Here is a 271028-nt window from a genome sequence, read left to right as displayed (position 1 = left end):
TCTCTCATCAGTCAAAAAATTTGTCCTCCATTTGAAAAGTACAGGCATACCTTGGAGATATTGTGGGTTCAGTTCCAGACCACCATAATAAAGTAAATATCAATATTGTGGTATCAATAAAATGAGTCACATGAATTTGGGGGTTTTCCAGTGCATATAAAAGTTATGTTTATACTGTAGTTTAGTAAGTATGCAATAGCATTATGTCTAAAAAAACAACGTGTGGGGACTTCCCTGGCGGTCCAGTGGTTAAGACTCCGCGCTTGCAATGCAAGGGGCACGGGTTTGATGCCTGGTTGGGGAACTAAGATACCATATGCTGTGCGGCGTGGCCAAAAAAATAAAAAACAAAAAAACAAACGAAAAAAAACACTGTATGGAATTCCCTGGCAGTCTAGTGGTTAGGACTGTGCGCGTTCACTGCTGAGAGCCCAGGTTCAGTCTCTGGTTGGGGAACTGAGATCCTGTAAGCCACGTGGTGTGGCCAAATAAATAAGTAAATACAACAAAACAATGTACGTACCTTAAGTTAAAAATACCTTATTGCTAAAAAAATGCTGGCCGTCATCTAAGCCTTCAGTGAGTCGTAGTAGTAATATCAAAGATCACAGATCACTGTAACAAATACAATAATAATGAAAAAGTTTGAAATCGTGACACAGAGCCAGGCTGTGAGCAGATACTGTTGGAAAAATGGTGCTGATAGGCTTGCTTGATGTAGGGTTTCCACAGACCTTCAATTTGTAAAAATTGCGATATCTGTGAAGCACAATAAAGTGAAGTGCAATAAAACGAGGTAGGCCTGCATTCATCCAGCAGTTACGTGTAACACACTGTACCGGAAGCTGAGGTAGACACAGAGTGACTGCCAGCTGTCTGGCAGGACAGTCCCTGCCCTCGGTTCTGACTCCTTGCTGGCAGAGCAGGTTCAGCAGCAGGGCGGGTATGGCGCCCGCAGTGATGATCTCCCGACAGCATGGGGTATTTGGAGAGTGACCTGAGACTGACCGTCACACCCTTGAAGTTGCTCTCCCCACGCCTGCCTGTCTGAGGACGGCACCGAGCTCTCTTCCCCCGTCTACTCCATCTTTACTCTTCCTAAGGACAAGCACGTGGGCTTTCTCATCTCAGGTGTTCTACTGGAAGGTTACCGTGGGAAAATGGGGAAGGGTAACAAAGACTGTAAAATTAGAAGGTTGTCACGGTAGCGGATCCTCATGTGTAGTTTTTGACTCCTTCCTGAAAAGGTTAATAGATCACCTTACTCTCTTTTGGAAGAAGCTTACCAACACTCCCTCTACCCCCATTTCTGTCCCACTTGCAATAATACTTTGTGGGCGCTTGTCCTTTATGGAAACGTAGGATAGTGAGATAGTCAAGGTCATGGCTTTGGGGTCAGACAAAGCCTGGTTCAAACTCTGGGTGTGTCACTTACTAGCCTTTTTAACCTTGGCTATATTATTTAACCTCTTCATCTATAAAAGGAGGATCCTAAGTGTTTATCTTATAAGCGTTATGGGGATTAAATTAGATGGGGGATGATCATGTAGTACAGTCCCAGGCACAGAGTAAACTCAACAACTATTAGCCAGTTAACGTTAGCCATATATTAATAGTTCTTCCCAGCCTGAAAAGGTAGTCATGCCTGAAAAACTACAAAGGCGGAACAGCTGGTCTCTCGTCTCATGGTCCATTTGCGTCTCTGGAACCCTCCAGACTCGGAACTTCTGGTTTTCCCAGCCTTGGCTCTGCCTGCCTTTGATCCCTCTGTGCATTTTCTCCTACTGGTCCCTTTTGGGCAGCGTAGCTTCTTGGAAGCACCATCTGGAAGCTCTAGGTCGTGGAGTAAGAGCATTGCACCTCCACAGCATCTGCTTTATTTTGGGCATTGGTACTAATTCTTTAACATACTCATGGAGGACAGTTTGGAGTTCTTGCCATTCCTACCATGCATTATATCATCTTAGAACAAGGAAAGTTAGAATTAAAAGTACAAGTTGCGAAGTAAAAAATGTCCGTGGAAGCAGGATACCGGGGCAGATCTGTATGCAGTGTACACCCTGTTTAAAGCTTGTGAAACGTCTGAGTCACCTCAACCTGATCTTGAGCCCAGATCCTTCAGGGCATGCCTTTTTCAGCCTTTGGATCTTTGTATGCTAATATTTGGTAACTTAAGGGCAAAAGCCACAAACGCCCAGACAGTGGCCTGAACCCTGGACCCTCAGATTAAAAGTCTGATGCTCTACCGACTGAGCCATCCAGATGCTCTAAGACACGGCTTTTTGTGTAAGAGCTTAGTCTGTCTTATAGCCCTCTTCCCAGACTGCTTTTGTTTTCTGTCCCCAGAGGTGGATTTGCTGACCAAGGAGCTAGAGGACTTTGAGATGAAGAAAGCTGCTGCTCGAGCTATCACTGGCGTCCTCGCCTCTCACCCCAACAGTACTGATGCCCACGTCATCAACCTCTCCCTCACCTTTCATGGTCAAGAGCTGCTCAGCGACACCAAACTGGAATTAAACTCAGGCCGTCGTTATGGCCTCATTGGCTTAAATGGAATTGGTGAGGCCCTTGGAAAGTGAGGTGGGAGGTATCTCTCCTTGGCTCATATGTCACTCAGCAAGTATTTACTTAGCATAGCCACGTACAAAGCAAGGAGTTTATAGTATGGGTGGGAGACCAGGTATGCCCAGGGAAGAGGAACTAGCGATACAGAGCAGTCACGTGATAAGCACCGTGTGAGTAGTTGTAGGCAGTAGGTGCTGGAGAAGTGGGTGGGAGGGGCGGGAGTAGCGGTGCGTGAGGCGGCTGTAGATGAACAGACTTCACAGAGGAGGGCTGGGACAGGGACTGGAGGAAAGGTGTCCCGAGGATGCGGGCAGGGAGGGGGGAGTCATAGGATTTGAATGAATGAAAGGAGGGAAAGTACTCAAACAATGATGAGGTCGTGGTTTGGCTGGAGTGGAGGGGCTGATGTAGGAGAATGACAGGCAGAGCTGTGCTGAGCGTCCACTTCTCTTCCTGTGCTTTGCCTGCCCCTCCCAGGGAAGTCCATGCTGCTGTCTGCTATTGGGAAACGCGAAGTGCCCATCCCTGAGCACATCGACATCTACCACCTGACTCGGGAGATGCCCCCTAGTGACAAGACGCCCCTGCAGTGCGTGATGGAAGTCGACACAGAGCGGGCCATGCTGGAGAGGGAGGCTGAACGGCTGGCTCACGAGGATGGTAGGGCTCCGGACCCAGGGCCCTGGGGGTGGGCTTCCTCCCGGGAGAGGCCCAGGAGCCTCACGGGCCTTGCACTGTCCGCAGCGGAGTGTGAGAAGCTCTTAGAGCTCTACGAGCGACTGGAAGAGCTGGATGCTGACAAGGCGGAGATGAGAGCCTCACGGATCTTGCACGGACTGGGTTTCACACCTGCCATGCAACGCAAGAAGCTAAAAGACTTCAGTGGGGGCTGGAGGATGAGGGTTGCCCTCGCCAGGTGAGTCTCTCCCTCCTCGACCCTCTGTAGCACCCCATCTCTCTCAGTGTTTAGAACAGGGTTCTAAACCAGTGGAACCATTTAGAACAGGGTTGATGGTCAGTAAGTGCCAAATGTTGACAGTGTGGAGGGGCGGGGGTGGTATACCTGAGCTGAGGAGTGAGCTTCCTGACTGGAATGGTCACTGTTGGACTTCTGGCACAGTGTTTAGGAATCTGGGGCCAGCCCTAGGTAAACGGTAGAGTAGGTCTGTTTCTTTCTTTGCTCTTGACTCCTCTACCACCGTTTGTGCTTCAGTCCTTCTAATTCTTGCTGTTTAAAGATAAAATGTTAGACAGCTGTTAGGATATCTGTCCTTCTTACCCTGTTGTGACCTGGACCCAAAATGAGTTTCTGTAGATCATCATTCCCCGGCCAAACCCCCAGAAAGTCCCCAGTTAAAGAGGTGGTTGCTTACCCCACCAGCCTCTGCCAAGTGCATTGGTGAGGCTTGATACACTGCTTTAGCAAACTGCTTGTGTGCCGTAGAACATGAGAGCCGTGGTTTCACGTGCCACAAGGATTAGCTGCCTCAGATTCACCTAGGGAGCTTTTAAAAATACAGATTTCCTAGCCTCTTCAATCTGTGCTGGAGTCAGAATGCTGGAGTTGGGTGTCCAGAAATCTTCTTTCTAACAAGCGCTGCAGATGTGGTGACCGCGTGTGGACCCAGCGCTCTCCCCTTGTTTCTCCTGTTTTGAGATGCCACCTCAGAAAAGAACATTCTTTGGCCTCCTTGCTAGAGTCTGGCAACCCCACCAGTTAGGTTTAACCAGAATACTTTTTAGTTCAGCATCTTCCCTCTGCTTTTCAGCTGTTTCCTGCCCTTTAACCCCCACTCTTCATCTCCGGTTTCTCTCCTAGTTCTCACCTTTCCCCTGAGGTATAGAGCCTAGAGTTGGTTTCAGGACCCAGTGCAGGCCTGACCAGAACTTCGGGTGGCAGGCAGGCTGTCCCCTCCTGCGCAGCACCCATCACACTGAAGTGGTTCTGTCTCCTTTCATGTTCTTCAGAGCCCTCTTCATCCGGCCCTTCATGCTACTCCTGGACGAGCCCACCAACCACCTGGACCTCGACGCTTGCGTGTGGTTGGAAGAAGAGCTAAAGACGTAAGGGGGCGGGGCTGGGGTGGAAGTGGGCAGGTCCTGAAAGGGGAGTTGAGCAGAGTCCCAGGGAGACCGATGCCCAGGACCCACAGCGATGCTAGAGCAGTGAGAAGTGGACTGAAGTGGGGCCAGAGTGAAGGCCAGATTGAGAAGGTGGTAAGCCGCTTTAGGGCAGGCCTTTTTGGTTTTGTTTAGTCTGAAATATGTGGATTTGTTTGTTTTACTTTTTTTTGGTTTTCCCCAATATTTAAAATACAATGTCTTTATTAAAGACAATATTTTTGGGCTTCCCTGGTGGCGCAGTGGTTGAGAGTCCGCCTGCCAATGCAGGGAACACGGGTTCGTGCCCCGGTCCGGGAGGATCCCACATGCCGCGGAGCGGCTGGGCCCGTGAGCCATGGCCGCTGGGCCTGCGCGTCCGGAGCCTGTGCTGCACAACGGGAGAGGCCACAACAGTGAGAGGCCCGCGTAACGCCAAAAAAAAAAAAAAGACAATATTTTTTCTTAACTGTATTTATATATATCATATAAACGGGGATTCCCATCTAAGGTCATGATGCAGTGACAAAGAGAAAAATAGCCCATATAGCAGTGATCCTATGGCTAGAGAGCCAGATAACCTGGAATATTGCCCCAGTTCTAGAATAAGGCTTTCCATGGTCTCTGCAATGACTTGGCACCTTCTTTAAAAAGCCAAGCGTGGTGATTTTTACTGTGCCTATTCCAGTTCTTCCCACCCATGATTTTAGATGTGTTTATGGGTGTCTATGCACATACCCTTTTGATTTTACCATCACTGTTACTGCCATCTCCACTCAATTCTTTTGAAAATTAGAACAGGCTGCTCTCGCCTTCGGAGATGGCCCCCACTCTTGTCTGTGGAGTGTGTTTCTCTCTAAATAAATCCACTTCTTACCTATCAAGAAAAAAGAAAAAGAAAATTAGAACAAAAGTTTGAGGAAACTCAGACTGTCTCACCGTACTTTGGAAGGCATCCAAGTGTTCGTACAGGTCGATTGTGCACTGGCGGCTTAGGTGCTCAGAACTGGGAATTGGCGAATACATCTAAAGGATGCCTAGGCGTAAGGATGGGAAGGGATGAAGGTGTCCTGGGCCTGACATTCAGCCCACGTGTTGTGAACCACGTACCGTTCTGAGCGCCGCCCTGACTGGTTCTCTGGCTTTTTGCAGCTTTAAGCGCATCTTGGTCCTCGTCTCCCACTCACAGGACTTTCTGAACGGTGTCTGTACCAACATCATTCACATGCATAGCAAGAAACTGAAGTATTACACGGTGAGTGGGCCCCAGCGTCTCCGCAGTAACCTCTGTGCTTACCAGTCCTCCTTTAAAAACAAAATAGACTTAGCAGTCCTTTTCTACCTATTGCTATAAAAAGATGTGGACAGGGAGTTCTGCACCCTGTTTTATTTTGGTCCCAAAGTAATTGCTTTCAGGCCATAGGCCATGGATTGGCAGCCTGTGCATATGGTGTATGATGCCTTATGCCAAGAGGTTGACTTTTCATGGTGCCCGGGCAGGCCTTGCTGCTCTCTGCCTTCTTGAGTGGCTACTTAAATCTGCTTCATGGCAGCCAGCACAGTACCCCTCCTTCTCTCCTTCCATGAAGAATGGGAGCCAGGGTCTCAACAGCCCACTTTTCTGCCTTGCCTTTACACTTTTTCTGTTTCAAAAAACATATCAAGAAATGAAAACCAGAAGTTCTCTTTATTCATGGTTGTACTCACCGTGGGAGTATTAATAGTTTTCTTACATAGTCTTTCAGAAACTTCACATGTACTTGCAAGCAGCATTTGTAGAAAATTTCACGTATACTTATCACAGTTGTAATCTTAATCATTCTCTTCTGTAGGTTGCGTTTAAATTTTTATTTGTCTTGGACTGCTTTCCGTATGAGTATATATAAATCATGCTCATTTTTTCCAGTGGCTGCATAGTATTTCATCGTGTGGCTATCCTGTAACTCATTTGTCAGACCCTTTTCGATGGATGTTTAGGTTGAGTCTAGTTTTTTGCAGATAGAAACCATGGCGGTCCATAGTGCAGGGTCTGCCGGGTCCTAAATCTGATGGGTCTGATGTCGTCCCACCTGGAGGAAGTTCTTGTAGTCTGCATGGGGGCTTCAGTCTCTAGGGATGGGGAGTAGAAAGAGGTGCTCTTGGAAGGCTGTGAGCCTCTAGATATCTGTTTGACAGTGGTTTTCAGGGCTGTTGCCAACGCTGTGGTTGTCTTTATGGCTAACCTGAGGATTTGATCTGGAGCCCTATTCTGGCTAAGCTAAGAATGAGAGGCACACAGTTCGGAAGACCTCAGGTTCTAGGTTAGGATATGCTTCTTTAATGCACTTCCTCTTGCCCTACTGCACAATCTTTTTTTTTTTTTTTTTCTTTTTTTTTAAGTTATTTATTTATTTTTGGCTGCATTGGGTCTTTGTTGCTGCGCGCGGGCTTTCTCTAGTTGGAGCGAGCAGGGGCTACTCTTCGTTGCGGTGCGCGGACTTCTCATTGCAGAGGCTTCTCTTGTTGCAGAGCGTGGGCTCTAGGCGCGCAGGCTTCAGTAGTTGTGGCTTGCAGGCTCTAGAGCGCAGGCTCAGTAGTTGTGGCGCACGGGCTTAGTTGCTCCGCTGCATGTGGGATCTTCCCGGAACAGGGCTCGAACCCATGTTCCCTGCATTAGCAGGCGGATTCTTAACCACTGCGCCACCAGGGAAGTCCCCTTACTGAACCATCTTACAACCAGGGCCAGATGAGATGCCATCTCACATCCCCCTGAACCCTGAGTGAGAACCCAGGACCGGGGCTAAAGCTGCCCGTCTCACCTGATGCACTTTCCTGCAGGGTAATTATGATCAGTATGTGAAGACACGGCTGGAGCTGGAAGAGAATCAGATGAAGAGGTTTCACTGGGAACAGGATCAGATTGCACACATGAAGGTAGGGCGATCATAGAGTCGAGTTCGCATTCTCCGGGGGAGTTGGGTGAGGGTGTGTGGGGATCGGGGGGTGCTAGAGAAGACGTGGTCAGCAGTTTTTACCGTGCATTTGAGATGAGTCATTTGGTGCCTACCCATACTCCTGGCCCCCTCTCTGGTCTCTTTCAGAACTACATCGCTAGGTTTGGTCATGGCAGTGCCAAGCTGGCCCGGCAGGCCCAGAGCAAGGAGAAGACGCTACAGAAAATGATGGCATCAGGACTGACAGAGAGGGTTGTGAGTGACAAGGTAGGTCGTGACTGGGTGGAATTAGGCGGCCTAAGGTGAGGTGGGTAAGAAAGGACCTGACCTGGTAAATGCCCTCTCTTTTTCCCAGACTCTGTCATTTTATTTCCCACCATGTGGCAAGATTCCTCCACCCGTTATTATGGTGCAAAATGTCAGCTTCAAGTATACAAAAGATGGGGTGAGTACTTGGGTGTGGTTGGGAAGCTGGGGTGCATCTTCCAAGGTAAGTGTCAACTGCCGAGGAGAGTCTCCTGTTCTTTGCTGAGCGCGCCCGCTAACCCATGCAGTGCTGGGAAGTTTTCAGGCGTGGCAGCCTGGGGCACCTAAATGAGGGACTTAGAGTAGAAGCCCCCACTCAAGTACTTGGAGGGAAAACTGCTCAGCCGGGTTGGGGGCTGCCGCCCTCCTCCAGTGGTGACTGGGGACTCAGCGGGGTGAGTCTGCCCGTCAGACTGATCAGCACCCTAGCCCCGTACCCCTTTCTCTCTCACACCCACCTCAGCCTTGCATCTACAACAATCTAGAATTTGGTATCGATCTCGACACACGAGTGGCTCTGGTGGGGCCCAATGGAGCAGGGAAGTCAACTCTTCTGAAGCTGCTGACTGGAGAGGTATGGTGCTGCGCTGGGGCGTGGGACTTCAGGATTGGATGCTGGTGCATCTGCGGGAGAGGGAGGGGAGGCGGGGGCACCGCTTCTAGAGGGCCTGAGCGAGCTGTCCTTGGGGCGCGTGGTCTCACTGGGTAGTGCTGAAGTTTGGGGCAGTTTTCTCAGAGAAACCTGAGCGTGGGGGTGGGTGTCTGTGTGTGAGAGCGTGGGTGAGAGGGAGAACGCATGCATGCTCTCAGCATCTTTCTGTGGTTTCATTCAGAGCAGTTAGAACACAGAAACGCCTGTGCGTTCAGAAGTATGCTCTTGCTGTAGGAAATGTATGTCGGACCTATACCCGAGCCCCTTGTTACGCAGTCGGTGTGCCGTACAGTAATCCAGCGACTACTCAGTAGATTGTGTGGCGTGTGTCTGTGCCTCCCTTGAAAGCACCTGTTTCAGTATACCTTCCTAGGTATTTTTAGAGTGGCCAGAATAGCAGTTCGTGAGGTGGTGGTGTGGATTCAGTTCAGGAGGTTGTATGAGTCTTGTTCAGTGCGAACATGTGTTTGTTTCCCCTCTCTGCCTATGTCTGCTTCTGACCGGGGTTCCTTTTCTGTGTGCTTATCTTTCCACTTTCTACTCTTTTTTTTTTTTTTTTTTTTTTTCTTTTTAGCTACTACCCACAGACGGAATGATCCGAAAACACTCTCATGTCAAGATAGGGCGTTACCATCAGGTATAGTCCTGGTGGGGAGTGGGGAGCGGGGAGTTACCTAGGGTGTGGGAGGGGGGCTGCATGTGACCAGGTCAGCTCCTAGTTGCCTCTGGAGTCTTGAGCAGGTCCCTAGGTAGAGGTAGAGAGGTGCTCGGCAGGAAACCCAGCAGGCTTCCTTTTGAAGTGGGACACCAGCCACATCTGGGTGGGTCCCTTTTTTCCTGTAGCATTTACAAGAGCAGCTGGACTTAGACCTCTCGCCTTTGGAGTACATGATGAAATGCTACCCAGAGATCAAGGAGAAGGAAGAAATGAGGAAGATCATTGGGCGATACGGTCTCACTGGGAAACAGCAGGTCAGTGGAGGGGGTGTGGGAAGAACCCCAGGTAACTGGAGGCTGTGGCTGGATGCTCTGCCTTTCCTCTGCTCTGGGTTATTACGCACTGGAGCACTTAGGTCTCGGGGGAGGGGTGAGGATAGCGTGCCAGTCTTGCCTGACGTGCCCTTGCCTCCCTGACTAGCAGGATGAGCCATAGTGCTTAAAGGCAAGGGAAACTGAAACCTAGCAAACAGATTCCTGGATTCAGATCCCAACTGTGGGTCCCCTGGGTTGCTCCACTTTATTAAGATTCTGTGTCAAGACAGGGCTTCAGGCTTCCAGATGTATCCCTTTTGGGTCTTGAGAGACAGGCAGCTGTGCCACCGTCTTGCTGTGTGACCTTGGGTCTTGCTGAGCCCCGCTTTCCATGAAACGGTGACGACAGAGGAGCCATGGGGAGAGGTGAGTTGCGATGTGTGGTAAGGGTGACACCAGCTTTTATAACTGGCTGGTTGCACGCAGGTGAGCCCGATCCGGAACCTGTCTGATGGGCAGAAGTGCCGAGTGTGTCTGGCCTGGCTGGCCTGGCAGAACCCTCACATGCTCTTCTTGGACGAGCCCACCAACCACCTGGATATCGAGACCATCGACGCCCTGGCAGATGCCATCAACGACTTTGAGGGTGGTATGATGCTGGTCAGCCATGATTTCAGACTCATTCAGCAGGTGAGGCTCCTGGCTGGGTGGAAGGCATAGCAGAGGGCATCTCAGAGGCAGTTAGGTAGAGCACCGTCATGGCACGTGGAGGGCACGTAATTCATGTTGACTGTATTTGGAAAGTGGGCTCAGGACATAGACAGGGTGGACAGGGCCAGATCTCATGGTTCTTTGGGAAACTTAGAAAGCCTTAGTGGAAAGACTTGAATTCTTCAGTAGCTATTTGGGGCTGTTAGCCTACTTGGCATTGTTGGCCAAAATGGGCAAGGGAGTTGGGTAGAGAACAGGGTGCTGCTTCTGTGGTTCCAAGATTCTTCAGCCTAAAAGTAGTATCATACTAGGGAGACTCTGGATTAGACAGAGGGTTCCTGCTAGTCATCAGTGGAAAAGCTGCTGGTCTTCTCTGAAGCTTTCAGGAAGATGGGGTGGAGAAAAGGAAGCTGAGAGTCAAGCGTCTGAACAGATCTAGGTCCTGCTAGGGAACTGGAAATCGGGGTGACACAGCAGGTCCTGGCTTGGAAGGCTCCAAAACCTGCTGGTCACGGTACTCTTGGGTTAGGCCAGCCCTCAGAACGTTGAGGTAGTGAAACTGAGCTGGCTGTGGGCCTGGGCAGGAGGTTATGGGGTTTTCTTCCCAGAATCCCCTGGGAACAGTCTCCTGGGCAGGGATGGGAAGGACACTGGTCAGGATTATTTTTATTTTTTTCCGGTACGCGGGCCTCTCACTGTTGTGGCCTCTCCCATTGCGGAGCACAGGCTCCGGACGTGCAGGCTCAGCGGCCATGGCTCACGGGCCCAGCCGCTCTGCGGCATGTGGGATCCTCCCAGGCCGGGGCACGAACCCGCGTCCCCTGCATCGGCAGGCGCACTCTCAACCACTGCGCCACCAGGGAAGCCCTGGTCAGGATTATTAAGTCTAGGATTTGCTTTTCAGGTTGCACAAGAAATCTGGGTCTGTGAGAAGCAGACAATCACCAAGTGGCCTGGAGACATCCTGGCCTACAAGGAGCACCTCAAGTCCAAGGTAGTGGGCGAGGAGCCCCAGCTCACCAGGAGGACCCACAACGTGTGAGCCCTTGCCGGCCGGCCGGCTGGGCCAGGCCCCTGGGGCCGCACTCCTGCATTGCTGCAATACTGCTCCCCAGCCCCTGCCCCCACCTGCCTTAGCTGCACTCTGTGATCTTATCTACAGCTGGACAGTACCTGTCCGTCTCCTGTCCTTCCAGTTACTTTTGTCCATGTCTGGACTCGGCTGGCTGTTCCTGCCAGCTCCTCGCTGGTTCTGGCCCTGATAGTGATGCAGCCAGGGGCATCTGAGGGTTAACCCGAGGGCCCATGCCCTGGGTTGGCCTGTGAAAGAGCTTAGGATCCTCGTTTTCTGGGTTTTGGGGATGTTGGAGGAATACCTCCCAGCCCACCACCCCCATTCCTTTCTGCTTCTGGTTTGGAGCTCTGTACCAGGGCCTTAATCCTGGTCGGTTTTTAAATAATTATTTAATGGTGTAACTTTTAGACCTGTGTGACATCTACAAAGCGTCCAATAAAGAGAGAAGCGGCCATGGTCCCTGTCTTCCTTTGTGGGTCTCTAGGCCCTCCTCCCACTCCTCGCTGCAGTGCGTCAGCACGAGCTAGGGCAGGAGGCGGTGGGCTGGAGGCAGCCTGAGGACTAGTCCATGGGCACTGGAAGAACTCTCCTCCCTTCTGATCTGAAATTGTGCCTTTTCAGGGACTTCCCTGGTGGTCCAGTGGTTAGGACTCTGCACTTCCACTGCAGGGGGTACAGGTTCGATCCTAGGTTGGGGAACTAAGATCCCGCATGCTGTGCGGTGTGGCCAAAAAAAAAAAGAAAGGTGAAATTGTGCCTTTTCTTAGGCCAGTGGTTCACAAACATTAACATGCATCAGAATCACCTGTAAGTCTCATTCAATTACAGATTGCTGGGTCTTGCCTCGGAGTTTCTGGTTCAGTAGGTCTGGGGTGAGACCAAGAATTAACAATGCCAAGAAGTTCTCAAGTGATGCCGATGCTGCTGGTCTGGGGGCCACGCTTTGAGAACTGCTGTCCTGGAGCGTGTTTTTCAGAGTGGTCTGAGGCTTTGCTGCTGCTACCTGTACAACGCTTGGGACATTGGTTAAAAACGCAGATTCCTGGGCTTCAGGCCTATTGATTTCAGTTGGTGGGGTGGGAGAGATGCAGAAATGGTCAGGAGTCGGCATTTTCACACTGATGTTTGTGAACTACCGTTTCTAGTGGGATACAGGAAGTTTTATCATTTTATCTGTCCACAACCTTAATTTTCATTAGCGCTATATCTGTTTTATTTCCAAGCCAGGACTTTGCATAGCCCATCTGAGTTAATAGCCCTTCCAGCCTCTGTGCCACCTGGCTTCTAGCCTTACTGATGTGGATTCATCACACCATCTCTGAAACCTCGGCGGCCATCCCTGTGGGGAAACATACACAGCCATGATTTTCCAGTGCCCATCATAGAACATCTAAGACTATGTAAAACACAAAAGTCCCAGATGGTGTCTAAATCCCCAAGGAGCTCTCGATCTCATGGGAAAGCCAATAAGACAGAAAGGGCATAAAGCAGATGTTAAATTGTGACTTAGTAGGATACGCCGAAGGCTGTAAAAGGGAGGGAAGTTTCTCGTGAGTAGCTGCCCAGAAAGGTGGGCTTGGTGCTCTAACTCGAAAGGTGAGTAGGATCTTCTCAGATGGCCGTGGAGTCCAAGAGCTGCCCTGGGCAGAGGGATCAGAGTAGTAAGTGAGGAGCTGCAGCTGAGTCCGGGATTCGCGAGGCTGGAGTAAGAGACTAGGACCCCCACTCCGCCCTCTGACCCCAAGGGCCCTGGCTTGGCTGCTTTGTGCCTCAGGTGGGGCCCAGAGAAAAATGGCCTGTCAGTCTGTCCTGAGTATGCAGAGACTCGGTTAGGAGGATAATGGGAAGAGATGAGAGCTGCTCCTTTGGCCAAGGGCGGGTCTGGGTATGTTAAGAAAGTCCGTTGAGGGGCCTCCCTGCTGGCGCAAGTGGTTGGGAGTCCGCCTGCCGATGCAGGGGATACGGGTTCGTGCCCCGGTCTGGGAGGATCCCATATGCCGCGGAGCGGCTGGGCCCGTGGGCCATGGCCGCTGAGCCTGCGCGTCCGGAGCCTGCGCGTCCAGAGCCTGTGCTCCGCAGCGGGGGAGGCCACAACAGTGAGAGGCCCGCATACCGCAAAAAAAAAAAAAAAAAAGTCCGTTGAAGCCTGTTAGGGTCTCCAGGGATGGGAGGGCTTCAGAACCAGAGGAACAGACATAATAGGCTAGTCAGCTTGTCCAGAAAAAAAGTCAGTCTCAAAAGATTTTCAAGAATGCTTAAGGGCTTCCCTGGTGGCGCAGTGGTTCAGAATCCGCCTGCTGACGCAGGGGACACGGGTTCGAGCCCTGGTCCTGGAAGATCCCACATGCCGCGGAGCAACTAAGCCCGTGCGCCACAACCACTGAGCCTGCGCTCTAGAGCCTGTGCGCCACAACTACCGAGCCTGTGCTCTAGAGCCCGTGTGCCACAACTACTGAGCCTGCGCTGTAGAGCCTGCGAGCCACAACTACTGAAGCCCGCGCGCCTAGAGCCCGTGCTCTGCAACCAGAGAAGCCACCGCAATGAGAAGCCTGCGCACCGCAACAAAGAGTAGCCCCCGCTCACTGCAGCTAGAGAAAGCCTGCGTGCAGCGACAAAGACCCAACACAGCCAAAAGAAATAATTAATTATATAAAAATGTATATATTTTTAAAAAGAATGCTTAAAAATCCCCAAAAATACGTATTTCTACGAACACCTAAAATTAGGGCCTTATTTTGGATTAAAAACTGCCCTCCTGGTCCTCCAAACCCTAGGCTGTAGCTGGGTGTTGGAACTGGGAAAAGGGAGGCTTGGTGAGCTGGCGGTTGCTCAGGCCCACCTTCCCCCAGACAGGTGATGCTCGTCTTCACTCCCTCCCCACCTCTTGATTGGGAAACCCTCTTCCCCACAGCCTGGACTTGTCACCTTGCTCATGGTTTCTTTAATCACAGCGTTCAAGAACCTGAAATACTCGCTCACGCATAGGTGCCAAGTGAGACAGCTTTCTCCATGCAACAGCGCCTTTTTCTTCCCTTCCCTTCGCAGCTAACTTCCACAGGGACCCCATGACACGTGCTCTCACGGGGAGCGCCCGTGTTTCTTGCTCCGCTTCCTCCAGTCCTCCCGCCCGGACACCCTCCCTGTCAGGCCCTCTCAGCTGTGGCTCCTGCCGCCTCTGCCCAGCCTGGGCTTGGGTTCTGCTCCATCTTCTGCCTTCAGTCCAAGCCTCCCTGTAACCACACGCATTGATTTCTTTCTTCCGTTCCTCCCAGCTAAAATCTTCTTTCTCCCCAGTTGAATTGCACCCATCCTACCAGGCCAGCTTCACATCCTCATTTATTCCCCGAAGGCTTCTCTGGCCGCTGTAGCCCTAAGTTTCCTCTGAGCTTTCTGTTCCACATACTTTCGCCCTTTCACTCTTCCCTGATTGTTGCGTGTGAACCAGCCTTGTCTCTCCAGCTGTGTTGTAGGGCCCGCGGGGGTGGGGGGTGGGGGGTGCATTGTGCCCCTCCTGACCCCAGCGCTCAGCCACGTGAACGAGCTGCTGTGAGTGCAGGGCATGAACTCTGACGGTGAGTAATACAATGGGAGATGATAATGTGGAGGAGGGGGCTGGTGGGGGGCTTATTACTCAGAGGTGGGAAATCCCTGGGGGAGAGGAGGGAGCAATCAGGCTCTGTGGATTAACCCAGAGCGCCTTCTGGGTAGGGTTGGGCCAGGCCCCTCCCCCGCTCCCAGGTGCTGGCCCCCAGCCCCACCTGGTGGGCAACTGACTTCTTAAAAGTTCACCCAAGGAGCGGAAGAGGAGGCCACCAGGAGGGCCGGGAGGATGAGCACCGAGCATGGACAGCCACAGCAGTCTGGGGGCCGGAGGGGCCGGAGCTCTGGAGACAAGAAGTCCAAAAAGCGTAGCCGGCGCAAAGAAACCTACTCCATGTATATCTACAAGGTGCTGAAGCAGGTGAGAGCGGGGGCTAGGAGCGTGTGAGGGGCGCTGGCAAAAGACCCTGGAAAGGGCACCGGATGGAGAGCGCGGGGCGCAGTTTACTCGCGGCACTGAGGCCCCCGAGCCCCTCTGGAGGGTGTGGCACTTAATCTCGGAGGTCCCTGCAGCCGCTCAGTGTCTGTCCTGACCTGTGATGTGCAGGAGACCCTTCAAACATGCTCCCACCACAGTCCAGAGGCTCACAAGGCTTCTGGACAGACCAGATTATTATGTGGAGCGTTAGGTGGAACATAGTTAAAGGAAGACCACAAAAGAGTGCCGGGCTGAAGGTGACCCGATGCCAAACATACGCCAGCACAACGAGAAGTACTAGTTAGTGGTGGCTAGAGTGAGGGTACTAGTTACTGGTGGCTAGAGCACGGAGCGGTGCGTGAGAACTACAGCCTCAGGGAAGCCTTCCAGACGGGCGGCACTCAGTCTCTGGGGGGCTAAGGGGTTGGTCTACCTTATAGATAAGGAACCCCAGGTACATAAAGGCTCGGTGGGGTGACTGAGTCCCATGACCTGACAGCAGCGGACGTCTGGCCCCCCTGGCTCTGGGGGGTTAGTCCCACCCCTAACCCACACGTGTGCCCTACTTCTCCCAGCGCACCTGTGAGAGGACCTACGCCTGGGACTCTCGCCCTGGCAGGCATTTGGGGGCACTCATGTACCCAACCAGTGTGTCTAGAGGATCCCGGGCAACCTGGCCTCAAACACTGCCCTGCTCAGCAGAGCCGGGGCCGGGAGGAGGGAGGGGTGTCTGGGCTGCCTGCCCTCAGCCTCCCCAACCTGCCTGAGCCTCACCCCTTGTTAGATGAGACCGCAGACTGGAGCCTGTCTCCAGTCTGAATCCCTGGGTCTCTGGAATGCTCTCGTGGGGTGGGCCCGGCACCCATGTGGATCGGCCAAAGGGCAGCAGCAGAGAAGACGCCAGTGTCCTGAAGAAAGCGGGGTTGGGAGCAGGTATCAGTGAGCCTGGCAGCTTGGCCTAACTTTTTGGCTCAGAGCTCGTGCCGGGAGGGTTGGAGCGGGGCTGGGCTGCCGCGCGTGTCCCCCGTGCGGTGGTGGGAGGCTGCTGTCCTTCCTCTGCAACCCTGAGGGGAACAGGATGTGAAGACAACACGCAGGGGTCAGGCTGAACCCACGCGGTACAGGCCCAGGTTTCCGGCTGTCACGTCCGGGGCACCAGAGGCGGTGGGCAGAGCAGGGGCCCGGGCTTAGTTCCGTGGCCACCACCGGCTTGACGTGCCTCATCAGGCAGTCACTTGCCTCTCACTGACAGAGAAGCAAAAATCCGCCTACTCACATTTTAGGACTGTTATGAGGTCCCTACCATTTGTTTTACTAGAGGTCACCTAGTTCAAAAACTTCTGTGACAGAAGAGGAAACAGGCCCGGAGGAAAGTGCCGTATTTAAGGTCGTTCGGTGACTCATGGGACAGCCACAGAAGCCAGGTCTCCTTACCCCCAGTCTGGTGCTGAGACTGTGTCCTATGAGTGTCCTCTCTGGAAAATAATTTGGTCACGATTTACCAAGTTATGTGCGCAAGCCCTCTAGGAACTTCTAGGAATAACCCTCATTGTGCTCACACAACTGTTCAAAGACATATTTATTATAACACAATGTAATAGCAAAACAAACCCCCTAAATGTCCATTAAGAGAGGAATGTATAATATAAACTATGATTCGTCCATACTATGGAACACTCTGCAAATGCATTAAATGAAAATAGAGAGGTAGCATTGCTTATCTCTTGCAATTGGGAGAAATTTTTTTTAACTTGGATATAGTAGTAAAAAAATAAATCCCTGTTGCCATGTCTCTCGGCCTCTGGAAAGAGGCTGGTAAGGGGGCCTTGCAGTCCCCAGCTTGGGGCTGGGGCTTGGGGCAGAGCCCCCGTGTTAATCGACTGGTCCTGCCGCTTCTCCAGGTGCACCCCGACATCGGCATTTCCTCCAAGGCCATGAGCATCATGAACTCGTTCGTGAACGATGTATTTGAGCGGCTGGCTGGCGAGGCCGCCCGGCTGGCCCAGTACTCGGGCCGAACCACACTGACGTCCCGGGAAATCCAGACAGCCGTACGCCTGCTGCTTCCAGGGGAGCTGGCCAAGCACGCTGTGTCTGAGGGCACCAAGGCCGTCACCAAGTACACCAGCTCCAAGTGACCTGGGGCCCGACCTTAATAAAGGGTGAACTGCTTCTTCGTGCTGTGTTGATTTGAAAAAGGGATGGGTGAAGGCAAGGTGTGACGGGGGGCAAGGGTATCATCACTTTTTTGGCTCCCAAGGTGGAAGAACACTTATTCAGACCTTTAAAAACTGCTTTCTGGGGGCTTCCCTTGTGGCGCAGTGGTTGAGAGTCCGCCTGCCGATGCAGGGAACACGGGTTCGTGACCCGGTCCGGGAAGATCCCACATGCCGCGGAGTGGCTGGGCTCGTAAGCCATGGCCGCTGAGCCTGCACGTCCGGAGCCTGGGCTCCGCAACAGGAGAGGCCACAACAGTGAGAGGCCCGCGTACCACAAAAAAAACCAAACCAAAACCAAAAAAAACTGCTTTCTGGGTGGGCCCCGTGAGGGACATGTGAGTGTACATGTAAATGTACAACGTTCTCATTCTTAGTGAGATGAAGTCCGACTTGGTCTGGATTAGAATCCTGGGTCTACTGCTAGCTGCTTCCATCATGCCCTCTCTGGGCCTGAAATTCCATGCGTGTTACTCTTGCAGGCCATGGTTTTGTGATGCCGTTTCTGGCATACCATAATTTTTGTCCTGTGCCGGGCACAGGGGCTACACAGGTCTCTTCTTCAAGACACAAAAATGAAAGGCCCAAACCAGCTTCTAAATAACTGACTGGGATCTCTAAGATGTTTTTATTTCCCCCTAATGCTTTCTTCCCCTTAACTTCAGAACAAATTGGTGAGAATGTTTTTGAGACTCCTAACTTTTCTTTCCCAATTTTATTTTGAAAAATCTCAAATCCATAGAAAAAAATTGCAAAAATGCACAATGACCCCATGTATGTCCTGCACCTAGATTCACCACTTAACATGTGGCCACATTTGCCTTTTCTTCCTCATTCAGCCTCTGAGGCAGTGGGGTGAAGGGGTGGGGTTTAGTGAACAGTCTAAAATCCCTTACGTTCCCTTTGTAATTTCAGCTTCTTGTACTGAAAAGGCTCACTGTAATGGCTGAAGTGTGGCCCTACATGCTTCACACGTGTTTCTTCCTATGTCAAGCCTACCATGGAGATGCCGAGAGATGAGAACAAATTATCCACACTTTGGTCCCACGGCCAGAAAGGGGCAGGCTCGGGAGACGTGGGCCAGGAACCTCGGCTCTTCCGCACTCCCGCTGTGTTTCACACCTTGCCACTCAAGGTGTGATTCAGAGGCCAGTGGCATCTGTGATGCCGGGGACCTTGTTAGAAATGCAGGATCTTGGCCCCAGCGCAGAGTGCAGAATCGGAACCTGCATTTCGACAAGATCCTCGGCTAATTAATTTGCAGGCGCATTGCTCCTGAGGAGTCCTCTCTGGCTGCCCTTTGCTGCCGCCGCTCTCCTCCCGCTGTCCTTTGCCCCATGCCTTATATATAAATGATATGTGACTTATTCATAAGTCCCTACTGGACACTGAGCTAAAAGCTCACCCCAGCTGGCCAGGGCCGGGCTACTGCTGTGTTTCGTATTTTCCAAAGAGCCTTCTCGTGAGCCTGGAGCAGTGATGGGGAAACCCACAAGGGCTCAAAATGAGCCCCAAACACCACTGAGCCCCACACACTACTCCTAATGTCATTCTTTACGAGGGTATAGCTTACTCGAACCAAGTGAACTACTGTCAGAGCCCAGGGAAACAGGCGTGCTTGTGCGCACTTTAAGGGAGAAGAGTGAGGAATTCCCTGGCGGTCCAGTGGTTAGGACTCGGCGCTTTCATGGCAGCCGTGTGCCCGGTACAGTCACATACGAGAGTAAGGAGGCTCGCTCTGCAGTAAGGAATACAGGGTCTCCAGCTGAGAAGTACAGTTGGAGTAACGCCTTTAGGACTGCTATCCACCCAGGGCCTCCCAGTTTACAGGGTGACCTCAGATGAAGCCCATTCTTTCATTTGATGCTCACAAGGGAGGAAGCCACAGCTGACCTGCACTCTGCCCTGGTCAAGCCTTGCTAACAAGGGAGCCGGTGTCCCGAAGCATGCTGCCTCCAGGACATCCTCTAAGTGTCCCCCGGTCTTGTACCTGCAGCCCCCTCCAGAAGATCCTCCAGAAGTTCTTTGGATTCCACGAGCAGCTCACAGAGGGCAGTGTGAAGAGTGAGCACCACGTCTGAGGGGTGAGTGAAGTGATGGGAGGGCAAAGGGCAAAGTGCGTCCCTGGCTCTCAGGCTGGGGCTACTGGGCGGGCAGAAGGCCTGGTGGGGAGAGGGACCCCTGCGTGGGCCAGTCCCGGCTGGGCCCCAGACGTTCACACAGTGCCCCTGCCCGCCCCTGCCTGTCCAGGCTTCCCTTGGACTATTCATTCCAGAACCAGGGCTCTGCTCTGGGGAAGGGACCCTTCTCTACACGCATCCCTCACCCCCCCTTCCCGCCCACCACCCTAGACCGTTGCAGCATCCCTGGGCTGCACCTTCACCTGGAGGGCACCAGCTGCGGACTCCGACGGTCTGGATTTTTATTCCCACCTCCTTCCCCCATGTCGCCCCAAAGGCAGACCTGGAGGTTCCAATTCCCAAATGCTTCCAGCTGGAGCAGTCCAGCGTCCTGAGGGAGCGAGGACACAGGCTGGCAGAGCTCCTGTCCAGACTAGAGCCAATGCTCTCTGAGGAGGTAAGTCAGGGAGACGCCCTCAGGAGGAGAGCTGCCACCCTGCAGGACACAGAGGCCCTGCCCTGCCCTTTACCCCGCTCTGGGTGCTCTCTGGGCAATCCCCGGCCCCCTCATGGCTGCTCTTATGCTCCCTGTGACGTTCCAACACCAAGGTAGAGGGACGGGACTTGTGCACCTAGATGCTCTGGGTAAACCTTACCCCGGGATGTCTTTTGGGGGCTGGTTTCCCAGCTGCCCACCTGGATGCAAGCCCTCCCTCATTTCCTCCTCCTTTGCCCCTGCTCTGGCCAGAGCTTTCCAATATTACCCCGGACGGAAGCCATAATCCTACTGCAAAGGGCCGAGCGGGCCAGGCAAGGCAGGCTTCGAGCCACCTTCATGCGAGAGTTTTGGAAAGAGGAGGGGCGAGATCGAAAGATTCGGGAGGAAGGGCGGCCCGGGTTCAGTCAGGATGAAGCAGCGATCATCGTACAGAAGGTAACCCCCCACCGCCCTCACCCCCACCCTCCTCGCACCCAGGAGGAAGGTCAGGGTAGAGTCGCCTCCTCCAGGAAGCCTGCCTGGCTCAGCAATTGATGACAGAAATGTAGGTGCTTGGATTCTGTTGCCCCACGACTAGATATTAAGCTAGAGACCTTCATCAGTCAATAAACATGTATATTATTTGTTTATTACTTATTCTACATCTCTATCCCCAAAAGGACTTGAAGTGGGATACCAGAAAAGCCCCCCAAACAGAAAGACCATTAAAATTAGGGGAGAATGGGAACTCCCTGGCAGTCCGGTGGTTAGGACTCCACACTCTCACTGCCGAAGGCCCAGGCTCGATCCCTGGTCAGGGAACTAAAATTCCACAAGCTGCACCGTGGCCAAAAAAATAAAAAAATAATAATAATACAAAAATAAAAATAAAATAATTAGGGGAGAAAGATCCATAATCCGGCAGCAGAACAGAGTAGACGATCATTCCAAAACCTTTTAAGACTCTTAACAATGAGTCACTAAAATGTATCCTGAGCCTCCTGAGGCAAAAGGAGACATGATGAACGAAATCGAGAAAGGATGAGGTCCCGGTGTCTTTGGGGTCTGTGCCACCTGGGGTCACCCTTTACGTTAATCACACCCCATCCCACCTGACAACAGAAAACCCAGCTCTGTCTCTAGATTTCTCCATGCCTTCTTACTGTCCTGGCGGGCGTGCCTCTCCTATGTCACCTGGCAGCCCTGCTGTCTGCCCTGGCGCAGGGGCGTGGCTCCTCTAGCATCCCCGCAAGGTGCTGTTAAGCCGGCTCACTCTGGGCGGTAGTGGTTACCAGCTTGAGGAGATTGGAGGCTGCCTAGAAAACTCCAGGGCAGAAAGGGCCCAGGACTGCTGACCTAGGGCGGCTGGATCTTTCTCTCTTAAATCAATCTCCTCTCCCATCTTCTCTCTCAAGTCCCAGTGCCTCAGAAGCATCTGTTTCCTAGTCCAATACAGGAAACTTAGAACTCTTTCCCCCCAGAATGCAAAAGCAAACCAAGCAACTAACAAGCAACAGCCCTGAGAACAGACATCCTCTCCAAATGAGGTCGATTTTTAGGTTATAAATCAGTATGCAGAGAACACCAGCCTGAGTCCCCTGCATCTGGGTGACTGTACCCAAGTCCAGCTGCCCCATGGATGAGCAGGGGGGGTCCTCGCCCTCAGGAAGCACGGAAGCAAGACTTTGCAGAAGGAAGGTAAGCCCCAAAGCTAGAGCTTCCCTTCCCCCTGAGAGCCAAAGCAAGTCTCTTGTCCCTTTTGTCAGACATCAAGGGTATGGAAACACTGCGTTCCAGGCCCCGGGTTCCCCACTTCACTCACAGAAGCCCTTAGTCATCGGGGGCCTTTCCTGTGCTAGTCACAGGAGCAGGAGGGCGAAGCGGGACGGGGGCCTGGACGCAGAGCCTGCTCACCGAGGCGCTGTCTCAGTGACGCTGCCGGGGCGAGGCCATGCCCCCCTCTGCCCAGCGCCCACCCTTCACCCCATGGCACTGGGGTGTCCACGGGTCCGAGAGTGGCCAGCAGCCTGGGAGAGGAGCATTGGGTGAGGAGTGAGGAAACCTGGCCCTGGTCTCAGCTCTGCACCGAACGGCCCTTGGACTTGGGAGAGGCCACGTCCCGGCTCTGGCCTCAGTTTCCTTGTGTCCAAGATGTAGGGGAGCTGCACAGTCCCTACAGCGCCCACGTCTATGTGCCTGGGTGCAATCAAGCATTTATTCCAAATGCTGGGGGGCATTCTGAGAAGTGAGATTAGGGAGGGCTTCTCGGCGAAGGTGGTACTTGAACTCTGATTTGTGCTTCAAAAGATACAGCAGGGTAGAGGGTGGAGATGAGAAGGAGGGAATTCTGGGGCAGGGGGTGCTGAGGGAACAAAGCCTTGGAGCTGGACACCTTGGGTGCAGACGGGCCCCACCCCGCTCTGGGCTCTCCCTGCTCAGGGGGGCAGTTGCCAGTGAGCTGTCCTCGGGAGGTGCCCTCCCCAGAGCTCTGCCCCTCACATCTCTGCAGAAATGCAGTATGGGGAGTGTCTGGGACCATGTATCCCCCCAGGTGTGGAAAGGTCACCAGCAGAGGAAACGCACTCAGCAGGACCGGCGGACGGAGATGGAGTTCATGGGCATGGTGAGTGCACCACCCCAGCCCTGTACAGCCCCTCCCTGCCCACAGCCCCCTCCACTCAGGACTGGGGTAGGAATGAGCGGAGTGGGGCCAGGCTGGGGCCAGTGTCCCTGGTTGAGGGATCCTTCAGGGTTTGGTTGAGGGAGAAGCACGCAGCCACTGCCAGGCCACATCCCTGTCCGCCCCTCCCTCTCTAGAGCCCTTTGGAAGGAACTCACACGTGGGGCGGCGTAAGAGATCGTAGCCCAGAGCATCTGGACCCCTGGTCCATGCCCCCAGCTGGCAGGAGAGGCTGCCGTGGGGGGGTCCCACAGAGGGAGGCGGCCGCGAAGCCAGTGGGAGCCCCGCCAAGGCTCTTGCAGCCCCTGGGAGAAGCGCCGGAGGCCGAGTTGGGATGAGGCCACACCCCTTTCACACCAGACTGGGCCACTTGCTCTGGGGGCCCCAGGCTCGCTTCTCCTCTGCTGGGCAGGCAGGATGGCTAAGTCTGAACAAGGTGACGGGAGCATGAATGCGCATGCCGGGGAGTGTGGGCGGTAGGGGAGTGCGTGTCCAGGCAGGGGGTACAGACCCGCTCCCTGAGCCTCTTCTGTCCTCTGCCCTGTGATGGGCTGCCCCCAGCTCGTCTCTGCTGACCTAGGAGAGCAAGGCCATGATAGGGGTGAGAGGCCTGATCCCTGAGAGGGGGCTTGGCCGTGGGCAGAGCCTGCAGAAGCCCGGCGGATAAAGGCTGATGGGGAGGGGAGGGGGCTGGGGGGGCGCAGAGGAATCGGAGACAAGGGCTGGGAAGGCTACTCCAAGGAGGGCAGAGGGCGGCTTAGAAGGAGGGAGGGGTCGGGCGGCAGCTGCGTGGGAGTGGAGGTCCGAGCTCGTTGGGGACGGAGAGCTAGACCCCCAGGAGGCCAGAGCAGGCAGAGGGAGGCCGGGCTCGGGCCTTGGTGGGGCGAGGGCAGGGGGCCGTGGCACGGAGGTGGGTGAGGAATGAGCCCGGCCGCCCGGGCCCGTCAACAGTGTGAGCTCAGCGTTTTCAGTAATTGTCTCTGCGCAGAGTGATATTTAAAATACATTTGGGAGCCAATGAGGCGGGAAAGTGGCTGCGAGAGCGGCTGCCGGGCGGGGTGGGGGTGGGGTGCGGAGGTGGGGCCCGGAGGCTCACAGGGGAGGGTGTGCTGGGGGGAGCGGGCAGGGGGGCCGGCCCGGATGCATCTAGCAAACTCATTATCAGAGTAATTTACGCAGACGCGTTTCGGGCTCCAAACACAATTTCTCCTGCTGCAGGCCTGCGCGCTGTTCCGTGTGGGTGTGTACGCGAGGCCTCGCCTGTGCGGGGCTGTGTGCCGGGGGCCGGGCCTCCCCACTCCCACCCCTGAGCCCCTCTGTCTCCCCGTCCACGTCCCCAGCTCCCCTCGTCCAGCCAGGCGGAGCACTCGGGCGTCATGTCCCAGGCCAGCCTCGGGGAGGATGTCCGGAGACTCCTCCAGACGGAGAAGAAGGAGGAGTTCCAGTCGGCCGTGGTGAAGACCCACGATGCCCGCAGGGAGATGGAGGGCCCGACATGAAAGAGAAAATGAAGGGGCAAATCCGACAGGGGTTTATCGGGTGCCGGTCAGCGTCCGCAGCCTCAGCTGACCCAGCCCTGAACCCTTCCTTCCCTCCTCACCCCAGCGTTTAACCCCACTTCTGTTTTGTCCTTTGGTCCAGACTGGATTCTCTTCTCCATGCCCTCCCCCCACGCCCCAATACGCTGCTGACACACTTGGTTTAAACCTGGGGCCCCCAGCCTACAGGAACAGCTCCACACGTGACTTCCCATTCCCCAGATGGCAGAGAAAATGCCAGAATAAGATGGGGAAAGCATCCAGGGATGCCCCCTGACTAGTCTCCCCTCTCTATCCTGTAACTATCCACTCCTTCCCTCTCTCCCTCTATCTCCCTGGTCCTTCATCTTTCTCCATCCTTCCCTCTATCCATCTATCCATCCATCCACCCACCCTTTCTGCCACCCATCTATCTAACCATTCATCAATCCATTTATCCTTCCGTTCCTCCACCCATCCGTCCACCCATCCATCCATCCACCCGTCCACCCATCCATCCATCCATCCATCTGTCCGTTCATCCATCCAACCACACATCCATCCATCCATCCATCCATCCAACTATCCACTCATCCATCCATCTGTCTCTCCAACCATTTTATGTTTATTTAGTGCCCTTCCTGGCCGATTCCCTGATTATCCAGGTGAGTCTTTAGGTGGATCCTACCTGATCTTTACAGACAAGACTCCAGAACAGGTACCGTGCAGCTGGGGATAGAAGACTTTCTATGGTAGGTGGAATCTGAGGTTACAGAGAGTGCTGAGCGTAAGCTGAGGGTGGCAGGGGGAGAGGCCACCCTCAGTAGAGGCAGATGTGGTGGAGGAGATGTACGTAGCCAGTGTGATTGCATGGGGAGGAGGGGATACCCAGAAGAAGCTGGAGAAGGCACCCTTGGCCAGCGAGAGGAAACAAGTCTGGTGAGAGCACCGTGGCTCCAGGGCCCCCGTGGGCTGGGAGAGCAGCAGCTCTGAGCAGAGCGCTCCCTCAGTTGCACCCCTTTCTTCCTGGACCCCAGTCAGTGCCTGCATCCCACCAGTGATGCTGGGCCTTTGGGGTCCTGGGTCCACCTCTAGCTCAGGCCCTTGGTTCTCTTGCTCCTATCAACTCCCCGTGGTCTTCTCTGAAACATCTTCCCTTGTTTGTCACAGTTGAAAATGAAACTGGAGGTGCAGGTCCAGGAGAGCAAAAAAAAAGGACGAAAAGAAAAGTAAGGGAAAAGAAAAGAGAAAAGAGAGAAAAAGAAGAAGAAAAGGAAGGGAGAAATGACCAGGAAGGGGGTAAGGCACTGCCTGGACTCATGGACCAAGCGGTCAGTGACAGAATCTCAGAGAATTCCCAGTGGGAGGCTGGTCTTGGGAGAATCAGGGCCAGAGTTTGTGATGCGTAGAGGTGAGGGGGTCAAAGCCGAAGGATGGGGGACTTCCCTGGCAGTTCAGTGGTTAAGACTTCACCTTCCAATTCAGGGGGTGTGGGGTCGATCCCTGGCCGGGGAGCTAAGATCCCACATGCCTCGGGGCCAAAAAACCCAAAACATAAAACAGAAGCAATATTGTACAAACCCAATAAAGACTTTACGGATGGTCCACATCTAAAGAAATCTTTAGGGCTTCCCTGGTGGCACAGTGGTTCAGAATCCGCCTGCCAATGCAGGGGACAAGGGTTCGAGCCCTGGTCCGGGAGGATCCCACATGCCGCGGAGCAACTAAGCCTGTGTGCCACAACGACTGAGCCTGCGCTCTAGAGCTTGCGAGCCACAACTACTGAGCCCATGAGCCACATCTACTGAAGCCCACATGCTCTAGAGCCCATGCTCCACAACAAGAGAAGCCACCGCAATGAGAAGCCCACACACCGCAAACGAAGAGTAGCTCCTGCTCGCTGCAACTAGAGAAAGCCCACGAAGCAATGAAGACCCAACATAGCCAAAAATCATAACAAAAATAAATAAATTTAAAAAAAAAAGAAATCTTAAAAAAAAAAAAAAAAAGCCGAAGGATGTTTCTGTTCCAGGAAGCAGATACGATGCTGAGAATGCTGTCCTCCAAATCCAACCCTGTGATTAAAGCCGGACACGAGGAGTACACAAGTGAGAGGGGAGGGGCTGGGGAAGAGTGACCAGGCCTGTGGGGTCTTGGGGTGACCTTGGTCCTGGGGAGAGCGGACCTGTGCCGTGTATCATGAGGTGGCAGTGTCAGAGTGTGGCTGTGGAGGCCGAGGGGAGAAGGCCAAAGGGGAGAGGGGTGTGAGGTGTGATTCCCCGGGTCGGGGGCATTATGTGTTTGGGTCTGAATCCTGCGGCCACAGGCTTTGGGATCAGGCCTTGGTCTGTGGTCTGGGTGGAAGTGTCAGGCAGCTCGGTGAGGAGAGGTGGAGCAGCGTGCGTGTGCGCACGTGTGAGATTATTTGTGCATGTGTGTGTGAGTGCGTGTGTGCACCTGGAACCCCGACACTCCGTTGCCCTCCAACCTCTCCACGGTCAGATCTGTGGAAGAACCGGTTTGCTAGCCTACATCCCAATCAGAGTTTTGACTCTGAGATCCTCCAGGTGGAGAAGAGGAAGAAAGTGGGGCAAGAGATCCGGATACAGGTGAGCGTCCCTGCGGGCCTCCAGCCGCCTCAGGCTCCGTCCCCTCTGTCCTCAAACACCGCCACCAGCCTCCCGCCTGCCACCCACTGCAGCGCGCTCTATGCACTGCCTGCCCTGCGCAGTCCGGGCTCCGTCTGATCCATCTCGGTCCCCATCCTCCTCTGCCTCTCCTTGGTCACCCTTTCTCCCTGGGGTGTGGAGGCAACCCTGATGTGAGGCAATGGGAGTGGCTCTGAGCCCGCGGTCACACCCTCCATGCTCCTCACCAACACTTAGAGGGCTCCCTGAGACGTGCCGGCCCTGTGCCGCGCACCTTGGAAGTGTTCACTCACACCATCTTTCCGACAACGCGTGAGGCAGCCCCCGTGATCTTCCTGACGTTATACAGGAGAAAGCTGAGGCTGAGAGGTCATGAAATTGCTCAAGGTCACGCAGACCGTAAAGAGTGGATCTGGGGTTTGAACTGAAAGCTGCCCGACTCCAGGGAAGGGCAGGGCCAGGAAACAGGGCCGGCGGTCAGACCCTGTGCACTTACCTTTCCTCCTCTGCCTCCAACCCAGGACTGGTGCTTCAAGGCCCCGCTGGGCAAGAAGAGGATGAACCTTATCAAGGACCAAGGCGCCGCCGAGGAAGCCAAGCTGGCAAAGGAGAAGAAGAAAAGGAGGTGATGCTGAGGCCGGGGTGCCTGAGATTAGCAATGGGACGGGCTGGGACCCCACAGGCGAAGGGGCCAGGGGCAGAGGGATAATCGGCCGGACGGCGCGGGCACCTGCCCTCTTTGTCCACCTCCGTGCTCCCCGTTCCTGGCTCTGTGCCTCTGCCCGCGCCCAGCCTCCGTCTCGCAACCCCCCTCCCCCGACCTCCCGTCCAGACCCCACCTGGGTCTTCACCTCCTGTCATTCTCCCGTCCTGTCTCCCCAGCTCTCTTCCTCCTCGAGGTATTTCAGGGAGAAAAACAAGAAAAGAAAGAGAAAGAGGAGAGAGGGGAGAGAGAAGGTCTACAGTAAGTATGGAAAAGAAAAGGGCCAGAGTCTGGGGGCCAGCGGACCCTGGTTCTAGCCCCACTTGGCACGAACCTCCTGTGGTCTCGCACGGTACTTTCCTGTCTCTGGGCCTCAGTTTCCCTGCCTGCGGAGTGAGGAGAGATTGGATCAGCTAATCTACAAGGTCCCTTCTACTCTAGGGTTTGGTTATTTCTACAGGAGCGTCTGGGAAGTCGGGGAGGTGAGGGCTCTTGGGCAGCGGTTGGGCGGAGTGAGGTGGGGAGAGAAGGTTCTGGGGGAAAAGGCTGTAGGGAAAGGCAGGCGTTTGTGGCCAGAGCAAGGGCTGCGGGGAGATCCAGTGCCTTCTCTGCGAATGCTCCACCGCTTTCCTCTGGACACCAGCCCTCCCCCACCCACCTGCCCAAGCCCTGCACTGCTTGCTCTGACCCGCGGGGGGCTGCAGGGGTCACAGCCTCCTGCCTCTGGTGGAAGTCCACCCGTGGGCTCCCCTTGTTGTGGGAGCTGGAGTTGGGGACCTCGCGGAGCAGGGGACAACCATGCCACCGAGGGCTGGGAGCCCCAGGGTTCTCCCCGAAGAAGCCCGGTAAGGAGTGTGTGAATTGAGGTCAGAGCGTGGTCTAAGTGTCATGAGAGCCGGGGGAGGGGAGACCGCTGGGTTGGAGCAAGGAGGCCGTGTGCTGGGCCGTGGTCCCCAGGGGCTGTTTTTTTTTTTTTTTTTTGCGGTACGTGGCCCTCCCACTCTTGTGGCCCCTCCCGTTGCGGAGCACAGGCTCCGGACGCACAGGCCCAGCGGCCATGGCTCACGGGCCCAGCCGCTCCGCGGCATGTGGGATCCTCCCGGACCGGGGCACGAACCCGCGTCCCCTGCATCGGCAGGCGGACTCTCAACCACGGCGCCACCAGGGAAGCCCCAGGGGCTGGGTTTTGAATGTCCCTTCTCCCCTCTCCCCTTTTCGTCTCCCCACGTGGACGTAGAGTCTCATCGTCCTAAGGTGCCCCAGTGGGCAGAGCCACCTTCTCCTCACTCTCCAGGTGGCGATGCCATGGGAGACCCCGGGGTCACCCAGGGAGGGGGCGGTCAGCACCGAGGTGGGCGGCCTGTAGGCCAAGCCCTCTTTCCCCTGCACAGAAGCCCATCTTCCAGAGAACCCCTGGAGGGGATTCCTCATAGAGTGGGGTGTTCTCTGCCGTTGGTCCCTGCTGTCCCCCTCCCTTGCGTTTGGAAGTGGGAAGGTGCGGGGCTAATTGGTGGCATTTGGGAAGGCAGGAGGAATTATCTGGGACCAGAGCCCTGGCCGCTGGAGGCCAGCGTGGTGAAGCACAGGATAGATGAGAACGAGGGAGAAAAGGGCAGCTTGAAAGCCCCATCCCCCATCCCCCATCCCCACCCCCACCCCCACCCTTGCAACAAGGTGTCACACCTTGGCCGAAGTTCTCCCCGCCTCTGGGCTCCGTTTTCCTTTACCCCTGAAATTGTGGATTGGACACCAGGTCTGGGTGGTCCGTTCAACCCTGCTGCATGCAGCTCTGGGGTGAAGCTCAGGGTTGGAGGGCTCCACCCTAACTCCCAGCCCCAGCCTGAGGCCTCCTTCCCTGCAGCTGACAGCTAGGATGTCCGGGCTATTCAAGGGCTATTTATGGCGTGGCCTCTGTGTGCTCCCTGCCCCTCCCACACCGGACCTGCGCCTGGCTTGGGCCCAGCACCTGCCCACCCAGTCTGCCAGCGGCATCGCCCTGCGTCCTGCCGCTTGGGCTCTCTCTCCCTGAAACTGGCCATGCCAGGGAGACGGAGCTCCCCTCCCCACTGGGGACACCGTCTGGGGTGCCTCCGCTCGGCCTCAACCTGCCGGGCCTGGGGGCCCCGGTCCTGCCCAGCCTGGGAGACCCCTCAGCACTCGCCGCTGCTGTGCCGGGACATGGCTCTGCAGAACGCCCTGTACACTGGAGACCTGGCGCGGCTGCAGGAGCTGTTCCCCCCTCACAGCACAGCCGACTTGCTGCTGGAGAGCCGGGCTGCCGAGCCTCGCTGGAGCAGCCACCAGAGGGGTGAGGGGCGGCCGGGGGCCACGGGGCTGAGGGCCGGGCGCCTGGGCTGAGCGCACCAGCCGCAGAGGTACCAGGTGCTTGAGGACGAGGAACGCTCCCGGGCTGTTTCTCTCGCACCCTGAGGCTTGCCTAAACCTTGGCCCGGGAGAGAAGTCATGCGGAGCCCAGAATAGCTCCTGCTGAGCCAAGGGGCCAGGTCAGCGCGGCTCAGGCACACGGAGACACTCTCCTCGCGTCTGTTCCTGTCTCCTCCTCCTCTCCTCCTCTCTGCCTTTGGCCCCTACCTCTCCTCCCCGAGCCCCCAGCCCCCCTCCCCCACGTTCCCACGCTGCCCTCATGAGCTGGTCCCCAGAAGAGTGCAGGGAGCAGGGAGAGCCCCCGGGTGACCGACATGCCCTCTGTGCCAGGCTGGTGGAGAAGCCCAGCGGAGGGTCTGCAGAGCGCCCAGAGTCAGGCCCGGGACCCATCGTCACCCGCACGGCCTCGGGACCCGCCTTGGCCTTCTGGCAGGCGGTGCTGGCCGGGGATGTGGGCTGTGTCTCCTGCATCCTCGCCGACCCCAGCACTGGCCTGGCTGCGGATTCCGTCTTTGATACCAGCGACCCAGAGCGATGGAGGGATTTCCGCTTCAACATCCGTGCTCTGAGTACGGGCCAGGGACACTGGGGGGTCCGAGCGGGAGACGGAAGCCTGGGGAAGGAGCTCTGGGCTCCCTCTTCCCGGCCTCTGCCCACCTCCCCCATTGCCTGGCAGCTCCTTGCCTCCCTCCAGGCTCTGAGGCCCAGGTCCCGTCTCTTCCTAGGACTCTGGTCGCTGACGTACAAAGAGGAGCTCACCACCCCACTGCATGTGGCGGCCAGCCGGGGCCACACGGAGATCCTGCGGCTGCTGCTGAGGCGGAGGGCGAGGCCAGACAGTGCCCCTGGGGGCCGCACCGCCCTGCACGAGGCCTGTGCTGCAGGCCACACTGCCTGTGCGCACGTGCTGCTGGTGGCAGGAGCCGACCCCAACATCCCTGACCAGGATGGGAAGCGCCCCTTGCACCTCTGCGGGGCGGCTGGCAGCCTCGAGTGAGTGACCCCTCGCCTCAACCCCCATTCCGCTCGTAGGGGAGGCAAAGAGATCAGCGCAGGGAGGATGAGGGGGCGTGTCGAGGGCTGGCAGGCCTGGTGAGCTGGGATGGAGGAGCTGGGGCTCAGGTGGGAGTCAGGATGCGATTTTCCCCCAAGCCATCCTACCACTGGCCTGGTGGGCTTTGGAATGATACTTGCACCAGCTTCTGCTTCCCCAGGGCCGGAGGAGAGCTGTAGCAGTGGCCGGCGCAGGGGAAGTTGTGGCTCCTTTGTGGGGAAGTGGTGTAAAGTTTTCATTTTTCTGAGCTTATGCCCCAGGCACTGTGCGAAGTACAGCAGTAAATAAGGCAGGATTCTTCCCTCAGGGAACTGACTGTCCAGTGATCCAGATAGGCTGTCGAGGATAGCAGGCCCCCAGTTAGGGCCTGTGGTGGTCCTTGAGGGCAGGGTCTGGTTCTCAGCTTGGCAGGTCTGGCATTTCCAGATTGGCAGGCACCCTCAGATAAATGAGCTCAGGGACTGAGCCCAGCTAACCAGACTCACAAGAAACCAATGGCTATACCCAAATGTAATAATGTATTATTTACTGTAGAGGACATTCCTTTACAGTGACCCAAATAATCGTGCCCTGTGTGTAGGGGACCTTGGAGAATGAGTCCTCATAATTTTTTGATGAATCTGGAAGCCTGGCAAAGGGAGCCTTGGCAAATCTATGAATTAACTGTATATACGACAGAGGCCTTCTCTCTACTGACTACACACCTGCCAAATTTCACATCTTGCCCCTGAATGGCACCACAGTTTTGATCCTAGGGTCCCCCTTTCATGGACCTTCTCCCTCCTGGTAACCTCATTGGCCCTCAGAGGATTCTACTGACTTCCTCCTGTTATGGTTGGAGATGTGTTCTACATCAGCGTGGTCCAATACAAATACATCATGAGCCACATATGTAATTTTAAATTTTCTAGTAGCCCTATCAAGGCATGAAAAAGAAACAGGTGAAATTCTTTTTTTTTTTTTTTTTTGCGGTACGCAGGCCTCTCACCGTTGTGGCCTCTCCCATTGCAGAGCACAGGCTCCGGACGCGCAGGCTCAGCGGCCGTGGCTCACGGGCCCAGCCGCTCCGCGGCATGTGGGATCCTCCCAGACCGGGGCACAAACCCGTGTCCCCTGCATCAGCAGGCAGACTCTCAACCACTGCGCCACCAGGGAAGCCCTGAAATTCATTTTTAAATCGTGGTAAATTACACGTAACATAAAATTTACCATCTTAACCATTGCTCAGTGCACAGTTCAGTGGCACTAAGTACATTCACATTGTTGTGCGACCATCACCACCATCCAACGCCTGAACCTTTTTAATCTCGCCAAACTGAAATTCTGTATCCTTTGAACAGTAACTCCCCCTCCCCCTCCCCCCAGCCCCTGGCAACTACCATCTACTTTTTGACCCTATGAATTGGACTGCTTTCAGCACCTCTTATGAGTGGAATCATACAGTATTTGTCCTATTGTGACTGGCTTATTCCATTTAGCATAATGTCCTCAGGTTCATCCAGGCTGTAGCACATAACAGAACTTCCTTCCCTTTTAAAGGCTGAATAATATTCCATGGTATAGATCATATTGTATTTATCCATTCCTCTATTGATGGACATTTAGAGCGCTCCCATGTTTTGGCTGTCGTGAACAATGCTGTTATGGACATGGGTGTATAAATATCTGTGAATCAAGTGAAATTAACTTTAATAATATATTTTATTTAGCACAATGTATCCAAAATATCAACCTTTCAACATGGAACCAATATAAAAAGAACACGAGACACTTTACATTCTCTTTTTATACCAAGTCTTTAAAATTGGTGTGTATTTTGCACTCACAGCATGTCTCCATCAGGACTAGCCATCCTGCAAGGGCCCGGTGGCCACACGTAGCTGGGGGCCACTGAATTGGACGATGCTGTTCTGTGCAATCCCACATTCTTCGTTCTGGCCGTGTTTCAGCCCAGGCTCCCTGAGATCACACTTTGTGACAATCATTCCTTCCTGTTTTGAATAAGCAAGTGTATTTTTTAAATTATTTTGGAGAACTTCAAACATATAGAAAGGTGGGCAGGATAATATAATGAGCCCCCATGATCCACCACCATCTATGCCACCCACTGCCCCCACCCACCGCGGCCATTATGAACTCATGCCGACAGCTTTTCAGGCATTGTCTTATATGCGGCTCACAGCAACCTCTTCGGTCTAGGTACCAGCAGTTATCCCCATTCTATAGATGAGGAAAGTGTCACTCAAAGACGCTAAGTCCTCTTAGCCTTGAATTTCAGGGCACACGTCTTGGCAGGCATACACAATCTTCTGAGAGGGCCATCCTGGAGCAAATCTGGCTGGCCGATTTTGGTTTTGGTCTTTCTCCCACTGCCCCAATGTCCATTTGTGCTCACTTCTGGGTCCCCTTCCCCCCTCCTCCTCCCGTCCCAGCATGCAGAGCCCTGGCTTGAGAGAGGGCACTAAAGATGCTGCAGGATGTTGCTGGATGCCCAGTGCCAGGCAGGATGGAAGATGAGGAGGAGCAGACAGCACCAGGGGCCACCCAAGGGTCCCCCCGGGTTTGCTTTGCTCAGACCGGCAGGAACACAGGGGTGAAGGTCTGCACCCCGTTTTCCTCCCCTCGGCCGTCTCGCCCTTACTAGGTGTGCAGAGCTGCTCCTGAGGTTTGGAGCAAAAGTGGATGGTCGGTCCGAAGAGGAGGAGGAGACCCCTTTGCATGTGGCCGCCCGGCTGGGCCACGTGGAGCTGGCAGACCTACTTCTAAGACGGGGAGCATGTTCCAATGCCCGTGATGCTGAAGGCTGGACCCCGCTGCTGGCCGCCTGTGACGCACGCTGCACGTCCCCCGCTGACGCCGAGGCCACCACCACCCACTGCCTCCAGCTGTGCCGCTTGCTGCTCTCGGCCGGGGCCGACGCCGATGCTGCCGATCAGGACAGGCGGCGGCCCCTGCACCTGGCCTGTCGCCGAGGCCATGCGGACGCCGTGGAGCTGCTCCTGTCCTGCGGCGTCAGCGCCAACGCCATGGACTATGGGGGACACACGGCCCTACACTACGCGCTGCAGGGCCCGGCTGCAGCCCTGGCCCAGGGCCCGGAGCACACAGTGCGGGCGCTGCTCAACCACGGTGCCGTCCGCGTGTGGCCCGGGGCTCTCCCCAAGGTACGGGGCTAGGGCCAGAGGGAGGGCCATGAAAGCGAGGGCGTGGGGAGACCCAGACCTGTGCTCCAGCTGCTCTGGTTGCGGCTCCAAACTTGGGCACATGGGTCAGTACTTTGTCTTTCATTCATCAAGCAAGCAAAGCCCAACAGGGGGCAAACAGCACACCAGCAGGAGGGGTGTATGCGCGTGTGCGTGCACACATGTATATACGCTGTGTGTGTGTGCATATACACGTGTTTGTATGTGCGTATGTGTTTGCATGTATGTGTGATGAAGGCAGACAAGGAAGGCACTGGGGCCAGATTATAAAGGAGCTGAAAAGACAGAAGGAGCCAGAACTGATGCGGGTGGCAGGGAGTCGTTTCTTCATCAGGGGAGAGAGCTGATGAAAGAAGCATTTAGGAAGCTCCCCCTGGCAGTGGGACCCTGAACATGAGACGCTCCAGGCACAGAAGACACTCGCCCAGGGCAGAGCGCTAAGCCTGGGTCATGAGGTTCAAGGCCTCCTGACCATCTGCAGATGGACATGGTCCTTGTATCCAAGAGCTTAGCAGAACATACACCACTGGGACCAGCAGCTGCTATCCTGGCACCAAAGGAAAACACCTTTCACTGTCAATTTCCACTCTCTGTCTTATTTTACATTAATATTCCCCGAGGTGGGTTCAGCTTGCAGACCTGTGCTACCGAGGCACTGGCAGGGGACACTGTCCATGCTGTGCCGTGTCTGGGGGACACTGGATATCACGGAGGACGCTGGACCTGGGGTGGGGACCCTCGTTCTCCAAGGAGCTGGGTCAGGATGGGTATAGGGCAGCAGGCGCAGGTTCCCCGCCCCGCCCCTGGGCTTGAACCATCCAGCCCCGCGGGGTCCTGGACGCTCCCCTGCTGTCCCTGCCTCTCTCCTTCACTCAGAAACCTAGAAGCATCTGTCTAGATTCCTAAGCAAGACCAAATAGTTAAACAGCCCGAGAGTTCGGCAGATTGGTCTCCCCTGTGGGAAAATACAAGAAAATCAACAATTAACACTAATTAATCTCCTATTAACACCAGATAATTAGGAGACGAGCAATTCCCTGTCATCTGACAGTGGTTCTGACAGCTAATGATTCCCCCTTCGGGGAAGGGGTGGGAGAAGGAGGCAGAGTGGCAGACGGATTTCCTGGGACCCCACTGCCTGTCCCTCCAGCCGTGTCCTGTCCACACTGCCCTGGGGACAGGCTGGCGCAGCAAGGTGCCCCATTCGTCCCTTCATCTGGCCTCCACGACATCCCAAGTGATCAAAAAGTCGGCATTCATCTCCCACAACCTGCAGCTGCTCCAGGCTTGGCAGGGGTGCCTGTCCTCCAGTGAGGAACCCCTCCCTGCAAGGAGGCCTCTATGGCCACACCTCCAGGCTTGGATCGCTGGAACTACAACTTGGGCAAGTTACATAACTTCTCTGTGCCTCAGCTTCCCATGTCTGTAAAATGGGGATAACCTTGTAGGGACGAGGATTAAGAGTCAACACACGTGAAGTGCTAAGAAAATATCTGGCATAAACTATGCACAATAGAAATGCTAGCTGTTGTGCTGGTTTCCTGTCGTGGCCATAACACAGTACCACAAACTGGGTGGCTTAAGACAATAGAAGTGTATTCCCTTCAGTTCTGGAGGCTGGAAATTTGAAATCCAAGTGTAGGTAGGGCTGGCTCCTTCCAGAGGCTCTGAAGGAGAACCTTTCCCAGGCCTATCGCCTAACTTCGGGTGGTTGCCCACAATCCTTGGCTTGCTTGTAGATGTATCACTCCAATCTCTGCCTGTGTCATCACATGACATTCTCCCTGTGTGTCTGTGTGTCTGTTTTCTCTCATAAAGACATCAGTCATATTGGATTAGGACTCACCCCAATGACCTCACTTTTAACTTGATCACATCTGCAAAGACCCTATTTCTAAGTAGGTCACGTTTATAGGTACTGGGATTAGGACGTCAACATACCGTCTGGGGGACTCAGTTCAACCCACAACAGCTGTTCCTTGGCTGGCTGGTCATCCTGCGTGGACGGACAGGGTACCAGCAGTGTGTGGTAACCCCTAGAGCACTGACGCAGCTCTGCCCCCTGCAGGTGCTGGAGCGCTGGTGCACGTCCCCGCGGACCATTGAGGTCTTGATGAACACCTACAGTATCATGAAGCTTCCTGAGGAGGCCGTGGGCCTGGTGCCTCCTGAAACTCTGCAGGTCAGATTGTAGGACCCTGAACACACACTCATTCAGCCTGCCCCAAGAGACTTCCACCGCCTAAAGGGAAGCCCTGTGGGTCCCCCCACTCTGCCCCACAGAAGTTACTCAGAAAAAGAAAACTCACATTGTGAACACCCGAAACACTCCCTACTTCTAAGAGGCTCCTGGAGACACCCACTGGCCACCAGCCTCCCCTCTTTAGGAGAAGTAGGTGCCATTTGTCCAAGACTCCTTCTGAGACCTTCGTTCTGCCCCCAGAAGTACCACCATTTCTACTCCTCCCTCTTGGCCTTGGTGAGGCAGCCCAGATCGCTGCAGCATCTGAGCCGCTGTGCCCTCCGTGCTCACCTGGCAGCCTGCCTGCCCCATGCCCTGCCCCGCCTGCCCCTGCCAGCCCGCCTGCTCCGCTACCTGCAGCTGGATTTCGAGGATGTGCTCTACTAGGTGAGCCCTGGGCTCTGTGGACAGTCCCAGCCATTGGGGGCTGGGGTGGGGGAGTGGGGGGAATGGGTCGGAGGCAACAGAAGAGTTGGGGGCAGGGCCCTAGAGAGAACCACCCAAATTCCCAGACCACCGGACGTCTCTGAATCCACATCTCTCCTTCCAGATGTCCACTGCCTTTTGAGAGAGTCTGAAAGCAGATGCCCCATGCCCTAGGGGATGCCAGCCCACGGCTCACAGCGCCTGGAGCTCAGGACTGAGTTGAAGGGATTCAGGCGGAGGTGGCCCTCTCAACAGGAGGTCCAACTCCACAGGCAGATGTGGATGCTGTCATTCCCACCAGGAGAGGCCGATGGGCCATGTGGACAGGTGACGTCTGACGGAGAGAGAGCCGGGACTCATGGCAAATGATATATACTCCTCTTGGGGGTCCCCTGAGGCCCCCTCCAGCTTGTCCAAACCCTGTGTGCACATTAAAAATCTCCAGGCCTGTGTTACTTGGTGCTGTTTCCAACAGCCCTTCCTCTGAGCTGGCTGGCTCACAGGGCACTCGAGATGGGCAGATTTATGGGGTCTCCCTGGATCTACCCCATGGTGCCAGCTGTATGGCATCCACTAGCTATTGAGAGACCCCAGGCAGACCTGCCCCTCTGGCCCATGCTGTGGGGGAATAGCCACCAGGTGACATAGGATCAGAAAAGGGCTGAAGGAGAGCCAGCCAAAAGGACAGGGGCCAGAGGACGGGGGAGCAAAGGGGCTTGTGTAGGGCAGAGCCGCTGCGGAATGAGGCAGTGCAGACAGTGGGGCAGGATGGTAAAGGCAGCCTTGGGGTTGGGCAGTGAGGTGAGGGTCAGGAAGACAACAGGAAGGTGGGTGCACAGGCCAGCGAGCACCGCAGGGTAACCACGGTTCAGGTGAGAGTGAAAGACGCAGGTTTAGAAAAACCAAAACAACTCTGCCTACTGCCTGCCCTGTAGGTCAGGGAGCACCAGAAGCACACCTGGTTCCTGCCTCTCTCGTAACTGCTCCTTCAATTAGGCACGGAGCTGAGAGGTAACACCCCTGGGTTCTAGTCCCAGCTCTGCCATTAACTTGTGGAACAGAAGTCTCGTCCCTTCTCTGGGTCCAAGTTTCTGCATGTGTAAAACAAGACACAAGGAGAGAGTCCCTTAGGGTCTTTGCAGTACCAGGATTTTAAGAATTTGTAGGCGCCCCGGCACCCAGGAAGCAGCTTACAACCACTGGAGGGAGGTGGAGCTGCTTGGAGCCACGGAGCAGCCAATCCAGTGCACCGTGATCCGTGACGTCAAGGGTCGCCGGACGGATTTCCCAGGGCCCCAGAGTGCGCACGCGCCGGAGTTCACAACTTTCCCACCCGCCGCTGGGAGCGAGGCGGCAAATGGCGGGGCCGAGAGGGTGCGAGGCGGCGGGGGCGGGGCCTGGGCGAGACTGACGGCGCGAAGCTCGCGAGGGCGTCGAGAGGGCCGCGGAGGTAAGCGGACCTTGATTTCCACCTGGCCTCACGGGCCTTGGGCTGACCGCCCCGTTTGGGCTTCCGCGTAGGGGGCGCAGGGCGCGGGGCGAGGATGGGACCGCCCGACGGGAGGGGCTGCGCCTGGAGTCCAGGCCCACAAGCAGTGGGGGCCGACCGAGGCCCGGCCTCTCATTTGTAGACGCTCCAGGCCGGGCCAGTCGCCACAGGCCCACCTCACAGGAGAAGTGGGCGCAGGCGAAGAGACAGGGGTGAGGAAGCGGCTTCTGGCCGGGCTTGTAGTCACGCGGGTTCCACTCACTGCTTGGGGGGAGCCCCGTCTTATCCCAGTTCGGGGCCCTGGGGAGAATGCCCCCCTGGCCATTCGTTTGTTTAGCAGAGGTTTGAGTGCCTCCTGTAGCCTGGGCGCCGGCGACACAAAGGCCTGGCTCTCTGGTCCCCACTAGAAAGTTCACTCTAGTGGGGACAGAGACACTAAGCAAACGGACGGGAAAGTATCAGAGTGATAAGCCCTTCGCAGAGGAATTCCCCGGTGACTGACTAAGAGTGACTGGGAGCTATTTGAGTTCAGGTGACTGTGGAAGCCTCCTCTTTGAGTAGGTGACATTTAACCTGAGGCCTGAGTGACAAGGAGGAACCAGCCATGTGAGCGGAGTAGGGAAGAGAGGGGAGTGACATGAACTGATTTCTGTTTTGAAAGATGGCTCTGGCTGCGGAGTGGCTTGGGGGAGGGGAGGGGAAGGGAGGGATGAGGGGGAGGGAGAATCAGAGACCAGTTAGGAGGCTACTGTAGCCGTCCGGGCAAAGATGGGAAAGCAGTGGGTGAGACTTGGGACTCTTTCTGGAGACTCATTGGGACTTGTTTTTTTGTTTTGTTTTTGTTTGTTGTTGTTTTTATTTTTGGCCACACCGCGCGAGAATGAGGGATCTTAGTTCCTGGACCAGGGATGGAACCCCCCACTGCCTGCAGTGGAAGTGCAGAGTCTTAACCATTGGACCGCCAGGGAAGTCCCTCAGTGGGACTTGTTGATAGAGTAGATGTGGGGGGCTGAAGGAAAGCATAATCCAGGATGACTCCCCTCCCCTTTTTCTTGGTGGAGCAAAACTGGGTGGATGGTGGTGCTGACTACTAAGGTGGGGAAGATGAGAAAAGGGCAGGTGGTGAGGGACTCAGAAGGTCTGTTTGGGAGATGTAAAGTTGGAGCTGCCTATTAGACATCTCAAAGAAGCTGTGTTACATGGTCATTTGGATCTATGAATTTGGCATTCAAGGATAAGGACAGGCCTGGGGATATAAATAGGGAGAAAATGCATGTGTTTGCATGTGAAAAATGTTTAAAGCTCTGTCCCAAGAGAATCCTGACTCTGAAGGGGATGACTTTCCTGAGAAAGTCCTGTTTATGCATTTTGATGGAAATTCTGGTTAATTCCCATCCACGTCATTCATTTTGTGCTTGCTGAGCCCCATGTTTTAGGCACTAGATATACAGCTATGAATGAGACCTGCTCCCACCCTCAGTGAATTTTCCATGTAGTCTGAGAAACAGGTGTGTGAATAACGAGTTCAAATACAAGGGGGCAATAAAGTGAATGCAAAAGACATGTGGTAGCAGGAGCTGAGGGCCTGAGGGGGAAGACAGGGATGGGGCGGGGGCCTGGGAAGACTTCACAGAAGGCGGGGTGCCTCTCCAAAAGTGATTAGAAGGGGGAAGGATTTCTGACCATACCTGGAGAGCACTGGTTCCTTGCCAGATGCCCTTTTTAAAAAATTAATTATTTTTGGCTGTGTTGGGTCTTCGTTTCTGTGCGAGGGCTTTCTCTAGTTGTGGCAAGTGGGGGCGACTCTTCATCGCGGTGTGCGGGCCTCTCACTGTTGCGGCCTCTCTTGTTGCGGAGCACAGGATCCAGACGCGCAGGCTCAGTAGTTGTGGCTCACGGGCCTAGTTGCTCCGCCGCATGTGGGATCTTCCCAGCCCAGTGCTCGAACCCGTGTCCCCTGCATTGGCAGACAGATTCTCAACCACTGCACCACCAGGGAAGCCCAGCCAGATGCCTTTTTAAGGAGGGAGGGCGTAAGAGGAGAAGGGCAATGTGGAGTGGTCAACGAGAGGCTGCTGCCCAACTTCACGCATTCTCCCCTTAGCAGGGCAGTGTTAGGAAGATCCCTTCTGGGGTTAGACATCCAGACACTCTTACAAGCCAGGGAGCTTCCTCCTCAGCCTCCTGGCTGCGGGTCCCTGCGGGCCCAGAACCTCTCCCCGGTAATTGCTTTCCGTAATGTGTTTGCTCCAAACCAATTTCACGCCTCCGTGAGGACTCCGCCCTGCACTGGAGGCGCGGACCTCCCCACCACCCACCTACCCGCGTGTATCACGTGCGCACACACAATCGGCACACATTTAACACGGTACACACGGTTCGAGTACCTGGATACGACCAACATACATGAACCTATGCGTGTGTATACTAGACTTTAAGACTCTCGTGTACAGTCCCCCTGCCCAACCAGTGCACTCACAGTTAAGTCCCCTGCAGCGCCCAGCGCGCTCGCCCTTGGACCGCTCACCTGGTGGTGTTCCTTTGCCCTCGGCGCGTCTCCTAGACTAACGCCAGGGGGCGCTGCAGCACGCCGCACCTCTTTCGAGGTGACGCAGTTGCGCGCTGCTGCCACCAGAGGGTACCCGCGGACAGAGCCCGACGTTCCCCACCGTAAGTGGACACTGTCCCGCCCATGAGTGAGGCGAAGGTGTATTTGGATTTGACGTAAGAATACTAAGTTCTTTCTGGGTGCTGGTTTCTAGTCTGTGAAGGGGAGGCCAGATGATGGGGTCGACATAGGCGCAAGCAGAGAGGGCAGATTCAAGATAAAATTCCTCTGTAGGAGCATTTCCCCAACTGGTGGAGTAGTGAGACGGGACAAGTCAGCACGTGGGCAGTTAAAGAAGCACTTTTAGCCTTCCATTTTAGACAGTGAGGGAAGGTGCTTACCTACATGGGCCTGTTCAGGGTTTCAGTAGGAGAACAGCAGAGTTTTCTTCTCAGTAAAGAAAGGAGCCAGTTCTGTTCAGGTTTGATAGTGACAGCTTCTGTCCTTGGTACTGATGGGAGAGTAAGAAGCAGTGTTTGGAGAGCCGCTGACTTGGGGAACTTCCGTAATTGACCACCCTGCTGTTCTTTGTCCATTTAGTGCAGGAAGAACTCATCTGGAAGGTTATTTCCTCATGTTCACTTCATCCTTGCACTGGCTTTCTGACAAGGCAGAGTAGATATTAATTGCTCTCTCTCTCTCATGGATGGAGAAGTTAAGTCAAAAAGGGACCAAGGTCACATGGCCCAGAGAGGGGTTAAAATAGGAACTGAACTTCAGGTCTTTTTACTCCAGCTAAGGCTTTTTTCCTTTTACCATGCAGCCTCAGTTCCACGGTCCATGAAAGGGCAGGGAAAGGAAATGGGCTGCTTCAGTTGCCACTATGTATGTGAGGGTTTTATTCTAGTTTAGCCACTGAATGTCAAGGACTGTGCAGAAGTCACACTTCATGACCTCAGCATGGCAAGGGAACAGATCGAGGATAAAAATGGATTATAAAATACAGTGTCTAACAAACACACACCACACCAGGGCAATACAAAGTCCCCGAGGTCTCACGTGCCTCATTTCAGAGTTGGTGGCCCACTGAGATTTGTTGGCCACAAGCTTTAAGCCTGTACTCTGTGTGCCAGCTTGAGCAGAGAATTCCACTTTACTGAGTGTAGTTCTGGGCGATAAGCTCTTGGCTTGAACTGGGTGACATACATCTTCAAGATCAGAGGGTCTTTAACCTTGAGTCCTTGACAATGCACGATCCATTCTATCCCACCAAAAGAGTGACAGGCCTATTAAAGTGGCCTTTTACTGGGGCAACTAGTGGGAGGGAGATGTTTCAATATATATCCTTCTGAGCTTTTGGAATTTTGTACTAGGTGATTTTATTACCTATGCAAAAAGTGAATGCAGTTGCTTTAAAAATGGCTCTTCCTTCAGCTTTGATTGGTGGTGTTACTGCTCATACAGCTTTAATTTCAGTGATTGTGGCCCAAAGTTCCCTTGGTAACTTTTCAAGCCAATAAGCCTCTATTATGTACCCAACATTGTAAAGCCATCACACCAAGTACTGACCTCTCGCTTTTTAAGTACAGTACACTTTTTTTTTTTTTTTTTTTTTGTGGTACGTGGGCCTCTCACTGTTGTGGCCTCTCCCGTTGCGGAGCACAGGCTCTGGACGCGCAGGCTCAGCGACCATGGCTCACGGGCCCAGCCGCTCCACGGCACGTGGGATCCTCCCAGACCGGGGCACGAACCCGTGTCCCCCGCATCGGCAGGCGGACTCTCAACCACCGCGCCACCAGGGAAGCCCCAGTACAGTACACTTTTTAAAAAATTTATTTGTTGCTGTGTTGGGTCTTCGTTGCTGCGCGCGGGCTTTCTCTAGCTGCAGCGAGTAGGGGCTACTCTTGGTTGCGGTGCGCGAGCTTCTCACTGCGGTGGCTTCTCTTGTTGCGGAGCACAGGGTCTAGGCACGCGGGCTTCAGTAGTTGTGGCATGTGGGCGTCAGTAGTTGTGGTGCGCGGGCTTAGTTGCTGCGCGGCATGTGAGATCTTCTCGGACCAGGGCTCAAACTGCAGGGCTCGAACCCATGTCCCCTGCATTGGGAGGTGGATTCTTAACCACTGTGCCACCAGGAGAGTCCCTACAATACGCTTCTGAAGTCTGGTCTTCCATACTGGTACCGTGCAATGCTTGGTTAGTTTTACAAAGGGTTCTGAAGAATATCTTTAGGAGGACGGACAAGGCTTATCGCAGTACTTTAGGATACTGTTCCCAGACCTGAGTTAAGGCACTTCTGCTTTCTCCCTGGAGCCATCTTCCCACCAGACTTGTTTCTCAGAAGTTTCACTGAGTTCAGTGTAGAGCCCAAGATAGATCAGGACTGCGTGGAAACCACCGTCTTCTCCCTTTACCTTCTCTGATGCACTGTCAGTCAAGCATAACCAAGGAAGGTCTCCTTCTAGGGTCCCACCCTCTTCTGTCCCACTCTGGTGACAGTGTTTTTCAGGGTGCTGACCTTAATACATCAGCCTGCCATGAGTGGTGTTCATAGGCCAACGCAACACTCCTGATGTGAACAGAGGTCACTGAGATGCAGAGTTCCTACCTGCCCTGCTCTCTCTTGCGACGCTGAGACTCTGGTGTAGGTTTTCCTCCTCACCTGAACCAAATAACTTCTTCTGTTTAGATTGCCTCTCCCTAAGCTCGCCTGGCTTTGCTACTATTAATTTCAACTTGCTTGGCCTTCCCTGGCCCCACCTGAATAGCAGTTTCCCAGCGACCAGATGACCCTCATTTAGCTGGCCAGGCTTGCTCTGTGTCCTGAAGCTCCGGTCACTCTTCTTCTGTTGACTTGCCTGTCTTAAGTCTTTCTTGCCCACTGACCTGAGGCTGCTATCAAGCAAAAGTGCCCATGACTTTTGCCTCCAGATTGACAAGTCTACTTCTGGGAATCAGGAGGAGGGGGAGGGTAAAAGGCGCCGCCATTTCTGTGTCGGAGAATGGGGGAGGTGAGCAGAGTCATCTGCAATTAGCGGCTAATTAGCGCTGCTGACCCTCGGGGCTCATCAGCGCTCCTGGGGCCAGCCCCCAGTAATCAGCCAGGGCAGGTCGAGAGTGTCAGGCCCGGGAATGAATAGGGCTCATCAGCGGCGCTGGAGTCGGGGAGCCAATCAGGGAAATTAATAGCGGAAGAGAGGGAGAGAGAGCGAGGGAGGGTGACCGAGATAGACAGACAGACAGACAGAGATACAGATTTAGGCGAGAAATGAGGGGGGAAATAGAATAAAGCGGATGGGGTAGGGAGTGAGAAATAGGAATAATGAGATAGGAAGAGGGATAGAAACGAGGGCAGGAGAGGAAAGGGTGGGAGGAAGGAAAAGGATGTAAAGGAAGGGAGGAAGATGGAGGGAGAAGGGCGAGAGGGATGGTAAGTACTTGACTTACAGTGAGGGCACTCGAGGGAATTACCCGCAGAGGCCCGAGTGAGAGACTCAGGGAGCGCGCGACGGAGGGCGAGCGAGGAAAAGCCAGTGCCAAGAGGGACCAGGGGGAGAGTGTGAATGCGGGCTACCGCGGAGGAAAAGGGTCCGAGCCGAGGGGCCCAGAGCCGCGGCGGCCGCGGAGGAGCGCGCCCCCTGCCGTCCCCGCCCCGCCGCCCCGCCGCCCCGGGGAGCGCCGAGGTCCCGTCCGCCCGCCGCGCCTTGCTCTCGGGCCCGCCCTGTCGTCCGCCCCAGGGTCCGGGGAGGGGGCGTCGTGGGCGGGGGCCACGCTGGGGGACTGGCCCGGAGTCCGACGGAGAGCGGCGGCCCGGGGCGGGGGGCTCTGTGGTCCGGCCGCGCCCTCGCTGCGCTCTCCTCGCTGACCGCCCCGCGCTCGGTCCACGCCGGGCCCAGCTCCCAGTCCACGCCCAGAGCTGGGTGGGCAGAGTGGGGGGCGGGCCGGCTGGAGGGAGGGGCACCGGCCCAGCAGCTGCCGCTGCCTTCTCGTCGGCCGCAAACTTTCACAAAGCGGCGTGTCCGGCCTCATCAATCTCCATTAATAATAGTTGGTTGGGCTGCGGGGGGCGGGCGGGGGTCCCGGGCCGGCCGGCCGGGCCGCTGGGAACGGCCTCTGCGGAGGGAGCGGGAGCCGGGCGCGGCGGCTGCGGGCGGAGGGAGGAAGTGAAGCGTAATTTGAGGAAGATGGATGAGTCCGGAGGGCGACACCCCCAGCCCTCCCGCTCGCCCGCCCCCTCCCTCCTTATGAGAGAGAGAGGGAGCGCGGCGCCGGAACCACACTGCGCCGAGCCCGCGCCCCGCCGGCACCTCGGCCCGGGAGCCAGGGAGCGAGCCCTGTGTGTCCGCGTGGGGCGCCCGAGCCGCGGGGCGCACGGCGGCGCCCGGAGGGGAGCGCCCTGGGGCGCCCGCAGCTCCGGGCACGATGCAGAGAGCCGGAGGCGGGGGCGCCCCCGGGGGCAGCGGCGGCGGCGGCGGCGGCGGGGGCCCGGGCACTGCCTTCTCCATCGACTCCCTGATCGGGCCGCCGCCGCCGCGCTCCGGCCACTTGCTCTACACTGGCTACCCCATGTTCATGCCCTACCGGCCCCTCGTGCTGCCGCAGGCGCTGGCTCCCGCGCCGCTGCCCGCCGGCCTCCCGCCCCTCGCCCCGCTAGCCTCCTTTGCCGGCCGCCTGACCAACACCTTCTGCACGGGGCTGGGCCAGGCCGTGCCCTCGATGGTGGCTCTGACCACCGCGCTGCCCAGCTTCGCGGAGCCGCCCGACGCCTTCTACGGGCCCCCGGAGCTCGCTGCCGCCGCCGCCGCCGCCGCCGCCACTGCCACCCGAAACAACCCCGAGCCGGGCGGCCGACGCCCGGAGGGCGGGCTGGAAGCCGAAGAGCTGCTGCCCGCCCGGGAGAAAGTGGCAGACCCCGCACCGCCCCCGCCTCTGCACTTCTCAGAGACTTTCCCAAGTCTGCCGGGTAAGTGCCGGGCGACCAGGGCGCCGGGCGGGAGGCTTGTTCACCTGGAAGTCCCGGGCAGCCGCCTGCTCGGAGTCTCGGCACCTGCCTGGAGCCCTGGAATCCCAGACCCCCAGATGGCGGGTTCTGCGGAGCCACCTCCAATCCCGCTGCCGACGCGGCTCCTCTAGACCCCAGCCCCGCGCCCCGCTGCGTCTCCAGAGTGGCTGCAGCCTCGCCAGAGACTTGCCAGTGCTCCCGCCAGAGCAGTGCCTTTCCTCCCAGCAGTCTAGTCCTCCAGCCTCAGCTCCTGCGTCTCCTTTTCAGAATCCCTTCATTTTTCTCCTCTGCTGGAAATAGAGAAGCTGCCAGTGTGGGATTCCTGGGGACACCAGCAAGACCCCTGGGTGAGGGTACAGTGGGGCAGCTGTCAGTTCATTAAGGGCTTCTGAAGAGACGATTGTACTGACCCCAAATGGGCTCTGTGAACGCAGGGGCAAAGGGAGGGTGTTAAAGTGGTGCTGACGGTGAGGATGACCTGTCTTTCTCTTACAGTTGTAGAGGTCACTTCTCTATTGGCAGATTTAGAGCTAAGCCTTGAAGAACCAAGCAGGGGTCCTAAGGGAACATTAGCTAGCAGGAGGCCTAGCACTGCTGGACCAAGGTTGACTGGGAGGCCGAGAGGGGCTACAGGCTGGGCTGAGTTGGGTGTGGCCCAAAGGCCTGGAGTCCAGAATCCAGCTAAGATTCTGGAACCAGTGAGATTCAGCTAAGAGGTATTCAGGAATCCTGGATCCTCCATAGGAGGATTCCCTCTCAATAGAGGCAAGATGTTTTCAAACTGAACCCTGTTGCAAATCAATCTAAACAGGCTTCCCTATTGATCCTTAACCTCCAGAAGCTGGAAAAGCTTTCTGCTATCCAGGGGCAGATTCAGGTGTGCTGAGATCCAAAGCTTACACAATTTGGTGGGTGGGCCCTATTTAAGAAAAAACGGGCTGCGTGCAAGTGTGGCGATCCTGAAGCTTAAAGTTCTTTAGCATCAGGATGAACCTGCCTCTGCTTAACCAGGTGAGCAGGTGGAAGTGACCCAGGAGGCCTGGGGGCTGACTCTAGTGGAGACAGGGAGGAAAGCCAATAGCCCTTTTGTCCTTTGCCAGGAGAGAGCAATTCCTGAGGATAGGTTCCTGGGCCCTTCCCTGAAATTGTCCAAAGGGCTAATACCTCTTCCAGACCCCAAGGGCTGCTGTAGAGTCCGCCTTCCTCTTCTTTGCCTCTCTAGCCCTGGGCATTTTGGCTTTGGGAATTCAGCTGTTGTTTTTTTTGTACCTGGTTGGACCAGGAGGAACCAGTGACTGAAGTCTAAGCAGCATCTCCTGAGGAGGACCCAAGGAAATGATCGAGCAGCAACTGGAAGGTGGGAGGAGATGTCCACAGGATGAAAGGGGCCAGAGTGGGGGGAAGGAGGGGCAGGCGGCAGGAGGATGGGAAGAGGAAAGGCTCAGTGGGAGTTTTTGAATAGGGTGGTCCTAAGGCAGAAAAGGGAGCAAGGCAGGCATCTGAGGGAGGACCAGACACCTGAGGAAGAGATGAGCTGAGGGGGAGGAGAGAGGAGGACACCCCAGTGGAGGGGAGCTGGGGGGATTGTCCCCAGACCATGGGAGAACAAGCAACGTGTCCTACTCTTTCAGGTTCCCCTCAGTTCTTATTTTGACCCATTTGTATAATGGGGGCTCTTTTCTGAAGCAGACAGAATATTGGCAGTAAAACCAGACAGACAGACAGAGAGAGAGAGAGAGAGAGAGAGAGAGAGAGAGGAATAAACAGAGAAAAAGAACAGAAGAGAAATATTGAGGAATAGAATAGAGGAAAGGATGAACAAATGAGCTGTATACCCAGATTATCCAAAGAGCATAAGAGAGGAGAGGGCCACCTATTGGAAGAGACATATGCAAGGGATTTCTAGCGTTGGCTACACGAAAAGGGAACAATATTTCTGGAACAGAAGTGTGTGTGTATGTGAAAGAGTTCTGTCTTGAGAGGATTAGGAAGGAACTAAATAAATATACTAGTAGGAAAGAAGGGAAAGTTCCAACACTAGGAGTAATTTTTTTAAAAAGGTTTTTCAATACCAAGAATGATAAGAAACTGGAATTTATATATATAGAATGATGAAGGAAAGATCTTCATCACCTGAAGGGAATATTGGAAGCAATAAAGGGATTGTTCTTTGTCCTTGGAGTAAAGACAAGTAATTTCTTTGCTAAGAACGATGGGAAGGAGACCTTACAGAGGAAGAACTCTGAGAGGTGCTGGAGTGAAGGCAGTCATTCATTGGGAAGAGACACACGTAAAGGGTTTACAGTGGGGCTTGCGGGGCTGAGCAGTAAGGAGAGCTTTCAGAAGGAAGGTTCGAAGGGGACAGTGAATGGGAGGCCTTCTCTGTGACCCCAGCTTCTTATCCCCCTCAGTGCAGACTCTCTCAACCCTTCGTTGCCACTCCCGTCCACCTTCCCAGTCTTGATTTTTCCCTAACATAGTCGAGAAAAGAAATGGCAATTCCAGAAATGTTAGACATCACATCAGTTTGGGGCGTGATGACACATGCATGCTGAAAGTGGTGGGAAAACAAACTCTCCATTTGGGGAATTGTATTAGAGTATTTAGCATGAAGTAAGAGGGTTCTCGGATTGAATAAAGGGGTTGAAACCTCAACATAGTAGAGTTTGGAGAGGGAACGACATTTTTAAAGTGACGGGAAGAATTTCTGTCCTAGTTTGAATGGGTGACATGGGTCTGAAATTATTCATTTACATTTGTCTAGGGTTTTACAATTTCTAGCCCTTTTAATGAAATTATAGTGAAGATAGGCCAATTTAGATAATGGTGAGCAAAGTTCTTTTTGTCGGGAATTAGAGGACTATTTCTAAAAATTTTTCTGAGAGTTGAGACAGACAGCACCGTACTAGAACTGATGAAGAAGGAAACAGAACTTTATTATGGTTAGATGCCAGGGGTAGAAGCTCTGTTAGCCGGCAAAAAGAAACACTGTGTACAGAAATAATGGGGTAGAAAAGGTATTGAGCGTGGTGTACGGAAAATAATTCTAGGTTTGGCGTGTGGGAGCAGTGGGGGTAGCTGGGAGAGGCGTCCTAGGAGGAGTGATAACAGAGAATTTTGAATTAGTGGGGAAGATTTAAAAGTATGAGTCAACAGAAGCGCCCAGAGTAGTGCTGTCTAGCAAGTCATTTATGTAGTAAAAATAATTTTATTAGCCACATTCAAATAGTAAAATGAAACAGGTGAAACTAACTTCATAGTATATTTTATTTAACCCAGCGTGTCCAAAATATTATTTCAGCATTAGTCAATATAAAAACTTTCCTGAGATGTTTTATATCCTCTTTCCATACCAAGTCTGAAACCCAGTGTGCATTTTACACATTCAGCACATCTCAGTTCAAACTAGCCATGTTTCGAGTGGTCCGTAGCCGCGTGTGGACGTATCAGATGGAGAGAGTTGTAAGAACAGTTCTGTGGAAGTGATGAGGGAAAAGGAGCTTTTTTTTTTTTTTTTTTTTTTTTTTTTTGCTGTACGCGGGCCTCTCACTGCTGTGGCCTCTCCCGTTGCGGAGCACAGGCTCCGGACACACAGGCCCCGCGGCCATGGCTCGCGGGCCCAGCCGCTCCGCGGCATGTGGGATCCTCCGGGATCGGGGCACGAACCCGTGTCCCCTGCATCGGCAGGCGGACTCTCAACCACTGCGCCACCAGGGAGGCCCGGAAAAGGAGCTTTGAAATGGGTGCATAATGAAGTCCTTGATGTATTAGGAATATGGAGAGAGGAGAGCAGTAAGCCCCAAATGACAGGAAAAAAGAGAATTCTGCCTTGAATGGGACGGGGAGAGATGATCCTGTGGGTGAAGGTGTGTGTGAGCTCTGACAGTTATCAAAGCTAACTTAAGGATGTGGTGTGAATACACATCACAGAGAGGACAGGTGAAGAGGATGCTGTGTGCTGGGGAATGATGAAAAGAGCTGGCCGTTTGGAGAAGTGCAGGAGAAAACTTTAAACGGCAGGTGTCTAGAGCAGTGATTCATTCAGGGAGAAAAGGGTTGGATTACCTGAAAACAAAGAGTTAAGAGGTGAGGGATGGTGGACACTCCATATGTAATTGTTGGACTGATGGTACAAATCCAGTGAGAGACTGATATGAAAGATAATGCCAGTGCTGAGCATGGTGAGGAAAATAACCTCTGTGGTTGAGATGGTATAGAAAAGAGAACGTGATGGAACAACACTGGGAGACGGCAGTGTAGTGAACATTATTTTTTAAAACTAAACCGAAAAGGATGCGCTCATTTCTGAATAGAGATCGGCAGTAATGAAATCATGCAAGGAGACTAGGGAAACTTCCTGGGAGCGTGATATCTGAATGCTGATTGCTGTGAGTCAAGCACCTGGTTATAGCTAGCAAACATTGTAGATGACCATCAGTTTCTGAATAGGTATCCATTATGACTGTCAAGATATATTGACTGATGAGAGAAAAACAGGAAGGGATAATGTGACATGGAATCAGAGACGTCTGTTGCTAGAAACAGGAGGGAGATTTTTCTTGGGAGTGATGGAGAGCATGTTTTCCTAGAAATTTTGAGGAAGAGCATACAGGGAGAGTGATTGCTCCATTGACATTTATAGAAAGGCAGATGTTGCATTAACTTAATGTGATTGAAGGAACGTCTATTCAGGAGTTGTGACACATGGGTTCAGGTCTCAACTTTGTCAATCATTAGCTGTACGACTTTGGCAAGCCACTTAGTTCAATTCAGGGAACGTTTATTGTGTGTCTGTTATGGCCTTAGTATTGTTTAAAACACTACAGGAGATTCACAGTCTTATAACTTCTCTAGGCTTCAGTTTCCTCACCTGTAACATAAAAGTTTTAGTTTAGATGATTTTTAATGTTCCTTTCAATTTCATAGAATTAAAGCTTATTTCTCTAGACTCAGTGTTTAGTCGGGCTTTTAACACAGACTCCATGGACCTCCTGTGAGGAGATCTGTTAACTATGGGTGGGAAAAAAATTACATCTTTATTTCTACTAACTTCTCACTAAAATTTGGCACTTCCTGTAATTATGAAGGTAGGCCAGAAACCATGGTAGTTTCCCCAGTACCTGAGATTTTTCTCACCAATAGAAATCACAGATATTGTCATAGAAATTTACAATCTTTGGTGACATCTTGTTGTTGAATAATTTAGTAAAGAAACATAAATTGTTCTCAAATGCATTTAAAATATTTGATAACTAGATTTTATGTAATTGGCTTCTAATGTAATCCTGTGTGTTTTATGTTATGCACCTAAAAGCATTATTCCAGAAAGGGGTTCACAGGCTTTGTCAGGCTGCCAAAGAGACCCTGGCTGAGAGAGAGAGAGCTCAGAAATGACAGCGGAAAATGTTACTGGAGGTTTGGAATGCGATCCTGAGATACCTTGTGCCATAGTGAAGGTGGCACTTGGGAGGGTTGGAAGAGGGGTCTCTGCTGTGACAAATGCAACTATGGAGATACAGATTCTAGATGGTTAGGAGCATAATTCTTAGACTCAGAGCGATGGGCATGAATAGTCTGTACTGGGAATAACGGGAGAGAGGCAGTAATTGGAATAATAAGGGGAAATGTTTTAATTGGAAAGAAGGAGGAACATAATCTAAGCAAAGTGCTTTGCGTTGACAGTAATGTTACTCTCAATGCAATACAGTGGGAAGCTATAGGCAAGGATTTTGCCCTGGAAATAATGGGGAAAGAAGGATCTTTGCAGTGAAACGGATTGGGAGTTAGGAAACAGCAATGAGAGAAGCAGTGGGGTAGATGTACAAAAAGACAGAAGCTTAAATAGGAACGATGAGAAGGAAAGCGTTCTCTGGGGGAGAACTTTTACCTGGAGGTGATGGGAAACGCCCCCGGCCGGGGTCGGACAGAGGAAGTCCCTCACCTGAAAGAGTGAAAAGGACAGCGCGCTGTATGCCCGTGGTGGTGCCCACGGCTGTGATGGTGATGAAGGAGGTCTGGGTTAGGAGTGGTAGAGAAGGGGTTGGGGTTTTCCACTGGCGATACGATCGTGCTGGGAGAAAGTTACAGCTTAGAGTAATGTGGAAGCAGTTTTGATGTGCGGATTGGGAGAGTGCTAGGGAAAAGACGCTTGAATTCGGTGTGATAGAAGAGTGACCTTCACGAGTTGAATTCAGTGTTAGTAGGAAGAGACGGCACTGTATGGCAGGTAGTCGTGAGGCGGTGCCTTCATCCCCTCGCCATCATGGAAGGGAAAGGAATACTCTTCCAGCGATGAAATGAGACGTCTGTATGAGAAGCAAATGCGGCTGTGGCGGGGGGGGATGGGTGGGGATGGGTGGGGGAGGGCTGGGGGGCGGGGCGTGGAGTGCGGGGGCTGCCGGGACTGACAGAGACTAGGGTTATGAGGAGAAAGCACTGGGGGTAACGGGAGATGGATTTCTTGACTGTGAATTATGGAGGAAGTGGTATTAAAGTAGAAGTACTGGGTAAGCTGGAACTCTGCATTGGAAGCGATGGGAAGAGATGTGCTGCAGCCGTGAACTAGGAGGGAGGAGGATGAAACTATCCCCAGAGCGAAGGGAAGAAGCACTTCATGCTGGAGTAGGTGCTATAACTGTCCTATGAATTGTGCACAGATACTGGGAGCATGGAACCGATTGGTCTTGGCCAAATCACACCTCTGTGCGTCCCAGCTTCCTCATCAGTAAAGTTAGGGGTTTGAATTAGGTGATTTCTAAGGTCGCTCCAGCTCTACAATTCTGTCTTTATCTGTAAGGATACTTTTATTAATGAACTGTTCCCTTAAAAAAAAAAAAGCCATCCTGAGCAAAGGGATTGGGAGAAGAGATTCTGTACTTCTCGGCGCTGAGTTATCGGGGTCACTGACGAGGTGCCTGGGATGCCTACATCTTGAGATGAAATCAGGGCTGGGCTTTAGGATGGAAAAGGCTCCATCATCTGGGATCGGATGGTGTTACCTGAGCTCTGGCCGTTTACAGCCATCATACTGAATGAGAGATAAAGGTGGGGGTAGATCTTATCTAGGCCAAAGAGATTGGGCATCTGATTGTGACCAAGTTGACGTGGTGAGGAAGGAAGCAGTGCCCCAAAAGAAGAGCTGTGCTGTGAAATCGGTTCCTGGCCTTCTGTATTATTTCTCCATCTGGTACAGAAGTTATGATAGGATGACGGTGGGTTTCAGTCTCTTTCACTCAGTGATAACGAAGAGATGTGGTGTCGCCCAGAGGAACGGACACAGGCTTTGGATACAGATTTAGGCACCACCCTTTTTGTGATCTACAGCAAAATACTAACCTCTGCAGTCTCCGTTTTCTCACCAGTAAAATAAGGGCAACAGTTCTTAACCTCACAGAGTTAAGGATTAAATGAGAAGCTATTTGTCCAGCATCCTGAAGTAATAGGTATGCAAGAAATTATGTGTTGTCCATGTACTGGAAATGGATGGGAATTAAGCTTTCCTGGGAATTAAGTCGGGAGAGACCTCTTTACTAGGAGTTGTGATGGGTGGCACTCTCTGTACTGAAAAGGACAGATTAGAAATAGCCTTGTATCCCGAGACCTGGTTGTATGGGGCTTGCCAGGAGAGAACACTGCATGAACCTAATATGGGTAGATTTCGAGTTTTGTTCTTAGCTCTTTCTCCCTCTTTTCAATTTTCCTGTCTCACATTTTGGTGAGACACTCTGTGTAGACACTCTGTGGACATGGCTGCCCAGAGCCCTTCTGTGTCCCACTGGGGCCTGGTCTTCCTTTCTGTTAAAACAAACATAAAACCCGAAACAAGCAAACCAACAAGCAAAAAAAACCTCTCCTTTTTTCTTCATCAGAATTCCTATTCCCTCATATATCTCAGCTTAGTGTTAGGAGCACAGCTATTGGATTAAAGTAATTCACACTGGATGGATTATGGAGATTTTTTAAAGTCCAAATCCGTTTCAGACTTGTGAAATTTTAGGTGGCATTATCATGAATAATTTGAGGGATGACCTCGGTTTCTTTTTGGAAAAATTATGTTGGATGGGATTGGTGTGGGAGTGAGGTGGAGAGGCTTACCTTCCCTGGGGTCATGCGAGTCTTGTCACTTCCAGTTAGAGCGATGTCTGCAGTCAGAACTCTTTGGGTTGCTTGTGACAGTAACTCAGCTCTAATTTAAGCTAAAATGGACATTTATTGACTCACGTGGATCCAAAAATGCAAACAGTGTCGTTAGGTCTTTTTTTCTTGCTCTCAGTCTGGCTCCTGTCTCTCGTCTTTGCCTCATTTTCTCCCGATGAGAGGAAGGGGAGGGCACAAGCATAAGCAACGCTAAATTTTTATAATCCCAGATCGGGACCCCAGTGAATTCTAGCACGTGTAAAATCCTAGGACAACTGATTCACTAGCTCGAGTCAAGTCTCCAGAGAGACCGGATGTGCGGATTGGTCAGCTCCAGGTCACCTTCCTTGTGGTCGTGAAGGTGGAGAAATGCAGTTGACAGCCCCACTCTCCTGGGCAGTTGACGGGGAGCAGTGGCTAAAGGAAGGGGGTGCCATTAGTGAACAGGAGGGGTAAGGGGTGCTGGGCAGACAGAAACAAACCCTAAACAGATGTCTATCAACCAGAAAAAAAGAGAAGAATGTGCCTTTAACTCCCTTTCAGTATTAGGGAGGAAAGCCTTCTCCCTGGCTAGATAAGCAGTGCTAAGAGCGCTGGATCCTGGGAGTGAGGCTCTGAGAGGGTTCTGTAATGGGGAAGGCAGGCAGAGATGCCGGTGGGAGGAAGATGTCTGTTCCTCAGTGAGGCTGACTCCTGGACAAGGCAGAGCTGTCCTTGAGGGATGAGAGGCGCTTGTACAGCAGAAGCTAGATAAAATTGGTATTAAAACAAAACTGTTTCCATAGATGGGCAGTATTATTCTTTAAATGAGAAAATACATTTCTAAATAAAAGAAATGGTGACTGGTAAGATTACATCATACAAACCAATAATGATGGAAAAAACAGCAGAAAGATTTGGAGGGAATTTTGTCTTGGGAATGATGGGAAAAATAGCCTGTGAAAGGACAAAGGTGGAGTTTGGTGAATGAGGCCTCTTCTGTGGCAATTTTAAGAATCTTCTGTGCGAAAGGGAAGGGAAGATGTTGATGATTAGGCTGGAGCTCTGGATGATAAGTGAAAGGGATGAGGTCTAAACTAAAACTGGGTTTGATAGGAAGGCTATTTATCTGAAGAGGCATCTGGGGAGGACTTTTACTTCAGGTGGAGGGAAGAGAAGATACTTTACTGGAAAGGATAGAAAGAGCACTGATTGGAGGTTTAGGAGACCAGGATTCTAGACCCGGCTCTGTGCCTAGCTGTGTGCCTGGGGAAAATCATTTCATCTTTTTTCTTTTAATTTTAAAAAATTTTTGGCTGCATTGGGTCTTCATTGCTGCGCACGGGCTTTCTCTAGTTGCGGCGAGTGGGGGCTATTCTTTGTTGCGGTGCATGGGCTTCTCATTGCAGTGGCTCCTCTTGTTCTGGAGCACGGGCTCTAGGTGCGCAGGCTTCAGTAGTTGTGGCTCGCAGGCTCAGTAGTTGTGGCGCACAGGCTAAGTTGCTCCATAGCATGTGGGATCTTCCCAGACCGCGGCTCGAACCCGTGTCCCCTGCATTGGCAGGCAGATTCTTTTTTTAAAAAATTTTTTTTTATTTTTAACTGCATTGGGTCTTCATTGCTACGCGCGGGCTTTCTCTAGTTGCGGCGAGCAGGGGCTACTCTTCGTTGCAGTGTGCGGGCTTCTCATTGTGGTGGCATCTTTTGTTGTGGAGCGCGGGCTCTAGGCACGCAGGCTTCAGTAGTTGTGGCATGTGGGCTCAGTAGTTGTGGCACGCGGGCTCTAGAGTGCAGGCTCAGTAGTTGTGGCGCATGGGCTTAGTTGCTCCACGGCATGTGGGATCTTCCCGGACCAGGGCTTGAACCCATGTCTCCTGCATTGGCAGGCGGATTCTTAACCACTGTGCCACCAGGGAAGCCCCATTTCATCTTTTTGAAACTCAGTTTTTTCACCTGAAAATAAGGTTACTAACCTCCCATTACTACTACTAATAGGTCAGCTGTACTTCAGTGAGTTGCTCAAAGACGAAAGAATAAGTGTGAAAGTGCTTGGGAAAGTTAAAGGTCATGCAAGGGTGCTCTTGGCAATGATGATGTTAATATGCCATGAAAGGAGCTCTGAGCTTGGGGCGGTGGGGAAGTCGCCATGAACTTGTCATGAAGGTGGGAGTGATGTAGAGGAAGTTCTCCTGTCCATTTGGAGTAAAGAATGCTGAAGAGGGCTTCCCTGGTGGCGCAGTGGTTGAGAATCCGCCTGCCGATGGATGCAGGGGACGTGGGTTCGTGCCCCGGTCCGGGAGGATCCCACATGCCGCGGAGCGGCTGGGGCCGTGAGCCATGGCCGCTGAGCCTGCGCGTCTGGAGCCTGTGCTCTACAACGGGAGAGGCCACAGCAGTGAGAGGCCCGCGTACCGCAAATAAATAAATAAAAAAGAATGCTGAAGGGTCATGGGGAAACAGGAGAGAGAGGAAGTGAATTTTCCTTCTTGTACCGAAACTTACAGGAAAGAGTAGTAGCATAATGTGGGCGTGAAATGAATGAGGATGAATGAAGACACATTGGAAGTGAGCTAGGTGCCATCAAGGACGGGAGGAAGTAGCGTCTCCAGAAGAACCAAAGAAATAATCACGTACTGGGCATGTTGATGCAGTGAGGGTGGTGGCAGACATGCCTCTTTTTTGAGGGGTGACCTGGGCTTTTTCCCACTTTTTTACCCCACCCAAATTGGTTCTGTATTCAGGAAGCTGGGTAGTTGTCCGGAGCGTGGTTTGGGGGCACGTGAGGGTAGTGGCTCTTTAAACGGAGGGAAGAGAAGTCAGAACTGAGTGTAATGGGGGAGAGACTTCTCCTCAGTGCGTAATAAAGACCGTGTTTTATGTCAGCTGGACCACAGCAGGCTGCGTGAGGGCCGAATGGCACAGGGGCTCTGTCTGAAGTGGTTCTCCAGTCCTGGGGGTGGTTTCCACTCCACTCCCCAGGCCCAGCATCCTTGGTGACCTCAGCCGCGTACTCCCTCTCTAGATGGTACGAGTCTGGTGCTACTTGTTCCTTCTACTGGAGAATACCTACCACGGATTCTTTTGCCCTTGATTTCTTCCCCAGTCTGACCTGACTCGTTACCAAGTTAGGGCTTCTCTTCCTCTCGGAAGGAAGGCCCCTTGCAAGGGCACCTCTGGAGTCTGAGTCCTGCTCTCTGGGGTGGAATAACGCCCCTGGAGTGGACTCTACAAGTGATCATGGTTCGAACCCTGCGATTTCTGCTTCTTAGGATAATAGCATCTACCAGGAGAACTCTGGATGTTTCCTAATAACCAGTCTGCTTCAGTGTCATTTCCCCTAGATAGATACCAAAGTCTTTTCATAGACTGTAGACTTACCCAGAGGCAACAAGCTGAAAACAATGTACTCTTTTTTTTTCTTTTCTTTTATATTGGGGTATAGTTGATTTACAATGTTGTGTTAGTTTCAGGTGTACAGCAGTGATTTAGTTATATATATACATATATCTATTCTTTTTCAGATTCTTTTCTCATACAGGTTATTACAGAGTACTGAGTAAAGTTCCCTGTGCTATACAGTAGGTCCTTATTGATTATCTATTTTATATATAAAACAATGTACTCTTATATTACCAATGTCATTTTCATACACAAAGGACAGAACCTCTCTGTTTGGCCTACCTACCTACCTACCTACCTACCTAGCACAGTAAAATTGTTTCCAATTAAACATTTTTCCTTTTGCTGGAATTTTTCTCATCAGGATCATTATTTCCCATTGAAAATTTTCTACGTCTTGTTTTGTTGATCAAGTTTTTTTGTTCACATCAACCAGCTATAGCATCTGCAGTTAGAAATGTACTTTTATGGACATTATATCTACCAGGTCCAATTATTCTAAATCAAAGTTTGCAACTAGAAATTTTTTTTTTTTTTTTTTTTTCGGTACGCGGGCCTCTCACTGTTGTGGCCTCTCCCGTTGTGGAGCACAGGCTCCGGACGCGCAGGCTCAGCAGCCATGGCTCACGGGCCCAGCCGCTCTGCGGCATGTGGGATCTTCCCGGACCGGGGCACGAACCCGTGTCCCCTGCATAGGCAGGCGGACTCTCAACCACTGCGCCACCAGGGAAGCCCTGCAACTAGAAATTTTATCAACAAGATGTGCTTCTGTCAAGTTTTAGCCAAAACCATTTTTCTAGGCGCCATCTTTGTTTTGAGTATATTTACTATTAGTATTCATTATAAATTGGATAAAAGAAAATAGTTTGCATTTATTTTTTAGCTCATTCATGAGAAAACAGTAAAGTTGTTTCAGGATTGCTATACTGTAAAGGGTCGAACTGCCGTACTGCTCGTCCAAGCCTTCAGAATAGTTTCCATCACTTTGGGTCTTGCATTCTAAAGTGCTCCATCTGTCGGTGGAGCACAGAACAAACAGCAGGGCTCCAGATGCATCACTGTTTAGGGTGGGAAAATGTAGGGCGTGTTGGGTTTTTTTTGAAAGCTTTTTACTCTCTTCCCCCCATGCCCCGATGTTTTTCTGTTTTCTCCCTAAACTTTTCAGCCCTTTGCGTTTCTCTTACTCATCATCTACTTCTTCTGCCGCTATGTCTGCCCACCTCGTGCCCCAGTCCTCCTCCTCCTGCTGTGCCTTTCCTTCTCCCTCCTCCTCAGCCTCACTCACTGTCCCAGACCCTCTCCTCTGAGAGCGTAGCTGTGTTTTCCCCTCTCAGTTGCTTTCTTCTATTTCCCCACCCCCACCTCCTTAGAAGAGTTGCTCATCCGAGGCCTCAACGTCATGGTTCTAAAGGCTCAGGAGCCCACCGGGATCAAGTAACCAAGAGCGGTTGTGAACCTGTGCTTCTTATGTGGCTTTAAAAGTGGCACTGGGGGTGGCCCACTCATGTGGGCTTGATTTTATGGAATCTGCCTGAAGACAGAGGGACGGATGGTTTGATCTCAGGAGGGCCCTGCCAGATCAGGAACCTGGGAACCTCATCTCAGTCATCGTCAGTTTAGATTTATTGGACACCCCCTGGGTGCTTGGAGCTGTGCTAAATGATTTCATCCTTCAAGCCCTGAAATCCAGTTTCTGCCGTTTTATTTTTATTATTTATTTATTTATTTATTTATTTATTTATTTTTGCAGTACGCGGGCCTCTCACTGTTGTGGCCTCTCCCGTTGCGGAGCACAGGCTCCGGACGCGCAGGCCCAGCGGCCATGGCTCACGGGCACAGCCGCTCCGCGGCATGTGGGATCTTCCCGGACCGGGGCACGAACCCGTGTCCCCTGCATTGGCAGGCGGACTCTCAACCACTGCGCCACCAGGGAAGCCCAGTTTCTGCCTTTTTAGCAGCTGTTTAAAATATTGTAATATTGGGCTGAGTTTTTTTTTTTTTTTTTAAGGGCTTCAAATGCTTGGTTTTATTTATTTATTTTTGGCTTCGTTTCTGTGCGAGGGCTTTCTCTAGTTGTGGCAAGCGGGGGCCACTCTTCATCGCGGTGCACAGGCCTCTCACTATCGCGGCCTCTCTTGTTGCGGAGCACAGACTCCAGACGCACAGGCTCAGTAGTTGTGGCGCACGGGCCTAGTTGCTCCGCGGCATGTGGGATCTTCCCAGACCAGGGCTCGAACCTGTCCCCTGCATTTGCAGGCAGATTCTCAACCACTGCGCCACCAGGGAAGCCCGGGGGTGAGTTTTTAACAAGCTTTTGTTATTCTTTCTGTTACTGGTTACTGCAAGCCATGTTTTAAAAATCAGAAATTAAAAGTTAGAGGATTTAGTAATGATGTTGGGAGTTGTTCTTGATTTCCTTTAGCATAAGATCCTATAGATTCCCACCACATATGGGTTCCTCTACAGCGAATGTGAGATCAGAGGGCACACTGAAAAGTGGGTAGAATAATATTCGTGGAGAGAATGTCTTATGCCCGGAGCTGGGGTGAGGGAGCAGGGTTGTAGGGAATATTTTAGGAGAGGCTTGAGAGAGGAGGGACAGAAATGGAGAGGGAGCAAGTGCTTGGCAATAGTTTCTTCCATTCAGTCAACAAATACTTATGCAGTGCCCACTCTGTGCGGGTGACTTTCTAGATGCTGGGGTTACAGCCATAAATAAAAAAATAATAAATAAAATAAAAAATGGTTACCTTCATGGAGCTTATGTGCTAATAGGAAGAGACAGCCAATAAAATAAGTTAATAAAGTAGTGACACATACTATAGCAACAAGTAAAGCAGAGAAGGGAGATGGGGAGTACTGGGAGTTTTAATTTTAAAAAGGATGATCAGAGAAGGTCTCATTGATAAAGACCTGGAGGAAATAGGGAATGAGTCAGTGCAAAAATCTAGGTGAAGAATATAGTATTTCAAACAGAAGAGTAATCGGGGCAGGGGAGGGGGGAGGGGCGGGAGCAGGAGAAAATGTTGATGGACCAGGTAAGAGACGAGGGTGACTCGGGCTAGTTGGACACACAGGAGGTGGTGAGAAGTCGGGTCGGGCATGGGCGGTGAGAGAGAGTGAAGGTCTGCTTTGAACAACACAGAAGACGGATGGGAAAGACGGGGGGTCAGATGGGGAAGAACTGGCTCAGGAGAAGTCTCAGGAGTTCAGTTTGGGACACGTTACGCTTGAGTTCTGGGGGAGAGGAAAATGGTGTGGGAAAGAGCTCTTAATGACATGAAAGGGGAACCCAAGGATTTGAATCTTGCAGAAATTAAACAGATTTTGGCTAGATAAGGAAGAAAGCCCGGGGTGGTGGGAGGTGAGCATCACGAGGGGTACGTCACCTATGGACAGTGGATGTATCTATTGACAGCTCACAGAGCTGGGTGCTGGTGGAGCTTGGGTGGGCTGTTAGCGAACGAAGCCCACCTGCCGGTGGCAGCAGGGAGCAGGGACAGCGTCGGAAGCCTGGGTGAGGCTAAACTAGGGTGTGCCACGTGGGTTTTGCAAAGGTCAGATAAAGCATGAAGCCCTCCAGGAAGAGGCAGGGGCTCAGGCATAAAGGTACCCCTGGGGTGTGAGATGAGAACACTGACTGAGATGGAGGTGGGTGATCTGGGCAGGGGCTGAATTCTGGCCTCTAAGGGAAATCATGCAAATGTGGTTCCTGAGGAAGAGGAACAGGTGTGGGTTGCATCCGTGAGGGGAAAGGACAACTCTGGGATCGGGGAAGGGAACTGAAAGTGACTGGGCTGGTCCTGGAGGCCCTGAGAAGCTTCTGCAGGGGGGCAGGCAGATGGCAGGGGTTAGAGAGGAGCGCCAGCCAAGCTCTGAGCGTTGGGATGCCGTCCAGCCGCGCACACACATGCACAGCCCCATTCTCTTATAAAGCATTTCACTGTTGCCCCAAGTCACTTAGCTCTGGGTTATAGTCTCAACCTCAGAGTGTGCTTAGGGCTGTACACGTGACATGTGGTGATGCGGATAGATGTACCGCCATGCCTACCAAGTCCTCCCCTCTTTGCACAGTGAACTCCACTGGTACGGAGCTGACTGTTCCGTGTACGGATTATCTGTTTTGTTCTGTTTTCTACTGGTTGGTTTTCTTTTGACTTTTTGTTGCTCCACTGTTAATTGGTCCTTTGGACAGAAAACGGGAGTTTGTAAAACTCAAATACCGAAAACATTCATAATGCATTATTTGCAGTGCTGACAAAAATGTCAATAGATAAGATTAAAACCAATGGCTGAATTAAATTTTAGAATTATGTATGGATTAAAATGTTTATATGCCTGGGATTACAAATAATCAGTAGTCCACTGAGTCAGAATTTCTTTCTCCGTTTTCCTCTCTGTATCTTCCCTTGCTGAACTTCTATTTCTCCCTCCTTCTCCCATACTCCCTCTCACTGACACCAAGCTCAGGGTCCTCAGGATTCTGAACTTGGGCAGAAAGCAGCTGTTTGTGCTTCTCAGCAACCTTGGCTGGGAAAGAGGGAGGGTGGAAAAGAGATGATGTCTTTTTAAAGTTAAGGAGAAGGACTGAAAAGGTCCTGGAGGGCTAAGTCATTGGAAGAAAAATCCGGCCACTGACCAGGTGGCGTGCGGCGGGGCGGGCTCCCTGCTCTGGGCTGGATGGTCTGGTGAAGGAGAATCGGGGAGGTGGGTACAGAAACCTCCTGACTCGCAGGTGCTTGGGCAACACTTCTTGGACCCTGATTGCGGCAGGGGGAGGGACTCAGATGACCCTGAAGTTTCCATCTGGAAATGAGATTCTGAGATTCCAGGACTTCACTGGCTGTCCAGTGGTTAAGCCTCTGCACTTCCAATGCAGGGGGCGCGGGTTCGATTCCTGGTCGGGGAACTAAGATCCCACATGGCATGTGGTGCCGGGGCCAAAAGGTTAAAAAAAAAAAAAGAGAGATTCCAGATTTCGGGAAGAGGGAAGGGAGGGAGGCGCGGAATAGAGGTGAGCACGTATCTCTTCCCACTCGGCCAGCGAGGAGTCCTAGGAGAATAGCAAAGGCTGCAGCTGTGGTCTTCCCGTCTCTCCTGCAAAAGTGAATTCCCCGACGTTCTCACTCCTGCCTCTAGCCACTGAAAGGACCCCAAGCCAGGATCCGCACTGCTTCCCTCTGACCTGCGGCTGCACGGTCGGGGTCTGGAGGCGGGGGTCAGTGAGTGGCCAGCCCTCGGTGTGGGTCTGGAGAGGGCCGGAAGGCAGCGGGTAGGGGCAGCAAGGTCGCAGGGGCGGGGTGGGGGTGGCGGTGTCGCAGTCCTGGGGACGGTGCTCTTCTGATCCATGCCCGTTGCCGCCCCCACTTTGCGGAGTGAAGTCTGTGCTGGTTAATACCTTTCTTCCCATCTCTCTGTCTTCCCGAACCTCTTCCCACCCCCCACCCCGGATGTCTCCCCTCCCGCCCCGTCTCATCCCCTCCACGTGTGTGTCTCCTCCCGCTGTCGTGCTGTCCACGCCTGGCCACGGTTCCACGTGCCGCCTCCAACCTGTCCGCCTTCTCCCCGCCTCTCCGCCACCCGCTGGCTCTCACTCCCCACAGCAGAGGGGAAGGTGTACAGCTCGGATGACGAGAAGCCGGACGCGCCGGCGGGAGACCCGGCAGGCAGCGAGCAGGACGAAGGGGGCTCGGGCGGTGACAGCGAGGACGACGCTTTCCTGGACGGTTCTGCAGGGGGCCCCGGGGCCCCCCTGGGACCCAGAGCGAAGCTAACGGGGAGCCTGGGGACTGGAGCTGAGGAGGGGGCACCGGCGGCGGCGGCGGGAGTCACGGCTCCTGGGGGCAAAAGCCGGCGGCGCCGCACAGCCTTTACCAGCGAGCAGCTTTTGGAGCTGGAGAAGGAGTTTCATTGCAAGAAATACCTGAGCTTGACCGAGCGCTCCCAGATCGCCCACGCCCTCAAGCTCAGTGAGGTGCAGGTCAAGATCTGGTTTCAGAATCGGCGGGCCAAGTGGAAGCGCATCAAAGCTGGCAATGTGAGCAGCCGTTCTGGGGAGCCTGTAAGAAACCCCAAGATTGTCGTGCCCATACCCGTGCACGTCAACAGGTTCGCTGTGCGGAGCCAGCAGCAACAGATGGGGCAGGGCGCCCGGCCCTGAGGGGCTCCCGGGACCTCCCGAGTCTGCTCCGAGACTGGGCCAGGGTTCTGGGGACCCGAGGGGCTCCCGCTGTGATCCTGCCCTCGGATGGGGCTCAGTCGGCAATTAACGTAGCTCTAGGGGGGCTCTCCTGGCACTTGGCCCTGAGCCACTCCAGAGACCCCCAGGACTGGGGCTTCAGGGCTAAAGGGGCTTAGGTTCTTCCTGTCAAGGAGCTGCTGGGACTGAGGTGGACTCCTAGGGCCTGGAAGGTTCCCGGCTAATGCCCTGGAATCGCTTCTGACGGGGATGGGAGGAAGCCAGGGTGAGACCTGGCCAAGCTGATGACAGCTCCTTATTTATTTTGTGTGAAGTTTGTATATACGGAGCTCTCTGCCTCTGTGTGTCTGCACCCCTGAGAGGGATTGGGGAGCTTGTGTGTGTCCTCCATCCTCAGCCAGTGTGGTTCCATCTCACGGCCCCAGGGTGGGTCCCGCCTCGCCTGTCTATAGTACAGGACGCGCAAAGAAGCGAAGTGGAACTGTCACTAGCCCCTTAGAAACCCTTCAGCACTACCGTGTCCTTCATGTAATCTACCTCCACTGACGCCCTTTCCCGCCGCAGGTGCTTCCCCCCGTTCCCGCCTCCAGCTCTCATGCTCCTAACGCGGCATCTCTCTTCTCTTTACCATTAAACAGGCAAGCTTCTGCACCTCTGCTTTCTGCTCTTTGCAAGAGTTTGCAGACTTCAGGTGGAGGGTTCACTCCCTTTTGTATTCGGAGGGGAAATGAAGTACTTGACCCTAGCTTAGATGGGGTGTGTCTGGCCGTGTCTGAGCAGGTGGAGGGTATCAGTCGTGTGAGGGGCTGGGGCCGGCCGGGGGGCTCACCCCCATCACCTGGGAGCCCATGAGTGAATCCTCGCCTGTGTAGAGGACATGGCAGCTTAGTCCATCTCTGCTGAGCTTTGACATTCCAGACATCAGGGCCTGGAGTAAAAAGACCCATTTCCCGTGCTCTGTTTTAACAGCATTAATTGTGGTCTCCCCACCCTGCCCCGCCGCCCACTGCACCGTTTACGAAGCTTGGGATCCCAAGTCCTCTTCTGTTATAAAATGAGTTTGGTTGGGAGGGCCCACCGTGACGTGGACGAGGCAGGAATGTACCTGACGGCTCTGGAAGGGTGTGTGCTGTGGAGGAGGCTTGGGGGTTGGAATTCTGTGAGCAGATTAAGAAACAGCGTTAATGGTGGACGAAGTAAACATACAGACATGAGGCTTCAGGGGCAAGAAACAGAGTAGACCTAGAGGGAAAGGAGACAAGCTGAAGCTGCTTGCCGTTCCCCCACCTTCACAGACGGGCTACCATCCTGTACCAGCTGTGGAGCCAGGCCGCACAGGCATCTGGGGGACAGGGTTACCACAGAAACCAGCTGAAGTCGGTATCATGGTTAACGGGGCTTCCTGGGAAGAAACAGGACCTGCATTGATTTGGGAGGAGAGGCGGAGTAGAACAGAAAAAAAAAATTGGCTGTGAGTGAGGCAAGGTCAGAGAGGGGAGGGAAGTACAGCTCAGTCCAGCCCCCGGCCAGCTTCCTCACCTGCGTCACAGGGCACGTTGCTGCTGTTCCCGATTCCTGGTCTGCAAGCCAGCCGCTGTCTAGTTGCTCACGTCTATTGCCTGCCTCTTGCAGTGAGACTGAGACAGCCCTTCCCTGGCAGCTCTTCTCCTAGTTGGTTCTGGCAACCAAACGGAACGCAGCCTGGAGCTGTGACTGGTCACGAGCAGTGGTGGCACGGTGCCCTGGCTGGGACACACAAGCCAGGGTCCTCTCTATCTTTTGGCTAAATTCCAGCAAGGCTGGAGAATCAGACTGAAAAAATGTAGTCCGGACCAGCCCCATTCCTGATCTAGATCAAGGCCGCCTGCTACCTTTGACTCAGCCACATGGGGAACCTACAGGGTGAGATTCTTTTTAGGAGAGAAGCCAGGCAGAGGTCGAGGATCCCAGGAGCGGTTGTCGTCTTGCTGTCAGGAATCCATGTCCGCAGGTCTAGCAAGGGCTGGAGCCGAGGCCCTCTGGTTCGGCCCCCAGGGAGGGGAAGGGAGGGCGGGGAGGAGAACTGGCAAGACCGAGGCCTTGATCGGCCCTTTTTTCCTGCATTTACCTCTGAAGCCTCCTAAACTATACCAGGCAGCATTCAGCCACCCAAGGGGCTTCTTTTCCTTGGGGAACCTGGAGGTGATTATTGCTAGTATTTTCTGAGCCTAGGAACCCAGTCTCACACACACCCACGGCCCTGTCTCTATTCTGCCCTTATCCTTGTTTAAGCCTCTTGTCAGCCTGGCAAAAGGGGCTGTGGACCAAGACAGTAAAATCTGGTTTCCTCTCTGAATAGCTTTACTTGGTTGGTTTCCCTACACACGGGCAAGGGCCGTGCAGAGCGCCAGCCCGCCACACCCAATGTACAAGGGCCACCAGCAGAGCAGCTCCAGGAATGGGGGAGCAACGGGCTCCCTAGGGAGTGGGGACCCTAACTTAGCAGTTCTCACCCTTCAAGAACAGGAACAGAGGGGTTTCTCCCAGGTTTTCTTTCTAGAATAACTAAGGGATAGTCCGAGGGAAAAGCAGAAGCTCTGGATTCTGCCTCCAATTTGGCCAGGGGTTGGTGGGAGTCAAGGGGGCTGTTCTGCCGTCGGTGACCTCCCCCCTCCCCGCTCCTCAAACGCAAAGCCTGGGGATGAGCTCCCCAGAGACGCACTGCCACTCAACCCATCCCGTCCCCAGAACTCTCCCCGCTGGGCACGGACCCGTGTGGCTCCCTGAACCCCTGGCTGGGGGGCTGGTTCCCAGACACCTAGTTAGGGGGACGGTGCTCCTGCCCTCTCTGTGGGTGAACTCTGGGCAGCACAGCTGTGGTGTGAGGTCGCTGGACAGAATACTGATGACAATGAGGAGGCCAACAGGAAGCCCTTCTGAGGGTGGGGGCGGCAGGGCAGGGGGGAGCAGCAGGAAGCTTCGAGCGGGGAGCACGGAGCTCGTCTCTCCTCCCGGCAGGGTCCACCGCGGTGCTGCTGACAAACCCAACTATGCCCCTGGGCAAGAGAGGGCTGAGAGAAACGCACGTAGGAGGCTGGGGGTTACCTAGCCTCCAGCCTGCCTCCTGGATGGGGGTGGGTGGGTGGATGGGGTACCCTAGAGTACAGCGGAGATGAGAAGACAGGGACAAAGGAGGAGAGAGAGATGAGAGGGGCATTTCGGCAACGGCAGGGAGATGAGAGGGGAGACGAAGGCCACACACACAGTCTGGTTTATTGGCACATCTCACACACACCAAATATGTACACAAACATAAATATTCCAATGTACACATTTACATGGGACTCGCAGGTCACCCCCAGCGTCTGCCCCGCCCAGGCTCCGTTTTAGGAGGTGGCTCCCAGGGGGCCGGCACGAGAAGGCAGGAACCTGGAGGAGGGCGAGGTCCTGCCCCCCTCTCCTCACAGCACCTCCAAAGGGTCCTGTCCCTTCTCAGTGGCACCGGAGGGCAGGGGCCGGACACGTCCGACCCCTCCGCTGCAGCTCCAAGCCCGGCGTCTCCTCGGATCCTTCTGTGGCTCCCGTTTAGTTCTTCCCTTTGACTCTTCCTGTCTCCCTCTCCTTCCTCTATGCATGTCCCTGCTTCTCAGTCTCTGTGTCTTTGTTTCTCCCAGCGCCTGTAGGGAGGTGGGTCCTCATGCCCTGGAGTCCTTGTGGCCCCTCTGCCCTCTTCCTGGGCCTTACAGGAGACTAGGGCTTCGGTGCAGCTCACTGGAGGTGCTAGTGCCGTTGGCAGGCTCTCTGCTGGGGGTCGGGGCTCGGCTGCAGCCCTCCCCGGGGCAGCCATGCTGGATCAGGATGTCTGCGCACTCCTGGCTGCCGGCCCGGCGAGCATAGGCCAGCGGGGTCAGGCCCCGGGCGTCCCGGCTCCTGACGTCCACCCCGTACTGCAGAAGAAAGCACAGTGTCCACGGTTGGTGGGACACGGCGGGAAAGGTGTGGGCTCCCGGGGAGAAAACAGAGAGGCGGCTCTCAGAGGGCTGGGGTGAGAAGGCCGTCAGGGAGGTCAGGGGCACCTGCGGGGCGGGAGCCCCGACTCACCCAGATGAGCAGCTGCGTGAAGACGACGTTGGCCATGGCGCTGGAGAGATGCAGGGCCGTCCGCCCGTCCCCGTCCCCGTAGGTCTCGTTCACCTCTTCCTTGGACCCGTGGGCCAGGAGCATCACCAGCAGCCGCAGGTCGTCTTCCACCACCGCTCGGAGCAGCTGCTGCCCCAGCGGCACGTCCGAGCTGGGCAGCGGGGCCAGGAAGAGCTTCTGCTCGTACTTGGCCCGGATCCAACGCTCCTTCTCCTCTCTGCGAGCACAGGAAGGGCCGGGCCGGGGGTCAGCGGGGCGAGGGGGCAGCAGGGAGAGAGAGTGTCGGCGCAGAGGCGAGCCTGAGGGACCCGGGGGGCTCAGGGGGCAGCGGGCGGTGCAGAGGGTGTGGAAGAAGTGGAAGAGAACTCCGGGGGAGGCCCCTGGGGGCCGAGAGGGCAGGAAGATTCCCGGCAGGGCTCGGGTGGCAGCTTATCTGGCCCTGCAGGAACAAAGGAGACGGGGGCCTGCACTGGGGGCCCATGCACGACCCTATCTACCACCCATTCTCCCCATCTCAGAGCTCAGGCCGTGGCCTTCGCGCTACAGAGCGATAGGGCCCTGCGCATGCGCCTCCCGCTGGCCCCCTGACCTGCTGATAACACTGAGAAAGGGCCCGTTGTTGTGAGGCGCTGAGTGACAGGAGGGGGAGGGGCACCCCCAGGGGCCCCCTGCCAAGCAGAGCGACGGCGGGGGTTTTAATGAACCCTTCCAGCCCTGTCACAGCTGCCCGGCCCCACCCCCAGTCCTCCCCACTGGGCAGGAGCGCCCACGTACCCTCCCTTGCCGGCCAGTGCCAGGGCCCCCGCCCTCACCTGCAGGCGTCGGGCCCTGGCTTCGCGTAGCCATCCAGGGCCCCCTCCCAGACACTGTTGGCCAGGGCATTGCCCATCGCGGTCATGACGGCCAGCAGCTCAGGTGGCCAGTCATCGAGGTCGAGGGAGCGGACCCGGGACAGGTGAGCCCCCAGATGCCGGTGGGTCCCCGAGCACTCGATGCACATCAGGGCGCCCAGGTTCAGGCTGGCCCAGTCTGGATCTAGGTGCGGAGAGGAAGCACGATGAAGCCCACGGGCAACCAGAGCGAGACCACCAGGAAAGTCCTCCCCGCCGCTGTTCTCAGCCTACGAGAAGCCTCTTGCAGAGCTTCCTCCGCGAAGCTGGTCGCGCTTTCTCTAAGCCCCCCGCCAGCCCGGCCCCGCCAGCCCGGCACTCACTGGGGGCATCGCAGTCGATACAGAAGCTGTTGCCGCGAACGGTGCGCACGGCCTGCACAGCCAGAGCTGCGTTCTGGTTCCCCGGTCGAGTCTGCCTCGGGGGGAGAGGCAGGGGTGGCCGGTCAGCCGCGAGGCCCACCTGGGAGCCCACCCCACCCGGGCCTCCGGGCCAACCTTGTCCTTGGCGCTGCGGCAGCCCTGCAGGCTGGCGAGGATCTGGGCCTGCACGCTCTGCACCCACAGCTCCCGCTCCTCCGCCGTCGCGGCCTCGAAGTGCCACGTCTGGCCGGTGAGGGACACCACCACAAACTCGAACGACGCCTCAGCCTCTGTGGGCACAGGGACACGCGCCGGCGTGAGGGCAGAGGGCCCCCGCTGGCATGCACGTGCAGGGACGTGCCACCCCAGCCTCGAGGACCACTCTCCAGGCAGAGCGCCGTGTGGGGCCCCCAGACCTCCGTCCTAGCCACCTGCGGAGCCTGGGAGAAGAAGGTGGGCAAGCGAGGGTCTGGCATCCCTGGCACTGCTGGGAGCGGGTCTGGAAGGCAGAGCTGAGTGTCTGGAGGATGCGACGGGGGTGCTGGGCGGGGGCGGGCACCATCCGTACACGCCAGCTGCAGCCGCCTCATTGTGCAGCTCATTAAACCCAATATCCCTGACGGCGTCAGCGTGGGGCTCCCGGGAGCCGGGCCCCTCCCCCGCTACCCTGGCACAGGCAGGCAGGGAGGGCAAGGGGCTGGGGAGAGGAGGAGAGGTTTCCTCCACAGACGAGCTCGGATGTGCGAGCAGATAGGAACCTGAGGACATCTGCAGGGACAGACACTTCCCAAGCAGTGTGGTGAGGCTGCTCCCAGCTCCGCTCCCCCAGGCCCCCCAGGAGACAGCCACGTGGATCTCCTTCCCGAGGGTCACCGCCCCGTGGGTGAACAGTTCCTAACAAGCAGTGCGGGTGTGTCGTGTGGCTGGAGAGACAGGTGCCTGTAAGGAGGCCCAAGTGAGACCACACGTCCTGCCAGGGCAGCCTCCCGCCCCAGTGACACTGACCATGCCCTCCCCGCCCCCCTGCCAAGGGAAGGCCTCCTGGCGGGCTCCTGCTCTAAGGCGCCCTTAACGGAACTGTCTTCGTAGAGAAACTGGTACCTTTCTTTCCCCAGGCTCCACCATTCCACCTCACCTTGCTGCCAACCATCTTTGAACTACATGACGGTGACCGTCTGGGGGGTTCAGTTCCCTGGTACAGGTGCACCCCGTGCCGTGAGCGCTGAGCACCCCTGTATCACTGGTTGGCTGGGAAAGGTGGCTCCTTCCCTTAGAGATGATCTCCCCCACCTAGCCACGCCCCTAACCCTGACCATCAGAGTAGAAACCAGCAACTGTGCATCAACATAGGTCCACCTTGTTTAGGAGCAAAGACACTCCAACCACTGAGAAGAGGCGCATTTTGAAGATACTCTGGGGAAAATCAGAGAAGCAGCACTATGATTAATAAGGAATTACGAAAAAGGACCTATGGAAAAAGACCTGAGGAGCTGGAATTCCTCAGCCTAAAGAAGACTAAGGAGAGGCTCAGCCAAACACACACGCGTATGAAGCACCTATTTTGCGCCCAGCGCTGCTTAAACTCAACGGGTGATACAAGAGACACAGAAAACATAGGTCCTGCCCACACCACCCTGGAAGAGCTGCGGGAGTAGGAGCTTGCTGTCTTTTACCTTCTGTAAGAATAAAAGAAGTAAGCTCACGTTTCCACAGGAAGGGTTTAAGTTAGGCAGAAGAAAGCTTTTCTAAGATACCAGGTTGAGATGACCCAAAGTGGTGGAGCTGCTTTTACTGGAAATTATTATTAGAAAGTGCTTAGCCTAATACAGAAGAAAGGGTGCGACTCTTCAGGCACTATCCCCAAGTCCCGCTGCCCACCTCCTGTGCCCCGGTTTCCCTTGGGGGTCCCCCTAACCTTCAGCAGCACTGCTGGGGCCGTCTGGTCGGGGGGTCCCGGTGCTCTTTTTCCTCCGGTGCTTCTTCCGGTTGGAGTGGGGAGATGGGGGAGGCTCCAGCTTGGGGCTGGAACTGAGCACCTCAGCTGGGCCACTGGCTGGTGAGGGAGAGGTGGAGAGTGTGGGGAGAGGGGAGGGGGCCAGTACAGGCCCTGCCCGGGGTGCTGGGGGCTCCACCCTGAACTGCAGCTGGGTGGCCGACCGGGGCAGGGGGAAGGGGGGGCACTCCCGGCCCTGTCCGCACCCCGGGAGGGGTCTGCCCACCGAGTCCCGACCCCAAGGCGCCCCCGGCCTTGGAGGAAGGGAGGGTGGAGAGGAGTGGGTAGGAACTGCAGGCAGGGCAGGGTGGAGGTGAGCAGGGAACCGGCTTCTGCAGCCTGGAGGGCGGGAGGCGCTGGCTCATGGGGGGCTGGAGACCCAGCAGCTCGGCACCAAATTTATCCTCAATCACACTCCCCGCTCCTCACAATTAATAGCAGAATTAGAAACAATCAGGGAGCTGCCTAATTACTGTCAATTAGAGCGCGCTAATCAAGCTCCCGTCTCCCACACCCCGCCCCGCGCTCACCACTAAATGTCAAACTTCATTAGAGGCAGACACGCGCCCTCCCTCCCTGCCTTCCGCCTGCCAGACTCAACAGAGGGGCCCCACCAAGGCCAGCACAGGCCGCAGGACGGTGACCCGGGAAGGGCCCCCGGCTGCCCTCTTGGGCCTCCACACCCAGGAGGCCTGGGCCGGGCCAGGCCGGGCAGGTACCGCAGACCCGGGGCCGTGGGCGCCCAGCTGCTTCCTGCTGTCAGAGCTCAGGCCGGGCTGGCGCTTCTGCTGGGATGCGGGCCTGGGCAGGGTCTCTGGGAGGCAAGTCGGGGGAGGAGAGCTAAAGCGCTGCTGCCCAGCAGGAGGGACGCGGGAGCAGCAGGTATGCCCGGTCCCCAGGGAGTCTCCTCCCTCTCACATCCTCACTTAGGAGAGGAGGGCAGGGCTGCACCCATTTGCCTCTAGCCTTCAGGACTGCTGATGGATGTGGGGCTACGGGTGAGTGAGGAGAGCGCGTGGAGGTGCTCACTGAAGAGGCGGGGGAAGACGAGGCACAGACACTGACTTAGGGAAGAAGACGACGACGAGGCCAAGGAGAGCAGGCGGGGGTGGGAAGGGAGAGTTCTCGACCACCCAGACTGGGTGGGGCCTCAGCCTATCCAGGGGCAGCGCGGGGGAGAAAGCACCTCTCCGGACAGCTCCCTGATCCTGTCTGCGGGGACCCCTCTCCACGCGGGCTAGCTGCCGCCTTCGGAACGTGTTTCAAGCCCCCAGCCTCCGACCTCCCCACTCAGCCGCTCCCCCGCACCCCCCCCCCCCCCGCGGAGAGGCTGATGAGCTGGCGGTGCAGGGGGCTGATGGGGATGCGACGCCGCCAGCGCTGCCTGGGGACCGCGGTGGGCGGGCAGGGAGCTGCAGAGGGAGGGTCTCTAGCGCCAGCCGCGGGGCGGGCCTGGGGACAGCACAGGGCAGCCACCCCAACTCCATGCCCCAGGCGTGGCACGGGCTCTGCCACAAGCCCTGGAGGGCTCCGCCGCGCCGCCTTGCCCATCTCGGCCTCCCCGGCTGCCCTCCTCTGCGGTTTCACCGGGTCCTGCATACCTGGGGGCAGGGCAGCAGCCTCCCTCCACTGGTCGGCGCTGGAAACAGAGCAGGAGCGCTGGTGCCGCCCCTCTGGGCGCGGGCCGGCCCAGGCTGGGCTGCTGGCCGAGTGGGGGGCACCTGGGGGGCGGGAAGGGTCAAACTGGGAGGGGAGGCCGGGGGAAGGGCACCCATAGACTTTCCTGAAAGTACAGCTACGGGCAGAGCTTGAGAAATCCCAGCAGGATACTGACCCAGGATGAGGGGCTCCTGGATTCACCAGGACCGGGCCAGGATCACTGGAGAACCGGAGGCCTCCCGTGGCCCAGACTTCACAACCCCCCTGTCTCCATAAACACCAGGGTCCACGCCTGTGTCCCCCCTCCCTGTGATCAGGAGCCAGAAGTTGGGTGAGTGCAACAGTCCCCCCATCACTGCCAAGCTGTTTCCCCGCTATCCCAGCCCCCGCCCCTCCTGGCCAGGCCCCGAACCCCGTTCCAGGCCACGTATGCCATTTGCTGTGCCATTCTTTGCTGCCATTCTGACGAGGAATAAGTGTATCAAATTCAAGTAATTATGTCTAATTAGTATTAGTAATTATCCTCTGGGGCTGGAGAAAATTAATCTTTCGTTTCCCATCGGGGAAGAACAGCAGAGCCAGGGGAACCGAAGGCTGCAGGAGTGCCAAGCCCAGGGCGGCGGGGCCGGCAGTGCGCGCCCTCCCCGGGCCCGAGTCACCCGTGAGGAGATGGTGGCAACGGCCTCAGGGCCGGCCGCGGACAGCGACACTGCCCTCTCACCTCAGCCGACCTGAGACAGGGTGGGGCCTGAGGCCAGAAGGCCACGGCTGAGGGAGGTCTGCACTGAAAGCTGGGCAGCTGGCCGGGGCCCGGCGTTAGTGACAGGCAGAGACGGGCCCTGAAGCTGAACAAGCCCGAGGGAGGGGCGAGCGGCTGACACCAGGCCCCGGACCAGCCCCGCAAGCACGAGGGTCAAGTTTCTGGAATCCAAGGGACAGGAAGATGTGCGCGGAAGCCACTAGAAGGTAAAGGCACAGGCCAGACGTCCCTGACGCTCGCTCCGGGGACAGCACGAGACTGAATGGTGGGGGCGGGTTTTGTGGTTCTCTTGTACCTGTCATAACACCCCAGGCAGGACCAGACTCACAGTTAAGTGCTCGTTAACATACGCGTGGCACCGTGCCAGCCCCTCCCACCCTGCCTAACAGGTCCCTGCAAACTCAGCCCTTCTTGGGGGTCCCCCTGCACCGACCCCCATCAGGAAACCTTCCAGGGGAGCAGCCTCGGGTCTTAACTTCTCAGATGCTGTGCTTCTCGCCACCCCTCACCCGCTTCCATCTCCCCCCGGGTTCCAGATCTTATTCCCCCCTCCCCCCAGCCCCACCCAAAGACATCACAGGCCCAAGTTCCTCCCCAAGCCCCCCAACCCAAAACCCCGAGGGAGGGCAAGCGCTTTCCCTTTTCTTTGTTAATTCTCCCCTCATTACGTCTGCAACCCCACAATCAGTGTGCACTGTAATTGTCGAATTTGATGCTAATGATTAATGAATTAAACATGGAGCCATCAATTAGTCCTCGGAGAATAATTCTGCATAAAGCAGCGGATAATGTAATTACAGTAACAAAGATAATGAGATGTTAACATCGCCCGGTGAGCGGAGACATGTGCGAGTGTGTGCGAGGTCGGTGTGCGGCGGAGGGGACGCGGCTCGGGTGGCGCCTGGCCATGTGTTCCGGGGACGGCGGCGAGCGTTTGCGGGTACTGGCAGTTACGTGGGTGAGTGTGCCGCGCACCCCCTTCTCCACGCGCCACTTCCGCTCCCCAGGTGAAGGTCTTCAGGGACGGGGATGTGACAGGACAGAGTGTCTTAGGGCTTCCCTCCCTCTGAGGGAACAGCTAGCTTTCCCCTTGCTGCCTGCCTGCAACGGAAGGCTCCCCCTCCATGCCCCCTCTGGTGTCATGTGAGAAACCCCAAGCCCGTCCACAGGCAGCTCCGGGAGGTCCCCAGCCCCGCCCCGCGCAGAACAACCAGGACCCGCCTCCCGCCCCCAAGTGCAGCCCCACCCGCGGGTCTCTGTCTAGTTCAAGGGCTTAGAGGACAGAACATAGCTTCCCAAGTCAGGCACGCGCAGGTTCAAACCCAGCTCCACCACTTCCTGTGGGATTTTACAGACAAGTTATTTAACCTCTCCGAACCTTTGTTTCCTCTTCCACACAACATGGGGAGGATAGTCTCGACTTCAGGTCTACTGCAGCCGGCACCCCTCCACCAGCGGGGTCGGTGCCCGCCACCTGCCCCTCGCAGCGCCTCCAGACTGGGGGGCAGCGGTGAGGGCGGGGTGCCGGCCTCTCGGGGCCCGGAGCGCGCTCAGGAGGCGCCACCTCTTCTGGACACGGGGCTGAGTCCGCTCGGCCTCCAGCTTCTCTCTAAACTCAGTCTTCTCTGAGCAAAGACCCCCCCCGCCTCTCACTGCAGACCTGAGGACGGTGACCAGGTTCGCCCCAGGCAGCTCTGTCCCCTCCCTGCCTGTCCCGCACACTTGACTGAGATGTGGCCCTGGTGCCAGAGGGCCCATGTCCCCACCATCACCTGCCTCGGCTCCAGACGCCGATGCCACCTGTCAGCACGAGGCTATCTGTCCCCATTCTGATCTGCCAGGCGGTCCACTGGCCGCCACCTCTACTAACCTCACGAGGGCAGCGTTTTGGCAACTGTGCTTGGCTGAGCTGATCCTGAAGCAAGACACCGGGTGGCCGGCGTGTTTGGAGCCCCGAGGACCTGGCTGGGGAGGGGCGCAGCCCCACACGCCTCCCTTCCGGGCCCCGTCGCGGCGCGCCCCACCCTCCCAGACAGATGGGGCCACGGCAGCCACACGCCCCCTCCCACCTCAGCAGCCCCCTCACCTGTTCCCCCACCCAGCTGCGCGCTACTCCGCTCCAAGGCCAACCCGTTGGCCCGGGGGCTGGCGCCAGGGGCCGTGGCCGGCGTGGCTCGGGGCAGGCGCTTCCCTGGCACTTTGACCGTGGTCCGCAGCAGGTCAATCTCCTTGCCGTGGATGTTCTGCATGTAATCCTAAGGCCACGTGGACAAGACAGAGGAAGACTCGTTAGGACAGGTCACTCTTCGGCAGCACCTCACCTCTGACCCTCCCAGCTCCTGGGTCTCTCCCCCGTGCTGCTGGCGGGGGAGGAGGGGGACAGCCCAAGTTCTGTGGCGCGCACAGCACACCTCCAAGGCTGCCGCGTGCGGCTCGGTGCGGGGCTCAGCCGGGAGCGGGGCAGGGGCGACAGGGTCGAGAGCCAAGAGCTGGGGCTCGGGGCTCCTTTAGAGAAGGCGGCTCAGGAGGCAACGCAAAGGAGGCCAAGTACTGAATAAACCAAGATGGGATTTAGGGAGAGAGGGCATGTGGCCGAGGAGAGGAGCTGACAGGCTCCACGGGATATGGACGACTGGGTTGCCCCGGGCCCCGGTTGGCTGGTCACCAAGGACTTCAGCCATATTTTCAGAAGCTCCCACCACGACCTGGGACTTTGAGAACTTACAAAGCCTAGAGCAGCCCCCAGTCCTTAGAATGGCACCTGACGATAAATATCTGTTAAACAGTTAAAGGGAAGCCTTTGGTTCTTTTCGCTGTTCTTACGGATACTGAACAAGTCCACAGTTCCACAGATACGGGTGAGCATCCCAGCGGCAGGAACAGTAACCACCACTGACAACGTCACGTCGCCCACCCGGCCACGTGCCAGGCGTCCACTGAGCCACAGCTGTGTATCGCGTCTACATTTCATACACCGCCTCACAGGATCGTCACGACAACCAGGACGGTGTTACTGCGCCCACTTTGCGGGTGAAGGAACTGAGACTTACAAAGGTTAACCTGTCCCAGGTCACACAATCAGGTGACACAGCCAGATTCAAGCCCAGGCTTTCTGGGTTCCCAAGGCTCTGCACGGAAGGCAAACTTCCTCCTCGGCCCAGGAGCAAACCCTGCCTTCAAGTCAGTACCGACAGGGCCCTGAAGTGGATGAGCGGGGAGGGACCCTGAGGGTGGGAGCCGCTGGGTGCTGAGCCCCACCGTCCGCTGTCTCGACCTCGGCCTGGGACCGCCCCACCCCAGGGAGTGGCACCTGGAGGGGCCGGGGGGCGCGGGAGGCGGGTGACGTAGAGCACAGCCCTGCTCGCCCTCTGGCTGCCTGCCTGCCTGCCTGCCTGCCGTAAAGCCCGCCCGGCCTGGGCCCTGCTCTCCCTGCTGCTCTGATGTCTCCTTCCAGGCTGCTGACTCCTGCTTCCCTGCCCCTGGCACCAGCGAGTTCTGGGGCAGTTCTCAGCAAATGTCCTCCACAAAATGTGGCAAAAGCTCCTTCCCGGGGGCACAAGCTGGTGCCAGAATTCCACCGATCAGACTCGGGATGGGGGCCTCTCCTCCCTCAAGAGAGCCTCTGGGATGTTCTGCATCCAGGGCGCTTCCCTGAGCGTCTGGCTCGACAGAGTCTTCGTGTCCTTCCAGGCCCCAACCCTCTCACCCTACCCACTTGGAGCATCACTCCTGGTCACCCAGGTGTTCTCCTATCTTCTCAACTTTTAGCTTCAGGGAAAAGGGACAATGTCCTCTGCTTAAAAGAGCCGATGGGGACTGCTGCCTGTTGGGAAGCAGGGCCAGGGCGGGCTGGCGAGGTGCTCGGGGGCTGCCCTCACTCTGTGCGTGAGCAAGAGGACATCCAGTAGAAAGGGGTCACCTGGCCCTAAGGAGCCAAGCGAACGTGGGAGTTTCCCGTTAGGAAGAGAAGGGAGAACAAGGAAGCAGAGAGCACCCAGCACCAGCCCTGCTCCTGCACTGCTGCGTCGGGCTGGAATTCACCGCAGGGCGGGTCATCAGGGGACCAGCGTGAGGGCCAGTGGCAGGAGTCGCAGAAGGACCGTGGGGAGGACGGGGCATCGCTGATGCTAGCACGCTGGCCTCACCAGTCAGGCCCGCCTCCCGGAGGCCTGGCCAGGCCTGTACTCACTCTTTATTCTCCAAGCAGCTCTGACACCTTCACAGGCAGATGGCTCTTCAGAAAGCCAGCAAGGGCATAGCCAGCCGGAGGGGAGGAGCTCCTTGCCCTGCAGCTTTGCGCTGCGTCCGTGCCCTCCCGCCACCACCTAGTCCTGTGTGAGGGACAGTGCCAGGTGCCTGGCCTCAGGCACCCTCCACTTCGAGGGGGTCTGCCTCATGTCTCAGAAGCACAGAACAACATCACCGAGAAGTCGGTGAGGGTGGGCTCCACCCACGGGAGGGCCCTCTCCCCTCCGACGACCTCTCACCCCCACGCTGCTGAGTGCTGACAGGGCTCCGTCCCCCTGGTCCCTTCTCCAGCAAACTTGGCCCGCCCCACCCAGTGGCCGCTGGCCCTTTGGTCTTGCTCTCGGCCCAGCACCCAGCGTGTGACTCCACCCTCCTGGCCCGACAGCCCACCCACTCGGCTTCCGCACGCACCCAGGACCCTGCACACAGTCACATCTTAGCTCAGCGGCTCCAGACGACTGTCAACAGCTGGCCGGGCCGAAGGCACAGCTGCAGTCCCTTTCCTGGGGGAGGGGCTTGGGCTGCTCTAGTTCACAAGGAGGTCACAGCAGCTGCAACAGTTTTCAGGGCCCACGACAGCCCTGGGATAACCAGGCTGGGACACGGCGGGAGAAGCTGACCCCAGGCCAAGAAAAAGAGCCACACGGAGGGACCCTGTTCAGAGCCAAGGAGCCAGCAACCAACGTAAGGGGAAAGCAGCGGCCCTCAGCATCTCCGACCACCCCGGACGGGCACTGGTTGCTCGGGGGGTGTGGGGAGCAGGCCAGCACCCGGCCAGCTGCAGGCCCGGGCCCAGAGGCGGAGCCCGGCCCCAAGGAGAGTGCGGCAGGAGCTCAAAAGGCAGCAGTAGGGACGGGGCGTCCGGGGCAAAGCAACAGCGTTTCCCTCCGTCAGCAGAACGGGGGGCTCGGCAGTGGCCGTGGGAGCGGCTGCTCGGGAGAGCGGTCACCGCGGCTGCCTTTATTACCCACCATCAAACAGCAATTTCTTCCCCAGCCTCCTCGCTAATTACCCAGCCAGCGTTCTCATCTCGTTTTATTACTGGAATTAACAACGAGTTCAGAGCGTGGAAAGCTATTAAGATGTGTGATTAAGCCACATTCAATTAGTTTCTACAAACAATTTAATTGATGTTGCAGATAGAATTAACAGAAGGTGATTGTGTGAATGGCTTCGCTGGCTGCAAAACGGGAGAGGCTGTGGCAGGCTCTCTGGGGCTAAGCAGGGGCTGGGCGTGAGGCTCGAGGCCTGCCCACCAGCCCTTCCTCTGTGGCCCGTCCCGTCCCGCCAGCCCGCCCGGCCTCCGTCGGGAGGCGGGTCCCCAGCACCGCTGCCCTCGGGTCTCCTGGGCAAGGCCGGGCTAGGCCAGGAGTTCCCGGACGGGCCTTCCTCTCTGGCTCCCTAACAGGAGGGCGCCTCCAAGGGAAGCAGGCAGCTCCGGGGACGGAGGGTCCCTGCTCACTGCTGGCAGCTGGGAAGCTTGCTCAGGTTGGAAAACACGGCAAAGGGGGACGGAGGTGGGAGAGCTAGCAACAGGAGTGTGGCGGCCACCAAGGATGGAAACCGAGAGGCGAGCGGCCTCTGTCGGGAGGGAACTCAGGGCCCTGGGGCCGAGTACATGCTTTCACTGTCACCACGGTTTCGAATCTGATTCTCGTCTCCTGAATGAGAAGCATCTACAGGGCAGGGAACTGGTGGCTCGGGGCATCCAGCATGTGGGGAGCTGGGGAAGGATGTGCACTTTGACCCCGGAGCCAGAGGGCAGCCAGTGAGGGGCTGACGGATGGGGAGGCCATGCTCTCAACCTCCTCACCGCATCCTGCGGCCCAGGCGGGGCCAGCAGAGCCGGTGGCCTCTTCGATTCACCTCGCAAGAAAGCAGCAACAGCCTGGAAGCACCTGCCGCCAGACCCTGTCCTGGGCCAGACACACTAAGCCACACACAGTTCGCGGGCAGCACAGCGCTGGACGGGACTCCAAGAGCGTCCGCCGCCCAGCCGGGCCGGGCACGTGGGCTGCCGGCTGCCCCCGCCGCACCCACCAGCCACCTTGCTTGCCCCAGTGGTAACTCTCCAGCGACTCAGGCAGCCCCGAAGGGAGGCGCTCCTGGCACGTAGAGAAAACTCTGGGCAACACTCAAAGTCGTGGGCCAAGTCTCAGCCCAGCCACTGGCTGGGTGACTGATGATCCGGCAAAGCCCACCGAGCCTCTGCTCTCCACCTGGTTAAGCTGTGTGTAAAAACAGCAATCCCCCGGGCCTTTACCTTCCCTTCCGAAACCAAAACCGAACACAACACCGGGCATTCTTCTCCCTGTGCCGAGACCCCGCTCCCATCCCTCCCCTCCTCCCTCTGGGGCGTGGGCCCAGCCGGGGGCAGCATGAAGCAGGAGAAACAGGTAAGGACGCAGCGGAGGTGGGGTGAAGGCCACTGCCACACAGGTGGGGAAACAGAGGCCTCAGGCCAGCTCCCAGCCCAGCAGCCAGAAGGTGCCTGGGCAGGGCCACGTGTGTCCTGCCTGGGCTGTGGGCGCTGGAAGCCAGGAGGGCCCAGACCCTCTCTGCTGGGAAACACTGGGGTCCTGCTCTTTGTGGCCGGGGGCGCTGCACCCGCGGGTGCTCCCCGATCCCTAAGACACGGTGCCTCTCGTCAGGGCTCTGCCAGTAGCCTTGCTGCCTCTTGTCCTGCGTGGACTCAGCGGCGGGACCAGGTCCTGGGTGAGGAGGAGGCCAGAACGGGGGAGAGGACGGCACCCAGGAGCCTTTGTGCTGAATTCCCAAGGCCCCCCGGCCGTGGCCCCTCGTCTATAACCCCCCTCGGCCCCAGTATCATGGCACCAGCCCCCGCCCTGTGGAGTAAGAGGCCCCGAGCTGAGGGGAAGGGCCAGGTCCAGAGGCAGCCAGAGGGCCAGGCTGGGCTCTGGCCTCACTGGAAAGGCCCAAACCAGGCCTGTGAGCTTTCTCAGCCGCCCTGGGTGGTGCTCTCAGGATGGAGCTATGGCCAAACCGTGGACCCCAGCACGTCTCAGGTCGGGGACCCCTGACACCTGTGCAGATTCAAAGGCCGGCGAGGGACCCTCGGAGGCAGGCCTGGGGCCTCCGGGCAGGGGGTGGAGCCAGCCCACGTGCTGCGCTTCAGGGGCTTCACGGGAGAACTCATTAGCCCCACAGCAGGGTGGTGACAGAGATGGATGCTGGGGACAGCTGTGCGCTGGAGCCACGCAGCGAGGGGAGAGGAGGGAGGAATGGTGGGGGAGCGGCCACGGGGGCCACGCTCCTGTCACCGTGCCCCAGCCCCTCCCCGGGCATCAGCCACACCCTTCCAGACCCCTCTGCCCTACCAACAGTGCCCCCGACGCTCCTCCTCCCAAGGGGGCCTGTCCAGGCCCGCCACCCCAGCAGTCCTGGCTTAACTGCCCTTTCGCTCCGCATGATCCCAGGAGCCCAGGCGTAACCCCAATAGTGCGGCTCCCCGAGACACAACTGTTGGCAACACCGACGCCCCCAGCTTGAGCAACTCCATGTAAACGGGCCCAATCCAGCTCTTAAAACAACTAGAGTGTAGGATGTAGAACCTGACTCGCACACCAGCCTAGCCCAGAGGTGACTGTCCCTGGGGGTGAGTTTACTCCAAAGAGCTCAGCCGGGACTTCCCTGGTGGCACAGTGGTTAAGAATCCGCCTGCCAATGCAGGGGACACGGGTTCAAGCCCCGGTCCGGGAAGATCCCACATGCCGCGGAGCAACTAAGCCCGTGCGCCACAACTACTGAGCCTGCGCTCTAGAGCCCGCAAGCCACAACTGCTGAGCCTGAGTGCCACAACTACTGAAGCCCGCGCACCTAGAGCCCGTGCTCTGCAACCAGAGAAGCCACCGCAGTGAGAAGCCCGCACAATGCAACCAAGAGTAGCCCCGCTCGCCGCAACTAGAGAAAGCCCACGCGCAGCAACAAAGATCCAACGCAGCCAATAATAATAATAATAATAATAATAAAAAAGCGAAAGGGAGTGACAAGGTCATCCCTTTAAAAAAACAAAAACAAAAAGTGAAAAACACAAAGGGCTCAGCCAAGACTCAGAGCTTTCGTGCAGTGTTCAGCCTGGGCCTCGGTCTCAGGGTCTGTGCAACTCCCAAGCCACCAAAGCGAGGCCCTTTCTCGAGGAAAGGTCTTTTTGAGCTAAGGTCGCTTCCCTCCGGACCTGGAGTCAGCCCTTCCACGTCCGCTTCTCGTCCTCCGCGCCCAGCCTTCCCCAGGCGCAGCCCCCCGGACTCACGTGCAGGCTGGGATGGTAGGTAAGCAGCCCGTTGTCACACAGGGTCACGTACTTCTTCTTCCATTCCTTGTTCAGGGACTTGCCACTGCGCTTGAGCAGGATGCCCTGAGGACAGAGGCCGGATCAGAGACAGAAGCCAGGCCCACACGTCACAGCTATGGAGAAGGTCTCAGTGTCCACAAGTCACAGCATCCTCCGCCCCCCGTCCTCCCGGGTCACTGTGCTTATCTGCATGGAGAGGCCACATGGGACTAAAACTGAACCAGGGAGAGCCAGGTGGATGAACCCATCTATGGAACTTGGCTGCCCCTGACCGTCCTCAGGAAGCAGCCTGGAGCCCACCTCTCCAGTTACCATGGACACCGTCCCATGGCAGGGGGGTGTCCTCTCCCCCAGGTTGTGGACCTACGTCAGCAATGGGAGGTGGGGGTTTAGATGGCCTCCCAGCAGTGATGCTCCCACCCACCGTCTCCAGGCATAGGGTGGAACGACAGCACAGCGACCTCAGGAGGGCCCGGGCCTCCTACCCGCTGTGGCAGCCCCGAATAGAGCAGAAAGGCCCCTAACTGTCCCCAGAATGGCCCAGTCTCCCCCAAGGCAGGCAGTGGGAAGACCCAGCCATACAGCCCAGCAACCAAATCTCCCGTGTGAGCTGATAAGACTGGGCGTGGAGGTTAGATGCCCCCCAGGGGCAGGGATTTGGGCGTGTTGTTCCTCGACACCCTCTGCACTGCGACACTGCTGGGATGCAGCAGACACTCGGGGAACAGCTGGTGGACGGGGGGGAAGAGCCAGCCGAGACCGTGTGGCTGTCGGAGGTGCTGCGAGCGGGGGTAGACCTCACCGAGGCAGACGAGACGTCCACCCACACCCCAGACGGCCTCTGCTGCCCTCCGCAGATGACAACCCCCGACGGTCCCTCACCCACTGGCTCTCGCCTGGAAACAGCAGACAGCACGGGAGAACGGCCGAGGATGGAGCTCGGGTCGCGATGGGACACGGACGTGCACAGGCGGCAGGTGCCCCAGGACCGGCATCACCCCTGTGGGGCCCCCTCCCCAAATTCAGGAGGGCTGAGAAGAGGCAGTGCTCCCCGGACATTCCTAGACAGAATTCCTGGGGGGCAGCCCCGGCTGGGCGAGAGCGGGCAGCACGCCAGGTCCCCAGCGGGTCGCAAAGGAGCTGCCAGAGCCCCTGTGCCGGCCTCTCCTACAGGAGGGGAGGGCCCTGCCCTCAGATAAGCCGGAAGTGGGGGTCAAGAGATTCACTGTGAGAGAGGGTGGGGGTAAACCCCGGATTCCATGACCCCCTCCCCGGCTAAGGCTTCCTACTGGAAGGCTCAGCCCTAGGGGGATGAGGCTAACAGGTGGGCTGGGATTCCCGGCCCACAACAGGGACTGCGTGGGGATAACAAAGGGCCCTAGTTCCAGTCCCACTTCTCACAGGTGTTTCGCATCCTTGCGCCCCCACTCCCTTCCCCTCTCCTCCTCCTCCTGCCCCCAAAGGCAGATGCAGCTGCGGGAAGTCAGGCCACTGAGTCGTAGGCCACCTAAGGACACTGCTGCTGCTACCTGGTCCCCTTTTCCTCACAAAGAGCTTCTGAAGACCAAGGGTGTGAACGGGACTTTCACGAGACAACAGGTTGGCTGGAACTGCCCAGAAGGCCACCGGGGCCCCTGTTTCGTGGTCCGCGAAGGAGCCTTGGCGCCCAGCCTCTGGGCGCGGCAGCCATCCGCTCACAGGCCAGGAACGTGGAAACAGTTCCGCCACTGCCTCTCCCCTGACTGTGGACCATGGCCCTGAGGACTGCCGGCCAGACTCTGGAGAAGGCGGCCCAGGCCCACCCCGCTCCCCTGGGAGTGGCCGTCGCGGCTGGCTCGCCTGCGCCCCATCTCACTCCCTCCTTTCCCACCTGCTCCCCAAGAGCCTCTGTTCTCAAGTCTTTCACACCTGAGCCCTCCCTCCCTCCTCTGTCCCTCCATCTTCACCAGGTTCCCTCCTGGTCCAGCCCCGGCTCCTGGTCAAGGGAAAGGGAAACCTGACTCCGTGCCCCGTTCTGCCCCCAACTAGCTCTTAACATCAAGCAAGTCGTGTCACTGTCTGGGCCCCAGTCTCCTCGGGAACGCGGACTCACCTCCAGGGCCCGCTCCCCTCTCCCCGCCCCCCAGCAGGAAATCAGGAGCCAGGATGCCGAAGAGGCCGGTGTAAGCGGGAAGCCCTTTTCTACCCAGAACTCTTCCTCCTCCTTCACCTGGGCCCCTCTCGGGAGGAGGCCCCGGCGCCGCGGACGGCGGTAATGACGCCCCTACGCTGCTTTGACGCTCGTTAGCAGAGGGTGTGGGAGGCGCGCCGGGAGGGGGGCGTGGGAGGAGCGATCTCGGCCGCTGGGGCTTGGCCCGCGCCCACAGGCTTGGCCCGCGCCCACAGGCTCAGCCCGCCTCTCACCAGCCCAGCCCGCTCTGCCCTGCCCTACCGGCGCCTCCGTCCCGCTCACAGCCCGTTCCGAGGGGGGAGAGTGAGCTCCAGGGGTTCCTGCTCCCCTCCCTGGCCGGCCGGCTGCGCACGGCGGAGCAGGAAGCAATCTGGGGCGGAATGGGAGCGGTGCGGAGGCGACAGCCCCCAGAGGACCCGTTCCCGCCGCCGCCTCCCTCCCAGCTCCGCCAGCCGGCTTAATTGCGGAGTCCGGATTGATTGGGAATGCAAATGGCAACTGAAATGCAATCTCCACTCCCAGCAGGAGAAGAGGGGGAGAGAGGGGAGGAACGGAATGGGGAGAAGAACGGGACAGGAGAGCGGGAAAGGGGTTAGCCCGGCCCTGGTGGGGGGGAGGGGGGAGGGAAGGAGGGAGGGGGCGCGCAAGGAATGGCCACTGGCCCGGAGAGGGGAGAGTGGTGGAAGGACGCGCAGTCCCAACGGCAGGCACGCCTCCAGCCCCCGTGAGGTCGGCGCGGCTAGGCACCTGCCTCCAGCGGGCAGCTTCCTGGCTGTGTGCCTCCTCCTCCAGAGTGTCCCTGAGGTTAGGGGGCCTGTGACACTCCAGTGCCCTAGCTGACCCCTTTGGCCGGGCTTCACCCGCCGCCTTCCCGTCCACGTGGGGGACTCAGGGAGCAGATAAATCAGACCGACCCCAGACAGGAAAAGGGGCGTCTGGGGCTAACTTATCTCAGAGCACGGGCAGGGGTGGGGTGGGGACAAGCGTTGTCTCTGTTAAATGTTTACGTGCGCATGTGTGTGTACTCAGAGCACACGCCCCAAAGCGGGGAGTGACAGTCCCCTGCCTGGCCTGGCGAGGGCCCTGTGGGAGGCCTCGCTCAGCACGGCCCCAGAGACACTCAATCACACCATCAACAGGTTTATGGACCAGTTCTGTGCCCAAACACACACAGGAACGGGGAGGAGAGTGCCCGCTGCCATTCTCCCAGGCCCTGCACGCGCCCCCCGGGCAGGCTGACCCACCTAGAGCAGTGCCTGCTGGGCATCACCGTGGTGACACTTCAGGGGAGGGCTGAAGCACAGACAGAGGGCGTGGGGCGACACGGTGCTCCACACTGTGTCCTATGGGCCCCAAAACCCTTCCCTAAACCCAATGGACCTTCACTGTGGGGTCAGAACCCCCCATCCCTAACACCAGAATTCTGGTCACACTACCTACAGGCTCCAGGAGCCCCAGCCTGGAGAGCCAAACCTGACCACAGGGCCCTGGCCAGGCTGACCTCAGGTGCTCCAGCCACACCAGTCTCCTCTGTGGTCAAAAACTGACATCACAGCCCCTGTAGACACAGCATCTCTAACCACCGGCTCCCAAGAAGATCTGGGCCAGGCGCAGCATCCTGTGGGTACAGCGGCCTGACCACCAGGCCAGCTCAGCAGTTCTAGAGCCCTGCCTGCCCAGCACACCGTCAACTCTGCACAAAGACCCCTCCATCACTCGACGTCTTTTTCCAGCGGAGAGACCCACGACAGGAGGTCTGGGAGGATCCAACACCGGGTGGCCCAGCCCTGCCAGGCAGTGAGTCAGGACGGAGGTGAGGGAGAGGCCCTACCAGGACGTGGCCCCTCCACTAAGTTTCGTCTTTACAAACAAACAGAGGCTCACACGGTAAGACCGGGCCAGTGAACCCAGGGTAGGAAGAGCCCTCGGTGAGCCCTCGGTAAGCCCTTCAACGCGTACTCCTCAGGGTACTCTTTTGAGAATTCTCTTCTTTTTCTGGGAGGAGGGGAGGGAGGCCAGAGAGACCAAACCCTCCTCCAGGGCCGCCCACCTCCAGAACCACCACCAGCGAAGAGCAGCTGAGGATGGCAGGCGGCTCTCTGCTGCCCTCCTGTGGTGGCGAGGAGGAACTGGCAGCGTAAGGGTTCCGGCCACCCTTCCCCGCTGTGCTGTGAGTTCCTCTCTGCAGGAGAACTCTCCTTGTTAAGGATTCAGGCCTGGCAGGGGCAGGACGCTGGCCTCTCTCACCATCTTCCAGAGGCCCCGAAAAGAACCATCATCTAACATTTCCTGGGCTTCATCTCAGCTCCTCTCCAGCCCCAGGGGAAGGGAGTGCTGACCTGTTTAATGGGGATGGCCCGACCACTCCCGATGCTGTCCACCTTGCACTCGGCGGCTTTTTTCTCCCGGTCCAAGTCGGCGCCCTTTCGAGACTGGAAGAGAACAGAAGAGGCCTGTTAAAGGGGCCCAGGGTCTGCGGGGTCAGCAGCCCACCTGGAATCCCCAGCCAGCCCTCCCGTCCTCCCTCCTCCTGGGCGGGCCCTAGCAGTGGGGCAGGGCCGGGGCGGCGGGACCGGGAAGGAACTGAGACCACGAGTATTCCAACGGGTTTATTCTTACACACGGCACCATACAGAGCAGCACAGGTCACTGGGCCGGGCCCGCCCCTTACAAAAGAGCAAGGACACGAGATACCGAGGGCGTGAGGAGCGCGCAGCCCAGGGGGCTGGGGCGTAAGAGACGGGAAGGGGCGAGGAGAGGTGGACGGTGGGGCTGAGGGACATGGCCGGGAGCACAGGGCATGACCACCAGGGAGAGCAAAGTCCAGAAGTGAGCGGGTAGCGGCCCGTCTGCGGCACAGACACCACATGGCACATTACGCCGAGCACGGCGGCGTAGCCCGAGGGGCACAGTGGATGGAGAGAGAGAGGAGAGAGGCCAGAAGAGGCCCTGCGCCCCTGCCGGGCTCCTGGGGCAGAGCCCGCCCGAATGCGGATCCTAGGAAATGGGAGGCCAAGAGAGGGGAAGGCAAGCGCGGCGTGGCTGCGGCGTCCGGAGCGGAGCAGGAACGGCAGAAGTCCATGCGGGAGGGAGCAGAGGGGGGGAGGGGCGGGGGAGCTCCCCCAGGAGCAGCTGGACCGCCGGCCGGCCGGGCGCTCGGACGCCCCGGCCTCTGGGCCTCGTCGCTGGCCGGCGCCGGGCGTGGGCCGAGCTCCCTTCTTCTCCATGCAGCGAGCCTGGCGCAGCGCGTCCAGCAGGGCTGGTCCCTGGCAGCCCCCAGCCGCGGGCTCCGGCGTTCCTAGCCTTCCCTGGGGGTGGGGGTTAGTTACAAAGGTTCCTGTGGGTCTCTGGAGTGGGGAGCACGGCGGCCGCTTCTCATCTGAGAGCAGTCCCAGGGCCCGGCCCGCCTCCGGCCCCGCACAGGGGAGAATGTCCAGAGGTGCTGTGTGTCACCACCTGGTCTTCTAATTTGGAAGGAGTTGGAAAGGCCTTTTTGTTGATGAAAAGTTGGAAACAGTGGCACATATCTGCAAATATCGAAAGAATAAAGATTTTGGCAAGTTATACTCAAGCCCCGCACAGTCGGTCAGCACTGGTGAGGGCAGAGACCGAGGCGGCTGGGGAGAGGCGGCAGCGGGATGAAGAGGAGGGGGAGGGGGAGCGGGGGGCGGGGCAGGCGGCGTCAGCAGTGGCGGCCGGGCGGTCCATCTCAGCGGGGAGTGTTCTCCACTCCGGGCCCTACATCCTCCTGCTCACCCGGGCTGCCAGGAGCCAAGGGCACAAGGAAAAGGCAAAGGACCGCAGCTGCAGCGCGGGGGCAGCACAGCCAAAGGAGCGGGAAGAGGCGGGCCAAGGGCCACCGCCCGCGGCTCCACTGTCAGCGCCCGCCCCGGGCCTCTCCTGGGCGCCACGGCCTCCGGCCCTTCGGCCCAGGGGGGAGGAAGGTGGATGGGCCCGCTGCCACCGGGTCCCCAGACAGAAGAGCCGGTCGTGGGGAGCGGGGCGCAGGCTGTCCCAGCCAGCGAGCAGAGAGGCCCCAACCAGCAGAGGATCCCTGGGAGCCCAGAGGGGCACCCCCCCAGGACGGGAAGCAGGGCGAGAGTGGCAACAAAACGAGTTCATGAAGTCACGGGGGAGACAGGGGACGTCAGCGGCCACGTCCAGCGGGAGAGTCACAGGGGCGCCAGCCACAGAACAGGCGTGACCCTGCTGGGGAGGACGAGGAGGGCAAGGGGGTGGCCCCGGCAGCGACGATGAGAAGGGGAGGTCCCGAGATGCACCTCTAGAGACGGACATGTCTTGAGGCTGCCTCGGGGACAATGGCGCAAGTGAGGTCACCATGGAAACAATGGAAAGAAAAAATAAGGTTGCCGCGGTGAGGATGGAGAGAACGAAAGGGCCCGGGGCCGGCTGTGCCCAGGACGCGCGCGGCGAGGCGGGCGGGCGGAAGCAGCTCAGCGGAGCAGGCAGCAGAGCGCGGGGAGCGCCGAGGCGCTGGCGAGGGGGCCCTGGGCCCGGGCGGGCGGCAGAGGGAAGAGCGCGTGCCCTGGGGTGGTGCAGGACCAGCGGCAGAGGAAGGCGAGAGGTGAAGAATGGTGTGGAGGGAGCAGGTGACTGAGGCAGGATGTCGGGGAGCCGGTGCCGAGGGCGTGGGTAGCAGTCACTGCAAACACAGGTCGCCCACGGGCTCTACAGCGGCAGCGGCAGGTGGTGTGGGCGCGAGCAGGCAGCCCAAGGCGCTGTGCGTCTCAATGGGCGTGCACGGGAGACGGGAGCTGCGAGTCCAGGCAGGGTTGGGGCTGGGGGCGGGGCGGCTGTAACGCACGGCAGCAACTGGCAGCGGGGAGGGGGTCGGTCAGCATGGCCGGGGAGGGCGCGCGGCAGGCAAGGGGCGGACAGAGGCAGGCAGACGGGGCAGAAGTGGGCCGGGCAGGCGGAGGCGAGGATGAATGGGCGAGGCCTGGGGAGCACTGGCTCTGTCTGGACGGGGTTCCTGAGAGCCTGACCGGGGCCTGACCTGGTGGGCTGGACTGACAGCCAAGCCCTGACGCTCAGAAAGAGGCACGTGGAGTGACGCAGAAGGACAGGGCGATCTCCTGAGAGTCCACACGGGCAGCTCACCCACCTGTGTCTGACCCAAGACTCCCGGAATGGTCCAGCCAAGTCCCCGCTGGACGGTGAGTTTGGGGATGGGCACTGCGTGTCAGATGCAGGCTCAGGACACCTAAGAGCTGACGGGCTGGGCCCCTATGGCAGAAGGCACATGGGACCCTGGGGCTGGGGGCTGCGGGGAGGGGGAGAGGACGAGCTTGTGGGGGGACCGAGGAGGGAATCAGGAGATGGAGGCCTGGGGAAAGACGGCTAAGCCTTCGTTAGGCCGATGGCAGCAGCGGGTGGGAAGCGTGAGAATGAAAAGAGCGGGCAGGTGGACTGGAGGCCTGGGCCCTGTTCGTTCTAGCTCTGCCAGCAAACGCTTCCTGTAGCCTCAGGCAAAGAATCTTGGGGCCTCAGTCCACAACTGCGGAATCACGGGTGCCTCAGAGTTAGAGTAGACGCGTCCAGAGATCCCTCAAGCTGGCCAGGAAGCCCTACGGGGTCGGGGAGAGGGAGGGTGTGTGTGTGCAGCCGGGAGGAGGGTCTGTGTGGATGCGCTGAGGGCGGCCCCTTGGGCTCGGAGGAACAGTCTGGAAGAGTCTGGGTGTGGACAGGGGGCACCGGTAAGGAGCCGACGGAAGCGGCGCGCGTCAATGGGGATGGAGGTCGGCAGGTGGCATCGTCCTGCCTGCTCCCTCCCGGCCGGGGGCTGGGGGCTCGGCCCTGCCCGTTCGGTGAAGGCGGCCGGGCAGGCGGGAGGGGCGGGCACGTACCGTGAAGATGTTGGAGCGCCGCTTGGACTGCTTGCGGATGGGTGTGGGGGTGGAGGAGGCAGCGATGGTCTCGATGCGCAGCTCCCGCTGGCTGATGCTGGGGGTGGAGGGGACTGAGGATGAGTAGTCGCTGAAAGCGCTGCCGCCGCCATTCGTGGCCTAAGGACAGAGAGGGCTGCTGAGGGCGGCTCCGGGAGGGGCGCGGGGGCAGGCGGCAGGCAGGAGCTGGGAACCCTGCGGTGCGGAGACCTGGCCGGGGGGCTCGTGGGGCAGCAGAGGGGCCACTAGCTCCTACATGTGGTACCAACGGGAAAGGCAGCACGGCCTGGAGGCCAGCAGGACCCGGTGGTCACCGCACTGGGCTGCCCCACTAGGGCCCCAGCAGGGGCCATTCGGGGTCAGCCCGGGAGCTGAATCGGAGGCAAAGGCTAGCAGGTTGGAGTCAGTGACAGAGGCCAGAAGAGAACTATGGAGTCTTGGCTCACAGGTGGGTGTGATGCGAGGTGGCAGGTCACCCTGGATGAGCTCCCCAAGTCAGTGACAAAGAGCAAGGCTGCAGGAGGCCCAGCGGGCCTCAGAGAGCAGGGGGAGGATGAGGTTTGCTTCTAGGCAGTGTGGGTGACAGGACAGAGGATACAGGAGGGCCGGGGCAGAGAGCAGAACAGCTAAACTAAGACTGCTCCAGAGGGAGCAGCAGGTAAGGGAGGGGCAGCACAGGACCTCAGCAGAGACATCAGGTGCTCGGCAGCGTCTACTCCAGGACTCGGGAAACAAGGCCACCCCGTAACGGCCCATCGGATGATCACGAAATAGAGGACGTGCCCTGTCCTGGCAGCCTCCGCGAATCCTAAGCCGTACAAAGGGAGCCAACCAACCACCCAAGCTGCTGCCCCTCGGTGGGCAGGGGCCCCGCGCACAGCCGGGTCTGCAGCTGCGGCAGAGCCGCTCAGAGACGGTGAAGAAAGACCTTCCGTGCCTCCTTTCTTCCACGGGGGAGTGCTCACAGGGGAAGCCCCGACGCCTTCTAGAGCGCTCGAGGGAGGGCTCTCTGGAAAAGCCACCAGGCTGTCATCAGGACACGGGTGGGCCAGGGGGCCTCAGAAAGACAAAGGCCCTTGGCAGAAGTACAGGAGTGGCTGTCGGCTTGACCACTCAGCGCGCACACCTGTGATGGCCCAGGGCTTTCCGCCGAGCAGGGACTGAGCGGGGAGATGCAAGTACTGGCCTGCCTGCCAAGGGCCAAAAAATAACCAGGCAGTAGGCCCAGGAAGTGGGTGGGTGTCCAAGTGGTACTACGGGAGGAACCCTGGCAGGACCCGGCTCAGAACACCCCCACTACCCCACACGTCACAAACGCCACTGGCCCTTGCGGGTAAGTGCTGCCGTTCTAAACGCAAACACCGAGAGAAGGGCCAGCAGGTGAGGGCCAGCAGGGACGAGCTCAGCTTAGAGCCTCCCGAGTACGGCTGCACGGGAAGCGGGCACTGAGATAGCGCTAATGTGGCTGACCAGAGCAAATGCTTAGGCGGCCTCAGCGGCTGCAGCTGCGGGGCGAGAAGAGTGTCGAGCAGGGATGGGAACTAGCGGGAAGGCAGTCACCACGGGGTACAGAGGAGGCCAGGCCAGGCCAGTCGTGCAGGCTAAGGGAACTCGAGCCAGTGCGTTCAAACCATCCGCAAGGCGGCAGACCAGACGAGGTGGGGACGGGCAGGCAGACAGACAGGATGGCAAGGCAGGGCTGCGGCGGGCGGGGCGTGCAGTGGCATGGGGGGAGGCTGCCCGCACCTGGTTGATATGCACGGCCGGGATGGAGGCGGCGGACACGGCCGAGTGGCTGGGAGAGTTGGGCAGTGACTTGCAGGGCCCGATGGCCAGCTGCTGCTTCTTCCGCAAGGCCACTACCTTCTGGGCCACTGCAGGGGACAGCACAGTCAATTACCCGTCTGGGGAGGAGGGAGGAGCCCAGCTTAGAGCCACCCCCCCACGCCCCCGGCACCCCCCCCACCGCCTGCCTGACCCCCCTCTGGGGGAGCGTCCCTGGCGCCGAGTTACCGTCCTGGAAGACGCGCTCCACGTTGAGTCCGTAGGTGGCGCACGTCTCGTAGTAGGTGCAGCGCTTCAAGTCTGTGGACAGCTTGCGGGCCCTGCTGTCGTCGATGACCCGCGGGTTCGCAGCACTGATGGCGTCTGTTGGAGACGGGAGGGCGGGGGCTGACTCAGCCTGCTGAGAAGCTGAGGCTGCTGGCCAGCGGGCCGTTCGGCCAGAGGGTGGGTGGGCAAAGAGCCCGGGCAGCGGACGACACGGAGCACGAGAAGACGGGTGTCTGGGCCTCATTCCAGCTCTGCCACCGACTCACGGAGTGGGAACGAGCCAGCCACTCTGTTTATTCATCTCAAACTGTGGACACGACCACCACACGGATGGCAGGATCTTAGCTGGGGAAGACCCAGCGTGTACGGGGCAAAGAGGAGGCGCACGCTCTAGGGCGACACGAAAGGGCTGCTCCAGCGCCGGGAGGGCGGGGAGCCAGGCTTTCTCGTACCGGCCACCGGGGGGCCCAGAGCCCCTGCGTCACCCCCGCTGGCCCGCTCACCCTGCGTGCCCACCAGCACCATGGGCACCTCGCTGGCGTTGCGGAAGCTGCAGAGCCGCAGGAAGTAGTTGTACACCGTCTGGAAGCTGATCTCGTCCTCCAGGCTGAACACAAACACCACCGCGTCCACCCAGGCGGCAAACTAGGGGGGACCGAGCACAATTACCACCCTCACCTGGGCACAGGCGAACTGCGTACCCCTCTCCCCACAGGCAACCCTGCCCAGTCCCAACCGGGAACCTCGAGAAAGGGGCACCACAGACCAGGGCCGGGGGCAGGAGCATCACCTGGAGCTCGGGGGGGCCTCCTTCATCTCGTATCAGCAGCAGGTAACTCTGGCCGTCCACCACAATCTCCTTCTTAAACCGACCCCCTAGGACAGAGTTCACGGTCAGGCCCAAAACCACAAGAGCGAGCCCACGGGGGCCCAAACAGAAGAAATCCACAGCTTCCAACAGAGAAGACGCGAGCACTGAGAAAGACAAGGGGCTGGAGCCCCCCGCACAGACAACGGGAAGGAGGGACGGCGGCCATGAAGGCCGGCCCGCAACGCTCACCTTCTGGGGACTCCTCCTGGACATAGGTCCCCGTCAGATAGCGGTGCACCAGGGCCGACTTCCCACTAGACAGGTTCCCCACAATGCCCTGCGGGACAGGAAGGCGGGAGAGCAGCGGTCAGAGGGCAGGACGGAAGACACGGGGCAGGAAAGGCTAATACATCAGGAAGGAAAGGGACCAGTGCTGAGGATGGGCGAGCAAAGAGAAACAGGGAAGAGAGGGGAGACGGGAGAGACCAAGCCTAGAGACGGAAGGGACTGGAAGCAGGGGAAGCAACGCCGGCCCACCACTCCAGCCCGCACCCCCAGCCCCTGGGCTGCCTGGGCCTCCCCTGGGCCTCACTCACCACTTTAAGCTCCGGCACCGAACGGCTCAGGGTCCACTCCTGGCTGTTCACAAAGGAGTCTGCGGGAGAGAAGGCCGCCTGTCAGGACTGGGGTGGGACCCACACCTGTGCTATCCACCACCTGCTTTGCAGGCCAAGGCCAGACAACAGCACTCACTCCCTAGGTTCCTGGGAAGCAGCAGGAACGTTCTGCGCGGACGGGACGGAGCGATGCCAGCCCTCACTTCCGCTGGCCTGGCCCTGACCCCTGTCTTACCGCTCCAGCAAGGTGCGTAGTTACTACCTCGAGCCACACCCGGCCTGGCGCCCCCCACCTGCGGAGAGGCCTCCAGTGGGTCTCAGCCGGACCCAAGCTGGGCCTGCTGCGAGTAGGAACAGCTCACCCTTACAGGGTGCGGCCACCTACCGCATTCCTGGAAGCTGAAGAGGGAGGAGCCCTTACCTGGCCCTGTTCTGTGAGAGGCAGGTCCAATGGGGAGCAGCCCTCGTCCCCAGCCTCCTCCTGGGCAGGAGGCCACCACCGTCTCTGTCCCAGAGACCCGCCTCCGGGGCTCCTCCTGTCCAGTCCATCCTCAGCTCCTGACGGGCTCCAGCCACCCAGAGCCCCCCTCTCCTTTATCCTCTAGGTTGTAATGGACATCCTGCGGGCAGCTCCGGGCAGCGTGGGCCCGGGCCAGCCTCTCTGGCTGGGCTTGCTCCCCATCCCCGGGCTGTCTCGAACAGTACTTATGACGGTCGGGTCCACAAGCATTCCCCCAACTCATCTGCATAGGCAGCTAGAGGTGAGGGCTCGAGCCTCGCCTGGGAGCTAGAAATGCCGCTGTTCTAGGGTCCCACCCAGAGTCCGCTGGCTCCGAGGGAGTCTCCATCCCTCCCTTCCGGGCCCCAACTCCTCAGGCACCCAAAGTGATAAGGGGCCCTTCCGACCCGCTCTCATTCCACCACGCTAGGGCCACGGGTGGGAGGCCCTGCCTGGAGCCACCTGGAAGGCCGCCTCTGCCACAGACACCTTCTCCAGACCCACCGGCGACCCCAGAGCCTTGCCTGCCCGGCGCTGATCCCACTCGGCCAGCCCCGGCTAGCCCCCAGGCCCACACGGCACGCCCGCCTCTCCCAGGTAGGTTTCCGGTTTGTTTCACACCCGCCCTCAACCCCGGACTCCAACCAGGGAGGCCACGCAGGCCGGGGCTCTCCCCCTTACCGCTTGGCGCGCCCAGGAGCCCAGAGGCCGCGGCCGCCCGCCGGCTCCACAGCGGCTCGGAGGGCGCGGGCGCGGGCGCGGGCGCGGGCTCTCTCCGGCGGAAGCGGCTGGTGAGCAGCCTCCAGAGGCCGGCGGCAGTGTGGGGCCGGCCCGGCTCTGGCGCGGCGCTCGGGGCCTCGGCGCCCAGCAGCAGGTCGCGGCGGCTGGAGAAGGCACCCAGAGAGCTGGCGTCACCCTCGCTGCGGGTGCGCGCCCGGGGCAGCAGCCCCGACTCGGCGCGCCGGATCTCCTGGCCGTGGCGCAGACGGAAGCTGAAGCTCTTCCTCAGCACCGACAGGCCGTGCCGGGGGCCCGGGGAGCTGCGCCCACCGCCGCCGCCGCGGCGCAGCACCTGCCAGCGCTGGCTGCTCCACAGCGAGACGCCCCGCAGGAAACCCGCGCTGCCCGCGCGGCCCAGCCCCGCGCCAGCGCCCTCGGCCTCGGCCGCCAGCTCCAGGCGGTTCACCTCCAGGAACGTCATGCTGGTGGGCCGCGGCACCTGGGTCCGCCGGGGGCGGCTGCACCGGGTCGGCGCGGGGCTGGGCGACGGGCTAGGCGCGGCCGACGCGGGCCGGGGAGCCGGCGGGAGGCCGTCGGGGGGGCCGCGGCGGCTGAGACGCGGGCGCAGGAGGCCGAGCAGCAGGCCGCGGACGCCAGCGGCTGGTGGCCCCGGGCCGCCCGAGCACACGCTCCGCGGCCGCGCCGGCTGCTCGCGCACGGCGCACAGGGCGGAGGCGGCGCGGCCGGCCGGGGCGCCGTGCAGGTCCAGCGAGTCGCAGACGCTGAGGGCGCGGCGGCAGGCGGCGGGCCGCTCCCGGCTGCGGCTGTCCCCTGGCGGCCAGCCGCGCTCCATGCTCAGGGCCCGCGGGCGAGGGCCAGGCCCATGGTGAGCGGCGCGGGGCTGGGCCCGGGCCGGGGCCGCGGCCGAGGCGCACGGACCTCCGGCCTCTGGGCACCTGGTGTCGGCCGACCGAGTCCCTCAACGCCTCCACCTCGCAGCCGGCAAGCCCAGACCTGGAGAGGCCGGGAGCCAGCCCAACACCGAGAGAGACGTGGCAAGCCTGGCCTGGAACACCCAGGAACGGCGGCCGCAGGGGAGCCAGCCTGCTGGGGCAGCCCCCGAGCCCTGAGAAAACAGGAAATTCCAGCCCAGGGCTCCTCCTCGGTTGGAGCAGGCAGGTGAGGAGGTGTCATTAGGAGCAGGCCAAATAAGTAACAGTCCTCGGCACACCGCACACCGAGGTCGGTTTTGCAGAGAAGCAGGCCATTTTCTCTTTGTCCAGGGAAGAACCAGAAGGTGACCCACCAGGGTGGGAGTCGGTAAAAGCCTAAATGATGAGTCAGGAGTCTCCTTATCTGGAAAGTAGGGAGCCTCTACGAGGCAGTCCTGTCTTAGGTTGGGAAACTCGCAAATGCGAGTTGCTGGATGTTTGCTTCAGCTCTTCTGTTAATGACCGAGGCTGTCTTCTTCCCCTGGAGATTATAAAACCATCTGTACTAGGTTAAGTGTTGTCCTGCCCAAGGGCAGCAGAAAATCGAAGGATAACCTCTGGACCTGGACCATACAGTTCTGGACGAGTGACTCACTTCTGAGCCCCTGAAGTCTCCAGCCTCCACCCGCTGGCTGGTTCTCACCTCCTGTCCAGAGGCTGTGCAGAGGTGAAGCTTCAGACTGCAGTACTGGTTGGAGCCCGACGCTCAGCACCGATGCCCTGTGAACTTCACGTGTGTGGGCTGCAGGAGACACTCATTAAAGGCAGGGATCACTTCAGGACGGGGGCAGGGGGCAGCGAGTTGCCGTGCTGTGCTCTCCACTGCAGTTTAAACATCAGTCCTCTCCAAGGCGCTGGAGATGAGCCAGTTTACCATAATCCACAAGGACCCCAAGCAGATCAGGAGAAACCAGTTTAGGCGGTGGCAAGGAGGAGGGGGCTTGCACTTCCTTTAAAGACGTGATACTCCCAGGTCTCCTCCACCCCCAGTCCAACCCATCTCCCAGCGTTCCTGTCCCTCTCAGCTTTAGAATTCCACCGTCCCTGGTCAGAAGCAAAGTACAAGATAAAAGTGGCACATTCCTGAGGGGGCTGGGGTGGGGGAATGCCTGAGAAAGGCAGGGCCTCTCCATCCTAGGTGCTCCTGGGGAACGCAGAGCTGGAAACTCCCAAGTCCTGGGCTGGATCTCCCAGGCCTGGAGAGGCCCCGGGGCTGATTTCGTGTTTTCCTGGGACTAGTAATTAACAGCAATGAGGATGGCTTCTTCCTCTCCGGGACGCACCCCCCCCACATTAACAGTCGGTCCTGCAGAAGAGCCTTCCCCAGGCTCTTTCAGGCGTGGAGACAGGAATGCAACCCAGGAATCCTGACTCACGTTCCCAAGTTTAAGTCTCGAACACTGAACTGCCCTATCTTCGTATCTGTCTCTCTGTCTTCTCTCACACACGTAGGGGATTACCCCTCCCCCAGAGAAGAAGGCTGCTCCTTCCAAACCCTCCCCCCAAGCCAATGAAAATGCAAGCGCAGGACAGCAGCTATCAGAGACAAGTGGGGACTGAGGGGGGACGGGGGACAAGGTGCCGAACAGGGGATGGGCTGCTTCAGAACCCAACTGTCTAGCCTCAGGGGGAGAGGAGGAGGCTGGGATAGGAGAGTAAAAGGCCCCCAGTTACACACACACACACACACACACACACACACACACACGCGCACACAGGCTCCAGGACATGCAGCAGTGCCCAGTTCAGGAGGTGAACGAACATGCTACATTCTCAGAGGACACACCAGCTCCTGACTCCCCTTGTACCTGCAGAATCGGTCCAGGCGAAATGCTCAGACTGGGTCAATCCCAAACCTGGGACAGCTTCCTCTTCCTCACGGGGCTGCCTCCTTCCTATTCCTGCTTCCCAGAAACCTTTCCTGACTCAGGGAAACTAGACAGAGAAGGGCACCTGCCTGCACATAAATGTCCCAGGACATCAGCCAGTCAAAGACCCCAGAAAGGAGATCGGTGCAGGCACACACCTCTCTCCTCGTTGGTGTCACACACACACACCCCAGCCCGGGTCAGGGACAAGGTCTCTGCGTTCCATCTGCAAGATTCTACTCCAGAGACATGTGGCAAACAGCTTACTACTCAACACAGCCCAAAGGAAACTAGGACAACCCTAAAAAGCATCAGGCTGGGGCCACGTGGACTGTACAGAAATCCCATAAAACGAGCCCTCATGTCAGTTCTCTGACTCTTAAGGTCATCAGAAACACCAGGCTGAACCTGTCGCGTAGGGGTGAGACCCCACAGAAGCTTCTGGGGGAATTAAAGACGCACTCTCTCAATGCCTGCAGTGTGCATCCTGGGTGAGCATGGACACGCTTCCCTGGAGGCTGAGCGTGCAGAGGCTGAGCACTGAGCAGCCCCTTCTGTTCTGAGCGCAGGCAAACCAGAAGGAGAAGGGCCGACTCTAGAGCTGGCTGAGCTGGACTGGCTGCTCGGACCCGAGAGAGGAGGGCGCCTGCGTGTGCAGCTGTGGCCTGGGGCAGCAGGGGTGCACTGCTGAACCCAGGGTGTCTAGGGAGAAAGAGAAAGACCCCTGCATAAAAAAGGCAGGAGCGGGCTTCCCTGGTGGCGCAGTGGTTGAGAGTCCGCCTGCCGATGCAGGGGACACGGGTTCGTGCCCTGGTCTGGGAAGATCCCACGTGTAGCGGAGCAGATAGGCTTGTGAGCCGTGGCCACTAGGCCTGAGCGTCTGGAGCCGGGCTTCGCAACAGGAGAGGCCACAACAGGGAGAGGCCCGCGTACCACAAAAAAAAAAAAAAAAAGGCATGAGCTGTGAGGCACTGCACAGAAGCGGTGCACTGGTGGGGGGAAAAGGAAGGGCGGCCTCTGGCCCAGGAATCCCACAGAACCTCGTACCTCGTCTCCCTCAAATATTTGCTGGGTGATCCATTGATAAGTGTCGAGGCGCGCCCAGCTGAGGCCGCGCAGCAGCCGCAGAGAGCCTGTGGAGGTCCTTCTCAGAGCCCAGGAGGGGCTGGCTTTCTGCGGAAAGCCAAAGGCTGCGGCTTCCTCCCGCGGCCAGAGTGGTCCCAAGAGCTACGGGGCCCTCCGACGCCGGCTGGGATCTTCTTGCCCACAAGGTGGCGGCAACACATCTTCCTGCAGCCCGGTGGCCTCCAGCTGTGCGGCGAGGAAGGCGGTGAGGACCCCAGCAGTGGGCGGGCGGCGAGTGGCCACGCGGGTGGGCCAAGCCCCTCGACCACTGAGCTGAGGGAGGCGACGAGTGTCACAGCCGGAGGATCGCAAGGCCCGCAGGTCTCTAGCAAGCTCTGTCTTCTCTGCAGGTCACCGGGTTGGGGATTAGGGAGTCCGCAGAGACCCTAGGCTGCCCCCCCAACGACCTGCCGCTCACACGGGCGGCCTGCAGGACCGGCCTCCTTACAAGCCTCAGGAGTTGTCCACGGCTGTCACATTATTCATCTAACACTCATCCCTCTCGGATATTTTTCTGGTGTGTTTAAGGCTCCCCCGCTAGAACTCGGCCGGGCACGCAGGTGGTGTGCAATGATTCTGTGAATAAACGAGTGAATGAATGAATGAACGTACACCTTTGCTGAGCATGAACTGTGCACCCCAGCTTTTGTTCCCCCTTGTGGGGCGGGAGGCAGGCTTTTGAGAGACGGTCCCTGGCTGGCACAGTCTGTTGAAATAAATCACAGCCGAGATCAGACCGCAAGTGGAGAGGTATAGGGGTACGCTGGCAAAACACATGCTCTGGAGTCGAGAGAACTGGGTTCAAATTCAGCCTCTGGCACCTGTGAGCTGTGTGCCCATCAAGTCACCTGAACCTCACTGGGTCTCGAGGCTTAGTCTGTAAACTGGGGACAATCCCACCTTTCCAGCTGAAGTTGCTATGAAGACCAGTGGCGTGATTGTGGAGGGTACGGGACAGTGCCTGGCTCGCAGCAGGTGATCTACGAAAGCAGCCATTACATTACTACTGGGCAGGAGAGAGTCACACTGGACACAGGAACAACTTAGACCAGCGCCAGCTTTCTTTAGGTCGGAAATCTAGCTGGACACCTCAGCAGTTCCATAGCAGCTCAGACCTGTGCATCACCAGTCCCTCCATCTCTTCTTCTCCAAGAGACCGCAGAGGCGGACCTCAGAGATCCCCGAGGCCCTCTTGGATCACGTCTTTCTCTGAAAATCTGATGAAAGCGTTTATGGGCTGAACTGTGTTCCCCCCAAATTCATATTTTGGAGTCCTGACCTCCAGTACCTTAGAACATGACCTTATTTGGAAACAGGGTGGTTGCAGATGTAATTAGCTAAGATGAGGTCACCCTGGAGGAGAGTGGGCCCTATTCCCATATGCCTGGTGTCCTTATAAAAAGGGGAAATTTGGACACAGAGAGCCACGCACAGAGGGAAGACGATGTGAAGAGACATGGGGAGAAGACAGCCATCTACAAGCCAAGGAGAGACGCGCAGAACAGGTCCTCCTTAGTGCTTTAAGAGGGACATGAAACACACACAAAAGGGGCTGCCCTGGTGGCGCCATGGTTGAGAGTCCGCCTGCCGGTGCAGGGGACACAGGTTCGTGCCCCGGTCCGGGAAGATTCCACATGCCGCTGAGCGGCTGGGCCTGTGAGCCATGGCCGCTGAGCCTGCGCGTCCGGAGCCTGGGCTCCGCAACGGGAGAGGCCACAACAGTGAGAGGCCCAGGTACCGCAAAAAAAAAACACAAACAAAACAAACAAAAACACCACACAAAAGCTATAGATTCAAGGGGGCGGGCTCCTGGGGCCTGGCAGGTATGACTGCACAGAAAGGAGCCCCTTCCTGGACCCTCCCAGGGCTGCTCAGAGGAGCTGGGCCCCCTTGGCCCCATCTCCCAAGTTCAGGCGCCAGAGGGCTCTCCTCCCCCCATGGAAAGCTGAGAGGATCGAAGACCACCCTCTGTGGGGCAGTCAACCCAGCCTGGAAATGGCCTTCCAGCGCCAAATAGCTACTTGATAGCAATTTCGTTTTTTCTTCCTGTCCACAAAGTCTGGGCGAGGCACCATCCCTCTGTACGCCCCCAACCCCCCACGTCCTAACCTCATCCTAAAATCCCGAGGCAGACCCAGACAGACGAGACACAGCTCCCTGCTCAGACCAAGAAGCATCCATGGCTGAGGACCACGCCTTACGCCGAGAAAAGTCTGCTGCCTTTCAACAGCTCTCCCCAGAGGAGAAGGGAACAGTGTGTGCACCCCGAATCCCTCACAATCCTCCAACGACCCTGAAGGTGGTGTGAGCCTCACTGCTGTGGGCGGAGGGAACTCTGGACTCAGAAGGTAAAACTGCACGGTCCCTCGAGGCACTTTGCCTTTTCATCTCAATTTTGACACGTGTCCTGCATTTCATGTCTTTTTTAAAAAAATGTTTTAATGTAAATTTATTTATTTATTTTTGGCTGTGTCGGGTCTTCGTTGCTGCGCGCGGGCTTTCTCTAGTTGTGGCGAGCGGGGGCTACTCTTTGTTGTGGTGCGCGGGCTTCTCTTGTGGAGCACAGGCTCTAGGTGCGCGGGCTTCAGTAGTTGTGGCACGTGGGCTCAGGAGTTGTAGCTCACGAGCTCTAGAGCACAGGCTCAGTAGTTGTGGCTTGTGGGCTCTAGACCGCAGGCTCAGTAGTTGTGGCACACGGGCTTAGTTGCTCCGCGGCATGTGGGATCTTCCCGGAGCAGGGCTTGAACCCATGTCCCCTGCATTGGCAGGCGGATTCTTAACGACTGCGCCACCAGGGAAGCCCTCATCTGTCTTTATCATCCTACTCTGCGCACTTCACACACACAAAACCATTTAAGCCCTCTGAGAAAGGTACTGGTTTTCTTTTTTAAAGAAGTATTTATTTATTTATTTATTGGCCATGCCCTGCGGCATGCGTGATCTTAGTTCCACGACCAGGGATCAAACCCATGCCCCCTGAAGTGGACGCTTGGAGTCCTAACCACTGGACCGCCAGAGAAGTCCCGAAAGGTACTGTTCTGTTTCTTTGTTTGTTTGGTTGGTTTTTTGGGGGCTGCGTTGGGTCTTCGTTGCTGCGCGTGGGCTTTCTCTAGTTGTGGCGAGCGGGGGCTGCTCTTCTTTGCGGTGCACAGGCTTCTCATTGCTGCAGAGCACGGGCTCTACGTGCGCGGGCTTCAGCAGTTGTGGTACGTGGGCTCAGTAGTTGTGGCGCACGAGCTTAGTTGCTCCACGGCATGTGGGATCTTCCCGGACCAGGGCTCGAACCTGTGAGCCCTGCATTGGCAGGCGGATTCTTAACCACTGTGCCACCAGGGAAGCCTGAAAGGTACTGTTAATCTCCCCATTTTACAGATGAGGACTCTGAGGCACAGTGGCCAAGTAACGTGCCTAAGGTGAGGGCTGGTAGGTGGCTGAAGCTGACCTTCCAACCTAGGCCACCTGTCTGGCCTCGAGCCCTGAGGCCTGCTGAGCCTGGTGAGATTTCTGCTGGCACACAAGTTCATCTTGCAGGCAGCCCTCACCCGTCTTCCTTTCCTCCTGCCCGGGTACCTACATCGGGGTGGCCCAGCCTTGCCCTTCCCAGCAAGGGAACCTCCTTCCCAAAAGACTCCCCAGGGCTCCTCCTCACCCACCTTCCAAACAAACTGCTGCCCCCAAATCCCACTCTCCCAGCCCTGAATCAGTACGAGGGGCTGACACAGGTTCACGAGCCAGCCCTGCTAGGCATGCATGGCATTCACAAAGGAGAAGCCACCTCAACAGGCAAAAGGGGCGCTGTCTGGAGCTGAGGGGCCCTCGGCACAGCTCACGTTCATGCCATTAGACAGAGCCCAGAGTGGCCAGCCCGGGCCTGAGGTCAGACCACCCTCCTGAAGTGAAGACGCTTCCCTGGGCGACTGCCATCTTCCTGAGCCCTTCAGGTACCCAGCAACATGTGACAGTTAATTTCCTACTGTGAGACACGCCCTCCCCACCTCCCCCGGCAGGGGGTCCACTGCCCAGCGCTGCCTGGGCCACACACAGGACTGGAGTGGGGTGGGGACAACCCGATGAGGCCCCTGGGGGCACAGGGCTACCCCCCATCCCACTCTGCACACTCTTCTGCTCAACGCCAGCAAGCATTCCCAGTCCCACCAGTCCTCCCGCATCACAGAGCGACTGGGAGTGGCAATCAGAGCTTTGGCGCCTGGCAGTTGGGTTTCAGACTTTCCTCTTTTCTTTTTTTAATGTAAAAAGGGTTTTATTTGGAATTCCCTGGTGGTCCAGTGGTTAGGACTCCGCTCGTTCACTGCCGAGGGCCCGGGGGCCCGGGTTTGATCCCTGGTCAGGGAACTAAGATCCTGCAAGCCACGTGACACGGCCAGAAAACAAAAAAAGGGGGGAGGGTGCTTTTATTTGCAGGGGAGCAGGACTCTGTTGCACAAGCCAAATGCCATGTCGTCGTCTGACTCCTCGGCCTCCTCCCCATTCTCGTCTTTCTGCAGATCCTGGGGCAGTGGAGACGGCCACAGCCCCGGCAGCGGGTGAGCCGGCCAGCATGCCGATACCCCGGGCAATGACGGCCTCGACGTTTTTTCCTTTCAGCTCACAGATGACCTTGTTGAGCCGGTCATCGTCCGCCTCAGTGCTGCGATGTCCAGGATCTTCTTGATGTCCTTGGCGCTGGGGGAGCTGCTGTCCCCGAGGGCGGCCGGCAGGTAGGAGGTGACGCAGCGAGAGGCCTTGCACGGGCGACCTCAGAGGCATCAAGGACTCAGGCTTTCCTCTTCATTCTACTCTCATCTGTCTTCAGCCTGAGGACTCACCGCCCCACCGGCCTGTCAGCTCTCAGGCCTGGGCCCCCGGGCCACACCATCGCTGTGAAACAGCGTCAGGGAACCCTGGTGACCGCATGGGCGCTCAAGGGAGGCCACCCAGGAGGGAGCCCCAGAGGCCGCGTGGCCGACTGCGGCCTCCCCACGGCCCTCGGCTGCGAGATGAGAAGGGCGCAGAGGTCAAGGGCGTGTGCAGAGCTGCTGTGCTCTTCGAACTTACGCCACAGGCAGAGCCGACCAGGAGCCCCCGGCAGAACCCCTGCCCAGAGAGCAAGGGTCCCCGGCCCGTCAGCAACAACTGGGCAGTGGGGACGACACTCAGGGCAGAGGTGGAGGGGTCCCTGCAAACCATCTTCACAAACGCCCGTCCACAGCCTGCAGACCCCACGCGGGCGGGTCGGCTCCACCTCCCCTCCCGGCACCTTCACCTGTGCTCCTCTGTGCAACGGGCTCACTCAGCACACCTCCGCCCCGAGGCCTCGGACCTCAGCTGCCAGCCCTCGCCCCAACCTCGCCGAGCCCTGCACAGCTTGGCCGGGCAGCCGGGGAAGCCCACCGGCCGCGGAGTCTGCGTGGAGCTACGGCCGAGCCGCAGGGAAAGCTGTGCTGGACCCCGGGAGAGGGGGAGGCAGGACACAGTTTGCAACAAGGTTCCTGGATTTAAAGGACAGAGAGAGAAGATCGATAGATTCACTGCATAAAAATAAGGTCCTGAACGATTAAAAAAAAATTGTAAAAAAACCCCACAAAAAAACCTAAGAGAAATATAACTAAAGGGAAATCAACACCTGGACAAAAATGTGACTATGCTGATGGGTTAATATCACTAATACATGCAAAGTGCACAGATGTCACTTAAAAAAATAAATAAAATCTTGACAAAGTAAAGAAAGTACAAACAGCCAATTCACGTGGAAATCACTCGCTCTCACTTGGGACTCAAAGAAACAGAAATTAGAAATGAAGTTCTAGGGCTTCCCTGGTGGCGCAGTGGTTAAGAATCTGCCTGCCAATGCAGGGGACACGGATTCGAGCCCTGGTCCAGGGAGATCCCACATGCCGCAGAGCAACTAAACCCGTGCGCCAGAACGACTGAGCCTGCACTCTAGAGCCTTCGAGCCACAACTACTGAAGCCTGTGCCCTCTAGAGCCCACGTGCCGCAACTACTGAGCCCGTGTGCTGCAACTACTGAAGCCCACGCACCTAGAGCCCGTGCTCCGCAACAAGAGAAGCCACCGCAAGGAGAAGCCCACGCACTGCAATGAAGAGTAGCCCCTGCTCGCCGCAACTAGGAATGAAGACCCAACGCAGCCAAAAATAAATAAATAAAATGTTTAAAAAAATGAAGTTCCACTTCTCACCTACCAAAGCCTTAACATGACTTTTGTGTCCGTGAGGCCCAGTGCTGGCAAGCGTGCATGTGCCCAACCCCCGTCCCCAGCAGCTCAGCCCTTTGCCCCTCATACTAAATTAGCCACAGGGACTCCAACAGAGACCGTCTGACATGGACACAAAGGTTTAGGCCCAAAGAAGTCCAGCACTTCCAAAAAAGTGAAATCAACCAGAGTGTCCACCAATACGGGAACAAGGGAGTAAGCGACAGTGTCTCCAGATGGTGGGACATCATGCAGCCACTTAAAATAACATCTGCAGGGGGCTTCTCTGGCCATCCAGTGGTGAAGCCTCCACCTCCCACTGCAGGGGGCATGGGTTCCATCCCCGGTCGGGGAACTAAGATCCCACATGCTGCACAGCACAGCCATAAATGAACAAATAAACAAGTAAATAATAAAATAACATCTGTAGAGACTTTTTTACTCAGCACAGCAGCAACACTTGTGATCGTTTTTTTAAAAAAGCAAGATACAAAACTGTACATAACATGGACCCAGGTAAAAAACGCAGAGAAGGGGCTTCCCTAGTGGCGCAGTGGTTGGGGGGTCCGCCTGCCAATGCAGGGGACACGGGTTCGTGCCCCGGTCAGGGAAGATCCCACATGCCGTGGAGTGGCTGGGCCCGTGAGCCATGGCCACTGAGCCTGTGCGTCCGGAGGCTGTGCTCTGCAACAGGAGAGGCCACAGCAGTGAGAGGCCCGCGTACCGCAAAAAAAAAAAAAATCACAGGGAAAAAGGAACATATCAAAATGAGGACAGAGGCCAGCTGTGGCGGTTAGGACCTGCAGTGGTTTTTTTCTGCCTCTATTTTTCTGCAAAATGTACATTTCACCCTGTTTCCTAAAATGTTTGTAGAGAATACACTACAAAGGAAACAGAAGAAACAGAGAGGAGTGTTTCACCTAGCGATGAGGGCTGGGTGAGGGAAGAAATGTTTCGCCAGAAAAACACGTGGGTTTGCACTCTCCCGGCTGAACCCTCGGCCCCCAGAGGCCCCCGAGCCTCCACACCTGCAGCGGCTCTGGGTCACCACACAGCCTGACTGGGGGTCACAACAGCTTTCCAACTCCAGCTCTGCGCGGGACACAAAAGAAGAAAGTGGGCTGGGACTAGTCTAATACACATGCACTTTGCCCTTCTTTTTAGAATTATATTTTACAGTGTAAAAGCACATTCACAACACGCTGGGGAAGCTGCTCTTCATCCTCTGCCTCCTTCCCTTTCCTTCACATGGAAGCTTCCAGAATGAGTGTCCCCTCCCATCCCCAAAGCCCCAGTGCTAGGACTTGGACTTAGCATTTCACCACAATGCCCGGCCTGGGAGCAAGGAGCAGCTGCTTACACAATATGCTGGCAGGCCTCCCCAGTCCCTGGGTACAGGCCTCACTTATCCATCATCCAGCTGTTCCCCTACTGAGGGCCATTCAGGTGGCTTCCTTTTTTTTCTTTAAACCTCTACAAGCAAGGCTGTAATCAACACCTGTGTACCTGTGTGTTTTCTTTCTTTTTCTTTTTTCATAGATTTATTTATTTATTTTTGGCGGCGTTGGGTCTTCGTTGCTATGCGCGGGCTTCTCATTGTGGTGGCTTCTCTTGTTGCAGAGCACGGGCTCTAGGTGCGTGGGCTTCAGTAGTTGTGGCTCGTGGGCTCTAGAGCGCAGGCTCAGTAGTTGTGGCGCACGGGCTTAGCCGCTCCGCGGCATGTGGGATCTTCCCGGACCAGGGCTTGCACCTGTGTCCCCTGCATTGGCAGGCGGATTCTTAACCACTGCGCCACCAGGGAAGTCCCACCTATGTGTTTTCTTTCCATAGGTTACATTTCCATGCCCCAAAGTAGAAAAGTTGGGTTCAAAGAAAAATATGAATTTTTCATGTTCATGGATAATGCCTGATTACTTTTCCAAACAGGCGGCAGCAATTCACTGCCCCCCCATTCCCCCACCAGCAACACATGAGAACACCCACTGCGCCACTCTCACCAGCATCAAGAGTCATCAGCTCACTTTCTGCTACTGAACGAGGAACCCAGTACCTTGCTCTTCAGATCTGTGTTTCCCTGATGACTCTGAGGCTAAGCATCTTTTCATGGTCACCAACAATTTCCATTTCCTCTTCTCTGAATTGTCTGCCTGGTCCTATTCTTTGTCCACTTGTCTTTGGGTTTTTTTGTTTTGTTTTGTTTTTTGGTTGCACCGGGTCTTAGTTGCGGCACACGGACTTCTTAGTTGCAGCACGCTAACTCTTCGTCGCGGCATGCACGCGGGATCTAGTTCCCCGACCAGGGATCGAACATGGGCCCTCTGCATCGGGAGCATGGAGTCTTACCCACTGGACCACCAGGGAAGTCCCTGTCTTTGGGGTTTAAAAATCTTTTTCTTAACAATTTAGAGGAATTCTTTGTATAATAGGCATCTTAACCATTTATCTGGCATATGTACATGGCAAGCAAATTCTCCTACTCTATTCTCCAAAAGTGTAATTAAATCTGTTAATTTTGTAATTGATTATAACATCTGAACAACAAGAACCACAACAAAAATCCATGAAACAAGAGTGTTACTAAAAAATGGCAAAGGGGGCGGGGGCGGGGGCGGCCTTCTTGACAGAAGAGTACCAGCTAAGACTTGTGGAAGGAACGTCCAGATGAGAAAATCACCACGTGGCAGCCCCAACAGAACAGATTCAGGCACCATCACTGACGCACTGAAAACCACTGACTGAAGTTGTGGGGAGGAGTTGACTTCCAAGGTGCAGAAGTCTCAGCCTACAGATTACCGATGAATTACAAAGGGGGAGGCGATGGGCCTTCAGGATTAGGACATCTGGTAATTATGTCCTTAACATCACTAACAGCAGGGCCTGATGTGACACAATAGGAGGTATTCCTGTCAAAAGGGTTTAACCTGGATCTCATCAAGCCCCTGAGCTCACTTCAGGTCATAGGCAGCAAGCAGGATACAGGCACAAGTTAAATAACGCCAAGCAGCCACAGCGCCCGAATCAGAGCACAACCTTCTACAAGAAAACTGCCCCCAGACTCTTCAACGGTCTGTGTGATAAACCGGTCAGAATGGCCATCATTAAAAAGTCTACAGGGTTCCCTGGTGGCGCAGTAGTTAAGAATCCACCTGCCAATGCAGGGGACACGGGTTCGAGCCCTGGTCCGGGAGGATCCCACATGCTGCGTAGCAACTAAGCCCGTGCACCACAACTACTGAGCCTGTGCTCTAGAGCCGGCGAGCCACAACTACTGAAGCCCATGCGCCTAGAGCCCGTGCTCCCCAACAAGAGAAGCCACCGCAATGAGAAGCTCATGCACTGCAACAAAGAGTAGGCCCTGCTTGCTGCAACTAGAGAAAGCCCGCGTGCAGCATCAAAGACCCAACACAGCCAAAAATAAATAAATAAATAAATTTATATTAAAATAAAGAAGTCTACAAATAATAAATGCTGGAGAGGGTGTGGAGAGAAGGGAACCCTCCTACACTGTTGGTGGGAATGTAAATTGGTGCAGCCACTATGGAGAACAGTATGGAGGCTCCTCAAAAAACTAAAAATAGATCTGCCATATGACCCAGCAATTCCACTCCTGGGCATATACCCAGACAAAACTATAATACGAAAAGATACATGCACCCCTATGTTCATAGCAGCACTATTCACAATAGCCAAGACATGGAAGCAACCTAAACGTCCATCGACAGATGAATGGATAAAGATGTGGTATATATATACAATGGGATACTACTCAGCCATAAAAAAGAATGCTGGGGCGAAGTGAGAGTAGCACTGACATATATACACTACTAAATGTAAAATAGCTAGAGGGAAGCAGACACATAGCACAGGGAGATCAGCTCGGTGCTTTGCGATGACCTAGAGGGGTGGGATAGGGAGGGTGGGAGGGAGGCTCAAGAGGGAGGGGATATGGGTATATATGTATGCATATGGCTAACTAACTTTGTTGTACAACAGAAACTAACACAGCGTTGTGAAGCAATTATACTCCGATAAAGATGTACTAAAAAAAAAAAAAGAAAGAAAAAAAAAAAGAGGGGCTTCCCTGGTGGCGCAGTGGTTAAGAATCTGCCTGACTGCAGAGGACACTGGTTCGAGCCCTGGTCCAGGAAGATCCAACATACCGTGGAGCAAATAAGGCCATGCGCCGCAGCTGCTGAGCCCATGTGCCACAACTACTAGAGCCCACGCTCTGCAACAAGAGAAGCCACCACAATGAGAAGCCCGAGCACCACAACGAAGAGTAGCCCCCGCTCGCCGCAACTAGAGAAAGCTTGCGCGCAGCAACGAAGACCCAACACAGCCAAAATAAATAAAATAAAATAAAATAATTTATTAAAAAAAAAGAATAAAATAATGCTATTGGCAGCAACATGGATGGACCTAGAGATTATCATACTAAGTGAAGTAAGTCAGAAAGAGAAAGACAAATACCATATGATATCACTTATATGTGGAATCTAAGACATGACACAAACTTATCTACGAAACAGAAACAGACTCAGACATAGAGAACAGACTTGTGATTGCCAAGGAGGTGTGGGTAGGGGAGGGAGTGTTGGGAGTTTGGGATCAGTAGATGCAAACCATTATACATAGGATGGATAAACAACTCCTATTGTAAAGCACAGGGAACTATATTCATTATCCTGTGATAAACCATAATGGAAAAGTATATGAAAGAGAATATATTTATATATAACTGAGTCACTTTGCTGCAGAGCAGAAATTAACACAACATTGTAAATAAACTATACTTCAATAAATTTTTTTTAAATATTAAAAAAAAAGAGTCTGTGGTGGGGAAAGGCATCACGATGGATCCTGTGCCATCCTGATCCCATCCTGATTTGGAAAAACAAAGAGGTTATTATATAAGGCACGTGGGGGTTACTTGAGGACATCTGGTTATGGATGAGCTAGTCAACGATGGTTGAGAGTTCTCACTCATCTTTTTAGGTGTGATGCTGGTATTACATGATGTAGGACCGTCTGTTCATAGGAAATGCCTGCTGGAGTGCCTGGGGGGAAGCACCCACAACTACTGACCATCACCTCCACCGAAATATGTGTGTGTGAGAAACAGAAGGAAAGCAAATGGGGTAAATGTTAACTATGAATCATTCAAGGTGGTCATTTTTCAAAATAAAAGGCTTTGGGAAAAATCTGTCTGTCTTTCCCTCTATAAATTCTGGGTTTCCTGTCTGGCTTAAGGGGACACCTCTTATCCCAAGATTAGACAATATTCTTTTAACTTTCTTCTGTATTTTTAAGAGCTTTATCTTTTTCGTGGTGCAGCAGTGCATGCCGGCTCAGAACACAGGATCTGAGAACGGACTCCCTGGGTCCAGGTCCTGCCTCTGCCATTGTGAGGCGAGCAACCTTGGGCAAATTCCTTTACATCTCTGTGCGTCAGTTTCCTCATCTGCAAGATGGGGATGATAACACCCCAGGAGTGTCTTGAGACTTACAAGCAAGCGTGGAGGGCAGAGCCTGGCACATCAGGAGCACCAACAGAAAGCTATTCTTTTGAGTTCTTTCTGAGATCCCAGATCTGATGCAGCCACGCTTCGTTCAGAACCCTGCAGCTCCCTGTCACCTGAAGCAAAAGCTGTCAATCTTCTGATGTCTGCAGCACAAACAAAGTGCTGGAGTGTGGGGTGGCACATCTGAATAGTTTAAAAACACGCTACGCCAGCAATTTTCATAATAAAATCACGACTCTGGTAAAACAGCGTCTAGTGGTGCCTATCAAAGCAGCCAGGCATGCCACAGGGCTCCCCCCACGTCCCTCCACGCTGGGTCACTGGGTAGAAACCCCATCGAGGCCCTGGCGTGTGGCGCGCTCTTTTGGAAATACGATTCTTCTTTGGTGCCAACTCAGCATCACCCAGCCCATCCTCTCCTGCTCGGAGCAGAGGGACAGCCCACTCCCAGCTGGGCTGCACCAGGCAGCACTGGGACCTGTACCCCCGCGTGCCGCCCAAATCAATGTTACCCTTGATCGGGTTCAGGGGGCACCCTGGAAGGAAAGGCAGTGGCAATGCCCAAGGCACCCAGTTCAGAATTCAGAAGGGCCTCCCCCCTCCTCCCCCCACCCCACGGCTGCCCACAGCTCCCTCCGCCTGGACCACCCAGCCCTCACTCTCCAGGACGGATTTTCTCTTGCAGACAGAGGGGAAGGACTCTCTCCCGTGCCCCCGGGGACCCTGCCCCCTCAGTGGGTCTGTGTTAAGCTGTTTGGACTTGGGTCAGGGTCTCCGTATCTACGCCACTGGTGCCCCCAACCTGGACACAACTGACTGCCCTGGACCTGCACGGGGCCTGTTCCCCCTGCACCCATGGGAGAGACCCAGGTGGTGGCCGGTGTCCCTCCCTTGGCCTCACACCCACTGTCGCCAGGCGAGGGTCACACAGTTGGGGCGGAACGTGGCCGCCTCCCGGGGCCGCAGCCCAGGGCAGCTTTCTCCCCGGGCAGGTTGCGGGGGTTAGGGCGGCCAGTCAGAAACACATGCCGGAAAGCAAGACACCTTGCTCTCGAGGACCTGGCCGCTCCGGCCCAGCTCTGACGCCTGGAGGAAGAGGGCAGAGAACTCCACGCACCGCCCCTCGTCCTGGTCACCCCAGTGCCGGGGAGGCACAGGCTCGCGGCCCAGACTCTGTGGGGAGGCACAGGCCTCAGAGAGAGAAGTTAGGCCCCTCCACAGACGGCCCCCTCCCCACCCTGCTCTGGGGGCTGCCAAGCTCCGCCTCAGGGGCCTCACAGGCCCCCTGCCCTGGGCTGCTCGGGGCCCCACGGGCAGTACCGTGGCCCTGGAGGGGAAGGAGCAGCGTGATACAGGCGAGGGCTCCCTGAGCCACCTCCAGGTCCAACAGGGCCCCTGGGCTGGGTACAGAGCAGGAGGGCCCTTGTTTGGTCACTGGTACCTGCCAGGCTGGTACTGGGCTGGGGGCCTGAGGCCCACCGGCCACCGGCTCAGTGTCCAGAAGGAAAGCAGCAGATGAGGCCGACACCAGCTTGGGGCCAGCCAGGGGAGACTAGGGGCTGGGGAGGGACACGCAACAGACCAGGGCCTCGAACGGGAAAGGTGGGTGATGGAGGCAGGTTTAGATCCCAGCTCTTCTCGCAGGTAAAGGGCAGTAATGGCCCTGGAGGGGCTGCCGTGCGCTCAGGGCCCACTGAGAGAAGCACGGCTCAAGGGCCACAGCCGACAGGGGATGGAGGGTACCCAGGAAGGGAGGTGAGAGCCTGTTAGCACAGTTTCAGGATGGCGTGTCCCCCCCACCCCCCAGAGAGTGACAGCCTGGGAGAGAATGAGAGCTCTGCAGGCTGATAGGCTCTGTCTTCTCTGGGTTGGCTGGAGGGGCCTCAGGACATCCCATCCAAGATGTCAGTCACCAAGGGCCTGCTAAAGGCAGAGAGCTGCCCAGCCCAGCCCATTGGCAGGGTCCCTGCTGGCTCCCCGGACAAAGGTTAACAAGAGGGGGTTGGTGAATGCAGTACAACAGGATGCTCCTTCCTGGGTGGCTCTACAAGCATCTCATCTCCAAGCAGAGGGGGGAGGGGGAAGGTCTCCTTATTTCACGGCCCGGAAGTGGACTGAGAGACGGAGCAAGGAAGCCAACCCAGGTTGCCGGCTGAGAGGGGCCTTATTCTGTGCCACGTGTTTCCAGAGAGTACGTGGACGTTTACGAACGTTTCGCTATTACATACACGTGACTCAGCCTAAAGACAAAACACAAACCAAAAAAAAAAAAGCTTACAAAAACAGCTCCTGCCTAAGACAGCAGGATGGGGTGAGGGGAATATTGTGACTTTGCTGGTGACACATCCTGGCACAACTGCTGTGGGTCACGGCTGACAGGGACATGGCCAGGATCACCCAGCCCGCCTCTCCTGTGAGCTGGAAGGAGACTACCACCGTGAAGTGCAAAGGCCCGGGGCCTCACCCCGCCCTGCTGCTCAACAGTGACCTTGAATCCCTGGTAGGTGGCTTCCACCCTCTCTGGTCCACAGAGCGAGGGCTGGGCTTACAGTCTGCACGGCTGGCTGGCTGGCCGGCCTACATATCGGCACCCTATTCCCTAGTGGTCTGCACTTCACAATCCAGCACTTTAGTCCATCAAGCGTGAGGAGGATACGCAGAGGCCAGCCAGTCCACGGACTGTGCTGTTCACACGAGCTCTGCCCAGCAACAGGCTCGCTGTCTGGCACGTCCACTCCCGGTCAGGCCCTCCGGCCCTTGCCCCCAAGCAGATGGAAGAGCCTTTCCCTGCCACCTCCCTTCCCCTCACCCTAATTCAGGATTATCCTCAGGCTGTGATGCAGAGGGGGCGGGCGTGGATTAAGTAGGGCAGAGCGGCAGCCACGTGGGATGAAACCGCCAAACCCAAGTGACGCGAGCCACGCTGGGGCCCGTGGGCAACACACTCTCAACCAAGACGCTGACTAAGAAGAGCCTGGATGTGATCCCCCCAACAGACACGCGCCCTCTCCTCCAGCTTCTTGCAAAACGGCGGGGTCTGGGCTCACTCCCCACCTTCCGCCTTGAGCAAAACTGTGTGAATCTCGGTTCCAAAACTTGAGAACCCCTGGACGGGAACACGTTTCGGGGCCGAGTCCCCTCAACGGTAGTTGTGCTTCCGGGTTTTAAGAAAATCCACGGAGGGCCTCCCTGGTGGCGCAAGTGGTTGAGAGTCCGCCTGCCGATGCAGGGGATACGGGTTCGTGCCCCGGTCTGGGAGGATCCCATATGCCGCGGAGCGGCTGGGCCCGTGAGCCATGGCCGCTGAGCCTGCGCGTCCGGAGCCTGCGCATCCGGAGCCTGTGCTCCGCAACGGGGGAGGCCACAACAGTGAGAGGCCCGCATACCGCAAAAAAAAAAAAAAAAAAAAAAAAAAAAGAAAATCCACGGTGACAAAAAACTACTGTGACTTCAGTAACACTTCTAAATAGATTTATCTGCTACCCATCACCACGGCCTGAGCAGGTACTCAGGAGTGTTTGTTGAATGACTGAAGGAAAACGGCAGGATATACATGAAAGGCACGTTACTTAAAAAATTTTAATATGATACTTTAGAAAGATGAATCCAAAAGGATATACTTCTGTATTCAATTTTTCCAACAGACAGGAATTCTTTTGTTACCTTATAGGCTAAAATTAGAGCTGCTCTTCCAATACCAGAGACACTGGCCATGCACGGCTCTTGAGCACTTGAAATGCGGCCAGTCCAAATGGAGAGGCACTGAGCGGGTGAAACACAGTTTGAAGACTTAGTTGCAAAAAGAATGTAAGATGTCTCATTAAAAATTGTTATATTAATTAATTATTTATTTATTTTATTTAATTTTTGGCTGTGTTGGGTCTTCGTTGCTGCGCGCAGGCCTTTCTCTATTTGCAGTGAGCGGGGGCTACTCTTCATTTGCAGTGCACGGGCTCCTCACTGCAGTGGCTTCTCTTGTTACGGAGCACGGGCTCTAGGCGCACGAGCTTCAGTAGTTGTGGCTCGCGGGCTCCAGAGCGCAGGCTCAGTAGTTGTGGCGCACGAGCTTAGTTGCTCCGGGGCATGTGGGATCTTCCCGGACGAGGGATCGAACCAGGCGGATTCTTAACCACTGCGCCACCAGGGAAGCCCCGTTATATTAATTTGTTAATTGCACATTGAAATGATAATATTTCAGATACAATGGGTTAAATAAAACGCATTACTAAAGATAATTTTTTTTTGCTTTCTTAATATGACTACTTGAAAATTTAAATTTACACATGACTCACATGTGTAATTGGCGCTGAATTAGAGGAAATAGTTTAATCGATGGGCAAGCAATCAGATGAAAGCAATGCTGGGTGCCTGTGTGACACACTCCTTGTGACCAGCTGTGGTCCAGGGTCTGCTCCAATCAGCTGGAACGTCAGACAAGTCCGGACCTGACACCCCTCCCTGGGGCCTGCCAGGCTAAACCAACTTACCCCAGACTCTGCCCCGCCAGGTTCTCCCGTTCGCCCGCTCAGGTTCAGGGAGCGTGACTGGGGAGCCACCGCTGCAGGTGCCACGAGGGACACTCCCTCCCTCCCTGAGTCCTCCCCGCAGCCCTGCAAAGGCTGGAGCCACTGTGAACACTTCCGAGGGGCCGGGGCTGGTCTAAAAGCTTTGCACACGTTAACATACTTCACTGTCACACCTACACAATGAGATGGGTGCTTGTTAAACTCATATTAGCAACAAGGAAGCCAAGGAACTAGCCCAACAAGGAAGCCAACACACAGAAAGGTTACACCACTACTAAGTTAGGAATGTAAATCTAGGCAGCCTGGCTCCAGAGCCGGATTGTACCCACTACCCTATACAGACTGTGACAGAGAAGGAATGACACCAGGCTCCATTCTACTACATCATCCAACCTAAAACAGTCTAGAAGACTCTAGAAGCAATAACCAAGACGAGTGGGGCTTCAGAGGGACTGAAAGCCACCAAATCATCACAGTGCTTCTTAGCAAAGGGCCTTCATCTAGGGCCTGTTTAACCAAGAGAGTTCTCTGGGCAGGGAAGTGCATCTGCCTCTCCCTGGAAGAGACCACACGCAGAGGAGGGGCCGGGAGCTCCCACCACGAGCAGAGCAGGAGCCCTGAGTGGGGTCCAGCTCTCCCGGCCTCCCAGCCCTGCCGCACACACAGACCCACAGACACACACGGAGAGGCCGTGACTGGGCTCGAATCCCACTCTACCAGCTTGGGCTCCAGGTTCGCAAGCCAACAAAGCATCAAATTAAAAGGCAAAAGAGAAACTGCTGTGGGCGGGTGCACCAACAGTGGCAAGGAGGGGTCTGACAAACAAGAAAGAGAAAGAAAATACACGCTATAAACAGGCACGAGAACAGTAAAGGCACATACATCCCTCCGGGACCATGTGCTGAGGGCTCACCCACCTCGGTGCCCAGGGCCCCGGGAGGGCCAGAGTGCCGCCAGAGAGATCAAGACCGCGGCTCCCCTCCAGCAAACAGCAATGTATGCCTGATCTATGTTTGCATATTAAAACTGCCCTACACAGGGGCTTCCCTGGCGGTCCAGTGGTCAAGACGCTGCGCTTCCACTGTAGGGAGTGTGGGTTCGATCCCTGGTGGGGGAACTAAGATCCCACATACCGCACAGCCAAAAAAATCCAAAACCAAAAACAAAACGATCTTACACATATTAAGAGAAAGAGTAACAAACTACGAGGAAGATGAATAAAGGATATGAAGGGAATTCAACAAAATACAACAACCAAAAACATTCTGTTTCATGTTGACTCTCACTAGTAATCAGGTACACACAAGATAAAACAACAACAAAAATCATTTCATCATTTCTCTTCACCTTTCAAGTGGACAGGGTGGGCAGGGAGAAGGCAGTCTCTGCCCCAGGGACACGGGAAGGGCCTTCCTACAGGGCAGTGTGGCGCACAGAGAAAGTCCCCAAAAGGTCGTGCGTGCCCGACGGCCCCACTGTTTTCTTCCACTTGGGAATTTGTCCAAAGGAAATAATCAGACAAGTGTGCAAAGATCTAGGTACCAGGAGATTTGGATCAACTGCACGCAGCCTCTCAGCTCACCACGAGCAGGCACTGGGTGCTCGCTCTGTGCCAGGCACCGCTGTTGGCACCTGCCGCGCCTATCCCCATCACACTGTCACTACCCCTCCTTCTCACCTGAGGAAACTCAGGTACAGAGGCGATGACCAGGCAGCGTGTGTCATATGCTGTGCACAAGAAGGCAGCCTCAGAACCTCCCACTGAACGGGGTCTGCCCTCCCTGGACCAGGGACCCAAGACGGAGATGGTCCAAATGCTTGAGGGCGCGGTCACAGCAAGCTGTGCAGATGAAACCAGAACTGGGTTCTAGGAGAACAGGCCGGGGGCATTGGGGGCGCCTTTATGACTTGCCCGAGTTCTCACAGCCAGTCGGCAGCAGAACAGGAATGAGAACTCAGGTATCCCAACTGCCCCGCAGGGAGCTGCCAGACGGGTGCATGAACACAGATGCCTTTCCTGAAACTGCGACTCTGGTTCCCCTTCTCCCAGTGGAGTATTTCCCACAGAAGTCCCACTTTTGCTGTGAAACGCCAAGAGTATCATCAATCATAGAGCAGTAGATAGTAGATATATATAGGAGAGAAAGCAGATGGGAAAGACACCATCAGACAGACAGACAACAGCAGGTACCTCGGGAAGGGGCGGGGGGCACACATTTCTTCGACTTCCTTTCCACATTTGAATGTGTGATAACCAGCATGCATTATTTTTGTCATTTAAACACATATTTAGGGGCTTCCCTGGTGGCGCAGTGGTTAAGAATCCGCCCGCCAATGCAGGGGTGACGGGTTCGAGCCCTGGTCCGGGAAGATCCCACATGCCGCGGAGCAACTAAGCCCGTGCGCCACAACTACTGAGCCTGCGCTCTAGAGCCCACGAGCCACAACTACTGAAGTCCGTGCACCTAGAGCCTGTACTCCACAACAAGAGAAGCCACCGCAATGAGAAGCCCGCGCACCACAACGAAGAGTAGCCCCCACTCACTGCAACTAGAGAAAGCCCACGCGCAGCAATGAAGACCCAACGTAGCCAAAAATTAATTAATTAATTAAAAAATAAGTTATTAAAAAAAATAAACATGTACTTAAAATTTTTAAATATTCAAATATTTTGGAGTATTTCTTGACCAAGCATCTTTCTCCTACACACAACATCCATGCTGCTCACAGAAGGTAGAGCCCCCCTCCAAGAGCGACCATTCAGTTGGGGATTCAAGACACTCAGAAGAAAACCACGGCAGGAGAGAAGAGCTCTGGGTCACCCTGAAGTGATACTCTAAAAGCTTCCAAAAGTTCAACTCGAGGTCGAAACCTTGCCTGAGAGGCAGCCAGAAGGGCTGACTGGGTGTCCAGCCTGGTCCAGCAAAGCTCCGTCAGCCCACCCATGTGAGGGGAAGAGCCCCAGGCCTGGAGTTGGAAAACCAGGCAGAGTCCCTGGCTGTGCCGCTCCTGTGTGGCCTTGGGAAGTGACTCCATCTCAGTCCTAGGAGATCTCCTTTGCAAAATGGAGATGATACCTGCATACCGGAGAAGACTGCAAAGGATTGCAGAGGCCTCGTGACCATCTCCAGCAGGCAGGGGAGGAATGCCAACTGGTGGAACACTGCACAGCCCACGGTCCCCATCCTCAAAGCAGGAGACCCTGGTCACCTCCCGCTCCCGCTTCCATAACCCTAGAGCTCAGCTCCAGGCGCCACAATGAGCTGCCCCGCACCCATGGCCTGCGCGGTGGAAGTTGGCTCGGCGTCAGGAGGAACGCTCTCCGGTTCAACTAATCTCGAGTTACCTGCCTATTAGAAAGAGAATGGGGGCAAAAGCCACAGGGTCCCGAGTGGGTGTTCAGGAGATGCTGAGCGGAGACACAGGAGTTCTCAGGGCCCCGGGCCTGCCTCCCCCAAGCTAGGGTCTCCTTCCCCCTCCATTCCTGAGGTTCTGAGGCCAGAGGCCCGCTGACAGCTGCTAGGGAGGGCTCACGGTCAAATGTACGGCGCGGACACTGAGAGCTCATTAAGCCGCCTCTGCTGCCTGCTCTCCCGGTGGCCCTACTCCCTCTGATCCAGCCGGCGCCGCACAGACAGTCAGTTCTCAAATGCAACCAGCTCTCAAATATGACCCGCCGGTTGGCTCCTTCTTCGACCCTCCCGTGACAGCCCACCTCCTGCAGGCTTAAGCGTCACTGCGTATGGCCTCCTGGAACAAGGTGAGGTGTAAACGAGTTCATACAGGATAAAGCATTCAAAACTCCCGAACCAGGGTCCTCCTGCCTGTCCCCCGTGGACTCAATGCTCCGGGCACACAGACCAGCCTGCTGTTCCTTGAACCCCGACCCTTGCTGCCTTTGCCAACCTGTTCCCTCTGCATGGAGCATCTCTCAGACTGTGCGCCTGGCACACACATTCAGTTAAAGAAATAACTGGTAGAGGAGAGTTAGGGTATGTGCCAGCCACAGGGTGTTGACGAGCAAGGACCGTCTTATCTAGACGGCGTCTTCCACCTGGCAGAGAGCTGGAGCGCAGTGAAGGAGGGCTGAATGCGGGGTGGGGAGGCTGCACCTCGAGGCTGCCCAAGTCCCTGCAGGCTTGGGGTCTTGACAAGGCTTCCCCAGTCTCTCATCTCCGCCCTGCTTTTCTTAAAACCCAGCCTTTATTCCTGCCCCTCCCAATCCCCCCGCCGGCACCTCCTACAGGCTGATCCATTCACCTTCAGGGTCCAGAGCGCTGGCTCAGCCCCTCCCTCCCCTCCTGCTCTCCACTGTGCTAGACGCCACTGGACCACACAGTAGGAGCTAAATAAATGCATCTGGAACAAACGCAGCTTTCCCAGGCCACAGGCACCCAAACGCAGCTTTCCCAGGCCACGGGCACCCACACCGATATCCTCTTTTTCAGAATTCCTAGAGCTCTTCTGTGCAAAGTCCTAGATAACCAGTCTCCCACCAGGCACTCATTCCCCAAACCAGCTAATCACCAGAATGGGCTGGGGAAGTTACAAATGCAGATCCCTGGGCCCCCGTCCCAAACCCACAGAATCAAATCCCTTGGAGGGAGCCTCAGAAATGCATACTTGATGGGACTTCCTTGGTGGCGCAGCGGTGAAGACTCTGCGTTCCCAATGCGGGGGGCCCGGGTTCGATCCCTGGTCAGGGAACTAGATCCCACATGCATGCCACAACTAAGAGTTCGCATGCCACAACTAATGAGCCCATGTGCTGCAACTAAGGAGCCGGTGCAACCAAATAAATAAATGTTAAAAAAAAAAAAAAAAAAAAGAAAAGAAATGCATACTTGAGCAAGTCCTACAGGTGAGGATTACCAGCCGGCTGGGGAATGCCCACCCCGAGGAGCAGGCAGAAGAGCATCAGCTCAGGAGAGGGCTTCTCTGTCTCCAAAACATACACAATTCTTCTCTCTGCACCAGAGTGCTGTTGCTGGGATCTAGTCACAGCACACAGATGAAACAGGGGACAAACTCTAGAGCCCTGGGCAGGCCTGCAGGGAAGGATGTGGATGCTGAGGCTGCCCCTTCCGACTGCCCCGCCCACAGCTCCGGACCCCCTTCTCTCTTCAGCCTAATTTTGAACCAGACAGGAAAACCCACACCTCTTTTTACCTGAGTCCTTTCAGAATGTTATCAAGCCCGGAGCCCACAGAGGCAGGCAGACGGTGCCTCTGTGAGTGAGGGGGGAACAGGCCAGCTGGGGTGCTGGCCCGTCCAAGGAATTTCACTGCTTCAAAACCCCTGGGGGAAAACCAAGGGCCACGGGAACAAGTCACCCAGTTGACAAAGCCGGGTTCCTGCCACAGCAGTAGCCTCCCGGGGCCACAGTGCGCTTCCAGGCCCTCCATGCGGGCCTCCCCTTGGGCAGACCTCCCCAGGTTCACATCTACTCAGGGACAAGCCTGCCTTTCCAGGCCACCTGCTGGGACCCCAAGGGCTGCTTCTCCCAACACCTCATCCTGGCTTCTGGCTCACTTGGCCCAGCATCCCTGTGTTCTGCGTGCCCAGACTGTGCCCCATCTGGACCAAGGCCTGGCTCCTTCGTGTCCTCTTTCTAGGACACAGCCAGGACACCCGAGCAAGCCCCGGGAGTGCCCCTCCCTGCAGGTCCCTTGCTTCTCTGAGCCCCGGTGTCCCCACCAGGGAGGTGAGAGTGGCTCAAAGGCTCCGCACGCAGTGGACTGTCTATCCCTCCGTCCCAGCTCCTGGGGACATTTCGCTCGTTCCTTAAGACCGAAGGGTGGACAGGTTTTCTCTTTCCTTGGCCTTTGGTGGGAAAAGGAACTCCCTCCCTCCAGATCCTGTCCTGAAACACAGGAAAGCTCAAAGTTCCTCTGCTTTTTCCTGCCCTGGCCACGGGGTGAGAGGGGCTGAGGCAAGCAGACAGAGAGAATACAGGAGGGCAAGGTGCCACCACGCTTCCTCAGTCCCCAATGCATCCTGACCGCATCTCCGCAGTCACCTTCAGGGCTCAAACGCACCCTTCGCTAAAGTATTACTGAGTGAGGCTTCTTACACACTAGGAAAATGTCATCCCTTCCCCCTAAGAGGCTCACCCCTAGGAAACACAGGATCAGCCTCCCAGGCGATGAATGTGTTTATGTAACAGTCTCGACCCAAGTCCGCTGGGCCCTGGCAGGGGCCTCGGTCAGGCTCAGAGAGTGAGCAGGGAAACGCCCGCCAGAGAAGCGGCTGCCCTCCCTCCACTGAGAAAGAAGGTGCCGACGCGGCTTTGCAGGACAGCGGCAATATGGTTTGGCAGATGGGGAGAGGAAAGATATACGGCAGAAATTGGAGGAGTTTTCTGGGGGTTTTTTTGTTTTTTTTTTTGATGCCTGCCTACAGCAGAAAAGCTGGGGCGACAGGAGTGGGAAAGCAAGGGTGAGGTGGGTAATAAAGATGGGTTCCAAGAGAGAGGCTGGAAAAAAAGAGGGGAGAAGGAAGAAAGAGGTGGGAGGCCTTGCCAAGAAAGAGCAGGGAAGTAGGGACCAGGAGAGCTGGGAAAGGATGTGTGAGGAGCAGCTGGGCCCTGGTGACAATGAAACATCGGGTCCCAGGATCCGCAATGGTGATACCAAGCTTCCAGGCTAAGCAGACGGAATGTGGGGTACTTCCAAACCGCAATGGGGAAGTTGGTCACGGGGGAGAGCTCCAAGAGGGGAAATTCTGCCTATCATGTTGAATTCAAGATGGGGGTGAAAACCCAAGCGTGTCCCAGGAACTCTGGCCTTCACATCACGGAAGATGCCAGGCCAGAGACCTCCTGAGCTCGGGGGGCCGGGGGTACTGTTAAGGAAGCGGGAGTTAGACGTGGAATCCAGCCCAGTCCTGCCTCTCCCTGCTCTGGACGCCATCCCTCACCCCTCCTGGGGCTGTCCCACCCCCTCCAAAAGGGGCTGTGAGGGGTGGGGGAGGCATCTTGGTGCTGATCAGGAACTTACTTCCTCCGGGGAAACAGGGAAGCTGCAGGGAATGGCATTTCTTCCCCCACCCCCTCCTTCAGATCTAGGAGGAAATATTGGTCATCTCCTCTCTTTGGGGCCCCTGGCTCACACAAATGTCATCTCCTGGTCCCCAGCCACACCGATGATTCAGGCCATTTACTCAGATCCACGTTAATGAGTTTTTTTCTGTCACCTAATTAGTTCACAGTGAACTCAGCCTTGAGAGGAAAGAGATGCGATGAGAGAGAGCTGGGAAAAGGACAGAAAGAAGGCCGACGGGGATGCTACAAGAACAGAGCAGGACCCCAGCTCTAAATGGGGTCCCCTACCCCCAAAAGACCAGCTATGCCTTCCTCAGCCATGGGGACCTCTGAAAGCAGAAACGGGGTGTTCAGGTGAAGGACACCCCCAAGAGCCTCACACAATGAGAGAAAGATGGGAGTGCGGCCCTAACTCTAGAGGCCCAAGTACTGGACAGGGCCCTGCCCACAACTCCAAGTCATCGGCAAAAGGCCTTGCACTCTGCCTGCATTTCCGAACCCACCACCTGCTGGTGGGCGTCCCCCTGCAAATGGAGCCGGAGGAGGAAGCAGATGGCCCAGGACCAGGCCCATCTGCCCCACATGCGTTCAAAGGTCACCACGCCGCTGGGGTGCCTGCCTCTGCTGCCCGTCCCCACCACACCCGGGGTCGTGGTACATCTGCCAGCAGCGTGCACCCACTTTCTCTGCCCCTCAGTAGCCGAAGTCCAGGGCCCGAGAGCCTAGAGAAAGGAGCGCTGGGCAGCTCAGTGGCCCGGGGTTGTAGTCCCCGACGCCTGGCGCTGTGTCCCTGGAGGTCGGTCAGCGCCCACCAGCCCCGAGCCCGCCTCTCGAGCGGCTCCCTGGAGAGCACCGGCGGGTGCCCGGCGCGCGGGGGACCCAGCGAAGGCGCCACTGGCCCGGCCGGGGCTTCCCACGCGGCCCCGGCGCCCAAGCCCCGCGCCAGGCCTGGTCGGCGCCCGCCGGACCGCGGCAGCGTGGAGGGTGTGCGTCGGAAGAGCGAGCCTCGGCGAGCGCCACCCTCCGGGACCCGCGGGCGCTGGGCCCGGGAATACTGCCATCCACTAACGGGAGGCTCCGATCCACCGCTCCGCTGCGGGCAGGGCCGGGACAGCGGCTGAGACGCCTCTCCGGCAGCGGCCCCACCTCCCGGCCCGCCGAGGCCCTCCGCCGCGCCCACCCTCCCCGGCCATGCCTGACCAGACCTGGCCCCTGGACCCCGGAACCTCTGCGGCTCCGTGCGCACCCGTCCCCGGAGCGACACCACCCTCACGCCCTGGAGCACTAAGATCAGAAAACCTGTCCCCTGGCACGGGACCTGCCCCCAGCCCCAAAGTGTCTCCGGACGAGAAATGGCGAAGCCTGGCCGCCGGCTATGCAGCGCCAGCGATCAGCAAACCGCGTGGCCCCGACCTCAGGCGCGCGAGGACCCCCAACGGGGAGAGCGTGGCCGGAACGGGCCAGCAAAGGCCCCGGCCGGCGCCGGAGAGGCCACCGCGCCCCAGCTCCCGCAGCCCCTGGCTCAGCTCACCCTCGATGGAAATGACGTGCTCCCGGATCTGGTTCTGCAGCGCCAGGTCCTCGATGCGCTCGATCAGGTCGTAGATGGCGTAGATATTGGGATGCACGGACTCGAAGCGCTGGATCTCGGCCCGGATGGCCGCCGAGTTGGAGAGCGCGAACTGCTGGGGAGGCCCGCCGGCCAGCTGCTGCGAGGGGCCGCCGCCGCCCCCGGCCCCCGGCCCTGCGCCGCCGAACTGCCCGCCGCCCCCCGCGCCGCCGCCGCCGCCGCCGCCCCCCGGCGCCGCCAGGCTCGGCTGCTGCTGCGGGCTCTGCCCCCCGCCCGCCTGGAAGTTCATGGCTCCGGAGCCGCGGGGCCCGAGGCGGGCCCGGCCAGGTCCCTGGGCGGCGCGGCGGCAGCGGCGGCGGGCTGGCGGGCGCGCGGGGCTGGCGGGGCCGGGACTACGGAGCCGGCGGCGCGGGGCTAGTGCATGGGGCCGGGGGCCGGGGGCCGAGGCCGGGAGGCGCCGCCGCGCACGCTGTGGCCACCGCTGCCGGGCGCTTCCCGGCGCCGCGATCCCGCTGCCTGGGAGCAGCCTCCAGCGGCAACAACAACGGGACCGGGAGCGCGCGGCCCGGGCCCTCCCCCCGCGTCATGCGCACGCACCGCCGCCCCCGCCGGCTCCAGCACACGCAGCCCGAGCCCCCCTCCCCGCCGCCCCCGCCCCCGCCCCTCCTGCGCGCGGGCCCCAGCGCCCCCGCCCCTCGCTCGCTCGCTGGCTCTGCAGCCTCCACCCCCGAGTCGCGCGCTCCAGCCCCAGCGGCCGGGCCCCTCCCACCCAGCTTCGGCCCTTCCGCCTCCTCTCCAGGCCCCACCTACACCCGCCGCGAGGGCCCCTCGCTTCGAGAGGACAGCTGCTCTGCCCCCCTCCCGGCCCCGGCTGTCGCTTTGGCCTCCCTGCGCTGGTCTGGGTGGGGTGTCCGATCTCTGGGCAGTGCCCGCACAGTGCCCTGGGCCCGAGGGTACTGATGAACGCGGCTGATTGGCCGAGGAGGGTCGCCAGGCCAGGCCCAGTTGCGCCTCCCTTACCTCGCCCTGCCTCCAGTGCGGCACAGGCTCCCCTGTCCCAGGGCCCTGAGGTCAACCCTAGAGACCACGCCGACCCAGGGTTCTCTCTCAGGCCCTGCCTGGACTCTCCATTGCCGGCTGCAGCACATAGGCTGGAAATCTGGATTCCCGGATTCTATATCCAGTTCTTCCCGAGGAGAGCTTCATCTGCGGGGCCCTTGGAAATGACACTTTAAACAACAACGTCCCCACACTTATCTTCCAGCCTCTCCTAAAAGACACCCACTGCCGGACTGGGAGAGGACCAGTGAACACGGCTGGACCCCACTGAAAGGGGGAAGGAAGAAGAGAAAGGAATCAAATATTATGCCTTCTTTCCCACTCACCCCATTCAAGACACGCACCAGAGTCCACATGACTGTCTCAATTTTCTTTGTCCTCTCTCCCTTGTCTATACTGTGTTCCTGTCCACTCCTGGGGCCAGGGAGTTCCCTCAACGTCCTAGTTCCTCTGCATCCCCATTGCTAAAGCTGTATGCAGTTCTGCTAGCCACCCCCCCCCAACTTTCCTGAACCCCATAAGAGGGGGCATTTGAAGAGCACTGGTCCCAGCCAATCAGCCTGCCAGGGCTACACCCCGATGTCCTCTGGCACAGTCCTCCTTTTTACGTATCCTTCCACTTCCCAGGCCAAGCTGGGTCTTTTCCCAGCAAAAAGTTGCCCACCATTCAGCTATCTACACAACTCTACCCCAGTACCAACCCAGTCACCATTCCTAAGTTTCTTGTACCTTGCAAAGAAGCTGGTGCGAGCTAATCAACACCCGGGGCCTCCCAAGCTCCTGAGGGATGTGGGTTCTACCTACGTGCTTGACCTTAAGAATGTCTTGCACCCTCTCTGGGCTTCATCTGCAAAATACAGTGGTTGAACAAATCACCTACCCTATGTTCTGTAAGTCTAAGAGCAATATCTAACGTATCTTTTAGAAGCTTAATTAGAATTGACAGCAAGAAGTTGCACCAGGTACCTCTCAGTAGAGCTGTTGAGGGTAGAGTCCCTCAGAAATGTTGCCCCAGCAGCCAGCACATACCTGTTTTAGCACTGGTGGGCTACTTGTCTCCTTTATTAGTATATGAGCCACATGAGGGCAGGGATAGAGTCTGATTCACTGTACTCCCAGCATCTCACTCAGTGCCCAGCACATAGTATACATCTAAAAAATATTTCTAGAATAAATGAATAAATGAGAAGGAAGGAACTAGAAATAAGTTAGTCCTTTATATGATAAATCTAAACTGACTGTCCCAAGGCAACATTTGGAGTGCTTGCTCCCACAAGTAAGCATTTGCTATCAGGACACTAGGGTGCATTATTTTTAATCAAGACTGGTCTATACAATCTAGGATGTAAGATCTCTGTGCCTCTCTGTGGCTATAGGAGCCCAGAGGAGGGAGGGAAAACCCATGGAAATTAACTGGCCCGGGGCAGGCCGAGGCTCAACATCCTCTGTACAGCAATACTCTAAGGACCTAATTTCTGAGCACAAATTTGGGTGGAGGAAGTGTTCTAACACCAAGTGAACAAATATCTACTGTGTGACAGATCCCCTACATAGTTTTCACACTTGTTTAATAAAACACCTAATTTTTTCCTTACAATTTTTTCCTTACAATTGTCTTATGAGGTATGTTTTAGGAATGAAGAAATTTAGGTTCAAAGAGATTCAATAACGCACTCAAGGTCATATAGTTGATAAGCACGGGATAAGGGATCAGCATTTGTGCCAGGTTCCAAAGTCCATGCTTCTTGCACAGTCTTACAGGGGCAAAGTGGAGAAGGGGACCAGGTAAATAAAGCAGCTCAAGCCATGGTGGCCAGCCCTTAAGATGGATATCCTCAGCCAGCCTGGTGGGGCAGCCCAAGGATACTGGGCTCTGGGCTGAAGAGTCAATTTGGAGGGTCCAGGATGCCTTCCGGCGTCCACTCTGACTTAAGAGTAGGCCGGGGTAGGGTCCATCTGAACTCCCCAAAGGCTAAATCTCGAGAAACACCGGTGCTCTGACACGCTCCAGCTGACGTTAGTTTCTGGAGTGATACATGCCCTGGCTGCCCGAGGGGGATGGGGAGGATGCTGCTGCCGCCCAAACCTCTGCGGGCTGGAACAACCCCCAAACACGCCCCCACCAGCCCCTCAGCGATTTGCGGGCACCGAGATCAGGTAGCCGAGCCCCGCACGTGGGTCCGCAGGGCGGAGGGCGGGGACTGCCCACCGCGCCGGACTACAAGACCCACAATGCTCCGGGCTGCGGCGGCGGCGCAGCGGCAGCGGGGAAGGCGGGGGTGCCTTCAGGTGTCTGCGACCTCGCCACCTCCCGCCCGGAAGTGCCCGAGGGTCCGCTATGGAGCTGGCGGAGCTAGGCGGTGAGTCCCTGCGCCTTGACCGTACCCACCCCGCCGCCACCTCAGCTGGCCCCCGCTCGCCCCGCCCCGGGATCGCCCTCGCCCTCCCGCCACTCGGGGATGGGTGTGGGGGGCGGGAAGATGGGAGGGGTGATAGAGGATCAGGGTGGGGAGGGCGAAGTCTCGGATTCCCGGCCGAGATCTGTGGTCCTGCAGCAGGCTGAGTTTGGAGAGGCTTCTAGAGGAGGCGCGGGGTCGGGCCGCCTCGGGGTGGGGTTTGAGTGCACCAGGAGGGGCCGAGTTGGGTGGGGGGTGGCAGCCCTCGGAGGTTCCAGTTTGCCAAAGGGCGCAATTTGACTTTTGGCGTGGGGAAGCCTTGGGAAGCGGTCCCGTGCCGCGGGTCGGGGTTTGGGTAAATGGTAACCGGGCGGTGTGTGGGGGTGTGTGTGTGTGTGTAGAGACCTTTTTCTTCCCCCTTGGAGAAACTTTAGCGACGGAAGAGTAGATAAGCTTTGGGTGAAGTAGACGAAGGAGTAGATAAACTTTGGGATGACCTAGACGGGAAGAATAGGTAAGCTTTGGGGTGAAGTTTGGTGCAGGTTGAATTTAGGGGAGAGTCGCTTAGAAGGTCAAGGCCCTGACCTCGGAATAGGGTTTGGGTGAATTGGGCAGCTGGTTGAAGACCTGATCTCAGGTTACAAAAAATTAGGACTTGGGATTTGGTGATGGGAAGGGGTACGTGGGGCAAGTTTGGGGTAACTGGGTGTCAGAGCGGTCCGTGTCCCACGGTGGCGCTCGGGTATGCGGGCAGAGGTTTGAGGACTGTGGGAGAGTTGTGGTGGGGTGGGGTCAGGAGCCCCCCCCCGAAGTTCAGAGGGATCTTGGCGGGTGAGCCAGTCCCTTATGGGTTCTTTGTGCCTCTCCAGCTCGGTAGCTCAGCGGGCAAGGCAGGTGCCATGGCCCTGATCGAAGGGGTGGGTGATGAGGTGACCATCCTTTTCGCGGTGCTTGCCTGCCTTCTGGTGCTGGCTCTCGCCTGGGTCTCAACACACACTGCCGAGGGCGCTGATCCACTGCCCCAGCCGTCAGGGACCCCAACACCGACACAGCCCAGCGAAGCCATGGCGGTCACCGACAGCATCAGAGGGGAGGCCCCAGGAGCTGAGACCCCCAGCCTGAGACACAGAGGTCAGGCTGCACAGCCAGAACCTGGCGTGGGGCTCCCAGCAACACCGCCACCTCCAGACTCCCCCCAGGAGCCCCTAGTACTTCGGCTGAAATTCCTCAACGATTCAGAGCAGGTGGCCAGGGCCTGGCCCCATGACACAATTGGCTCCCTGAAAAGGTAAGCCGGGAAGAGAGGACAGGAATAAAGTGCTAAAGAGCGGGGTGGGAATGATCACAGACCTAGAAGGGCCACTGAGGATATCAATATCTGAGACTTATCCCTCCGTTTATAGATGAGGGAACTGAGGCCCCCAAATCACACACCGTATTGTTCCCCTGAAGCAGGAGGGGCCCCCTTAGAGGCCCTGACTTGGGTGGTAGGTGGAGGACAGGGGTGAGGGTGGGAGAGTTATTTCGGGCAAGGGGCCAGGATTGCCTGAGACCTGCTCTATTACCCAGGTCCCTCTCTCCTCAGGACCCAATTTCCTGGCCGGGAACAGCACGTGCGACTCATCTACCAAGGGCAACTGTTAGGAGACGACACCCAGACCCTGGGCAGCCTTCACCTCCCTCCCAACTGTGTTCTCCACTGCCACGTGTCCACTCGGGTGGGTCCCTCACACCCACCGTGCCCACCGGGGTCAGAGCCAGGCCCCTCCGGGCTGGAAGTAGGCAGCCTGCTGCTGCCCCTGCTGCTGCTTCTGCTGCTGCTGCTCTGGTACTGCCAGATCCAGTACCGGCCCTTCTTTCCCCTGACCGCCACTCTGGGTCTGGCCGGCTTCACCCTGCTCCTCAGTCTCCTGGCCTTTGCCATGTACCGCCCGTAGTGCCTCCACGGGCTCTTGGCAGTGTTGCTAGCCCCTCCGGACCTTGCTCCCCACGACACGGTGGGAGTTGCTGTCTGCCCAGGCCTGCCTCTCCGACCTGCCTCTTTCCACTACCCTGGAGCCCAGCCCTGCGCCGCAGAGCACTCCAGGGGCCAGCGGAGGCCCCTCCCTGTGACCTCCACGGCTCTGGGCCGCCCCCCGGGGCAGCTGGCCCTCAGCACCCACAAACAGTCGGCTCCTCCGGGTCAGACAGCTGCTGTCGCTGCCTTGGCCCTGGGCAGAGCCGGGCCACGCCCCTGGGCCCTTCTTAGTGTTCTGCCTGAGAATCCAGCCACCTCTAGTCCCTGACAGCTCCTTGGGCTGATTTAGGGACTCAAAGACTGAGGGGCTGGAGAAGGGGAGCTGGGAGGGGTGGAGGGGGTTCTCTGGAACATGTGCAGATTAAATAACTGTGAAGTTTTCACTCTTGGTGTGTGTCTGCGTGTGCGGGGCCGGGGAGCTCTTGCCCACTGGGAGACAAGGCATGACGGGCGCCTACCGGGCACTTCGCTCTGCCCAACCTACCCAGCCCGGCCGCTGACTCCCCGTCACCTTTTCATCCCAGCCTCAGCCCCTAGCCCTTTGGCCCCGCCCCTGCCCCGCCCCTGCCCCGCCCCATCGCCGCGCGCGCAGCTTCCCGGAAGCAGGGGGCGGGGCGCGCGGCGACCTGGCGCGCGGGGACTGACGGGAGCCACGTCTTTGCTGGCCGAGGACTGTGCTGCGGTTGGCGTCTGGGTGGCGATCCGGGGGCTGCTGGGAAGATGGCGGACTCGGTGGCCCCCCGATGAGGAGGCCGCGGGGGGAGCTCGGCCCCCGGGCCTCGAGACCGACAGAGGGAGCGACCTGCGCGGGGCCTGGGGAGCCATGTAGGGGTGGTGCCTGCGGGGCGGGCCGCGGGAGGGCGGCGGGAGTTGGTGTTGGCGACCGTGCCCACGGTCTCCTGGCATCCCCGGGCCGGGTGGGCGTGGGGGGGGGGCCCTGACACCGCCGACTCCGCGCCACGGCAGAGCTGAGCCCTCGGGCTCCACGGGCGCCCTCCAAGGTGGGCCCTGCGTTCTCGTTTCACGGGCGAGGCTTGGGCAGAGAGACGAAGCCACTTGTCCAAGGTCACGCAGCTGGTAAGTGGGAGCACCCAGCATGGAACCCAGGACCGTCCGGCTGCGGAGCCCGCGCTCCACCCTCCGTGCCGCCGCCGCCTCCTGCGGGAGGGGGAGGTGGTCGGGAGGGCGCATCGTCGCGCGAGCTGGGCTCCAGGCTGGGCGCGACCACTAACCAGATTCGTGACCTCGGGCTTAACGTAACCCCCTTGCCTCTCTGGGCCTTGGCTTCTCCACCTGTGAAATCGAGGTAATGCCAGCCCTGCCTTCCTCCTCATAGGCCTGTAAGGAGGACGAAAGGGGATAATGCATGTGGAATTGCCTTGTAAATACCCCTACGCTGAGCACACTGAAGGATTACGAGTGCTGTTTCAAAGGATGGAAGAAGGCAGAGAGGGGCGGGTTGGGAAGTGGAGCAGAACGGTCACAGAGAAGGGTGAGCACGAGTCCGGGCTGCTCAGACCCCGGGCTCCACTGGATGGGGAGCGAGGTGAAGACTAGATAGCGGGTCTTTCTCACCATTGGAGAATACCTCACCCCCTTTTCTGGGCCACCCCTCAGGGTCTCCATCACCCAACGCCATGCTTCGAGTCCTGCTCTCTGCCCAGGCCTCCAGTGCTCGGCTGTCTGGCCTGCTGCTGCTCCCACAAGTACAGCCCTACTGTCTGGGGCCCGGCAAATGGGGAGACCGGCCTCCTGGAGGAGCCCCCCATGCAGTCCCTGTGCAGGGGTTGCAGCGGCTTCTGGAACAGGCGAGGAGCCCTGGGGAGCTGCTGCGCTGGCTGGGCCAGAACCCCACCAAGGTGCGCGCCCACCACTACCCTGTGGCACTTCGTCGCCTGGGCCAGCTCTTGGGGTCTCAGCCACGACCCCCTCCTGTGGAGCAGGCCACACTTCAGGACTTGAGTCAGCTCATCATCCGAAACTGCCCCTCCTTTGACATTCACACCATCCACGTGTGTCTGCACCTTGCAGTCTTACTTGGTGAGGACGGTGTCTGGGGGGGTGGGTGGGCGTTAATGGAAGAATAGAGAAACAGCAGAGGACCCGAGATCGCTGACAGAACCCACCTCTCGGGCTTGCCAGGAATGGCACATACGCCGCCACACTTGCTGCTGCTCCCCCTGTATTCGTGGAAGACATCACGAGTCAAGCAGCAGGTGTTGCAGCTTAGCTAGGGTGCCACCCCAGGTCCCTTCGAATACAGCGCTCTAGGAAGCCCCTGCAATTTGTTACCACGGGCAAGAGCTGAGAACTCACTTGCCTTCTTTGTATGAGGCCTTCCCCACAGACTGTTCTGATACCTTAGTTCACGTGGTATCTCACATTTCTCCAGTGTTTCCACGTGCTCTGTAGCAAACCTTCCAGCCCAGAAAACAGAGACGAGAAGGATTGGGGATTCATTAACTAAACTCCAGGACTGGAACAGACCAGAGCAACTCCGTTGCTAGGACTGCTTCCTCTGACCCTCTCCTCCTCAGGCTTCCCATCAGATGGGCCCCTGGTGTGTGCCCTGGAGCAGGAGCAAAGGTTCCGCCTCCCTCCGAAGCCGCCTCCCCCTCTGCAGCCTGTCCTTCGCGCTGGGCTAAGGTTGGAAGCTGCTCTCAGCTGCCCCCGTTTCCAGCGGCATCCACAGCATCACCTCATCCGCAGCCTGGCAGGTGCTGGAGGGGGTTAAGGTTCATGAGAGGAGGGGAGCTGAGGCGGAGGCAGGTGGTGTCTGGTGGAATCTAGTTGAGGTCTGGCCTGAGGGTCCGGTGTGATGAGCTGTTCTTCGCAGAGGCCAGGCCAGAGGAACTGACGCCCCACGTGATGGTGCTCCTGGCCCAGCACTTGGCCCGCCACCGGTTGCGGGAGCCCCAGCTTCTGGAAGCCATTGCCCACTTCCTGGTGGCCCAGGAAGCCGAGCTCAACAGCAAGGTGGGATTACCTCCCACCTTCCCATGCTCCTCTCCTACTCATCCCATCCTCAGACACCCTGGCAGGCCTAAGCCCCATCCAGCTTGATTGGCTGCTTCTGTCTGCAGCAGACAACCCAGTTAGGATCTCTACTCTTTCCCGTGGGGTTCCACCTTTGCTCACACCCTCGCTAGCTTGTCCACCTCCCCAGCACGTATGCCTGGTTGTCTGCACTTCTTCAAACACTCTTTTTTTTTTTTTTTTTAAAAGATGTTGGGGGTAGGAGTTTATTGTTTATTTTTGCTGTGTTGCGTCTTTGTTTCTGTGCAAGGGCTTTCTCTAGTTGTGGCCAGCAGGGGCCACTCTTCATCGCGGTGCGCGGGCCTCTCACTATGGCGGCCTCTCTTGTTGCGGATCACAGGCTCCAGACGCGCAGGCTCAGCAGTTGTGGCTCACGGGCCTAGTTGCTCCGCGGCATGTGGGATCCTCCCAGACCAGGGCTCGAACCCGTGTCCCCTGCATTAGCAGGCAGATTCCCAACCACTGCGCCACCAGGGAAGCCCTCCTAACACTCAGCCCCTGTCTTAGCTTGGTTGATCCCACTCTGCTGAGTCTTCAGGGACAGAGCCCGCAGCCACGTCTCCTCTGCTTGTTTGAAGACTAATCACGTGGAGTTCAAGCAGTGCTTACACTGTAGAGCTTCTGGTGTGTACGTAGCGGGATTGCTCTGCCTTTATGGTGATGCTGTAAGCTTGCAGGCCAAGCCTCCCTGAGGTGCAGCTTGTAGAGAACACTGGAGAACCATTTCTCACCATTTCTCGCCAGGTGATGGGCTGCTCTTGCTCCGCAGGTGGTACAGAAGTTGGTCCTGCCCTTTGGGCGACTGAACTACCTGCCTCTGGAACAGCAGTTTATGCCCTGCCTCGAGAGGATCCTGGCTCGGGAAGCAGGGGTGGCCCCCCTGGCAACTGTCAACATCTTGATGTCACTGTGCCAGCTGCGGTGTCTGCCCTTCCGAGCCCTGCACTTTGTTTTTTCCCCAGGTTTCATCAGCCACATCAGTGGTGCGCAGACTGGAGGGCTGGCTGGGTCCCGGGGAGCCAGTGGGCAGGGGAAGCAGGGTGGGGATCTGCAACCCCGTAAGCCTTGTCCTGCCTTCCTGCAGGCACCCCTCACGCCCTGATTGTGCGGCGCTACCTCTCCCTGCTAGACACGGCCGTGGAGCTGGAGCTCCCAGGATATCGGGGTCCCCGCCTTCCCCGAAGGCAACAAGTGCCCATCTTCCCCCAGCCACTCATCACCGACCGTGCCCGTTGCAAGTACAGGTGGATGGGGCAGCTTTGGGGAGGGGAGGGGAGGGGAGCGGCCCGCAAGAAGCACGGGATAGGCAAACCCGGGGGCCCGTGTACTGTGTGCGCTGCTGCGCCCTAGGCAGTCGGAAAGAGCGGAGCAGCAAAGGCATTTCCCAGGGCCACGGAACTAGGCAGGAGGGAGCTAGAACGAGTGTCCTGGGGGCTTTCCTGATACTGGTGTTCCTCTCCCCCAGTCACAAGGACATAGTAGCCGAGGGGCTGCGCCAGCTGCTGGGGGAGGAGAAGTATCGGCAGGACCTGACCGTGCCTCCAGGCTACTGCACAGGTGAGCTGCGGGTGGGCCAGCGGCTCGCCAGGCTCGCCAGGACACGGAGCCTCCGCTGAAGGCCAGCAGCTCTTTCTCTCCATGCCCTGCAGACTTCCTGCTCTGTGTCAGCAGCTCTGGGGCTGTGCTCCCCGTGAGAACCCAGGACCCCTTCCTACCGTATCCTCCCCGGTCCTGTCCCTACACAACCCGTGACCCTGCCCAAAGGTAAGGGGAGAGGGTGGGAGAGCCTTGCCTGCCTTCACAGACAGCAACTCTGAGCCAGTCGCTTACTTCTCCTCCAGGGTGGTACTGATGCTGCGGGAACGCTGGCATTTCTGCCGGGATGGCAGAGTGCTGCTGGGCTCACGGGCCCTGCGGGAGCGGCATCTGGGCCTGATGGGCTACCAGCTCCTGCCGGTGAGAGCCCTCCCCGTGCCCACACACTCAGCTGGTAGCCCTGCCCCGGCCGGCCAGGCCCTGGGGTGACCTGCTGCCCTCTCCCCCTGCAGCTACCCTTCGAGGAACTGGAGTCACAGAGAGGCCTGCCCCAGCTCAAGAGCTACCTGAGGCAGAAGCTCCAGGCCCTGGGCCTCCGCTGGGGGCCTGAAGGGGGGTGAGGGCGTGCACACGGGTTCAGGATGGCCCCCCCATTGGGGGGTGGACAGTTTGCACTTTGGCGCCATCTGCTTTGATTTGTCATTAAAGTCCCTTTCCTTCCCCATCGCACATGTCGTTTCTGGGGCAGAGCGGGTTGGATTCCGCCATCTCTCTTCCATTCATACCTGGTACACACACACACACACACACCACACCCCCCCACACACACACTACACACACCACACACACCCCACACACATACACCACACACACACCACACACACACACACATACACCAGACACCACACACACAGACACGCGGCCGGGGATAGGTGGGGGCCGAAGCACTTTATTGCGGGGGGGCTGGTAAGGGGACTTTAAATTATTCACTTAAATAAAAAGGAGGAGGGAGGAGGACGGGGAGAGCACCCCCCAGCCCCTGTTCCCTCTGTCCGTCTGTCCCTCGGCTGTCCGTCCGGGCAGCAGCTACACCGGCATGGGCATCTCGTTGTACTCGTCCACACCCTCCCGCTCATCAAACACCGGCTCCGCCTCGTTCGCATCCAGCTGTGGTGGGGACGGGGTCGGGAAGGTCGGTGCTGAGCACGACCCCTCGGCAAGGCCAAGGAGGGGGCGCTGGGGCTGGGGCTGGGGGCGCAGAAGCCTTACGCATTTCATCTCTCGCTCGGTGAAGATGCGGGTGAGCACCAGCATGCGGAGCGGCACCGTGAGGATGAGGATGAAGGGGAAGGCCAGGGAGGCGGCCGTGGACATGACGGCCCAGAGCACGGCCAGGCAGAGCAGCTGCAGGGCCGTGAACAGGTGCATACGGAGGGTCCGAACCTGGGTGGGGCGGCGCAGGGCGGGACAGGTGAGCCCAGGCTCCTCCCCAGCCTCCGGGCGCCCCGGTCCCCGGAGGGCCATCAGGCCTGCCACACCCAGAGGACGGTGACCCCTCTCCCCTCCACAGAGGTGGGACGGAAGCGCCTTCTTGGGTGCTTACCGGAGACGGGTCTGCACAGGCTGAATGGTGGTGGCCAGAGTGGGCAGATGGGGGGCTGGAGGGTGACCCACACAGACCAGGACGGGGCAGAGGCATGGGGCCCTTCCGGGCCGGGTCTCACCTTCTTGACGTAGGTGACGTCTGGGTGGTGTTTGGGTGGCATGAGCAGCAGGTGCAGCCGCTCATAGAACTGGATCCCGTTAAGGGAGGTAACTCCCATGTACAGGAAAATCCCGAAGAGCACAGCCAGGGGTATCTGCCGGAGCAGATCCCCGATGACCAAGGAGAGGCCTGGGGGAGGAGGAGAAGGAACAGCTGGCCCCAGGGCTCCCCACCCCAGTGGCCCCAAGACCCCTACGGGAAGGCTGGGCGCAAGAGGGGAACGTACCCACAAGCAGGGCAACCAGCAGCCCCGTCACCCGCTGCTCCTTGACCTCCTGGATCTTGGGCTTGTCCCCGGGCGCCACAGCCTTGCTCATGACAGTAAGCGCGTTGGCATGCGTGACGGAGCGGACAGTGGCAGCAGCCAACCAGGGCAAGCCAAAGAGGGCACAGATGCCACCCATGGCCACGATGAGCAGGAGGTCCAGGTGGAAGCCGGAGCCCTTCTGCAGCATGCGCTCCTTCTTGGAGATGATCAGCCTGGGCGGAGACAGGCGCGCACTGAGCCCCGGGCCCAGCCTGGCAGACAGCTGCGTCTTCCCAGGGTGCCCCATCAGTCATCTCCGTCTGTGGAACCTGATGGTCCCTGACTCTTCCGTCAGGGCGAGGGTTCCATCATGGAACCGAGTCCCACCTGGCCCTCCCCACCCTCCTGGACAGTTCCCAGCCCGTCCTGTGCCCATCCAAGCAAACGTCAGTGGGATTTTCTGTTGCCTGCAAAGTAAACTCCAGCAGCCAGCCTGCCGGGGGCTCCAGCCCCTCCACGCAGCAGGTGGTCCCCATCTGCACAGCACCCCGCCTCCGCCAGGACCACTCACGTGGTGATCTGTGTCTCCATGAAGATAAGGATGAAGACCAAGATGGCGGGCAGCAGGCTGGCAACCATCATCCACACAGGGAAGGAGCTGTGCTCCCCCAGGGGGTTGATGACCCAGCCTCGCTTCTCTGGGGCTGTCACTGAGAATCCGCTGGGCACGCTCAGCTTCTGCGGGGCAGAGGGTGGGGCCGGGGGTGGGTGAACCTTGGAGGGAGTGCCCTGAGCTGCACTGGGCAGGGTGGACGCTGAAGGCGTGCTGTGGGAAAGGCCTGGTGTCTGCCCAGTTTAGAGGTAGCTCTGGACATGGGGGCCTGGAGGGGAACATCCAGAGCCCGGCACCACCTCACTGCTGCGCGCGCTCCGCCGCACCTGGGTATAGGTGTCCTCGATACTGTAATCCACAAGCACCATGATGAGGATCGCGATGGGTACCCCAAAGTCCCCGATCACTCGCCGTACCTGTGGGCAAGCACCATGCTCAGAGGCCCCGCAGCTCACTCCAGCCCTGACTCCAAGTCGCCCCCCTTGCTGCCCCCAGATCTCGCCTCCCTCGGGCCTGCCAGCCCACACACCCGGCCAGGGAAGAACCGGCTGTTCTTGAATTTGCGCAGGAAGAAGGCGATGAAGAAGGTGCCAGCCATGAGCACCAGCGACAACAGGGCGGTGTTGGGCTGGCCCCGGGGCCTCGCCTGCCTGGACGGCCCAGCTGAGCTCTCATTCCTCGGCCCCAGCGTGGCTCCTTCTCCTGCCCCAGCCCACGTGGCGTTCTCGCTACTGTCTGCCTCGGAGCTGTTGGAGACCGAACAGCCGTGGAGGGGGTGTTCCTGGAAGATCTGGGGAGAGGACAAAGGATTCTATCAGCTTAACTGGTGAGACATCTGGGACTCAGCTATATGCTGAGCGGGACAGGTGGGGCTGGGGGTGGCTGGCCTGCCCTCAAGGAGCTTGTCTTGATTAAGAAAATGACCGAGGTGACCAGATGTGAGCACAACTAGGAATTAAGAGAGGGGCTGGTCTGGGACTTCCCTGGCGGTCCAGTGGTTAAGACTGAGCTTCCAATGCAGGGGGTGTGCGGGTTTGATCCCTGGTCAGGGAACTAAGATCCCACGTGCCACCCGGCGTGGCCAAAAAATTTTTTTAAAAAAAGAGAGGGGTTGATCTAATTCGGGAAAGCAGCTGCAAACGAGGCTCCAGCCAGGCCTGGAGGAGCAACACAGGGAGCATGGTGGGCCTTGGGGGCACATCTTCTGATCCTGACACAGACACAGACACAGACACAGACGTGGGTCTGATGCCCAGACCGTGACCCTGTCTGTCATCTTGGGGGCCTTTCCCTTTGACATTCTGGATTGTTCGCCGCTTTAACAAAAGCACAGGGACTTCCCTGGTGGCACAGTGGTTAAGAATCCGCCTGCCAGTGCAGGGGACACAGGTTCAAGCCCTGGTCCAGGAAGATCCCACGTCGTGGAGCAAGTAAGCCCATGTGCCACAACTACTGAGCCCATTCGCCTAGAGCCTGTGCTCTGCAACAAGAGAAGCCACTGCAATGAGAAGCCCGCACAACACAACGAAGAGTAGCCCCCACTCGCCGCAACTAGAGAAAGCCCGCACGCAGCAACAAAGACCCAATGCAGCCAAATAAATAAATAAATAAATTTATTTTTTTAAAAAAGAATCCACCTGCCAATGCAGGGGACATGGGTTCGAGCCCTGGTCCAGGAAGATCCCACATGCCGCAGAGCAACTAAGCCCGTGCGCCACAACTACTGAACCTGCGCTCTAGAGCCTGCGAGCCACCACCACTGAAGCCCGCACACCTAGAGCCCGTGCTCCGCAACAAAAGAAGCCACCGCAGTGAGAAGCCCGCGCACCGCAACGCAGAGTAGCCCCCGCTCGCCGCAACTAGAGAAAGCCCGCACGCAGCAACAAAGACCCAACGCGGCCAAAAATAAGTTATTCAAAAAACAAAAGCACATATTACCTTCGTTATTAAAGATATGTGAGTCATCCACCTAGATGTTCAGCCTCACAGGTAATGAAATAATTGCAGAGTAAGCTCATAAGGACGCCCCTTTTCACATCTTAAGTTTTTGAAAATTTATTTCACAGAAGATACTGCGAAATATACGTCTTATATGTTGTGAAGCATGTATACTACTTTTGCAAGAATGTATTTACAAGTTAAAAAAAAACAAAACACATGAGTCTTTAAGACTGATCTGAAGCTCTGGTGTATATGTTGGTAACAGGGAGGGAGGTGGGCGGGGAAGGGGTGGGGGCGGGAGGAAGGACCAGCCTAGGTTCTGTGGCTCCATGGGGCAGAACAAAGGGGCAGGATGCCCCCGGCTCCCTCCAGTCCCAAAGCCGGGCCCCTCCTGGGCCAGGTTCCGTCAGGCCCACCCACCTTAACCAGCTTGTAGAAGGTCTCGTAGATGAAGATGAGGGAGATGAGGAAGGCGAAGATCTCCTGGGTGAAGCGGGAGACGAAGCGCACCAGGAAGCTCCCCTCCAGGGCCACCATGAGCAAGGCCAGCAGCACCAGCCAGAAGCCAATCCACACGCGGCCCACCAGGTACTCCAGGTTGTTGCTGCTGCAGAACTGGGGCGGGGTGGGCAGTCAGATTCGCAGCCCGGGGCGGGCTAACGGGGTCGGGGTGGGGGTGGGAGTGCTCGGGGAAGAGGAGGGGGAGCTGATCTGGGCAGGAAGAACCAGCCCGGGTAGCCCGTGGCCCCTCACCGAGAAGAAGGCTTCCTCGAAGACCAGCAGGGGCCCCGAGAAGCCGATCACCAGCAGCGGCTGGGCCCCCAGCAGGCAGAAGATCACGCCCTGGATCGCCGTGGACATGATCAGCTCTGATACTCCAATCAGGTCATGCGTCTTCTCTCCTAGGGCGGCAAGAGCCAGCTCAGGGGCTGGCGGCCGGGGGTGCCCGGGCGCTCCCCACCACGACCTGAAGCCTCTCCTTACCCAGAAGCCCCCCGAAGGTGATGGCAGGAGACAGGGCCGCAAAGTAGATGAAGATGACGGCGGCCAGGCACTGGGGGTCGAGCGCGTCTCGGAAGTCGCTCAGGTAGTGGGGATAGCGGCGCCGCACATCTCGGATCAAGCCCCCGAAAGGCCGGCCTGTCCGCCGGAGGGGATCGTCTTCCACCGCACCTGCCGCCTCTACCATCTGCAGGAGCGCTGCAACCCAGGCCTCCATCAGGGCGCCCGTCACAGCCCTCTTCCTCCCGTCCCGCTCTCCTCCGCCTACAACAGGCCACCCACCCTCCAGCCTCACCCCCCAGGCCCCCGCCGGCAGCCCAGACCTGGCCCCGGCCTGCGCTGGCCCGTACCCTTATCCTGGGCTGACTTGGGCTCCAGCCCGGCCCCCGGGGGCAGCAGCCGGCCCTGCTCCTCCCGCTTCTTGAGCATCTGGCGCTGGAAGTGGGCGACGGACCGCAGCAGCTCCTCGCCCTGCACCTCCGACGGTGGCAACACCACGCTGCAGTCCAGGAAGGCATTGATGGCCGCCAGCAGGTCCTCCCGCTCGTCTGCCAGGTAGGCTGCCTCGTGGAATTGCTGCCAGAGCGGGACCGGGGCTAGTGAGGACACGGGACCAGGGCCGGGGGGCCTGGGGCCGGGCTGGGCGACTGGGTGGGGGCATCCCAAGCGGGTTCTGGGGCACGGGGCCCGGCCGGGCGGCGGCTGACCTTGTCGGACATGAGGGTGGAGATGGAGCGGCCGATCTCGTGGTAGTCCATGTTGGCGCTGCTCGGGCCCAGCAGCAGGAAGAGGAAGCGCACGGGCACCGGCACCTCCAGCACCGCGTCCAGCTCCGCTGCCTCCCGCAGCCGCACGAAGGCCATGGTGGGGCGGGAGAGGAACTCCACACAGCCTGGGGACGTGCAGCCGGCATGGGCGCGGGAGCACTGGCCGCCTCCCGGCCCCCAGCGCAGGGGGCGCCACCGAGGCAGGCCAAGCCACCCGCACCCTGCCCCCCACCCCCGAGCTCGCCTCACATACCCACAAGGACCACCGTAGCCTCGGCGTTCTCAGGGATCTTCTCCAGAAGCTTCAGCTCATGCTTGGACTTGGAGCGGGTGATCCCAGCCGGAGGAGCTGCAGGAGGCGGCTCACGCTGGGGATGCAGAAGAGCAGAGCTCAGCCTGGCCACCCCCCACCCCCGGCCCCCCCCATTCCCGCCCGACTCGCTCGGTGGTCCCGCAGCCGCAGTGGTGGCCGGACCTGACCCAGGCAGGGTCACTTTCTCTCCTCACCTCTCGCTCCACCTCCAGCCGGGTCTCGGGAACACCTCCAATGAGAGGCTCGGTGACGTGGGGGTCGCTCTCGGCCCCCTGGCCGTGGTGATGCCCCAGCAGGGAGCCCAGGGAGCCGGCCGAGATGTTGCGGGGAAAGGAGAAGTCCTTCTCGTCACTCGGGTGGCTGGTGGGGCAGCAGGCAGGAGGTGAGGGCCGGCGGCCGGCGCTGGGCACACGCGGGCACTGGGCACAGGCGGGCACTGGGCACACGCGGGCACTGGGCACAGGCGGGCGGGCAGGGTGCGGCGGGCGGTGCCTCACCTGTGCTTTAGCAGCAGGGCCCTCAGCACGTTGGCTCTGTCCTCGGCCTTGATCTGGTCAGAGATGACCATCTGCTCCACCACCTGGTGGGCCACGCCAGGCAGGGTCTGCTGGTCCAGGTCCAAGAGCACAGCCCCTGGAATAAGGACAACCGGGAGGGGTCCTCATCCCCAGGCAAGACGCAAGGGCGGGGATGGGAGGGAGGGAGAGCGGGAGCGAGGGCAGCCACGTAAGTGAGGCCCAGGGTCGGAGCACCAGCCCAGGAATCAGTGAGCAGGGCCCAGCTCTGCCCGAGGCCCAAGTTCCACGGCCTCTCTGACCCATTTCTTCCAACCCTCCTCTCCCAGCAGGAATGCTGTGGGGCTCAGCAGAGGCCAGGGAACCCCAGCCATCAGAGAGGCTACCGGGGCCGGGCCCTGCCCAGATGCCCCTTCCGGGGAAGCACGCAGCAGGAAGTGCCCCGGGCCACCCGCTCGGCCTAGACTGCTCTTCACTGCCAGCAAGTGCCTCCTCTGACTTCACTCTAGGGTCCCAGTTCTGCCCTCTGGAGCACGACACAGCCGGTCTGCGGCCTCGTCCCCGTGGCAGCCCTGGAGCCACCTGAAGACACCCCCCTCCAAGTCCAGCAGCTAGCTGCTCAAGGACAGTTTCTAGATCTCTCCACCCCGTCACTGCTCTGAGTTGCCATTTCATATAGAAATGAAGGTCCTTTCAAAAGCCACCAGGTCATTTTTCCGCCAAGGTCAACTCACAGGAACACAGAACTAAAGAACAAACAGAACCGAAGGCCCCCCGAGCAGCCAAAACCGAGATCGCAAAGCCCGGCGATAAAGCACCCGCACTTTGGCACCTTACCCCAAGCCCTCAAGCCTCACTCAGAGCCTAGTTAGTGTCTGCTAGTTTGGAAATAATTGTGACAGGTTTCTGAGTCCTCAGCTGCTTAGAAGCAGGCCTGCTGACGGCAACTGGGAGCGATTCCCCAACAGGAAGGAGGAAACAAGCAAACAGCAGAACATCAGACACAGTGCTCGCGAATCCTGCATCCGTGCTCGTGCAGTCAAGTTTACACAGCCCTACTACAGGTTAGGTCACATGCCCCAGAATCTCTAGAATTTCAGAAAGCGTTCCACCAAAGCTGTTTGACAACACTGTAGCATCCAAAACATACCAGCTTCCGTTATCTGAAAATATCACTTAGAGAAGCTGCTTGCTGAAGATGCCAGACAAGAGAAGAGGGTCAGTCCTGCCCTGCAGTCACCCAATGACAGAGCCCGAGGAACGGCAGGCATCGCGAGAGGTGATATCGTGACAGGAGATGCTCCCTCCTGGGCTCTGGTGACATTACACACCCTGTTGCTCAAGACAAATGTGGGACCACGTGGTCCTCAGAGAACGGGCGCGGCGGGCGAAGGGAACTCCTGGGGCAATGACGGGCAGGGCGTGGGGTGTGGGTTACCGTGGGCCAGGGTGCGGCGCAGCTCCAGGAGGCTGCGGAATGAGAGGGAGGCCACGTGGGGCTTCCCCCAGCGCTCCGTCTCTTCCTCCACATCCTCCTCGAATTTGATCCAGCGCGCCGTCTCCCGCCACTGAGGCTCCTGGTTTTTGTCCAGCAGCAGCTCATTCAGTTCCACAAACACCTTGGGGTGAGATGAGAGGGCGTGGCAGGACGGGGGCACAGGCACGGAGCCTGATGGAGGGCACAGGCATGGAGCCGGGGCGAGTTATTAACCCATCGCAGACTGGCCCTCGTCTGTAAAATGGGAGTAATACCACCCCCATTACTAGTGTATAGCACAGGGATCTATACTCAATATTTTATAATAACCTATGAGGGAAAAGAATCTGAAAAATATAGATACATATGTATGTATAACTGAATCACTTTGCTGTACACCTGAAATTAACACAACATTGTAAATCAACTGTACTACAATAATATTAATAATAAAAGGGCTCTAATGAGGGCTAAAAGAAAAAGTATACAAAACATTTAGCACAGTATATGACTCTTAGTAACTGTCTGATGAATGGTCACTACACACACACACACACACACACAGAGGAATTTTTTTTGGCCTCGCCACGCAGCATGTGGAACTTCCCTGCCCAGGGATCGAACCCATGGGAAGTGAGGAGTATTAGCCACTGGGCCACCAGGGAAGTCCTACATTGGAATTCTGTAGGATTCATTTATATGCATTCAAGAACTGGCAAAACTAATTGAGAGTGACCACAGAGCGGTCACCTCTGAGGGTGGTGACTAGGCAGAGGCCTGAAGGAACTTCCTGAGTGTGGGAAATGTCCTATATCTAGGTAGGGTTGGCCAGGTATTTACACGTGCAAAGTGTCACAGAGCTGTATGCTTAACCCGGGTGTGCTTTACTGTGTCTGTTCGACCGCAATAAAAAGGTAACCAAAAAAATCCACTGGAAGGGACAGGGTTCAGGGCCAGAGCCCTAGAGTCTAAGGTGGGCAACGTCGCTAAGTAACTGAGTGGCCTTGACCAGTCACTGCCCCTGACTTACGGCTGATGTGCCGCCTGGGCCAACATCCTCACAGGTTATGGGAGGACTGGATGAGCACAGAGGTGACTGGATTCTGAAAAATGAAACGCGCTGCTCCACGGAGCTGCCTCTGGCCCAAACGGTCCTCAAACACCTCGCTGCCAGCTGCCAGAAAACGGGCATGAAAGGGAAGCCGACCTGTCTAAGATGTGAACCAGAACTGTAAGGCCCACACCAGCAACAGCAGGTAATACCGTAATAACTGTCTGGGGACAGACGGCTACTAGACTTACCGTAGTACACATTTGGTAATACGTTTAAATGTTGAATCGTTACGTTGTACACCTGAGGCTAACATGATATTGTGTATCAACTATATTTCAATTAAAAAAAAATCAACACTGTTCGAAGATGTGTATATTGCACTCTTGTCCAGTGTACAACCTTCAAAACCATACACGACAACCCTGGTGCTGGAGATGACCGCAGGTCCGAGAAGGGGCGGGGGCTGTGGTGAGGAGACAGATGGGGAGATGCTGGAAGACCGTGAAGTGGAGAAATTACCTCGTGGGGCTTGTGGGGGGCCCGGGGCCGAGCCCGAGGGGTGGGGCCAGGCTCTCGCCCTTCCCGGCCACTCTGCACAGACGCTTTGGCATTCTTCCGCACCAAATGTCGCCGTACCCCAGGAACGTCCTCAAACCGGTGACCTGTGGGCGGGGGGTGGAGGGACAGGGTCCAGCGCCCCTTCCTCTTACCCCCACCCTCGTTCCCAGCAGCTCCGGGCGTGGCCCAGGCCCAGCACTCACTCTTCATGAGGTCTAGGTCGGCCGTGGCCAGCGTCTGGGCCTCGCTCTCGTCCGTCGGGACCCGGGGTAGCAGTGCCTGCTCGGCCCCGGTCATGCTGCCGATGCGCCTCCTCTCCTGCAGATTGTAGCTGCGGTGCCCAGGCTGCGCTTTGGCCGGGGGGCGCCCAGAGGCACCCCCGTCATCACCTCCCGCTGTGACACTGGCCACTGCCGCCACCTCTTCCACCAGGGCTCTGGAGAGACAAAGCAGCCGTGAGCCTGAGAACGCGGGCCCCTCCCCCTCGGCCGGGAGCCACACAGGAGGGGCCCAGGAAGGGGACCCCACTGGACCTCACCCCTCCTCGCTCCCCACTCTCGGTAGGTATAGATATGAAAGAGTGAGGGCTCTGGAAGCAGACTGCTGTATCTAAATCCGGCTCAACCATTTACTGGCCGTGCCACCCAAGCAATCACACAAGCCACCCGGAACATCAGCTCAGCAGAAAAATGGAGCTGAGGGCAGCCTTCCCAGGTGTGGGGAGAGTGAAGTCCGGAAAAGTACCCAGAGTGGGACCTGCTTCCCCTCCCAGGCACACCCCTAACAATGGACTCGAGGTTCACAGCGTCCCGTGTTTCTAACCAAATGGAGTAAAGTACATGGAAATGGGCCTTTGAAACTGTAGACACCCCATCCTGCCCAACAGTCATAAGGAGGATATGAACCCCTGTCCCTTACAGATTCCAGCTTCTGCTCCTGTCCCCCAAGCTGCAATGCCTCCTTTCTCTCTGCCACTGCCAGTGGGTCCCTGTCCCTGCCGCACCTTTCCACACCGTTCTCCTGGCATCTCACCTCCCACAGCTCCAAGCCCCCATCCCCTGCCCATGACCAGTCCCCCCTCTGCCAGGCTCTCTCCACCTACACCTACCTTCCGTGCCCTCGCTTCTGCCTGCACCCCTGCCCACAAATCTGACCCACTTTTCCAGCGCAACGCCGTGCTCTCGCTGGGGCTCCGCCACCTCCTCCTGGCCGTCCGGCCACCTGCAGGCCTGCGCCCCCAGCGCAGACGGCCAACGCGGACCCAGTTCCGTCCACACTGTCCTACCTCCCCAGCGAGTCTGTGCCTCCCTGGAGGGGCAATTGGCCCTTCACTTCCCCGGGTCCTTCGCACTGCCTGGCACCCAGAAACCAACAGGGTGACCTTGAGACCTAGTTCAAAGTGATTTCTTCCAAGAAGCCTTCTCTGTTTAACAACCCCAAACTCCAGTCACCTACTGGTACCGACACTACACCTGAACCAGGTCGTCTGGCACAGTAACTCGTTCTCATACCATTTCACGGGACCACGACCAGGGTGGACTGGCAGCTAGCTCCCCAAGAGTGAGAGGGGCTCTCCTATTCCTCTCACACCCTTGGGGTCCCAGGGGGTGCCTGGAGGTCACCCGTCCAGTCCCTGATCCGGTGTTTGATGCTGCTCCACCTGAAGCCACGGGCGGGGGGATGGCAGGGGGTGGGAGGAGACGGCTTAGACCACACATCTCTTCCGTGCCAGGCTGACCCATACTTAAACTTCCGTTCATACCACGCTTCTATTATTCTTGGTTTATAGATGGGAAAACAGGCTCAGAGACACTGTGACTTGTCCAAAGTCAAATCGCAGCGGCAGGACTGGGATTTCTGAACCTGTCTGGGGACCTCAAGGCTCTTGCTTTTCTCCCCACCTCAACTCGCTGGTGCCGGCACGGGAGGTCCCTATCTGGGGACACTTACCCAGTCTGGGCCCCTTTGGTGGCCTGGGGAGCTGCCTCGTGGTGGGGCAGCATTGGAGGGGGAGACGGACTGGTCGTTTCCGCCTTCCGGTCCGCACCTTCATCCTCCTGGAGAAAGAACTAGAACAGGGACCCGTGTGAGCAGGTGAGGCCAGGCCAGGGGTACTGCAGACATCCCCAGGAGTCCTGCCCCCGCTCACCTGCACGGAAGAGGGTGTGGACGCAGGGGACGGCTGGGTGAGTGCCCTGGCCCCCTCGGCCTCACTGGTCTCTTCCTCCTCTTCTTCACCCTCCTCGATGGTGGGGGTCTCCCCGGTCGGGGAGGCTCCAGGGCGCCTGCGCGGCTTCCGTCCTGGGCCCTGGGGTACCTTTCGGCGCCTGGCGTCAGGAGGCAGGTGGGTGGACAGCGGGTGGTGGATGTGGTGGGAGGACTGCCGGTGGTCTGCAGGGAGGAGGGCGCTTGGCTGCCGGTGGGCATGGCTCCCCGCTCAGCTGGCCGGCCCCCAGCACCACCCCTAGGCCCCCGGCTCCATCCTGGCTCCATCCTGGCAGCCAGAGCACCGCTGCCCCCCGCTCGCCCCGCCTCCCCAAGCCCCTCACATTCAAAGTCTGCCTCCCCATAGCTTCGGCCGGGCTCCTCCCCTCCTCGGGACCCGGCCTCCTGTAGGATCTCCTCAAACCGCTCCACGCCCAGGGTGCGGTGAAGTTCATCCTCCTCCTGCTCAGGGAAGCCAGGCGTCACAGGGCCCAGGCTCTCCGGCTCTGGCTGTGGAGAAGGGGCGGGGAGAACGCACGCACGGGAGTCGCACGGGAGTCGTTCCTCGAAACCCCACCCCGCCTAGCGGCAGAGTCCAGTACCCCCCGCACCCGGCTGCCCTCCCCTTGAGTGCCAGGGACTCGGGACTCAGCACCCACCGCCCAGCAGCCCGTCCCCCGGGTTCCGGGCTCTCAGGACCCTGGCTGGGCGCATTCCAGTCAGTTCTAGGGCAGGGGGAAAGTGTCTGCCCTGGAAGCCTCAGCAGAAACCCTGTGTGTCCAGCCTGCAGGTCAAGGTCGGGTGTGTGATCTGGGCCGTTCACATGGCTGATAGTGAACGCAGCCCCTGCGCTGGGGGACGGCCGCTGAGCCTGAAAAGTAACTTCTGCAGGCGCCTGAGCTAACTGACCCGGGCTTGGTCTGAATCAAACTACAGCCCAGCTCCTGGACAGGGATGCAGCGCTTCACCTTGTGAGGAGAGGCCCCCGCTGGCAGCAGGGGCAGCCCACCCGCACTGAGTCCGGAGCCCGGGGCCTCAGCTGCTGCGGGGCCCCGCCCTGCCCCCACCCTGCCTCCACCCTCACTCCCCCCACCTGAGTCATACTGCAGGAGCGGCGGGACTGCGGTGGTGGTGGTGGCGGTGTGGCGCTTTGGAGAGCTCAGCCTAGCTGAGCAGCCGGCCGCCCAGCCCACGGCCTTGGTCCAGCCCCCCCACCCCTCCCCCCTCCCCCCTCCCCCCAGGCACCGCTAAATATTTGCTCAAGAGCTTCTGGACTTGAAGGGCATCGACATCTCCAAGGGCAGGGGTACCAGAGCAAGGAAGCGCAAGGGGGAGGTAGGCTGGGAAGAAGGGCGGGCCTTGGAGAGTCCCGGAGGTGGGGTCAGGAGCAGCTGGGGGTGGCAGGGACACTGGGCCGGAGAAGACGCAGGGGTGAGGAATCTGCTTCTCCCCAGCCCACCTCCACAGCTCTAGCCCGGCTCCCCCGGGCCCTGGGCCTCACTCTCACCAGAATTAGCACGCGGGCTAGCCCGGGGTGGGGGGAGGAGGGTCAAGAACCCCTTGCACCTGAAGCTGCAGGAGGAAGTCCATGGCCGGCAGAGGTGAACTCGGGAGGGAGGGGGAGGGGACCAGCCGGCGCCTCTTCCTGGTCACGTGCCCCGCTGGGCCAAGGTGACCAATAACGGGCTGATTATGGCACTGGGGTTAATCATTAGCCTTCCCAGGAAGATCGGGAGGGGGACACGAGGGGCGGTGGCCACGTGGGGGCCAGGAGGGGCGGGGCTGAGTGGCACGTGGGGCCGGGGTGCAGCGGTCTGCCCAGAGCTACCTTGCAGCAGACTGGCACCGCCTCTAAGACCCAGTCGGGGTGGGGGTGGGGGTCGCTGGCTTAGAGACCCAGGCTTCCCTAAGTTCCTCTCTTGCTGAGGCTAAACAACCCGGGTCTTCAGGACACAGAGCCTCAACTCCCTCCCTAGGACCAGAAGCTGTCTGACACCCACCCCCCAACCTGGGGGATACCTGTCCCAGACCCAGTGCCCCACGCAAGGCCCGGAGCGGGGATGGCGGTGCCCCTCCCAAGTCCCTCACAGGCTCCCCTCCCAGGCTTCTCCGGACACACACGCCCCTGTTTGACACAGACCCGAACCCTGGCCAGAGCCCCAGGGGTGATGGTGGAGAGGGACAGGGGAGCAGCGGGCAGTACTCACAGTGCGGAAGGAATCTGCGCCCGAGGCGGGGCGCCCGGGGGCGCTGCTCATGGCCAAGTCCTAGCCCTTCTCGCTGTAGCTGCGGCTTTCAGGGCAACAAGGCGGCGGCATAACCTGGGGGTGGGGGCGGGGGAGGAGCAATCACTGCATGAGAGAGGTGCCAGGCCTGCAGGGGCACCCCAACATTGCACAGCCAGGGGAGGGCAGGGCACGGGGGCTTCACGGAAGCCCGCTGGCCAACGAGGGGTCTCCTGGTTGCACAGGATCCTCCCAGACTATGAAAGGCCTTAGAGTGGCCCTTGGAGGGTGGGGGGAGCAAAGAGAGTTACTTATGGGAAGAAAAGAGAGGAACAAAGAGAGACAGAGGCAAGCACTGAGGCACAGGAGGCCACAGAGGGCCAAGGAGTGAGGGGGAGAGAGCCGGGGGTGAGAGATGCTGGGGGAAAAAAAAGGCAGACAGGAGTCAAGGCCCAGACCCAGAGAGAAAGCAGCGGAGATCAGGGAGGGGAGACAGAGGAAGCAGGGAGGAAAGGCCGAGCCAGAAACGGGAGCGGTGGGAGCGGTGGCCCAGCGGTGGCACGGCACGCTGAGACGGGCTGAGACCAGAGAGGGCTGTGCTGGGGGGAGTGAGACACCCCTTGAGGCAGAGACGACGGGAGGATGAAGGAAGGGAGAAAGAGAGCTCTGGAGAGAGCCCCAAACAGCAAGCAAGGGGGCTGTTCATGTGCCCCCTCCTCTGAAAAAAGCCCAGCCCCGAAGTGTGTGGCGGGGAGGCTCCCTGGGGGAGGGGCAGGAGCCCAACTCCACTCACTCAGTGGGAGGGAGGAAGGGAGGCTGGCAGGCACAGGCCGGGCACGGCTTTATAATGGGGGAGGGGCACGTGACGACCAGAAGGAGGGTGGGCACAGAAACTCTAAGGTTCTGCCCTCAGGAGCAGTCCCGATCCCTCCCCTCCCCAAGCCTGGGGCCAGGAAAATCTGAGTGGCAGGGCTGACGCCCTCCTGACCGTGACTGTAGGGGTGTCTGGGGAGGACACCGTGCGGGGGGGCGGGGGGCGAGGGCAGCAAAAGAGCTGCGGTTAGGGAACCTGACCAGTGCCAACTGGGGAACCTATTCCTAGTGGGGGCGGTGCTGGGGACACCCAAGGCTCTGCGACGGCAAAAGTACCGAAGCTCCCCAGTGTGTCACTGGGGGGTCAGGGTTACCGGATTTAGGGCCAATTCGGGGGTAAGACAGGTCAGTGCAGGGTCAAACAAGGTAGGTCTGGGGGTCAGTCCAGGGTGGGGAGCCTGGAGCGACACATTCCTGGCCGGCCTTCCAACTCAGCTGACTGCCCTCTTCACCTCCCCCTAGCAGGCCCTCCGCCAGGGCAAGTCTGGTGCGGGGGAGAGGGGTGCTGGGGGAGGAAACCCGGTCTGGGAAGGAGTGCCGGCACCTGCCGGCGCCACACTCCCCGCTCCGGGCTGTGCCCTCAGTGTGCTCCTCCATCCTCTCCTCCTCCCTTTACCTCCGCCCCCCCCTTCGCCCCCGCCCCCACCATCCCAGAACACAAAGCAGCCTCTGTCCAGAGAGAGCATCGATGCCGATAATCCGGGCTGGGGGCACATTCCGGGGACCAGCCCCGACCGGCCCGGAGGATTAGCAACTCTCCCCTGCCCAAGGGATTAGCACTCCGGACCCCCTTGGGGGGCATTAACCACCCCCCAAGTGAACTCGCACATTCCACAGCTCTTCGATGTGGGCCTGGCGGGAGTGGGGAGCGAAGGGAGGAGGGAAAAGTGGACCCTGGATTTCAGGCGGCGCCGCCCCCCACACCCAGCACAGAGCTCCCCACCCAGACAAGCCAGCCCCCCAGGAGCTAGGTCGAACTCTCCGCGCTCGCCTTTCCCATCCCCACCCAGCTGCTCCCTCTTCTGTCTGACCCCTTGTCCTGACCTGACCCGCCAACCCCTTCCCGGCTCCGCCTCCCAACCCCGAAATCGGGGGCAGAGGCTTGGGGCAACTCCTGGGCAGGGCACCCCGGACGGGCATGAAGGATAGAGTAGGGGACCAAAGGGAAGGGGTGTCGTCTTGGAGTCCGCCCAGGAGTCGGGAGGGCCGGCGGCGCCTCCCAGAGAGTACCCCCTCCTGGTGGCAGGGGGCGCGGCACCCTTGCTTTAGGGAACTCTAAGAAGCGGACCCTGGATCCCGCTTCCTACCAGCAATCACTCCTCTCGCCTCCCCATCCTTCTCCCCAAGACCTCGCTTCCCCGCGCCCCTGTCTCCGCCCTTTCCTGCACTTCCACTCCCTCCCAGCTCCGAGTGCCGAGTTCCCCCCTTTCCTTTCCCCTCCCTTCCTCCCTCCGCGGCCCTGGCCCTCCCCCTCCGCCACCTCTCCGCTTACCCGCTTCCTCTGGACTTCGTGCTGCAGGGGTCTCGGGGTCTCTCCCCCTTCTCTGGAGCCCTCGCGCGCTCCCGACGACTCCCCCGTGCCCACCTTGGGGCGCGCCCCCGTCGCTCCCAACTTCTCCCAACTCAACTTTCCCCCGCGCCACAGGCAGGCCAGCCCTCTGCGTGCGCGCCCCCTGGCGCACCGTGCGCGGCCCCGCCGCAGCGGGTTGGGAGGCGCGGAGTGGAGGCCGAGACCCGGGGGCGGAGGCGCGCTCCCAGGCACAGCACGGCACTGGGAGCCCAGCGCCGAGGAGGCCGCCCCGGCTGTCCCTCGGCGCGGCCCAGCGAGGTTGCCGCCCCGGGCTTCCCCGCACGGGCGTCCCGGGGACGTCGTCTCTTGGCCGCATTAGGCACCTTTGGGCGGAAAGGCTCCCGCCTCATGCTGGGGATCCCAGGCAGGAAAAAGGAGGCACAAAGATGATCAGAAAATTCGAGGCGGAGGAAGTTGAAATATAAATGCATCGGGGTCAAGATTCTCTCGCGGCCGCGGGTGTCCCCCGCCTCCCACCCGCAGTTTCCCCAGTGCCTCCAAGAAAGCCCCTGTCTTTGCCCGGAGGACAGGGACGGGAGGCGGGGCGGGGGGTGGTGGTGGAGGGGGAGCGCGAGAGGGGTGATGGCGGGGATGGATGCCCATTACCCTGAACTGACTTAGACTTTACGAACCGGGGAAATTCTGCCTCGGAGAGATTCCCTGCGGTGACCTCCCTTCTCGAACCCTATTCATAGTCATCACCTGTCATTTAAAGATCTCTGTGTGTACTTCTGGTTTTCTAATAAATTATAACTTGCTCCAGATAAGAAATATACGTTTTGCTTCTTTAGTCTGCCACCGGCTGAAGCACTGCAATGTGTATGCAGAAAACGTTCAGATATAAACGAGTTAATTAACAAATATTTAGCACCAACTTTGGTTCCGGCGCTGAGGAGTGCTGTTTGGGGCAGTTATCATCCAGTTCACATCCCTCAAGAATGCAGTCATGGGGCCTCCCTGGTGGCGCAGTGGTTGAGAGTCCGCCTGCCGATGCAGGGGACGCGGGTTCGTGCCCCGATCCCGGAGGATCCCACGTGCCGCGGAGCGGCTGGGCCCGCGAGCCATGGCCGCGGGGCCTGTGTGTCCGGAGCCTGTGCTCCGCAACGGGAGAGGCCACAGCAGTGAGAGGCCCGCGTACAGCAAAAAAAAAAAAAAAAAAAAAAAGAATGCAGTCATGAGACAGAGAGAAGCCGCAAGAAAAATCTATAATCAACTCCTTAAGGGATGAGGTCGAGGCTGCTTCAAGTGTAGCTTCTGTCTGTCCTTCTGTCTGTTGAGGGCAGTAACCAACCTGCCAGCCCTCGGCCACACCCTGGCCGACTCCAGTGGGCCCGGGCTCTGCAGGGGGCGGGGACACCCTCCCAGTGTCCAGCCAGCTTGCCTCGGGATATCAGAGTGTAGTGAAAGGCTGGAGTTGGGTGGGCTCCGAGACGACAAACGGGGCTCACAGGAGAGAGGACTCTCTGGCGTTTGGTGAATCCAGTCTCCACTGGGGCACACCTGCCTCTCTTTCCAGCCCTGCGGTCAGCTGGTCCCTGTGAAGTCATCGTCAGCAAGATATGGCTCAGAGCCATTCCCCAATCAATCCTGAGGTCACCAGATGGCCTAGGGAGAGGTGGAAGCCCGTGCTGAGATTGTCAGGGAGTCGATGGAACCTCAATATCATCAACCGGGGCAGAGCAGGGCCGCCTGGGCTCAGGATGCAGGCCGCCAAAACCCAAACCTTAGAAGGCGCCCCACCCCCACCCCTGCTGCCTTCTGGAATGGGTAGTCCCGGAGAGGTCCTTCTCAAAAGAAGGTTGTAAGAGCTGAAAAGGAATAACGCTAGCAGAGCACACTGGGAGCCGCGCGCGACGGCGGGGAGCCGGGAAAACGGACACGCGATGCTTCCTGGGACTTGAAGTCCAAGGGTTGACTCCGCGGTCGAACAGGAGTCCCGGGAGGCAAGTGCTGCAGAGAGCCTGAGCGCAGCCTGCTGGGGGTTGTAGTCTTCTTGTTGTCTAAGGCCCCGGACATTACTGGGAAACCTGGCGCCCTAGGACTACAAGCCCGAGAAGCCCATGCGCAGGCAGTGGGGCGGGGCAGGACCGGAGGCTGGGGTGCCGCCTCCTCTGCAACGCCGGGCCCGGAGTCTTAGAACCCAGGGCCCGCAAGGGTCCTCGCGCGGCTGCCGCGATGCAGAAGTACGAGAAACTGGAGAAGATTGGGGAAGGTAATGGGACCACGAGATGTTCCTGCAAGATCTCCTTCTGCAGACCCTTTAGCATTCCTTGCAGCCCGGGCTGCTGTACCGTCAGCAATACCCACAGATTCCAACCTCAGCACTGGCTGCAGCCCTGGCCCTGAGCTCAACACTCCTTGCAGACACCAATCCTCCCCCGTTAGCATTTCCCACAGACGCCCCCCTCCCAACCTTAGCACCCCTGTAGACCCACCTCCGACCTCTGCACGTGCTGCATTTCCTACCCCTGTCCTCAGCGCCACTTGCAGAACCTCACCCACCCCCACAGCCTCAGTTCTCGCTGCAGACCTCCAACCTCAGCGTTCCTCCCGGCCCTCATACCTCTCCCAGACCCCTGCTCCCTATTTTCAGACCCTCCAGAAGCTCGGCCTTTATTATAGACCTCCTCACCCAGCAGCTGCAGCCTCTCCCTGTTGCAGACACCCTTGAGCCATCTGCAGGCTCCTCTCTGCCACATCCCCCACTCCTCCAGGCATCAGAAGTAACACACCCCCACGCTGCTTGCTCTCCCGGCAGGGACCTCCTGGGTTGGGGAAGCGTGCCCCATCCTTTCCCTCAGCCCTGACCTCCTTCCTCTAGGCACCTACGGAACAGTGTTCAAGGCCAAAAACCGGGAGACTCATGAGATCGTGGCTCTGAAACGGGTGAGGCTGGATGATGATGATGAGGTAGGGCTGGGGCATTGGGGCCAGGGAGGGGCTGAGGGCCTAGGCTGGGTGGGATGTGACTGTGGCCCACCTGGCCCCCTCCAATGTGTAGGGAGTGCCGAGTTCTGCCCTTCGGGAAATCTGCCTACTCAAGGAGCTGAAGCACAAAAACATCGTCAGGTGTGTAGATGGGTGGGGTCCTCCCTGCCTGTGTGGTCCGGTGGTGGGGGCTTCAGAGATGGGCTGGGCTGATACTGGGATAGCAGGTGCAGACTTGCGGCCCTGCCTGGCTGAGCACTTGCTTCTCCCTAGGCTCCACGACGTCCTGCACAGCGACAAGAAGCTGACTTTGGTTTTTGAGTTCTGTGACCAGGTGAAAGGGGGACTTGAGGGACAGTAGCCTTGGGAGGATATAGGGACCCAGACTGAGGTTAAATTCTATCCCATCCCCCACCCCATCCCTTTTTTAGGACCTTAAGAAGTATTTTGACAGCTGCAATGGTGACCTAGATCCTGAAATTGTGAAGGTGAGGACACTGGTTTCCTGGGAGCTCACTGAGGCTGGGGTTGGTGTCCGGATTCAGTGGACGTGCTCTCAGGCCCTGCTTGGGGACACTCGGGGCACGAGGGGAGGAGAAAACCCTGGTTCTGCCTCTGAGAGCTTCCATCTTAGCAAAAGCACTTTCACGTGATCGCTTTGACCTGAAGGGAACACTCTGATGTCAGTGATAGGATTTACATTTGAGAGGCAGGAAAATGAGGTTCAGAGAGATTCATTCATTCAACAAATATGTACTGAATGCTTTGCAGTGTGCCAGGCACTGTTCTAGGCCCAGGTTCCAGGGCAAGGAAGTGCTGAATAATAATACAGCACAGTATATACGTTGTTGGTTATGATGTTCATGTTCAAATGAGGCCAGGTAGGGGAGAGATCAGTGTGGGCTGGAAAGGTAGGAAGGCCCACCAAGTTGTCAGTTCCGGAAAGGTGGGGACCAGGGCCCCCGTTCACCTTTCGAGTACCCAGCAAAGAACGAAGTAGGTCCTCCATAATGAAGGGGTGATGCTGGGCCGAGCTTGGTGCTGAAAGTCTGCTGGGGTTTCAAGGCAAAGCAGAGGGGAGCGTGACCCATCGTTGGGCCCTCTTCCCACCCAGACAGTTCCATGAACTCCTCCCTGCCCCTCCCCCAGTCGTTCCTCTTCCAGCTGCTAAAAGGCCTGGGATTCTGTCACAGCCGAAACGTGCTACACAGGGACCTGAAGCCTCAGAACCTGCTCATAAACAGGGTATCTCTGGGCGAGAGGACGGGACCTCAGGGAGGCTGGCGTGGGATGAGGGGAGCTGGACGGGAAGGCGGGAGCAGGGGGCCTGCCCCCAGACTGTGGAAGAGCCCCTCTCCATGCCCCTCCCCCTCAGAATGGGGAGCTGAAATTGGCTGATTTCGGTTTGGCTCGCGCCTTTGGGATCCCTGTTCGCTGTTACTCAGCTGAGGTGAGCTGCGGGGCGGGAAGTGGGGGTGCGGGAGGGAGTCCCCAACCAGCATCCGTCAGCCCCTCCTCCGGGACTCCTCTCTGAGCGCTCTCCTCCCCAGCCCTCAAACTGGGGCTCCCTGTGGTGGGGTCTTCTCCAGGTGGTCACGCTGTGGTACCGCCCACCGGATGTCCTCTTTGGGGCCAAGCTGTACTCCACGTCCATTGACATGTGGTCAGCGGGCTGCATCTTCGCAGGTGACACGCCGGGGTCTGCAGGGGCACTCCATCTCCCGTTTGAGTGGACAAAGAGGGTCTGGAGGTTCCCCTCTGGGGAAGGGAGTGGGGCCTCTGGGTGGGAAGGAGGCACGGCAGGGCTGTGGGAGGGAGGGCTTCTTCGCCTGTCACCCCCCCGCCTCTCTCCCAGAGCTGGCCAACGCGGGGCGGCCCCTGTTTCCTGGCAACGACGTAGATGACCAGCTGAAGAGGATCTTCCGATATTCTTCCATCTCCCTTCACCTCAAGCCCTCTGGGAGGGGATCTGGAAGCCCCTGGAGCTCAGAGTGCAGGCAGGGAGGGCAGCGGTGGGCTGGGCTAGGCCTGGGGGTGCCTCAGGGCTTCTCCTGAGGGCAGAGGATGGTGGACGCCCTGGTTGTAACGGGGCAGGTGCCTGCCGCCAGCTGGAGAGCGTGCAGCCTGTAGGCAAAGAGGGCTCACTCCTCCAACGGAGAGCCAAATCCCTAGGCTGAAGGAGCCGACAGGATCAGGGGGATGATTAGTGAGAGTGGGGGACCGCTGACCGCTTCATCGGGACCACGGACCTCAGGGTTTAAGCCAAAGTCGTTAACGGCTCTACAGAACCTGGCCTGCAGAAAACAGCACGCAGCTGGGACTGTGTATGAGTGTCGCATGGGCCGGGGGCCGCCTTCTGTCGTGAGCTGGGGGATAAAGTGAGGAGGGCAGGGGTGGGTATGAGGAATCCCCCTTCCCCAGGGAAAGAGCCCCTCACCTGCCCCTTTCCACCTGAGTGATCCTTGACCCCGTGGACACGCTGCTGGGGACACCGACTGAGGAGCAGTGGCCCGCCATGACCAAGCTGCCAGACTATAAGGTGTGACGGGTAATGTGCTCATGCGTGGTTCATCAGCGGCCCCCCTTAGTTCCTGGCCCTAGCAGCCTCCACACCCCTGCACCCCTGGCTGACTCACCCTGCCCCCCACAGCCCTACCCGATGTACCCAGCCACAACGTCCCTGGTGAACGTCGTGCCCAAGCTCAATGCCACAGGGAGGGACCTGCTGCAGGTGACCAAGGGCAGGGTATGGGGGCTGGGGCCGGGGCGCTTGTCGGGAGGGACCCGGGGAGCGCGGGGCTCTGGGTGTGAACCTGCCTCGCCTTCTTCTGTGCATCCAGAACCTCCTGAAGTGTAACCCGGTCCAGCGCATCTCAGCAGAAGAGGCCCTGCAGCACCCCTACTTCTCCGACTTCTGCCCCCCCTAGGCTCCAGGCCCGCGGCGGCCAGGCTGGGGCCTGGCCTATTTAAGCCCCCTCTGGGGAGGGGAGGAAAGGCAGGGATGCACGGTGTGCCACGCCCCAGCTGTGCTGGGCCCAACCAGGGTGGAGGTGCCCTAACCCGTGCTCTTCACTCCCTCCGTGGACTTTATTTAATTTCATAAATTGGCTCCTTTCCCACAGTCTGGCTCATGTGGTGGTAAAGTGGCTCTGGGGGTGGGGGGCGTGGTGCTGGGGGGGCCTGAGGCTCTGTTTTGCTTCACCACCCTCTGCAACCCTGCTTCCAGCCCCAACACAGCCCAACTGTCCGGCCCTGGCTCTGCTACTCTTAAGTGGCTGGAGGCTGGGGGTTGGAGGCTATGACCCTTACCCTTAGGTCTGCACCAGGGGCGGCGCTGCCACCACACGTGTGCGCATGCGCTCGTGACCTTCCCTTTCTCTGCCCAGGAGGCGTCAGGCTCCCAGTGTCTGAGGGCAAGGATGGGCTTCCACCAGAATGGGGAGAAAAGAGCCGGGCCTTTCTTTTTGGTTCTTGTCCCACGTGTACCCGCCCTGCGTCTCCCCTCTTCATGCCCCCCACACCCAGGCACCCAGGCTGGGACAGGGGGCACCCAAAGCAGTGGTTGGGAGCACCCCCTCCCCGGCTCCCTTATTTGTCATTTTCCAGTATTTAGGGTGCCAAGAAAGCAGGCCTGGGTGTGTGCTTACTGGCAGGGGTGGGAAGGGAGGGCCTGGGCTCCCCCCACGCCCCGCAGGCTGCGGCCTGCAGCTTTTGTGCGAAGGCTGCGGAAGCAGGATCGGTTCCTGTGCGGGGCGGGCAGGCTGACACTCGGTCCCAAGTGTGAGAAAAAGTCACGAACGCCTAAGACAGGACAGCAGCTTGTGTTCTTGGAAGCGGGCTAGCCATGCCAGCTTCTCCCCACCTGCTCCGCTGCTTCTTGCCGGGCTCTGATCAGAGCCTTCTGCCAGCCCTCCCCTGATCGGACCCCAAGTGCGGCTGTCCTACCACCGCCGCCTCTGCCTTCACACCTGGCTTTGGGCTCCGATCACTCTGAGATGTCCGTTTGACAAACTCATTCACACTGAGGCTCAAGTGACCGATGCCCACTTACTATTCTTCTCTCATAGAGAGATTTCTGGAGGTTAACATTTCAGACATCACGTCTGCTGGATGATGGCTGGCAGAGGTCTTCTTGTGCCCGAGTAGGGCTGACTGTGGCCTGGCCGGCCTGCCTGTAAGTGGAACAGCTGAGGCTGAGGCACTAGAACTTTATTTGGGGTGAAGGTGGAAAGACACGCGCGGGCTGGCCACGTCCAGGATGTCAGGGTGCGGCCCTGAAGACACAGACGCCCCATCTAGAGCCGGGTGACGAGGTAGCAGGTGCGTTGGGAGGAAGAGAGCGTCTTGGTGACGGCATAGGGAGGGTTGGGAGGCCTGGGGAGACACGGACCACGACCCTACGACAGGAGGCCTCTCACCCACTGCCCTGCCCCTGCCCTCTGGACTGGACCTCCCCCATCTCCCTTGACCTTAGGGGGCCATTTCTTGTTACCTGGAGCCCAGGCTGAGGTGGGGAACCGGGGTTCGTTGGCTGCCCAGCCCTTCCTGAAGCTGTGAGAGGAGGGTCAGAGATTGGGGTGGGGTGGTGGCGGCGGGGATCCTCCCTCCCAGAGACCAGCCAAGGTCACTGCACGCCCGTCCCGCATCACTTTTTCTCAGCTGGGTAGGGAGGCTGTTCTACACTTAGGAGGAGGGGCTGAGCACACACAGTGGAGACGGCAGCGGGGAGGAGGGGGCTGTTACCAGGTTGGCGCTGGAGTGCCTTTGGGAGCGCTTTCGGTTCCAGAAGTATCCCAGGACTCTGTGCCGGAACACCTGGGGGAAGCAGTGCTGGAGGTGGTCAGCGCACACCTGCCCCCTGGATCCTGTGGCTTGACTCTGCCCGCCTCCCACAGCTGGAGCCCAGGTCCACCCACCTCACACACGTAGTCCAAGATCTCAAGGATAGTGAGCAGGCTGGCGCCGAGGAACAGCCCCATCTGGCCCCCAATGTCACCTGTGGAGACCGGGTCACCTGTCAGCTCACTGCTACCTGCTCTGCCCACACCTCCCCAGACCGCAAGTTGCCTGCACGCACGCGCGCACGCACGCGCGCGCACGCACCGAGCAGCTCCGATATTTCGTAGGCCTTCTTCTGCTCCACCGTCTCGTAGTTGAGGGCCTCAAAGAAGATGTCCAGCATCAGCACATTCTCCCTGGAGGAAGAGAGGCCAAGAGTGTTCGCTGGACGCCCCTAGTGCCAGCTGCTGGCAGGAACAGGTGCCCCATTCTCTGGTCTCTGAGTCATGAGCCCTGGGGAGGGGTGTCACCGTCCCCATTTTCGGAAGAGCCGGCGTCAGAAAGGTTAAGCAGCTTGCCCCGAGTCCCCGACCCCGGTAATGATGTGTAGCTTGGTGTCCCATCCCCGGGCGCTGCGCACGGAGGCTTGGCGCTCGCCTCGCCCCCGGGCCCCCGGCCCCCTGCGGGGCTCACGCGATGTAGGCCTCGCTGCGGTTGTGTTTCCGGGCCAGGTAGCGGGCGGCGGCGCGGCTGGGCATCCGCACCATGGAGAGCTCCTTGGCGTAGCGCGTGCTGGCGCACGGGTTGGGGCAGGTGCACGCGTCCTTCCGCAGCATGGCGTCTGCGGGCCACAGGTGCCTGGGTCAGGGCCGCCCGCCCCGCAGGGTCGGGGTCGCGGGTGGAGTGGGGTGAGGACAGGATGCGGGGGAGGCTTGCCCCTTACCCAGCGCCGGGTCGGCACAGTCCTTGTACTGCTGGGGGCTGCACACTGGCGCGCCGCCTGCACGGCGGCGGAGGAGACAGCTTCAGGAGCGGCCCCCCCAGGCCTCCCCGCCTCCCCAGACCCCCTCCTCTGCTGCCCCCAGCCCCTTACCTGGCATATGCATCATCCGGCAGCCGCACTTCCGAGCCACATAGCGGCTCTCGCAGGCCAGGCGACACCCTATTAGACTATAGGGAGGGCTGGGGCCTGGGCTGGGCCTGGGGGGACCCAGAGGACCAGAGGGTTCCGGCTCAAAGTCAGGGTCCAGAGAGACAGAGCTGCAGTCACCCCAGGGTGGCGGCAGGAAGCTCAGCTGTAGGCGGACAGGTTAAGGAGGCTCTGGGAGAAGTGGGGGCCTGCGTAGAACGTGAGATCACTGGGACAGGTCTGAGGAGCTGGGGTTGGGGTCTGAGGTGGCGTGGGCTCAGGAGGGGGTCGGAGCCTGGCTTTGGAGGCACCAGAGAGGATGCTTGCTGCTTCTGGCAGGACACGAAAGTCTGGTAGCCAGGGGCCGCCCCGAAGCCCAGCTGGTCAATGAGTGGCGGCTCCTCCTGGCTGTGGATCTGCACTCGGATCCCCACCTCAAACGGCGTCTCCTCTGCAGGGAAGGGGGAACCCTGGGGCCTGAGTCCCAAGAGGCCCCCTCCTGCAGCCCCCTCTCCCCAGGGCTGTGACCAACTAAACCCACCCACTTCCTACAGGAAAGGACGGGCCTGGGGCCCTCCCCGCACCTCCACGTCTCCCCAGGGCCTTCTGCACCCCACCTGCCACTGCCCAGCCTCGCCCGTGCGCCCCCGCACCCGTGTCCCTCCACACGGGCAGGTACTCATCCTGCTGCACGTCCAGCAGCACCTCCAGCCCGTTGCCCATGCCGCCCTTCGGAGTGGTGAGCAGCTCCGCCCCTTCGGCGCCAGAGTTAAAGGTGTAGCACTGCCCCATGCGGGTGAGGACCTGGGGCAGGGCAGACAGATGGCAGACCTCGCCAGGGAACCAGGAGCTCAGGTAGCCCTTTCCCCTGGGCCAGTGCGAGGACCGTGGGACCCCTCCCTCCCCATCCTCTATTTGGGTCTCTCCTTTGAACACTGAAGCCCACATCTTAATGCCCCCAGACCCTCCCTCAGCCGGCACGTGTAGTAGTAGGACCCTCGCTGGACTGTGACCAGCTAACCCTGCCCCTTTCCCACAGGAAAGGACAGGCTTGGACCCTCCAGTTCCTCGCTCCCCCCTCCACCCCCAGCCCAGGGCACAGCCTGCAGGGCAAGCGTTTCTTTGGAGGCTGGCATAAAAGGAAGGGGGGCCCAGCTGGCCCCTTCAGGTCTGGCAGCATGTGGAAGAAGCAGCAGGGAAACCAGCCCCCTCCCCCTGGCAGAGAGGAGAGGGTCTCCTGCCCTAGAACACCAGATCCCCCCACCCCCCAGGAGCAGGCTCTCCACAGACCAGACCTTGGGCCCAGAGCCAGCCTGGGTGAGTGCCCCTGGCTGGGAGGCGTGACCTTGCACGCTGCAGTCCAGCTGAGCAGCAGGGAGGGGCCCGAGGAGGACAGCTTCCTGGCTGAACAGAAAGGCACTGGTGGGGTGGGGAAGGAAAGGATCCCCCAGCACGGCTGTTAAGGTTCCCTCAGCACGGCTGTTAAGGTTCCCTGGCTCTGGGGGAGTGTGGGCTGGCAAGGCCCGGCAGGGACCGCCTGGAGCTCCCGGGCCCCTGGCTGGACGGATCGGGCGGCCGGCTCACCGTGGTGAAGTTCTCGGGCCCGCACGGCCAGCCTCGGTAGCGGCAGGCCAGCAGCATGTCCTCGAGGGCGTGCCCGGCCCGGGCGTAGAGCCGGGCCACGTCGAAGGTAGGGCTGGGCATGAAGCCGGGCGGCGCGGGGGGCCGGCCCAGGGCCCGCAGATAGGCAGTGTGCTCGGCGGGCTCCAGGCCCAGCAGCGCGGGCCCGGCCCAATGCAGGTCGTTGGGCGTGAGGCGTGAGCGGCGCAGCGGGTTGATGTTGCACAGGGTGACGGCCGGGAAGGTGAGCCGGCGGCTCTCACGCTCCTCCAGGGCCGTCTCGTGGTGGAACTCCCCGTAGTAGCGCACCCTCCCAGCCACCTGGTAGAGGAGGGTGGCCAGTGCCAGGAGCACGGCTGTGGTCCACAGCCCCCGGCGCGCCATCGGGCCCCCCGGGCCGAAGACGTGGCCCAGGCCGTGCATCGAGCAGCTGCTGGCGAACACGCGGATGTCTGAGGCCGGCAGCTGGGCCTCCTCCGGCCCTGAGGGGCGCTTCATGGCCGGAGCCCGGGGCGCGGGGGCAACCAAGCTACAGAGGATTAGGAGGAGGAGAGAGGGTCGGTCCGAGGACTGGAGGGGCCGAGAGGGGCTTCAGAGGGTCAGGCAGGGGTCTCGCGGGTGTTGGGCCAGGAGGGGAGAGGGTGGGGAGGTACTGGCCTGGCGGGTGCAGCTCGGCCTCGTCCAGGACCTGGTTGTGGCTCTGCTGGGCGCGGTGCTGGGCTGGGGGCTCCGGGGCAGAGACCAGGTAGGGTGCAGCCGACGAGGCAAGCAGGGCGGCTCTGCTGGAGGCTGCTCTGCTGAGCCGGAGCTGCGGCAGAGGATTGGGTTTCAGCGGCGAGGGGGCAAGGGGGCTGGCAGAGCAGCCTGGGGGGCGGGGAGGTCCCTGGGGCCCCAGGCGGAGCCATTAGTGCAGCGTCGGGGGGGAGGCCTGGCTGTGGAGACCAGAGGCGCCAGCAGGAAACCACAGCAATCCCGGGTGGGCTTGAGGGGAGCCGAGAGAGAAATTGGGGCCGGGGTGCTCTCGGGGCCCGCTAGATGCTCAGCTGCAGCCCCTGTATGTCGGGCCTGAGGGTCAGTCGCTGACCCTTGGCCCCGTCCCCGTCCTCTGCCCTCTCCTCCCTTCCCCCTAACCTCACGCGGGGTCATCTGCTCTTTCGCAGAGCGGAGCTGGCTCCTGACCAGGCTGGAAAGTGGTGGGAAGTTGGCATCAGCAGACTCTTCTGAGCCCCCAGCGTCCCAGCCTACTCTGGGTGCCAGGGTCTCCTCTGGCCCCACGTGCAGAGGTGGTCTGTCCCCAGTGACCCTCTCTCCCACCTCCCCATGCTCAGGCCCTCGTGTCTGGGGGGCTGTCCTCTGCCGTAGTGACGGTGGGCTCACCTGTCGCCCTTCAAGTATAACATAGGTGCCCATGTGACGCCCTCCCAGGTACTATGGATGCCCTATGATTTCACATCTTTTTTCACTTGACAATATATTCTTGAGACCATGTGGTATCCAGTACCTAGAAAACTTCATTTTATAAATGGCTGCGTAGCATTTCATTTATCTGGATGTACCATCATTTATATAACCACACCCCTGTTGATGGACATGGGGGGTTTCCAGTCTTCCATTACAAACAGTGGCGCTCTCAGTAACATCCTACAGACATAAACTCCTAGAAATAGAACTGCTGGGTCAAGAAGAGGCAACTGCATGGGTAATTTGATAGCACAAAATTCCCCACCGTAGGCGTTATTACACCACGGTGCGCTCCCATCAGTAACATGGAGTGTGCCTGTTTTGTGTGGGGGCTTTTCTGAAGGAGGAGAGACACTGCCCCCAAACCGGCTGGAGTGCCCTGGGCCACAGTGCCTGGCACAGCATGGCAACACTGGCCTTGAGGGGGCGGAGCCGGGGCATTTGGCTGAGATGCCGAGGAGGAGACGCTGGGTTGGGCTAGGGAGGACTCCCAGAGGCTAGCGAGGCCATCTCCAAAAGGCAGAGCTGCAGTCTGCAAGGCCTCAGGCAGGACCCGGGGGTCCTGCTGATCCAAGGTACAAGGGACGGGAGGCAGCTGCTGGGCGCTGCGGCTGTTGCGGAGGCTCCTCGCTGGCGTCAAGCCCTGCGTTTGGTTAAACGCTCACCTGCCCCCGTGGAGCTGGGAGTTGCACTGCAGGCCTGAGAGAAAGCAGATTTATCTCCACTAATGTATTTACTGCAGTTTATTTCTGCTCCATGTCCCTCCACAAGGCATTAGAGGCGAGGGTCCACGGGCTCTCCGCGGTGAATGGGACGTAGCCGCCAACTGAACAAGATCACGTGGCGCCGTGATCGCCTGGCCTCCTGTCCGTCCTTCTGATGAGACCGCCGCAGGCCTCATGGGGGCAGGGACGTCCTCATCCCCCCCAGCCCAGCAGACACGGCGGCACACAGCAGGTGCTTAATGAACGCACACCTTGAAGGAGTGAATCACATGGTTTATTGCACAGATGTAACCAGCTTCTGAGGCCAAGTACCTTACCACAGATTATTCTAATTAAACTCTTAAAAGAAGCTTGTGAAATTAAGTGCAGCTAGGTTTCCGATCTGCGTGGAATAGCTGCAGGAGCCAAGGGGTGAGGTCAAGGCTACACAGCAAGTGTGCAGCTGAGCTCAGGGCCTTCCAGCTCAGGGCTCGCCATGGATTTCACCACTTCCCTAAAGAGGGGATGCGGGGCGGGGGGTGGGGGGCAGGATTTGGAGAGGCCACCCTGCAGAGGTAAGGAGACACCTAGAATCTGGTGTCAGAAGACGTCTGGGTGGCTGGAGGCCGCGGCTGGTGCTGGTAGAGCACGAGCTGGCCTCGGCCGGGAGAGGCCAGGCAGGCCCGTGTGGACTTGGCCGGGGAGTTGAGGCCTGCCCTTGGCTGCCCTCACTGGGGAGGCGCTGAGCGGCAAAGCAGCCCGGAGCTGGCCCGTGCTCTGCTTCCCAGGCCAAGCCTGCCCTGGGGTGCAACCTCTCATCGTTAAGAAAGCAGGGCATGAAACCAGGGTGGCTTTGGCCCTGGGATATTCAGGGGTATTTCCCTAAAGTAGCACCTGGTCCTAAACCATACTCAGAAGAGGCTGTGGGCACTCTCACCCTGGCTCCTGCACTCACACCTGAGCCCGCGGCAGCCTCCTCCAGGCTGGCCTCCAGCCACAGCTGTCCCTGCTGGTCCTGCCCCTGCTGCCAACCCCTGAAACATGGCATCATCCTTCTATGCCACGGGATAAATCCAAAAGGTCCGGCTGGCCTTGAAGGTCCAGCATGGGCGGCCCCTCTTCCTCAAGCCAGGGCGCAGGACTCATGATGGAGTCCTCAGCCCAGACGTGGCTGTGAAGGGGGAAGGTTTCCTGGTGGGACGTGACACGAGCAGGACCAAGGCAGGAGGGGTGCCCAGTTCTAGGAGCTGACCAGGGCTGGGGGCAAACCCTGGCTGCTCTTAGGTCCCCAGAAGCGGACAAGAGTCCAGCCCCACCCCATTCACAGCTTTGGGGTCACAGGGCTTGTGCCACCCGGGGCAGCTGGCCTATCCGCTTTCGAAGTGAGGCTCTGGTCCCACCTGCTCCAGGGAACCTGTCTGACCACGCGAGGGCGGCTGGCCTGGCAGTGACCGCTCCTTGCCGGGCTGATTCTGTATTCTGTCAGCCCAGGGGGCTTGGCATCAACTGCCCCTCAGTGGTGAGGTGACTGTTCGCACTGAATGTCCCCGTGGCTGGGGTTTGGGGTGCACGTCCTCTCCTGTCCCTTTCAGAGCTAAGTGTCCTCACATAGAGGGTGGCAGTCCACAATCTCACCAGGTGACAGGCTCGAGGCGCACGGGGCCAGGGCAGAACCTCTTGTGGATCAGACCACAGCTGCCCGCCCCTCCTCGCCCTCCCCGAGAGCCAGGGGCCCTGTTAGGCGCCCGTCCCGTTTAGATGGGGGGAGGGCAAAACCTAGAGCACGGACTGCGTGAAGGCGCAGGGAGAAGGAAGGGAAGTTGTTTCCAAGACGTGGGCTGAGGGTTTGAAGGGTTGGCTCAGCGGGTGGGCGCCTTCTTGCAGGGCCCCGAGAGGCCTGTCGGGAGTCCACGGAGGCAGCCAAGGTCCTGGCACGGGTGTGGGGTGAATCCTGGGGTGAGTCCCTGTTCCCGCCCCCAGGGCTGACTTGTGAAAATTCCCTGCGGCTGCGGGCCTGCACACCTTTAGCCTGTCGGGTACAGGGGGAGGCTTGGCAGTGCTGGGAGAGGGGTCGGGGAGGGCTTGGCAAAGGGAGGAGACAGGGCAGGGGCCCGCCGCGCAGCCAAGGGCTCTCAGCGCTGGCAGGGGGAGGAGGGCGCCCAACCCCCCCCAGCCCGGCGCCCGGCCCGGGTTTCGCTGCGAGCGGGCAAGCGGTGGCAGTAGCCCCCGCCCCAGCATGCTGGCCCTCCTGGGGGCTCGGTGCCTGGGATCCCCCCCCAAGCTGAGCCCTGGCCCTGGACACGGATGCGCGGCGGTGACCAGACCTCTCAGGACTTGGGGTGCTGCTTCCCAGGGCCCCTGGGCGTCTCAGGAGGCGGGGCATCCAGGGCCTGTCTCCGGATGAGCTCCAAGTAGAGCCCGCCCTTCTTTAGGAGCTCCTCATGGGTCCCCACCTGGAGAGGAAGGAGAGGCAGACGGTCACCCCAACCCAGCTCAGAGTTCAGAGCCCCTGGAGGGCCCGCTTCTTATGAGCCGTCGGGCACGGCTTCACCTAAGCCAGTGTCAGTCCTGAGGAGAGTATGAAACCAAAGCACAGCTGATTATGGATTGCCACTGGCGCATCTGTACTTGTCAGCTGAGCTAGATTGTGGAAGAGCATCTGGGTCCCCCTGTCTTTCTTACAGGGCCCAGTGCCCCTCACCCAGTGCGAGTGGCCAGGGGGCTGTGAGCCGGGCCCCATACAGCCCCCGAGCCCTGCTGCAGAGCCAGCCTCTGGGGTGCTGTTCCTGCCTGGAGCAGCACCTGATCAGGGTCCCTGGTGCGGCCTCTTCTGTGCCTCAGCCCCTGGGCCCCTCCCCCAGCAGCGAACGCTTCTCTGAGAACTTTCCCCTTTGATCCTGGGAGCCACGCTGCAGCTCTACTCACTGCCCAACCCCAGGGGACAGAGGAAGAAGCTGGGGCCCCGAGAGGCCAGGGCTTATCGAAGGGCAGGAACTCCTGAATCCACGTGGGTGCTGCTTTCAGACTATGAGCCCAAGGCCCCAGGGCCAGGCCAGACCCTCACACAGCTCAGCTGAGCTGCCCATTCCACTGTGTCCGTGGCTGAAGCCGTGCCAGCCCCCTGACCTGCTCCCCGGGCCCCAGCTGACCTCGCAGACCCGGCCGTGGGCCATGACGACGATCTGGTGGGCCCCACGCACGGTGCTGAGCCGGTGGGCGATGACCAGCACGGTGCGGCCAGCGCTGGCGCGGTCCAGGGCCTCCTGCACCAGGCTCTCAGACTCTGAGTCCAGTGCGCTGGTCGCCTCATCCAGGATCAGCACTGAGGGCTGCTTGACGAGGGCTCGGGCGATGGCCAGGCGCTGCTTCTGGCCGCCAGACAGGGTTGCACCCCGCTCGCCTGGGGAGGAAGGGGATAGGGCGGGGGCTTGAAGTGGCGCTCAGCTCTGCACTTGGGGGCGGCCCTGCAGATGGTCACCGGGGCTGTCTGGCACTTCCCATCTGGCCCCTCGGGGCCCTGCCCTGGCCCTGTGCGCATTCGTCCTGCCTCTCTGAGGGCAGGGGTGTTGCCTGGTGGCAACACGATCCCACATCCCCGTGCAAACGTGTACAGGCACTCACACGGTGACAGGGGTCGTGCACCCAACAGGGCTCAGTGATGCCCAGAGGCGTCGCTGAGCTCCACCCACGCACCAGGACAGGGGCTCGGAGCCATGACGGGCCTGGGTCCCACCCCCTGCCCTGGCCCTGCAGGGCTAGCCGCCTTCTCCTGGCCTCCTGGCTCTCTGCTGCTGTGGGGACATCCAGGATCCAGATGTGACTCCTGCGGTGGGGTAGGGGGTGGCAGAACAGTGGGATTCAAAACCCACCTGGGCATTCTGGGAAGACCACATTGGGGTCCAAAACGCCCACAGAGAACAGCAGAGGTGGCAGCCGGGTTGCCAAAGAGAGCCTCAGGTGACTGCAGCAGTCACAGAGCAGGGGGGCAGGCTGCAGCCCCGGGCAGCCGCCGAGTGCACCGGCTCGGGTACAAGGCGCATGCACGAGAGAGGAGTGGGCCCGGCTCCTCCCGTCAGGGTGGGGTCGGCAGGAATCCGAGCCGTGAGTAACACGGAACACGAAGGACGGCTACCCACAGAGGGGGCGCCACTCGGAAGGCTAAGCTCAGCCAGGCTCAGGACTAGGTTTTGGGAAGAGTTGAGAACCTTGGATATGCCTGTGCCGTGAGATATGCTGGAACATTCTGCAACAGAGCCAAGAGACTCTGGACAATAAACATGAGCCCAAAGGCTGAAAAAAAAGACCTCTGAGATGAACATACAAAGTGCAAGCCGCACTCTGAAGACTCCAGCGTGATGCTACAGTACTGCGATGTTCCAGAACCACCAGAGCCCTCTTCTGGGTAAGTCAGAAGACAGACTGGCTCAACCAAATCCATCCCTACGGATAGCCAGGGGGAGCACCTTTTGTTGAAGGATAAAAGGCTACAGAAGGGGCTTCCCTGGTGGTGCAGTGGTTGAGAGTCCGCCTGCCGATGCAAGGGACACGGGTTCGTGCCCCGGTCCGGGAAGATCCCACATGCCGTGGAGCGGCTGGGCCCGTGAGCCATGGCCGCTGAGCCTGCGCGTCCGGAGCCTGTGCTCCGCAACGGGAGAGGCCACAATAGAGGCCTGCGTCACGCAAAAACAAACAAACAAACAAAAGGCTACAGAAGGATAAACAATTACAAGGAGGTAACACCCCCTTGCTTCTGGTCAGGTCTTGGGAGCCGATGTGGCGAGCTCTGAAGAGGCCCCACGTCACGGATCACTTGTGCCCCTGCCCTCCATCACGCTCCTGTCCCCGCAGCCTGCTTGTGCCTGAACTGCATGGGCCTCGTCTCCCCTGTCCCCACAGAGTCACCTCTGTCCCACTCGGCCATGGTTATTGTCTGGTCTTCCCCCATGCTGTGACCGTGTCCCTGCCCCCCGGATCCCAGCCTCGCTCGTGGGCCCCGAGGGCCCCAGCAGGATGCTGTCTGAACTCACCCACGACGGTGTCGTAGCCCTCGGGGAAGCTGGTGATGAACTCATGCGCGTTGGCTTCCCGGGCGGCTGCGTAAACCTCGTCGTCGGAGGCGCCCGGCTTCCCGAAACGGATGTTCTCCATGATTGTTGTTCTGAACAGGACTGGCTCCTGGGGGTGGGAGGTGGAGGGTCCACCGGAAACATTCTGATTTTGCCCTGAACCTCTGAGGGGCGCATCAGGGGAGGCTGTTTCGGCCAGAACAGGACCACTTGGAGGGCAGGTAGGGGCAGTTCAAAGTTACAGGTCAAACACAGAGAGGTCCATCAAAGGGGAGAGAAGCTGAGCTCCTGCACAGCACGGAGCCCCTCGGGAAAGGGAGCGGGAAGGCGGCTGGGAGAGCAAGACCAGCTGGCCCGGCAGGGTCCCCCCTCTCTGGGGAGATGGGCAGGGAAGGGTTTTACAATTTGGCTTTCTCCTGCCCAAAGGGCGCCCTCTATCCACACGTGGGGGTGGGGGGAGGTGGACCCTCGCTGGGAAAGCAGCGGGGCTGAGAGCTTCAGAGCGGGGCTGCGGGGCCTTGCTTGGTGGGTGAACCACCAGCAGTGCCCGGCAACACCGTGTGGGTGTCCAGACCTTCTGGACACCACAGAACCCAGGGATCCTAAAACGACCACCCCATCTCCACCTGCTTGGACCTTTTACATCGAGGAACAGAGTTCCAAGGGCAGAGCTGCAGTCGCTGGGACCCTAGGGAACACTGGGGACCAGTGAAGAGGGCCAGCTCTCCCCCCAGTGCCCCCAGGAGGGCAGCAGGTGACGGGGCTGGGAAGGGGAAGGGGCCCAGGCCGCAGGGGCTGAGAGAAGCAGGCACCTGGCTGATGAAGCCGATGACCTGACCCCGGAGCCAGGAGGGGTCGAGGGTGCGCAGGTCCTGCCCATCCAGCGTCACCATTCCCGCCGTGGGGTCGTAGAAGCGCTCAAGCAGGGAAGCCACGGTGGTCTTTCCTGGGGGTTCGGGAGGGGGCATGGGTCTCTGGAGTGTGTCCGGGAGAGGGACGCCCCCGGTGGCAGTGGAGGGGCCCCTCCTTCCACACTGAGTGGCTCCCACAGGGAGAAGTCACAGGTGGGAGGGTGGCGGGCTCCTCTTACCTCCCCCAGACTGGCCCACCAGGGCCACGATCTTGCCCGGGGGCAGCGTGAGGGTGAAGTCTCTGAGCACCTGGAAGCCGGGACGGCAGGGGTAACTGGGAGGAGCCAAGAGACCCTCAGTCAGACCGGGTTCCCGGCCCCTTGTTGCCCAGGTCCCTCCCGAAGTCTCCCTGCACCCCCGAGGGGGGCTTACTTAGAGGGAGACATTGACCCACAGGTCCCCAGACAGGCTCCCTCTCCAGCCCTCAACCGAGAGAGAAATACCCCTGCGCCCACCACTGATGCTGACCTGAAGCAGACGTTGTGAAAGGTGATGGAGCCGCGCAGGTGCTCCCTGGGGATGCAGTGGCCCCCGGACAGCGGGATGCACGGGCTCAGGGTCATGTACTCGAAGACCCGGGTGCCTGCACTGAGCCCCCGCACCACCTGGGGAGGGGGGTTAAAGTCTGCGTGAGGGAGGCAAGGGGTCCCAGGGAATGGGCAGCACCTCCTGGACTCCCACTTGGCGGCGGGGGAGGGGCTTGTCGTATCCCCTCCGCCCGACACCCAATTCTCACGGCACACAAGTGACGTCAGTGGCCGACGGGACTCCAGCCCAGGTACCGCGTCCACATCCTTGGACCCACCCAACTCTGCCACTCACCTGACCAAACAGGACAGAGAGGTTGGCCATGGACCTGCAAGTAAAAGAGGAGGGTTGAAAGACGGGGACGAGGAGGGCCTGAGAGAAGGCGGGCCGGCGCCAGAGGGGCAGGTCTGGGTCTCAGCCACGTGGGGGATGTGTTGGGTGAGGTGAGGAAACAGGCGGCCAGAGGCCAAATGCAAAGGTAGTTCCTGAAACCTGGGGCCCTAGGAGCCCTGGGATCCGGCACCACTGGGGAGGGCACCTGGCAAGTAACTCCTTTCAGAGCCACGTTCCCTCCTGGCCCGGATGCGGCTGACAGTCATCAGCTACCTAAGGGCCGGGCTCCGGGGAGGAAACAGGGAAGGTAGGCGCAGGGCGCAGTGGGGCTGGACTCCACGCTGCTCGCAGCCTGCAGGGAGGGGCTGTGAGGCCCACCAAGGGGGTCAGATCTAGCGCTGTCCACTCCCGGGGGAAGCAAGGGCTAATGAAGGTGGAACAAAGCATGTTACTCCTTCTAGAGAAAGAAGGAAACAGAAGACATTGGATCACAGGGGGAACTCTGGGGGGACCCTGGACAAAATTCCCTGAAGACATGTCATCACGGGCTCCGCCCTGTGTGAGCGGAGGGGCAAATGTCCATCTGTCCAGACGGTGGGTCACCTCCTTGTTGTCGTGTGGGGCTGCCGGCTGCTAGGAGGAAGGTGAGTCACTACTCCTGAGTCACCAGCCCCTGGCTTAGTCACGGGCCAGCCCAGCCCGTGACTGTGCGTCTCCGATTGTGCATGGGGGCTCTTCTAGAAGAGAAGAGGCAAGACTGACTCCCCAGGATCTCACTTCTCCCAACACTATGGGTGGGGGAGGGGGGAGGAGCCCGCAAGGAAATGCCCGGAGAACTTCCCGAGAAGAGCCAGACAGCAAGTTAGTCTGCGCCTGAGGCCTGTGGCTGGGGAAGCGGCCTCACCTAGCACCTAGCAGCCCGCGAGAGAGGCTTTCTGAAGTCTGTGACACAGCTCTGCTAACTGGCTAGGCAGTGCAGCGGGGAGGAAAGGAAAGGGTCTGGACGCAGGCCATAAAGGGGAGGGGGTCCAGGGCAAGGCGAGTCTGAGGGAGCGGGGCCAGGCCTGGGACGGGTGGCTGCCCTCCGGCGGGGGAGACTTTCTGCCCCTGCCCCGTGGAGCAGGGTGGGGTGACCGTGAAGGGAGCCAGTGGTGTTCGTCCAGGTCGGCACTGGGGGAGGGGCAGCAGGGGGCGGCCCAAGTTCCACCTCTGTAACAGCCAGACCCTCTTAGTCCCAAGGCCACCAGGGATCAGTTCCTGGGCCTCCGGGAAGGAGGGGTGAGGCTGCCCAGGACCAGAGAGTGTCTGAATGGGCCCAGATTAGGAAGCACTGAGCAGAAATGGGTGGCATCTGGTCTTTGTGGAATGCTGGGTCTGGGGCTGAGAGAGGGAGTCTTTTCTACCTGCCTGCCTCCGGCTTAGCGCCATTCTGCCCAGGACAATAATAATAAGGCCGATGGTGAGGGATTCTGGAAGAAACGGCTGACAGTCACACAGGTGGTAAGACACAGGGCAGAGCCACGACACGAGGACCATCGCCATCGGGAATAACGAGGAAGGGACCCAGAGGGGCGTCTGAGCTGACGTTCTATCTTCTGGATGTGGCTGGTTGGGAACACAGGTCTTCACTCTTCAATTATTTATTCTACCGTATTTACTGTCATTGTTTATCTAACGTGCATTCATGTTTTATGTTTGGTATACGTGGTATCTGGCGGGGAAACAGTGAAGAGAAACAGCGGGAGGAGCTGCTAGGAACTTAGCTTGGAAGGGACAGGAGAGGGGAGGGGGCCCGCCCTGGGCACTCCTGGGGCAGAGCCAGCGGGGAGCTCTGGTGCCTGCGGGCAGAGGGGGCCGGCGGAGCCGTGGACACGGTGAGCCAGCAGGGTGGGACCTGCAGGGGAAGGTCAGGCAGAGGGTGGGAGGCCAGCTCTTAAAAAGCGTGTCAAAGATGACCTGTCCATACATGGAGTCTTATTCAGCCTCAAAAAGGCAGGCAGTTCTGACATCTGCTCCAACATGGCTCAACCTGGGAGAGGTCATGCTCAGTGAACACGCCCATCACACGGGGACAGATACCGTATGATCCCACCTAGATGAGGACCTAGAGCCGACAGATTCACAGAGACAGAAAGCAGGATGGGGCTTGCCTGGGGCCACGGGAGGCGGGGAGGGGAGGTTCTATAGGTGCAGCATTGAAGTTTTGCTAAATGAAGACATTCTGAAGATGGATAGTGGTGATGACTGCACAATGATGTGAGTGTCTGTAACGCTCCTAAACTGTGTATTTAGGGACTTCCCTGGTGGTCCAGTGGTTAAGATTCTGTGCTTCCACTGCAGGGGGTGCAGGTTCGATCCCTGGTTAGGGAACTAAGATCCTGCATGCCGTGTGGCATGGCCAAAAAGAACCCACCAAAAACTGTGTACTTAAACACAGTTAAGATGGTAAATTCTGTTATGTGTATTTTACAAAAAAATTTTTTTAAAGGCTTGGGGGACTTCCCTGGTGGCACAGTGGTTAAGAATCCGTCTGCCAATGCAGGGGACACGGGATCGAGCCCTGGCCCGGGAAGATCCCACATGCCGCAGAGCAACTAAGCCCGTGTGCCACAACTACTGAGCCTGTGCTCTAGAGCTCGCGAGCCACAACTACTGAAGCCTGCACACTCTAGGGCCTGTGCTCCACAAGAGAAGCCACCGCAATGAGAAGCCTGTGCACCGCAACTAAGAGTAGCTCCCACTCAGCAACAAAAACCCAACACAGCCACAAAAAAAAAAAAAGAAAAAAAGGCTTGGGACTTCCCTGGCAGTTCAGTGGTTAAGACTCTGCGCTTCCACCGCAGTGGGGGCATGGGTTCGATCCCTGGTCGGGGTACTAAGATCTCGCATGTCACGCGGTGTGGCCAAAAAAAAAAAAGAAAAAAAAAAAGGCTCATCGAAGAATTGTCTGGAAGGTGAAGATGGCAACTGCGTTTCTGAGTGTACGGTCAGCGAGTTAGGCTGCGGGGGCTGCTGGGAGCCCCGAGCGGGCTCTGGATGAAGGCAGGGGCTCCCCATCCCCAGCCCTGAGCTTCGCCGGGGGACCTGGTAGCTGTCCTCACAGCAGACTGGCACCCCCGGCCCCTGGCCCAGCTGGGCCCCTTAGGAAAGAGAACAGCCCCACACTCACCTCTGCACTGTCTGGGAGGCCACCAGGAAGGACATGAGGTCTCCCCCCGTCAGCTGCTGTCCGGCCACGAGGGAGCCCCCAACAAACAGGGTGCCCAAGACCATGCCTGAGTGGGGCAAGGACAGGGGTTCAAGGAGGAAGCAGCGGAGGGCAGAGGACAGAGCCTGGCCCACGTGTTGGTCCCCAGGGCCAGTCCCTGCTGTGCTCCCAACTGACTGGAACTTAGGTAAGTCACTTGAGTGGTCTCTGCCTCTGTCTCGTCATCTGGCAACGAGTGGGTTGGGGGCACCTCCATGGCTCCCTCGGGGGCGGCCTAGCAGCGTGCTGTACACGGCTCGGCTGTGACACTGGGCCTCCCTGCCCACTGCCCGCCGGCGACAGCAGCCTCCAGAGGCCGGCTGACTGGCCCTCGAGAGACATGCAAAGGACCTCGAGCAGGTGGAGAGCCACCCGTCGCCCGCCCTGCTGGGACCCGTCCTTCGCTCCTCCGAGCTCAGCCCAAGCCACAGCCCAGGTCCCCCGGCAGGGCCTCACTCACTCACAGTTGAAGGCGATACTGGAGAGCCCCTGGAACAAGGCGATGCCTCTGCCCAGCTCCTCCGCCTTACAGCGGGACCCCCCCAGCTCCGCTCCATAGCGTCTGCGACAGAAGCCGAGCTCAGCCCTCAGGAAGCAGGCAGGCTGGAACGGGAGGTGGGGGGAGGCGCATCTGGGGAGGCCACCCCCCTGCCACCACTTTGGGCTCCACCCCTGCCCGGCACTCACTCCTCTTCCCACTGCTCCATGGCGAAGGCTCGCACGGTCCGGACGTTGCCCAGGGCCTCATCTGCCACACCCGTTGCCCTGGCGACCTGCGGGGAGTCTGGGGGTCAGGGAGCCAGTATGGAGACAGGGAGGGGTGACAGAGGAGTACAGGCGGGAATGCTGGTACCTGCTCCTGACACTGGCGAGACAATTTTCTGAGAGCTGAGCCCATCAGGGTGCCAGCGCCCATGAGGGCAGGCGTGGCCACCATCAGCAGCAGGGTGAGGCGCGTGGAGAGCATGGACAGGGACACCAGGCAGCCGGCCACCTGCGTGCAGCTTCGCAGCCCCTGGGGAGTGGACAGGAAGGCTGTCTGGCATCAGCAACATGATGTGGGGAACTCAGCAAGAGTCAGCTGGCTACAGCGAGCTCTCCACTCACAAGGCCAAGGCCATAGGTCTGACCCCTGGGAGGCCAACCGACAGTCCACGGGTCACAGAGCGTAACCCCTTCCTGAGGAGCAGGTGTGAAGTTGGGGTGAGAATGCCTGCGGACCGAGGCATCCTCCCCCTGGACAAATCCCGCTTTCATTCTCTTCTGCTCTACAAACTGAAGAAAAAGAGAATCGCCTGGGGAATTCCCTGGCCGTCCAGTGGTCAGGACTTGGTGCTTTCACTGCGGGGCCCGGGTTCAATCCCTGGTCGGGGAACTAAGATCCCATAAGCTACGAGGCGCGGCCAAAAAAGAAAAAAAGAGAGAATTGCCTGGTGATGCCGCCCAGGGACGGCTAGGGGTCAGTGACAACGTGGGGGAAGAGGAGAGGACATCAGGAATAGAGCAGAAAGCCACCGCTCCCTCTCCTGTCAGCGTGCCAGGCATTCCAGGGGCAAGGTGGTGATTCTGCTCTGGGCAAGCTGGGCCAGCAAAGGCTCTTGTCTGAGCCTTCCTTCTTGGGCAGGTTTTCCTGGGAGGCAGGATTTCAGAACGGGAGAGAAACAGCCTGTCCCGACCCTGGACGCTGCCGTGGCACCTCCTGCTGTGAACGTCCCTCATCCCTCACCCACACCCTCACCAGACAGCAGGCTTCTCGCTTCGGCGGGAGCCTGGGCGCAGGACCCAAGGGTGGGGCGGGGCAGAGCAGGGGGTGGGCGGGACTGGCCTGCTGCATCCGCACTAGGGAGCGTGCGCGTGTGAGTGAGCGTGGGGGGACCTGGGCGCTGACCTGGGAGATGACGAGTTTGAAGGATGATTTAAACTCCTGCACGTCAGTCGTCAATCGGCTTACCAGCTGCCCTGTCTTTTTAGCATCGAAGAAAGCAATGTCTTGTCTGGCGGTGGGACACGGGGGCAGCGGGTGGGGGAGAAGAGGGAGACACGAGCTCAGGATGAGGCCCCGCCCCTAGACGTTCACCAGAGCCCCCGAGGGCCGCTTGGCCCCCCCGCCACCACTGCACCCCACAGCCCGAGGCTGGCAGTACCGGAGCAGGTTGCTGAAGAGGGCCCTCCGCATGTCCGCAGCCATGCGCTCGCCGATGCGGGACAGCAGCACCAGGTACCCGAAGGTCAGCAGGCCCTGGGAGAGAGGCTGGATCTCAGGGGCGCCCGCGCGGTTCCTCCGGCAGCCCCCGGACCCTCCCTTCTGCTGTACCTGGAGGCCGTAAAGGATGAGCAGGTGGGTGCTGAGGTTCCGGGACTCAGTCAGGAAGCTGCCCACGTGGTCCCTCGTGTACTTGGCCACGATCTCCACCAGCTGACCCAGAAGCAGGGGGATCTGCACGTTCACCAGTGCTGCGCCCAGTGCCAGCTTGCGGGGTGGGAGACAGACGTTTACAGGGGGACCACGCTCTTCCCTCCCCCGGCCCTTCCTCTCCCACTACTGCCCACGCTCTGGGGGCTCCTGTGTCTCTTGGAGCGTTAAAGCCCAGCTGCCAGCCCCAGGGGACCCCTGGACCCTGTTCACCCAGCCGCCCTGTGCAGGTCCTCCTGGTGACCCCCAGCCCCGTTGCTTCCCGAGGTCTCCTCTGAGATTTGGCCAGGCAGGAAAGCTGTCCCTAGGCGGCTCTGGCTGGGGCTTCCGCAAACCCCTGGCTGGATTCTTCCCTGTTCCTGGCGTGGGGCGGGGCGGGAGAAGACCTCACCACGATGGCTGCCCCCAGGACCAGCAGATGGGGGCGTAAAAACTGCCAGAAGAGCTTCCAGTTGAAGCGGGGCTCCACGACACTGGGTCCGGAGTGGGCCGGAGGGGCCGCTTCTGCCTCACAGAGGGCCACAAGGCCGCGGCAGGGGCACTTACTCAGGACCATGGGGCCCAGGAGGACTCCCCCGACCCAGAGCCAGGCAGAGGGGCTGCGGCTGGGAGCTGGGGGGGCTCGAGGGAGGAAGGCCCGGAGCTGGGGCTGCAGCCGGGCCACGGCCCTGAGGAGGCAGGAGCTGGGGCGGCCATCGCGGGACCTGCAGGGAGAGAACAGCACTGAGGGCTCAAGGGCCCAGCTGGCCCTGAGCTGAGCAACAAAGCGGCCGCGCTCCCGGCTCCGCCCTCCGGAGAGCAGCAGCTCCTTTTCCGACGGCCCGCCCTGCCCTTCTCAGGACGGCTCTTAAGCAACCTCGGTTTCTGAGATGAACACGCCCAGTGGAAAGCAATCCAGTGGTAAAGGTGTTCTCCCTGGCTCGTCTCTCAGGCGGCGGGCCCTAGCCAGTGACCACCTCCAACACCTGCTATCTCAGAATCACAGGCCATCAGAGCTGGACGGCGCTCCTCTTACGGTGGAGAACACGGAAGTTCCCAGTGAATGTAGCTCAGAGAGGGACAGTGCCCCCCGCCTCACCAAGTCATCAGCCCACTCTGTTTGATCCTCACATCCCTGGGAGGGAGATGCCAGTATTCTCACTTGATAGATGAAAAAATCCTGCAGGTGGGCTTCCCTGGTGGCCCAGTGGTTGATGGTCCGCCAGCCGATGCAGGGGACACGGGTTCGTGCCCCGGTCTGGGAAGATCCCACATGCCGCGGAGCGGCTGGGCCCGTGAGCCATGGCCACTGGGCATGCGCGTCCGGAGCCTATGCTCCGCAGCGGGAGAGGCCACAGCAGTGAGAGGCCCGCGTACCGCAAAAAAAAAAAAAAAAATCCTTTAGGGCTGAGAGCTGAAATCATTTGTCCCCAAGCAGCAGAACTAGGACAAGAGAGGAGCCCTGCGGTCTGACTCCAGAATCCAGGCTTATCCTATGCTGCCACATGTGATGAGCCCAAGGTTACGTGTGGCAGGGCCAGGACTGGACCCAAGTCTCTGAACACTGGTTGGAAGCTTATTATATATCCCATTGCCTTGTCTCCTTCCTGACCTTGACTGCTTATGTGACAAGGCAAGGAAGGAAAGGGTGACAGACTCCCTGTCAGCTGAAGGAAGAAAAAGAAATAAAATCCAAATAACGTATCTTGTCATCTTGGGATAGGCCAAGACCACCCCTTTCCTGCAGTTTCGGCACCTGTAGATGGCAACGTGGGGCCGCCAGCCTACTGTGCACCAGAGCTCTGCTCTGAGGAACAGGAAGAGGAGGTGAACAGTACAGACCAAGGAACTACGCTGTGGTAGTTAAGCTTTAGTGTGTGTGTGGATACGAACAACTAACAACAAAGCTTGCTGAGGCTGGAGGGTGGGGGTGGGGTGGGGGGAGTCATTACCGTCCTTTTAAAACACCTGGACTTGAGAGGGCAACGAGGACCATAATCATAATTGCATTTTTTAATTAAAAATTTTTTTAGGGCCTCCCTGGTGGCGCAGTGGTTGAGAGTCCGCCTGCCGATGCGGGGGATACGGGTTCGTGCCCCGATCCCGGAGGATCCCACGTGCCGCGGAGCGGCTGGGCCCGTGAGCCATGGCCGCAGAGCCTGTGTGTCCGGAGCCTGCGCTCCGCAACGGGAGAGGCCACGGCAGTGAGAGGCCCGCGTACAGCAAAAAAAAAAAAAAAAAAAAAAAATTTTTTAATTAATTAATTAATTTTTGGCTGTGTTGGGTCTTCACTGCTGCGAGCGGGGGCTACTCTTCCTTGCAGTGCACGGGCTTCTCATTGCAGTGGCTTCTCTTGTTACAGAACACGGGCTCTAGGTGCGCGGGCTTCAGTAGTTGTGGCACGCGGGCTCAGTAGTCATGGCTCACGGGCTTAGCTGCTCCGCAGCATGTGGGATCTTCCCGGACCAGGGATTGAACCCGTGTCCCCTGCACTGGCAGGCAGATCCTTAACCACTGCGCCACCAGGGAAGTCCCCATAATTGCATTTTAAAGATCACAGCAGAGGGGAGTGAGCTGGAGAAGGACAGGAGTGGCTATAGGGAGGCCTGTTAGAAGCATAAGTTATCTGGCCAAGAGTATATGGTAGGACGATCAAAGATCCAAATGAGATTATTGATGAGGCTTTTAAAAAACAAATAGATGAAAGGTTTCTTCTTTACTATGATGGCCTTTCATATTTCCAGACCCTCCTAACTACACACTCCATCTCATCCTTCCCTTGTTTCAGGGAGGCCTGGGCTTCTTGCCACCTCTGTATTACACCTCCCCCGACCCAATCCACCTGCCTGTCTTCCACTGTGTACTTTATATCTATCCAAAATATAAACGGAGAAGCCCAATGTCCTTCTGCCCTGTGTGAATGCTCCTCTTCCTCATTAGACCATATATTCCTTGATGGCGGGAAGCTCTCTCTTATTCACCACTGTATCCCCAGCACTTAGCAGAGCTCTGGTATATAACAGTGTTCAGCAAATGGTTATGTTTGTTGAGCACATGCTTTCATTAGAAATGCAGAACAATCTGCCCTGACTCGCTGCTGCAGCGTTTGCAAAGTTTTAGACTTACTGTGGATAACAGTTAACAAATATGATTCACTTTGCGATCCAGCCCAATGTCACAGAAAACTGAAAGGCTTCACAAAACAATACTTCCCCTCAATTTTTTTTGGCTGTCCTGTGTGGTTCGCAGGTTCTTAGTTTCCCCACCAAGGATTAAACCCGGGCCCTGGCAGTGAAAGTGCCAAGTCCTAACCACTGGACCACCAAGGAATTCCCTCCCTAATTTTAAAATTAATTGATTCATTTATTTATTTATTTTTGGCTGCATTGGGTCTTCGTTGCCGTGCGCGGGCTTTCTCTAGTTGCGGCGAGCGGAGGCTACTCTTGGTTGCGGTGAGCAGGCTTCTCATTGCGGTGGCTTCTCTTGCTGCGGAGCATGGGCTCTAGGCATGCGGGCTTTAGGAGTTGTGGCATGTGGGCTCAGTAGTTGTAGCTCATGGGTTCTAGAGTGCAGGCTCAGTAGTTGTGACGCAGGGGCTTAGTGGGATCATTCTGGACCAGGGATCGAACCCATATCCCCTGCATTGGCAGGCGGATTCTTGACCACTGCGCCACCAGAGAAGTCCCCCTACTTTGTTTTTAACACGTATTCCATTATATTCACTTTTAAATGATTCAGGCTCACTAAATTCACTTTATGATCTATTGTGTTGTGACCTGACGTTTTAAAAACACTACACTTTGAACGCACAAATACTAAAACATTGTTTGATGTCTTTTCTGGAGTTTTGCTCTGGTTAAAAAACATCGACACCCTTACTCTTTTCCTAAGGACTGTTTTCAAGCCTTTTAATAATTTACCATGGCCACTTTCCAGCTTTTCTCATCTTCTCCAAACTAAGGTCTAAGCAGTGCTTGGTCACGGCCAAGAACTGGCAGATTACTTCCCAGCACCGGTACTTCTAGCTGCAGCTCCGCCCATCTCGCCCTCCATCAGTCAGACGGGCTTTCCGAAGGACACAAGTCCACATCCACCCGCCCCTACGAATCTGCTGCCTGCCTGGCTCTCGGGTTCTTCACTCCAGGATTAGAAAGGAATAAGTCGCTTCTCATAAAGCATTTACAGCGGAGTGGCAGTTTCAGGGTACATGTTCGTTTCCCACCTGTGTCTTTCTCCCTTGAGAACAACGTGTATAGAGCATACAAGAACACATACATACGCATTACCAAATTGACTGTCTCTGCTGAAAGTATCCCGATTTAGGAACCATTTTTGTTCAGTTCACACTGAATCTTTGGAACAACAGCAATACTAAATGTCTCCGGACACTAATAATTTTTGTCCACATCGCCCGGCCAATTCCAAGAACGAGGACTGGGGCCGGAAACGGGGGCCCGACACCTGTGCAGCACGGCGCCCGCTGGTGGGAAGAGACCTAGCGTGGTCACCGGCCAGAGCGCCCCCTCCGTCCAGCCCACACGCAGATACAGACGCGCCGAGCCTCCTGCTGGCACCTGGGTCTCGCTGTAAATAATTGAGGCCAATCCCCGGGGGAGCGACATTCAACCCCGGGCCGGGCCGGCCTACAACTCCCAGCAGGCCTTGCGCGAGCCCGGGACTCCATCTCCCGGCGGTCCCCACGCCCTGCCGGCGGGTGAATGGCCCGCGCTCCCACTAGGTTTGTCCCTTTTTACCTGACGGCCGAGAATGTCTGGAAGCGGAGGGGTAGTAGTGGCTTGCCTGGGACGGGGCTACCCCGAATCCCGACCCGAAATAAGTGCACCAACATGGTGGGGGGAGGAAAGGAGCAGCCGGCAACAGCAGCTTCACCCTTACTCCACTGAGGGCTCCATGCCCCCATCCCGACAACCCCTTCGCGGCTCGGCGATGATTGGTGGAAAGAAGCATCAATTTCATTGCAAGCTGTGATTGGAGAAAACCTTGCTAGCCCCGCCTTCCGGAACTGTGATTGCAGAGAGCCGCCTGTCTCCCGCCCCCAGTTCCGGGCGGGCCCTGCCCTGTGCCCGCCGTCCGAGTCGGCTGTGGGGTGACGTTTTGAGGGTTTGCAGACTGCGTCCCCCCGCCCTGGGGTATCCATAGTAACGCGTCAGCTGCTGACCTCCGGGTCATTCTCTTATCGGTGCTCCCGGCGGACTCTAGATGTTCCGCAGTCTCCAGGGAGTGTAGACCGCTGATTCTGGGAGACTAAGGGACAAAAATCGTTTGGAGTTTTTTCAAAACATGTGCACGTGCTTTGCCACCCACCCCGCTCTCCTAGGCGAGTCAGAGCTCCGGGGACGGCAGCCACATATATTTAGGGGGAAAAAGCCCTGTTGATTCTGATAAGCTGCCCCTACTCAATGGTTTAGAACCACTGGCGCGACCCTAGATCCATCTCCCCCACAGATGCCTTCCTACCGCAGTTAGGCTGCCACCGCACAGCTCTTACGCCTGTTTCGCTCTTAGTTATGTCTTCTGTGTAATTACTTGTTTGCATAGCTGCCTCCTCACTGGGCTGTGACTTCCTTTTGGGTAGTGGTTCTGTCTCATTCATCTGTCCCCTCCTTCCCCTCCAAACGCCTGGCAGGGAAAAGTGTCCTTAATAATAAATTGATGTGAATTGGGGTCGGTGGTAGGGAGGCTGTTCATCGATGAATCTGGAGCGAAACTGGGTAGGAAAACGTGTCAGGATTAGTCTGCGGTTGGGCTGGGTGAGGAGGCTGTATGGGAGGGTCCTAAAGTGAGTATGGTGGAATATCAGGGTGAGTGAAGGCTGGGGAGAGACGAGAGGAAACCCCACATATCTGATTTTGACAGGTGTCTCAGAGAGATCATGGGAATTTCCTAGCCCCTCTGCAGTGTGGGATTCCATTTTGGGGCACCAGGAGTCTTGTTTTCTGCCTCCTGCTCGGGGATAAAGCTATGCAAGTCCTGAGCTACCATGACAATTCCCCTCCCAGGAAGGAAGCAGAGGTTCCTCCTCTAAGTTCCTCCAGTGGGCAATCTGGATTGTACTCTGTTCCTCTGTCTCCATGTCTTGGACACTGGTCCCTACATCAGCGCTTGGGCTTAAGCCCTGGAGGCCCTGACACATGGGTGGCTGAGTCAGCACCTCAGGAATGGACTTCAGTAGGAAACCTGATGATTCAGGGCCTCAAAAATGGCATTGGACAAGCCACCATACCAGCTGCCTGGGCCTCCGCCTCCTCCTTGAGGTGGCAACAAGGAACTCAACTCAGGCAGCTCATCCCTGGGGCACCCAAATTACCTGCCCTTCCAAATTCCAGACCTTCAGCTGCCCTCTGCTGGGTCAGCCCTGATGCTTCTCAGGGGGTCCCCAAAGCTGGATCAGAACTTGGTAGAGAGTGTTTCAGGAGGATAAATAAGCAAACATACTGGAGCTTCCGAGGAACCCCACGTTCCTACTGTAAAAGCTCCGAGAACCACCTCTCATCCAAAATAATTGCCTCTCCTCTCTTCACTTGCTCCCTCTCCTCAGTTTCCCCCACCCTGGCTGCAAAGTCAGACGGTCTCCCCTTTTCCATTCCTTAGCACTGTCATACAAGCAAAACATGCAGCCTTTTTCATTTTCTTTTTTTCTTTTTGTGTTTGGTCTTAGAGTGTTTCTCTGTTGATCACTCTGTGTGCGTGTGTGTATATAGGGAGGGGAGATAAGTTGTTTTGTTTTTTTCTGAGATAAGGTTTTAAGAAACTAAAGCTGTATATCTTGGCCCCATAGCCCTATAATCTTTACTAGGACTCTTTCTTTCTTTGTTCTAGGCTGCTGCTCTCCGGCCTCCCCACTGGGGGTCTGAAGGTGGGACCGTGGGGATCTCCTTCCATCTGAGGCTGTCTGCGCCTCCTCTCCAGGTACTGCCCTGCCAGGCATGGAGGCGGGGCCCTAAGAGGTTTGGCCACAGGTTGCCCTGGAAGGGGTGTGAGTGGTCGGGCTGGTGACTGCCCGAGTTGGGACGCCTGAGACCTGCCCCAACTGAGTCACCGGGCTGGTGTCACCGTCCTGGTTGTTGAAGTCCCCGCTCAGCAATGCAGACCTCTTCGGAAACAGCAGCAGCTCCCATCCTTCCAAGATTTCAGGAGATGCCGCTGACCTGACGGTGAGGCAAATGGGCGGGGGGTGGGGGACCAGGGGGCAGCTGGGGCGGTGGGGAGACCTGGGGCGTGGATCCGTGCCCCTCCTCCCCATGCCACTGCCTCCTCTTCCTCCTCCTCCGGGTCGGGGACCTGGGAGAGGGAGGGTCTCCATCTTCTCTCTGGCCCCTGCCCCTCACACAAAAAGCACCCCATCCTCAGCTCCTTCTTCAGCCCTGGGGCCCCCCTACCCAGTGGTGCAGGCCCCAGGGGCTTCTCAGCCTTGCTATAGTACCCTCCCCACTCCCGCTACCCCCGCCACGCAGCCCCGGCCTGCGATGATGCCCCCAGGACCCTCCTGGGCTGCGGATAAGCCCTCTGATCCCTGAGCAGGGTTATGAGAGACTGGAGGACTGTGACCCTGAGGGGTCCCAAGATTCAGCCCTCCATGGGGAGGGGCAGCAGCCCCTGCTTCACGTGCCTGAAGGGCTCCGAGGTGAGGGGCTGGGGAGGGCCTCAGGGCTGCACAGTGTCCCTCGGGCTGGGCCTCTGGCAGAGGCTTGAGGGCACGGAGTCAGGTGAGTCCCAACGCTCTCCCATCTGTGCCCAGGCTCCTGGCACCACGTCCAGAACCTGGACAGCTTCTTCACCAAGATATCCTTTTGTGCTCTGCCTGGCAGAAAGGGCACGGGAGGCAGGGAGACAGGGGTGCAGTGGGTTGGGGACTTGGGGGCTGAGGAGTCGGCATCCTCAGGAAAGGCCCATCATGCCGCAGGCTTAATTCTTGACGCCCTGCCACATGTACAGCTACCACCAGAGGAGTGGCTTTGCCTGTATCCTGCTGGAGGATGTCTTCCAGCTGGGGTGAGATGCTTGTCCCAGACACCAAGCTCTTCTCCTTGCTTCCTCAGTAGTGCCTGCTGCTTCTAGCCCTCCAGCGCCTTCCCAGGCAACCCAGGGGCTCAGCAGGATGGGTTAATCCGGGCGGGCCCAGAGGCTGGGGCAGGAGTCCTCCCAGCCCTCAGGCCTCATCACTGCACTCCCTCCAGTCCCAGACGATTCATTTTCATTGTCACCTTCACAACCTTCCTTCTTCGCTGCGTGGATTACAGCGTTCTCTTTGCCAACCAACCAAAAAACCGAGCAAGACCTGGGTCGCTCCACAGCAAAGTGACCTTGTCAGATGCTATCCTACCCTCATCCCAGTGTGCCCAGTGGTGAATGACAGCTGGTGGGGGAGGTGATGGGGGAGAGCAACCGACAAAAGCCTCCCCTCCTTTTGTTCCTTGGTTTAGATCAGCCATTCTCCAAATTTTTAGTCTCAGGCCACCTTTAATACACTTAAAATTGATTGACGGGGGCTTCCCTGGTGGCGCAGTGGCTGAGAATCTGCCTGCCAGTGCAGGTATCACGGGTTCAAGCCCTGGTCTGGGAAGATCCCACATGCCACGGAGCAATTAGGCCCGTGAGCCACAACTACTGAGCCTGCGCGTCTGGAGCTTGTGCTCTGCAACAAGAGAGGCCGCGACAGTGAGAGGCCCGCGCACCGCGATGAAGAGTGGCCCCCGCTTGCCACAACTAGAGAAAGCCCTCGTATAGAAATGAAGACCCAACACAGCCAAAAATAAAAATAAATAAATAAAAATTAAAAAAAAATTGATTGAGAACCCAACTCCCAAGAGCTTTTGTTTATGAGAATCCTATCTATATTTACCTTGTTAGAGATGAAAGCTGAGAACAGCTTTAAAACCTAAGAACGTACAAACATACATTCCATCGACTGTGACCGTGATGTCACGTAGCCTCTGGAAAAGGCCACTGTATACTCTTGGGAGAAGGAGAATAAAAATGGCAGAAAACCTTAAAGTTTTGACTTTGCAGACACTCACAAGGGTCTGGGGACCCCTAGGGCCCACACTTTGAGAACCACCGGTCTGGCTGGGTCCCCTCTCCAGGACCCCCATCGCTCCCCAAGCCTGGTCTCCCTTGCTGTGGGGCCCCTACTTTCTCTCTTCCGTCTGTCCCACCCGGCACAGGATCCGCTTCCAGCCCCCTGCTGGTCTTCCTGCTGATCCTGGCTGCTGCCTTCTGGCTGTTCCAGCTGCTTCGCTTGGTCTGCAAACTCTGCAGCTACTGGGACGTCCAGGTGTTTTCCAGGGAGGCCCTGCACGTCCCCCAAGTGAGCTGGGGGAACGTGTCTGTGGAGGGGTGCCACGTCAGGGGGCAGAGAGGATGGGAAGCAGTAGGGGGCTGTACGGACAGAAGGACCCACTGGGAAGAGGCCAGAAGGCCTTAGTGACACCGACCCTTGGCCCCGAATAACGTTAGGAAGTGGGGTACCACCCTTAGAACACAAGGTCCTTACTGTTGTGGAGCTTAGTTGATGTAGATGGTTCTGGAAGATGATGTACAGTCACGTGCTTGTGGTCCAAACAATGGGGCTTTAGAGGAAGGGCAGTCACCTGACTTCACAGAACAGGAGGAACTGGGGTTGGGCTGGGAAGGATAGGAGGCGGGGAGGTGCTCCAAACCCCAGGCAGGGAGGGGGCGGGGGAAGCAATGAGCATCTTTGGGCAGCAGTAAGGAGACTGACCCACCAGCCTGCACCTGAGTGTTCAGGCCCCTGTCGGTGAGCCCACCCTCCTTTCAGGCCCCTGTTTGCAGGAAGCTACTTCGTCGGCCCCTTCACTGTCCCTGGTCACGCTTTGCTCTTTCCTCCCCATCTTGCTCATGCTCCTTCTGGCTCTGTACCCAAGTTCGTTTTTTTTTTTTTTTTTGCAGTACGCGGGCCTCTCACTGTTGTGGCCTCTCCCGTTGCGGAGCACAGGCTCCGGACGCGCAGGCTCAGCAGCCATGGCTCACGGGCCCAGCCACTCCGCGGCATGTGGGATCCTCCCGGACCAGGGCACGAACCCGTGTCCCCTGCATCGGCAGGCAGACTCCCAACCACTGCGCCACCAGAGAAACCCCCCAAGTTCTTTCTTTAAGGCACAGCGCAAAGGCTACCTTCAGCAGCCAGCTTTCCCTGCTCCTCTCAGAAGTGCAGAGGCTTTTACACAGCCCTCCTGTGCAGCAAAGGGGAGAGGTTCTCGAAAGCCCACCTGAGTACGGAAGCACAAGCCATAGCACGGGAAAGAGTCGCGAGGGCTGGGGATGGAGGCAGGGAAGATGAGGAGCTGGACCACTGCTCCTCCAGGGGGTGCCTGACTCTCCTCTTTCTCCTTCCTTCTTTCCCCTCTTCCTTCCAGGGGAAAGGGAGACCCGGGGATGGACTGGAGAGGCTGGCCTCGAGGGACGTGACTAAGCTGGACTGCGGAGTCTGGGTGAAACTGGGCTAAAATGAGGTTTGCAGATGAGCTCCAAGTGAGATCTGACAGCCTCCACCCCAGATGGGGACACGGCCACTGTCTTAGGAAGGTTAATCTGATGGAGTGGGATGGGGCGCGTGTGTGTGTGTGTGTGCGTGTGCGTGTGTGTGTGTGTGTGTGTGTGTGTGTGTGTGTGTGTCTCTCAAAGCATGCTGAGGTAAAAGTCTGGGGGCTTCTGGGCCCAGCGGGCTGGTACCCTAGGAACGGGAAAGAGACTGCCTTGTTACCTGCAGCTCTGATGTACCTTGTATGCGTAGGGCTGTGGGCATGGGGGGGGGGGCGAGCGGTGGCCAGGAAAACCTGCTCTTAAGGAGCTGAGCTCAGATACATGTAGAGTTTGGTTTAGGAGCTGTTCCTGGGAAGCACATGACTCACGGCCTCAGGATGGGCAGGGGCCTGAGGAACACAGTTCAGAAGAGGGTGAGGGAAACTAAGAGGTGCCCCTTGTTGGTGGCAAGGCGAGGGGAGGGCGAGGGGGCAGAAAGCAAAAGGTGGTAGCTTTCGTGCCCGAGAGACACTGGGTGAGGGCGGCGGGGATGCATCTCTGGTCACGGGGAGTTTGGGCATCGCCGTGGAGAGGAATCCAGGTGGCTGGCGCTCAGGCGTCCCCACTCCGCAGGAGGAGCTCAGCTCGGTGCCCTGGGCCGAGGTGCAGTCCCGCCTCCTGGCGCTGCAGAGGCGCGGGGGGCTGTGCGTGCAGCCGAGGCCGCTGACGGAGCTGGACGCCCACCACCGCACCCTGCGCTACACCAACTACCAGGTGGCGCTGGCCAACAAGGGCCTGCTGCCGGCCCGCTGCGCCGTGCCCTGGGGAGGCAGGGTGGCCTTCCTCAGCCGCGGCCTGGCGCTCAACGTCGATCTGCTCCTCTTCCGCGGGCCCTTCTCGTTCTTCCGCTGCGGCTGGGAGCTGCCCGACGCCTACAAGCGCAGCGACCGGCGGGCCGCCCTGGCCGCGCGCTGGCGGAGCACGGAGCTGCTGCTGGCGGCCGTGAAGCCGGCGCTGAGCCCCCTGGTGCTGGCTGGCAGGTGCTGCACGCCTTCTACAGCCGCGCGGAGCTGCTGCGGCGCGAGCCCGGCGCGCTGGCGACGCGCGCTGGTCCCGCCTGGCCCGCCTGCAGCTGCGCCACTTCAACGTGTTGCCGCACGAGCTGCGCGCGCGCCTGGCCCGCGCCTCCGGCCCCGCCGCCGCCTTCCTGCGCGCCCCCGCGCTCCTGCTCGCGCTGCTGGCCCGCCAGCTCGTCTTTTTCTCCGGCGCGCTCTCCGCCGCGCTGCTCGTGCTCACCGTCTACGACGAGGACGTGCTCTCCGTGGAGCACGTGCTCACCGCCATGATCGCGCTCGGGATCTTGGCCACCGTGGCCAGGTGCGATGGGGGAGATGTCCGGGGAGGGGGCATTCCTCTGTCCTGGGGCTGAGCCTCCCGCGCATCCCTACGGCCCCCCCAGCCCTGCATCCCAGCCGCACATTCTCTGAACGGCAGGCCCCTTGTCCACCCCCATCCCGCCCTCTAGGTCTTTCATTCCGGGTGACCAGGGCCAAAGTCGTCCGCCGCAAATCGGGCTGCCGGCGGCCTTGGCGCACATGCCCTACCTCCCGGAGGAGAACGGCCCTGCCGGCAGGACCAGCGCTTACCGGCAGATGGCGCGGCTGCTGCAATACCGAGCGCTGAGGGTCACGCCCGTAGCGGGGCTGCGGAGGAGGCTTGGCCGCCCGCGGTGTCTGGGGACAAACGGGCCCAGGGCTGGCCCTCCCGGGCGTCGGGGAATGACTGGGTTGGAGGTTTCCTGCTTGGCGAGTTTGGTTGCCCTCAGCAACCCCTTCTCGGCCTCACCCCTGCTTCCCCAGGTCTCCCTCGCGGAGGAGCTCCTGTCCCCTCTCCTCACGCCACTGTTTCTGCTCTTCTGGTTTCGCCCTCGCGCCTTGGAGATTATTGACTTTTTTCGTCAATTCACTGTAGATGTGGCCGGGGTTGGGGACATCTGTTCCTTTGCCCTTATGGATGTGAAGCGCCATGGCCACCCTCAGGTAAGAGCCTGTCCCTGGCTGTGCGGGGTTGTGGTTTGGTAGGAGTTTGCTTGCCTCACTCAAAGCAGAGCTGGGTTCCACCCCCAGCTTCATTGCCTGCCACCTGTGACCTCGAGCTAGTCACTTCACTTCCCCTTAGGGCCCTCATTTGTCAAATGAAGACAATGACTAGCCAGTGCGTGGGACTCTTATGAGGATTACACGGGATGTCGTGTGTAGCCCTACCAGAGTTCCCAGCGTGTCATTACACCTGTAAATGGGAACAAAGACTGTCAGAGAGGCCAAGAAACGTCTTGGTCAGTGTACGGGGCTGGAGTCAGGCCAGCCCTGGTATCCAGTGTGAACAGGTTTGGCAAAACACTGAGGTCACGCCGTATCCTAGCGCTGAGTCTGGACCCAGGTCCAGTTCTGCGGCCGTGTTTTTGGGTGTTCTTGAGCTAGTTCCCATTCTTTCCAGTTCACCTGGAGAGAAGGAAGGGGGGCTAGTGTTTCCTGTCCTGCCTACCCCAGGTGGCACCCACTACAGCTATAAAAGTGGTGTTCACGGGAGTTCCCCAGTGGCCTAGTGGTTAGGATTTGGCGCTTTCACTGCCAGGGCCCGGGTTCCATCCCTGGTAGGGGAACTGAGATCCCGAAAGCCATGTGGCACGGCCAAAAAAAAAAAAAAGTACTGTTGGCGGCACCTGAAGGGCTGTCGTTGCTTTCAGTGGCTCTCAGAGGACAGAGGCCTCACTGTCCGAGCGGGCTGAGGACGGGAAGACTGAGCTCTCACTGATGAGGTTCTCCCTGGTTCATCCACAATGGTGCCCCCCAGGCCACAGCTCCAAGTTCCTGGGGCACCTTCGAGGCCAGGTGCAACAAGATGCAGCCGCCTGGGGCGCCAGCTCGGTTCGCAGCCCCCCCAGCCCTGGGATCCTCAGCAGCTCTTCCTCCCCTCTGGTGAGTGGACGCCTGCCTGCCCTGCTGCCCGCCCCCCGGCCCCTCCCCCCCCACCTCACCTCTTGTATTAACCCACTCACTAGCGCAGCAGCCTGCTCTCCTGCTTTCCTTAGACCTCCGCCTACCCTCCTGTCCTCTCTTCGGACCCTGTCTTCTCTTGCGCCCAGCCGGAGGCCTTCCAGCCAACCTCTCGATGCAGCCCCTCCTGCCCCCCCAGGACCTGAGCCCCATAGTCCCCTGCCCAGCTGCAGCCACGGCCAGCCTCCTGGCCTCCGTTTCCTGAATGACCCAGGACTCAAGTTGAGGGGTGGGGGCCTGAGACGCAGGGAGCAGGGCTGGTGGGGCTGATCCTCCAGGAGAAGGGTGCAGGAGCATGGGGGCGGGGGTGACCAGAAAGGGGAGGTGAAGCCTGGCCCTCCCTGGGGCATGTGGGGACGGGGGGACATGTCTTTTTTTCATCCACTGTGCCCTCTGTTCTAGCTGTGTGTCCCCAGGTGGCACTGGGGGCCAGAAGCTGGCCCAGCTCCCAGAGCTTGCATCTGTTGAGATGAGTCTCCATGCCATTTACCTGCACCAGGTGAGTAGAGGGGTGCCAGAAAGAGAAATGCGGGAGAAAGCAGCTGAACGAAATGGGGAGTGTGGAGGGGCTGGAGTGTAAGGAATTACCCAACAGGAAAGAACACAGTTCGGAAGAGAGTGAGGGGAACTAAGAGGTGGCCCTTGTTGGTGGCAAGGCGAAGGGAGGGCCAGGGGGCAGAAAGGGAAAGAAAGGTGGCAGGTTTCATGCCGAGGGACACTGGGTGAGGACGGGAGAACAGCCCCGCCCACTAGCTAGTCATTGTCCTCATTTTTTTTTTTTTTTTGCGGTACGCGGGCCTCTCACTGCTGTGACCTCTCCCGTTGCGGAGCACAGGCTCCGGACGCGCAGGCTCAGCGGCCATGGCTCACGGGCCCAGCCGCTCCGCGGCATGTGGGATCTTCCTGGACCGGGGCACGAACCCATGTCCCTTGCATCGGCAGGCGGACTCTCAACCACTGTGCCACCAGGGAAGCCCCATTGTCCTCATTTGACAAATGAGGGCACGAAGGCTAGGGGAAGCGAAGTGACTAGCTCGAGGTCGCAGGTGGCAAGCAGTGGAGCTGGGGGTGGAACCCAGCTCTGCTTTGAGTGAGGCAAGCAAACTCCTACCAAACCACAGCCCCACACAGCCAGGGACAGGCTCTAAGCTGAGGGTGGGGGAGGAGATTTCAGCACCCTCTGCACCGAGCCCGGGGGCTGGGCCTCAGGCTGCGGGGCCGGAGGGAGCCCCTCATTCTTCTCTCCATTTAGCTCCATCAGCAGCAGCAGCAGGAACTGTGGGGCGAGGCTTCAGCCTTCTCCCTATCCAGGCCCTGGTCCAGCCCGCTGCAGACACGCTCGCCGGATGAGGAGAAGCCATCCTGGTCCAGTGATGGTGAGGCGGTCAGTGTGTGCGGGGGACAGACCCCGGGTGAACCGCAGGTATCATGGCACTGCCCAGCTGATGGCTTTTCCCACCAGGCTCCAGTCCTGCTTCCAGCCCCAGACAGCAGTGGAGAACCCAGAGGGCCCAGAATCTGTTCCCTGGAGGGTTGCAGGAGCCCACAGACACCCAGAAGGAGCCTGGCCAGGCCACTAGCACTGACTGAGAGGGCTGCTCACGGCCACTATTGTCTAACTGGGGTGGAGGCGGGGCAATGAGTAGGACACTGGGCGGAGTCAGACTCGGAGGGATGGGAACAGTGGTGGGAATTTGGGGTGATGGGGGTGGTCATCTCTGGAACCTAAACCCCTGGACTGCTTCTCAAGAGATTTTCCTCCCCCAGGTTCCCTGGCTTCTTCTCCAGCCACAGGCGATCGGATGAGGTAGAGTGGAAGGGCACGCCGAGCCCTCTTGAAAGACCCCCGTGGATGCTTTAGCTGGGCAGAACTTGGGAGTCAGTGATGAACTCGCCCCGGAGAAGAGAGAACGGGTAGGAGAGGAGATGCCCAAGGCATCGGGAAACATGTCTTAGAGACAGTCCTCACGTGGAGGGGCTAAGAGACAACTGTCTGTCCTGGAGTGGTCGCCTGGGAAGTGCCCAAGTGACCTCAAGTTGGAGGCCAAGCTACACATAAGGGAGCCATGAGGGACTGGACCTGAAAGGCAGTAGGTTCTTTTTTTTTTTGCGGTACGCAGGCCTCTCACTGTTGTGGCCTCTCCCGTTGCAGAGCACAGGCTCCGGACGCACAGGCTCAACGGCCATGGCTCACGGGCCCAGCCGCTCCGCGGCATGTGGGATCTTCCCGGACCAGGGCACGAACCCGTGTCCCCTGCATCGGCAGGCGGACTCTCAACCACTGCGCCACCAGGGAAGCTCCAGTAGGTTCTTTAGACACATCTGGAGTTTAGGTTCCCTTGGGACTTATGGAAGGGCATGGGGACTGTGTGAGTGGAAAGACTAGAGAGGCCTGATGTTTTCGGAGTTCACGTTGGTGTGATGTCTGAGGAAGCGGGTCTGGCCCCTCATCCTGTCTGAAACAAGCAGTAAAGTTTGCTCATGGCTTTGCTGCACAGCTTTGTGACCTTAGTCCTGGAATCCCCACTCCTGTCAGCTGACGACTGCACCTGCTTCTCAGTCCAGATCAGGGGGCAACACAGAACTGCCCGTGATTGGCTGGAAACCACCACTGTTCTCCAGCACTCCCTGTCAAAGAATTACCACCTCCACACTGTCTGCACAAGTTCAAAGACAAAGCTTGTCATTCATTCTGTAACTGTAATTGACAGCGCTGGGTTAGGCATCTTAGTAGCTCTCATAACTTCTGATCTGATCTCTTATGGTGAATCTTCAGTAATAAATATTTGAATGATTTAGAGATCAGGCTTCAAGATAAGGTACTTCCGAGAGAGGTGAGGGGAATCTAAAATTCACCTAAATAACACAAAAGGGCTCTGGAATACCACTGCTGGGAGACGGCCTTCCAGATTTACTCACACCTGGGGTAGGGAAACAGACCTAGACAGAGAAAGAGATATTCCCGGGAATCAGGCCAGTCTCCGCAGACTCTGGACAGAGGTGGGACGGCACCTCGGGAGGGGAGGGAGAGGTGGCTGGTTCCGGCCTGACGGCCCCTCTCTCCGCGAACTGAAGCGGAAAGCAAGAGGGCTCTCAGGGGCCAGGGGTGTCTGAGCCGGGCGGGTCGAACGCCCAGGGCACTGCGCCCCGCATATGCCGCTCCTGCAAGGAAAAGCTCTGGGTGCGTATGCGGCTTGTCACCTCCTGGGTACGCAGCGTGAGCCCGAAAATGTCCTCGTGATAGCGTTGCTGATCCTGGCGGGGGAAAGAGGGCGGAAGATCAAAACCCAAGTCGGAGTTGCCCACGCGAGTGGGGGCGGCCCCCGGCCCCGCCCTTCCGCACCCGCAGCACGCCGATGACGTCGCCGGCCTCATCCAGCTCCATGTCGCCCTCTGTCGCCAAGATGCGCTGCACCGTCTGCAGGACGCTGGTTGCCATGGTGACATCACCGCAGACAAACATGTGGCCCCGCTCGAGGCACAGCACGCGGTGAACCTCAGCAGCCAGCTCCGTCCGTAGGATGTCCTGCACGTAGGTCTGAGGGGAGGCGGGGTCAGGGGCAGGCCCTGGCGGGGCACCAGGCAGGGAAGGGCATGCCCCGGGGGGAGCGGGTAGGGTGGGTCCTGGGTGCGGGAAAGATACCCAGCGCACCTGGTGGGGCCTTGGTGCTCTGGGGTGGGGTCTCAAGGGACGGAGCCAAGTAAGGGGCGGGGCATGGGTGAGGGTGGGTGAGACCCAAAGGGGCCTTGGCACGAGGGTGGAGCCTAGAGGGGGCGGGCGTCTGAGCGCCACTGGGTGGGAGCTGAGGGGTCGAGCGGAGGGTGCGCACCGCAGGGGCCGGGGCCGGCCTGGGCCTGGGCCTAGGCGCGCCGCTGGAGCGCACGTCGGTTCTTCCCCTGTCCCTCGCTTCGGGTTACCCCTGCCCCCTCAGGGTCCCGCACCTTAGGGCTGCCGGGTTCCCGGGAGAAGGCGGTGAGGACGCGGCCAAACACCCCGCGCTGCTGGGCATCCTGCACCTCCTCGCGGTAGAGATGGTCGAGCTGGGAGCACCGGCAGCCGAACACCAAGGTCATGGGGGCAGGCTGCAGCCCTGCAAGTATCACTGCGGCTTGGGAGAGCCCCCCAGCCCCCTCCTGGGGACACAGCCCTAGTGACACCTCCCACTGTCTACCCTCACCCAGGCTGAGGGGCCCACCCTTTCTGGCAGAAACAACCACTCAGCTGTTTGGCCTCTAGGAGAGTTGGGATGCTTTCACAGAGATCCTGCCTGACGCTGATTTACAGAGAAGCCGAAGGTCACAGGAGGTGGTGACTTCCCTCTGGTGGCATGGCCAGTAGTGACGCTGTGCTTCGTCTGGGGCTTCTGACTCCATGCCCTTTGTATCATCCAACGCTGCAGTCTGAGGCTGTCTGGCCCCTTCCCTGCTCTAAGCCCATATTCTCCCACACCTTCCTCTTAGTCACAAGCTCCCTTCTTTTGATTTACCAGCTGCCCTGGGCACCCCATGCCCAACCTGAACACCCTGTGGCTTCCTTGGGTCTCAGACACACCTAGGTGACCTCTGACCCAGTCCGGAGTCCACCTGGGGCATATCTGTCTTCTGAGTCCCAGCCCCACCTTCTCCAGACATCCGGGTTCCCTTTGTTGTTAATCCAATCCAGTACTACTTTGTGCTGGGCACCAGGAAGCCAGACCAACAGGGCGCTGCCCTCGCCTCTAGGCCCCTGACCCCCTGGTCTGATAAACTTCTTTTCACCTTTGTGGCCCTGTTCCTTGTCCTCTTTCCTACCTGGTTCCTGCCTGCTAGCCCCCTGCTCTTCTGTGCCCCTAAGTTGTGTGACTCCCTCCTGCCTTCCTGTCATTCCCTTGGGCCCCAGCCTCACCTTTACTCTCGATGTCGTGTAGCCGCTCCTGCCAAAATCCCCGGAAGGGGGCGATGCCAGTGCCTGGGCCCACGAGGATGCAGGGCAAGCTGGGATCAGGCGGCAGCCGGAAGGAGGGAGCCCTAGCCAAGAGACCCGCCATCAGGCCCACTTTGTTTCCCCACATCCCCCATTCTTATCAACCTCAGCAGGTTAGAGAGAGGAGAACTCAGCTTCCACTGAAAATGAGTTAATGCTTGTGCCTAGCTCGTTGTAAACGCAAAGTGTTTGATAAAAGAACTCTGCTGATTGGCAGAAACCTCCTGGACCTGTGGTTTCTGCAGGTTGGGTCAAAGGAAATAAAGCTTAAATTTGAATTGAAGAATGTTTTGATGTCTCAGTTCAGGAGATATAGAAAGTATGGGGAAGGGAAGGACAGACAGCCTTTTAGTTCATAATAGGTTCACTGAGTGTCTTTATTTTAAACCATAGCCTCGACATTGGCATTTGGTTTGTATTCACTAGATTGGCAGTTTATCTGTAATTTAGCCGGCTGGATGGGTTTGGGTCACTAGGCCTAGCTGGTGCCATCCTGGGAACACTTCTTTGTTCCACCTGAGACTTCCAGCTCCTGGGTGCTGGATGGGGCAGGACTTCTGAACACAGCAGGAGGGAAGGGTATCCTGAGATCCTTCACTTTCCTTCAGTGCTCAGTGTTACTGTGGTAACCTAACCAGTTCTCCCCAGACTAAATGCAGATAGGGCACGGTTCCCAAGTACCTGCCTGCCAACATCAGACTGACCCCGGAGATGTAGGGAGGAACACAGTACACCGTCTGAAAGCAACAGGGCCTGCTGGATGGAATTCCAGCCCCATCTCTGGGAAATGCAGTTTCAAGATAGGACCCTAAGTCCAAATTAGTGAAAGGCCCCAAATTTAGCCAGAGTTGTGAAATGGGTGCCCCGTCCTGGATATGTTAAGTGGAGCGTCCCTGCTCCCAATCACACCCTTCACCAAAGCTTCCACCCTCACCCTGTGCAACGGCCTGCCGATCTCTGCACCTGTCCTCGGCCATCTGTGATGCACTCTGCCACCCCTGCTTGGACAGACACTCTCTTCTTGGCACCTCTCCTGCCCCCCTCCCCCGCAGTGCTCACTTACCCCCTGATGAAGCAGGGTACGGGGTCTCCAGTCTTGAGCTGGCTCAGCCACGTGGAGCAGACTCCGTAGTGCAGGGGACCCAGCCCATCTAGGGGGTTGGGGAGGGAGGGGGCCAGTGAGGGTCCATCCCGGGGTCACGGTGTGGCCCTGCCCCTGCTCCCCAGCCTCACCTTGGGTCCTGTATGCCAGCACAGCTACTGTGAGGTGGATCTCTCTTGGATGGGTGCTGGGTGCTGAGCTGACCGAGTAGTACCGGGGCTGGAGCAGGGGCAGCTGAGTGAGGAGCAGCGGGGCGGGCAGTGCCACGGACGGAAACTGCTCGAGCACCTCCAGCAGGGTGGGGCAGCGGAACCATTTCCACTCCTCGTAGCGTCGGGGGTCCTGGCGGGGGCGGGGGGCAGTGAGCTTGGAACCTGCTAGCCCTGCCTGATGACCTCCCTTCTTGACCCCTCCGGAGCTAAGCCTCCTGGGGTTTCTCCCTCCTCAGTAGTTCAGGCCAACAAACATTTCCTGAGCACCTTCTCCGTGCTTTTTTTTTTGTTTTTTTGTTTTTTTGTTACGCGGGCCTCTCCTGTTGCGGAGCACAGGCTCCGGACGCGCAGGCTCAGTGGCCATGGCCCATCTTCCCGGACCGGGGCACGAACCCGTGTCCCCTGCATTGGCAGGTGGACTCTCAACCACTGCGCCACCAGAGAAGCCCCTCCGTGCTTTTTTTTTTTTTTTTTTTTCATCCTTTTGGCTGTGCTGTGTGGCATGTGGGATCTTAGTTCCCCAACCAGGGATTGAACCCACACCCCCTGCTGTGGAAGCGCAGAGTCTTAACCACTGGGCCGCCAGGGAAGTCCCCTCCGTGCTTCTTTAAGGCGAGAGAATTCAGAGGTGAGTAGGAACTCCAGAGCTGGGTCTTAGAGCCCCGGCACGATAGCCAGGTGGGCTCCCCTCCTGGCTCGTCCTACCTCACCGGCCCCTGCTCCCCACTGGGGTGGCCCCCACCTGGCTGAGGGTCTCGAGCTCTTGCTGTTCACTGGGCTCTTCAGCCAGGGTGCTCAGCAGTCGAAGAAGTTGAGGGCTGGGCGGGGAGGTGATGTCGAGGAAAAAGGTGAGAGCCTGGCGCAGCGTACACGGGGGCAGCCGGGGGTCCCGCACCCAGCCGGGAGGAGGGCCACCTGCGGGGGTGTACGGGGAGCTCTGAGGAAGGGGCCGAGCTGGAATTGCATTGTCTGGGGAGTACAGGGGGACGAACCACCTCACGGTGTCTTATCAGAGGCCTGGGCCTCGAACAGTGGTGGTGGGCCTGTATGGCCAGCCCCTGTGAGTGTGAGTGTGTGTGTGAGTGTGAGTGTGTGTGTGTGTGTGTGTGTGTGTGTGTGTGTGTGTGTTTGAGGGCCCCTGCTGGACTGGGGTGGTCTGGGCTCCTGCCTTTCCCCACCCAGCTTGTTTGAACTCCAGGTACTGGTGCAGCAGAAGGTAGACCCGATGCCAGCTACAGAGCGGGCTAGGCTGCCGGAGGTGGGTGGAGTGGGGAAGCCTTTGGAAGAAGCCCAGAGGGAGGGGCGGCTTTCTGCGGCGGGGGTGTCGGGGAGTTCTGAGAAGGGAGCCGCCCTCAGTGGACCGTCCAGCAACAAGGCCAGCCCGTCAGGAGGCGGCACACTGCCTGTGAGTGGAGGTGGCCACCTTCCACCAGATCCTGAGGGGACCCTGGGGACCAGAGGGGTGGAGCCCCCTCACCTGGGCTGCCCTTCTCCAGCTGCTCCACTGCCACAGACTCGGTGGGCGGCGGCGGGTCCTCCACGCGGCTCATCAGCGCCTCCACGAGCCCCGGCCGGTTGGGCGGGCAGATGCCTATGTGGTCCCCCGGCTGGTACTGGAGCCCCTCCTGGCCTCCAGTGTCCAGGCGCACCAGGATCGTGGCCCGGCTGGGGGTGGGGAGAGGGGGCAGTTATAGGAGGACTGGGCAGGAGGGGGGCAGAGTCAGGGTCTGGGGGACGAGGGGCAGGGGCCGGCGTGGTGGGGCCCATTGGTCCTCCTCACGTGGACTTGCTGCTTTGCAGGTTTTCCACCAAGAGGACTGTGGCCTGGAACATCTTCCGCCTGTGCACGTGGATCAGGCCTGAGGGGCGGGGGGCAGATGAGACAGCGTTGGAGCCAGGGACCTTGGCCTGGCCCCTGAGTGAGTCGGTCCCGGGCCCCAGGGGAGCTGGGGGTTCAGCAGAGTCAGGGTGAAATCAGGGCCGCACCTGGCAGCAGCTGGAGGCCCTCGGCCTGGGCGCTCAGCCGGTACCTCTGGCGTTTCCAGCTCCGTTTGGGGCTGAAGATGTCCTGGGCCGCGGCCTTGGCATCCTCCCCCACGCAGAACGTCTCACAGGAGGCCTGGGGGGTGAGGAGGTGAGGGCTGAGGCCCTGGGCAGCGAGGAGCTCAGCTCAGCGGCGCTGATGCGGGGGATGGAGCTGGGCCTGCTGGGGCCCCAGTCACCACATCCCATTCCTGGGGCTGCCAGAGCAGAGGCGCCGGTCTCAGGCTCGCACCTGTGGGACAGGCACCCCTGGGGGCAGGAGGGAGAACGGAACCCAAACGGAGGCTGAGGCCGACGGCATCGTGTCCTTCGGCCCATTTCGTGTCTTGGCCGCTGTGTTAGCTATTCCTTTGCATGTATTTTTGTCACGTCCATTTGTTAGTTAATCTGGTGAGTGTTAATCTCGTGTCCCAAGGAGCACAGAGGTTGACACACGGAAGCTTCAGCGAACGCATCTATGCGTTCAGACCTGTGTTCACATTCTCACTCCTAGACTTAACCGCTTGCAGGCCTCTGTTTCCCCATCTTTACACCTCCTTAGGGTCTGCTGAAGATTAAATGACATGCTTACATAAAGCCCTTAAGAGCTCCTGGAGTGGGCACAGAATTCCGGTGGCCTTGGGAGGAGTCTCTGGCTGGTCTGTCTTCCCCTGCACTGCACACCAGGGGCTAGAGGGGGCCCCTGGGGCAGGACCCCGGGAGGGTGTGTATCCTATTTGTTTCTGCTCAGGTGCAAGCCTGGCAAACAGCTTGGCCGGCCATCAGCTTGAAATCTAGGGCTCACCCATGACTGGTTTCTCCCATCCGTATCTATCACCAGTCCTGCTAATCTTTCTTTTGTGTGTGTAGAGTCTTCCTTCCTTCCTTGGCCCCCTCCCTTCCTTCCTACCCCCACTGCTCCCACCCTGCTTAGCTCAGAGCCTTCCTGCTTCTGGTTGGATGCTCCTCCCGTTGGCCCTGTGTCTCTAAAGTGGTGTCCCCAAGCCTCATGCCCTCTCCTCCCTTCTCTTGCCCCACTCGCAGCTTCCTGCCGATTCCCTTTGTCTGGATTCTTTAGTCTTGTTTCCCGTTCCCTCTTCTTCTCCCCAACAAACACTCCACCTGTGCTGGCCGGCCCTCCTCCTGGGATGCCCTCCTGCTGGGATGCCCTCCTGCTGGGATGCCCTCCTGCTGGGATGCCCTCCTGCTTGCCATCAGTCCAGACCCGCTGAGCTCAAGCCTGGGGACCTTGGTGGGGCCAGCGCTGCCCTGGAGCAGTGTTAGGACTGCGAGAAGGAGGCCCGTTCAGCTCTGGGCATGATCCCCAGACCAGGCAGAGCTGCTCTGGAGGAAGCCCAGGCTTAGGAAGTCATAGCTCTGGGCTGGCCCCTCCTGTACTCCCCTAGCCTAGGACCCCCTCCAGTCCAGGCACCGCCCCAAACCTGCCTAGCCTCAGACTTCCTGTAGTTTCTCAGCTTCAGCCCTTGCCTCTGACTAACCCTCTCTTGATCCTTCCCTTCTCCCTCCATCCTGCCCTGCGCCCCTCCCTCTGTGCCCTTGGGGGAGGGGGTGGACAGCCCGAGCAGGCCTGAGGCTCCCGCCTGCGCCTGCAGGGGCCCGGACACCCGTGCTGTCAGGGCCATGTCGTCCCTCACCATTCGACTCAGCCAGAAGGGCTGGCTGTGCAGTGGTAAAACGAGGGTGGATTTTGGAGGAACAGGAAGGGGCCAGAGAACCCAACGAGCCCGGGCATCAGTGAGGGCCCCGCCTCTGTAGGTATGGCAGGTCTCGGGAGCAGATGTCCAGGCTGGAGTGACTCAGAATTGGGGGGGGGAGGGTGGCGGGAGCGAGATGTCGGGACGAGCCCGGGGGCTCACCTGGAAGGCAGCCTGGGCCCAGCCACGGAAGGCCTCCTCCTGGCCGCAGAGCTCATCGCCCTGGCCCAGCTGAAGCAGCCGCTCCCCTCCCAGCTCTTCCAGCCGCGTGTCCACCGCACGAGCAAAGGCGCAGAAATGGGGGTACGCCCGGGAGCCCAGCCCAAACACACAGAACCTGGGGTGCAGGGAGCCATCAGCGGAGGCCACCTCGTCCCCCGCTCCCCCTGGGCCCAGGCAGCTTGCCTCCCCCGTGGCTCCCCTCGCCAAGCCTCCCCGGACCTGAGGGTCCCCAGCGCCCCTGCGCTGTCGGTATTACTGGACTCCTTCCTCTTCCGCCGCCAGGAGGACACCAGCGGGTCTGAGCAGGAGACGCTGTTGAAGCGGATTTTGTAACTCCTGCAAGAGAGGAGGGAGACGGGGTGTCACAGGGGACTGGAGACCAGGAGGGGCCCAGACGTGGCCGGGGGACAGCCTCAGGGTCTCCGGAGCAGGCTTGGGATTGGGGCTGCGGCCCCAGGGTGTCTCTGAGCCTCCAGGCCCTGCCTCCCCTCCTGTCTCTGAAGACCTCAGGACTGACGGCCCCTTAAAGCCCCAGGGCCTGGAGTTGGGGGGTCACAAGGAAGAGGAGGAAGAGGGTGTCCTGAGGCTGCGTGAGGGCTGAGGCCTCCGCTCAGCTGTCCTCCAGCTTGTTGGGAAAATGACGTGCGGAGCCGGGCCTCTCACTGCTGTGGCCTCTCCCGTTGCGGAGCACAGGCTCCGGATGCGCAGGCCCAGCGGCCATGGCTCACGGGCCCAGCCGCTCCGCGGCATGTGGGATCTTCCTGGACTGGGGCATGAACCCATGTCCCCCGCATCGGCAGGCGGACTCTCAACCACTGCGCTACCGGGGAAGCCCCCTCCTTTCCTTTTGTGTCTCCAGATGCTTCCCTGTCCCCCCACCCCCAAAACTCCCATCCCTACTCACTTGTGTTGTTCTGGCCGAGGGGAGCTGTTGTAGGGGCCCGACATCTCCATCAGGGCTGCTGCAAAACTCTGGCGAGGGCAAACGTTGGCATCACGATTAGTTTTGTTTTATTTCAAACTATACAGAAGTTCATACTACACTGGACTGGCCCTTGTTATTATTATTTATGACCTTAAATTTTAATTTGTTTTGAACATTTCAAAAAAGAGGTATTGCCTTTTTGAAAACATTACAGAAGGGTGTAAAGTAATAAAAGAGAAACTCTACCCTTCCCTTCCCTCCAGTCTCATCCCCCAAGTCATGTGTACCATGGACAGGTGTTAAACTTTCTATAGTTTATTTTTTAAAGTAAAAATGGGATCATATTATGTTTACCTGCTTTTTGTCGATAACCTATCATGGATATCCTTCCAGGTCAACACACCAAGATTGACCTCATTCTTTTTTTTTTTTTTTTGGTCGCACTATGCGGCTTGTGGGATCTTAGTTTCCTGGCCAGGGATCAAACCCGGGCCCCCTGCAGTGGAAGCACAGAGTCCTAACCACTGGACTGCCAGGGAAGTGCCAGACCTCATTCTTTCGAATGACTACATAGCATCCCATCATTTGTAGGTACCATCATGTATGAGACTTCCCCTTGCCTGGGGACATCTGGATGGTCTATGCACAATGCTCGAACACTCATATACGCCTGTTTCCTCCTTTGCGTATTTCAGTAGGGTAGTCCTTAGACGTGGAACTGCTGAGTCAGAGGATTTAAAAGCTTGGTGGCGCAGTCAAATGGTCCTCTAGCATCAGGATAGAGGAATGCTCTGTCCACACTGGATGTGACCAGTCCAGTCTGATAGGTGGAAAATGGCTCTCAGTCTCCCTGCATTGCCTTGATCACTAGTGGCACTGATATCTTCTAGAAAGCTGAGCTGTATCATATGCTGTCACGGAAATAGCTTAGAACTACACGCGACAATCTTTACACAGGAAAACCCAAAACGCGGCAAGGCCATAATATCCTAGAGTTAACTGTAGATGCATTTAGATGATGAGTCTATAGGTTCACCGTAATTAGCAAGTACTACCTTAATTTTATTTGTTGAACATTTTCTTGAAGTGTAATGTACATACAGAAAAGCACCCATGTTATAAATGCACAGCTTTACGGATTTTTGTAAACTGAACCTACCTGTGTAATCAGCATCCCGTCAAGAAACATCACCAGCATCCTAGAAGTCACCTTGGGGTCACCCCACCCCATTTACTCCCCACCCCCTCTCTGGGGTAACCACCCGGTCCCCTGATTAAAACCCCACGGAATTGTTTTGCCTCTTTCTGAAGCTGATACAAAGTGAGCCCATGGTCTGATTCTTTCGTGTCTGGCTTCTTTCCCTCTGTGTGATGTTTGAGATTCATCTGTTTTGTTGGGTGTGGTTGTATTTTGTTCACCTCATTGCTGCATTGCATTTGAATAGACCGTGATGTATTTATCCATTCTACGGCTGAGAGTCATTTGAACTGTTTCCAGTGTGGGGAACTGTTTCCAGTGTGGGGATATCATGAACAGTGCTGCTATAAATATTCTTGTTTGTGTTGTTAGTAAATATATGCCACTTTCTGTAGGGCAAATTCCTAGGTTTGCTCCATTTAGAAAAATTTGAGGTAAAGTGTACATACATTGAAATGCACGGAACTTAAGGGTTCAGTTCAGTTGGTTTGGCTGTACGGCAGTTTCATTAAAAAAAAGAAAAAAAAAGTTAAACATAACATCTACCCACTGACCTAGCAGTCCCACTCCTAGGTATTTATCCAAGAGAAATGAAAACATAAGGCCACAAAAGCCTTGTACAGAAATGTTCATAACAGCTTTATTCACAATAGCCAAGCGCTGGAAATGGCCCAGGTGTCCGTCAGCAGTGAAGGAGAGAAATAAGCGGCTCATGCCACGGGTGTGGCTCAGCCACAGAGAGGAATGAACCACTGAATCACTCAACAGCGAGATGAACGTCCAAAGCAGGGTGAGTGAAAGAAGCCAGCATACCGTGCTCCCCTATCTGTGATGTTCTAGACCAGGCGATAGGACTCAGGACGGTGGTCGCCTTTGGTGGGGAGATGGGGAGGTGGCTTGACTTGGGGAGTTGACAAGGGGACTTTCTAAGTGATGGAAATGTTCTCTGTCTTGATAGGGTTGTGGGTCACATGGATGTAACTCTTACTTTTGTACTGAAAAAAGTGAGTGACTCTAGTTTCTTTAAAAGGCAGATCAGAAGCAGGACTGAATGGGCAGCAAGGCAGGGGAGAAGGCTTCCGTGAGCATTCTGCTCTAGGGGACTTGAGGAGGTACTTAGTGCTGAGAAGGCATTTAGAAACAGAAGCAGATAAGGGCTCCAGAAATGAATGCTCCTGGGGGTGGCCAGAGACAGAGAAGCAGGAAGGACAGTGATTAACAATAACGTATTCAGTGGTGGGTCTCTAGTTTGTTTCTTTCAAGATTTGTTCAGAAAGTGCAGTTTCCTAATCTCTGTTGGCATCTGAGCAGTGCTCTTTTCTTTTGTTAAGAAAAGAAGAAATGACAAAGCTGAGATCCCGCTTTAAGTGCCGTCTTTCCCATTTATCAATGCCTGGCCAGCCAGGAAGTGCCTTCCGTGTATTAAGCACTTGCTCTGATAATGGAAGTGACTTGGGGACCCAGCTAAGCAGGTGTGTCTGTGTGTGTGTGTATGTGTGCGGGCAGCCGCAAGGGTGGGCCTGGAGTGTGGCTTGTGCAGGCCCTTGGGTCCCAGTGGACTGTCCACGCTCCTACTCTCACGGCATCTCCGCTTTCCATCATGGGGTTGGGGGTCCTGCCCAGCCATTCCAATTGTGAGTCTCCCTTCATTCCCAGCGGCCCCTTTCCTGGCAGGCCTCACCTCTCCATTCTCTGGGGGATCGCCGTTCCCAAAGGTGCTGGTCACCACCACCACCAGCGTCTCGTGCTCCAGGGACACCACGTCATACTCATCCATGCACAGGACCTGTGGCCAAGGAGAAGACCATGTCCTGGGGACTTGTGCTGCGCTGTCCTGCTTCTTTTTATTCTAGCCCTCTCGGCAGGGCAAGATTCAGGCCCCGACTCCGTCCCTGAATCCCTGAGGATCCCGGGGTTCCTCGTGGGCCCTGCCTTGTGACCCTCTCCTGTTCTCCAGGGTGTGTCTGAAGGTGGGGGCAGACCCCCCCCCCGCTTCTTTTCAGATCCCTGCCCTCTGGGCTCAGTCCTACCCGAGGGTCGAAGGCCTTCCGGAAGAGCCTCCCCAGCTGCTGTGCATAGCTCTGGGCCCGGCCGGTCTCGGAGGCGTACAGAATCGTCGCCTTCACTCGCTTCGCCATCACGGTGCCCATGAGTGAGGCAGAGATCTTCACCGCACTGTGGGCAAGGGTGGGGTGAAGGGGTCCCAGGCGCACAGAGACAGGCCCTCCCCAGGCGCGTGACCCAAGCAAGGTCTTGGTGGGTGTGGAGGGGTGGAGTGCCCAGACCACTGCTGGCGATGGGTGGGGGGAGGGTCTGGGTGTGTGGGAGGGAGGGCAGCCCTCCCAGGGCACCTACTTGGCCACTTCCTTAAAGGTCTTCTTCCTGGTGATGCCGGTGCCCTTGGCTGTGCTCCCCTTCCAGGGGTCTGGCTACAGGGAAGCGATGGGGTGGGGGCGGGAGTGGAGGGAGAGGTAAGGAGAGAGAACAGAAGGCTGGAGGCCCCTGGGGCTGCTCAGTTAGAGCTGGCATGGTGGGCATGAGCCAGTGGGGTGGGCACCTGGTAGCGGAAAGCAGGGGACAGGATGTAGTTGACCATCTCCTGATGGAAGACTGGAGTGAGGCTGCCCGAGATGGGGGGCACGATCCAGGCCCAGTCGGCAGGGCAGCCCCCCCTGGCCTTCTGCTCGTTCTCCAGGTGCTTCATGAAGGAGGCTGTAGCAGCGTGGTGGTCCACAATGGTCACTTTGGCGAGCTGGGGTGAGGGCGGGCAGGCGGGACGGGCTTAGACTCAGCCCTCAGGCCCTGCGCGTCCGCCACCCCAAACCTAACATCTACGGTCTTCCCTGAACCGGTGTCGTCCCTAACTGCGGCACGCGTGGTCAGGCTCCAAATTCAGCAGGCAAAAGGAGCTCCAGGGCCTCCCTGGTGGCGCAGTGGTTGAGAGTCCGCCTGCCGATGCAGGGGACACGGGTTCGTGCCCCGGTCCGGGAAGATCCCACATGCCGTGGAGCGGCTGGGCCCGTGAGCCATGGCCGCTGGGCCTGCGCGTCCGGAGCCTGTGCTCCGCAACGGGAGAGGCCACAACAGCGAGAGGCCCGCATACCGCAAAAAGAAAAAAAAAAAAAAAAAAAGGAGCTCCAATCTGTGTTCTCTGTATGCCTCCCACACCAAAATAGCCGAAACCCTTGAGACCACATAGAAGTACTCAGCAGGCACTCGTTTCCTCAAATTACAATGCTCAGCACGCCCTCGTCCTGGAATTAGAGTTTCCAGAATCCAGTGGGTCCCACAAACTGCAATACCCAGTATGCCCTGGGGACCAGAATTACTGAGCATGCCCTAATCGGCTAGGTTCCCATAATTACAGCGCCTGGGACTACAGGCCTGGCGGGCCCCATGGCGCTCAGACTCGGGAACTCCTTCCAGCTTTCTCCGACCCCCGGCCCAGTTTCTAAGTGCCTCCCTCTCTTCCAGCCCCAGTCCCTTGCGCTCCTGGCCAGTTGGGGCCTGTGTACCTGGTAACTGTGCAGCACAGCCAAGTTGATTTCCACGGCTGCCTTGTCTTTCCACAGGGATGAGGTGGTCCGGGTATCCAGGTCCATGCAGACGGCCACATCCTGGGAGCAGGGGTGCACAGCAATGGTTGGCAGGGGGTGGGGGAGGGTGGGCGGAGAACATTTTTGTCTCCAGCTCATGAGTGGAAGGGGTGAGGGTGGGTGGGTGGCCAGCAGGAGGCCTGACTGCTTCATTTGGGGCTGATTCAGGTTCCTGCCTGCAAAGGCACCACAGGGCAGAGAGGGGCCCTGGGGCCGGCCACTTCTCAGCCCCGGGCCTTAATTTCTCATCTCTAAAATGGGTTTTAACATGTTTTGAGTCAAAATATGCTTTGAGAAACTGATGAAAGCTACAGCTGCAGCTCCTATCCCCAGAAAAATAACTGCGTCTTCTCACGCAGGCACGTACACCCCTTTGCCCTGACCTTGGTGGTCCCAGAGCCCTCCTCTGCAGTTCTAGGTCAGGAGGCAGACCGGACCTGACCTTGTTCAGATTCTCCATGTTGCCGACATCCTGTACATGCCCCCAACCCCCCCGCCCCACTGGTCCTCACCTCCAGGATATTGTAGCGGTGAGGATCACACAGGTCCCGCGTGCCAATCTCCGTGCTCATGTACCAGCCGCTGAAGGGGGCTGCAGGGAACTCCAGGCCCCCAATTTCCAGCAGCATATTGGACACTGCTGGGAGGGCGTACCAGCGCAGGCCCAGGGCCGAGAACCACTCCAGCCTGGGGGCGTGAGGGCGTGGGATCAGCCCTGTGGAGCCTTGCCTACCTGGCCATCCCCTGGGCAGCCCCCTCCTCCACCCGTCCCGGCCCCTCTCGTGCTCACGTGGGGTGCTCCAGGGGCACCTCGAGGACCAGTTCGGGGGGCAGAACAAACAGTTCTGGAGCCTCATCTGGGGTCTGGAGCAGCAGGGGCAGTACATCAAAGCGGCCGTTTCCTGGGGTCCAGCCGTGCTGGATGCAGAGCTGCGGGGAGAGGGGCCGCAGATGGGAATGAGGGGCCCAACCTTGTGTCCTCCTCAGGGACCTCCTTCTTTGGCATCTCCCATCCTTCGTCTCAATGAGGTCGCCTCTCCCTGCTGCGCTGACCGCTCTTTGACTGGACCCTTTTGCCTCCTCCCAGAGCCCTCGGGCTGGCCTCCCCGCTTCCACCTGCCCACGCCCACCTCGGTGATCTCCACATTGGCTGGGTCCCCCCTCACGGAGCCGTCCTGCTGCCTGTAGCCCGCGTAGCGCACCAGTTGGCTGTTCCAGATTCGGAAGTCTCCGCGGCCCGGAGTGCGCTGGGGGAACACTGTGATGGCCGAACTGACGTGGGGACGAGAGCTGGTCAGAGCCCAAGTTCACTGCCTGTGCCTGGGGGAGGGGTCGGGGTCTCGAGCAGGGCGGGGGGCACTTACCGGAGGTTGCCCCGGTTGGTGGCGTACTTGATGTGGTTGCAGATGTAGGTGAACATCTCCTGTGCAGAGCTGCAATCCCGTGCATCAAACACCTGAGCCATCCGAGGCAGGGAGACAGGAGGGAGATGGGGATCTTGAGTATCAGCCCCAGGAGAAGGCAAGGACGCAGGGCAGGGACTAGTGACCTTGTCTGCAGCCTTCGAAGGCTGGTGGGGGGGGTCACAAGCTGTGAACCATGGTTCTTTCTCCTCTCAGGAGCCTCCCTGACCATTTGCACCCACACTGACCCTTCCTGCCCTGCACCCCACACACCCGGCATAGTCTGGCCTGTTCCTTATCTGCTTGCCGGGGCAAGTGTCTCCCCATCCCTACAGAAGCTGACCTGGCACCTGGTACAGAGGAGGGACACAGTCACTGCCAAACTGATGATCGGGGCAGGGCACCAACTGATGGGGGTGCCACCTGGGGGTGTGGGTGGCGAGTTCCCCATTTCTCATGGTGCTCAAGCAAAAGCAGGTGACCCCAGCCAGTCTTCTGACTCTCCTTGAGCACACGGATGATGGGAATTGGGGTGGCTGCAGTAGGTGGCCTCCGGGGACTCTGCCCATCCTGACATTCCGAAGCAAGGAGGAGCCATCCTGACTGGTGGGGTGGAGGCCCCAGCAAGAGGCTGGGAGGTCCCTTTCCTGCTTCAGGGAGGAGGGGACTTGTGTTGGTGATAGGGTCAGCGGTGACAGTGGCTGGCCTGGGGCCAACAGCGGGGTCAAATACGGAATCTCTGATGGGTTCAGAGTTGAGCTAGAGCTTTGAACAAGTTCAAGCGTTTTGTTAAGTGTCAGACAGGATTGTTCTGATTTTATTTGAGCCTCCTTTGGGATTTACTCAGCACATGGCTTTCTTCCAAAATCTCTGGTGTCCGGTTACAACTAAGGAGGCCAAGGTCATGGATCCAGTTCCCCTGTGGGTCAGCTTATTTCTGGTAGGGCCGGGCCACAGGCTGTTCCAGTAGCCCAGGGGAGCTTGAGTCACATGGCAGGGCGTGTGAAGGAGGGTGTGAGGCCCAGGCTCTGGGGGACTGGGAGGGAGCAGTGTGTTTGGGGTGAGGACGCTGGGCTGGGCAAGCGGGGGCCTTTTTTTTTTTTTTTTTTTTTTTGCGGTACACGGGCCTCTCACTGCTGTGGCCTCTCCCTTTGCGGAGCACAGGCTCCAGATGCGCAGGCTCAGTGGCCATGGCTCATGGGCCCAGCCGCTCTGCGGCATGTGGGATCTTCCCGGACCGGGGCACGAACCCGTGTCCCCCGCATCGGCAGGCGGACTCTCAACCACTGCGCTGCCAGGGAAGCCCGGGGGCCTTTTTTGGAAGAACTGCTCTCGTTGCTCTGACCACACCCCCCAGGGATCACCGCTCAGCTGTCCTCACCTACTCAGTGCGTCCCTCTGTCCATCTGGGTGATTCTCCCCACCGGACAGCCAAGGTGCTGCTATGGGGCTTAATGACCAGGTGTTAGCTGCCGGGCTGTGGGCTCCCCTGGGGTAGAGGGAATGGGCGGGGTCTCCCCACTGCTCGGGACCCCCTCGGGAAGCCTCAGGAACTGTTGCACCCCATCTTTTCCTCTCCTGTGTCCCCCGTCCCCACACTGGGTGCTGGCTAGCCAGCCTCACCTGCAGCTTCCCCCACTGGATCCGGCCCACGCAGCGGGGGGCGTTGCGCCAGGCCTGCTTGGCCCCGAACACCAGCTCGCTCTCACGAAGCTGGTACGTGCCCGTGGCTGCTACCTCGGCTTCCACTTCCTGAAGCCGCTCTGTGTGAGCCTGGGAGCCGCTCCTGGGGAGGAGAGGGGAGCAAGAGGAAGCCGTGGGCGGGGGAGGGCCCCCAGGCTTGGTGAGGGCTTGGCGAGGGTGGGCTGCGGGTCTCGGGGGAGGGGCTTACCTCTTGATGGAGCTGTAGTACTGGTTGATGAAGTCCCTGGCCTGGATCAGCAGCTGCTCGGCGGGTGGAGGGCCCTGGGAGGGTCGGCTCTGCAGTTTCCGTGGAAACACCAGGGAGCCTAGGCAGCGTCTGGGGGTGCAGGGCCCGTCCTGGGTTGGGGTGGGGGGCGGTGGCCAAGAGAGGAGGGAGCATCAGGTCAGGACCAGATTGGGGCTGGGGGGCAGGGCCTGGAGGCAGAGTCTGGGGCAGAGGGAGGGAGGGTCCCGGGAGGTGTGGGTTGGGTCCCCCCCGCCCCCAGACTGGATATAGCCGGGAGGTTGGGCTGGGTTAGGGAGGCTGAGAGTGATCAAAGCCCCTTGCACGTTCCTTAGCTCGTCAGGTTCTTCCCGGTCTCCTCTCCCTTTGAGGGGACGGGCCTCAGCCATCTTGACCTTGACTTGGGATATGGGGGGCTCCAGGCCTTACCTGCTGTGACTGCGCACACAGAGTGTCGTAGGTGATGCTCCCCACCTCCCAGTTCTTCACGCGAGGGAACTTGGGCCCCTCTGGAGGCCGGGTTAGCTGGGGGCTGTTGGGAGCCGGGCTGGGGTCATGGGAGAAAAGTGTGTGACCCTTTGGACGTGCCCCAGAGACCTCTCCGACAGCATTAAGCATCCAATGATTGCTTGCTTGCTTGCCATGTGCTTTCTCACCCTTCCTCCCAGCCCTCGCAACAGCCTTGGAAGGTAAGCAATAGTGCACCCCGTTTACAGATGAGAGGTCTGAGGCTCGGAGAAGTCAAGGATCTTGCCAAGGGCCGCACGGGCAGAGCCGCCCCTTCTCCACCCAGGCCCGCCTCACTCCTCTGGATGCTCAGCCAGACCCTGGGCTCCCGGGGCTGCGGCGCTGGGATCCTGAGGCCCTGGACCAAGGCTGGGTCCTCATCCCCACTGCCTCCTCTGGACGTGGGGTGTCCAGCCCCCTGAGGTTGAGATGAGCCCGGCCTGGAGGGGACGGAGCCCCAGGAAACCCCAGCAGGGATTCCTCAGCCCAGATTTCCCTCCCGCCTCAGAGGCCTTATCACTTCCTCCCAGGGCTGCCAGCCCAGCCTCGGGGAGGAAGGGAGGGACGCAGGCCTCCGTGCGCCTGTGCAGCCAGGCCCCCTGGCCCCTTCGCCCTTCCGCGCAGAGCTGCCTGCAGCCCGGCCACCCCGGCTGGCCTGTCACCCCACTTGGCCTCGGGCTGCGTCCTTACTCTCTCCAGGGACCTCTGCCCCAGGGGCGCCCCTGCTGGGGTCTGGGGCTGCAGGGTCAGTTTTGGGGTTGATGGCCAGTGGGAGGAGGGGTCTGGAGCAGGGGAAAAGGGCCTAGCTGCTCTCCCTTCTCAGTTCCTCCCGAGTGCCTCGGTCTCTCCCCCATCCTCTCACTCCCTTGTACCTACCTCTCCCCAGCTCCTTTCCACTCCTCTTAAATAATCATGGCTGTTTGTCGGTCTTACCGTGAACTAGAAACTTAACAACAACTCCATGGGGTCAAGTACTGCTATATCCATATTTTGTATAAATGGAGGTTCAGAGAGGTTAAGTAACTTGCTCAAAGTCAAACAGCTCTTGGCAGCAGAGCAGCATTCAGACCCTGGCCCTTTGCACCTGGTAAGCTGGCACTCTTACCCCCGACCTTCACCTGTTGCCTGCCGGCCTGGATCCCGGTCTCTTGTCTGAGCCTCCCTGACCATCTTGTTCTGTCCACGCTGACAGCCGTTTGGGTTGGCGACCTGGCCCTCCTGACTGGGCTGCAGGCTCCAGCCCTTCCAAGCTGGGCCTTTAGGCCTTGACCTGCCCCCCTGCCACCTGTTCCTAGCCTCTGCAGCCCTCACCTGTGGTCTGGCGCGGGCGGGGGTGCGGGTGCCGGTGCCCGGCTGGGCTCGGGTGCTGGGGAGGCCGGGCCCTGCTTGCTGCACAGCCCGAGGCCCAGCCCTAGCCCCAGGCCGCAGGGTGGCCCGGGCTCCTGGCCCACGCTCTTCAAGTTGCCCATGTCGGCTTCAGCCGCGTCTGCTCTGTGGCTCCCGGCAGAGCCTCAGCTTTTTCCTTAGGAAGGGGAGGGGGCAGTGGGAGGGGGCTCTCCACTGCTGGCCCTCGCCCCGCCCCTGTCCCACACACAATGGGACAGGAACAAGGCCGGCTGGGAGGCTCGAAAGCCTCGGCTCCATGCCCGCAGGCCCGGAGGGTGGAGGGCCGGACGCCTGGGTTCCGCTCTGAGGACGAGGGAAGATAAGTGGGAACCCAGGTGCCTGGCAGACCCCTGGGGCCGGAGTGCAGGAGCTGGGGTGCAGGGGGACGGTGGGGTGGGCTAGCCAGAGCGCCAGAAAGACCCTTCTGTTGTATCTGACCAGAGTGCAGGTCTTCCACCTCACCCTTGCTGGCCTTGCCCTGAGGGGTCAGACAGAAGGGGGGCACTGTGGCAGTAACAGGCAACGAGTCCCTGCTCTTAGTGACCACAGGAACCTCTAGAGTCACCCCGGTGCTCTCCTTCACCACCTTCCCTACATCTAAGTGCTCCTGGACCCCTACCTTTGAGTCTTTGGGGGTTCTTGGGGGTACAGGCCCAGCAAGGATACCGTGACCCTTTGTCCTTGGGTCTGGCATTAGGGTATCCCTTTCCCTCCCAGCCCCAATTTCCTGGAACCCCCGCCCCCTGTGACTCAAGTGGGGGACACAAAAGGGCAGGAAGCTGCCATCCAGGGCCTCCACGCCCACCCTGTCATACAGTGACGCATGCTTCCCTGGGGGAGGTAGGTCAGCAGACAGACCCAGCAGTCAGGGCTGGGGCAGAGACTGACCACTGGGGAAATCCTGGGGCCCTAGCAAGAGCGGGGGGGGGGTGGTGGTGGTGGTGGTGGTGGTGAAGGGAAACTACAATTCCCAGAATGCAAGTGGTACACATGGGCACTCTTCAGGTACCTCAAGGAGTAGTGCATGCTGGGCTTTGTAGTTCTAAGCCATCTGGGGCTGGAGAAAGGCCATGAGCTGGGGCTTCTGGGTCTACAGCGATCCAAGCCTGGCGGATTTGAGACCACAGAGACTAAGAGAAACTGTGAGAAAGAAACGGAAGTTGAGAGACTGGGATAGGCAGAGACAGGGAGAGGCAGACCGGCAGACAAACAAACATGTAGATTTGTGTTGGCTGGACTACTTTGAAAAGCAGTGGAGGATATGATTGGTGTGGACCTGGGTGGGGGGCGGGCAGGCGGACCAGCCGGAAGGAACGGGCCGTGCTGGGAGCTCTGGGATCACACCAAGAAGGGGGGGTCTGCCAGTTTGGAGGCAGGAGGGTGAGGGGGCTTTGTAGACACGGACAAGCCTGAGCTCCTGGGCTTCCAGAAAACTTTGCTGCCCCTCCCTCAGCCAAGGGGCAGGTGAGATGCAGAAGCACAGGGCCTGTGCTCATCCCGGCTTGCCCCCCATGGCCCTGGAGCCCGAGGCCCCACCCCGCTCACCTTCCTTTCTCAGGGAGGCAGGAGATGGGAGCCAGGCGCCTAGCTCTCAGGTACTTTTCCCCACCATGGCTGAGGCAGACAGACCCCACTTCTGGCTCCCATTCAGCCACCACCTAACATGCACATGACTGAGAATGACTCCTTTTTCCGGATTCCGGTTAATGGAGCTGTGGCTGGCCTCCCCTGGGACAAGGTGGCAACAAGCATCAGATGCTGAAGTCTTTACGACCTCTCGCCTGCAGCACTGACCATAGCCCTTCCCTGTGGACTCCGGACCTTGGGGTCTCCCCTCCCAATCGCGCTCCACATTACGGCCAGATTCATCTCGAAATCAGGGCTAACGTCATGCTTTGGCTCCCCCTGAGACCTTCAACCCAAGGTCAACACACTGGCCCAGCCCTCAGTTTCCCAGATGTGCTACTCACACCCTCTGTTCTAGACAAATGGGCTTCCTCACAGATTCCCGAACTGTCCTTGTGTTTTCCTGCCCCTGGGCCCTTGCTTATGCCGCCCCCTCCTCCTCTCCCTTAGCCTTCTGACTAAAGGAGATCTTTCTTTTCCTTCCTCATGGCCCAGCCTTGGCAGCCCAGGAGGACCAGAAGGGACCTGCTGCAGGAGATGCAGGTATAATGCCCTCAGACTCTGCCCAGCAGCCAACTCAAGACCACATGCTCCCCCAAGGCTTCAGAAAGTCCCTGAGCCCCCGAGGTACGTGGGCTCATGTCGCTGCCCACCAGGGGCCTCTCCAGGTGGTCTTCCTGCAGCGTTCCTGTTGGCCTGATGAGACCATCTCAGGGATCCCTGTGGTCTGAGGCTGTTCCCATCCGGTCCTCCCTCCCCTCTCCTTTCACAGCTGTCAGACCTGCACCCTGTTCCAGAGGCGTTCCCTCCCTCCCCGTTATCTTTCACAGGCATGAATCTCCTATGCTTCCAATTCCTTCTTGGTGTGCTTCCTGGAGGATCCGACCAACACACGGCCCCCGTTGTGTTTCCTCTGTGAGGCCTTCCTCCAACCCCCTCCTCCAGGCTCCCCAGGCCACGGGAATATCTCTTGCTCTGGTTCCTCCCAGCGGCGGTTCTTGGGCAGCTTGCTCTGTCCGATTTCTCTTCCTAATGAACTTGTGTGCTCTGGAAGCACAGAGCAAGTTCTACTCATTTGCTCTCCTCAGGCCTGCATCTCCTGCACCAAACAGGTGCTTTGTGAACATTGGCTTGTTCAGCTGCACATGTGTGCAGCCCCCCAGGGGCCTGCAGCTGTGTTCCAGAGGCAGTAGGAGAGGGGCCGCTGAGAAAGGAGTCAGTGAGGCTGGCGGGTCGCGGTGGGCAGAGGGCACGGGCTGGGCTGGTGAAGGTGATGGAGCCAAGAGGGGGCCTTCTCTGGCCACAGAGAGGTTGGGGACAGTTCAGTGCAGCTGCATGGATGGCGGGGACCAGGTGGCCCTGAATTTTTGGTGGGGATCTGGGTAGAAGAAGCCACAGTAGGGATTTTAGGAAGAGAGGGAGAAAAAGTACAGCTAGAGAATCAGAGGTGAGGCTTTCACCACAGGGAAGTTTTCCTTTGGCCGCTTTTCCTGGAGTTTTGGCTGGCACTGCCCTGCGTGACTTAACTTCCATCAAAATGGACTCTGGCATGCCTGACGGTTTTTGACTCTTCCACCTCTGGGATGGGGCCTTTCCCATCCTTCCCCAGGCCCTGCCTTGCTCTTTGCCAGCCATCCCCATTGGGCATTAAGGCTCATGTGGCTCAGTGGCTGACTGCTCTTCTTAGCTATTGCATTTTAAAGAATAAGTGCTGGACTTCCCTGGCGGTCCAGTGGTTAAGACTCTGCCCTTCCACTGCAGGGGGTGTGGGGTTCTATCCCTGGTCAGGGAACTGAGAGGAACTAAGATCCCATATGCTGCATGGCCAAAAAAAAAAGTAATTGCTGAAAAAACAATAATTTCAAAACCCGCAGAGTTGAAGTTTCCACTGGTAGGAAAGAATTTTAAATTAATTAATTTATCTTTTCTTAGCCACGCTGCACGGCTTTCAGGATCTTAGTTCCCCGACCAGGGATCAAACCTGGGCCCCGCAGTGAAAGCACCGGGTCCTAACCACTGGACTTCCAAGGAATTCCCAAGAATTTAAATTTTCAATTATGGTATTTCAAGCTGGAAGGGACTTTGCAGAGGATCTGTTTGGGAATCCAGCCCTTCGGTCTCTGAGAGTGGCGGTGTTTTCTGCCACTGGGGGCGGTGGGGGGGCAGCCCAGCCCCCAGCCCCATCAGTCCTGGTCCGGGAGGGTGACAGACGTTCTGTGGGTGAGTAGCCAGGCCCTTGGCGCTTCCTGACCCCTCAGAAGGCAATAAGCCTTGCTCCTGACTTCCCTCTTGGAGCAGGAAGCCGCGTAGGGCTTGGGGGATGCGCTGACCTTGGGGGAGGGAAGGGCCTGGCTCCTGGGGTGTGTGCAGGGGCTGTGGAAGGTGGCGGGTGGAGGGGGAAGGAGCGGAAGGCCCTTGCTCTTTATAGCCCAACCCGGGGTTGTTCAGTGTGAGCTGGAAGTGCCCCACCCTCCCCGCTATGAGCAGCTTCCTTCCTGCCTGCTGGCAAGCCTGGGTGGGAAGCCGAGGGAAGGGAGGCGGGGAAGCAGGCAGAGGGGAGTGGGGCAGCCCTCTGTGGCCCAGCCCTCTGTGGCCCAGGGAGGCCCCTGTCCTCCTCAGGATGTAACTCCTGTTGGGAGCGGAGAGGTTTGCTGAGCTTCCAGACTGCAAGGCGGAGGTTGGGTGTTTGGGGAGGGGCTTTGGGCAGGGTCTGGGGTGTTCAGGGCTCAGGCTTTGGAAGACGTTGCCTGTTGGAAAGGGGCTCCTGGCTGGCACTGGGGTGGCGTCAGGCAGCCCGGCCCTTCTTGAGGAAGCCACATGGGGGCAGCAGAGAGCTGGAGAGAAGAGATTGGAGCAGAGGCCTGAGCTCAGACACCCAGACCCTCAGACAATGAGACCCAGCGTGCTGGAGGGACAGTGGTGGGTGCCTCTGGCCCAGCTCGGGTGGTGGGTCCACACTATCCCTCTGGGACCCTGAAGTGGTTCGGTTGCGTAAGCCTGAAGTTCCTGATGATGACCCTGACCAGCCCACCCCCAGACCTTCCCTGGGGAGCCCCCCTGCTTCTGCGCAGACCCCAGGGGTGTGGTGAGTTGAAAGCGCAGGGAGCACGTCCAGCGGGGCCCGGGGTGTGGGCAGCAGGTGCCCCCTGGCTCCCGTGAGAGGACGCAGTTCTGGCAGCTGCTGGGGACTCGTGGTTAGGGTTAGGGTGCTTGTAGATGCCACCCCATCCCACAGGTGGGCTCCCTAGGGCACATCGGCCCTGTTCTGGAGACTTCTGCTTCCTTGCTCTCAGACTGGTAAGAAAGTCATGGAAGAATCCCAAGACCTTGCCCTGGGAGTGACAGTGACCGTCGACCTCTGGGAGCTCCTGGGGGGAGGGCACTAACTTCCTGAAGGAACCCTGGTGTCTCCAGGCCTTGATTCTTCTTGAGGTTTAGACTCTTGCTTCTGAACTGCGGCCCTGAGTGGATTCTGTGCATGTGTGTGTGTGTGTGTGTGTGTATGAGTATTTGTGATTGTGTATGGATGTGTGTGTATATCTGAGGGTGTATGTACGTGTGTATGTGTGTCTGCGTGTGCATGTACCCTTGGGCAGTGTGACCTGGGGCTCAGTCTGTGACCTGCCTCTCCTTCTGGTCCCTGACCTTCCAAAGCTAATTTGGACCAAGAACATCAGGGTGGATATAAATGTTTTCACATCCTTGGGGACTTGAAAATGCCCTTTGTTCCTGGGATCCAGAGTGAAAATGAGGAGTTTTTGGGGTCAGGCTGAGGCTTCTCGGTTGATGGCCATGGGGGCCCTATGTAGAAGGCCATGGGTGTCAGGGATCAGTCTGACGGGCCCTACCCCCTTCCCCTCTCCTCCTCTCCTTCAATCCCTCAGTCTGGCCCAGTTTGCTGGTGTGGTTTGCTGTGGTGCTGGGTCTCTCGGGAACTAAGGCTTTGAGCAACAAGTGTGCCCAGCATGGAAATTCCGTAGCAACCGTCACTGGAGATTGGCTGGGCAGAATCCCTTCCCCCTGCCTCTCGGGTGCCCGGGGCGGGGACAGGCACTCTCCAAACCAGTGTGGGCGGAGAAGACTTTATATCACTGCTACTGATTTGTGAGATAGAGAGACCCTCATTCCAAACCCTGATACACCTTCAGTCATTGTGTTATCTTTTTTCCTATCCTCCCAACCAGATTATAAGCCCCCTGACCCCCAGGGACCAGCAAACGAGCCATTCCTGGTATATTTGCTGTCGACGGTGATCTGGGCCTTTCCTGGGTCCTCATTCTGTTGTCTGGCTTCCTTAATTCTAGTCTAGGCTGCTGCAGGAATTGGTCCACCTCTGATTTAGAGGAGCCTGATTTAGATGGTGTTCTGCCTTGTGAATCCAGAGGGGAAGCGCTCCAAGCCCTTTTTTTTTCTTCCCCAGGGGAGAAAGAGAGAATCCTGGCTTCCTGGACATTCTGGGCCCCTGCCCCATGATTGGCCTCTGCTATCACCTTCGCACCCTCACCAGCTTTATCTTCCTATAAGAAGGCCCCACGCTGGACTGATGTGCTTCACGGGGACAGAGATGAAGTGTCCTGACCGCTGTTCTCAGCTCAGCCAAATCCTCCTCAAGCCCTGCTCCTTTGTGAAGCCTTTCCTTCCCTTTCCAGCCTGATCTCAACCTGTTCTGAAGTCAAAGCATTCATTGTCTGAACCATTACGTGGCACTTGGGGTCTAGGACCATGTGGTTCATCTTACTGGCTGCCGTTATTTGTATTTGGCTCTTGTAATATTGTCTATTCACGTGTAAGCATCTTTTCTTCCCAACTAATTGCAAACTTTTTAAGGCCCAGGGGTTGGGTTGTATGCCATGTATTTCTCTAGGGGTCCCTCACAGCATGGGACACATAGAAAGTGATGGATAATTGTTTGTGAGTAGATTGGGGAGATGACGGAGTGAGAGACCTGGTTGGATGTGAGTTCTCTTCTCTGGTCCTTCATGTTGGCTGATGATTCATGGGGTGGAATGGATACCCTTCAGGATATGGAGCTAGTGTTGGGTTAGCTTTCCCAAGCTCATCCCTCCCACCCAAGCTGGGGTAGGCTCTAAATTCTGCCTGATGAGTTTAGCAGAATGAACAAGGAATAGTTCTGGAGAGCTGACATAGCCACCTCTGTATCTAGAGCTCTCTGGGTCTTGTATCTTCTCTCTCTCTCTCTCTCTCTCTCTCTCACACACACACACACACACACACACACACACACTCACACACACACACACACACATCTTGAATTCTCAATTTCTTTTAGCTCTTGTTCTATGTGGTATATGATCCCTGACCTGGCCTGGTGTATGTGATGGGGAAATCACTTGACTGAGAACTGGGGGGCCTGCTCCTGTTTCTCACTTGTAGCACAACCTTAAGAAAGGGCCTGTACTGGTCCGAATCTGTTTTCTCATCTAAAATATGAAAGTGTTTCTTTCTGGCTCTGATATTTCATAAAAGCAACAGAAGCCTTCAAGGGAAGGAGTTGCAGGCGTAAAGGTCAGAGGCGGATTCATAGCTTTTCCTTGATGACTTGTGTGGAGGTGAGGGAGGAAGGCACATTCTGGACGTTTGGAAGAGAGACTTGAAGCTTTCCAGCACCGAGTGGCAAAGCCAGCCCTTGCTTCACCATATGCTTCCTCCTGGAGCTGCTGTCCAATTCCAGGAGCATTTTCATGGTTTGGGGTGACTGTCTATAATTCACTGTGTCTGGAGGAGAGCCCCAGTCTTGGTCACCTGAGCTGCCCTCCCTCGTTTCCTGCTGAGCCTGGCATGGAGGGCTTTCAGCACCTTGGACAGAGACAGAGCTCCTGGGCAGCCAAGAGCGCTTGGGATCGCCTGCCAGGCCAGCTTTCCTGGCGGAGTGGCACCAAAGCGTGGTTTGCTCCATAATTTTTTTCAGTCTCTCAAAGACACTCTAAAATAACCCCCCAATCTATGTCAAAACTGTACTTGTGTTGCAAACTGAGGGCATTATTTAACCACCACCACCCACCAAAACTATATCCTACAACAGTGTCAGGTACATGGTAGGTGCTTTGCAAATACTTATTTTAAAAGAATATATGAAAAATTCAGCCCCCAGACAAGTGTCCTAGTCCCTCTCCCCCCTCCCCTGCTTTATAATCAGGTTGCCCCTCCTCATCTGTACCTATATAATAATTCTGGAGCTTCTGCTACTTGCTGCGTTTTGGAGCCTCGCTTAAGTCCCTTCTTGTGTCTGAGAAGGCTGAGCCCCACCCTTAAATCAAAGGGACAGATGGCTGTTAAGCTCTCAGGCAGAGTAAACTTAAACTGGGCCCTCCTCTTTGTCATTTGGGGGTAAGCAGATGGATGTGAGAACTCAACACCTGACTCCTATGGGAGCTTGTTTTATGAAGATGTTCACTCCTTTCCTCTGTGCCTGAGAAAACCCTTACAATCCAGGAGGGCCCAGTATTCCCAGGAAGCCCTCCTGGTTGCCCCAGCACGCTCAGAGCCCTCCCTCCTCTGGACTCCCTTGCACATACTGTCAGCAGCACAGTGTCACACCAGATCGTTTTCATGACACTTCATGCCCATTGGTTCTCTCTCCCCAGTTAGATTATGGTGGAGTCCGTGCCATATGTCTGTCTATTCTCAAGAGACCCTCCAGTGAGGAGCACACAGCAGGAGTGGAAGATGGATGGGTCTGCGGGTCTTCTCACCTGCCCTTAAGGTGTCTCCCACTCCACTGATTTTTAGTCTGAAATAGACATGTAGGATGGACCAGGGTCCTATCTGTGGAGTAACCATTGGCCTCAAGGGCACCTCGATCAGAGAACAAAGGCAGGAGGTGGAGGTGGAGGTGGAGGCGGGTATTGAGGGGAAATGGAGAGTCAGCTGATGGGTGGAGGATGTGGTTGTGTAGAATTAAAGAATCACTCACTGCTGGGGCTGGAAGGGATCTCAGAGATCAGCTTGTTTGGTCTCCTCATTTTACAGGTAAGGAAAGTGAGATTTAGCGATCCTCCTACAGTGACCCAGCAAACGGGCCTGTTTCCATCACCTCTGACCTCGTTCACGTCTTCCACATCTCTCCCTGGACTACTGCACAGCTTCACGTAGCTGATTATATTTTTCCAAGATGCTCACGCCAATAGATCACATTGCACATGTTTTTCTTATGTCAGTGACACTCCTCCATTGAGAAGTAGGGGTCTATGTTCCTCTCGTTGAACCTGATGGGCCACGATTATGGCAGAAGTTATTTTGTGTGACTTTGTAGCTTGTTATTAAAGGTGGTACAGCTGCTGCCTGGACCTCTCTTGGGACATTTGCCCTTGGAACCCAGCCACCACGCTGTGAGGAAGCCAGGCAGCCACGAGGAAAGGCTTCATGTAGGCATTCTGGCCCCAGTCCTGACAGCCCAGCTGACAGCCAGCATCAGCCACCAAATGTTGAGTGAATGAGCCTTTCAGTCCCAAGTTGAGTGGAGCAGACGCAAGTGGTCCTGGTGGAACCGGCCAAAATGGCCGACCCATGAGCAAAAGAAATGCTGTCATTGACTTAAGTCATTGAGGGTTGGGATGACTGAAACACCTTATATCTGCCTCAGTCTCTCCAAACTATCCTACACATTTCATTAATTCAATAGACCTTTATTAGATACTGACCATATGCTAGGATCTGTACAAAGACAGACATGATTTCTATATTCAAGGACAATACATTTCAGCTGCCGCCACTGTTCCTTTGCACACAGAAGGAAATCCATACTCCTCAGCCCTCTGCTCGTGGCTCCAGCCTGTCACTCACCGACACACCGAACTGTTTTGTCCCCAGATCTGATCTCCATTCTCCGCTCTCCATGCCTTTGTTCATGTTGTCCCCGCCCCTGCAGTGCTTCTGCCCGTCTCACCTCAACCTTCAAGGACCTTCGCTCTGAGAACTTGTCCCCTCACAAGGCCCCCCTCCCCGACTCCTCCAGCTGAAGGTAATCGACACCTCCTCGCACTCCCACGGCACTTACCTCAGATTGCACAGCTTCTGTCTGCACGCCACCTCTCTCGAGCTTCAGTATTCTGTGAATCCCTGGAGGAGGGAACCTGGCTTGTCCCTCCTGTCCCTCACAGCATCTGGCATAGGGCCCAGTACATAGGAGGCCCCCAGGAAACATCTGTTGATGCGACTAGTAGCAGAACCAGAATGGAAAGTTAAGTGTTCTCCAGTGCCTTACTTGCTTCTTTGGATATTACCACGGCAGGGGAAAGGCCCCATCCATGGAGGGTATCAGGCGGGTGGGAGAAGACCTTGGTTATGGCTGGGAGTTGACAGGATCACTGTACGTGGAGCTGCAGGTGGCCAAGAATGGCCAGAGCTCTGGCTCCTGGCCAGGGCTTTGTGGTGGGTCCCTCCCTCCCTCCCTCCCTCTCTTCTTGCTCTCAGCAAGCCCTGAGCACCCACTTCTGGAGGGAAACATGCTGTTTCTTTTGATCTTCTCCTCCAACCCCAGTTCATTTCTGAGCACATCTTCCTTCTCAGGACCCAGTCACACAGAAAAACAGGCCCCGCCGTGCTGTCTAAGCCTCCCCCTGGAACAGCGAGGGACGGTTCCATGTTCTTCCCCATGGGGTTTCTGAGGAGCCGTTCCATGAGCTGTCTTTCCTGCACCCACCTGACTGGAACTGCTTCCTGGTCCCCTGTGATTGTCACTTGCTCTCTTGGGCCCCATTCTGGCTGCATCTTGCCTGGCCCGTCCCTTGGGGGTACACGGGCAGGGGCAGGCTTCAATCCCTTTTCACCTCCCAGGACAGGATACCTCAGACTGAGCAGGAGTGGAGAGTGGGGTGGGCAGGATGTTTTCCAAAGACTTTTCTCCCTAAACTGTCTCTTTCTAGGAGCTGGGAAGTGCCTCTGGGTCTCGCAGTTGGTACAGCCGCTCGCTGCCTCTCAGCACAGTCCCGTCACAGGCCACAGTCACATCACAGGCCGGGTGGGGGCAGCTCTATTCTAGGACAGATGCCTGCAAATGGCTCACTGAGCCCCAGTGGGGGTGGGGCGGGTTCTGGCGGCTCAGGGGATTAAGGTTGGGCACCTTCCTCTCTCTGAGCGATCTGAGGTTAGTGGAGGTGGGGAGGGGTGGCAGGGAGGCTTCTCTATCAGCTCCTCTGTTGCCGTTACCTCTTGGGGGCTGGTACCTGTGGCCCCACGGAGGATGCCTTTGGGAGAGCTCATCCCCATCTCACAGTCTCTCTTCCTCGTCCCAGTCTTGGCTGTGGGAGCGGCTCCATGAGGCTGCCTTCAGGCTCTCTCCTCAGCCTCCAGGAAGGCAGAAATCTGCATTCAGTTCTGACTTCTGAGGTGCTTGTGTGTGCAAGAGAGAGAGAGAGAGAGAGAGAGAGAGAGAGAGAGAGTGAGAGAGGGAATACACAGGACGAGGGCTACTCTGTGTCCAGTCGCCTCTCTATTGGGAGGATCAGTGGTCCCTCTGATTCCTTCATCCTCCCGAGGGATAAGAGCAGAGGCCTGTCCTAGGAACATGGGAAACTCAGTGTGGACAGCTGGCCAGGCTAGATGAGATGCCCCTCTCCACTGCCTCTCTTCCCATGCCCATCCTCACCGCAGGCCCCTTCTCACTCTCTCAATCCCTTGACCTGGAGGGGAAGACGCCCCAATCGTAGGTTAATCGCGCTGGACTTAGTGCAGGCAAAGCAGCATCCAGGGGGTGGTCCCGGGGCGGGGGAGGAGCTGGACCAGTCATCAACTAGGCTCCCCCCAGTACCCAGATGGGTTGATGTGCCTGATGCCGGGTCACAGAGGAAGGGGAGTCCGTGCCACAGAAGGCCTCGGGCATCTTGAAGTGTGAGTGAGGAAGCTGCCGGAGGTGGAGAGGGCCCAGGGGATGACTGTACAGATAAGAGCCTCTGGTCTTTTTTAGCATCAGCTGGTGGAGCCACCCCCTTCTCTCCCACTGGCTGCCTCCCTGAGTCACTGCCCACCCACCAGCAAATTAAAAAGGGGTGTCATCTGCTGGCCAGTGGCCCCATCTGGCCCCAGGGTTTGCCTCTTTTTGCTCCTGGGTGGAAGGTGAAAGTCTGGGTAGGGTGGTCTCACCAAGACCCGTTCCCCTGGGCCTTTCTCTTGACAGACTCTGCTTCCTTCTCTGCCCTTTGTTCCTCCCCCCCCCCCCCCACATCCCAGGATGGTTCTCCCTGGTGACAAGACCCACCCCCTTGCTCCAAGGACAGAGGCAGCTGCAAACCCTCAGGGGCCCCCACATGGCCCCATCCATCTGGCCGGTCTCTGATCTGGGCTGCAGGGGAGGGGACCCGCGGAGGGCAGCTCAGTTGCTGATTACGCCCCACCGGCCAGCTCAGCTGTCAACACTCGCCTGCCGGCCCTGGCCGTCCTGAGGCCCTGCCTGGCTGCTCAGGCCGGGGACACTGCGCCCCGGAGACCCTCAGTCAGACCCAGGCAGGCGGTGGACAGGCGGCAGGCAGACACCCTGCCTGCCCTTGAGCATCCTCAGGCCTCCTTGCCTAAATAAGGGAGCTGTAGCTGGAGTGAGCCAGCCGGCCGCGGGGAGGGGCCTGCGGCTAGGCCAGGGTTTTCCGAGGGGCTGGGCCGCCGCAGCGCCGCAGGGCCCCGAGCCCGCCGATTGGGCCTGCACCGCTGGCCCCGCTCAGCAGAGGGAGGGCGGGCCGTTCGCACAAGGGGATCCCCAGGCTGGAACCTCGCGTTCAGAGGCCTCTCTTTGATCCCGAGGCTAGGAGGCCGAAACTCCTGTCAGAATGTCCCGCTCTGGGCTGGAGGGCCTGGAGTAACCCCAGGGAGGGGTCTGTGTGTGTGTGTGTGTGTGTGTGTGTTGGGTGGCGGGCGCCCCTGCTCTGGGTGCGTGCCACTCCTAAATCTCACCCACCCTTATTTCAAATCTCGGTGGCCTTAGGCCTCCAGATTGTCTTGCCCTTCACATTTCTCGGGTCTCCCCTGACCCTGGGCTCGTCTTCCCAGGGCCCAGGCCGCGCCCGTGTCACCTGCAGCGGGCACTGAGCGCAAGCTGTGTGTAGGAGCCCGTGCTCGGCGTGGTGGGGGACCAGGGCATAAGGGGCCGGCCCTCTCCCTTCAAGTCAGGTCCCTCGGTCCTTCCAGCGGGGAGGGGGGGAAGCGGGGCGGGGGCGGAATCCCCAGGTTCCTCCTTGGCCGCCTCAAGGCCGGCCGTCGCACCTGTCCTCACGGTTCCCCTACCTAAGGGTCCCTTCCCCCTCTTGGGGCGCGCGAGTCCCGCGGGCTCCTGGGCTGAGCGAGGGGCTGGGGTGGGGGGAGCCCTCGGCTCGGCTCAGCCAATGGGAAGGGCGGGCGCGCGGGTTGTGTGGGGGGAGAGGGCGGCGCTGCGGGCGCGCGGCGGGCGGGAGGGAGCCGGGAGGCGGGGGCCGGAGCCCGAGGGGCGCGCGCCGCGTTAACCCTTCCGCGGCCGGGCCGAGCAGCAGGCGCAGCCCCAGCCGCGGGCGCCGGAGCGGCTGTCGGCGCAGCGGGCGGGAGCTGGGAGCCCGGCGCTCGGGCAGGCGGAGCGCAGCGCGGAGACGCGGCGGAGCGGGGCCCGCGGCTCGGCTGGGGCCGGCAGACAGGTGTGCGGGCGGCCGGGCGGCCCGAGCTCAGGCAGCTCCAGGCCGGGCCCGCGGTCCGGAGCCGGCGCCGAGCGGAGACCCCGCGCCCGCACCCCAGTCCGGGCCCCGCCCGTGCTCTGCCTGGCCGCGGGGTGCGGGGACCACGGCCGGGCCGGGCCACCCGAAGCCTGTGTTGGGCCGGGCCGGGCCGGGGTGGGTGGGGGTCCGCCCGGCCCGCCCATGGGCTCAGGATGCCGGTGCGGAGGGGCCACGTCGCGCCGCAGAACACCTTCCTGGACACCATCATCCGCAAGTTTGAGGGCCAGAGTGAGTGGGGGAGGGGGCCGGCGGGGAGGGGGCTCTGGGGGCGGGCCGAGCTCTCCAGAGTGTGAATGGGGGGGCGTGCCCGGGCCGTGTGCGTCCTGCTAGTGAGTCTATGGGGGCTGGTGACCCCAAGGCGCTGGCCAGGGGTCGCGGGGGCAAGGCTTGGTGCTGGGGGCCGTGGGCTTGGGGCCAAGGGGCCTGGTGTTGGGGAGCGCGGCAGGAAGCTCCGCTTAGGTTTCCGGGATCGGGGAGTGTGTGTATATGACAACCTGAGTGTGCAGGGAAGGGCGGTGGGATGGGAGTGTGCAGGTATCCTTAACTCTGGGTGCCTGGATGTGAATGGGGCTGTGTGGATGCAAGAACGGGAGAAGGTATATGGCCCAAACTGGGGGCCCCGAAGAGTACCGTGCATGTGCCCGTCCAGACTGTGTTGCCCGAGACCGAAAGCCAAGCATGTAGGTAGGGTCAGTGCCTAACACGCTCTTGGGTGTGTGTGGGGTGTCTGTGTGTCACCCATGCGTTTGACCCTGCATGGGCGGTGGGGAGGTATCTTTGACAAGGCTGGGAACTCTGGGCCCTGGGGTGAGAGGGAGCCAGGGCTGAAGCTGGCCTTTGGGGGCCTAACAGACTCCATGCGATGACCCTATGTTGTTGCTTTTCCTGTCCTGAGCCCCTTTATGGGGACTACAGCAGCCCTAATGCTGGCCTGGTAGGGGAGCCTTCCAGAAGTGTCCCAGGCTAGGTGAATGTTCTGTGTGTGGGTATTTGCACCCTCCTGGCATGCGTGTGTCTGTCCCCAAGGCTGCATGTGCCCTGGTGGGTGTGTGTGACTGCCAAGGGCCCTGGGAGGGGGTGACATTCCTTGCCCATGACCCTGAGAGCACAGGACAACGTGTGCTTGTGACCGTGGTGGGGGAAGGGAGGGGTCAGTGCGCCGGGCAGCACTGTCTGAAGCAGAGGAACAGGATGATCCTGAGGGGGGAGGAGACCGCAGTGGTGGAGGGCAGTGAGGCCGGGGCTTTCACTCCCACAGGGTCCGGGAGGCTCTCTAGGCTGGAAGCTGGGGGCCTGCCTTCTGGCCCCACCTTGCCACTGACTGCTGCGTGACCTTGAGTGACTCTCTTCCGCATCTGGGAAGGAGGGGGCGGCCAAAGGGGCCTTTGAGGTCCCTTCTGTCTCGCTTATTCTAGGAGCTCAGGGAAGGAGGCGAGGTGGTGGGGTGGGGGTGGGGGTGGGGCCTGCCTTCGAAGAAACTCACTCTCCTCTCCAGGCCTGGGAGCGGGGCCCAGGTGGTTTTTCCTCTCTGAAGATGGTGCGTACGTGGCTGGTATGTGGCTGCTCCTCGGGACTGCCTCGGCTCAGGTGGAGATGGAGGCTCAGTCAGGAGTCTTTTCCTGTGACAGGGAGCCCTGCCTTCTCGGGCTGATGGCTGCCTGAGAGTTTTGGGGGGCCCGGGGAACTGACCTAAAGATGACCCAACTTCAAAAAAGTAATTTCCTGGAGGCCAGGGTAAGGGAGGGGGAGGAAGGCAGGAGGAGGCCAGATCCTGATGCAGCAGCCTGGGCCTTGTGCATGTGATTGCCCAGGGCTGCAGCCTGAGGGCTATGCCCACTAGGAAGGGGGAGGGCAGACTTCCGACTGCTACCCAAAGCCCCAGCATTAAAGGCCAAAGTGGCCGGAAACTTCTGTGTTTATAAAAACCTCTTATCCTCAGAGCATCTCTCCTGGCACAAGCTGGGGCTGCCGCCCGTCTGCTGCTCACCCACAGCCTGGCCCTTGGGGCACGTGTGGAGGGAATGAGCCAAGTCTAGCTGCAGTGGGTCCATTGGGGCCTCCCCTTGATGGGGCCGAACTGAGGAAGGCCTCACATCCCTGGAGAGCCGCTTTCATGGGTCTGTTTACAAGTGGCCGCTCTCTCAGGCCAGGCTGGGCTCCGGGTGTTGCCAGGGTTTGGAGCTGCAGGTCCCTCTCCTTGCTCCCTGTGACCTTGGGCCTCCGCCCGCCCGTGACCCTCCGCTTATTCCTCACCTTCTGCCAGACCTAGGTGTGAAAGCGGGCTCTATCTTTTACAAGCTGCAAGATGAGGGCAAGAACTTCTTCTGAGTCTCAGTTTCTTCATCTACAAAACGAGGATAACGATGGGGTTGTCAGAGTATTAAATGAGAGAAAGGATCGTAGGTGCTCACGTGCTACTTCTTCCCTCATCCTCTTTGACGCGCCCACTCCCCAGCTCCTGACTGCCCTTGGAGGGGTCGCAGAAGTCCCAGGAAGTACTGACCTGGCAGGGTCCGCAGATACTTGGGGGAGTGATTTCCTAGGGGTCCCCGGGGTAAGGAGTGCCCAGGGAGCGCCCCCCCCCCCCAGTCTAGGGAGCGGGGGTCAGGAAGAGAAGCCGGAGCGGTGCAAAGGGAATGCTGGCCGCCATCTCTGGCCCTTCTCAGGCTCCCTCTCCAGGCCCAGTGTTTATCCCTCCGCCGCGGCTGCTGACACGCGTTGCTGACACCCGCCCAAGGCTGGCCTCGGCCCCGGGCGCGGAGGGGGCGGCGGGCCGCTGGCAGTCCGCCCGGGGGAAGCCACGCAGCCAGCCCGCGGGCCGGGCGGGGGAGGGGGCGCGCCGCCGGGCCGGGCCGGCCGAGGCACCTGTGTCGGGGCACAGCTGCGTTCGTCCCCTGCTGGGGACCCCAGGACCGCTGTGCTTCCTGGGACGGGGAGTCCCCGGGCGGGCAACTGTGTAGGACAAGAGAAGGCGGGGAAGGGCTGGGAACCCTGGGGGGCAGGGGCCCCTGCTCACGTGCCTGCTTATCCCCGCCCCCCAGGCCGCAAGTTCATCATCGCCAACGCCCGGGTAGAGAACTGCGCTGTCATCTACTGCAACGACGGCTTCTGCGAGCTGTGCGGCTACTCGCGGGCCGAGGTGATGCAGCGACCGTGCACCTGCGACTTCCTGCACGGGCCGCGCACGCAGCGCCGTGCCGCCGCGCAGATCGCGCAGGCCCTGCTGGGCGCGGAGGAGCGCAAAGTGGAGATCGCCTTCTACCGGAAAGATGGTAGGCGCGGGCTGGGGCGGGGCGGGGCGGGGCCGGTGGGGTGGGGGCGGCCGGCGATTGGCCGGAGCCCCGGCCTGTTGCAGGGGGGCGTGACCTCAGCAGGGACCTTTGGGGTGCGCCAGGTGGGAGGTGCGGGCTGGATATTGGGGCTGTACGGCGGTCCGGGTCTCGTTACCCCAAGCATTCTGGTGGGATGGTTTACGGGGTGCCCAAGGGGCTGCTTGGCTGTGGTCTGGAGCCTCTGGTTCCTTCCTCCCAGGGCAGGTGTGGGCACGTTGAGCTAGGTGGGTTGGAGTTTGACGGCAGCACCGGGATGGCAGGTGCGTTCATGGATGGAGGTAATGGAAGTCCAGGCCGGTGGCTGGGCGCCGACCTCCGCCCACAGGCCTCTAGCTACCCTCGCTTCTGCCAGGTGACTGACTGGTCTGGGGAGTTGTCGCTGAGGGCGAGGCGGGGAACGGCTGCAGCGCTCTGACTGGCTCTCTGCCGCCCCTCTCCTGCCCCCTCTCTCTTCTGCTCTTCAGCTGCACCTGGCGGGAGGTGTGTGCCTCTACCCACAACCTCAGTTCCCTTTGTCCCATCTTTTGAGCGCCCCGCCCACCACCCCTTCCTGCGCCAGGTGTCTCTGCTCAGCCACCGCCTCCCCGCCCAGCTGCGCTGTCTTCCGGAGAGAGCGGATAAACAGAGCCCTGGGCGGGGCTGCTCCCACACCACCCCTGCCCTGGTGGGGCTCAGGGAGGGCAGTGCCGCAGGGCTTGGGGGGACCTGCAGGTATCAGAGGGCTGGGGAGGGGGCTCTGGAAGGTGCCGCAGGAATGCCCACCGGTGCCCAAACCCTGCCGCTCACTAGTGTGTATCTGATGACCATTTACTGAACCCCTGTGAGCCAGGTGCAGCAAGGTCTTGGAGATGGAGCGGTGTTCAAGACAGAGGAGGCTCCTGCCCCCAGTGAGCTTACCTGCTGTAGACAGCACTCTCTGTCTCTTCCTGGGGGCAGTGAACCAGCAGCCCCCGTATGCCTCTGGCCCTGTCCCTTGGAACCTCCCCTGTATGCTATGCTCAGGGTTGGCTGAGGCTGCCCTGCAAAGGATTACATGCCCTGATGACCCTGCTTTTGCAGAGGTGCCCAGCTGTGAGATCCCTGGACAGAATCAGAGTGGGGGACAGTCACTGGGGACCTGTGGAAGAGGGTTTGCTCACAGCAAATGGGCCTCTGGCTGGGAGATTAGATGCAAACTATGAAGGCAGGGCCTCCTTTCTGGTTCTTCACTGATATCCCCCCAGAACCTTCATCAGAGCAGATCTGCTTTTATATCTGCCTGGCTATCTAGTACTAGCTAATATCAGTGGGCGCCTTCTGTGCGCTGGACACTGGGCCGAATGTTTCACTTGCATCATCTCATGGAATCTTCACGACAACCCTGGGAGGTAGATACTATTTTTTCTCCCATTTTGTGGCTGAGGAAACTGAAGTTCAGGAAAATTAAGAAACTTCCCTAGAGTGCAGAACCATGTCCGTCCGATCAGAGCCCTGTCCACCCTGCTCTGCTGTCATGTATTAAAAAGGAGGCAAAATAGTTACAGGTATATCTCTAAACTGCACGTTACTTTATGCACACTTTTATTTTGAAAGTTCGCAAACAACTGGTGTCATGAGAAGAATGTGAATACACACGTCCTGGGTTCAGATCTAACACCAGAAATTCTGTGATATGGATCAAGTTGGTTACTGCCTTGAGCCCGTTTCTACTTCTGGGATAGTGTGCCCGCTGGACCCCTTGGCGGCAGGGGCCTGAGTGCTTCTTTCTTCCCTATCGGGTGTGTGAGGAGCTGCCCTCCCTCCTTCCTGCCCCAGGCTGGCTCCTTTGGGAGAGGATGGCCATGGGACCCCTTCTGCAGAGGTGCTATCATGGAATCTTGGTGACCTCGAGGATCACTTAATCCAGCCCACTCAAGTTACAGATGGAAAAACTGAGAAGCAGAGGTCATGTTACCAGCGAATCCGTGGAGGGAGTGGGACTAGAACCCAGGCCTCCCACCCAAGTTCAAGCTCTTTCCCCACCCCAGGTTACTACTCCAAATGGTGCTGTGACCCAGAAGGTCCTATGCCAGCCATCTCGGCCTGCCCCCTTCTCCGCTCTCACCTAATTTCCATGGGGATCAGGTGTCTCCTGGTGGCCAACAGGCTGGCCTCGGCCCTCAGGTTATGTGGGCTGCTGCTTGTCCCGGCACTTGAGGCCTCGGGTGCAGACAGATTTCCTCTGCCTCCCCTCCCTCTCCCTCTGCTCAGTCCCTTGGGCAGATCTTTGTGCCTGACCCGGGCGGTGTGTGTGCGTGTGTGCGCGCGCGCGTGCATGAGCTCACAGGCTCACAGCCTTGTGCGTGGACAGAGGAGGGAGGTAGATGTGAGGAAGGCCAATGCCACCTCTTGTTTCTGTCCAGGTCTTTCTCAGGGTCTTTGCCTGGGCCGGCCAGGGCAGAGCAGGTCCCTGGGCTTTAGCCCCAGGGAGGTGGGTGGCTGGGAAGGAGGCGGGGCCTTTTGCTGGCAGGCGCCACTGTGGACAGCTGTGCTGTGTCGGTGCCTCTAGCCTAGCTCTGTGCAGTCTCAGGGCCTGGAGCCAGACAGCCCTATTATTTAGCTGCTGGGACTGCTGGGAGGTGGGGAGGCCAGACTGGGGGGTGTGGGCTGGAGGGAGAGACACAAGGTGCCAGGCCCTCACTGGCCCTGTGTCCACGCTCCTTCAGGTCAGGCCTGGGATTAAGGTGCAGCTGGGATCAGGGCCCAGCAGCCTGGGGCTGGCAGGTGGTGGCATCCCCTGGGGGCTCTGGGCCGCGCCTCGGCAGCAAGTGATGCTGGTGCACACCTGCATCCCCACATTGCCCTGGGGAGGCCCCGGGCCCCTTCCACCACGGCTCCTCCTCCCACGCTCCCCTCCTCTGCCAGGCCTCGGGAGGTCCCCTGCACTCTGTCCCTCGTGTTCTCTCTGCTCTTTGTTGCCGCCTCTCTGCCCCTCCCCTGCCCTGCTGGGCGGCTGCCTGTGCCCGTGGTCTCTGCCTCTCTCCCCAGCACTCAGGCCTCCCTGCCGGCTCGGTGCCCCGCGGTCTGTATCTCCCTCTCCCTGCAGCTATCTCTCTTCTTCCCCCGCTGCAGTACCCCTGAGCCTTCCTCCCTGCCTCTCTGCCTCTGCCCCGGTGGCCCCCGCCTCTCTGGGCTCCATCTCCAAGCCTCTGTCTGGCTCCCCGTACCTCTGCCTGTCCCGGCCTGGTCTCCATGTCCCTGTGTCCCTGGGAGCCTGTGCGTGGGTGGGGATGGGGGTGTCTCTAGAGAAGAGTCTGTTGGCTTCTCCACTCCAGCTGCAGGCCGGTTGTCATGGTAACAGGGTCAGAGGGCCCCCCGCTGCAACAGCTGAGCTGTGGGCTGGGGGAGGGGTGGGGGCAGAGGGCCAGCGTGCTCCCCAGAGCCCCAGAGGTGACCCCACACCCACTGGCCTGTGGTCCCCAGACTCGGACCTCAGCCTCCCAGGTGCCCGCGCAGGTACACCTGGCACCAGTGACTCTCCACACACCCCAGGCCATTTCACTGCCTCCTCCCTGGTCCCTGAAATCTGACTCTGCACTGTGACCCTCCCACACCACCCCGTTCTCCATCGTGGCCCCAAGCTCAGACACCCACTTCTCCCCTCCCAGCCCTGTCCCCTCCAAGCTGTGATGCTCAGGTCCCCAGGCCCCCATCAGGCAGGGTGGCTGCTGAAGGAGCCCTTGGGTATTTTGAGGCTGGCAGGCAGGTCAGATGGAGGCTGGTACCTGGGTGTGCTCTGTGTCCTTGAGATGGAGCGGGCCGGGGGCAGCCCCGGAGGAATGAGGTTAGACACAGGTAGCACTTTACTTAGGGGGGGTGGGGAAGCCATCGAGGGGCCCCCTCCGCCTCGGGCCTTCTGGTCAGGACCCGGGGCAGCTTGCAGTCCGGCAGGTGCGCTCACCTGCACGATGGTGGCCGGGAGCAGGGCTCGGGGGCCGCGTCCGAGCCCAGCAGCGCTTTCCCTCTGTGGCTCCGGGGAGGGCAGCTGAGCAGGAGCAGGGTGCCCTGGCCTGCGTGGGGGCTTCCTGTCCCAGCCCCACCCTGGGGGCCGGGCAGGCCTGCCATGACCGAGGGTGTGGGCCACTCCTGGCCTTCTCTGGGGTCTGGAGAGTGTCGGGCGGGCGGCTCCACTGTGTTGTGTCTGCTGTAGCCCCTGAGAGGAGCTATGTAAATATTTGTGCAGAGGCATCTGGGATGGGAGCAGATTTTGACGGTGGCCTCGGGCTCTGGGGAGGGGGGCCGTGCGCAGCAGGAGGGCCAGCATGGGGGTGTGAGACCGGGTGAGCCTCAGCCTCTTTTCTGCCCAGTGGTGGCTTCCAGGGTGGTGGGACTTCAAGGGGTCCAAGAAAGTCCTTTCACAATTAAACATCTTCCCCAAGGGTGCTTGAAATGCCTCTATTTGGGAACCTTTTGCTTGGGTGGAGAAGGAACCTTTTTCTTTAAAAAGACATTCTCTTCTCATCACCCGTCCCCTGTAAGCAGGGAGGAGTGTGGACATAGCTCACCCTCAGTGTGAAGGAGTTTCACAGAATCATTCCTCCCTGACATGGGGAGGGGCCCATGGGGTCAGGGCCAGAAGAGGGGGCACAGAGGGACACCTGGCACAGGTGATGAGTATGGGAGAGGCTCTGGATGAACTGCTGTCCCCCTAAAGTCCCTTCCTGTCCTTAGTCCAGGGGCCCATAAAGATCTCCACGCTGTGGACTGTGGTTGGCCTTGAACGGACTTCTCTCCGTTTTGGTCGCGTGTCTACTGCACTAGAAGCACCTTGAGGGCCGGGCAGTGTCTTCTCCTTAACCCACCATCTCCCTCACTTACAGTTCTGGGCAAGGCTGCCATGTCTGACTCCCCCACTAGATTGGAAGCTCTGGGAGGGCAGACAGCGGCCTGTTTTGTTCTCTGTTGTATCTGTGTGTCTGCTGCATAGTGGGAGCTCAGTTCATGCTCACACTGAATGAAGGATTGCATGAATGTGGTGGGCAGTGTGCTGTGTTGCAGAAACCCTATACCAGGAGTCAGAGGCTTGGGAGCAATTTCTGGTTTAGTTATAGACTTGCTGTGTGACCTTGGACAAATCACTTCCCGTCTCTGGGCCTCGGTCTCTCCCTCTGTGAAAAGCCTTAGAATAACAGAATGCCAGGGCTGGGAGGGGTCTTAGAGGATGGGGAGGCTACTGGGGCCAGAGGAAGGTGGGCCAGGGAGAGGTGGTCTGAGGTGGCCACTGAGAGCGCTGCAAGTCCTCCACCCCTGCCGTGTGGGGGGCATTGTGGGGTACAGGGAAGGCATCTGGGGATTCTCAGCCTTCCCGCCTCCGAGATGGACGGAGGAGGCCTGGATGGGGGAGCGGAGCTGGAGGAGGGGGTGGTGGCAGCTGCGCTCATTGGCACCCCCACTGTTGTGACTGCACTTTTCTCTCTTTTTTTTGGCTGCGTTGGGTCTTTTTCGCTTTGCGCGGGCTTCTCATTGTGGTGGCTTCTCTTTGTCGCGGAGCTCGGGCTCCAGGTGCTCGGGCTTCAGTAATTGTAGCGCATGGGCTCGGTATTTGCGGCATGAGGGCTCAGTAGTTGGGGCTTGCAGGCCCTTAGAGCGCAGGCTCAGTAGTTGTGGTGCACAGGCTTAGTTGCTCCGCGGCATGTGGGATCTTCCCGGACCAGGGCTCGAACCCGTGTCCCCTGCATTGGCAGGCGGATTCTTAACCACTGTGCGATCAGGAAAGTCCCTGTGACTGCACTTACAGTTTGCAAGCTGGGACGCATGCTTTATGGCAGGTGGTCCTTAGATGGGGCCTCCTCGCCATCATTTTACAGGTGCCAAACTCACTTAGAAAGGCTAAGGGGTCTTAGCCAGCTGGCAGGTACCTGAGTGGGAGCTCCAGTCCAGTTTTCCTCTTTCCACTCGAGTCCTGCCCAACACGAAACACCACTGCACAGACTGTTTTGCCCCAGAGGGCCCTTTGGGGTCATGATGGGCTCAGAGCCCCAGGAAATTTGGGTTTTAGCTTGGGTTCCCAGAGCAGCAGTTCCTCATTCGCTAAGTGGGATCAAAACACCTGTCCTGGGCTTCCCTGGTGGCGCAATGGTTGAGAGTCCGCCTGCCAATGCAGGGGACACGGGTTCGTGCCCCGGTCCGGGAAGATCCCACATGCCGCGGAGCGGCTGGGCCCGTGAGCCATGGCCGCTGAGCCTGAGCGTCCGGAGCCTGTGCTCCGCAACAGGAGAGGCCACGACAGTGAGAGGCCCGCGTACCGCAAAACAAACAAACAAACAAACAAACAAACAAAACACCTGTCCTCCCGCGTACCACTGGGAGAGGTTCGGCAGATAAGAGGATAGGTGCAAAGCAGTGTCGGGTGCCGAGGCTCTTGGCATTCTACTTGCCATTAGGCAGGGCATCACCCATGTGGCCGCAGGTTCTAGTCAACCAAGGAAGTGAGCTGACCAAGGGTCTCAGCATCCCTGTTCCCTACGGCCATCACCCCGTGCCCTGCTCCACCCCGGCCTGCCTCTCTGCCTCTCTCCATGGGCTTCTGCTGGTCCAGCCCCTGCTTATTCCACAAATCGTAGAAACCAGGGATATTCGTGTTACGGGTTTCTTCTTTCTCTTTCATTGGTTTTCCTCCTTCTCCTTTTTTCTCACTCCCCAGTCCCAATACCCTCCCCTTAGGCAGCCATTCAAATGTACTTCCTGTGAATGTGTTGCTTGCATATGTTCTTGCAAAATGTGTGTTTTGTCTGACTGCATATAGGTTTAACTTATGTAGATGATATGTGCTATATATTGTATTCTGGTGTTCACTTTTGTTGCACAGGAGTCCGCCTTTAACTCCAGCCAGCTTGTTCCTTGATATTGAGCCTATAGCTCCATGTTCTCTGGTGTGCTCCCCCCTCCTTTTACCTGTCCATTGTCCTGGGGAGGGCCCGCCAGGTTGTCTCTATAAATGATGTTGCAGTGAACATCCTCACGCATGGCCCCTTTTGGACTCATGTGAGGATGTCTTTGGGATTTCTCCCCAGGAGTGGAATTGCTGGGTCACAGGATATGTGGACACTTAATTCAACTAAGTACCGTCAGGCTGTGCATGAGCAGGGCTGCATCTATTGCCACCCTCCTAAGCAGAGCATGGGATTCCCCTGCAATCCTGCCACACATGGCGTTATCCACCTTTCTAATTTTTGCAAGTTTAATAGGTGGAAGTGATATCTTTCTGCTTTAATTTGCATTTCTTTGATTTCATGCGAGTCCGAACATCTTGCAGGCAGCCGTTCAGGTTTCTTTCCCATGAATTCCCTGCTCATATACTTTGCTCACTTTTCCATGAAACTGCTGTATTTTGTTCTTGTTGGTTTGCAAGAGTGGCTTATTGATTCTAGAAATACAAATGCATACAGTTAAATATCCAATGTGTACTCTGGATATTAATCCCCGTTGAATCAAGATTTTGTAAATATCTGCTCCCATTCAGTCGCCTGTCACATTTATCCAACAAAAGTTCTGAATTTTGATACAAACAAATTCATGGGTTTTTAGCTTTCTTCATGCTTTTGAAGTTTTGTTTAAGAAATCCCTCACTGTCCTGAGGTTGCAAAGGTCTACATTTTCTTCTGTTACCTTAATTGTTTTACCTTTCTCAGTTGGGTCTTTAATCCATCCTGGCCCTACCTCTGTCTGTGGTATCAAATAGGGATCAAGTTGTATTTTTTTCCGTGTACTGAGCCAATTTTCCCAACACATCTAGTAAACAGCCTGTTCTTTTCCGTTGATTTGTGGGGCTACCTTTACCACTGGTTAATTTGCCATATATCCATGCGTCTGTCTTTGAGCTGTCTGTTCTGTTCCAAGTATTTATTTGTCTGTTCTTGCATCAAAACCATATTAAAAATATATGGCAGTTAGTATGTCTTAGCATCTGGAAAGGCAAATCTTCCCTCTCTGTTCTTCTTTTGAAAGGTTGACATACATATTTGTGGACCTCTCTTCTCCTTTGCAAACTCTAGAGAAGGTTTATCAAGTTCCTGGGAAGAAAAACCCCACTAGAATCTTGACTGGAATTCGATTGGTTTTATGGGTTAATTTGGGGAGAATTGACATCTTTCTACTATTTGTCCCATCTCAGAGTCTGTAGTGTCTCTCCATTTATCAGATTGTTTCCACATCCTTTATTAGTTTAAGGTTTTCTTTTTTCTCCCCCATAGAGACCTTGTGCATTCTTGGTCACTTCCTAGACACTTACTAGTTTTTTTTTTTTTTTTTTTTGGCCATGCCATGCAGCATGTGGGATCTTAGTTCCCCAACCAGGGACTGAACCTGTGCCCCCTGCATTGGGAGTATGGAGTCTTAACCACTGGACCACCAGGGAAGTCCCTTCCACTTCATAGTGTTTGTTGCTATCATGAAAGAGATCTTATTATTTATTTATTTATTTTGCGGTACGCGGGCCTCTCACTGTTGTGGCCTCTCCCGTTGCGGAGCACAGGCTCCGGACGCGCAGGCCCAGTGGCCATGGCTCACGGGCCCAGCCGCTCCGTGGCATGTGGGATCTTCCTGGACCGGGGCACGAACCCGTGTCTCCCGCATCGGCAAGCAGACTCTCAACCTCTGCGCCACCAGGGAAGCCCGAAAGAGATCTTATTTTTGACTACCTACTCTAATAGCCTTCTGCTGGTGGAGGGGGGCTGATCTTGTATTTAGCAACCTCACTGGATGAGGTCTCTCATTAGCTAGTTCTAATTGTTTATCTGTTGATTTTATTGGTTCTCTAGGGAGATGATCCTATCATCTGCGAATAACGCTGGTTTCCTCTGTGTATGTTTGGGTCATTGCCATATGTGTTGATGTTGGAACGTTCCATCTGCCTTTTCAGCAGGCTTTCACATGCACTTGTATTTACTTGCTGGAGTCCTGTGAGGTGGGTGAGTCAGGGAGGGATTGCAAGTTTCGGATTACTGATTGAGAAGCTGCGGCCGACTGGGTGACCGATGGGACAGGCCCTCTGGGGTATGCCGCGAGCCAAGGTGGGAGCCGCGCTCTAGAAGCTTGCAGGGCCCTGGAGGAGGTCAGGGACCCCCACTGTCCCCTAGTGGACCTCGGCTCTTTGTGCCCTTGCTGCCCATGGCCGGCTGTGTGAGGGTCACAGAGAAGAGGGCTGGTAGGGGTCTGAGGCTCAGAGATACCCCAGCCCCCTTGCCCGGATTCCTGGGCCATCAGCCTCCGTGTCCCGTGCTGTTGACCAGATTGAATAGTGCTTCAGCAAAAGACACCACCTAATTCCTGGGAGGGTTCTGACTGCTGTCCAGACTCAGGGTGGGTTTGAAATGGGCAAATCCTGTCCTGAAAGGGTAGTCAGTCAAGTGCCCCTGGATCTGAAAGGGAGCTTAAAGCGTGGGGAGATGGCCCTGTCCCCATCTGCCATCCGTGCAGGTCCCTGCCCCAGTCCATGATCGACTGGACACCTGTTCACCCAGCTTGTCCCGTGAAGCCAGCCCAAAGCTGGCCTCAGGCCTCCGGCTCTGGGCAGAGGGAGGAACATCAGGAACACAGTGTGAGAGGAGTTTTCAGTGAGAGACATCCCTGTGGCCAGATGGAGCTGTCAAGACAATCTTTGTAGAGGGGGTCCTTTGGGGGCCTAGAGGGACGGGAGGAGTTGGAGGGAAGCGGGGTGGGGCCGCGGGGAGTGGGAGGGCCTGTGAAGCTGGGGTGCACTGGAGGAGGCACTGGGACCAGCCTGCGTGTCCGGGAATGGGAGGCCCGGCTGGGAGGGCACCTGAAGGATGTGACATGGCTGGGAACAGGGGATTCTGAAGGGCTCTGAGGCCGGACAGGCTCCAGAGAGCAGGAGGAGGGAGGCTAAGTGTGGAGGCCTCAGGGAGGTGGGGAGTGCGATGGTGCTGGTGCGGTACGAGAAGCTTTCCCCGAATAAACATGGCCTGGTTTCACCTTCCCGGGGCTCCTTCGGCACAGGGCAGGGCTGTGACTCCCAGTGTACAGACTGTGAAGCTGCATCCCCGAAGGAGGTCAAGTAGGGCTGAGCCCCAGAGCTTTTCTAGAAAGAGCTCTTCTCCCGAGGCCGTCACAGTGGCCCCTGGGAAAGGTAGCACAGGCCACATGCAATGGGTTTGGGTGGGCATCTGGATGACTCACAGAGGCCCTGAGGCCCTCCGTATGGCCCTACAAATCTCTGGGAAGGTGTTAGGCTGGAGGGGCTCGTGGAGGGTCTGTCTGGAGATGCTCCTTCTGTGTGAGTTGGGGTCCGGATCGTGGCTCCCCAGCCCCAGCCCTGAAGTGAGTATTCCTGGGGAAGTCTGCCCACTCAGCTCCTGGAGCCATAGGGATAGGATTGGCCTCTCTTTCTCTCTCACACACTGACACACACACGAACACACACGTGCACACTCATTCACTGGCTGGCCTCTCAGGCTCCCCCGCTCTGTCCCCTGGGCCTGCTGTGTCCCTGGCCTTCCTTAGGCCCCCACGGCCCAAGAGAGCGACGTTAACGACACGGTGGCCCCTGGCCAGGAGCAGCTCCTGCTGCATCTTCCTGTCGCCGCCACCAGGCTAAATATAACCTGACACTGCACAGCCCTGGGCCGCCGTCGTCAGAGACAGCCTCTGCCTGGGGGCGGACAGGCCGACTGGAGAACCAGCCTCCTGCCCCAGCAGGGCAGGACGGCGACCGGGGCGAGGATGGCAGCTTCCCCGAGGTCACCTTCCCTGCAAGGACCCGGCACCCTGCCTCGTTACAGTTCTGAATGCTTCCACAAGGCCATCTATCATCTCATCTGGCACCCAGGGTACGGGTCACTTGTCCCTGCGGTACCCACAGGGAGTCTGAAGCTCAGAGAGGTGGCTGACCTGCCCACAGTCACACAGCGGTTGCCCAGGTCTCCTGAGGGTCGGGGCAGATCGGCTTGGCTCAGCTCCCCAGGACCCCTCTCTCTGCCAGCTCATCCCGGACTCCAAACTCGGGGTCCTGGTGACTCCCTGGCTCAGTGAGAGTGGGTGCCATGCCTCTCTTGTTCGTGAGGCCCTGAACGCTTCACGTGCGTGTGCTCAGTGAATCCTCGAGGGGGATGAAGAGCCACCTGTGAAGGAGCTGTGATGACACCTAGTTTGCAGACGAGACACTAGAGATTCTGACCTGGGGAGCTAGTCCAAGGACACTCAGGTCACCCGCAGGCCTCCCTTTCCCCACCTGCCCGGTCCTGCCCCAAGAGATAAGGCCCGCCCCCACGAAAGCCGAAGGCGGCTCCTGCCTGGAGACCAGCCAGGGGTTCCCAGAGGTGGGCAGTTGGGTTTGGGACCGTGGGTGGGGCCCCTGGATGGGTTGGGGATGCAGGGCAGGGACGGTGCCCCAGGTGCACTGTCAGGTGTGGGGTGGCACCAGGTGAAAGCAAGCCAGCGTTGCGTTCTGATGAAGGTGGCACCCTTCCCCGGGGTCAGGAGGAACTGGACCTGCTGCACCTGGAAGGTAGCCAGACCTGGTCCCCTGGGGCCCTCCCACTGCCCCCCCCCCCGCCCCTTTCTCAGTGGCCTGCGGTGAGCTGCATGACTTCTGCGGCCTTTAGGATCCGAGGCACAGAGGAGCCTGTCCTTGTGTGGGGCTGTCAATCCATGACTGCCTCTCCTCTCCCGGTCTTCATTCTCACAGGGCCCAGGGTGCCCCAGGCCCCGGAGGCAGGCAGAGGCTGGGTGCCCGGATGTCTTCAGCTGGGGCTGGGGTCGGGGGGTGGGGGGGTGGGGGTCGGGGGTGCTTCAGCATCAGCCACGTGAGCCAGGCTGGCCCAGGGGCCCTCTCCCTCTCCTCCTTCTCCAGTTACCCAGATCTCCCTTGGGGGACTTCCCTGGCGGTCCAGTGGTTAAGACTCCGCGCTTCCACTGCAGGGGGTGCAGGTTCAGTCCCTGGTCGGGGAAACTAAGGTCCTGAAAGCCGCGCAGCGTGGCAAAAAAAAATCCCACAAATAAACAGAAGCAAAAACAAACAAACAAAACCTCCCTTGGGCCCTCCGGCTTCACAGTGTTCTGTCATTCATCCCTCCAGCCCAGTGGGGCATGGTCATGTCGTATATTGCAGATGAGCTCCCTGGGGCTGGAGGAGGGCAGGTGACTTGCCCAAAGTCATTCGGATGCGATGAGCAAAGGCCCCTTAACTCCATAGCCTGTGCCCCGCCCTCTCGCGCCCGGGAGCCCCACAGCCGTTCTGTGGGCCGGGCAGGGTCCCTCCGCTCCCCTCCAGTTCCCTCCCCTCCAGTCCGTTCCCTCCTTCCCCGGGCGCTCCGGACTCCGGCTGTCTCGGGAGCGCGGGCCGCTCCTGCCACAGAGCGGCTCTCGGCGGAACTGCAGCCTCCCCGAGCTCTGGGCTGAAGTCGGCCTCTGCTCCGCGGAGCTGCTCTGGGGGGTGGGGCGGGTCGGAGGGAGAAGGGAAACAGAGGGACGAGCAGGGCCTGGGGTACGTAGGAGCAGGGCTCATGGAGGCCGGGGCACCGGTCCCGGCGTGCGGTGCCAGCCCAGGGCTCCGGGGCGGCGGCCCAGACACCGACTCTGAACGTTTCTTCTCTGCTGAGAAGTTGTGTGAAGGTCATAGCCCCGCCGCCTGCAGGCCGCGATGTGCTTTGTGCCGCTGCCCAGGTCTGGCTGTCCCTGTGCCCCACCCCTGGCCTGCTGACCTTCAGCTGCCCTCAGGGACCCCACCCGCCAGAATTCCAGCCAGCGATGGGATGGGGTCCCCTGGCAGGTCTGGCTGAAGAGCTAGGGGTGGGTGATAGGGCAGCTCACGGAAGACGCAGGCAGCCAGGCAGGATGGGCCGGAGGCCGAGCCTCTCGGAGCCCTGGCTGAGCTGGGGCTACCCGCTTTCCTTCCTTCCGTGTCGCCTCGAAAATAGTAGCTGGAGGCTAACACCCGCCCCCCCCACCCACCCCGCCCCAGCCATCAGGCAGGGCTCCAGTTCACATTTTCGGAATAACAAGGGCTTTTACAGGGTTATTTGAAAGGAAAAATTCCTTGTATGTCGACAAAGGGAGAGGACCAAAGGGGCTCTGTGTGTGAGTGTGTGTCTATGTCCAAGGGCCGGGTGTGGGCCTGTGCTGTAAGGGGGCTTATATCTGGAGTCTTCTGCGGCCTGGCGTGAAGGGGGGCGCAGTTTGGGATGTCAGGGTCCTGGGCTGCCCAGGCTGCAGAATGCAGTTCTGGCCTCTCGCTGAGAAGCTGGAACTGAAGTGGGCACGGGGTGTTGAGGCCTCAAGTTCAGAATCCTGAGGCCGTGCCCTGGGGGCAGGATCTGCAGGCCATCCTGAAGGGTTGGGCTCATCAGGGTTCCAGACTCTGGACTTATGTGAGATGAGTTTCCCAGCGAGGAACCAAGACCAGGGGCCTGGATCGCTGGGCTCCCGGGGGTGGGTGTTGGGGGGGGGTCTCCAGGGCTACGGTTTCCTGGTCTCTGGCCTCTCTTTAGTGCCTATGAGGGCCAGTCCCTGTTCAGGCTGCTGCCGGCCATCACCATATTAGGGCATAAACGCTAGGCGGGCTGTCTAGGTGCCAAACGGTCTCCAGCTGGGCCCGGCCTCCCGCAGCTCCCAACACCACGGCAGTGTTTCAGCCAGGCCATGTCAGAGGCTGGAGGTCAGGGGACAGGAGCAGCTACTGGAAGGAGACCCTGAAAGAGCCCCCCAGCTCAGGTCCCGTGGGCCAAGCCATGAGGGCCTGGGATGCGGTGAGTGGAAGGGCTTTGGGGTAGGGCAGAGAATTCTTGGCCAGCCCCTGCCCTGGCCCAGCTCCCCTCATCCCGGTGCCATCCTGTTTCCTTTGGTTTCAGAGGATCTCCTTCCACCAGATTAATCCCACAGCAGTTAGACTCGCTCCTCTGCCTCTGCCTCTCAGTCCTGTCCCTATAGCAATCGTCCCGGAGCCCCGCCAGCATCTCCTAGGAATCAGGCCCTTTACGCCTGGCCTTCTCAGGTCTGTGGAGAAGCTGTGGCTGCACCTCCCAGGGCTGGCCCTCAGGGCTCATTGGCTGTCGGCCCCTCCAGCTTGTTGGCCTTGACTCAGTTCACCCCAGCCACGTCCTCTCCACCAGTCCTGATCCTCGACCCCTCCCCCGCCGTTAGCCCCACCCCATCACCAACACCACTGGCCAGCGCCTGCTCCCTGGTGCATTGTTCTGGGTGCTGGGCCCTTCAGAGGGGACACAGACACTGGTGCGTTAGGACCCGGCAGTTCAGGGAAGACAGATGAGCACCAGGAAAGAAGTCTCTGCCCCGGGAAGAGAAGATGAGGAGCATGCTTGGTCCCTATCAGGTCCATGGAGTAGGAGGAACGGGATGTTAACGCGCCTTCTTGTTGCATCAAGGAGGGCTTCCTGGAGGCGGGGGTTCTGAGCTGGGCCTTAGGCAGAGCCTGAGAGCGCACCGGGGTCTCTTTCAGAAATCAGCAGAGAGGAGGGTGTGGGGGCCGTGCGCTGGTCAGAAGCAGAGGCGGAACAGGTACATTGGCCTGGTGAACTAACAGCAGCTGGAATAGGGGGCCTGGTGGCCAGAGAGAGACATTGGGAGGGGAAAAAAAAATCAAGAACAGAGAAAAGGACGAGAGACAGAGATGAAAGATCTAGAAGCAGCGCTTCTCAACTCTGGTGAAGGATCAGTTTTGTTTCTAACGTGTCACAGACCAATACTTGTGTGAAATCCAAAAATCACATGCTTGGATATCGCGGCAACGCCAAATTGCTGTAAAGGTTTTGAAGCTCTTGCTCTCAACTTCCGAACTTATCTTCTTGTGGATGATACAACAGTCGGGTACTAACGAAGAGGAGCAAAGACAGACAGAGAGACGGAGGGTGATTGCTAACCTGTCTCTCGTGTTCGGCTCACGCCAGGCACTGCCCTAGGCAGCTGGCACGTGTTGACTTATTTAATCTTTACACCTCTTGAGGAACGAATAATTATCGTTCCCATTTTATAGATGAGGAAACTGAGGCACAGGGAGGTTAAAAACATAAGAAAAAGGCATCAATGACAAGGCAGCAGAGCTGGGATCTGAACCCTGAGATCCTGGGCTTAAAGTCTGTGGCCTTAACCTCCAGGCTGCTCTGCCTTGCATGAGGAAAAGCAAAGATAGAGTGTGAGAGGATAGGGAAAAAGGTGAAACAACCCAGGAAGAAAGGCGCAGAAGCCAGTGTGAGGAGAACGCACATCGGGAGGGAGGGCTGGAGAACCAAGGCAAGCAGAGAAAGGGAGAGCTTTGAAAGCGGAAAGCTGGAGCGGCCAGATTAGGGAAGCAGCTCTGGCCGGCCTGTGGCAGGAGGAGGGGGTGGGGCAGGAGGCAACGGCGAGAAGGCGCAGGCCTGTGTGTGGGAGCCGTGGGGGAGGCAGAAGCGGACAGGCCCCTTCAGGTTTTGGGGGCCCATCCCGCCTGGTACCACAGTGGCCGTGTCTCCGCTCTGCAGGGAGCTGCTTCCTGTGCCTGGTGGATGTGGTACCCGTGAAGAACGAAGATGGGGCTGTTATCATGTTCATCCTCAACTTTGAGGTGGTGATGGAGAAGGACATGGTGGGGTCCCCAGGCCATGACACCAATCACCGTGCCCCTCCCACCAGCTGGCTGGCCCCCGGTAAGTGCAGCTGTGCTCTTGGGCTGCTGCAGGAATACATGGTTTCCCTTTCCCTGGGGTCGTGAGGCTGCCCAAGGGCCATGCTCTGTAGGAAGGGATGTGGAGGGGATCCTTTCAGGGATGGGGGAGAGAACATGGAGGACACGGCCGGTCCCCTCTATCTCAGCATGGACAGATGTGGTGGAGTGACTGAGCCCAGATTCACAGGTCCCTGGGGCAGGATCATGGCTGGTTTCATAGCCTTACCCGCTTGGGGTCCCACCACAGCATCCCCTGGGAGTGGTCCTCTCACCAGCCCCAGGGATGGGGGATTCACCCTTCCCAGATGGCCCTGGCCACCTCGGGGCAGCCCCCTCTGCTCATGAGAAGGCTCCGTCTCTCATGGACTCAACTCTGTGAAGTTTCTCTCTCTGGTCCTTGTTCCCGGACTGGCCAGCTCCCTGCTGTGCCCTTGGCTACTTGAGAAGAGAATGTGAGGGGACCGCTCCCTGTGGCTGGAGATGGGGAGGCCTCACCTCATCCTCCCATGACTCAAAGGCTGAGACACCTCCTCCTCCCCCTGCATGGCCTTTCTGGGTTCAATTTTAAATGTTCCCTCAGAGTCATGGCAAAAGAAACCACCTCTTGGTTTCTCAAGCTCTAAAATGGCAGCGTTAGTAACACTGGTCCTACCTCTTCAATGGGTGCCACCTCCAAGGTGGCAGGGTACGGCGGCAACCCGTGGCATCACTCCTCCATTTGGATGCAGGCCCTGCCATTTACTGTGTGACCGCCAGCAAATCACATAACTCACTGACGCCTAAATTTCCTCAAGTCTAAAATGGAGGTAATGGATACCCACTGGGTGCAGTTGTGAGAGCCACAGGTGCTTTATGTAGAGACTACCGGTGATGTGAGGCTCAAGAAATGGTGGTTTATTACTGGCGGAGTCTTAGATACGATTGCATTCTAGACTTCTCTGGAGACTTGAGTTCTGTGCAGTAGGAGTGGGGGTGGAGGGGTGCCGGCGGCTCTCGGGGCTCCCACTTTCCCTCCTTCCCCCACTTGGTGACTGGGCTCCAGCTGCTAGGCCTGGCCCTCTCCCGGGCTGCTGGCGCCACGCACCTCCCCTCTCCCCGCAGGCCGCGCCAAGACCTTCCGCTTGAAGCTGCCCGCGCTGCTGGCCTTCACCGCCCGGGATTCGTCGGTGCGGCCGGGTAGCGCGGGCGGCGCCGGTGCCCCGGGGGCCGTGGTGGTGGACGTGGACCTGACGCCCGCGGCGCCCAGCAGCGAGTCGCTGGCCCTGGACGAGGTGACGGCCATGGACAACCACGTGGCGGGGCTCGGGCCAGTGGACGAGCGGCGCGCGCTGGTGGGCCCCGGCTCGCCGCCCGCCTGCGCGCCCGGCCCGTACCCGTCGCCCCGGTCGCACAGCCTCAACCCCGACGCCTCGGGCTCCAGCTGCAGCCTGGCCCGGACACGCTCCCGAGAGAGCTGCGCCAGCGTGCGCCGCGCCTCGTCGGCTGACGACATCGAGGCCATGCGCGCGGGGGCGCTGCCCCCGCCGCCGCGCCACGCCAGCACCGGTGAGGCTCGGCCCCACCCCTGCAGGAACTGCCCGGCCGCGTCCTCACCCACGGGCCTGTCCATTCCAGGCCCTCAGCTTCCTCCCTCTCCGCCCTGTCCTGTGTGCCTGGGAGATGGAAATCCTATTAAGAGCTTACTTAATCCCATTAAGTAGCCTTTTATTCCATTAAATGTGCATTCATCCCATTGCATTCTTCCACTCTCAGAGCCGGTGCTGGCCCGAGGAGCTGGCTCTCCCAGGCTGGCCTGGAGCAGGGATGCCCACGGGAGTCGGGAAGGCGGGAGAGGCACCTGGGTCCCGGCCACCACCTGGGCCTCTGGCAGGCTCCCAGTGTCTGCTGAACAGACCGTACGGAGGCTCTTTCCCCTTCGTCATCTCATAGCTGCATCAGGCGTGCTTCCTTACGGTGGGGAGGGGTCTGCCCTCGCTTGTTTCTCAGGGACTCCACTCCTGTTTCCTGAGCTGGCCTCAGTGAACCCCACAGCCTGGCTCCTGCAGGGCCCGTCGCCACCTCAGCTCTGTGTCGTCGACCTGACGGCCTTTGCCCCTGCCTGCCGGCCACTCTGACCCCCTCTCCCCTCCACCCCAGGGGCCATGCACCCCCTGCGCAGCGGCCTGCTTAGCTCCACGTCAGATTCGGACCTCGTGCGCTACCGCACCATTAGCAAGATCCCCCAAATCACCCTCAACTTTGTGGACCTCAAGGGCGACCCCTTCCTGGCTTCGCCCACCAGTGACCGGGAGATCATAGCCCCCAAGATAAAGGAGCGGACCCATAACGTCACTGAGAAGGTCACCCAGGTAGGTGTCCAGCTCCCTGGCTCTCCGCTCACGTGGGAGGAGCTTGGAGGGGGTGGAGTGGGAGTGGACTGTGGTCAAAAGCGGGGGTGGAGGGGTGCAATCAGTGAGGGCCTCCTGAAGGGGGCGGACGTGCCGACTGGGGGTGAGGGTGGCGTTTCAGAGCTGGGACGAGAGAGATCCTGGAGCAAGGGAGACTGGAGGGGGGTGTCCATGGGAGGGGCAGATACAGAGGACAGGTGGATGGGGCTCAGGGAGGACAGGGCAGCTGAGGCCGGGCACCTGGCAGGGTGAGGGTGGGTGGGAGAAGGTGGCCACGGGGCACAACAGAGTCCTGGGGGCAAACCAACGGGAGGTTTCACATTAGAAGGGGCCACAGAGGTCGAGGTTGCGGGTCCTGATTCTTCTAGGCCAAGGTGATGAGCCAGGCAGAGGGTGGGAACCCGGTGCTAGGGCCAGGGTGGCCTAGAGGTGCCCACCCCTTGTCCCCAGACCACGGGAGAGGAGAGTTTTCCTTCCCAAGTCGGGAGGGGAGGGTATGGAGTTGGGGGCACAGATACAGAGGGGTCAAGTCCCCGAATTCCAGACCAGAGAAGATTGCCAGCCCTGGGGGGCACTGCCCAACACTGCCCAGTGACAGGGCCAGCCTGGTCTCCTGCCGCCTCTTGGCAGCAAGATCGTCTGCACCACCCCCACTGCCCAGTCCATCCCAGCTCCTTCCCGTCCTGGCCTGGGGGTGGGGTGGGGGAAGGTCAGGACTGAGAAGCCAGGGACAGAGGGGGCTCCCCGGCCACACCTGTCTCGCCTCAGTCCCACTGCCCCCTCCAGCTCCTTCGGGCTCCCTGAGCCGGCCCGAGTGAGGGAGCTGTCTGCGCGCTGCCGTGGGCCTCCTCAGCCCTCCTCCTGGCCCCGCTCCCGCTGGGTCCCTGCCAGGTCTCCGGCCCCTTGGCCTTGATTCCAGAACGTTCCCCCCACCCTAGGCCCCATATCTGGATGCCTCACCCTCACCCCCTCCCACCCCTGCTTCTCTCCTGTCCTCACCTGGAGCCCTGCCGGCTGCCCTGCCCCTGTGCCCACAGCGTGTGCTGTCGTGTTGTGGTCTGTGCGTGCCAGCGGGAGCGTGTGCTCCTGGCTCTTTGGTGGCCGGGCGGTCACTCCATCTCTGGGTGTCTGTCTGACTCTGGCTGGCTGGGCACTGGACCGGCGGGGCGGGGGTGTCGGGGAGACCATTAATCTGCGGTGACAGGCCGGGCTGCCGGGGGAGGGGGAGGGGCACGGGCTGCGGGAGTGGCTGCAGCGGGAGCCCGAGCGGGCCGAGGGGGAGGGGGCCTCTGGCCGGCGGGCGGGGCGAGGGAGCCCGGGTGTCGGCGGGGCGGGGGTGGGGACCTGGGAGGAGGAGGGGCCGGCTGGAGGAGCCGAGGTTCCTACCGCGGTGCCCGGCCGCTGCTGGGCTGGCAGCGGGCAGAGCGCAGCACCCTGGCAGCGGAGCCCGCACCAGGGGGCCATGGGCAGCCTGAGCCAGGCGGGCTGCTGTCCACGCTCACTGCCAGGGTGACCCCAGTCCCGAGGCCCAGCCCCAGTGACCCTGGCTTCGTGCCAGAGGCTGCCCTGGGAGCCAGGCCGCCAGCGCCTGGGGCGCAGCCTGGACTGAGGCTGCTGTTGAGGTGCAGGTGAGGCGCTGGCTGGGCCCTCGGGCCCCGGGCAGGCAAGCTGGGGGGAGCCAAGTCCTCCATGGCGGCCCCAGCGGGGAAGGCGAGCAGGACAGGGGCTCTGCAGCCCAGGGCCCAGAAAGGCCGGGTGAGGCGGGCCGTGCGCATCTCCAGCCTGGTGGCCCAGGAGGTAGGTGATCCCCCCCAGCCCCTCCCCCCACCCTCCGAGGCGGGGGCACCGAGATGGATGCGGCCCAGAGGGCTCTGGCTCCAGGCCGGGAGAGGGCTTCTGAGATGCAGGATGGTTTGGTGAGCCCTGGGATCTGTGGCCCCGCTCATCCCACTCTTGGCTCCAGCTTGCTCGCTTTTCTCCAGACCCGCTGGGCCTAGGTGGACAGTGTTTTTCTTGCCAGGGCTTCCCTCCTCCTTGGGCTTCCGTGGCCCAGCCTTCTAGCTCGAAACACAAAATGAGGAGAGGGGAGAACAGGAGCGAAGTGGGTGCGCGGAGAGGATGGTGGGGAGGCAGGGGAGGAGAGGATGACTCCCACTCCCACCCCACCTCCCCCAGCGAGCGGGCAGCAGCCGGGCCTGGCACAGAGGCGCTGGGGCTCCACCCCTCCAGCACCCTGTGCGTTGTGAGTGGACCCTGCGGCGGGCGAGGGAGGCATGGGCTGCTTCAGGGGTCCAGGTTGCGGGGCTGGGACCCGAGGAGGCTGGGGTCAGAGGCCACTGGATGAGTGGTGAGGGCAGGCTGAGCCGGGCACCTGGTCTACCTCTTCTGGGGCAGCCTGAGGTGCTGGTGGCTACGCTCTGGTCCCCCAGGCTGCTGACTCTGTAGGCACCTCCTGGGAGCCACGTCTCCAGCCCCCGGGGGGCTTCTGGCAGAGAGGAGCCAGCTCAGGGAGGATGGCAGGGGGAGTTGGAAGCGGCTCACGGGTGGGTCTGAGAATCCTACCCCTGTCGCCACCACCAGCACCCAAACTCTCTGCCTTGGCTCTTGTGCCCCTCCCAGCTGGGGGACAGGTATGGGGGGCGGATTCTTCCCAGCCACAGGTGAGGACCCGGGGATTGGCTTAAATGAGCTTCAGTATTCTGTGTGACAACAGGTTATGTAACAGGGGAGGTTATATACTGGCCCAAGGCCGTGTGGTGAGCTGGCGCTTGCAGAGCTGAGCCCGGCTGGCCCCTGCAAGAGGAGGTCTGAGGGTCCGGGCCTCGGGCCCTGGGCTTGCCCCCAGCATGTGTGCTTGTGTACTGGGTGCTGCTGGTCCTGCTGTGGGCAGACTCAGGTAGGGGGCAGGATCCCATTTGTCAGGTGTGGTTCAGCACAGCTTCAGGGGCCTGGCCTCTCAGGTGTGGTGAGGAACCCCATCCAGGAACCTTCTGCCTCCTTGTCTGTGAGGGCCCTTTGCAGTCCCCACTTGACCCCTGAAAGGTCACCCCCCATGTTTTCTGCCTTAAGGAGCAAGGGGCTCGGGCTGAAGGCAGGGCAGAAGCGGGGGCCTAGAAGCCACGTGCCCCTTCCCCTGCCCCAGGCCCCAGCTGCCCACCCCACCCATCCTGTGCCTCTGGAGCCCCTGTGGCCAAACCTCTAACCATGGCCCATCTTAACTTCTGGTTACTTCCACTAAGGAGAGGCTCTCCACACAGTCCATCTGGTGAGGGTGGTTCCAGGGGGTCCCCAGCTTGAAAATGAATGGGAGTCTGCGGCTCCACCCACCACAGCCCTCCCCAGCACAGAGGCCTGAGGATGCGGGGCCCTGGCACTTAGTACTGCTCCCGCAGGGCTGGCAACCTTGGCTCTCAAGGGGGTGGGTGGGGCCTTGGGTTTGGCTCCCCAGGGATGGCAGGGCCAGGCTGGGAGAGAGTTTGGGGATTCTGAGGGGCAGGGGGAGGCCGCAGGGGGACAGACAGAGGCTCCTGGGACAGCGCGAGAAAGCTGGTCTCAGCTCTTCCTCGTTTGGCTTGGGGAGAAAGAGGGGTGTGACTGCCTCCCCCAGTCTGGATGGCGAGCCTGCCTCTGCCTGGGTGACGAAGGGGCAGGACCTGAGGTGAGCTGGTGCGGGGCTGGGTGATCACTTCTGAACGGCTTCCCTGGGCCAGCGTGAGCAGGGAGGGGGAGTGAGGGTCATGGTCTCTCTTTCCAGGATGCCAAAGGGCCTGAGGCTGGGTGGCTGGTATCCTTGGGCCAGAGGCATGAAGGGACATTTAGGCCCTCAGTCCCTGGGCCACCAGCAATGGGACTTGTAAGGAGCTGCCAGTGACCACCACCATTTACATTGCCCAGGCCAGAAGCTGTAGTCCTTGGAGCATTTTCTGGACAGAGACTGTAGTATATATGTGTGTGTGTGTGTGTGTGTGTGTGTGTGTGTGTGTGTGTGTGTGTGTGTGTGTGTGTGTGTGTGTGTGTGTGTGTGTGTGTGTGTGTGTGTGTGTGTGTGTGTGTGTGTGTGTGTGTGTGTGTGTGTGTGTGTGTGTGTGTGTGTGGTGTTTGGGGCTGTGAGCAAGATCGTACGGTGAGAGTTATATCCATAGTTACCAGTCTGTATCGGTGGTGGGGAGCAGTACTTGTGGGTGTCACTGCTTGGTGCCCTGGACTCAGAGAGCCAGCCAGGAGGTCCCGTGCTGCATGGGGAAGGAACTCTGGTGAGTGGCCGTGTCCCCTTGTCTGAGGGTGGGCTTCCCCGCTTGGCCTCTTCTCTGGAGGGCCCAGCAGAGATGCTACCTGCTCCTACCCTGGAGGGCCCCACAGTCTGTCCTCCCTGCCCAGACCCTGGCTGGACATCATACCCTCACCTCCACCTTCCCCGCCGGCTCAGGTCCTGTCCCTGGGGGCCGACGTGCTGCCGGAGTACAAGCTGCAGGCACCACGCATTCACCGCTGGACCATCCTGCACTACAGCCCCTTCAAGGCCGTGTGGGACTGGCTCATCCTGCTGCTCGTCATCTACACGGCGGTCTTCACGCCCTACTCAGCCGCCTTCCTGCTGAAGGAGACAGAGGAGGGGCCCCCGGGCCCCGACTGTGGCTACGCCTGCCAGCCGCTGGCCGTGGTGGACCTCATCGTGGACATCATGTTCATTGTGGACATCCTCATCAACTTCCGCACCACCTACGTAAACGCCAACGAGGAGGTGGTCAGTCACCCTGGCCGCATCGCCGTCCACTACTTCAAGGGCTGGTTCCTCATCGACATGGTGGCCGCCATCCCCTTTGACTTGCTCATCTTCGGCTCTGGCTCTGAAGAGGTGGGTTGGCAAGCAGGCAGGGGCAAGGGGAGGACAGCAGGTGGTGGGGTGAAGGGGTGGGTGGCGACAGAAGGAGGGTGGCAGACGCATGGCAGAGCCCCAGCTAACCCGCACCTGCTCCCCTTTCCATATGAGCCGCTCCCCGGTTGTAGTGGTCCAGAGGGCTCACCTTTTCCTAATGTGTCCAAAGTGGCCCGTCTTTTTTTTTTTTTTTGCGGTACGCGGGCCTCTCACTGTTGTGGCCTCTCCCGTTGCGGAGCACAGGCTCCGGACGCGCAGGCTCAGTGGCCATGGCTCACGGGCCCAGCCGCTCCGCGGCATGTGGGATCCTCCCGGACCGGGGCACAAACCCGTGTCCTCTGCATCGGCAGGCGGACTCTCGACCACTGCGCCACCAGGGAAGCCCGCCACTGTCTTTTAATTCACATGAAAGTGCCCTCAAGCTAGTGGGAGCTCTGGCCGGGCACCTGAGGGTGGGTGCACCTTTCCGAGCCCCAGTTTCCTCATTCTGGCCGTGGGAACCGCGAGCCCTTTGTCACAGAGCTGGCACGAAGGTGAATGGGCTCCATGCTGGGCCCAGTGAGTGGGAGGCGCTTTTATTTTGAGGAAGTGCTGGGGAGAACTCCTCGGGGGTCTCACCTCCGATGCCCCCCCCCGAGAGCTGCAGTGCCCCCACTCCTCGTTTGCCCCCCTCCCCCACTGAATATCCACCGACCCCCGTAGCTGATCGGGCTGCTGAAGACGGCACGGCTGCTGCGGCTGGTGCGCGTGGCACGGAAGCTGGACCGCTACTCAGAGTACGGGGCGGCCGTGCTTTTCCTGCTCATGTGCACCTTTGCGCTCATCGCGCACTGGCTGGCCTGCATCTGGTACGCCATCGGCAACATGGAGCAGCCGCACATGGACTCCCGCATCGGCTGGCTCCACAACCTGGGCGATCAGATCGGCAAGCCCTACAACAGCAGCGGCCTGGGCGGCCCCTCCATCAAGGACAAGTACGTCACCGCCCTCTACTTCACCTTCAGCAGCCTCACCAGCGTGGGCTTCGGCAACGTCTCACCCAACACCAACTCGGAGAAGATCTTCTCCATCTGCGTCATGCTCATCGGCTGTGAGTGCACCCCTGGGGCAGGCGCGGGGGCTAGCCAGGGGCCCGGGGTCCGGGAAGAGCCTGAGGCAGAGGAGAGGGTGGGTGTTAGAGGAGCCAGAGTGGGGCCCTGGGACTTAGACACCCCAGGGGACTCCATCGTGGCATGTCTGGGGCTGGGACACCGGGGTGGAGGCGCAGGGCAGAGCCAAGGGGTGCGTGTGCCTGGGTTTTTGTGTCTGTGCATCTCGCGTGTGTGCTTACAATGAGACGTGACTGCATGTGTTGCTGACACAGTACAGGGGCGGGCGGGGTCCCTCAGGTGCTGACGGCCCCACTCACCCCGCCCCCAGCCCTCATGTATGCCAGCATCTTCGGCAACGTGTCGGCCATCATCCAGCGGCTGTACTCGGGCACGGCCCGCTACCACACGCAGATGCTCCGGGTGCGTGAGTTCATCCGCTTCCACCAGATCCCCAACCCGCTGCGCCAGCGCCTCGAGGAGTATTTCCAGCACGCCTGGTCCTACACCAATGGCATCGACATGAATGCGGTGAGGCCACTGGGCTTGGCCTCCGGCTGATGGTGGGCTGGAGGGAGCAGCGTGATGGTCTGGACTCCTCCTGATGTAGCGGGCACGTCTCAGACCGCCAGAGTCGCCCTCCGTGGTTCAGGTGGTCCCAGTTAGCGCCAGGCAGGACCCTGGGAGGAACGTTACCCTCCTTTTGCCCATGGAGCTCGTTTACTGGGTGAGCGGTCACTTTGGGGCAGGTGCTAGACCAGGCCCTGGGTGATCGTGTTTAATCCTTATGACAGCCCCAGGCAGGAGCTGGTCTCCGAGCCTCACACGTTAGAGCGCGGAGGTTAGAGCAGTGAGGCGTCGTCCCCGAGGGTGCACGGCTGGAAGGGGTGGAGCTGGACTGGGCACCCAGGTCCTTCCCCTGATAGCGGACGCCCCGGTGCTCCCCGCTGGATCTCCGGTGGGGGTGGGTGGGAGTGGGGTCCCGGGAGAGGGCGTGCTGAGCTGCCCCCTGCATTCAGGTGCTGAAGGGCTTCCCTGAGTGCCTGCAGGCGGACATCTGCCTGCACCTGAATCGCTCGCTGCTGCAGCACTGCAAGCCCTTCCGAGGGGCCACCAAGGGCTGCCTGCGGGCCCTGGCCATGAAGTTCAAGACGACGCACGCGCCGCCAGGGGACACGCTGGTGCACGCTGGGGACCTGCTCACCGCCCTCTACTTCATCTCCCGGGGCTCCATCGAGATCCTGCGGGGCGACATTGTCGTGGCCATCCTGGGTACGGCAGGGACCGGGAGCTGGGCCCGAAGTGCCTGCTGAGGCCTGGAGAGGTCCCACCCAGCCCGTTAAGGACACAGTCCTAGGGGCTGTGGCCCCGGGACTACCCACAGGGACCTTGGGCTCCTCTAACTCACCCAAGCTCAGGCCTTCCAAGGGGTCAGTGGAAAGGACTCTGGGCGTTTCCAGATTCTGCTTCCCTTCCGGGTCTCCTCACGGGCAGTGACACCCTTGTTCCTTAAAACAGGACCAAATCCAGATGCTCCAGGGTAGACAGTGGAGGGAGGTTGTGCAGCTGATTTTACTAAGGGCCACGTGGTTCCCTGTAGCCTCAGGCAGTACAACCAAGCCTTCGCCTCCAAAGCAGAGGGAGTCCTGCCCGTCTTCCCCTCACACTCCTTTTTCTCTGCCCTACCTGTGTACGTGGGCAGGTGTACCTGGGCACTGGGACTTCCTGCCCTCTGCCTGTCCTTCCTTTGGCCCTGGACACCTCAGGGCAGATGTGCCAACGGGGAGGTCTTTATAGATTTTTATTTCTCAGTTTGGCATAAACACATGCTCATGCCACAAGCACCCCCAAACACAAACCAAAGTTTTGCTAAACAACAACAGTCGCCTTAACTACATTCTGGTGTTTTCTGTTCTATTCTGTGCTAAGCTATGCTATCCTGTTTTCTTTCAGTAAACAAAATGCTGGTCTTGATTCACTACTGTGTTTGATCTGTAGCTTGAAGAACATTGTCTATGGGGGTGCAGTGTTTGGCCAGGAGGGTGTTTGGGACATGGGCTTTGGGGGGTACCAGAGGAGTTAGAACCCAAGGAGGAAGCCAGGGCCACGGGCAGAGCTGGGCATCCGGGCTGGAGCTGCTGGCTGGCCCAGGAGCTGGGAGGCACAAGATTCCTGGCCCTTTACCCTCAGGGCGCTGCTCTGCGCACACCCGGCCTTTGCGAGCTGGGGGAGGATGGGCTGGTTGATGCTTCCCTGGCCCTGGGGGCTGGGGCCCGGCAGTCCGTGACCAGACTGAGGGGAGGCGCCCGGCCACGGTGAGAACGCCTGGAAGTCAGGCGCCTGCTGCCTTTGCTGCCGCCCCAGGGGCTGAGCCCCTCTCTCGGTGGCCTCCAGGGAAGAATGACATCTTCGGAGAGCCTCTGAACCTGTACGCGCGCCCTGGGAAGTCCAACGGGGACGTGCGGGCCCTCACCTACTGTGACCTGCACAAGATCCACCGCGACGACCTGCTGGAGGTGCTGGACATGTACCCCGAGTTTTCCGACCACTTCTGGTCCAGCCTGGAGATCACCTTCAACCTGCGGGATGTGAGTGGGCCGCGCGGCCGGCTGCACGCTGGGTGGCTGCCCCTTCGCTGTGTGTGACCTTCTCTCTGGGCTTGTTTCCCTGTCTGTCAAATGGTATCTGGGTCACACCAGGTTGCGAACGTCCCAGGCTCAGCCCCGGTCCTGGGGCAGAGCTCACACCCCCAGAGCCGGCACTCCCAGCCCCACCTTCTCTGTTCGGGAGGGGTTCTGGCCGGGACCGGGCAGGCCGGGTGGGCGCGGAAGGGCCCTGACACCGTTCTCGGTTCCAGACCAACATGATCCCCGGCTCTCCCGGCAGCGCGGAGCTGGAGGGCGGCTTCCACCGGCAACGCAAACGCAAGCTGTCCTTCCGCAGGCGCACTGACAGGGGTGAGGCGGGGGGAGGGGAGGGGAGGGGGCGGGGTCCAGGTGAGCCGGGAGGCGGGCGGGGGCGGGGTCTAGAGGAGGCGGGGCGGAGGGCGGAGCGCGGAGTCCAGCGGGTCTGCTCCCCACAGACTACACAGGCCATTCGGCCCTACCTTCAGTGTCCCCCACCCCCCACCCCATCACCCCATCCTTTCAGGCCCACTGGAAATGTCGCCTCTTCCAGGAAGCCCTCTTCCACCCTCCAAGGCAGGGGCGCGCCTAAGTTTCTTTGGTCCTCACAGGACTGGCGTCCTGGTGGGCACTGCTTTGAACTGATGAGGGGAGGAAAGACAGGACAAAGGAGGGCAAAGAGGCCAGCACGGGGGCTGAGGGCCCGGGGTCCCAGAGAGCCGCTCCCAGCAGTGCCACTGCCCGTGCTTGGGCAGCCAGTGGTCACAGACGACCTGGTCCCGCCCTCGGAGTTCTCAGCCCTCTTGAAAGTGGGGGAAAGAGAGTGGAAGAAACAACTGGGGACAAACCAGGGCGTCCAGCCACATCGTCTCCCAGACCTGCTCCCCTCCCCTCCCCTCCCCTCCCCTCCCCTCCCCTCTGTGCCTCCTGCCTGCTCTGAGGCCCCTTCTCTGTTTCCCACAGACCCAGAACAGCCAGGGGAGGTGTCGGCCTTGGGGCCGAGCCGGGCGGGGGCAGGGCCGAGTGGCCGGGGCCGGCAGGGGGGGCCGTGGGGGGAGAGCCTGTCCAGCGGCCCCTCCAGCCCTGAGAGCAGTGAGGATGAGGGCCCAGGCCGCAGCTCCAGCCCCCTCCGCCTGGTGCCCTTCTCCAGCCCCAGGCCCCCCGGAGAGCCGCCGGGTGGGGACCCCCTGACTGAGGATGGCGAGAAGAGCAGCGACACTTGTAACCCGCTGTCAGGTAGGGCGGCCCCCCACCCCCACCCCGGGAGGGCGGGCGGGCGGGGCGTGGCCTCTGTCCCGGCCTCAACCCAGCTCTCTGGCTCCAGGCGCCTTCTCCGGAGTGTCCAACATCTTCAGCTTCTGGGGGGACAGCCGGGGCCGCCAGTACCAGGAGCTGCCTCGCTGCCCCGCCCCCGCCCCCAGCCTCCTCAACATCCCTCTTTCCAGCCCTGGCCGCCGGCCCCGGGGCGACGTGGAGAGCAGGCTGGATGCCCTCCAGAGGCAGCTCAACAGGTGAGGGTGGTCCCTGGGATCAGCCTAGGCCTGGCTGTGTGTGTCCAGGGGGGCGGGCCAGTAGGGGTGGGGCACGGGCGAATTGCAGTGTGGTGTGTGGGTTTCGGGCAGTGTTGCAGGGTGAAGTGGGTGTCTGCTCTGTCTAGCCCTGTCCACATGTCCAGCAGCTTGACCCTCTCCTTGCATTCAGAGCCGAGCCAGGGGCTGCCACACCTAGAATGAAGAGTGGACCTGGGGTTGACCAGCTGGCTGTCCGTAGGGTGGTCCTGAAGACACAGTCACTGGTGTCTCCACTTCCCTGAGACCCAGAGCATCCTCCTCCTTCTTGCCCCAGGCTGGAGACCCGGCTGAGTGCAGACATGGCCACCGTCCTGCAGCTGCTGCAGAGGCAGATGACGCTGGTCCCGCCTGCCTACAGTGCTGTGACCACCCCGGGGCCCGGCCCCGCCTCCACCTCCCCTCTGCTGCCCATCAGCCCCATCCCTACCCTCACCCTGGACTCGCTTTCTCAGGTAAGTTCCAAGCGCCCCAGCCCTGCCTCTTCTGCACCGATTCCACCCCAGACCGGCTTTGCTGCCCTTTCTGCTTGGCCTTGGGCCCCAGCCTCCTCCCACCCTGTTCCTGCCCTCCTCCCAGGCTGTACTCCTGGAGGAGGGCTGCCCTAGGAGCTGCGAGCACGGAGCAAGGCAGGAGAGCCCCCAACAAAGCCCCCAGACAGCTGGGCCAAGGAAGCCAGCAGGCTGAGTGGCATTCGCTCCCCTAGTGTCACCTGAATGGCCAGATCTACTCAGGGTGCCTGTGTCATGGCTGTGGGTGGAGGGACTGTTGAGCCAGGGGCCTGGTGGTGGGTGCTGGGTGCCAGCGTGCCCTTGGGATGGGGTCCCAAGCCCCTGCTGCGACTGATAACCCCTGGGTCTGGTTCTACTGCCAACCGTGGACTCTCATGCTCAGCACTTTGCGGGGCTGTCCTGAAGGCTCTGGCTAAGCCCCAGGGTAGCACTTCCGGCCCGCATCTCTCCCCTCCTGCCAGAGATGGGCCTTTGTTGCCCCTAGTCCTCTCCTAAGTGGACACGTGTGTTCCTGTCCTGCTGACAGGACAGCTGTGTCTGGGTCTCAAGAATGGGGCTCCTCTGGCGACAAGAGGTGGCCTGGGATCCGCTCCCCCCCTCCCTCTGGCATCTGCTACCCCCTCCCATCTGCCGCCTGCTCCTGTTTGCAGACACCAGGGCCCACGTCAGCAAATGTGCCAGTCTCCCTTCACAGCCTCCTCCGCAGAGATCTCACAGCAGACTCGTCAGCACCCACAAAGCCCCTCCTGCCTGCCCTGGTACTCTGCCTGGCCTTCTGAGGCCTGGCCGCCCGCCTGCCTCTGTTTCCAGGTCCCTGAGTTCTAGATTGGAGGAAAGAACCCTGTCTCTCTTTCTGTACAGCTTCTGTGCCAGCTCAGGGCCCCTTATTCTGGATTGGGTTTGAATCCAGCGGCCATGTTCCCTGGGGAGGGAAGCGGCTGTGGCCTCAGGCTCTCCCCGCAACAGGCAGAAGCTCCCGAGGCCCCCAGATGCCCGGTCTGGCTCTTGCCCACCCAGAGCGCGTTTCTCCCAGAGCAGGTTGGAGTCCTGCTCTGTCTGCCTTGGCGCTTCTCCTGTGCCCTCCAGGCCTCTTCTGTCTGTCACCAGGGTCTCCTGACCCTTTCTATCCTCTGATCTATCCTCTGACCCTCCCCTGCCCCTTGGCTTCTAGCTTCTCACACTCCGGTTTCTTTGCAGGTTTCCCAGTTCGTGGCGTGCGAGGAGCTACCCCAAGACGGCCCTGCTCGACGCCTCTCCCTGCCGGGCCAGCTGGGGGCCCTCACCTCCCAGCCCCTGCACAGACACGGCTCAGACCCGGGAAGTTAGTGGGGCTGCCCAGTGTGGACACATGGCTCATCCAGGGTTCAGTGCACTGCCTGGGCCCCTCCTGTGGAGGCCCTGCCCAGGAGGCCCTGGCCGCTGACGGGAGAGGAATAGGAAGGCACAGCCCCTCCTCCAGCCCTTGGGACCATCTCCTCCTGTGGTCCCCTGGGCCCCGTTGGGGAGGGGCAGGGGCAGGGCCGGGCAGTGGATGGGGGTCTGTGGTCCCCTCACTGCCCTGGGGGCAGTAGCTGGTCTAACTGCCGGAGGCACCCGGCCCTGGGCCTTAGGCACCTCAAGGACTTTTCTGCTATTTACTGCTCTTATTGTTAAGGATAATAATTAAGGATCATAGGAATAATTAATGAAGATGCCGATGACTATGAATAATAAATAATTATCCTGAGGAGACTCCAGGGGTGCTGGGAGGGCACAGCCATCAGCACGCTGTATCCCATGTTCACGTTCATAGTGTCCGGTGCGCTGGCCTCTCTGAGGGAGTCCAGGCCGACCTGTCTGTGTGCACAGGGCCTGCAGGGGCAGCTCCGACGTCTGGGTGTGGAGTCTGTGCGGTCGCGGTGCTCCCTCGGGGCTGACACAAGTCACCTCCAGGACCTCTTGCCTCCGGAGGGCCCTGCTTCCATGTGGTCCTGGATTCAGGATGGCAGAGAGCCACCTGGACTCTTTTACATATAGAGGTTGTTCTAATGGGATGCCAGGCCTGGGGTCCCGCCCCTCAGGGTCATGGTGGCTTGCTGGGTGGCACACTGGCCCCCAGAGCTGGCCCCAGGCTGACTGCTGATGTGGCTGTATTCTTCCCTCACACAGCTCATGAGCCCAGCCCGTACTGACTTGAACCTGGGGCTGTATTTGGCCAAGCCCCCAACTTGGCCTTATCTTGACCTTGACTCAGACTCACATGGATCCTATATAATTGGCCCCCCACAGCAAACCACCTCTGGGCACGTTGGTTTTCTCCACCCTGACCAGAGCCCCCGCCCCCTGGTGTCTGGCTCCAGACGGGCCTCACCTCCGTCACCTCCATCACTTGGTCACCTGTGATCCCTGACCAGAGGAGCTGCCTGAAGAGGGTGGAAGTTTCAGGCAACTCATTCCCATTATCAGAGGAGCAAGTCAGAACAGATGTCCTGGGGCCAGTGAAGGGTGGTGGCCATGTGTGTCCGTGTGCTCGTGAGTGTGTGCGTGTGCACGTGCCATGCTGGTCTTGCGCGAACACCCAGCCTCTCAGAGGAGCTGCCGTGCGGTGGCCGTGGTAGGGCAGCTGCTAGCCAGCAGGAGGGGCCAATGGGCAACGGTGCTGCCCAAGGCCTCCAGGGTCGCTTAGTCCTATAATCCCTGACCCTTTGAGGTGGGTGTGTTAACCTTTCTTTGAACAGAGCCCATTACTGCCTGTGCCGGGATGGGGAGGGTGTTGGGAGGAGACCCTGGTCTCTGAGCCACCTGGAGGGTGCTCTCTTTCCAGAGCGTGTAGGAGAGAAGTTCCTGGTGGTTCTGCACCAGGGCCTTGGCTCCCCTACCAGGGGGTGTGACCAGGGAGGGGTCCCTGTGAGTTCAGTGTGCCCTGGGGGACAGGGCACGGAAGATGGGCACAGGGAATAGAGATGGGGAGAAGGATGAGACCCCGGGTGGTGGGGAGGGGTGACACAGAGAGGTGGGCCAGGAAGAAAGGGCAGCTCTGTGCAACAGGATCTGGCACGTGTGTATGCAGGTGTACACTTGAGCGTGCGCATGCATCTCTTCATGGTTTGGGAGCGCACATGCAGGCCTCCCTGGTGGATTGATGTGTGTGGGTGTGGGGTGGGGTTCTAGCTGGGGGGATGCCCGAGGTTCAGGGTCAGCTCACGGATTCCGGGCGCAAGCAGACACCGTCAGGATCTCAGCCCCGGACACCGCCAGAGGCCCCTGTGAGGTTGATGGTGAGAAATAAAATGACAGACGAAGCTCGCTGCACTTGGCACGCGGGGGCTGAGGTGCTGGGCCAAGTCCCCGCTCTGCGGCACTCTCTCCATCCTTCTTCCCATCTGTCCTGTCCTTAGAGCATCTGCATCTGGGAGCTCAGCCCCGAGCAGCGCTCTCTCCAGGTGTGGCGGTGAGGGCTGGGGGAGCCTGGGACAGCCTGCGGGAGGGGCTGAGGGCCAGCGCAGCGAGTCAGGGCCCCGTGCTGGTGGGCGTGGGGAGGAGAGGAGGTGAAACCTTGGCCTGCACTCCCAAGGCTTTGTATCACGTTTGACGCTGGTTATTCTCTGGGGCACATGCCGGCGTCCACAGTCAGCTGCCCGCCACCAGGGGAGTGCCCTGCTTGGGCCTGGAGGCCTGGTGTGTGCACTACCAGGGGTGTGTGTGTGTGTGTGTGTGTGTGTGTGTGTGTGTGGGCAGACGCACACATCTGTGCTCAGGGTGGGGGCTGGCCCAGCAGAGGGGAAACCTCTCCGCGCTTGTCCTCGACGGAAGCACATGGGTGCCCAGGGACTGGTCTGCTCAGTCCGGTTGAAGGAGATTCCTGCGTGGCCGAGACAGCAGTGCCAGGTTCCTACCAGGAGCCACCACTGAGATCTGAGAGTGGGCGGAGGACAACGGTCACAGTGGCTCCACCTGCGATGGTTCCACCTGCCCGGCTGTGTCATTTAACCCCTAACAACCCACAGAGGTGGGTGTCGCTGGTCCTCGTGAGGAGTGTAAGGCTCAGGATGGCCGGTGACTGACCGGTGTTAGTGCTGCGGGTAGGTGGCAGTGTGCCGCTCCGGGCTGCACCGGAGGGGCCGCAGTGGCCCTCAGGGCACAGCACCGGGGCCAACACTCGCCGGCCGCAGGGTATGGGCTCAGACCTGGGCCTTGGGGGACCAGGGAGGCCGACGGAGGTGCAGTGAATGGGCAGTGCAGCCCAGTGTGGAGCCCAGCAAGGAGACTGCCTGCCTCCGTTCCCAGGCTGCTCCACCCTCCCCTGCCCTGGCCAGGTGGCAGCACTCCCCCTCGTGCCAGCCTGGGACCACGCTCCACCCAACATGTGAATGGTGCCAGAAAACACAGCTGTGCCTGGGACCACGCTCCACCCAACACGTGAATGGTGCCAGGAAACACAGCTGTGCCTGGGACCCGGGAGCTCTCTGTTGGGAGGGATGAAGTTCTCGGGCAGGGTCTGCTCAAGGCTGAAGGCTGCCTAGAACCCATAGGGGGGCCCCAGCCCTCATGGGGTCCTGCTGCGTCCCTGGGACCGGGCGGGCTCTCAGGTGTGTTTGGGAGGGGTGGGTGGTAATTCTGGGGGCTGGCTGGGGGTACAGCAGGCTGTTTCCCTCCAGGGACCACCTTTGTTCACCATGCATTGATGCATTGCCCACTCTTTTAAGGTCCAACCTCATTTTTTTTTTTTAATAGAAATCAGTAAAAATGCTTTGGAAGGAAGACGAAGGACCATCAGAAGCCAGTAGCCTGTGAGGCTGGGAGACGGGATGCCTAAGGGGCATCTCGTTCCTGGGGCTCAGGAAGAGAGGAAAGGAGGTGTGGGGACCACTGTGCCGCCACCCTGCACCCTAGGACAGTTTCCACGGTCAAATGAAGGGCGCTTCCCCTGCTGGCCTGAAGGCAATAAGCTCTGGACTATCAGCTCCGTGCGGGTGGGGCTGGTTTGACTCTGCAGGGCGCTGAGCAGTCGGGGCACTGGGATGTGCTCAATGTTTTCTGAATGAACGAAGGAAGCGCCACCCTTCTCCCCGGGGCGGAGACCCTTGGGCTTGGCCGGCAGGGCTGGGGAAGTCCTCCTGCGGCTGGCAGAGCAGACGCGGGGCACCTGCGCTGGGCACCAGGCTCTACTGCATTCCTGTCCTCGGGCCGGCACTGCCCAGTGGCAACTGCCCGCTGCCCCAGACCTGATCCCTGGCCTCCCCCGTCACCTGGGCTCCTGGAGCCACAGGACTCTGGTGACAGGGGGCAGGGCAAGGGTGCAGTCCCCTCCTCTCCTGCAGGGCCAGTCACCGACGGCCGGGGGTGGGCTGTTGTGCAGACTGGAGGGCTCTCCCAAACCAAGAGGGCCAGAGGGGCGGGGCGGGAACTGGAGGGGCTGTGGCGGGTGAGGAAAGGTCCACGCGGTTGCCGATGCACAGGGAGGCAGGTGGCAGAGCCTGGAGCCGGAGTCTGGTCAGGGGCGGGGGACAGGAACCGAGGGGCAGGCCCGGCCTGCCTTCCGCCACCTCCACCTCTGCACCTAGAGGTCCAGGAGCGGAGTGAGGTGATGGCAGTGCCTCCCAGCCTCGTGACTCAGCCACTGCCCAGAGTCCAGGTGCCAGCTCGCCCCGCCCTGTCCTCACCTGGACCCCCGCTCCTCTCAGCCCCGGCAGTGGCAACTCTCACACTTCAGTGACAACTAAGAGTCATCGATACTCATGGGGCCCATCCTTTGTGGTGAGCATGATTCTGACTGCCTGAAACCCAAGGCCCAGAGGCTCGCGGAACCTGCCAGCGTCCGCGGCTCCTGAGGGTGGAGCTGAAGCGTGTACCCGGGCAGTCTGAGTCCCCTGGGCTGTCCCGAGCCTGGGGCACACCATCTCCCTTAGGCAAGACAGTGACTAGGAGACCTTTGCAAGTGTCTGGGATTTCTAGGACCTTCTCTCCCCTGCAGACTTTTGTACCTTCTGTTCCTTTGCCTGGAGTGCCCTTTGTTTGGTGAATTCCTGCTGGTCTTTGGGTGGCTCTTCCAGGAGATGCTTGGTGCGCTCCCTCCCTCGGGCTGGGGCCCCCTTTATACTCCTGCAGCACCCTCTGCTCTGCAGCCCGCCTTCCCTACCCTGGACTGCCAAATCCGGGGGCTCGTCATCTCTGTGCTACACCATCCCTGTCTCTGTCCCCCAGCACCACGTGCAGTGGCTCCCACAGAGCAAGCACGCAACAGTTTACTAAATGAACATTTCTGGATTTGGGGAGTGATTAGCAGTAAAAATTTTTTTTTTTTTTTGGTACACGGGCCTCTCACTGTTGTGGCCTCTCCCGTTGCGGAGCACAGGCTCCGGACGCGCAGGCTCAGCGGCCATGGCTCACGGGCCCAGCTGCTCCGCGGCATGTGGGATCTTCCCGGAGCGAGGCACGAACCCATGTCCCCTGCATCGGCAGGCGGACTCTCAACCACTGCGCCACCAGGGAAGCCCAGCAGTGAAATCCTTAATATCCAAAGGGCCCGTGTGCTTGACTTTGGGGGCTGTGACTTCCTGTGCAGCCAGGCTTGGGGTGTGAGGGCTGAGGAGGGGGCTCTGGGGTAGCTGGCGCTCCCTGAGCCTCCTCCGCTGATGGGCAGACGTGAGGTCTCGTACCCCAGGGTTGGCCCCTAAGGGCCCACGGGGTTTACGTTTTCTACCCCACTCTGTTGGCTCAGCTCAGCATCTGGGGCTTGGTCCTTGCTCTGGGTTATGATCAGGGAACTTCTCTGGTGCCACCTGGAATCCCTCTGGGTGGGCATCTAGGGGCACAGCTGGATATCCCGTGATGGCCGTTGCTCACCTGAGCTTTGGGGAGTCCGTGCCTTTGCTTCCCATCACAGCAAGTTCATCACCCTCCAGATGCCCGGTCCCTGGCCGGGCCATACCTCCGGGGGCAGCCCCTGCAGGCCTCTGACTTTTCCAGGCTCTGTTCTGCCACAGTGCAGGGCAGGAGGTCTTGTGCCAGGCCCTTCCTGCAACCCACCTGCCCACGTCGCAGGAACAGATGGACTGAAGCGTGCCCAGGTCCTGACGTGACAGATGGCTCCTTCCTCTTTGCCTGCAGGACGAAGCCCTCCACGTCAGCCTGGCACAGAGGGTTCTCGTCTTCCTTTCCAGACTCACCTGCCTTTATGCCTCCTGCTGCCATGTGGCCAATACTCTAGCCTCATGAGATCACGTCCTGTTAACTATGCTTGAGTTCTTGCATTTGCCTGTCTTTCCCTCTTCTTGTAAACAGACCCTGTCCTTCCCGGCCTGGAGAAACTCTTCGATCCTTCAAGTCCTAGCTCACACGCCACCTCCTCCAGGAGGTCCTCTCTAGGTGTCTCAGTGGATCTAAACCTCCCATTGCACTGGGCTCAGGTCTTTGTCAGCGCCTCCACACACCCTGCCTGTTCTCCTGTCTGTCATCCGAAACAGGACTGGCTGAGGATTGGTCATCTTCTCATCTCCCTTGGAGGCCTCTGTCGTGGGGCCGGGGAGATGGCAGGCACTTTGCCAGTGTGTCTTGCTCCATCTCCATTTCCCAGCAGGCCTCTGCGTGGAGGGCTCCTGCCCACTGTCCTCTGGGTGGCTGCTCATTTGTCCTTTGATGGTCAAGGCTGAGAGCGATTTCTCGTAGGGCTTTTCTGTTTCAACCTCAGGTCTGAGGGATCCACCTTTCTCCCCAGTGGTGGCCAGTCCAGTGGGAACTGAAGGGTGCTCAGCCTGGCTGCTCAGGGTGACCTACAGGGCTCACACGGTGGTCCGACCACACAGGGACCATCAAAAGCACACAAGTAGTGGGTCTAGTCTATCTCAAGTGCTCAAAAATGTTGAAACAAATTTGAATCATAGGGCCTTTCAAGGTGACTATTTGGAAACACTTTTAGATAATTGTATATCATAAAAGAGTGGTTGGTGTAAAAATAAGATTCAGTAAAAGACTGAATAGTAACAGGTTTTTTAAAGCCGCATAGGTGCATGATATTAAACCCTATAAAGATTCAATTTATCTTGATCATCTTATTGTAGTAGCATTTAAAATAAAGTGATTCTTGATACTTTATTTTCTAAAAGTCTAAGTACAGGTCAAGCCCTTTTCCTTTCTTTTTGGCTAACTTTTGTCTTTACAAAAAAAAAAAATGTGTTCTGAGGCATTTGTTTAAATAATCAGCTTCATTATTTTCTAATCACACCTTATAAGCGAGTTGGCAGTTGGCAAGGGCCATCGCTTTGAAACCAGAGCAGAGGAATTTAGCTCAGCTGTCTTACCATTATTTTAAAATTAGCAATAGCATAAGGTCTGGCTGCAAAAGGCTTAGATGCTAACTGGCAAGAAAATCAGTCATTAGGGAAACAGCCTGGAGAGGGTAACGGCTTGGCTTCCTCTTTCTGCTCTGCCAGGTGATGACAGCTGGGGAATCAGAGGGAACACATTGGTCAGGGACACCAGGAAGGTCAAGTGAAGCTGATCTCATGGTCTCAAGAGGCCTACGTGGAATGAAACCCTTAGCAGATGGGAAAATGAGAGAGCTTTATTTAAAGTCAATCTTCCCTAGGCCCCCGGAACTGTGACTCTCCTGCCGGGAAGTTTGGCTTGATGTGAGGCTCCGAGTGGCCATAAGAAGCGTTATTCTCAGAGCCGGTGAAAGTAGCACAGGGGGAACGAGGTTAAACAGCGATTGTGCCGTGACCCAGCGGCCCTCCGTCCTCCAGCCCCCAGGGGGCCCTTCCCCTAGGGTGCTGGGAAGTGGCTGGTGCCCCATCCAGGGGAGAGTAGGGTGTGCCTAGTGCCTCCCCAGGTCTCTGGGGATGCCCTGGGGGTGAGGCTTCTATTGTAGGCTAGCTGCCCTGTGACCTGAGAGACACCTGTCCCCTAAGTGTGTGGTAATTCCTGTGCCTGCTCCCACCTCTTTTCCAGGACACTCTGGCTTAAGGTGGACACCCCTCCTCTTCATTATCCCAAAGCACCACTAATGAAAGGTGTTGCATGTAGTGGATGATTAATAAAGATCTTGGAGGTCATTGTGAACGCTGGGGAAGTCATCTCACTGTACAGCCCAGAAAACAACCTAAAAGATGATCTCGGACATTCCAGTCTGAAATTCTTGGCTGCTTCCTTGTTGGTGACTTTCTCTTTGGCTGACCTCCTTCCTAGCCCTTCCAAGACCCTCTTGGTCAGTTCCCATTTTCTGAAGACGCTTCTCTGCCTCTTCTTTTTCCCACTTCCCTGGTCTGCCCCACATTTACCCTCACTACCTTGGGCAGATCCGTTCAAGTGTCTCCAGGCTGCTGTTAGCTGACCTTGCCCGGGGCACCACACTTCTCCTTCCGAGGCTCTTCCAGACTATCTGGATGCTATCCAGACACACACCGATAGACCCAGAGGGAGCTACCTGTGCCCCTAGCGGGAGAGGGGTCTGCAGTAAAGCTGGCTTTCTTTTCCCTTCCTTCCTTCTTTTCTTTTCTTTCTTTTTTTTTTTTTTTTGGCCATGCCGCGTGGCTTGCGGGATCTTAGTTCCCGACCAGGGATTGAACCCATGCCCTCAGCAGTGAAAGTGAAGTGTTCTAGCCGCTGGACCACCAGGGAATTCCCCATTCCTTCTTTTTTTTTTTTTTTTAAAAAATATTTATTTATTTATTTGGTTGTGCCGGGTCTTAGTTGTTGCAGGTGTGCTCCTTAGTTGCAACTCGCCAGCTCCTTACTTGAGGCTTGTGGGCTCCTTAGTTGTGGCATGAGAACTCTTGGTTGCGGCATGCATGTGCGATCTAGTTCCCCGACCAGGGGTCGAACCCTGGCCCCCTGCATTGGGAGCGTGGAGTCTTAACCACTGTGCCACCAGGGACATCCCCCCTTCCTTCCTCCTTCCTCCCTTCCTTCCTTCCTTTCTTTTCCTTCCCTCCTTCCTTCCTTCCCTCCCTCCCTCCCTCCTCCCTCCCTCCTCCCTCCCTCCCTCCTTCCTTCCTCCTTCCCTCCCTCCTCCCTCCCTCCCTCCTTCCTTCCTCCTTCCCTCCCTCCTCCCTCCCTCCCTCCTTCCCTCCTTCCTTCCCTCCCTCCCTCCCTCCTTCCTCCCTTCCTCCCTCTCTCCCTCCTCCCTCCCTCCCTCCCTCCCTCCCTCCTTCCTTCCTTTCTTCCTCCCTCCCTCCCTCCCTCCTTCCTTCCTTCCTCCCTCCCTCCCTCCTCCCTCCCTCCTCCCTCCCTCCTTCCTTCCTTCCCTCCCTCCCTCCCTCCCCCCTCCCTTCCTTCCTTCCTTCCTTCTTTTTGATTAGCAAACAGTGTCCCTGCAATAATAATTAGTGATGCATAATGAGGGCATCGAGGGGCAGAGATGGGGGTTACAGAGCAGGTGAGGAAAATGCAAAGTAAACAGCAGAGTGGGAGGCGAAGAGCCCACAAGGGGCAGACCTGAGGACCGCTCGGCTCCGTCCAGCGGTTCCTGTCACTGTCCCTCCACACAGGCATCCTGAAGGGCATGGAGTCAACGCTTGGTTTGGGTCTGAGCTGTTCAGGTCTCAGGAAATTCTCTTCACGAGCCAATTAGCTTCCTTCTCGCAGAGGCACAGACTCGTGGGACCTCAGGCGTTTGGAAGGGGTGGGTTCAGGAACGGATAGTAGGAGCCACTGCTTATTAGAGACTCACCTCGCATCAGACACGGCCCTAAAGAAGGGTTAGGGGCAAAGGGCTGCTTGATGAGGGCAGAGTCCTCATGGTTTCCTGCTAACTTTTCGCCAACTGACTGGCCAACATTGAATATTCTGAGTAACTGTCCAATTCGTGGTTTGGAAATGAATAAAATGAGGAAGAGCTGCAAGCGACCTTGGAAAAGGGGCAGCTCCTTGGACTAAATGCTGGACAAGGGGGAAGGAACGGACGCCGACGGGACCAGCGCTTCTCTCTCCATGCTGCGTCCTCCCCGGCTGGCGTCCCCCAGCTCTGGACCCTGCTTAGCCCCCCGGGTGCCTGGGCAGTGTGGCTGAGGGTCCTGGCCCATTGGCCTAGATTCCAAGCAGAGCAAACTCAACTGTCTGGGGTTTTCACGACCCCAGCCTCCCCCAGCTTGACCTCAACCAAGAGCAGGATAGTTTTCAAGTGAAATATTTTTCTTGAGCGCCACCCAAAATGGTAGAAAGTGAAGAAAGTCCCTTAAAAAACAGAGTGTGTCCCCTTTAATTTTCAGTGGAAGAGTTGCCAAAGGCCGGAGAGTTCAGGGCAACATGGCTTCCTGACCCACAGCCCGCTGCCAGCTGGGCGCTGGGTTGATCACAACAGCAGTTGTATGAGACCCAGCCAGGGTCTTCATTATCTTGTAGTTCAGCTGGAAACTCGGGAGGGAAATGGAAGAAGATAGTGAAGGTCCCCCTTCTGAGGGCCCAACAGAGCTTCTTGTATTCCTTCTCGAGTCCTTCTCTCTCGCCAAGCCTCGCCTCGCAGTTGGATTTCTCCGTGAAGACTTGCCCATGGCGTTCCTGTGACACGCAATGCTGCCCCATCCGGTGACGACTCTTAGCTGTAAGAGCTGTGTGTGCCGGTCACGCAGAGCTGGGATTTAGGGGGACGCCTCTTCAATGTGGGTGGAGATGCTCTCCTCCATGATGACCTGTCTACTCCCCGACTTTTTGCCTGAAAACAGGCACATCCTTTTATTTTATTTTTTTAAAAAACATCCAATCATACACTTTATTTATTTATTTTTAATAAATTAATTTATTTATTTTTGGCTGCATTGGGTCTTCGTTGCTGCGCGCGGGCTTTCTCTAGCTGCGGCGAGCGGGGGCTACTCTTCTTTGCAGTGCGCGGGCTTGTCATTGCGGTGACTTCTCTTGTTGCGGAGCATGGGCTCTAGGCGCACGGGCTTCGGTAGTTGTAGCTCGTGGGCTCTAGAGCGCAGGCTCAGTAGTTGTGGCGCACGGGTTTAGTTGCTCTGCGGCATGTGGGATCTTCCCGGACCAGGGCTCGAACCCGTGTCCCCTGTATTGGCAGGTGGATTCTCAACCACTGCACCACCAGGGAAGCCCGCACATCCTTTTGGACTTGCTGCATGGGGGGGCGTCCCTGTGGGGTCTTCACGGATGGGGTTGGGGAGGCCCGCTGTCTAGGGGGTGGTGACAAAGAGCTGTGACCCACCTGGTAGTCCCCCTATTCAGCCTCTCCACAGTGTGGCCTCTCCCCAGTTTTCTCAATTCCTGATTTTCTCCCTGGATGCAGGATGCCCCCTGACTCATGGGGGCACAGTGTGTCTGTGCCTTGTCCTTCCTCCAGCTCTGTGCTGGTCCAGTACAGCTGGTAATTTGGGGAGAATGTTCCCCCTTTCTTCAGTAGCAGAGGCTCCCCTAACTGTCAGGTCTCTGGTTCCAAGTCCTCTCCATCCTTTCTCCCCAAAAGATCGTTGGAAGCTGCCCCACGTGGGACCAGCATTCTGTGTGAATTACACCCTGGGACTGAGGTAAACTCAAGTTAGAAGAAATTTCCTTTTAGAGCCACCCATGTGCTATCTGGTTACCTGGGATTCTGATCTCACTAGCCACCCACACACCCAGACGGTGGCCCCAGATAAATCTTGAAAGGATGGGACTTTCATTTCTTGCTGCAAAGCCAGCCAGGACAGAGGCTTTCTGGACTCATGTTGCATTCTCTTTGCTCTAAAGGGGAGCTTGAAAAGGGGCTTCAGTAGTTACACCAACACTACGTTACTTTCTAAAATCTTTCTGGCACAAAACTGTCCCACACGGAAGAGGAATCCACAGACTGGAATCTGAACCTGGGTCCCATTTGTCCCCTGGCTCTTCAGACGGGGCAGTCTGATGACAATTCAGCTGAAGCCACACACTGATGCACAGTTGTGCGTGGGGCGGGGTCACTAGAACTGCAGCTCTGGAGGCTCTGTGAGGGCACCTGGGAATGAGATGCGGGAGCAACAGGATTTCGGACGCCAGCACCCAGAGGTCTGCGAGGGGCTGGAGGGGTCTTAGTCCATCCAGGCTGCTGTAACAAAAATACCACAGACTGGGTGGCTTGTAAACAGCCGAAATGTATTTCTCATAGTTGTGGAGACTGAGAAATCCAAGATCAAGGCACTGGCAGATTCTGTCTGGCGAGGTCTGCCTCCTGGTTCATAGATGGCTGCCCTCACATGGCTGAAGGTGCAAGGGAGCTCTTGGGGGGCCTCTTTCACAAGGACACTAACCCCACTCATAAGGGCTCCACCCCCATGACCTAATCACCTCCCAAAGGCCCCACGTCCTAATACCATCACCTTGGGGAGTAGGTTTCAATATTTGAGTTTTGGGGACACAAACATTCAGTTCACAGCAGAATGGACCAACCATAGCAGGAGGGTCCAGTTAGACCAACTGGCACACCCTTACGTGGACCAGACAGCCACCTGCTCCTTGGCCAGAGGGAGAACAAAGCGTACGGGGAGTGATCTATAAATGATGGATTTGTTCTTTTCGTATTGTTTTTGTAAATCTTTTTTTTTTTTGGTAAATTAAAAAAAATTGAAGCATAGTTGATTTACAATGTTGTGTTAGTTTCAGGTGTACAGCAAAGTGATTCAGTTATACACACACACACATGCATACGTGTGTGTGTGTATATATATATACACACATATATATGTATGTTCTTTTTCAGATTCGTTCCCATTATATGTTATTACAAGATATTGAATATAGTCCCCTGTGCTATATAGTAGGTCCTTTTTGTTTATCTATTTAATATGTAGTAGTGTGTATCTGTTAATCCCAAACTCCTAATTTATCCCTCCCCACCACTTTACCCTTTGGTAACTATAAATTTGTTTTTTATGTCTGTGAGTCTATTTTAAAAGCTCATGTTAAGGGTTAAAAATTATGAAACAGACCTGATATAAGCCAAGTTATTCTGCGGATACATCTTACTGGCTGCTGTTTTGGAGAAGGTGGCAGTTTTCACTTTCGGCAAAATAAAATAGAAATGCGTGTTAGTCTTGTCTTCCTAACACGATTATAACTTCTTTGAAGGTGGGGCTGAGACTGAAGTTGAAATGAAGTGAGGGGTCATCTGAGAAAGTCACCCAGCAGAGGAGGCATGAAAGGCCACGGCACAGCTGTGCGACTTGAATCCTGCATCCCTTGCCCCTGAGTAGAGGAGATAGAGACCTGATGTTTTCATTTTGTACATCTTTGTCATTGTCACTTGTCGCTGAGCCTGGCATAGGCTGGGGTCAGTGAAGGCTGGTGGCTGATTGAAAATATTGGGCTGCATGGGGCTAGCAGGTCAGAGCTTGGAAGACTCCTTGGACAGCACTTGGCTCCATCCAGTCATGACAGAGACAATCAACTGAGACCCGGAGAGAACATGCAGCTTGTCCAAGCTTGGACAGAGAATTAGTGCAGGTCCAGGACGTGGGCTTCTGGCCTCCCTACCCCTCTGGATGCCCAACCCATGACCCTTCCAACTCGTGGAACAGCCTGGGCTGGCTGCTCTTTGGGCATGAAGACAGCACACTAGACTCTCGTCGGATGGCCTGTGCTTGGGGGTCTTCTCTGGGATTAGGGGTGGGATTCAGCACCTCCCACCCTCTCCTTCCAGAGGCGTCATCATCTTTGAGGAGATGGGGCCTTGGAACCTGTTTGGACCAATATCTACCTGGATAATCAGCAACTTTCCCTCTTTCTTCTGCCTCTCAGACCCTTTCGCTATCCACCTCTCCATTTCTGGCTCCCTGCCAGCTGGTCCTGGTCACAGGATCAACGTCAAGGGAGCTGTGGGATTTCTCTGGAGGTCCAGTGGTTAGGACTCCGGGCTTTCCCTGCCGAGGACGAGGGTTCAATCCCTGGTCAGGGAACTAAGATCCCACAGGCCACATGGTGCAGCACCCCCACACACACACACAAAAAAAAGGAAAAAGGAAAACATCAAGGGAGCTGTGAGAACCTTGGGGTCAGAAGGCACGGAGCGTGGTTATCT

General features: G+C 58.5%; 14 protein-coding genes and 1 non-coding gene across 52 annotated transcripts in view; 9 read left to right on the top strand and 6 right to left on the bottom strand.

The window, feature by feature from the left end:
• ABCF2 (ATP binding cassette subfamily F member 2) overlaps positions 1-11766 on the top strand; it is a 15929-nt gene extending 4163 nt beyond the window's left edge. For all 3 annotated transcript variants that reach the window (XM_060108127.1, XM_060108128.1, XM_060108129.1), the window contains exons 3-15: positions 2347-2559; positions 3043-3225; positions 3310-3481; positions 4534-4629; positions 5818-5920; positions 7483-7578; positions 7746-7865; positions 7954-8043; positions 8368-8478; positions 9131-9193; positions 9400-9528; positions 10015-10218; positions 11144-11766. In XM_060108127.1, coding sequence (XP_059964110.1) covers positions 2347-2559; positions 3043-3225; positions 3310-3481; positions 4534-4629; positions 5818-5920; positions 7483-7578; positions 7746-7865; positions 7954-8043; positions 8368-8478; positions 9131-9193; positions 9400-9528; positions 10015-10218; positions 11144-11281 — 1718 coding nt within the window. In that variant the 3' untranslated portion in view covers positions 11282-11766. The remainder of the gene's footprint in view (positions 1-2346; positions 2560-3042; positions 3226-3309; positions 3482-4533; positions 4630-5817; positions 5921-7482; positions 7579-7745; positions 7866-7953; positions 8044-8367; positions 8479-9130; positions 9194-9399; positions 9529-10014; positions 10219-11143) is intronic.
• TRNAK-UUU (transfer RNA lysine (anticodon UUU)) lies at positions 2192-2264 on the bottom strand. The gene has a single exon. It is a non-coding gene; the product is annotated as a tRNA-Lys (tRNA).
• A 3377-nt stretch (positions 11767-15143) lies between the features above and the next one.
• Positions 15144-17470, top strand: LOC132495640 (histone H2B type 2-K1). Its single transcript, XM_060107494.1, has 2 exons — positions 15144-15275; positions 17234-17470. The coding sequence occupies exons 1-2, from the start codon at positions 15144-15146 to the stop codon at positions 17468-17470; spliced, it is 369 nt and encodes a 122-aa protein (XP_059963477.1).
• Positions 17471-29731: 12261 nt separating this feature from the next.
• On the top strand, positions 29732-36965 carry ASB10 (ankyrin repeat and SOCS box containing 10). Its single transcript, XM_060108785.1, has 5 exons — positions 29732-30002; positions 30805-31072; positions 33778-34297; positions 36405-36518; positions 36780-36965. Exons 1-5 carry the CDS (start codon positions 29732-29734, stop codon positions 36963-36965), a joined length of 1359 nt encoding a protein of 452 aa, XP_059964768.1.
• An 8495-nt stretch (positions 36966-45460) lies between these two features.
• GBX1 (gastrulation brain homeobox 1) lies at positions 45461-64372 on the top strand. 2 transcript variants are annotated; one of them, XM_060107487.1, is made up of 2 exons: positions 45461-46001; positions 63158-64372. In XM_060107487.1, exons 1-2 carry the CDS (start codon positions 45461-45463, stop codon positions 63712-63714), a joined length of 1098 nt encoding a protein of 365 aa, XP_059963470.1. In that variant the 3' UTR covers positions 63715-64372. The 2 variants fall into 2 exon arrangements, 1 of the variants encoding a protein (XP_059963470.1); XR_009533323.1 differs by lacking the exon at positions 45461-46001 and adding an exon at positions 46339-46387 and having other exon boundaries at positions 63158-63241.
• A 2619-nt stretch (positions 64373-66991) lies between these two features.
• Positions 66992-124071, bottom strand: AGAP3 (ArfGAP with GTPase domain, ankyrin repeat and PH domain 3). Of its 8 annotated transcripts, none has more exons than XM_060107480.1 (18): positions 123690-124071; positions 93632-93690; positions 93285-93372; positions 93015-93100; positions 92728-92869; positions 92186-92320; positions 91919-92046; positions 90134-90292; positions 86606-86698; positions 82055-82159; positions 75623-75791; positions 72719-72838; positions 71040-71177; positions 69260-69414; positions 69086-69176; positions 68685-68907; positions 67834-68089; positions 66992-67679 (listed from the first exon to the last, which is right to left on the bottom strand). In XM_060107480.1, the coding sequence occupies exons 1-18, from the start codon at positions 124015-124017 to the stop codon at positions 67473-67475; spliced, it is 2682 nt and encodes an 893-aa protein (XP_059963463.1). In that variant the 5' UTR covers positions 124018-124071; the 3' UTR covers positions 66992-67472. The 8 variants fall into 8 exon arrangements, with proteins under 8 accessions (XP_059963463.1, XP_059963461.1, XP_059963464.1 ...); XM_060107478.1 differs by lacking the exon at positions 123690-124071 and adding an exon at positions 94833-95724; XM_060107482.1 differs by lacking the exons at positions 66992-67679; positions 67834-68089 and adding an exon at positions 68120-68311.
• Positions 124072-127049: 2978 nt separating this feature from the next.
• TMUB1 (transmembrane and ubiquitin like domain containing 1) lies at positions 127050-129514 on the top strand. 4 transcript variants are annotated; one of them, XM_060108240.1, is made up of 3 exons: positions 127050-127147; positions 128053-128471; positions 128769-129514. In XM_060108240.1, the coding sequence occupies exons 2-3, from the start codon at positions 128083-128085 to the stop codon at positions 129118-129120; spliced, it is 741 nt and encodes a 246-aa protein (XP_059964223.1). In that variant the 5' UTR covers positions 127050-127147; positions 128053-128082; the 3' UTR covers positions 129121-129514. The 4 variants fall into 4 exon arrangements, with proteins under 4 accessions (XP_059964223.1, XP_059964225.1, XP_059964224.1 ...); XM_060108242.1 differs by lacking the exon at positions 127050-127147 and adding an exon at positions 127327-127396; XM_060108241.1 differs by lacking the exon at positions 127050-127147 and adding an exon at positions 127441-127697.
• Positions 129515-129815: 301 nt separating this feature from the next.
• Positions 129816-134496, top strand: FASTK (Fas activated serine/threonine kinase). 17 transcript variants are annotated; one of them, XM_060108532.1, is made up of 11 exons: positions 129938-130025; positions 130537-130692; positions 130818-131240; positions 131738-131917; positions 132037-132176; positions 132981-133219; positions 133321-133480; positions 133702-133793; positions 133863-134000; positions 134059-134192; positions 134285-134496. In XM_060108532.1, exons 2-11 carry the CDS (start codon positions 130563-130565, stop codon positions 134380-134382), a joined length of 1734 nt encoding a protein of 577 aa, XP_059964515.1. In that variant the 5' UTR covers positions 129938-130025; positions 130537-130562; the 3' UTR covers positions 134383-134496. The 17 variants fall into 17 exon arrangements, 14 of the variants coding, with proteins under 14 accessions (XP_059964518.1, XP_059964522.1, XP_059964521.1 ...); XM_060108531.1 differs by lacking the exon at positions 129938-130025 and adding an exon at positions 130069-130277; XM_060108533.1 differs by lacking the exon at positions 129938-130025 and adding an exon at positions 130070-130277 and having other exon boundaries at positions 134078-134192.
• A 205-nt stretch (positions 134497-134701) lies between these two features.
• Positions 134702-150989, bottom strand: SLC4A2 (solute carrier family 4 member 2). The gene is made up of 23 exons (XM_060108267.1): positions 150820-150989; positions 148437-148550; positions 146574-146739; positions 146174-146415; positions 145975-146093; positions 144228-144460; positions 143986-144128; positions 142374-142554; positions 140918-141053; positions 140615-140780; positions 140361-140475; positions 140048-140232; positions 139691-139916; positions 139323-139538; positions 139092-139240; positions 138759-138953; positions 136927-137187; positions 136724-136813; positions 136356-136522; positions 135764-136017; positions 135497-135666; positions 135042-135215; positions 134702-134939 (listed from the first exon to the last, which is right to left on the bottom strand). Exons 2-23 carry the CDS (start codon positions 148485-148487, stop codon positions 134859-134861), a joined length of 3720 nt encoding a protein of 1239 aa, XP_059964250.1. The 5' UTR covers positions 148488-148550; positions 150820-150989; the 3' UTR covers positions 134702-134858.
• A 1988-nt stretch (positions 150990-152977) lies between these two features.
• On the top strand, positions 152978-156940 carry CDK5 (cyclin dependent kinase 5). Of its 3 annotated transcripts, none has more exons than XM_060108269.1 (12): positions 152978-153109; positions 153719-153783; positions 153899-153966; positions 154099-154159; positions 154257-154313; positions 154975-155070; positions 155201-155275; positions 155415-155511; positions 155681-155750; positions 156304-156364; positions 156476-156556; positions 156666-156940. In XM_060108269.1, the coding sequence occupies exons 1-12, from the start codon at positions 153073-153075 to the stop codon at positions 156750-156752; spliced, it is 855 nt and encodes a 284-aa protein (XP_059964252.1). In that variant the 5' UTR covers positions 152978-153072; the 3' UTR covers positions 156753-156940. The 3 variants fall into 3 exon arrangements, with proteins under 3 accessions (XP_059964252.1, XP_059964251.1, XP_059964253.1); XM_060108268.1 differs by having other exon boundaries at positions 153719-153807; XM_060108270.1 differs by lacking the exon at positions 155201-155275 and having other exon boundaries at positions 153719-153807.
• Positions 156941-158120: 1180 nt separating this feature from the next.
• ASIC3 (acid sensing ion channel subunit 3) lies at positions 158121-161937 on the bottom strand. The gene is made up of 11 exons (XM_060108162.1): positions 161318-161937; positions 160387-160537; positions 160057-160184; positions 159698-159899; positions 159548-159604; positions 159298-159445; positions 158929-159020; positions 158742-158821; positions 158569-158640; positions 158318-158376; positions 158121-158199 (listed from the first exon to the last, which is right to left on the bottom strand). Exons 1-11 carry the CDS (start codon positions 161849-161851, stop codon positions 158121-158123), a joined length of 1602 nt encoding a protein of 533 aa, XP_059964145.1. The 5' UTR covers positions 161852-161937.
• A 1685-nt stretch (positions 161938-163622) lies between these two features.
• ABCB8 (ATP binding cassette subfamily B member 8) lies at positions 163623-180908 on the bottom strand. Of its 4 annotated transcripts, none has more exons than XM_060108013.1 (17): positions 180750-180908; positions 176408-176720; positions 175918-176073; positions 175748-175842; positions 175492-175597; positions 174457-174618; positions 174291-174376; positions 174068-174165; positions 173526-173631; positions 170318-170351; positions 169964-170100; positions 169675-169769; positions 169397-169530; positions 168546-168693; positions 166668-166918; positions 165843-165971; positions 163623-163790 (listed from the first exon to the last, which is right to left on the bottom strand). In XM_060108013.1, exons 1-16 carry the CDS (start codon positions 180842-180844, stop codon positions 165846-165848), a joined length of 2142 nt encoding a protein of 713 aa, XP_059963996.1. In that variant the 5' UTR covers positions 180845-180908; the 3' UTR covers positions 163623-163790; positions 165843-165845. The 4 variants fall into 4 exon arrangements, with proteins under 4 accessions (XP_059963996.1, XP_059963994.1, XP_059963995.1 ...); XM_060108011.1 differs by lacking the exon at positions 163623-163790 and adding an exon at positions 163796-165547; XM_060108012.1 differs by lacking the exon at positions 163623-163790 and adding an exon at positions 163796-165446.
• A 798-nt stretch (positions 180909-181706) lies between these two features.
• ATG9B (autophagy related 9B) lies at positions 181707-191144 on the top strand. Its single transcript, XM_060107759.1, is given in 20 exon segments — positions 181707-181727; positions 182836-182925; positions 183087-183484; positions 183486-183640; positions 183755-183798; positions 183944-184008; positions 184200-184351; positions 184666-184674; positions 185181-185323; positions 187132-187528; positions 187531-187602; positions 187605-187875; positions 188024-188183; positions 188358-188557; positions 189245-189476; positions 189644-189653; positions 189656-189770; positions 189951-190053; positions 190807-190930; positions 191017-191144. Coding segments are annotated over 20 exon segments (2889 nt in total).
• Positions 191145-192647: 1503 nt separating this feature from the next.
• On the bottom strand, positions 192648-210815 carry NOS3 (nitric oxide synthase 3). Of its 3 annotated transcripts, none has more exons than XM_060107465.1 (26): positions 210658-210815; positions 209269-209386; positions 208804-208952; positions 208536-208698; positions 206874-206965; positions 206640-206781; positions 206300-206439; positions 206022-206196; positions 205429-205530; positions 204471-204665; positions 204269-204342; positions 203944-204088; positions 203595-203699; positions 200695-200762; positions 200010-200126; positions 199731-199905; positions 197818-197950; positions 197612-197690; positions 197309-197496; positions 196574-196746; positions 195751-195961; positions 195581-195668; positions 194440-194561; positions 193497-193645; positions 192898-193092; positions 192648-192809 (listed from the first exon to the last, which is right to left on the bottom strand). In XM_060107465.1, exons 1-26 carry the CDS (start codon positions 210813-210815, stop codon positions 192648-192650), a joined length of 3618 nt encoding a protein of 1205 aa, XP_059963448.1. The 3 variants fall into 3 exon arrangements, with proteins under 3 accessions (XP_059963448.1, XP_059963450.1, XP_059963449.1); XM_060107467.1 differs by having other exon boundaries at positions 208804-208932; positions 209339-209386; XM_060107466.1 differs by having other exon boundaries at positions 209269-209371.
• A 13385-nt stretch (positions 210816-224200) lies between these two features.
• Positions 224201-257395, top strand: KCNH2 (potassium voltage-gated channel subfamily H member 2). 2 transcript variants are annotated; one of them, XM_060107817.1, is made up of 15 exons: positions 224201-224276; positions 227090-227320; positions 242830-242994; positions 244116-244559; positions 245151-245362; positions 249828-250256; positions 250980-251367; positions 251697-251896; positions 252385-252637; positions 253760-253953; positions 254223-254322; positions 254953-255225; positions 255314-255500; positions 255835-256012; positions 257267-257395. In XM_060107817.1, the coding sequence occupies exons 1-15, from the start codon at positions 224201-224203 to the stop codon at positions 257393-257395; spliced, it is 3459 nt and encodes a 1152-aa protein (XP_059963800.1). The 2 variants fall into 2 exon arrangements, with proteins under 2 accessions (XP_059963800.1, XP_059963801.1); XM_060107818.1 differs by lacking the exons at positions 224201-224276; positions 227090-227320; positions 242830-242994; positions 244116-244559; positions 245151-245362 and adding an exon at positions 247091-247198.
• The last annotated feature ends 13633 nt before the right edge of the window (positions 257396-271028 follow it).

The sequence above is a fragment of the Mesoplodon densirostris genome, chromosome 9 (genome assembly GCF_025265405.1).
Source record: "Mesoplodon densirostris isolate mMesDen1 chromosome 9, mMesDen1 primary haplotype, whole genome shotgun sequence".
Taxonomy (NCBI): Eukaryota; Metazoa; Chordata; class Mammalia; order Artiodactyla; family Ziphiidae; genus Mesoplodon; species Mesoplodon densirostris.
Note: the sequence above shows the minus strand (reverse complement) of the source record. Positions and strands in the feature narration are given on the sequence as shown.

Bases quoted from the DNA above. Each gene is read 5' to 3' on its own strand.
- NOS3 (XM_060107465.1), bottom strand. From the start codon at position 210,815: ATGGGCAACTTGAAGAGCGTGGGCCAGGAGCCCGGGCCACCCTGCGGC. The intron at 204,666-205,428 runs GTACACAGGCCC...CCCTCACCCCAG, and splicing joins CTGTGCTGCACAGTTACCAG to CTCGCCAAAGTGACCATTGT. The intron at 204,089-204,268 runs GTAGGTGCCCTG...CCTTGCCCACAG, and splicing joins ACCTTTAAGGAAGTGGCCAA to TGCGGTGAAGATCTCTGCCT.
- GBX1 (XM_060107487.1), top strand. From the start codon at position 45,461: ATGCAGAGAGCCGGAGGCGGGGGCGCCCCCGGGGGCAGCGGCGGCGGC. The intron at 46,002-63,157 runs GTAAGTGCCGGG...CACTCCCCACAG, and splicing joins GACTTTCCCAAGTCTGCCGG to CAGAGGGGAAGGTGTACAGC.
- CDK5 (XM_060108268.1), top strand. From the start codon at position 153,073: ATGCAGAAGTACGAGAAACTGGAGAAGATTGGGGAAG. The intron at 155,276-155,414 runs GTGAGCTGCGGG...GGTCTTCTCCAG, and splicing joins TTCGCTGTTACTCAGCTGAG to GTGGTCACGCTGTGGTACCG. The intron at 155,751-156,303 runs ATATTCTTCCAT...CCCCGTGGACAC, and splicing joins CAGCTGAAGAGGATCTTCCG to GCTGCTGGGGACACCGACTG.
- ABCB8 (XM_060108013.1), bottom strand. From the start codon at position 180,844: ATGTTGGTGCACTTATTTCGGGTCGGGATTCGGGGTAGCCCCGTCCCA. The intron at 174,377-174,456 runs GTACCAGCATTC...GACTCCCCGCAG, and splicing joins CTCGCCAGTGTCAGGAGCAG to GTCGCCAGGGCAACGGGTGT. The intron at 174,166-174,290 runs GTGAGTGCCGGG...CTTCTGTCGCAG, and splicing joins ATGGAGCAGTGGGAAGAGGA to ACGCTATGGAGCGGAGCTGG.
- FASTK (XM_060108532.1), top strand. From the start codon at position 130,563: ATGCATGTGGAATTGCCTTGTAAATACCCCTACGCTGAGCACACTGAA. The intron at 131,918-132,036 runs GTGCTGGAGGGG...TGTTCTTCGCAG, and splicing joins CCTCATCCGCAGCCTGGCAG to AGGCCAGGCCAGAGGAACTG. The intron at 134,193-134,284 runs GTGAGAGCCCTC...CTCCCCCTGCAG, and splicing joins TGGGCTACCAGCTCCTGCCG to CTACCCTTCGAGGAACTGGA.
- AGAP3 (XM_060107478.1), bottom strand. From the start codon at position 95,724: ATGGAGCGCGGCTGGCCGCCAGGGGACAGCCGCAGCCGGGAGCGGCCC. The intron at 82,160-86,605 runs GTCAGCACTCCC...CTCTGTCCTCAG, and splicing joins GGGCCATCCCCATTAAACAG to GGCATCCTGCTCAAGCGCAG. The intron at 68,908-69,085 runs GTGAGTGCCGGG...CTCCGCACCTAG, and splicing joins TATCGACTGCGATGCCCCCA to ATCCAGACTGGGCCAGCCTG.
- ASIC3 (XM_060108162.1), bottom strand. From the start codon at position 161,851: ATGAAGCGCCCCTCAGGGCCGGAGGAGGCCCAGCTGCCGGCCTCAGAC. The intron at 159,605-159,697 runs GTAAGGGGCTGG...GCCGCCGTGCAG, and splicing joins CCGGATGATGCATATGCCAG to GCGGCGCGCCAGTGTGCAGC. The intron at 159,021-159,297 runs GTGAGCCCCGCA...CTCTTCCTCCAG, and splicing joins CGCAGCGAGGCCTACATCGC to GGAGAATGTGCTGATGCTGG.
- TMUB1 (XM_060108239.1), top strand. From the start codon at position 127,852: ATGGGAAGGGGTACGTGGGGCAAGTTTGGGGTAACTGGGTGTCAGAGC. The intron at 128,472-128,768 runs GTAAGCCGGGAA...CTCTCTCCTCAG, and splicing joins ACAATTGGCTCCCTGAAAAG to GACCCAATTTCCTGGCCGGG.
- SLC4A2 (XM_060108267.1), bottom strand. From the start codon at position 148,487: ATGAGCAGCGCCCCCGGGCGCCCCGCCTCGGGCGCAGATTCCTTCCGC. The intron at 139,241-139,322 runs GTAAGGAGAGGC...TTGCCGCCCTAG, and splicing joins CACCTTCGGGGGGCTTCTGG to GAGAGAAGACGCATGACCTG. The intron at 134,940-135,041 runs GTAAGGCTTCTG...TCCCCACCACAG, and splicing joins CCGAGCGAGAGATGAAATGC to CTGGATGCGAACGAGGCGGA.
- LOC132495640 (XM_060107494.1), top strand. From the start codon at position 15,144: ATGAGCACCGAGCATGGACAGCCACAGCAGTCTGGGGGCCGGAGGGGC. The intron at 15,276-17,233 runs GTGAGAGCGGGG...CCGCTTCTCCAG, and splicing joins TCTACAAGGTGCTGAAGCAG to GTGCACCCCGACATCGGCAT.
- ASB10 (XM_060108785.1), top strand. From the start codon at position 29,732: ATGCCAGGGAGACGGAGCTCCCCTCCCCACTGGGGACACCGTCTGGGG. The intron at 30,003-30,804 runs GTGAGGGGCGGC...GTCTCTTCCTAG, and splicing joins CTGGAGCAGCCACCAGAGGG to GACTCTGGTCGCTGACGTAC. The intron at 34,298-36,404 runs GTACGGGGCTAG...TGCCCCCTGCAG, and splicing joins GGCCCGGGGCTCTCCCCAAG to GTGCTGGAGCGCTGGTGCAC.
- KCNH2 (XM_060107817.1), top strand. From the start codon at position 224,201: ATGCCGGTGCGGAGGGGCCACGTCGCGCCGCAGAACACCTTCCTGGAC. The intron at 253,954-254,222 runs GTGAGTGGGCCG...TCTCGGTTCCAG, and splicing joins TCACCTTCAACCTGCGGGAT to ACCAACATGATCCCCGGCTC. The intron at 255,501-255,834 runs GTGAGGGTGGTC...TTCTTGCCCCAG, and splicing joins CTCCAGAGGCAGCTCAACAG to GCTGGAGACCCGGCTGAGTG.